Source organism: Thamnophis elegans, chromosome 1, assembly GCF_009769535.1.
Source record: "Thamnophis elegans isolate rThaEle1 chromosome 1, rThaEle1.pri, whole genome shotgun sequence".
Lineage (NCBI taxonomy): Eukaryota > Metazoa > Chordata > Lepidosauria > Squamata > Colubridae > Thamnophis > Thamnophis elegans.
Window position 1 is genome coordinate 32482609 of NC_045541.1, and position 282186 is coordinate 32764794.

Consider the following 282186-nt stretch of genomic DNA (forward strand, 5'->3'; position numbering starts at 1 on the left):
TTATCTTGGCTTATTAGATCTTAAAATGTGCTAGACCTGTGAGAGAAAACTACTGCTCTCTCCTGGGAGAACACTAGTTCGATTCTGCCAAGAAGGCAGCCTTGGGCAGAACAGACAGTTTCCCAGGCAGACGGGGAAAGGCAGATTCTGTCAGATGTTGTTTTGGATCCTGTGCATCGCAGGTTTTCCATGACTTTTTCCATGCCAATCAGAGTTTTTAACTGTCTAAAGTACTAGGGCAGCACTATTTCGAACTTCTCCTATGCATTTGGCCAACTGTCAGCTGAGCAATTTTTGGATTTGGGTCTAGCATTCTTTTTTAAAAATCACTATATCTCTGTTCAGAAATAGCCCAAATGGCTGGTCACAGATAATGGTATCCTACCGGTTCAGCCCGGTTCAACCAAAATTGGTGGCTTGGGGTGCTGGAACCTGTAGCAACTCCAGACCTGCCACGCCCCCAAACCGGTTCTCTCGGTGGCGCCATCTTGTTTTTGCCTTCTGCGCATGCAGCAATTTTTGTTGCAATGCACATGCAACCACGCTCACAGCGCATCTCTGAGCGAACTGGCAGTAGCAGCAACTGGAACCCACCTGGTGGTGTCCACAAAGTGTGATGTTTGTGTGTGTGTGTGTGTGTGTGTGTGTGTGTGTGTGTTAGTATCAAAGCCAGGTGCTCAAACTTCTGTTCCTTTTTATAGGCGTGCAATGCATGCAATCATGTTTAAAAGTGGTAGGTTTTTTTAATAGGCTGTTCATGCTTGGCATTTTGATATCATTGACCCCTCCTTGAAAATACCCCTAATTCCAGATGTGGAGCACCTCTGCTCCTGTTAGTAGTCTAATATGACTATTCTAATCCCCAGCCTATTTTCACGCATTCCATCCCAACTCCATGTAAAAGAAGCCAGTTTATTGGTTGCTTTTTCCACTGATGTCAGGTATGGATTTGAAATGAATCTAGTGGAATTCCCCGTTGTTTTCTTTAATTTGCCCATAAGGACTGCACCACTTGTGAGCCTTCTTCCTGGAGCAGAATAGGGACCAGCAATGAGGGCAGTGGAAAGCACACTAGCATACTTTTCTGCCTGCCTGCAGATTGATGATGGGAAGCTCTTTAAACATAGCTATCTGGCTGAGTCTTTAGATTCCTGGAAAATTGAACTTGCTTGGTGTTTCCTTCTGTTCATTAGAATTCAGCTCTACAGGCCTTCTGGTCTTTGCAAACTCATTATGGGAACAAAGAGGGGTGCAGAACAAGAGTCCCCAACCTCAGAGCACATTCATCAACCTCTCCTCTCTGTCTAGTAGTTCCCTTTTCTTCTAATGGCTGCGTTGGCAGCTTATCTTTGGCTGCGTTCCCAGAGACAATACAGAGCAAAAAAAGTCAATGCCATAGAATCCAATTACCAGACTAATTAAACTTTGGAGCCACCTTACTGAAAGCTGTTCGTTAGTCCTGGGACATTTGACTAGAATTCCCCATATTTTGTTTTGTAAAATTAGTGTGTGGCGATTCCACTTCTTCTTGACAGCTCTTTTAACTGAATCCCCAATAATGAGAAATTAGAAATGCTACCATCTCCAAATCATGCTATTTCAATAGAATAAATTCTTTCTGTTGCACTGAAAGGACCTTTAATTTTCCATGTTGGTAAAAAGAACATGCTCGTTTCTTGAGAAATGATGCAAATAAGTTCAACTGGAAGGTGTAGATGATACACCATAAAAGTAATAGGGTTCTAGAAGTAGGAGTCCTTTCCTATTTCCTTTCAAAATAATGAGCTGTTTTCTTTAGAATTTTTTGAAAACTAACTTTTCCCACATCAAGACTCTATGTAAAGAATATAAACTGGAAACACAAAATGGCCATTAATTCATCTATGCTTCCTTATTTTTTAAATATTTGAAAGGATGGATTGCACTTGGCATCCATTTAGAATCCTTGCCTTTGACTTCATTACTCATGGAGTTGAATAAAAAGGATTTTTAAGAAAACCCCAAATCAAATAATTTATTTTCCTCCCTTCAAAAAAAAACCCTTCCATTTTTGGAAATAGAAATTCTACCCTTTACTAAAGAAAAGGCAGCTGTCTGAACTCAACACAGCTCATTTGATTAAAGCAATACTTCAAGTGCCAGAGACATCATTTGGAAAATGAAGTGAAAGATGCTAAGGGTATATTTTAGAATAGTTGGCCCAGAATTTTTAAAAGAAGCCCTCCTGACCTTTGGCATACACCTCTCTTAAACCCTGTCATTTTCCTTGTATGTAGGTAGGACTATTCAGTAACTCTCTGTCTCTCCCTCTGTCTTGTTTCATCTTACCCTGACAAGATAATTTAGGGAAGATATTTGATCATGGAAGGAAGTCTGTTCTATAACCACAAGATTTTAGGGCAGGGCAGGGCAAGGCAGGATAGGATAGAGTAGCAGTGTTTTGTAATTTATTTTATTTTATTTATTTGATTTGTCAATAGTTTACAAGATAATAGGTATAAGAATAAAGATGAGTATGAATGGAATAGGTACGAATAAGCAAAGGTAGTAGGACAGGGATGGTAGGCACCAGTGGTGGGTTTCAAAATTTTTTAGAACCTATTCTGTGGGTGTGACCTATTTTGTGGGTGTGGATTGGTGGTCATGTGACAGGGCAGGTACGGCCAGCTTGACACCACTAATGCACACTCAGTCACATGACACACACACACCCAAGCCATGCCTACAGTGGCAAACAATTTGGGACTCCAATGAAGTGGGGGGAAGAGAAGGGAAATGCTCCCAAAAATAGACAACTGGAGGATAAAGGGACAAAATTAGGGAGATAGGAGAAGGCAGGACAGAGAGAAATCCAGGAGAAAGCTATGACAGGCTGGGGAAAGAACTTTGGGAGATCGGAGGAGGGAGGACAGAGAGGAATCTAGTAGAAAGCTATCACATGCTGGGACCAGTGAATGAGGCAGAAGGAGAATGAAAGGAGATAGCGTAGCTGAGGGCAAAGAAGCCTGCAGCCTCCTTCATTCACACGTTTGGGCAGTGGGGGGGGGGGGGCTTTCTCGCACGCCTTTGGAGAAAGAAAGAAGGAATGCGAGAAAGCCGTTTGAATGAAGGAGGCTGCAGACTCCTTTGCCCTCAGCTATGCAATCTCCTTTCGTTCTCTGCTACCCGAACGAGTGAATGAGGCAGACAGAGAATGAAAGGAGATCACATCGGGTGGGGGGGAGCGAGTGAGGGGGGCAGCCGGGAGGCAGAGTTCCGGTACTGTGCCACTAGATGAACGGGTTCTAAAGCATATGCTGAATTTCATGAACAGGTTCTAGCATACCAGTTAGAACCGGCTGAAACCCACCCCTGGTAGGTACGATGGTGCGCTTATGCATACCCCCTTTACGGACCTCTTAGGAATGGGGGTGAGGTCAATAGTAGACAGTTTAAGGTTAAGGTGTTTGAAGATGTAACAAGTTTGGAGCAGTTTACATTGAATTTGTATCTTCTGTGTGCTCTTGTATTATTGTGGTTGGAGCTGAAGTAGTTATTGACCAGGAGGACATTGTAGTGGATAGTTTTGTGTGCTATGCCTGGGTCAGACCGTAGGCGGCATAGTTCTAGGTTGTCCAAGAGCAAAATTTCAAGCCTGGTGGTGTAGGGTATTTGTGTCAGTGTTCTATTTTGTCCAGACAATTCAGCCACAGAAGAACATGGGAGTAATAAAGGAGAATATTCGCAGCTCAGGTTTGGAAATGAAGGGACTTTGATGCTCTCTGATTGTTTTCTTGCAGATATTTCATTACCCAAACCAGGCAACAACCAAAACCTAGTTTAGGTAATAAAACATCTACAAGAAAGCAATCAAACCTCAGAGAGCATCATGGACGCCTCAGAACACGGGCACTTAGAGGACTTTGGATAGAAATCCCAAAAAATTACATCAGTTTGATTTAGTGTTCATTTCTATTCATCAAAAAGTTAAATTGCCTGTATCTGAAACTCTATTAAACATATTTCAAAAAAAATTTTTTTTGAAAAAAAACTACAAAACCCAGACAGACACCTTAAAAAATACAATCAGAATAATTTGCCCATGGCTGCAGCATCAGTGTGAGGTGATTCAGAAATGTTATATTTGGTTACTATTTGGAAATTGAACAGAAAGGAAAACCATGTTTGAACTCCTTGGGTCAGATGGTTAGGGAGAGAAAACAGTGCCTAGCAATGGTTGGTTTTTTTTTTTTTTAAATCAGGACATGATGATTAACTTAATAATGATGACTGGCTTGTAGGGAAAAGGTTAAGATATTTCCCTCCAAAAGAGCTTGCAGTTAGTATAATAAGAATGAGCTGCTATGAGCTGGGAAGGAGAGGGTGGGTGGGGGGGGGGGTGTTGCACATTCTTGTAATGCTAAACCATGAGTGGGCCCCTTGCAGAAACAAAGTTGGAAAGAAGAATGAGAAAGAAAGGGTAACCTCTCCCCCCCCACACACACACACTTTTCACTGTGGTCCTGGTTCTAACAAACACAAACCACAACAGAAGAAATCGTTCCTGTCCCTTTTTACCAAACCACAGTTTGGTGTTGTGTCTGCACACAACCCCTGTTTTGTATTAGTACTAGTAATATGTGAGTCTTTTTGTCTTTATATGTAGCTTTGCATCATAACAATAATTAACAAATAATTTTTCCTGCCTCTGTTCCAAACTCCTGCCATCTTTTATTTATTTATTTTATTTATTCTTTGTAAACATGTACAACATGTAACAGGTATTAGTATAGAGATGGGCATTTTCACATGAGATTAGTACAAATAGATGGATATAAATAGGTATAGCATGGCCATGAACACATAAAATGAGTACACATCAATGGGGACAGTAGGACAGGGAGGGTAGGCACATTGGTGCACTTATGCATGCCTCCTTGGGGACCTCTTAGGAAACATGGGAGGTCCACGGCGGACAGTTTAAGGTTAAATTCCTTCCTTCCTCCCTCTCTCCCTTCCCTCCCTTTTTTATTTTTTGCAAATAACTCAAGACGGTATATCCAACATATCCAACACATTCTCCTGTTCCTATTTTCCCCACAATAACAAGAATCCTGTTATTGTGAGGTGAGTAAGACTGAGAGAGAGTGACTGGCCCAGAGTCGCCCAGCTGGCTTTCATGGCTAAGGTGGGACATTCTAGCCTCGTGCCTTAACCACTAAACCAACCCTTCCTTCCTTCCTTCCTTCCTTCCTTCCTTCCTTCCTTCCTTCCTTCCTTCCTTCCTTCCTTCCTTCCTTCCTTATTTTTTATGTATTTATCCATTTGCCCACATGTACAAGTTAACAGGTATTAATATAGACATGGACATTATCACATGAGATTGGTACAAATAGATGGATATAAATATATAACATGGCCATGAACACATAAAATAAGTACATATCAATGGGGGCGGTAGGCATGTTGGTGTGCTTATGCATGCCCACTTAGGGACCTCTTAGGAAACATGTGAGGTTCATGGTGGACATTTTAAGGTTAAATATGGACCTCTAGAGATTTAGGGGTTCTTCATGGCCATGGTACAGTCTCTCTCATCATAAGAACTTGTTTGGGGAGGGGGGGAGCTTGCTTTCTAATGACAAGGTAACTACTGTTAAAGTCTTTGGGTTCTCTTTGAATCCACAAAATATTTTTCATAGTTTAATGTTTTATGGGTTGCTTACTGAAGGAGAAAGTTACTAATGCAGAAAGCAACTAATGCATTAATATAGGATGTCATTCTAATAGTTCCTTTTCAGATGACATTAACATTTTAATCTGACTCATGAACTGATTCTCACCCACTATGAAAAATGTAATAGCAATGTGTTTCACCTATTTCCCCCCCCCCCCATTTAATGAATAAACAAACTAAGACAGTCTATAAAAAAATACTGTAGCCTGAAAAAATTATCCAAGTGGAGAAATAGGCCAGTTGAGGCTCACTATTCCAGTACTATGACTGGTTGGGCATCTGGGATTTGAATCAGCTTCTGGAAAGAATGAACCACTAATCTTGCTACTAAGGCCTATGTTCTAAAGCGGAGGTGAGGAATGATGGCCCTTCCCCCCCTTTTAATAGTATTTATACATTTTCATTTTACATACATGTGCTTAATGAATAGTGTATTGTTTGGATCATTTTGCTTATACAATAGTACTTTTCCCACTCCTAATTTCTACCACTAGTATCCAACCATTTGTAAAACAAATCACATGTTTGAAAACACTCTGTATCTTCTTCATGGCCATTTTATGCTTGTGGACTTCCACTCCCAAAATTCCTGAGCCAGCATAAATCATAAAAGGGTCATTGTTCCTCATCCCTGTTATAAAGCAAACAGACTCCTCAATAAAACCTTGTGTCTTATAAAAGTTACTTAGATAATTATTTCAAGTGCTTGCTTCTAGAGGAGAGTGCAGTCTTCAATTCAGGATTTTAAAAGATTGCCTTATATATCTTTAAAAAAAATTATTTTGGATTTCACTCTAATTCTCCTATAATTTTTTTTGTTCCTCCTCGTTTCTTGATTTCTTCAAATTCCCATATTCTTGTTTTGATTTTACTAAAATAATTGCAATAGCACAGACTTATACAGCTCTCCATAGTGCTTTACAGCTACTCTCTGAGTGGTTTACAAATGCCAGTATATTGTCCCCAACAATCTGAGTCCTCATTTCACTGGCCTCAGAAGGATGGCAGATTGAGTCAACCTTGAGCCAATTAGGCTCAAACATCTGGCTGTGGGCAGAGTTATCTTACAATATTGAATTCTGACCACTGCACCATCATGGCTCTATAAATTATAACATTAAAAAAGGGAAAAACAAAGATATAAAATGTATTCCAATGAAGAGTTTTTCCCGATGGACAGTTAATAGTGCCATCCACCACTTTGAGTTGGCAGAAACCTATGTGGCAGCTTGGAATGCCAATCAACTACCAGTCAAATTTCCCAACTAATAGAATGCAAGTATAGAGGAGAAGGCATAAAGTAAAGTGGGAGTATTAGACACAACTCCTTATCAATTCCTATGATCCATCAGTCAGATTATTTCTGAAACTAGCATTCTTTAAAAGAATACTAAACCTACAGTCAAAAATAACACAAAGAAGGGGTCCTGGGTTAAATAAGAGACTGATTAATAATGAGAGCACTTCTACAGTATTTGTGATTACTGCCATAGGGGAATCTAAAGTTTGGATATTCTGACCTGGAATTGAGTGAGCTAAGAGTATGGACATCAAAAATAGTTGTGACTGATAATAACACTCATCATCATGGCACCTGATATCCCCCATACCAGAATGAAGTAGCTGACATATTGGCCCAAAAGCTCAACTTCCCTATGACAGGAGTTTTAGAACATTTCAAGGTATAGAATCTTTTAGAGGGTTTTTTTATTTCCATAATTTCTTTTCAAAAGCCAAAGCTCTAATTACAAAAATTGTCTGGGTTATGTTTTTTTTTCCTTGAGTCTTTCACAGAAACCTCTCAAATTCTTATGGAATCCTAGAGTTCCACTGAATACAGCCTGAAAAACCGTGATTCAAGTGGCCACGATATGTTAGAGATTAGAGATTGGATAACGGTTTGTAAAGATTGAACAACTATTTATCTGAAATAGTATATGATTTCTTGCTTGAGCGGGAAATCTCCAAGATCCCTTCCAACTCTGTTATTCTGTCAGGTTTGCACAAACAGCCATAGGAACTGCAACTGGTGACCCTTGTTTTCAGAGTAAAAATCAGTCAGAGAGACAACTATGTCACTCTTGCAAGAATCCAAAAAATACTGAAGAAGTGAAAAGAGTTAAAAGTGCCACTATGAAAAACCTCTTCTCATCAGAAGCAGCAGGAAACATGTAAAGCCAGCAACAGTAACAGAAATGGAAGTACAAGGCCTGCAGAATATAGAGAGCAGTGGTGGGTTATGACCGGTACGCCCCGATACGGGCATACCGGTGCCTGCTCGGAGCACCAGGTACCGTTTCGGTACAGTACTCTGGAGGGCCCGCCCGCGCTCCTTACCGGTATTTGAGCTCTTCCGCACACACTCACCGAGTGTACAGCGCCTGCACGATGCTCCGCTGAGCAGCTGGAGCATCACAGGTGGTACATATTGCTATTGCTACATATGCATGCGCATGCACACGCACTGCACACATTCATGTGGTGGATGCCGGGGCCCATTGCACTGTACCAGTTGTACCAGGATCCGGAACCCACCACTGATAGAGAGCTAGTTGTATTTATTAAAGACAAGACTAATGGCTTCCCAGAAGAAGATTAAATGTATTTATGATGATACTATGGAAAGTGCTTATCTGCGTTATGCAGCCAGATGCCTCTACAGAGGATAGGCGTCCAATCTCTTTCCTCATCTGAGTCAAAATGTCATGGAGGTTCAGGTCAGTTACCAGGGCAGACTTGAATAGGCAATTGGAGCAGGACAGGTTTAACTGTGATTCAATCAGCAACAAAACTGATGTTGGAGTATGTTAGGTCACATCTGCGTCCAAGAGGCAAAATGCTACTTCAAAGCTTGAGCGACTGAAAACAACTTGTATTCTTGCATTAACTGTGGCCTTTGGGGGGGGGCGCGGTGAGATGAAGGTAATGTCATGAGGACGTATTAGCAAGCACTGAGGGAAAATGATGCAGAGCTCCAAGTGGTATGCTATATTTCGTTGGTAAATCTGGAATATATAACATAAGAGAAGAGTTGGTATTTACATTGTCTAATCCTCTGCTGATATTAAAAGAGATTCTAAAAAGACCAAGTATTTCTAGAAACAACAGACCGGCAGTATTCGCGGCTTATGTGTGTGCCTTTCAAGTATCCAGAGAGCAATGTTTGCTTTTGCTGAAGGTGAAATACAGTCAGCGTTTTCATGGATCAAATATCATTTGAAAAGAACAGTAGGGGAAAAGGTTATTTTAAGGATTTTTCTATTTAAATGAAATGAAATATTTATGCAGCAGGCAAGCTTCTTGAACAGAGGAGGGAAATGAGTGTTCATGGAGAGCTGATTCTCTAGGCCAAGGGTCAGCAAACCTAAACACTCAAAAAGCCATTTGGACCCGTTTCCCACAGAAAAGAAAACACCGGGATCCACAAAGGTCCTAACCGGAAGCCCCCTGTTCAATTCTGGAGCTGACCGGAAGTTCAGTTCCCCCACCATAGAGTCTCCTCCTACCACGGCGTACTTTTTCCTCTACCTGTCATAACTGAAAGCTCTATTAATTGTGGAGACAACTGGAAAACTCTCCCCTTGCCATAGAGTCCTCTCCTGGCGCACTGTGCTTCTCTCTCCCCCCCCCCCCCACTGGAAGCTCATCTCAAAATTGTGGTGCTGACCGGTGATGGAGCTGCAGCAGAGGGAGGAAAGAGCCACATGTGGCTCCAGAGCTACAGTTTGCAGACCCCTGCTCTAGGCCTTTAAGTGGATGATGCACCCAGTACAAAGATGATGTGAAGATCATGAAATCCTCCTCCTCCCCATTTCTGTATTTAACTCTGGGTTCATGTTTTATCTGGCAAATTAGTTTTCAATTCCCCCACTATAATATTATAGGTAATCCTTGACTTACGACCACAATTTAGCCAAGAATTTTTGTTGCTAAGTGAAAACTTGGTTAAGTGAACTTTGCCTCATTTTTTTACTTTTCTTGCGAGATTTCTTAAGTGAATCACTACAGTTGTTTAATTGGTAACACAGTTGTTAAGTGAATCTGGCTTCCCCATTAACTTTCCTTGCCAGAAGGTCCCAAAAGATGATCACATGACCTCAGTACACTGCAACCGTCATAAATATAATCCAGTTGGCAAGCGTCCAAATGTAAATCCCATAGGGATGCTGCAACGGTCATAAGTGTGAAATATGATCATGTCACTTTTTTCCGTGATGTTGTAAACTTTGAATGGTCACTAAATAACAATAGCATTTAGACTTATATACCACTTCACAGTGCTTTACAGGCCTCTCTAAGTGGTTTACAGAGTCAGCCTATGGCCCCCAACAATTTGGGTCCTCATTTTACCCACCTTGGAAGGATGGAAGGGTGAGTCAACCTTGAGCCTGGTGAGATTCGATGTGCCAAATTGCAGGCAGCTGGTGATCAGCAGAAGTAGCCTGCAGTACTGCACTCTAACCACTGTGCCACCACGGCTCTAAATGAACTGTTGTAAGTTGAGGTGAAATTCAATTTTTTTACTACCGGTTCTCTGGGCGTGGCTTGGTGGGCATAGCAGGGGAAGGATACTACAAAATCCCCAATCCCATCCCACTCCAGGGGAAGGATATTACAAAATCTCCATTCCCAACCCACTCTGGGGCCAGCCAGGGGTGGTATTTACCAGTTCTCCAAACTACTTAAAATTTCTGCTACCAGTTCTCCAAAACCTGTCAGAACCTGCTGAATTTCACCCCTGTTGAGGACTACCTATATTATAACTGTGAAAGTCAACCTCCAAGGAGTAAATAGAGCATACAGTGCTACATCATGAAGAAGTGCTAAAGTGCATGATGTCTCAAGATATGCAGTAAACTTATTTGCTGCATAAAGTGTGAACTGATCCTCAGATATGCTGGCCACACTAAATTTATGGACATTAGATGCACATCCAGAAATGAGCAAAAACCACTCCCTATAGATAATCCTTAATTTACAAGAACAATTCGGACTGAAAAATTCATCATGAAGTGGCACGATGGTGAAGCGAGGCGTCATGTGACCACACCAGTGGTGGGTTGCAGGCGGTATGCCACGGTACGGGCATACTGGAGCCTGCCCGGAGCACCAGGTACCATTCTGGTATGGTGCTCCAGAGGGCCCACTCGCCTGCCCACCCTCCTTAACTGTCTTTAAAGTCTTCGGCACTTCCATGCACGTGCACAGCACATACAGCGCCTGCGCAACACTCCTCTGAGCAGATGGAGCATTGTGGAGGCTCGCGGAGGTGTCACTGGACAGTATGACGCATATGTGTGCTGCGCAGGTGTGCGTGCACGCTGCGTGCATCCATGTGGATGACGCCGGGCGCGTTCCAACCATACTGATTGGAACAGGATCTGGAACCCACTACTGGACTGCCCCCAATTTTATGACCTTGTTTGCCGTGGTTGTTAAGCAAGACCCATGTGATCGCGATTTGCAGTCTTCCCTGCCAGCTTTCCTATTGACTTTGCTGGTCTGAAGCCACCTGGGAAGGTCACCAATGGTGATCATGTGATTGTGAGAGGTTGCAACTATCATGTATACATGCTGGCTGCCAATCATCTGGATTGTGATTATGTGACCACAAAGAAACTGCTATGGGAGTAACGGCAAAGATTGGTCATCAGTCAATTTTTCAGCGCTGTCATAACTCTGACCAGTTGCTAAATAATGGTCATACATTGAGGATTACCCTGGTATAATAATCTAGAACTGCGTAAACCTGAAATAGACTATATAAGATGTTCATATAACACAAGAGATAAATATGCAACTTTAACAAAATGGCTTTAATATTTCTATCTATTTTGATTAGTATTAATATATGCCACTCAGAGTCACTATGTGAGATTAAAATAAAAATATGATTAAATAATAAAAGCACCTGTTCATACAAGTACACAACCCCCCAAAGTGGTAATTCCAAAGACAAAACAGGAGTTTCTTACAATATATAATAAAAGGACTATGAATATGCATGGGATTGGGCAAAGAGGCAGAAAACTGAGAGAATACCTTCATGAACATCATCTGGCAATTAGGAGACTTACAATGAAATTTCCTTAATTTTATAACACACTAATTAAGTTCCAACAATTTCAGTTGAAAAACTATAGTCATCTTAGACCTAGCCGGACTCCAAAATGAAGAATTCCTAAAGGCATGGTACTCTGATAAACCAGCCATTAGCAGATTCATTCATGTAAGTTTCATTTATGAATCATTTAAGTAAGGAAACAGCAGGAAAGGAAGGGAGGGAGGGAGGGAGGGAGGAAGAAAGGGAGGGAGGAAGGAAGGAAGGAAGGAAGCTAAGCACAACCTTCCTCATCAACTATTAACCAACATCCCCAATAACTAGGAACTAGCATCAGATAAACAGGAACAAAGAAGAAACAATATCTCACAAAAAAAACAATCAAGGAAGAAACAATCCCTTAATTAAGCCTAATAAGACAAACTACCACATATAAATAACCAGCAAGCTCCATTCTCCCCCATGCACTGATGATGTTACTAAACCTGGTAGTGAAATACTTGTAGGAGGAAACACACAAGCTCAGAGAAGTCCAAGAACCCACAATTTAACCCCAAACTCCATATGTTCATGTTCAATGACATCCAGGGGGTGAGCACTAATGACTCAAACTTGATTTGTTTTCGGTTTTTTGCTCATTAGCCTTTTTTCTCTGCCCCTTTCATCTACTCTCCTCCTGTGGGAAAATTGGCTTCAAAAAGAAACAGCACTGAAGTAGCCACTCTTAATTTCCACTCTTCAGATGTTACAGGAGGTTTGGGTTGCTGAATGTCTTTTTTTCTCCAACAGTATTGAGAGACCGCCTTCTGCCAATTACCTCCCTACGACCAATTATATCCCACAGATTAGGCCTCCTCCGGATTCCATCAACTAGCCAGTGTCGACTGTCGACCCACCGGGGGAGGGCCTTCTCTGTGGCTGCTCCGGCCCTCTGGAACGATCTCCCCGTGGAGATTCGGACCCTCACCACCCTTCAGGCTTTCCGCAAAGCCGTCAAGACCTGGCTGTTCCGGCAGGCCTGGGGCTGATGAGTTCCCAGCCCCACTCGAATTGTTGCGGCTGTTGATGAGTTTTTTAATCTGTTTTTTGTATTTTGTTTGTCTTGTTTGTTTGCTTTGTATTGCCCCCCCCCCTTTCCTATTTTGGTTTGTTAGCCGCCCTGAGTCCCCTTGGGAATAGGGCAGCATACAAGTTTAATAAACTATAACTAAACTATAAACTAGTATGTACTCCATGTTCCAGAAAGAGAAATATATATTAATGCTTTATATTTTACCAGAGCCTAGGAGATACACACTCTTTCCAAAGAAGAGGAAATGTTCCAGCTAAGGTGGATGTAAAACAATCGTAGTAGTAGCAGCAGTAACTTTTCTCCTTCTTTTGAACTCATAAAAACCCTAAAACAAACTCTATTTATTTTAATGAGTAGGAAACTTTCACTGAAAGGAAAGATGGAAGATTCAGCAGCTACTTCTGATACGGTTTTAGAAAAGAGAGAAATCACAGGAGCAACGCATCACAACCCTTGCATTCCTGACTTTCTGACTTATTACAACCCATTTTATCTGACTCGAAGCCACATGCCTTGAACAGCTTCCAGTTAGCGCAAAGTACAACTCCTCCCTTTGTTACTAAAATGTGTAATAAATTCTACTTCTCCCTAATGAGTACATTCCCCAGATATTTTGGGCTGGCTCTGTCTGAATTAAAAGTCCATGATCTCTCACTCACTTAAGCAAATGGCTGAACATTTCTAGAAAACTGTAAGGCAACACTTAGAAAGACTAAAGGCTACTCAGCAGATATACATTAATGTGCTTCTGGCAAGAATAACATGTGCCAGATGGAGAAGTAGTAGATAGTCCAGGAAACAGCTACTGCAAACACCATGTAAGGTTTTTCCAGAACCAAGGAAAGCAAAGATAAATATGGTTCCATAAAACAATAAATAGGCATTTGTGCCAAATATTAGCAGGGACCCTTTTATATATGCATTATTTTGTTCATTGGTAAATGTCTCACCCCACTTTTCACAGATAAACTATCATGTAGCTATCCCTAATCTGTTATAGCTTGTGCAAAAATATTGACAACTCAGCTCTCAATCAACATCATGCTGGCTGTGGAATTCTGGGAGTTGAAGTCCACACATTTTAAAGTTGCCAAATTTGAAAAATACTGATCTAGATTCTGCTATAATGACTAGGAAAAACAGAGGTGGCAATGAAATGTTTCAGATGTATACACAAGTAGGCTGAACACTAGTGGCATGATGCAATAAAGACTGTATTGTGTGAAGGCTATGGGAAGAGATGAGGAGGAAACCAAAGGAGACTTTACATACTTCAAATTTGGATGAAGTGAATGAGCAAAAACTAATACAGTACATCCAAGATATTGTTGATTCAGAGTGAGTATTTTAAGAGTGCAATTTAGTGGAGTTTACCATGTTGATTGGTTCATTTAAGTTCTTCTTATGATGGAATAAACTTCACTGTATTCACTTCCTAGTTCAAGTAATGCGTCCATTTCTGGACATGACATTTTAAGATAGATTCAGTCATACTAGATAGAACTGGCTATTTAGAGAAAAGGTGAAGAAAGAGGCCTGTATAACATTTTAAAGTACTCCCATGAGTATTAACAGATGAAATCTATGATCTAGCCATTGCCAGCTCAGAGTGCATGACATGGACTAAATTAAAGAAAGGCGGGTTCTGGGTGAACAACATTACGGAAAGTGTAAGAGCAGTTTTGACAATGAACTCAATTACTAAGGGAACTGATGTAGTCACTGAATGTATTCAAAACGGTATTGGATAGACATCTGAATTCCTGCATAGAGCAAGGAGCTGGGTCAAACAATTTTAGGGCATCAGTCCTATGAGAAGTCAATGAATACCCCAAAGTTGCAAGTATTTGTTTGTGGGATGTTGCTAGCTTGCCTTCAACAGTATTTCTCTAGATAATTCATGTGTTTGAGTTTCTATTATCCTACATTGGTTTGAATAGAATTGATACGTGAATACTTTTTATTTTCTTTTGCCACTGATTGCACAGTTTAGCTGTTGAAAGGAAAGTTTAGTTATTACTAAACTTGAATAGGTAATAATGTTTAGTTAGCCCCATTTAATGACTAATTTCTATCTCCAGAAATGGGCAATAAATGTATAACTGTGAAACAATCATATTTGATTTCAGCAATTCTAAACTCTTTGAGATATTTCCTTGCCTCTGGGAATTGAATTTATTCTTATGGTTGCATAAATTTAGTGTAAAGAATAATTTTGATATCTGTTTTATGTAAATGAGGGGTTTGTGGGGGGGATCCCATTAATGTGCTTAAATCTTACTGGTTTTATTTGTTTGTAGATTTAACATGGCAGAAATGTTTCTCTTTTCTCAAAGCTTCTTCTTATACCTATTATCTTCTTATACCTATTATCTTGTAAACAATTGACAAATCAAATAAATAAAAATAAATAAATAAAATATTTTCAAATTGGAAAAGGCTCCCACAGAAAGGCACATTTTTGATTTTCTGTTAGCAATGTTGACGTTTCCCATGGCATGTTAATGTATAATATTAAGCATTATAAACAGACATTGTTTCTGACTGAGATTGCTGGCCTGTATCCTGACTCTGACATCCTACAAAAAGCAACCTGCAATTAGATTCTCACACAAATAGAGAGATCTTTGACTGTAATAAAGGGCTGAGTTATAAAACAAACAGGCTAGTGAGCAGGTGCATGCTTGGAAAACAAGAACGGTCTTCTTGAAGGTATCTACAGGTAGATGACAGAGAGCCTCCAGCATCAGAGGGCAAAAGACAATCCTTTTTAAAGGTAGTCAACCTTTTTATACCTACCACCCACTTTTGTATCTCTGTTAGTAGTAAAATTTTCTAACCGCCCACCAGTTCCACAGTAATGGTGATTTATAAAGTAGGGCAGTAACTTTATAAAATTTATAAAGCAGAGTTACAGCAAACCCCTACCGCCCACCATGAAAGCTGGAACGCCCACTAGTGGGCAGTAGGCACCAGGTTGACTACCACTGGTTTAGTGTTTTTATAAACCAATTATCTCACATTAGTTGCAGTGGGAAGGAGTCTGTAGGCCCAACTTCAGGGACAGTGTTTATTTCCACCAATATCAGTGACAAATCAAAGAACTAGGGCAAAAATGAATTCCCATAGTTTCCCCAAGGGTTGACATTTGCAGATGCTTATGGCACTCATTTCATCCATTAGAAGTCTGAAGCTCCCCAAAAAGGTTTTGCTCTTTTGGGGACCTAAACCATCCCCAGACACTCCAAGGAACTAAAATTCACTCAGGGTATGTTATATCTCCAGGTATGCTCCCTTTAGCCTAGCGGTGTCAAACTGGCTGCCCATGGGCCACATGTGTCACGTGCAGGCCACACCCATCCCAGCTATGTGAAGGGGGAAAACATTGCAATATGTCATGTGATGGCAACATGATGCCACTAGTTTGATATTCGTGCTTTTGTGATCTGCCCTCAGCAGATCACAAGAATGATGTGTGTGACCTTTCATTCCTAAAATGGTTGTCCATTCCTGTATTAGGTGTTGCAATTGTGTGTGTATAACTCAGGCAATGTATGGCTGTGAAAGTTGGACCATAAGAAAGGCTGAGCGCCAAAGAATTGAGGCCTTTGAACTCTGGTGCTGGAGAAGACTCCTGTGAGTCCCTTGGACTGCAAGGCGATCAAACCGGTCAGACCTAGAGGAGATCAATCTTGACGGCTCTTTAGAAGGCCAGATCCTGAAGATGAAACTTAAAATACTTGGCCACCTAATGAGAAGGAAGGACTGACTAGAGAAGAGCCTAATGCTGGGAAAGACTGAGGGCAAAAGAAGAAGGGGACGACAGAGAATGAGGTGGCTGGATGGAGTCACTGAAGCAGTAGGCGTGAGCTTAAATGAGCTTACCAGAGAATGGAAGAGGAACATTGTCCATGGGGTTACGGATGGGTTGGACATGACTTTGCAACTAACAACAGCAATAGTTTTCTCAGCAATAAAAGTGCCACAGCCATTTTGGGCGAATGCTCTTTTGAGTTCCTCAAAAGCTAATGGTCCCTCAATTTCTTTGAGGCCTCCCATCTGTGGCCCCCTTCTTAGTTTACTTAAAATCAGCCAAGGTTGCCTAGGAGCTGCTACTCTCAGTCTAGTTAAAAAAAAATAACAGTGTGTTGATTAAACCCTGAAAATGGCTGGCTCTTTGTAAGATTACTTGGAAACAATCTTTTATTAAACATACTGAGAAAAGAAAGATTTACGGGGCTTCCACTGGAAATTTGTTAAGAAATTAAGTATATGAATTTGATACAGAAGCATTTCTTTAAAATATCAGAGGAAATTTTTTAAAGACAATGTTGATTTGTTTTTTTTAAATGAGCAAGTCAAAAGGAGTAATTAATTAATTGCAGAAACAGATCAAAGTGAGAATGCAGGGTATTGATTAGAATATTTGGAACAAAACCATTATAAGTCTGTTTTTTTTAAAAAAAAACATTGCCTGGGGCAAAAAGTACAACAAAATTAGATTGATATAGAGGCAACCTTATTTAGAAATCTTGGTATTAAACGATACAGAGCCAGGAAAAGTGCTGAATAAAATTCGAGGTCGAAGGTTTGAATTTCACCCCGCCCGAGTGTTGAGTGTTGAATGCATGTTGTGTTTTTTATCAATTTATTTTGTTCACATATTGTTTATTTTTGCATTGCACCCCCTTCCCTATGATTGTAAGCCGCCCTGAGTCCCCTCAGGGAAAAGGGCGGCCTATAAATTCTAATAAAATGAAAATAAAAATAAAAAATGAAATGAAATGAAGGGCTGTCTTTATTCCCTTGAGCCCCACTAAACTCAAATCTTTCTTTGTTCTACTCTGTTCCTTATAAGAGGAGGCAGAGAAACTGCATGGCTATGAAGAAAGAGGATTAACTATTAAAAAAAACAGTTGCATAAACTTACTTCCACTCTTTTAGTGCCATTGGGGAAAACCCAGCCTCCTTTAATACTAAAAAAAAATGCATCATTTTTCAGTATTAGTATCAGTTTTTAGCTTTGCATCAGTTGAAATATTAAGGCTTTCACTGAAGTAAGATGAAATATAAATTCATTTTCCTTATAAAATGGCTAGCCCAGATTTGTCAAGACAAACACATTTGTACTCATACACGGTTGTCAAACCTCCAGCGTCATGTTGCCATCACCTGATGTTTCGTGACATTTGCAGAGCTGGGGTGGATGTGGCCTGTGCATGACACATCTGGCCCACGGGCTGCCAGTTTGACACCCCTGTGACTAGTATCTTCCTCTGGCTGCTTAGGCTATCAGCTTTCTTTAAAGTACAACCAAACAAACAGGAATAAGAACCTTAATGATCATATTTGAAATCAACTATCCAATTTTTAATTCTGGCTGAGCCAGTAACTAAGGGGGACTTTAAGAGCAATGATTTGCGCTTATCTATTTGCTGCATACAGAAAATGAACCAGGGTTGCAATTATTGTTGTGGCTCAGATCTCATCCTTATACTTATGCTACTCAAGAGAACCAGATACTGTCACTTTGGATGCAGCAACAGCTGTTTATCATTGGCCTTAAGAAGGAATATTCTTATGATACAATAATGCACTGTAACTTAATCAGCTTTACAGTGGCTGACCACAAATGGGTTTTTACTAGGATGAAAATGCTCTAACAGACTATATAGTTGCCAGGAGCAATTAAAGCTATGCTGAAAAGAACTAGAGCTCTGCTTTTGGTTGATGCAATCAGGTATTCTGCAATATTGATGAGATTCAATGCTGAGTAAATGTGATCAACCAAACAACAGGGTAGCTTTTGACTCTGGGTGGATTAAGTGAATTGCTGGGCAGTAACAAAAGGAGCCATTTTAGAACTTTTCTCTCTCAACAGCCTATATACCACTAATGGTGAACCTTTCCCCCCCTCAGGTGCCAAAAGCACATGCCCACCCTCATGCCGTGACCCCTGCGCATGCGTGCATGACCCCACCCACCCCCGCTGCCCTGCGCATGTTTGGCTTTTTTGGAGCCTGGGGAGGGCAAAAAATGGGCCAACATGCAAACTGGAAGTTCGGGAATGGACCCCTTGGGGCTTTTTTCTCCCTCTGGAGACTTCCCTGAAAAACGACTGAAAATCAAGGCTGAAAATCAGTTGGCCAGCGCACGCATGCACACTGGAGCTGATAGGACAACGCCTTGGGTGCCCTCGGAAATGGCTCCGTAGGTTCGCCATCACAGGCCCATACTGATGAGGGTATTCATCAGCATACTTGGCCAATAAAGCTATTCTGTTCTATCCCGTCCCATCTCAAAAACAAAGTTCAGTTGCCTTTTGAAGAAGCACCTTTGGGACAACCATGACCTAGATGACTGAAAATCTTGATAGACATTCCATTCATTCATAAAATATGAACCAGTTGCCAAGTATATGAATTTTGATCATATCATCACCGGGATACTGCAAAGGTTGTAACTGTGAAAAACGGTCACTTTTTTCAGTGCTGTTGTAACTTTGAATGGTCACTAAACAAACTGTTGTAAGTCGAGAACTGCCTGTAATTCCTTTTTTCAAGAATACTGAAAGTGCCGTGTAACAAACCTAACAACCTAACATGTGTTCGTTTGCCACAAACCCCAGAGAAATTTTGTTTGCACTTTTTTTTAATGATAGCTTAGGGGAAAAAAAGTAAGTTTGCACATCCATGGGAATAATCATTTTTTGTTTTTAAAATATGTTTTTTCCTCCTTCATGTAGATTTTATTGCAGATTATTTCTGCTGAACATGACATAACTTAGAACAACGTTTTAATACTTTTGATATCAGTGGGGAAGATTTAAACAGGTGCTTGATTTTTCTTTTAAAATCCATGGGACAAGCACTAGACTTTCAAAACCCATTTCATCATAAAATAACATTTGTCTTGTAAATGTGCATTCAAGTGCAACCTTAAAGGTTTATTCTTTGGGCTGGCCATCAATTTTGATGATAATGATTTAAACATTTTTTCCCTTCCCCTTTTCTCCCATGTTACATTTTGCTGTTCTAGTGTGGGCCTATTTCAGAAGTTTCAAAGAGAAAGTGATGCCTCAAATAGCAATAGCACTGTTGTGGCCCATCAGCGGCCAACAGAGCTGGTAGCAGACTCAGACAATAAGGAGGTTGGGGAGGAACATGGGCCAGTCCTGGAGTTTGGGGAAGGCTCTGACGAGGGCTCTGTGTCAGAGGCAGAGAAGAGGCCAGGGCCGTCCGACAGTTATCAGCTGCCTTTGGAATTGGATATCAGTGGGACAGAAGAACAGCTGTAGCCTGTTCCTGATGTGGACATGTGCAGAGCTGCCATGAGAAGGGAACAGTTAGGGAAGAAGGGCCGACTCAGGAGTAAAGCCACAGTGGATGGTGAATGGCCCCTCCCATAGGGAATAAAGAGGAGTGAAAGGGGAAGGGAGTTTGCAGGAGACAATTAGTTCAATTCAACAGAGTGAAGATCTGTTCCTGACTTCTTGCCTAGTAATTGCTGCTACTGAGTGGCGTTTGGAAGATATCGGCCTGGCAACACTCCAAGCCTGATAAAGGTCTGTAGTAGTGAAATATGTTGAAAAACTGTTTGCCAAGACTTTGCTGGAGAGGAATTCCCTTTAACCTAAATAAAAGGGGGGTTATTGGGCCAAGGAGTCTGCTTCATGATCTTGGGAAGCCTAGAACAAGCACTTAGAAAAGGCCTCATCTTCTTTACTTACAAAAGCCTCTGCTCGATCAAACAGCCTCCTTTTAAAAGAGAGAAAACCATTTGATGACATCATGCCAAAATCATTATTAATAAATAGCATAGCAGCATATGCATGTTAGGTTTATATGATCTAGCAACACATTTTCCTGACTCAGACAAGATGATGTGATGGAGGAGAGGAGGAACAAGCTTTCCAGGGCAGCTGTAGTGAATGAAGTGCCCAACTTGTTAACTTTCCAGTCATCTTTCTACCATATGCATCCTCTAGTTCAGAGGTGTCAGATTCAAGGCCCATGGGCTAGATCCAGCCCGCGAGGTGCTTAGATCTGGCCCCGTAGGGCCACCCTGGAAACCAGCCCGTGGTGCCTCTGCCATGATGCCTCTGCCAGTGAAGGACTGCACTGTGGTGCCCCTGCCAGCGAAAACAGGCTCCTGATCTCAATTTCTGGTTGTGACGGCCTCCTGCAATTCTCTGCCAGCGGCCAACCTTCACTGGCAGAGGGTTGCAGGAGGCTTTCACAGATGGAAATGGAGCTCGGGAGCCTGTTTTTGCTGGCAGAGCACTTGGGCTGCCACAGGCATCCCCAACATGAATGACATCGAGCAGACCACACCCACTCTGGCCACACCCACCCTCCCCCCCCCCAAGGGCAAACCCAACCCTGATGTGGCCCTTGAGTTTGACACCCCTGCTCTAGTTTATTTTAGCCTTAATATTCCTTCATCTCATAAGAAATCAACTGAGTTTGAAATAAACGGTATGCCTAAATTTGGCTGAATTAGTTATAAATTTTCCATGAAAAATCTGATACAGGAGAATGGAAGGACTAAGAATTCTAATTCTTGGCAGTGATTCTCAACTTCAGCAGCTTTAAGATTGGCGGACCTCAACTCCCAGAATTCCTGACCCAGTGCTAAGGTTGAGAAGCGCTGATGTTGGTTAAGGAGAAAAAAATACACAGGCTGGAGAGAGAGAACAATCTTTAGTGAAAATGGCCAAGATATTTTAGTTGCTCTTCAGAAATGCTGCTGAGGAAGACTTCGTATCCATACATCCTCAAGTCATTTGCTGAGGTGCAATTTTTGCCTTCATCGTTTGGTTAAAATGATATATTGCATAAATTTGAGGAGGGTTTTTTTTCATCACAGGTGTTACATGATAGGCCTGACAGAAGCAATTTTGCCAGTTTCATGGAATGTACTGCACAGCTGATTTGCAATACAATGGCATACTATGAGTAGTAGATAACACATATGGATCTAATTATCCTGTTTCAGACATGTGATTATTTTGTGTTGAAAACCTTATTTAGAAACCACATTGAGTTAAATCCAAATCAGTAATTCTTGCAGATTGTCAATGAAACAAACTGAATTCCTAAGTAATAACTAATAACTAATTTACTCTTTATTGATTTCAAAGGGGTTCCCCTGCACATGATTCTATTCTAAGCTGAAGAAGGTTGAATCCTCTCTTTTATCCCAAACGCGGGGGGAGGGGGAGATAATATTGAGAAATCCTCTTATAAGATCAGACATGATCCTTTATGAACCAAGATTTTAATTTAGTAATTTTCTACAGCTTTCTGAAATGATTGATCATCTTATGATACATCAAGTTAAGCTTTATTTTGCAGCAATTGTTCAGTAACAAAGATCTATCCTGCAAGCAGAGTGGGCTGCTCCCGGTTCGGCCCGGATCGGGCAAACCGGTAATAGCGGCGGTGGGAGGTTCTGCCCACCCTCCCGGATGCTTTTGTGCATGCACAGAAGCGTCACACATGCACAGGAGCATGCCCGAACCGGTAGTAAAAAAATTGGCAACCCACCCCTGCCTTCAAGGTATATTCTGGTACATCAAACAAGCATAAACATATCCTAGTATTGTTGTTGAAAATATGATGTGTTTGAGAGGGGATAGGTGCATGTGATATTTGCTGCAGATTCATTTTCAAAGAGTGCTGACAAAATTAGAAAACCCTTGTAACTGATACCTCTGATTTACAAAATAATAATAATAATAATAATAATAAGAAAATGTGCCCTCAAAGTTAGTGAATTTAAAGGATAATTTCCAATCCCTAGTGAATAACTTAAGAACTTGGTTCACTGTGGGGTCACTGCAAAACACAGAGTGTAATAGAAATATATCTGAAGGAAGTTAAAAGAGATTTTATGCTGGAATGGTGGACATTGTTGCCTGAGAAACAGAAACCGTGTATGTTTTCACAAGGAAATGAGTCATTTGTTTCTGTTGGCCAAAACTTTGTTTTCTTTTCATTTCATATTTGAGCTGCTTCATATATTTTGAAAAAGACCCAGCTTTCCAGTCTTTTGACAAAGATAACTTGTTTAATTAAATGCTCAGCAGAAGGTTTGCATAGTAGTAACAACAAGCCAAATAAAAGTTAGAGTAAAGAAAACACTTCGGTGTCTCAGTCCAAGAAATGAAGCTTGTTTGACTCATCAGTACTAATTAATATTTAGTTTAATCACCAGACTATTTTTAATGACGGAACATAATTGAGTTAGAGTTAAATGTAATCAAATGACATTATTTCTAATGATATGGTTAACATATCTGGGCTACAAACATTAAGATAACCACTAGGTCCCTAATGGCAAACCTATGGCACACATGCCAGAGGTGGCACGCAGCATTCTCTCTGTGGGCACGTGAGCTGTCGCCCCAGTTCAGCTATGCCATGCATGCGGGTGTGACTCCCTCTGGCCAGCTGGTCTTTGGGTCTCTGCCGCACATGCGTAGGGTGTGTGGAGTGTGCAGTGGTGTGTGTATATGCGAAGAGTGCATGCGGGGGACACGGGAGGAGGGAGCATGCATGCGGGAGGAACATGCAGGGGGAGTGCAGGGGGCTCGTGCGCATTGCATTTTGGGGGTTCGTGCGTGCTTTGGGCACGCTCTGTCTGGAAAAAGTTAGCCATCACTGCACTAGGTGATAGGAAGGAGATGCAGAAGGCTTTTGATGATTTGCTACTATCTTCTGGTCATCTGGATTTTTGTAGCCTAGGCTAAGATCGCTTTATGAAATAGTCCATTTAGCTCCTCCATTCAAATAAATATTGATTTATTTCAAATCTATTTCAAAATGTATTTTGTTTCAAAATGTATTTCCAGTTTATGTGTTCCTGAAATTAAGCTCTGAAGGCAATTAGTGCTCAACTGTTATATGCCCATAACATCCACATTCAGAAGGATTCAGGTCCTGGATTTGGGGCTTTGATATTGAAAGTGATTTATGAAATATTTTATGTTATAATCAGAATTAAGAATTCGTATCTACATATTTATATGAATCTACTGTTTCCACACATATTGAAGTTCTAGGAGATCTGGAATATTTTTATGCATATGACTGCATTTGTTCTTCAAAACATATGTCAGTTTTCACATTAAACCATTTATTTCAATATGAATATTAAAGTAAAATGCACCCATATATGTATTATTTTGGGACAAACATGCTTGCAATACATGTGCTGGAAAATGAACAGAAAAGTGTTTCCAAGTTTTCATGATGTTTGTAGACTTACTTAATATGAAATGAAACACAATTTGAAGCCAATGAAATAAAAGTGAATTAAATAGAAATGCCGTGCCCATTTGTTTGTGATCCAGATAAATTTGGATTGGATAGAGGATAAACCAGATGAGTTCTATTTTTCTGGTCAGAGAATCCTGGCTTGCTTGGGAACAAGGAAAAGGGACTCCAGTTTGGCTTTTTCAACAACATGATAACTTCTTGGAGAGTTCTACTCAGCGTCATAAAGCCAGGAGTGAAAAGGGCTGCTTGTCCCAACAGGCTGCTTAATCATAGGAAGGTCAGAATATGCAACCCCAGCATGATGTGCCAAGACAGCCATTGTATCTCTGCCTGTAGCATATTTCTTTGAGGGGATGATCTTTCAAGAGGAACATTTCCCACAAGGCACTCTCTTCAGCACATGGCTCAGGCCATCTAAAACCAAGCTTTCCCCATTCTCCCTGGTTCCCTCTGGGCTGCTCATTATGGGAAAAGCTTTCTTTCAAACAAAGAAGGGACAGGATGAATCTTGATCGTGAGGCAGTGTTGATAAGGCAAGACACCTGAAGTTCCCCTGGGGCTTAAAAGGGTTGTGAAATTCTGCTCAGAGACTACAGATGAGAGCGATTACTGAGGCGGAATCCCATGAGGTTGTTCAGGCTGCTGGAACTGCAAGCAGGCCTTTAACATTGTGCAGACCTATAATTGTTCAAGTATTGTATGGCTTCATGAAAGTACGCCAGGCTAATCACACATGCATGTTCAATTTTCCCTCATTTTCACTGTTGTAGGAGACAGAGAATCAATTGTCAAACTTTTAACATCAAGGGAGGTTCCAATCTCTATATCTCTCACTTGATTGATTGGTTGATGGATTGATGAAATGCCGTGAAGTTGGGGTTGATTGTTAGCAGCCACATGGATAGACTCCCTCCAGAATGCCTCAGCTTTGTGCATTGCTGTCATAAGCAGATCTAACCACCTTACTGTTGGTGGTCCTTTTTCTCTCTCTCTCTCTCTTTTTGTTTGTTTTTCTTTACTTTTTAAGTGTTAGGGACTTCGCAACAGAACTGAATCTCTGAATGATGTGTGAGAAATATAATAGATCTGGCACATCTATATATAAATCCCCCTTTATGAGAATCCCACTCAGCTGAAGTTAAAATTCAGGCAACTTTTCAATTAGAACAGGGGTGTCAAACTCATGTCATCATGATGGTGTCACGTGATGTATGGGGACTTCCCCCCCCTCACTAAACTGGGCATGGGCGTGGCCAGCGTGACACGCATCTGGCCCACAGGCCGGGAGTTTGAAAGCCCTGAATTAGAACCAGTAGCTGGGTTGATATTCCATGTAATTCCTTCCTACAACATACCCATAAATGCTGCACAAATCACAAATGTATATTATAAAATGTGAAAATTAGTCTATGGACAAGAATCCTGACATTAAATATTCTGAAAAGGCAGAGGTATCATACTGATGCTAAGTGCTATTATGTTTCTAATGTTCCTGTTTGCCTGGCGTTCAAAAATATTCTAGCCTAAAATATACCCCAATTTCGATATACCCTTCTCTATTATTTGGTAAACTCTTTAATTCAGAAGGAACTGATCTAGAATAAGGATAAATTCCATTTCATGCACTTTATTTTTCATTTTAATGTTTCAAAGGCTGCTAATATGAAACCGCTATTATTGATTGTTGCAATGTAATAACAGAGGGGTAATCTGGTGGGGGGAGGAAAACCAAAATGAAACAATGAACTGACATAACATTAGTTTCCATGCAATAATTGCAGTAAATTTCAGGCTTAGCGTCTTCCCACTGTCGCTCTAATATCATCCACCTGCAGGCCTTTAGAAAGGCAATTAAGAGCTGGCTTTTCTCCTGGGCCTCTGGGTCGGGATGAGCAGAACTTCCCACCTGGAAGAATTATACTGTAGTATATTTTAGTTCTGACCTCCATTTTGTTGTCAGTTGGTTCTCCTGGTATGTGCTGTTTTCTGTGGGTATGCAATTCAGAGTCATGTGACCTGAACTGAAAAGCCACATACCAGTAGTGAGTTTCGGCTCCCATTGCAACCGGTACCTCCAAATGAAATGCCGCAGGTTTGTAATTCTCTGGGAACAGTTTCCATAGAGCACACCTCCTAACACAGGGGGTTGTGTACAGGCCCACTAGTAAACTAGTACAGGGAGGAGGAAGTGTGTGGGGCTGCAGGATTGCAACTGTGGTGTGAACGTGTCACATGCTAGTAGAAGGCCCAGAGGGAGTTCCCAGGTGGGGGCTAAGCTGGCAAATCCAGACCTCCGTTTCAGTTCCCCTTCTCTGCCCCCTCCCCTGTTGTGTTTATATATGCCACTAACCCATCCTCCTGTGTTTTGTTTTATACACTGCAGTGGCTTAGTGACGGGGGAGTCAAGCAGATGGCAACGAGCAAACAAAACAACTGCTTTGAAAGGAATGAGGCTTTGATTGCACAGTCACTGTCACTCTCTAGACTTTTGGCACATATCCCTCCCCAGGGAGACACTGCTTAGTGAAGAGTAAGGACACTATTCTGTCTTTTTTCCTGTCTCTCTTTCTGCCCTGGGAGGAAAAATATCTTTCTTGTCTGACTTTTAAACTGAGCACATGCCCAGGGCGTTTTGCAATTAGGGGGACAGGGAGATACTTGTCCAATGGAGAAGGGTAGACCTGGACCCATGACCTCTCCCTCCCCGGATACATCCCTGGTCAACCTTGTGGCAGTCTGGAATATTAGGAGCCATGCTCTAATCAAGAGACTAACTAAATCAGGGGTGGGAAACTATGGTCCCTTTATGACCTGTGAACTTCAACTCCCAGAATTCCTGAGTCAGCATGGAATTCTGGGAGTTGAAGTACACAGGTCATAAGGGGAGCATAGTTCTCTGGCCCTGCACTAAATGAACCAGCCATAAAGCTGTAGCTATGTCTACTATCTCTGGCATAGCAATACCAGATTCAACATTTCTATATTCTCCTGCCAAAGTACACTGTCTCAAAAGCAAGGTGAAGACGTGGGCTAATAGAGGCATAGAAACCAACCAAACAAATAGGCCTCTTAGGACAATGGGCGTGATGTTCTCTAAGGAAGGGTGACTCTCATCTATCAACAGAAGAAAGATTAAACAGAAAAAACTTTTAATCTACCTCTATTATCATACTCTCAGGAAATGTAAAAATGACCCTCCCATTTTAAAGGTTAATTTGCGGAAAGGAAATGCTTATCTTCTCCTTTTTTGATGAATGAATGAATGAATATATATATCAGAGATGGCGAACCTATGCACAAGTGCCACAGGTGGCATGCGGAACCATTTGTCAGGGCACGCGAATCGTTGCCCTGTCAGCTGGGCAGCCCACATGCGTGCACTGGCCAGCTGAGTTCACCCTTTTTAAGGCCATTTTTTGCCCTCCCCAGGCTCCAGAGGCTTTATAGGAGCCTGGGGAGGGCGAAAAGAGCCTCCCCCACCCCCACCCCCGGGAGGCCCTCCGGAGGCTTCATGAACTTCTGTGAAGCCTCCGGAGCGCAAAACACTGGCCCTATGGGCAAACCGGAAGTTCGGGAACGGACTTCTGGTTTGCTCAGAGCATCATTTTGACTGCTCCGGAGGCTTCAGGGAAGCCTCCTGAAGGTCCCTGAAGCCTTCGGGGGGCGGGGGGGCTGCTTTTGCGCTCCCCAGGCTCCTATAAAGCCTCTGGAGCCTGGGGAGGGCAAAAAAAGCATGCAAAAAATTGGGGGGGAGTGCCTGTAGTGCGCGCATGGGAAGGTCGTGCATTGTATTATAGGTGCGGCACACCCGCACTCCTCCTACGTATGGCACGCGAGCCAAAAAAGCTTCACCATCGTCACGTTTATTCATGTTGTGGGGGGGTGTCTCTATTTCGATGGCTTCCATAATTATTATCTTGTTGAAGTGTTGTTTTGGAGATTAATTTGGTTCCCTCAAAATCAATTTCATGTCCTGTTGCTTTAAGGTGCTGGAAAAGAGAGGAAGTTTTTTTCTTTTTTTCTGACTGTGTTCTTGTGTTCTGCGATGCATGCATTTATTCTCCTGTTCGTTTGTCCTATGTATGTTGCTGGGCAGATTTTGCATGGTATTTCATAGACTCCTTGGTTTTCTAGCTGGATCTTGTCTTTGGGGTTTCTTAAGATGTTGGCTATTTTTTGGTCAGTGCTGAAGGCTGTCTTGATATTGTGCTTGTGGAGAATTTTGCTGATTTTATCTGTGGTGCCTTTGATGTAAGGGGGGAGGGCGATGCCGTTGCCCTGTTCTGTGTCTCGGTTCTTGGGGGAGTCTCCCTTTGGATTAGGTTGGTAATTGTTTTTCTTTGGAATCCTTTGGAGATTAATATGTTTGTGAGAGCGTGTAATTCAGTTTTCAGGTGGTCTTTGTCAGCTAGGCGTTTGGTTATGGAGATGAGGGTCTTGGCTACAGAGTTGATCTATGCAGGGTGGTGATGGGATTGTGCGTTTAAGTAGCGGTTGGTGTGTGGTTTTTTTCGGTACATGGTGTGTCCTAGGGAGCCATTTGGTGTTTTTTTTTTTGTAGATTAGGACGTCCAGAAAGAGAAGTTGGTTGTTTGCTTCTATTTCCATAGTGAATTGTATTTTGGGGTGTAGGCTGTTGAGATGTGTGAGGAAGTTGTCCAGTTTTTCTTTCCCATATGGCCAAATCATGAAAGTGTCATCAACATATCTAAGCCAGAGCACTCCACACACCCCCATCAAAATTTATAGAAAGGCGACAGCTCCAACTACACCTTACTAGCACAAGCACGAAGCCGAAAACACCAGCCTGAAGATGGATATATATAGTCCTCGACTTACAACAGTTCACTTAGTGACCATTTGAAGTTACCACAGCACTGACATATCCATTTTTCACATTTCTGACAAGCAAAGCCAATGGGGAAACCAGATTTGCTTGACAACTTGTTACTAATGAAACAACTGCAGTGATTCACTTAACAAATGTGGCAAGAAAAGTCATAATATTGTGGTCATAAATTGAGGACTATCTGTAGTAAGTGGGATTTTTCTAGGGCAGCGATGGCGAACCTTTTTTGGCTCGCATGCCATAAGCAGGAGGAGCGCAAGGGGGTCATGCGCGGACGTGCTGCACCTATAATGCAATGCGCAACCCCACATTTTTTGCATGCTTTTTTCACCCTCCCCAGATTCCAGAGGCTTTATAGGAGCCTTTATAGGAGGGCAAAAACAGCCTTCCCCACCCTCCCGGAGGCCCTCCAGAGGCTTCAGGAGCTTCCCTGAAGCCTGCGGAGTACAAAAAACCAGCCCTATGGGCAAACCGCAAGTTCAGGAATGGACTTCCAGTTTGCTCGTAGGGCCGGTTTACACCCTCCAGAGCCTTCAGGGGCCTTCCAGAGGCTTCCCTGAAGGCTCCGGAAGATTAAAAACAGCCCTACGTGCAAACCGGAAGTGCATCCCACATGCCCTTACCTAACGACTGCTGCTGCAACCCTCGCCACCACGCCGCTTCTGTCACACTAATGGTTGCCGCAAAAAGAGCAGTACGCCCAGCGACACGCCATGTGCCTCAGTGCCGCAGCAGCACAACCGCAACCCTGAGGTGACCACGCTCACTGCTTCCTGCACTTCAAAAATAATAAGACGTCCCAGAAAATAAGGCCAAACGCTTATTTCAGGGGTCAAAAGAAAATAAGACCCTGTCTTATTTTTGAGAAAACAAGGTAGTCCTTGATTTACGACTGATCGCTTGGTGATTGTTTAAAATTACAATGGACCTACCTCAGGGGTTGTTTATGACCTGGATCTGCAATTCTAACATTCCATAGTCTATAGTCTACTGAATTAGTCTATAGTCTATTATTCAATTTTCTATAGTCACGTCACCGCACTTCGGTGCTCAGCAGGATGATGGTCATATTTACAAGGACTCTCAGAGGAACTCTGAGATTTGGAAGTCCACAAGTCTTAAAGTTGCCAAGGTTGGAGACCCCTGGACCATGGAGTTCACTTAATAACTATAGTGGCTGCTTTCCAGTGGTGGGTTTCAAAAATTTTTGGAATCTCTTCTGTAGGTGTGGCCTGCTTTCCGGGTCCACTGGTGGAACCTCTTCTAACCGGTTCAGTAGATTTGACGAACCGGTTCTACCGAATAGGTGCGAACTGGTAGGAACCCACCTCTGCTGCTTTCCAACCACAGCTTTTGCTTAATGACCACCACAAAAAAGTTAATAAAAATCACATTTGGTCATGTGACGGACCTGTTTTATGATTGTCACAACTTATGAACATCAATGGCAAGTTCCATTATAGTTGTACGTTGAGGACTACCTATATCTGTTTGTGTGACTGAGAATCAGATGATGCCTGGGCAGAGTATCACTAATTTGCACTTCCATCTCCTGCATTTGCTCTGCCTGCAGGGTTGATATTCAATGCAATTATCCTGTGTGGAAAAATTTAGGCTGTGTAGAATTCAAAATGTTCTCCTGTCTGTTAAGGCCATAATATAGTGACAGACCCTCAGAAACTAGAATACCCAGACTTCTAGACCCATTATAATTCTGTTGAACATAGGGAACCTAATCTATAAACAGATTGAGGTAGCAAAGCAAAAAGGTTTCTGTTTAAATGTTTAAATGTGTATTAACCCATGTAGTATGGCTGTAGTATTATTATAGTATTGTTATATTATTACCTTCCCTACTCCCCCTCTTATTGATATTATTATTATCGTCATCATTATTCCGTTGCTTTGTATGGACACTGAGAGTTTATGCACCAGAGTCAAATTTCTTGTGTGTTTAATCACACTTGGTAAATAAAGTATAAAGTATCAATTCAGTTCAATTCACTTCAAGTGTTCTGCACTGAAGACATTTTAGATCCTTCTTCTGAGATCATCTGAGCATTTCCATTTTACTTAATGGTGTTCAGCTTTCAGTACCGCCCATTCTTCCTTCTCACACAATAGTATATCTGACTGATAGATTTACAAATGCTTTTTGGGAAAGAAAGAAAGAAAAAAAATTAAATTAGCAAAAATTCAGGTTCTATTTAATGAAATTTCTCTTGGGCTTTTAGAAATCCAAAATTATTTGTTCCTCGTATGCAGCCAGACCTTTTTACTATTATTATTTGATTGTCAGTGTTCCAGAGGACACATTTATACAAAAGATTGTATCATAAAAAATGCATGCAACTCATTTCAGGCTATGATAGCAGTTCTGCTCCAGAAATATGAATCTTCACAAGAAGACTGAAGGTCAAAGAGGAGAAAAATACATTTAAAACAAAGGACATTTTTATTTAGTTCATAGAATCATATGTGCAAACAAACAGAAAACTGTTCTTTAGAAATATCCAGTTCATGCACGAGCACGTTCTGTGACCAGCCAACCAAATGTAATTTTGCCATTTCCCTTTCCACCTTCTTTTGTTATTCTCAGTCAGGTAAGAGCATTGCAGTTGTGTGCTGTATGTATGGGTTGTGTCCTACACCAATTGTATCATATGTCATTTTGGAGTTCTTGGGGCGGGGGGAAGCGTTATTTCTGGAAGAACCTTGCTATTTTTGAATGGCTGCAAAAAACAAGGTTGGATCTGAATAGCATGTAGCTATAAGATAAACAGGAGATCATAAGCAATAAGTTAGAGTGGGAAACTTGGCGGGGGGGGGGGGGACACTGACCATGGAGTGAGACACTCACTCAGTTCTGTACTGTTGCCAAAACAACAAGTGGAGCTCAACTTGAACCACACTTTGCTTTTGCAGAAGAGTTGCAAGAGATATTATAGATTTTTTTAAAAACCACGTAATTTCCTAGACTAAAAAAGCCTCTCCAGCAGCATCTTCTTTAAGAGTCACTGGAGGGGCACCACAGTTGTAATGTTAATTTTTTTTTCATCATGCTAATGACACACAATCAATGGCTTGTCTAAAGGAATCCATGGAAGCAATTTGGACCGGGGTGTGTGTGGGTGTTCAACTAAAGCTTAAACTAGGTAAGATAGAAGTTCTGGGGTGGGAGAATTTGTGAATCTGCAAATAACAGAACAGAACAACAGAATTGGAAGGGACCTTGGAGGTCTTGTAGTCCAACTCTCTGTTCAAGCACAATACCCTATACCATTTCAGACAAGTGGCTGTCCAGTCTCTTCTTAAAATGTTCAGTGATGGAGCACCCATAACTTCTGAATGCAAGCCATTCCACTGGTTAATTGTTAGGAAATGTCTTCTTAGTTCTTGGTTGCTTGTCTCCTTGATTAGTTTCTATCCATTTTTACTTGTCTTGCCCTTTGCTCCTTTGGGAAATAGGTTGCCCCCTCCCCTCTTCTTTCTGGCAGCTATGGGAAACTGCTGTCATGTCACCCCTAGTCCTTCTTTTTTTCTTGCGCTTCATAAAATGTCATTTCCCCCATAGGACCTACTAGTGCTAATGCAGTTCTCTTCACATCTTCTCCCTTCTCAATTCTATGGCTTCCAGTTTATTGTTTTCTCAGGATTGACTGTGGGAAAAGCAAGGAAGAGGAAAAGTAATCTCTACTTTTGATTCATCTGTGAAATGACGATGGGTTCAGAGGGAATAATAATCAAATGGGCAGGACTAAGGTTCAGAAGCAGGGGTCCTGTGAGACAAATTCTATAGGTGAGTGAAAAATAACTTGGTACTATCTGGGAATGATTCCATCATTTCTAAACATAGTAGTTAAGCTGTGGGATTCTTAGTGTTCTGAGCTTATTTGTTTTCTTGCAGACATTTCATTACCTAACAAGGTAACATCATCCGTCCTAGTAAGTAGTGAGATAATGAAAAATGCAATATGTTTCTGGACTGCACTGCTTTGGATAATTTCGGACTCATCTTCAATATTCATTTCTTATAGAAGGTGTTGGTAGTTTCCAGGTGTTTCTTGCTGCCATAGATTTTTAGATAGATTATCAATTTGACTTCAGGATTGGATGTGGGATAGAAACTGCTTTGGCCCCTTGATGAATGGTATGCTACAAGAACCATGTATCCCCATTGGCTCTTCTGGATATCTTAATGGCTTTTGATACTGTCAAACATGGAATCCTTTAGATTTGCTTATACGGAATAAGAGTTATGCACAGGACATTCCACATTAGAGAAACATTCATATATTTCAGCTTACCTAGAATATCAGAGCCAAGTTAGAGTCATTTTTCAGGAGCATATACAAAATTTACCTTACAATAACCTCCCCAAATACTGGATTGTAAATATACTGGATTTTGTTCCATATTGTTGGTAGTTTTAAATTCTCAAAAGAAAAACTTTTTCTTCTGCCTCCACAGCAAAATGGATGTACGGTAAGTTCTGGGACTCAGCTTTAAGCGTGTAGAGTTTTTAAAACACTGTTTTATTGAAATTGACTTTTATTTCAATTTTAACCTTTCTTTTTAAATCTGCATTTATAATTAGTGTCATACTTAGTTGAAAGACAAGACATAAATTGAATTACCCTTCATGTACTGCAGCTAACAGTTGTCTAGTGATCTTGTTCTTTCCTTGTGCAACTTTGTTGACAAACTTCTAGCATGAAATGGATTTATTTACTGTGGCTTTTTGTAAATCTGGGAATGACATTCATTTGACTGACTGCATTAATTTATTCACATGATCAGGCAGGAGATTGCTTTTCAGAACATAAAATTATGAATCTTTACTTTGTTCTGTTCTGGGAATAATAATAATAGCACCGCTAAGATTGGGCTGGAAAAGAACATTGAACTAGAAAATAGAGTTGGAACAACATTCATTAAAAAATGAGAAATTGATTAAAGATGAGATGTTTCAAATGGGCACATTTGGAATATTGATAAATCTCTTTTTTTCTTGAACCAAAATGATTAATTAAAAAATGATCCTCACCCTACTCTCTAGATTCCTAGATGCTTCTTAACCATCCCTCTTTCCCTCGTCTCTTTTCTGGACAGGTGGGCCTATTTCCAAAGAAAGCAATTGTCTATAGCTATTAATAATTTTTATTTTCTCAATATGCATGTGGGAGCAATTTGGACTCTAGGTCATTCTTGGGAATAAGGAAGAAACAGCAGGAAGCTGTCACTTTGCTTTGTAACTGGGCAGCTTCCCACTTCAAAATGTAACGATTTTAGTCAACTCTTAAAATGCAGGTGGGCAGAAGATCTGGTAAGCACTACGGGATGTTTCTGCAGGGATCCTACTGGGAACACAGAACTACAAAGAAAATATGCAAGGGGTAGGTTACTCACTAGTTGGAAAGATATTTTCTGATCTCATTATTGTGAAAAACATTGTTATATTCCCATGACCATAGTCAGGACTGAAAGAAAGGCTACGTTTTAGCATGTCAAAACAATATTGCTAAATACATCAGCTTACATGTTCAAATAAGAGAACTTTGATGGATAGAGCCGAACTGAAATGTTCTGCTTTTCTTTCTTGAGGATCAATGAAACTATAAAATGCTTGTCTAGAGATATGTTGAATAGAAGGGAAGATGACAAATTTCTGGACTTACTTGCCTAAATCAAGACACTGAAAATTAATTGTTGAGCAAGCAAGCATCAAGCAAAGTCAACAAGCTTCTTTCCCTGTCATTTGGGCTGAAATGCAATACTTCAATATAACAAACTGTTTCAGTTGGCACAATCTTGTTTTGAGTTTTTATGACAACTTGCAGAGGTATCTGTATCTTTATGTCCGGCCGTAGTAGTTTGAAACTTCACTAGTCCAGTACTATTTAATCAGCATGGTTTATGGCAAAAAATAGAAACAAAATCACACTACATTTCCCATCCTTGAGGTTCAAAAAAATGTGATTTGACAGATTTAGGGCTTTAAAAGTAAGAACCATCTTCCTCTGTAATAAGAGTGCAGAGAAGAGCAACAAAGATGATTATGGGACAGGAGGCTAAAACATATGAAGAACAGTTGCAGGAAATGGGTATGTCTGGTTTGATAAAAAGAAGGACTAGGGGATACATGATAGCTGTGTTCCAATATCTCAGGGTAGCCACAAAGAAGAGGGAGTCAAGCTATTCTCTAAAGCACCTGAGGGTAGAACAAGAAGCAATGGGTGGAAACTAATCATGGAGAGGAGCAACTTAGAACTAAGGAGAAATTTCCTGACAGTTAGAACAATTAATCAGTGGAACAACTTGCAGAAGTTGTGAATGCTCCAACATTGGAAGTTTTTAAGAAGTTGTTGGATAACCATTTGTCTGAAATGGTGTAGGGTTTCCTGCCTAAGCCGGGGTTTGGACTAGAAGGCCTCCAAGGTGCCTTCCAATTAAGCTATTCTATTCTATTCTATTCTATTCTATTCTATTCTATTCTATTCTAATATGCAAGTATTCTCCCTGTATACTCACATGTGGATACCAAGTAAACATCTCTTCCCACTATCTGTTATAAAACCACCTTGTCGTATATACCTTTCAAAAGAGTCTTGCAGAATGATGTGCTGTTTTGTCTAACAGGTTTACCTTGTTATAACTAGAGAAAAAGTAGAACAATGTCAAATCTAAGTCAACTTTCCCAACCTAATTTGCTTTGGGGATTACAAAACCCAATATTGGGGCTAAAATTCCCAGAATTCTCTGCCACCACGATCTTGGGAATGAAGCCAGTAAGTAAACTAACCGGAGGTCAAGGAAATTAAGCATAGCTTTTTATATTGAGTTCTAGTGTCTCTAGATAGATCTACTAAAGAACATAATAGGGATTTAGAACACATTTCAGACAGGAAATTTAGGAGATCTTATAAAATCTTCTCAAAAAGGGAAACAATGGCTCAGCAGTTAAAAACACTGAGCTTGTCCATTGGAAAGCTGATACCCCAAGTTCAAGACCCAAGTGCCAAACAATGGGGTGAGCTCCCGTTACTTTGCCCCAGCTCCTGCCTGCCTAGCAGTTCAAAAGCATGCAAATGTGAGTAGGTAAATAGGTACCACTTGAGTTGGAGAGGTAACAGCGTTCCATGCACCTTGGTGTATAGTCATGCTGACCACATGACTACAGAAAATGTCTTCAGACAATGTTGACTCCCTCAGTTAAGAAACAGAGATGAGCACCAACCCCTAGCGACAGACACAACTGGACAGGGGAAACATCTGAAACTGCCAATTCATTCTCAAGTTTTGCGCTAAATATATCTTTGCAGTGATCACTGTCTGTTCACTTGCAGCATTTTCTATCTTGCCTCTACCTGAACCCCCAACCCTGTGAATTTCTTTCTTCTCTTGCAGCCTTCTGGCCTTTACCTGAGTAGATGTCCCATTTGCTACTTCATCACAGCTCCCTGTCATATGACAAGAAAGCTATTCCCCTCTTCCTTAGATTAGTCAGTATTTGTGTTTCTAAGTTCTTACAACATACTTCTTTCTGTAGCAGATATCTCAACAAGAGTTAATAATAATGCAATTCAATCCAAAATGAAAAGTATATAAACTATGAACATATTGGCAAATAAAGAGTGATGTACTAGGAGAGCAGGAGCTGGGAAAGTATCTAAAACATCTGATTTTTATTCTCCTTAAGCCAACACATTTGTTCTTCCTAGTGCAAAGCGTTTGTTAAGTGCTTTGGAGAAACCGTGCCTCCACAAAAGGAACAGTTTTCAGTTTTATTAACAGTTTAAGCAAATGTATATTTATAATGAGGCTTATAATTAAATTTAAAAGAATCCCCTCATTTCTATATTTGTACAAAGTTGGATTTACTGTTTTCTAATCCAAATGAACCACTGTTAGCTGTTCCATTAAATTAATTTCTGGACAACTCTGTCCATGCACGATCTTTCTTGCGAACAGGAATTATATGTGAGCAAAGCAGGTTCAGTAACTATAAAACAGACCTATTTGCATGAACTATATTATATGGATATTACCTTTGAAGGATCTTGGAAGGATCAGAATATGAAGAAAATGGATGCTTTTGAACTTTGGTATTGGAGATGATTCCCGAGAATGTGTTTTGCAGCCAAAAATACAAAGAAATGGATCATTGAACAAATCAATCCAATGTTCTCACTGGTTTATTTATTTATATACTTATTACTAAAATTTATATGCCGCCCAATCCCGAAGGACTCCGGGCGGCTTACAAAAAGAAGAAGAGAAAGAAAAAAATAATAAAAAAAGACAGATTTAAAATCACAACACATGCATTCGTTCTAATCGGGGCTGGACCTCAACAATGAGGTCAACAGCCTCAGGCCTGCCGGAATAGCCAGGTTTTAACAGATTGAGGCACAAATGACCATGCTCAAATTATCCTACTTTGGACACATAATGTAAAGGCTTAGCTCACTGGGGAAGACTCTAATACTGGGAAAGGTGGAAGGAAAAAGAAGGGGCAACCAATACCAAGGTAGATTGACATTTTTACAGGATGGATGAGTATATTCTTAGAAGACTTAAGAACAACATTAGGGACAGATCTTTATAGGAAAAAAATTATCTATGTCAGGGATGTCAAACTCAAGGCCCGGGGGCCAGATCCGTCCCGCAGAGTGTTTCAATCTGGCCCACGGGGCTGCCCTCGGAACAGCAAAGGACTGGCCCACACACACACCCAGCTCTGTTTTTGCTGGAAGAGGGCTAGCAAAACAAAGTAAAAACAAAACAAAAGGAGAAATGTTTCCCCTTTTGCATATGAGCATGCAAGAAGGGATAGGAAAGGAGAAAGGAAAAGAGGAAAGGGAAAAAAAAGAAGATGGGAAGAGAGCGAGGAAGGAAAAATAAGGAAAGAGGGGAAGGAAGAAGAAAGAATGAAGAGGGAAGGAAAAAGAAGAAAAGGAAGGAAGGAAGGAAGGAAGGAAGGAAGGAAGGAAGGAAGGAAGGAAGGAAGGAAGGAAGGAAGGAAGGAGATTTTAATGAGAATGAGGGAGGGTCAGTGAGAAGTCCTGCCTTAGCACTTGGCCACCACAGGTGTCCCTGACATGAGTGTTGTCGAGCTGGCCATGCCCACCCCAGCACCCCAAGGTCAAACACAACCTGGATGTGGCCCTCAATTAATTTGAGTTTGATACCCCTGATCTATGTGGATGTTTTGACAATTGCTTGTAGGCACATAATCAGTCACCTCTCTAACTATGTCCTTCTAGGAGGAACATAAAAGAGTGTGTGAATGAAGACAGAAGAAAATTACTTAAGAGCAGGCAGAGTGATAGAAAATGAGGGGGACACAGAGTACCGTATATCTTCTCCATCTCTATCCTTCTGTCCCCTTATGGATCAGTAGGTCATGAGGCATTGAAGAGTCAATGTCAATTAGACAGATGCAAGTTACATGTGAGAGAGGTTATCTTATCTCCATATGGTTACAATTTCATATTAAAATACCTTATTTGCAAAAACAACTTATTTTCACCAGCCTTCCTCCCAACATTCTCCCCCACAATTTAAACCCTACAACAGTTTAGCCACTCTATGCCAGAGGTGGTATTCGACAGGTTCTGATCAGTTCTGGAGAACCGGTAGCGGAAATTTCGAGTAGTTTGCAGAACCTGTAAATCCCACCTCTGACTGACCCCGCCCCCATCTATTGTTTGCCTTCCGAGTCCCAGCTGATTGGGAGGAAATGGAGATTCCCCTGCCATGCCCACCAAGCCACGCCCACCAAGCCAAGCCACACCCAAGCCATGCCCCCAGAACCAGTAGTAAAAAAAATGTGAATCCCACTACTGCTCTACACATCTGATAAATCATCTGCAGCTCACAGAAGATTAGGCCTTTTAATAAAACTGATGATGATTTTGCATTAGTAAGATATTCATGTTACTAGCGGCAGCATCTAGCTATTACCTCTTTTTCTTTAAATTGCAGTATGATCCCACTGCTTTTAATTTCCAAACTATAATTTCAGAAATCTATGACACAAATGGGACATCTAAGGACAGTCTGTATTCAGCATCATGTGTAGATGAAGCCCATAAGCTCACCAGACCTCTTTCAGAATAAAAATAATAATAAACTGATTTAATTGACTTAATATTCATGAGATAGCCATCTTATAAGATCGCAGATATTTTCATAAGACACTGGATAGATGCAGAGTTGCATTATGATACCTACTGACCCTTTCATTTAGAACCTGCTGACAATATTAATGTTGCTTTTAACAGAATTAGTCTTCCTGTTTCTACCGAGCATTCAAGACTCTGAATTGCTGTATCCATTTCTGTTTTGACAACAGCAATAGAAATTTCCATTTGCAAAAGCATCTTTTTATTGTACCATAAAAAAATAAAACGGATATAATAATTAAAGGAGGCAAAGCAGCTATAGAAGAGATTAGAAGGATGAAAGACAGACAGTGATACTAGCATTCTCTCTTCTTGGCTGTGAGCTAGCTATGCTCCTGTTTGGGAGTTCCTTAGTCAGGGAAATTCTTTGAGCAAAATATCCATGCCATCTTAAGAAGAGCCCTGGGGCACAACAGGAGAAGCAAAAATAGCATTATCTGATGAAGAGGTTCTCAAGAGCCCTTTTCTAGCTAGATATTAAGAAAATCGGGAGAAGGAGAAAAGAGCTACAGTGCTGAAGCTGTTGCATTCTGTTTAAAGAGATAACACAGGAAGGCTTGGGCAGAGGTAGCTAAATGAATTTGCTTGCTGGATGTAGAATAGATTAGAGTTGCCTGGAAAATCCGCTGAGACAAAACCAGTGAAGGCTTCCCCTTGTAATTTTCAGAAGGTAGCAACCTGTCAGTTCCATCCCTCGCACTATTGGAAACCCACAGCAGCCCCTAATGGAGCATAGAACAGAAGTTTAAGAGAAAGGTGTTAGTCTAGACAAACTGGAAATTAATTGAAGATGACAAGCTAAGGAAAGAGTCAAGAGAAGTCAAATTGGATAGAATTATCTAATGAGGGGGGGGCATGTGGAATCCCCCTACCCCCCCCCCCCAAATTAAGTCCCACGTTCCTAAGCTTTGCCTTCTGGAAACCTTGTTCTTTGTAACCCAAATATATTTGGTTGCCCAAATATTTCATTTGGGGGGAGGGGAAATCTGCTCCTCTAATGAGTTGCAGGCACCACAAACTTTTGCATTCCCTAAAGCGCATTATTGCTTGTAAGATGTGTGGTGGAGCAGTTGGCACTCCATAAATTATAAAGTGATAATTATATTCGTGCCCTTGAAACAAGAAGAAAATCCTCTGCTAACAGCAGATTTCTTCCCAAAAGTGGTAATGAGATGGGTTACACCTCTTTGAGGAGAAACCTGCAAGATTGGTGTTCTGCTTCCGGCATGCAGATCTATTTTCAGCTGCAATCCCCATCGCCGGATTGACAGTAGTCATTTTGCTAACCCAACAAATGAGGGCTTATTATGCATGAAAGGAAGCTGTTGGGGAGAGGGGCAAAGTCCAGTTGAGCCGTAATATGCTTTGATGAAAGGATGGAGTTGGAAAAGAAACATTTTGTCCACAAAGGTTGCTGATTGCCGGATGGTTTAGAAAGCAAAATCTGTTTAGAATCGGAAAAACAAGCACACATACAAATGAGTTAAGCAATCAAATCCTGCTGCTTTACTATTTACATTTTCTCTTTTATCTTCCTTTGATTTGATTTTTGTAAATCCTTGCAAATGGCCTTCTCAGGGTGTTGGTGCTGATAAAGGTTATCTAGGCAAGTGTTATAGTTAGCCAGGGAAATAATCAATTCACATTTGAAGAGGCCCTCATACACCTCCCTTCCAGGGATGAAATCCAGCAGGTTTGGACAGGTTCTTGAGAAGCGGTAGAGGAAATTTTGAGTAGTTCAGAGAGCCAGGAGTAGAAATGTTGAGTAGTTCGGAGAACAGGCAAATGCCACCTCTTGCTGGCCCCAAAGTAGGGTGAGAATGGGGATTTTGCAGTATCCTTCTTCTGCAACGCCCACCAAGCCATACCTACCAAGCCAAGCCACACTCAACAAGCCACGCCCACAGAACTGGTAGTAAAAAAAAATGATTTCCCCACCACTGCTGCCTTCCCTACCGGTTCGCAAATGTGAGCACGTGCATGCACTTTTGCCAAAAAAAAAAAAAAAATGGCCTGAATGGGATGCCATAGAGCCACCAACAATTTCTGTTACCGGTCCGAACTGGTAAAATACTACCTCTGGCCCTCAGGGGAGTATTTTCCATAGAGTCCAGTCCTACACAGTTAATTATATAACCATTTTTATGATTTGAAGTTACAATGGCACTGAAAAAGTGACCATTTTTAACACTTGCAACCATTGCAGTATCCCCACGGTCATGTGATTAAAATTCAGAGGCTTGGCAACTGACTCATATTTGTGACATGTCCCAGAGTCATGTCACCTTTTGCAATCTTCTGGACCAACAAAGCCAATGGGAAGCCAGATTCACTTAACAACCATGTAACTAGCTTAATAACTGATGTGGTTCATAAAATGGGGCAAAACTCCCTTAACAACAGACATTTTGGGCTTAATTGTGGCCGTAAGGTGAAGACTTCCTATAATAGATGCATTTATTAGCACCTGCAATGCTGTGATGAGACTGAAGTGATTTTGACCAAATCCTGGGATATTCCGGTGTGGGGATTTCCCAAGAAGTTTGATGGATACCGAGTCCTGGGTTGACTGTCAAATTATGGGACAGCTGGAACTGCTTTACAAATGTTTCCTGAAAGTGTACAGGATTATGACACCAAGTCTCGGTAGGTTAAGAGTATTCTCAGTGATTCAAGATGTTTTCTCATTCTAATGAACTCTTTGAAATCACTATTTTCATCCCCGTAGCATTTATTGGTCGATTGCTTGTTCACGGTCAACAAAGGGGTAACGTGAGCCGAAACAAAAGAACTAATGCAGCTTCTTTCTCTGCTGTCAATCTACCTTCTCAGTAAAGAAAAAAAAAAACTAATAAAGGGATATGATATGGGCATGGCTGTATTCTATACACATTGTCGCCCAGCAGGAAGTCTGCAAGATTTCCAATCAATAAAAATACCTTTGTTTTCAAGGCAACCTGACAGTGATCCTTTAAATTGTTTCTTTAAATTGTGCGGCTCTTCCTTGTTGCAAGGGGGTAATGCATCACCATAGTTGTGAGGGGAGGGGGGTTGGGATCGTCATTCTCTCTATTTCGTGGAGAAAAATCTCATCACAAAATTATTATTTTTTTACTTCCTAGGCAAATCTAAAAATACATTGGGAAGGCGTAAATACTCCTGTCTTTGATTTACAACAGTTTGTTTAGTGACTGTTTGAAGTTACTGGAGCACTTTTAAAAATGATTTATGACCATTTTTCACACTTATGACAGTTGCAGCATCTCCATGGTCACATAATCAAAATCCAGACACTTGGCTTGACTCATACCTATGATGGTTGCAATCTCAGCACCCTGTAAATTACCTTTTGAGAACGTTTGACAAGCAAAATCAATGGGGAAGCCAGATTCACTTAACAACCGGGTTACTAATTTAACAGCTGAAGTGGATTCACTTAATAAGTGTGGCAAGAAAGGTTGTAAAATGGGGCAAAACTCACTTAACAACTGTCTTGCTTAGCAACAGAAATTTTGGGCTCAATTGTGGCGGTAAGTCGAGGACTAGCTGTACAGTTAGTTGAGAGAGGATTAGTCAGAATGAAAACCAATCAATAGCAGCCTTCCAGCAGCATACAGTGGATGCTGGCTAGTATTCCAGTTCCATCTAGCAATAAATGGTGATTGTCACTTTCTCAAGTCCAATTCATGAAAACCATTCTATTGTTTGATGGTTGCAACTATGGACAGTGAGAATCAGCTCTATCTGAGTATAATCGTGGATTCAGCTTTAATGCAAACCCTTTGGTATTCCAACCAACCTACCGTATTGGCTGAGGAATTCTTCCATGTTCTGGATTTGCACAGAACATTGGTCCATAAAGCATGTTAAGATCCTTTTCTCCAGCAAACATTTCTTACTTGCTTAGTAGCCCAAAAGTAATTGTGGTGAGTCCTTCATTTCCTCTTCAGTTTTTATGCTGCAGACTTTATTTGTGGCTACGTTTATTTTTTTAGTAAATGTACATATATGGTCGCCCATCTCCCCTTAAAGTGATCTTGGCAAGACACAACCATTAAAATAGCAATAGCAATAGCACTTAGATGTATATTCCGGTTCATAGTGCTTTTACAGCCCTCTCTAAGCATTTTTCACAGAGTCAGCCTCTTGGCCCCAACAATCTGGGTCCTCATTTTACCCACCTCGGAAGGATGGAAGGCTGAGTCAACCTTGAGCCAGTGACATTTGAACTGCTGAATTGTAGCTAGCAATCAGCTGAAGTAGCCTGCAGTACTGCACTCTAACCACAAAATAAAGTAATAAATGTATTAACATGATGATTAAAAACAATAATTACGCATAATTCTCAATTTATGACCACAATGGAACCCACAATTTATGTTACTAAATGAGACAGTTGTTAAGCGAATTTTGTCCCATTTTTTACCTTTCTTGCCACAGGTCTTAAGTGAATCTTTGGATTTATTACATTTGTAACCCGGTCGTTAATCTGGCTTCCCCATTGACTTTGCTTGTCAGGAGGTTGCAAAAGCTGATCACATGATCCCAGGCCACAGCAATCTTCATAAATAGCAGTTAATTGCCAAGTGTCTGGATTTTGGTTAGGTGACCATGGAGATGCTACAACTGTCAGAAGTGTGAAAAACAGTCATAAGTCACTTTTTTCAATGCCATTGTAACTTTGAATAGTCACCAAAAAAACTTGTAAATCAAGGACTAAGTGTATTAAAAATACAACCATTGTATACATGAGAGAATAAATACAATATAGAACCATCTTAACAGGTGGATTCCCAGGGGGTCTGTTTAATCCTCAAACCAGCGTCATGTTAAATCCCAATGAAGTGTATGTGCAGAATTAATAAAGGGACATAGGATTGCACAGCTCAGATGCAATGCCCAGGTGCCTCAAAAACCTTTGGAGTGGAACTTTCTCCAAAGTAAACATATATGAGAATTGCTGTTGCAAAGGCTACGCTGGATCTAATGTTCTGTGAAGTGAATTCCCCTTGACAGACGGACATAGGAATTGCTCTGTTGTATCATAGAAAGGAATTATGCAAAAAAAATATTAAAAAACAGCAATATAATGATCATTTAAATTCCTAGAATATACCTTTAAAAATAAGGGAGAGGAAGATGCTGTGTTTATGTGTCAGAATAGAATTTCACTCAGGGCCCTGGTGGATGACCAACCATCTGCCATTCCCTTAGTAGTGATTTGGTCGAACTTCAATGTCATCTAGGGAATTGGGAGGGCCACTGTTAAAGTGGAAGTTTTGTCTACATCCTAATTACTCCACTGTTACGCAAGGCATCTGTACCAGACTGGAAAACAGCCTTCTGGCTAGCCAAGTAATCTCTGCAGGTAATCTGCCTACCATAGTATGTGATTTGGAATTAAGAGCTTCCTCCAGATGATCTTGAAAAAAAAATGAGCAGAATCAGTTTTTGGTTAGTAATTAGATGGAAGACCATTGGAAATTCCAGCCCTGTAGGCTAGACAGAAAACTGAGGCAACATCTCCGAATGCAATCATGGCAAATGATGTTCATGTTGTTACAAATAAAATTATATTATTATGTCCAAGTAGTTACCAGGTGTCAACCTTGACTTGAAGTGGGGTTACCATTTATATCATATAGCCTCGGAAAATAAACACTCCCAGCGATTTAACACACTTCTTATTGCTGCTCTACTGTACAGCTGTTTACTGTGTGATGGTTGCGTTTTCATTTTATTCTCAGTGAGTTAGCTAAAGAAAGAATAATAAAGGGACTCTGCATGTTGCATTTTTGTAATATGTTTTTTTTTTAAAGGGAACACTTTAAAGTGTAATTAGCTTCTCCCTTTATCCTTCGCTGACTCTGACACTCTGCATGCTTCAAATCTGTATTATGTAAACACTTGTAGAATACCCTACCCCTCAGATAGGGTCCGCAACTTGGGAGTCCTCCTGGACCCACAGCTGAGTTTTGATCACCATCTATCGGCTGTGACCAGGGGGACATTTGCCCAGGTTCGCCTGGTGCGCCAGTTGCGGCCCTACCTGAATCGGGAGGCTCTCACGACGGTCACTCGAGCCCTTGTGATCTCTAAGCTGGAATACTGCAACGTGCTCTACATGGGGCTGCCCTTGAAGAGCACCCGGAGACTTCAGCTAGTACAGAACGCGGCCGCGCGAGTGATTGTGGGCGCACCTCGGTTCGCCCACATAACACCTATCCTCCGCGAGCTGCGCTGGCTGCCTGTAGATCTCCGGGTGCAATTCAAGGTCTTACTTACCACCCATAAAGCGCTCCATGGTAGTGGATCTGACTATTTGAGAGACCGCCTTCTGCCAATAATCTCCCTGCGTCCCATCAGATCGCATAGAGCGGGCCTCCTCCGTATTCCATCCGCCAGTCAGTGCCGACTGGCGACTACCCGGAGGAGAGCCTTCTCAGTTGCTGCTCCGACGCTATGGAACAATCTCCCCGTGGAGATTCGTACCCTGACCACAGTCCAGGCCTTCCGTACAGCCCTTAAGATCTGGCTAGCCCGTCAGGCCTGGGGATAAACTCTTCTGCCCCTCCCGAATGCTGAGTGAATGTTGTGTTTTAGTACTTTTTAGTTATTTCACATTTTTTTCTATATTTTGTCTTCACTCCCCTTCCCTTATTATTGTAAGCCGCCCTGAGTCCCCTCAGGGAAAAGGGCGGCCTATAAATGCTAAATAAAATCTAAAGAAATCTAAATAAAAATACATCCATGGAGAAACATTTTTATTTAATGTGGATTTTATGAAAGGAAAAGAAACAATTCAACAGATCGTTTCAGCATTCTCTCTCCCTCCCTCTCTCTCTCTCTCTGTTGACTCATACAAATACCCACACCCATTCTAGCGAGACTAAATCAGTTTTAGTTTCGAGAAAGCATAATGTTCAAGATATCTTACATATGATGTCTTCATGTGCTCAGGGCTCCTCACATATAGTATCGTATTAACAATCCTAACACATCTAAAAGATGCCAGGTATTTAAGCTGGAGAAAAAAATTGATCTGGAATGTCTCTTTGCTCTGTTTCCTGACAAATATTCTATTTTACCTTCACAGCAAATTACGCTTTAGTGAATGTTTGTGAGCATGGAACCTCACTTCTGTGCTAGGAGAATATTTTTTTTTTCTGATCCTGTCATATGCGAGGCATTTGCTATCTGCTTTCTTGATGTCTTGGCCTTTGTCATGTTTTTTTCGGTGCTCTTTAAGGAAAGATAGAAAGAAAACAGTTGCTTTTTCTCCCTCCCGCTCCTAAATCTTTACATATTTGGCAAGAATAGATCAACTGTTGTCTCAAATCTGCTCAAGATACTGGTCATCTTAATTTGCCTAATTGCTTAATTGGGTCACAGAACTGCAAAACTGAGTTAACAGACCAAGCCAATTAATTCCTGGAGGTGTTTATTTTAATCAGATTCAGTCAACTGATTTCTCCCGTGTTATGCAAATCATTGGCTGAATATTATTCATTTATTTATTTATTTCATAATCAAACCTGTGTGGCCGTTCATCTCACAGAAAATGATTGTGCAAGGCATACAACAGCCCAATAAAACAGTAAAATAACTGAAACAATAATTAAACCATTATATAATGATTATGGATTGTGATTTCGGGATTCTTTCCTACAACCAGCTATTTAAACTTGCCTTCCTTGCCTCTCCTAATATGAAATTTCAGTTCCTATAATCCTCCATATGATGGGAGGCAAGCAGCCAGGAGTTATGGGAATAAGGAAGCCCCATAATAATGAGAATTAACGGGTTGTGGAAGGTATATTGGGTAAGGTTTAATTAAAATAACCACTGTACCAGACTCAAAAGGATCAGTGGTTCATTTAAACCAGGAAAAGATTTCTTGCTTAGTTTAGTCTCTCTTAATTGTAAATGAAAAGACCCTGCTGTTGGGAAAGATGGAAGGCAAAAGGAAAAAGGGATGGCAGAGAAATGGTTAGATAGTGTCAATGCAATGGACATGAATTTGGGGGAAGCTCTGGGAGACACTGGAGGAAGGGAAGTCTGATGTGCTATGATCAATGGGTTGGCAAAGAGTTGGACATGAGTTGGAGACTAAATAACAAATTGTAAGCTATTATTTATTACAAAAGTAGATGACCTATGTTGTTGAAATTGGACAATTAAGCCATCAAATAATAGCAAGAAATGACACTTGTACTGTTTTACAGTGCTTTATAGTCCTCTCTAAGCTGTTTACAGAATCAGCATATTGCCCCTCAACAATCTGGGTCTTCATTTTGCCCACCTCTGAAGGATGGAAAGCTGAGTCAACCTTCAGCACGGTGAGATTCGAACTGCCAAATTGCAGTCAGTTGGCAGTCAGCAGAAGTAGCCTGCAGTATTGCACTCTAACCACTGCACCACCATGGCTCATGCACTAATTATGGTTAACATGCCTTATTTTTTATTTTCTTTAGGAATCTTAAATGTTCAATGGAGTTATTAAGCATTTAAGTCTCTAAATTATGGGGGGGGGGGCACAAAAAGTCTTCGGGAGATTTCATTTCATTGAACCTTTTGTGGCTCCTGGCTGCCAATGCAATGATCATATTTTTCAGAGTATAAGATGCTCCAAAGTATAAGATGCACCTAGCTTTTGGGGAGGAAAACAAGAAAAAAAATCTGCTTCTGCCTCCCAGCAATTTGCCTCCTTGCAGCAAACAGCAAACAACCCGTTTCAGTTTCAGCACAGCCTGATTAACACAAGCAGCTGATTGTCAGTTGGATCAGCGTGCCGATGATCAGCTGTTTCAGGCTGCAGGGATTGCCATAACCTATTGCTATCTCCCACATGCCCTATTTTCAGCCTCTGCATCCCATTTTCAGACTCTGCACCAGGACATGCAGTCAGGGGAGGCAGGGGAGGCAGAGCCTCACCACTGTCATCATGAAAAGAAAAAAAATGTAAAAGAAAAAAGGCAAGAGTTGAGGTCAGGCTGAGCTAGTTGCTGCCAGAGTCACCATGGATGACTCCGCTTAGTGCTTAACTGTTTTAAAAAGCCTCTAAAAAAGTGCCCTCTACAGGAGGCAGCAGGAGAACGACGTGCCTCATCTAGTCTGACTTTTTATGATCACTCAAGCAGAGTTAAGCAAGGGTTAAAAGCCCAAAAAATCCTGACATAGATGACGCACATCGTTCTCTCACCTCTTCCTGTAGAGGGTGCTTTTTAGATGCTTTTTTAAACAGTTAAGCAGAGTCATCCACGGTGACTCTGGCAGCAACTAGTCTAGCCTGACCTCAGCTCTTGTCTTTTTCCTTTTACATTTTTTTTCTTTTCATGATGACAGGCAAGAGCAGAGTTGCAATCCTCTCTGAAACAGTTAGAAAAGGTATGTGTGGGTCAGAGGAAGGGGGAGGAATTCAAACTTCATCCTCCTGGTGCAACTTTGTTTGTGTCTCTGTGTACGTATGTGTTTGAGAGAGGGGGAAGGGAGGGAGAGAGGGAGGAAGGAGGGGAAGGGAGAAGAAAAAGAAAAAGAAAGAAGGAAACTTATTTAGCAAAGGAGAAAAACAAATGCTATCGCTTTAAATCGGAACCAAGCATGCCTGGCTGTAGAATTCTGGGAGTTGAAGTCCACAAGTCTAAAAAAATTGTTGCCTCACCAGCCATAAACCTCACTGCATGTCACTGCTCTGCACACCCCATTTTTGGCCTTCGCCTGCCCCATTTTCTGCCTGTTCCGGGCAGCAGGGATTGGAATGTGTGGGAAATGGGGGGGGGGCATGGAAGCCAAAAATGGGATGTGGAGGTTGAAAAGGGGGGGTGCAGAGGTGGCAATAGGCAATGGCAATCCCTGCAGTCTGAAACAGCTGATGGTCGGGAGGCCGATCCAACCCACAATCAGCTTCTTGTGCTAATCAGGCTGTGCTGAAGCTGAAACTGAAACAAGTTGTTTGCTGTTTGCTTCAAGGAGGCAAATTGATAGAAGGCAGAGCCCAAAGGGTGGGTGCTGGTGGATGGGTGGGGCTACATTCGGTGTATAAGGCACACCCAAATTTTCACCCTCTGTTATGGGGGAAAGTGTATCTTATACTGAGAAAGATACGGTTGCTTACTGCAGCCAAAAGCAAAAGCAAAAAAAATGTTACCACCTGATTTTTTTTGTTAGTTTCAAACTAGACAACTACATGGAAAAAAATCTGTGTTTGATGAAAATTTACTCTTTTTTGTTTGAAAACAAATGACCTCACTTCAGGTTCTTACCTTATGGAAAAGATGTTTTGGCATAAAACAAGGTAAGGTTGCTGCCTGGTTGAGATATATATATATATGCTATATATATTCATGCTAAATACTGTAAGTGATATATATATATATATATATATATATATATATATATATATATATATATATATATATATATATATATATATATATATATATATATATATATATATATATATATATATCACTTACAGTATTTAGCATGAAGAAGATACCGGTACCTATTTAGTTCTGGGTATCTTTTACTAAGGGTGGGAGAAAAACTGTGACTGAAACCCAAGGGGGACCATGCCAGGAGTCTGATTCAGCTTAAAGCAATTGCCGGCCAACACTGACTCAGTGTAAAGAGGTTTCTTTGTCCTGGTTGACTTTGCATGCTTGCTGTCCACCCTACGATTTGCCTCTGACATTTTCAGTTTCACAGATCAGGTGACATTGTGAGTCATGTCTGCCTAAAAAAAGCCCCCGGTTGACTGAAAAAAATAATAAAAACAGCCACTACCCCCAACCTGGCATTCAAAGAGATGCTTCTTTATTCATCATCCACAAAACGTCTGCAGAATAGCTGTCTTAGTCACACCCGAAAGATTCTCAGAAGGAACCTCCTGAGATAAACGATTTCATAGGACTGAAGCATCTCTGGAGAAATATCATAGTATGAAGTGTGTTATATATAGCCTGACCCCACCAAAAAAAATATCTGTGGTGTGTATTTTGATATAATCTTCCAAGCATGTACAGCAGGGGCGGTCCAACCTTGACATCTTTAAAACCTGTGAACTTCAACTCCCAGAATTCCCCAGCCAACATGACTGGCTGGGGAATTCTGGGAAATTGAAGTCTACAAATCTTAAAGTTGCCAAGATTGGACACCCCTGACATAGAGCTTTAAATGCATTGCTGACATTGCTGCTACTAGCATTATCCCCTCTCCCCTCCCCCCCAAAAATATTGCTATTCTCCTGTACATCATCATGATCATCAACACCAGTGGTGGGATTCAGCCAGTTCACACCTATTCGGAAGAACAGGTTGTTAACTTTCTAAACCAGGGACGTGCAGTCACTAGAGGCAAGGGAGGCGGAGCCTCACCAGTCTCCTCAGGAAAAAGAAAGAAATTTAAATATTTTTTTAAATAATTAAAGCCAAGATAGTTGCTACCAGATTCCAGGTCACAGTGACTTGGTGTCTGCTTAGTGTTAACCAAAGCAGGAGGCAAGAGAACTCGGGGCCTCTTTTCCATAAGGAATTTTTCGCCTTCTAAAAGTTAATAAAGAGTTAAAAGGCAAAGAAGTTCAGATGGAAAAGAGGCACTAATTCTCCCGCCTCCTGATTGGAAGCAGCCAATCGTGTCTTCTTGAGCACGCTTACGTTGGGCGGGGCGTGCTTCAGAGGAGAGAGGAGTGGGCGAGAAGGAGGAGGCTGCCTCTTTGCTGCAGACCTGGGTGCTTGGCGCTCCCGCGATGCAAAGTAAGTGCCCCACCATCCCCGATGCTGCCGCCCGCTGCCCCAGCCTGCTTCTCCAGGCTCTGCCGCTGGAAGTCCCGGATCGCCTCTGGGGGAACGCTGGGTGAGAAGCGGAGCGAAGCTTCTCTGCGGCCTCTCGGCGCTGCCCAGAGGCTCTTGCAGGAGCACGTGTCAGCGGCCGGCGGCCTGGAGCGGCCCCGGTTGTGAGACAAGGGAGCACTTAAAGCAGCTGCTGCCGCCGCCACCACTGCCCCTCCTTTGCCCGGCGGGGCAGTGGTGGCGGCAGCGGCAGCGGTTACTTTAAGTGCTCCCTTGTGTCACAACTGGGGCCACTCGAGGCCGCCGGCCGCTGACACGTGCTCCTGCAAGAGCCTCTGGGCAGCGCCGGGAGGCCGCAGAGAAGCTTCGCTCCGCTTCTCACCCAGCCTTCCCCCAGAGGCGATCCGGGACTTCCAGCGGCGGAGCTTGGAGAAACAGCGGACGCAGGCCAGGACAGCGGGGGGGCAGCGGGGCACTTTGCATCACGGGAGCCACCAAGCGCCTTTGCTGCAGACCCGGGCGCTTGGTTGCTCCCGCGATGCAAATTCCCCCCCCCCAAGGCTGACCGCTGCCCTGCTGAGCCTCACCAGGTATCAACCTCACCGCACGTCACTGTTCTAAACAGTTTGGAGAACCGATTGTTGGAAGAAATCTCATTTTGTTTGTTTTTTTCACTTTACAGGGCTAATCCTGTAAGGAAACATTTTGCTGTTGTTTCTAGCCTAATCTTCATTGCCCTGCTTACAGAAACTGCCTCTCCTGTTAATCCTTATTTCATTATAACAGCTAAGGCAAAGCGCCCATTGATGTGAGTGACACTGAGTTGGTCACACCCACCCAGTCACATGACTACTGAGCCACGCCTACTCAGCTGGTCATTAGGGCAGAGAACTGGTTGTTAAATTATTTGAATCCCATCACTGATCAACGCTAACATTCTATGTCATGCCATCCCATCTTCCTTCCGAAAACGCAGATGGGTCTTCCTTAATGTTTCTCACAAAATGAGAAAATGGAGGGAATATTATGGACTGAGTGTTAGGGCTACTGCTGATTGGCTCTTAATGCTCATGACCTATATTAGAGCACATTAAAGTTTTACAGGTTATCATCAGCAACCCCAACTTTATTTAGACTCCTCATGAGATTTATCTAGGGCAGCAGTTCTCAACCTGTGGGTCGTGACCCCTTTGGGGGTCGAACGACCTTTTCACAGGGGTTGCCTAAGGCCATCGGAACGCTTAAATCTTTAGACTTTAACTAAAGCATGCTGTGTCACAGTCTCTCACGTGCGCACACCCACGCGCACGCACACACCCACAAATACACACGCAAGCGCACATGCAGGGAAGTAGGAGGAGAAATGCAAATGTAAAAACAAATAGGGAGTTTATATGTATGGGAGGGGAGAGGGGTAAGAAATCTCAGTTGCACTTCTGGCCCTTTTAAAAAGTTTGTGTAAATTGGAATGAGGTCAGATTTGGAGCTTCTCATTGCACACGGTTATTGGGTTCCAAGCCAATCAGAGCCGAGGGGCGGGGTTTTGGCATGACGGAGCATTGGATACAGCCTATGATTGGCTTAGAAAAGAGCTGAGGAAGGATAAAGCCGCATGAGGTGGAATTGGGCGCCGCTCTAAGCTGCAGCAAGAGAAAGTGTGTGTAGTGGGGCAGGGGAAGAAGCCAAGTCTGTAGTCCCGGTTTATGCCTTTTGGGGGGGAGCTGTCCATCTACAGGCGAGCAAGATGGGACTCTACACATTTACTGCACCAGTCACTGTTTTTCCTATTGGGAAGACACCCGGTTATTAATGCTACTTGATTGCACAAGCGGGGCTTTTTGCCCCCAGCCACTGAACAATCACAGAAAAAACTCTTGATCCCTCTAATACGAGTTCTTTGGACGAAGTATTTTTTAAATTATTATTATCAGTTTTGCTTGGCGACGTGGACATTTTCATTTTTTAGTAGGTTATAATTACATATTGTTTTTGTGATTAATCACTATGCTTTAATTATGTTCATTTATAACAATAAAAATACATCCTGCATATCAGATATTTACATTACGATTCATAACAGTAGCAAAATTATATTATAGAGTAGCAACAAAAATAATTTTATGGTTGGGGGGTCACCACAACATGATGAACTGTATTAAAGGGTCGCAGCATTAGGAAGGTTGAGAACCGCTGATCTAGGGTGTTGGAAATGAGTTGATTTTATCCTCACAAGCCACATATTAATTGGAATAGGTTAATATCACCTTTGAGCCATAGTGGCACAGTGGTTAGTGCAGGCTACTTCTGCTGACGATTGCTGCCAGCTGTTCAGTAGTTCGATTCTCACTGGCTCAAGGTTGACTCAGCTTTCCATCCTTCCGAGGTAGGTAAAATGAGGGGTCAGATTGTTGGGGGCCAATATGCTGACTCTGTAAACTGCTCAGAGGGGACTGTGAAGCACTGTGAAGCGGTATATAAGTCTAAGTACTATTGCTATTGATTCACTAGCATGTAAGACTCATAGCTTACAAGGCATAAAATTCACACTATTCACAATCTTTCATGAAGAGTTTGCTAGTCAGATATGCAGATTATGCTAAAATATTTGTAAAGAGGGAAAACCAGGTCTTGCCCTGCAACACTTGCCCACAACAAACTTGTGAGTACAATGAATCTAATTTCTGGAGGTTAGTTCCTTGGAAATATCACTATCCAATGTCAAATTCAGCATATGCCTACTTGAAAGGATTTACCTATAAGAATTTGCAATAGAAAGTTATCAGAGCAACCATCTCACCCCAATGGGACTGGTACGCCCCACCCACACAGTGTCAGTCAAGGAATTGCAGCTTGTAAGGTCCAGGAGAAGAGCCTTTTGTGTTGTGGCTCCTAATCTTTGGAACATCTTGCCCCCTGGGCTGAGATCCACTACCACCTTCCTGAAGTTCCATAAGGGCCTGAAGATTGGGCTCTGACAACTTGGAACCCTAATGGGGAAGTATTGCACTGCAGGTGATTGATGGACCAATTGAAAAACCTGCCTTCCACCACAACTCCATCCCTCTCCACCTTGTAATTATAATTTAATTACAATTTGTATTTTATTGTTATTAGAAAGCTGTCTTTTTCATGGTTTTATTGTTTTGAATGCTGCAAGCCACTCAGAGTCACTTTGTGGTGAGATGGGCAGCAAACAAATTTAATAATAAATAATAATAAGATGGAAAGCCCTTTTGGAATCCTCCCTTGCCAATTCTCCTATATATTTTTCTTTTAAAAGGTGGTTCCCTATATGAAGCCCAGGATAGGATAGGATAGGATAGGATAGGATAGGATAGGATAGGATAGGATAGGATAGGATAGGATAGAATAGAATAGAATAGAATAGAATAGAATAGAATAGAATAGAATAGAATAGAATAGAATTCTTTATTGGCCAAGTATGATTGGACACACAAGGAATTTGTCTTTGGTGCATATGCTCTCAGTGTACATAAAAAAACAAGATATATTCATCAAGAATCATAAGGTACAACAATGATAGTCATAGGGTACAAATAAGCAATCCGGAAACAATCACTATCAATATAAATCGTAAGGATACAAGCAAGAAAGTTACAGTCCTGCAGTCATAAGTGGGAGGAGATGGGTGAGAGGAACAATGAGAAGACTAATAGTAATAGTAATGCAGCCTTAGTGAATAGTTATAATGATTATAGACTCCCAAACTATACAAGCATTAGGGATCACTGTCCTTTCATTTTGTTTTCAGACTCTTTTGAAACAGCAGAAGGCACACATTTCATCAAGTTTGATTTCAGAAGACTTATATTTAATCCTCATGAAAGTGTCACAACTACCTTTCTTTCTTGCTATGGAAAATTTGAATCACTAGTAACACTATTTGGATTACATTGTACTCCTTTGGTCTTTAACTGACATAACAACTTCTATATTAAGATGGAGGACTGTGGCTCTGATCTTGTCTAAATTAAAGTGGTTTTCTGAAAAGAATCCAAAGAGATCCAGCTAAGGTAGAATCCATTCTATTCTGGCAGTTCCCTTATTCATCAGAAATATACATTGATTTTCTGGGCTATACCAATCTTTACCAAAATTTTATTCCTAACTTTCTTTCACTGGTCACACCATTAACTCATTTTACCCAGAAATCACCTTTAAGTTTATTCTAGAAGCCAATAATTTTTTTTTAATTCCAACAAGCATTCACTCTTCAGTCCATTTTCTGTCCTCCAGATTTTACCCACCCATTTCTTGTACAGGCTGAGACTTTCATTTTACCTGTATTTTGCAGCTAGATCCTTCCAATTGCAAATAACTAAATTTTTAAAACAAAGGTCTTTGGGCAAAATATCTTACTGAGATCTGAACCAATTAAAGAATTTGAATTCTTAAAAGATTTCTGACAAGGTCACACAGTCCCACGTTAGATGACACAAACATTTCTCTTCTTTTAATTTTTGCCTTTTTTACATTCCTAATTCACAGTGCAAGCCAGGCTGATACTTTATTATCCAATCCACAATATTTCTTCCCCAACCATTTTCTTCCCCATCCTTCTTGTTATGACTGACTTTGATCTTCCTTCTTCCAACACCTGGCCTATGTGACTCTTGGAGAAAGAAGAGAGATTGCTTATCTTACCTTGTCCAAATCCATACTCTGCAATAGCAAATTAATACATGCAGATATCAATAGATGATCTTCAAGGCATCCTTATTTTGCCCCTCCTCACAATATATCATAATAACTGGTTATGATGATAATGATGTTATCCATTCAGTCATGTCCGACAGGTATGGCGATTGTATGGGCCAGGTCTTCTGATCTTGCACAACTTGTTTGAGATGTTCTATGCTCCGGCTGGTGTTAGTTTTGATGGTGTCCATGTTCTTTGGTAGCCTGGTTTCCTTCTACCGCTAACTCTTCCAACATAATTGCTTTCTCCAGTGACTTCCCTTGCATAACAAGACCAAAGTAAGTGAGATGCAGTTTTCAAGATTTTGCCTTTCCAGGGACATGTCTGGTATTATGCACTCCAATACTTGCTTGTTAGTCACCTTTGCTGTCCAAGGAATATGCATGGAGCCTTCTCCAGTACCAATGACTGGTTGTATGTTCCCCTTTCCTTAAAGGAAGGATTGTAGTTGTAATCCTTGATAGTTAGAAAATAGATGTTGTTGTTTTTTCCTTTTGGAGCCTTCATCCTTTGGAGGTATATTCACCTTCTCCTGTTCTGTACATTTGGTGACCTTGTGTAAAAGAAGATACCAAATCATATGTTTCTTTTTTTGCCATGCTTGTCCTCCTTGTCAAACCTCTAACCAAGTGTTTCTTAATCTTGACAATTTTAAGATATGTGGACTTTATCTCGTAGAATTCCCTAGCCAGTGGGAGTTGAAGTCCACACACTTTAAAGTTGCCAAGATTGAGAAACATTGTTCTAACCAATGAACAATGTGGTTTGTTGCATTCCCTTCCTTTTCCCAGTGGCCTTATAGAGGATATTTGGACTTTGTAACTGATCATACCACTTGCCAAAGCCTTGGGTACCATTCTGGTAGTAATTAACTGGTCCTTTAGAAGGCTTATTTCATTCTCTCTATCATGGCATCCCTTCCAATCCTGAAATGGCTCTCCTGATGATTCAATAAAATTCTCCAGTAATTTCCTAATCATCTCATTTCTGATAAAGGCTCACAATTCATGACATGTTTTTTGAAAACTCTGTTTGAACATATATGAACTATATGTCCATAGAACTCTAGTTGTCCTACTGCCTTTAGTGGATGAAATGATGCATCATGGGGCAATAGTTTTTGAACCAAACTACCTCAAATGGGTTAACTTACAACATGAGTCCAAAATCTGAGATTCATGCTCCTGTGGAATTGAAATTTAGCAAATTTTATGAGTTATTTTATGACATAAACATTATCATAAAGCAGTTTATGACATAATACAAAATGTCGTAAAACCTTCCCCTATGTTGATGTTTGACTGGGCTGGTACATTTCAATGTGGGCTAAACAGTTTATGGCGTAATACAAAATGTCATAAAATCTTTGTGCTGATATTTGACTGTGTTGTATAGTTGTGCATGGGCTGCTTTCTAGGCAGATACATTTCTGAATGTGTTCCAGTTTTTTCCAGTGAAGGCAACACATTAGAAACTCTTTCGTTATTGAAGACATTAAGAGATCTGATAAGAAAATAGGTGATCCAGCAGGGGAAGAATTCTCTATTCAGGAGTCCACTACCAGGGCCATGAGCTGAAACAGAACTGGGCTATGTAAGCAATGGATGAGCATGTGGGCATGCACGCATCCCCACTGCTCACACAGAACCATCCTCTCCCCCCCTGCTGGTCTGCAAGGTTGGAAATGTTGGGGAACTCTGATCTAGTTAAATATAAATTCCACCTATTTCTGTCCATTGCTCACAGTCAGAAGGCAAATCCATCTAAGAGTAAAATTGCTATATAAATTACCAGCAAGATCATTGGTGTGCTCTTTTGCCTATGATGGAATCCACTTACAATAATTCAGTTCATTCTCCATCAAAATGTTGCCTACTGGTACCAACTTCCAAATGGTTCCCAACGCCCTACTGTTTTAGAGACCTCCTACTTTCTCCACACATGTCAAGCTGCATAGTAACAGTTCAAGGATGAATTGGATTATTTCAAGGTCTCTTTCTCTCTCTCGTTTTTTTAAAGTTTTATTGGATTTTTAAAAATATACTTCAGTATCAGTACATGAACACTGTAGCCTCTGGGTATAATTCATTTTGATAAAAACAGCAATAATAGTGATAATCATACTTGTTACATTAATCAAACTTATGTAATATACATGATTGTTTTTTAGATTATATTCAATTTTTCAATGTTCCATTTTAATGCTAATGATATTCTGAAGCATACATATTCATACTATCTTTCAACTTTTAAATATTCTCCCTATTTCTTATTTCTACCTCTATTCAAACTTCTAATCAGGCCACCATTACTAATTCTAGCATTAATACACTTTTCATATTAAGACAGTCCTTCATTATTTGGTTGTTCAAAGTCACAATACACCATTCCAGTAGCAGTCATCCTATTATTTAACATAGCTAATAATCATCTTTCAAACTCCAATTTCCCCATCTAACTCTTATTTTATATAAAGGTGTATGTTCTTATTTCTGCTTCTATTTTTAATCAGTCCTCATTGTATTAACAAGAGGAAAAGAAAGTAGTGATAATTCCTTTCTATCTATCATCTCTTGCCCATTTTAATACTTCAATTCTTATTCGTTTTTGGCTTGCCTCCCATATTCCTCTCTTAGATCTTTGTCTCTATCAGCATCTGTGTCTTCATCATTCAGTCTGAATATTTCTCCCCTCTCTATCCTCCTAGGCTGCCAGGTCTCCTGAGTACCCAAGGTCTTCTGTAAAGGATCTACTGATGGTCATTGCCAGGAAAGCCCCACTCACAATTGTTGTTGAGGACCACATCTAGTTTCTATGACTTTTCTACACGTAACTATATAAGAAGCTAGATGTCAGGTTTATTGGATTATTCCTTGTAATTGCATGGATCAGTCATATGATGTTTTGTCTATACTTTTCTATCCACACTGTTAATACATCTGGTTTCCATCATTCCTTTCAAGGCCTGAAACTCCTTTCTCGCCCCCTATGAATCTTTCTCACCTCAACTTCCTCCTTGGTGGTGGAAGAAAGAGTTTGAAAGGGAACATAGCTTGGATTGGTTTTTAGTACAGGCCAAGTACTCACCCCACACTTCCTTAATGCTGCAATACTCTCCACATCTCCTGATTACATTACAATCAAGTTCAGCAGGGTGAAATCCGCAGGTTCTGGAGAAGTGGTAGTGGAAATTTTGAGTAGTTCAGAGAACTGGCAAATACTACCTTTGGGAGGGAATGGTGATTTTGCAGTATCCTTCCCCTGCCACGCCCACCAAGCCATGCTCACCAAGCCAACCACGCCACACCCACAGAACCGGTAGTAAAAAAAATTGAATTTCACTACTGTTCAGCACCTATTACCAATCCTGATTCTGTAGGACAGAGAGACTTATTTGGATGGTGAGAGAGACATTTATATGTATTGATAGAGAATAAGGACTGCCTATCAAAGAAGTAAAATAAATGCTAATAGCTCTCTATTACCTCTAGTGCCAGGAAGAAACAAGAGTGGAAAACCAAAAAGGGACATTATTTTACTGGTTCCAACCAAACAATAAATAAAATTCCTCCCTGACTCCTGACTTAGGCAGGATGGGGGAAAGATAGAGGGAGCAAAGAGGAGAGTGGAATATCTCATCAGCTTAGCAGCTTCCTTGATCAGCTGAGGAAGAAATGAAAGGAAGAAAGGGTCATCACAATGCTCTTTAGCTTGTGACACCTAGAATGAAGGAGCAGGAGAAGCTCCTGGCACTTCTCAACTCAGAAGGGGAAAGGAAGGAGAAAAGAGAGGGGGAGGTGATATCAGGGATGAATGACATGCAGCAGGAACATCAGGAGCCACTTACTGCATGCCAGAAAAATGCTGTAGAAATCGTAAAACCATAATTCACTAAAAAATGAAATCAGGAAAGAAAAGGAAGGGAAAGGAAGAAAGAGAGAGAGAAAGTGAAAGAAAAGAAGAAGAAAGAGAGAGAGAGAAACAGAGAAAAAAAGAGAAAGAAAAAAAGAGAGAGAAGAGAGAGAAAGAAAGAAAGAAAGAAGAAAGAAAGACAAAAGAAAAAAAGAAAAGAAGAAAGACAAATAAAAAATATAAAAAAGAAAGAAAGAGAAAGAAAGAAAGAAAGAAGAAGAAAGAAGAAAGAAAAAAGAAGAAAGAAAAAAGAAGAAAGAACCAACTAAATCTTGCATAGGCAGGAGCAGAAAGTCAGAAAAAACCTAGAAAGAAAATGTTTGACATATTGTTGGATATATCAATGGCAGAAAAAAGAAAGGCTAATTGAATACAAAAAGCTAAGCAGACAAGATGAGATAGTTAAATATTTAAATTTTTAATCTGAAAGTTTAATGATTAACTATTATATTTATAAGTCTGTCATTCCTACTTAATTTTCTAAAAACATTAAAAACATTTCTAATTTTCCAGGTCTTCTTTAACTTATTATCTCCTCTTCTATTCCTTTTCCTATTTATCCTCTTTTCTTGCCCTTCTGCTTCCATTTAGATTTTAACCCTGTAAGCAGAATTTTGACATAATTAAACTTATAATTTTTCTACAGTGACTTATGCTATTATTAAATAAGACCTGGGTCTAATTTAGAGTTTTTCTGAATTGAGTCTTTAACCGATCATCAGGGCTGTTGAATATCTGAAAAGTCTTTTCAAAAAATGAAAGTGGTGGGGAAACAAGTAGATTCGTTTTTATTTGATTGTCTACAATAACTTTTGGTTTTGAAATGAATTTTCCCCTTAGAATTTACAATTCTCATTTTGTCACATTTTTAATTGTTTTATTTCTTTGCTGTAGTAATACAAAGCATAGTAGTAACATGGTACCATGGTGACACAGTGATTAGAATGCAATTTTGCAGGCAAAATCTTCCCCGTCAGGATCAAATCAGGAGTTCGATCCTGACCGACTCAAGGTGACTCAGCCTTCCATCCTTCTGAGATCAGTAAAATGAAGACCTAGATTGTTGGCGGCAATATGCAAATAATGCTTCTATATTGTAAACCTTCCCTCCCCGAGAGTCCTGTAAAGCACTATGAGGCAGTATATAAGTCCAAATGTGATTACTATTGCTTTAATGTACAGTAGTCTTGATCTGTTGCAAAGTTTTGATGTGATGTGATTTGTGGTTTCTAAACCTCAAGTCACATCACATCAAATTAGATTCTTGTTATAGAACAGGGTAGTATCCTACTGAAATTTGCAGTGGCCGTGTCTAATAAGAAATAATTATGGGATGCACTCATGGGAGAAAGGTAGGGTGAAAAGAAAAGGATGCAAAGTCTTGTTGAAATCTTTTTCAGGAACAATGGATGCGGTTTAGGAACTATGACACTATTACAATAGATGCACTATTATTTAAAAGTTGTCACTATTGCTTTTTCTTTGCTTCAAGGTTTTTAGTAGATCATTACAATTACCGTATTTTATGCACATGAAGCGTTTAACATGCTTGATTGAAGCCTAAGGTTTTAAAAATAATTAAGTTTCTTAAGCAGGTTGAAGACAGATTCAAACAACTTAAATGGAAGATGAAACTGTTGTTTAAAAGGATACTTTTATTAACAAATTATTGATAAAAGGATACATTACACATCACCTAACCTGTTCAAGATATAACAAAATATAAAAAAAAACAAGAGCAGAGAGTTTTAAAAAAAGTAGTAAAAATGTTAAAATATCACACTGGGATTAAAAAAAGATTCCGATGTCTGGAAGAAATAAAGGCTCCGAAAAGACAATAAAGATTATGCCATGATTGAGTTGCAATGGCATTCCTAAATCAGGGGCTACCACTGAAAAGCCTGGGTGTCTCTTGGGCACTTTAGCATAAGAAGGTACCCAGAGTTGGCATTTTGAAGAAAATCTGTGTCAACAGAAGGTGGCATTCCTTCAGATTTTTAGACATTGATCACACCCCTACCCACACCTTGACACTTCTCAGGCACAAACTTACTTTTCATGTTTGTTTGTTTTTTAAAAAATAATGTCCCCACTTAAGTAGATTTTAAAACAAAGCAAGAAAACCTGTATTGCCCCCACCCCACCCCATCATTATATATATGTAACAAAGGCAACAGTAAAAATATTGGCTTTCTGTCTGGATGGTCTTTTGTGATGGGCCGATAGACAGAGAAAGGAAGCAGTATGCCTCCTCCCATGTTTGGGCATACCAGGGGTTGTGACACTAAATACATACATACATACATACATACATACATACATACATACATACATACATACATATTGCAAAATAGTCAGTTCCTCTGATTGGTGTAAGTCATAAAATCAGACCATACGTTAGAGAAGGTTTCAACTTCAACTCGTGACCCGTCAAAAGCGCGGACGACAAAAGCGCGATCGACAAAATCGCGCCTTTGACGTCATCACAGCGCGACGAAAAAGATTGAAAAATTCAAATAAAAATTAATAAAAATTAAATTAAAGCAAGCCGATTCACATAAAGGTAAGGGTTAGGTTTAGGGATAGGGTTAGGGTTAGGTTAAGGGTTAGGGTTAGCTTTAGAGCGTTAGCGTTAGGGTTAGGTTAAGGGTTAGCGTTAGGTTTTTCGTTACTTTAACGGTTAGGTTAGGGTTAGGTTTAGGGTTAGGTTAAGGGTTAGGTTTAGGGTTAGGTTTAGGGTTAGGTTTGGGGGGCTTAGGGTAAGGTTTTCGCTTTATTTTTACATTTTTCGAACTTTTTCGTCGCGCTGTGATGACGTCACAGCGCGCTTTTGTCGAGCGCAATTTTGTCCTACGCGCTTTTGTGGTGGAACCCTTCAACTTGCCCCATTTAAAGGCGAAGAATGTCAGCTTCTCTGTTAGAGCAATATAGTTTTGAAACCACAGCTGCAGCATCATAATATTGTCTTTCTAGTGTTTGGCTTCAGACATTCTGGCAGCAGTCAGCAAAACTACTACTGGCTCATTAGAGTAAATATGTGCAATGGAGCTTAAAATATATATTCAACAAGGAAGCTACGGATGCATATTCATTATTTGATTATAATACATTACCAATCTTCCAGAACAATCTCAGATCAGAAGGAAAAGACTTGGGGCAAGGACCACAAGCATGAAAATGTAGATTTAAATTTAAATAAAAATAAATAAATGCAGATCCTTCCCCTCACAGCCATTGCAACATAAAGCAGAGCTTTCCTTATTCATACATTCTAATTTATAGGCAGTGATGTACCAGCTATAAAAAAAAATGAAACATTTCCTTTAATTTGAGCTGAAGAAGAAGCTCTATTAGTTTCATTTTTATTTATTCCCCTCTTGACTGCTGTGAATCCATTCCCAGGTCGTCTTTGTTAGATGAATTTAGGGGTGATCTGTTTGTTCCATAATAATTTAGAAATAAGGTCTACAATTGCATCTGGAAGGTTCAATATCAATGTTTCAAAAATTGTCAAGGGTCTATTTGCTTGGGTTTTTATTTCTGAATTTAAAAAGAGAAATCCAAACCAAGGGTTGGTAACCTTCTTTTGCAGAGGAGCCAAAGGCCAAACCATCACCATCATTTCTGAATGGATATGTTGCTCTACCCGTGCTGAGGTAGCTGGTGACTCACCAAAAAGGCTGCCCAAGTAGGTGGCAATTGCTCTATCCCTTTCTTGAATAACCCAGATAAATATACTTGTTTTGGGGACCACAGGTTGGATGACTTCCAACCACATCCGATCATTAGGCCATATGCTGTCAAGCCTTGATCTAAACTGGAAAAGATATGGCCAAGTACATTTTAGAGGAATTAGTTCATCAATTATTATCTCCAGATGGATACGTTGCCAGAATTAATAGAAGTGCTTAAATTGGTATGATTGCTTATTAATCCCAGTAGAAAAAGTAAAGGAACAGATATAGGGAATTTAGGACGATTAAAAATAGAAAAGAAAGGGGAACAAAGAGGAGAAAATGCTTTAGGCATGTTGCCCAAATTTGAAAATTAGCATTCCATAAAGGATTGTGATCAGCTTTAAACCTTTAAGAGGGTCTAGTAAAAAGGAGGAGCTATTATTATGCCAGAAGTAGTTTAGGTGGGATAAGATGTGATTTAGCACCTTATTAGTTTTGCTGGGTTTTAAAAGTGCCCTCTTTCTAATTGCAATACAAAAATCAGTTGGGTAAATATTGTTGATGGACCTGTTCTGGAAGGATGCCCGAGAAACTGTTGCAATGATAAGTTCGAAGTAGAAAGTCAGTCTGTAAAAAAAAAAAAAAAAAAAAACTGAAAAGGGGAGAAAAAGATCTATACACTAACCTACCCAGTACAGATTTAAAACACTATGGTGGGAGCCAGAATATTTCATTGCTTGCTTAACTTTTGTACATGAAATGTCATAGTTTTATCTGATACAGGAATGAGAAGCACTTTTTTAAAAAAAGAAAAGAAAGAAAAAAATGAAAAGAAAGCTGCTATATTTTAGCGCATCTGACTGTGCCAAAATCAGGAAGTGCTAAAAATATTTTTGTCAGATTTGCAATGTTCCCAGCCTCAAAGCCAGTGAACAGAACACTTGAACTGGTGTTTCCGTAAATCTCTTGTCTTTTTCTTGTCCATCATCAGCCTTGTCAACCACAGACACATGGATCCATGAAGATGTCATTACTGAGATGATCTTCTTGACAACGTGGAAGCTTTGATTATTGTTTTTTTTAAATAAGCTAGAACATTGGCTTTATAATGCTATAAATATTAATTTATAATGATGAGGCAATTAACTCTCCAAATAAATGCCAAAGGACACAGTGATGAAGTATTAGGGAAAATACACTCATTGTAGCATGAAAATGTCAGAAACCTACACATACCAAAAGACATATCTGTAAAAATACCAGTCTGCTTGCCTAGGGGAACTTAACATGATTTTTGACCAAGGCATTTCTCATTAGGAACCGGATGAATCAATTCCACCCCTTTCTATATAATAAGTCAGAAGATTTTTCTGCTTTTCAGGAAAGTCCAATGTGAACAATCTTTTGCTGAAAAAGCACAAAGGGCTTTTGTGAAAAAGAGTTGTCTCTTGCATTCTTTGAAACTGGGTTGGGCAGCAACGTGACCTGGGCCACCCTAGCCTCTTTGCAATTCATGTTGCTCTCCCTAAATAGCCATAAACTGCCACAATTAGGCAACTAATATGAACACTCAGAGAAGGGATCTTTCCTTGTTCTGTGCAAAAACATCAAGCAAAATAAGTGTATTAAAAACATAGTGAATAGGTGCTTCATACATACATTTTAAAATACTTTAGGCATGAGCCACTTCAACCCCAACACCTACATATGTCCAAAGTTGCCCCAAATCCAATCTATGTCAGGGTTCCAAGTAATAGATACATTGCAAGCAAAAACTCCGAGGCAATTGGTTTTCACCTAATTAAAAGTTTTCCTCTCAACCCCAAACAATCAGTCACATGGCCCAATCCGCTGGTCTGGAGACATCACTCCTTCCTCTGGCCAGGTGTGAGAAGGTCCTTGGTTCCCAAGAGAAAGTATTTTATTTTGACTATACAACCCCAGCTATCTCTAATCCCACCTCCCTATCCCTCGCTCCAATGTGGCAGCACTAAAGCCTTAAGATGGCTCTGGCCAGATCAGCTTCAGGGTTGACAATCTAAACAACTTGGTCCCATTCCCTCTTTGGAAATGCCACATCGCATCCTGCCCTCTAAAGACTGAAATTTCCCGTTTGGCCTAGAGCAGTGGTTCTCAACGTGAGGCCCATGCTCTACAGGGGGGCAATTTGATTTTTAATCGTGGCAATTTGAACCTTGTTTAAACTAAGTTAGGCTAAGTTAAGTTTTAGGCTTCCTCCATGTGAGTAAAGTTAACTTTTTGAATAAAGTAAAAATTATATGTCACGTGGGGGGGGGGGGCATCAGGATTTTAGAGATGCTTAGGTGGGGCATGGCCAAAAAAAGGTTAAGAACCATTTGCCTAGAGTATCAAAAAGATGCCTTAAAACAAGGCATCTTTTTTATCAAATGATGCCTTAAAACAAGAGGATGGTGGTTTTAGCAACACAATAAAAGCCCTCCTCCTTTTCACTTGTGGACAATGTTTAGATATACACAGAAGGGGCAGGACTTTGCTCATGCTGCCACAATGACTATCTCAATCTTTTGATCCCTCTATGATATAAGCACTTTTAGGGATTACCCAGCAGATGAAGCGGTGAAGAATGCTCACTTTTTAACTTCAGGCACCCTTCAAGTTCATTGTCAAGATTATTGCAATACATTTTTCTTTGAGCACTACTCAACTGCCATTAAGTATTTCAGAAAAATCAAGGAGGAGGTACAGTTCTATTGAAGGTAATGCAAATACTGATGTAGATTTGCTTTTAAAGAGTTACGAATTATATAGCCCTATATATGTAGCCTTGGGTTTTAAAACCTGAGTATTTCTCCTATTCTTTCCACATGAGCTCTAGTAGCCTGTTTCTCGTTCTTGGCTCTTGATGGCACTCGTAGATTTACACTCTGTCCCTGAGTTGTGTCTCCTTTCTTGACAGCTTCTGCACTTAAAGCTGCTTGAAAAAGGCATGGATCATCTTGGTACTGCAACAGAGGGACTGTTCTCAAATGAAGACTGGGAAGATCCAACTTCAAGTCAATATTAATCTGAAGAACTCTCTGCATACCTTGATGGCATGTATTAAAATCAGCCAGAAAGGTATGCTTACAGTTCCTCTCATGAATGGCCCTGCCTATTTAAGACTAACTGATAACCCGGTGTTGCCCAGGTATTTATTTATTCTAATCCATACATTTGTCCTCAAAAATAATCCCGGACCAAATGTAATTTCTAATGTTGAATTTTCCCCCTTACCAGAAGGAAGCCCCTTGTGGAGTACTGTGAAGCCATTACCATGGCAACTCCACTGCGCTGTACAGTAGAAGCATTTTACGTCAGTATGGTAGAAGCTATTTTAAGGCACAACAGGCTGTATCTTAACAGAACACACACCCTGGGGGGGGGGTATTAGGAGTATCTTATCCACACAGTATTTTTTCCCAGAGGGTAAGTCATTTGTGTACTAAATTTGGTTAAAATTGCTCAAGGCATTCCAGAGGGGGGAGGGAGAGGGAGGGAGGAAGGGAGTTAGGGAGGGAGAGGGAGAGAGGGAGAGGGAGAATTCTGCAGACTTTTGGATACACATAGAATGAATATTCCATGAGGGATGAAATGTAAAGGCAAATACCACCTCCCCAGCCTTTCCATCTACTGGAGAACAAAATGTGAGTCCCTTTTTAAAACAAATAACAGAAGTCGGAAGGTTCCAAAGGCCAAGAGAGAAAAGGGTTGTTCCATCTCTCCCACCAGCCTCAGTCTAAAGCTTAGATTTTCAGATAAAAGAAAATCCAGAGAGGCTGAAGCAAACGAACAGACACTTCAGAAGCAGCTGCCTAAAGAAAAAGGGTAACACAAAAGAAATAAACAAGGGGAAAACGGTTTAAAAATATGTTTAGTAAGGATTATCTTCCTTCATACAAAATCTTGATAGGGCCTCTCAACATTTTTGTTTATTGTCTGCTTTTGAGATGAATGTGGGGGGGGGGGGGGGGACGGAAGCAAAGAGGCAAGCATTACAATAGGCTTTAAATCTGGCATTGAACATTCTCTGACTGACACCTTCACATCCGGGAGCAACATATGTAATGCTGGCTTATGGCTCTTCCACACAGGGCAGCCAGCATGCGTGTCCCTTATAACAGGTGAGTGTGAGAAGTGGTTTTTGCCTTTTTTTTTCTCCACGAAATGTCCAATTTGGAGCACAGTCATTAATGGAGAGTTTTAGATCTATCTATCTATCTATCTATCTATCTATCTCTCTATCTCTCATCCATCTATCTATCAATCTATTTATATCCATCATTTAACATATTATTGACCTCCAGGAATCCAGAAATTCCAGAAATAATCCAAGGGATATATTTTGCAAAATGTTGTTGGGGTCAAGAGGAATAATAGGCCAACCAACAGATGCAGTCAATGGCAGCAGAAGTGGCATTCAAACATTGTAAAAGAGCCCAGACATTCTTTGGGACATAAAGGTAGTGTGACCATTCAAAGTTACAACAGCATTGGAAAAAGTGACTTTTATAACCATTTTTCACACTTATGATAGTGGCAGCATTCCCACGGTCATGTGATCAAAATCCAGACATTTGGCAAAAAACTCATATTTATGATGGTTGTAATATCCTGGGGTTAGACAATAATCTTTTGCAACCTTCTGACAAGCAGAGAGAAGCCAGATTCACTTAACAACTGTGTTACTAACTTAACAACTGAATGGATTCACTTAACAACTGTGGCAAGAAAGATGGTAAAATAGGGCAAAATTAACTTAATTGTCTCACTTAACAACAGAAATGTTGGGCTCAAATGTGGTCATAAATCAAGGACTATCTGCATTAGGCAAAGTGATGCTGAGGGAGGAAACAGTAGCAATATGTTAAAGCATGCACCATTTAGCAAAGGGGTCCCTAACCCTTGGTCCTGAACCGACACTGGGCCACAAACAAAACCAAGTATAGAGATAGTGAAGGATGCTGCATCATGCAAGAATCACTGGGAGACAAGTTCCAAACCATATCAGTATCCCACATGTTGCTTGTTTTAGCAAAACTGTGTTCTCTTGTTGGTGTACATTGACAGGAAGTTATAAAGCAATGGCTGAAATTGGTACCCATAGTGTCACTCTTGCCAAAACTCTTCAAAATATGGCAAATCTCCTGTATTAAAACTATAATTCTGCAACCCATTTACATGTTTAATCAGCATACTTTTCCTCAGGATTGTATTAACATATTTTAACTTAAAATAAAAAGGGAGGTGTGTTTGTATTAGACCAAATCATGAAAATCAAAAAGCCCTAATATTTCTTACATCAAGACAAAAAAAATTAGAATACTTTTTTCAAACATTCTTTGAGAAATGGGTCTCAAAATTTAGCCATTGGTTTTTCTTTATGAAGATAAATATTTTATGAAAGGGGAAGAAACATATTATCCTGATGTTAAGGAATAATTTCAAAATATGTGTTTGTCATCAGCTGAGATGTCTTCAGATTCAAGATGAGAAGATGGAGCAGTATATAATCTCTAATTGCAAATTTAAAAATCAAATTAATAATAATACAGAGGACTTTAAAGATTCATGTACAATTGAAACCAGAGATTTTTAAAAAATGTTTCTTTTCTTTCTTTTAGGATTGAGGGATAAGCAGCTAGGAAAAAAAAGTATGGGACTTTGATTTATATATGATGCAGTCATACATAGAGACTTTTTTAAAAAAAGATAAAACTTTTCCCAGAATGAAGAAGTGGATAGTGAAGATGATGGGACTAGCTGAGATGGCCAAATGGACTGCTTTAATTAGAGATAGGATATTGTATAAATTTAATGATGATTGGAAACGCCTTATTGATCTTTGCTGGAAACAGAAAAAAATGATATGATATATTGTTTTGAGGATTAGAATAAAAATGATAGTTATAAAATATAAACAATGCTGTAACCATAGAAAAAGTTATTTTATATTTTTATCTAAACTGCTGTAAAATAAAATGAAAAATCATTTCTTTCTTTTTTCTTTTCTTTGATTTATGCATGTTTGCTCTTTTCTTTCATTTTTCCTCTTTTTCACTCTAAGTATATATTTTTATGCTGTATTTAAATTTGTATTTAAACAAAGATTGAATTAGTCTCATACAGATTTTTGGATTCTCTTCCTTTTCCTTTCTTCATTTCTTCCCTGGATTTATGTTCAATTTATTTTAATATTGGATGGACATAATTCTTTTTTTACAGTACAATTATGGATGCATTATTTTTGCTATACTTTCCCAAAAATGATTTAAAAAAATTAAAATAAAAAAGAACTCTTGTCAACATTTTTCAAGATGGTTCTGTCTTTCCACATTACTAAGCAGCTGAAATTATGTCCTGTTTTCGGTAGGATTAAGATGTCATCCAATGCACCAATATTGCTGTCTTTGGTTGCTTTTCAAATGTTTAGTTAAATTGAAATGTACGGTATTGTATGGTGGCTGTCTCATTGTTTCATGTTCATAAGGACTGATGAAAAAAATCAAAAAATATTGTTAATGAGGTGGAATTTTGTAATTAGCACTACTCCTTCCCCTAAAAAGTAGGCAATGAAAAATTATCATAAGAGATGCAAGGAACATTCATCACATTTTGTACAGCTGAAGTACATTGTTTACTATAGTGACTCATTGTTACCATTTTTCTGACAGAGTAGTAGAAAAAGAAAGAATGTAGACAAGCCTTTGACACATTAATTAACACATGAATATTAGTGTGATTATACTCTAATTTCTTTTTAATTAGTATAATTTTACTGCACGGATGGACTATAATATATGAAATGTATCTACAGAATAACTTTGAATTCTAAATACTATTAGGAAGACATCAAAGATTAGAGAAATAAATATCATTCATCCAGTAAATATTCTACATTTTTACCTCATGCAATTAAAATAATCCCCTAGGTATGCCGCTCACCATTAGGAGATTTCCTTACTTGGTGCTCTTCAAAGATATTGGGCTGTATATCCCAAGGGTCTCTTCCTGCATAGCTGAAATAGCTTTTTTTTGTAATATTGTAGGTTTAACAAAGGACTACAATGACTCACTGCATCTAGCAATAGCAATAGCAATAGCAATAGCATAGACTTATATACCGCTTCATAGGGCTTTCAGCCCTCTCTAAGCGGTTTACAGAGTCAGCATATCGCCCCCGCAGTCTGGGTCCTCATTTCACCCACCTCGGAAGGATGGAAGGCTGAGTCAACCTTGAGCCGGTGAGATTAGAACCGCTGAACTGCAGATAACGGTCAGCGGTAGTGGCCTTCAGTACTGCACTCTAACCACTGCGCCACCTCGGCTCTACCCACTGGTGGTTTAAAGAAGGTTGACCACCAAGAAATACTAAGTACCCTACAAGATAGAAGTACTCACACACACACACACACACACACACACACACATATATATACACACACACACACATATACATATACGTATATATATATAGTATATATGTATATACATACATACATACATACATACATACTATACATACATACATACATATATATATATATATATATAATGATGTTGAAAGAGATGGTTGATTCTATCCCAAGCGATGGAAGAAGCAAGAACATTTTCCCTGCCCAGTTAGCATTTATGCTGATTAAAATATAGAGCAGTAATACCTCACTGCCGGACTAATAGACAGCTTAGGCTGGATATCTAAGTAAATCTCTACCTCAGGAGGAAGCAAGCTCTATTTTGGCTCTTCTTTCAAATTCTTCATTACATGCAGATTTGGGAATTGTGTCTATTGGAAGTTAGCTTGGCTTTATTGATTAAACTGTAGTATCAAATTAACTTTTATCTATGGTTTTCTGGCATACCTATGAAGGGAGATTTTAAATCATTCTAGAAAGGAGTATTGAAAGGGGATATATATGACAGGGTTTTTTAAAACCAATATTTGATCTCACTAGAATACCCATTAAGTAATGAGCTTTGGACACTGTTTTCCAGAAAGGGCGCATAATCGCAACAGATAGAAGTCTGAAACATGTTCTCTTAAATTCTAAATCTTGGTGCTCCTGAAGGGGAAATGTGGCAACACCACCATCCCATGAGATGGATGTGTATGCATGCAAACCTGGCAGCCTAGAACAGTGGGGCGTAGGAATTAGGATATTGCGCATTTTATAATGACTTCCATCATATTAACGCAGTTCCCTACAAAGTCAGTGTGGCTCAGCAGGTGGTGCCCTTGCTAGGCTTGGAAATTTAAGTAGGGCTTACCCCCATGGTTATTTGAATGAGAGACTACCATGCAACACTTGAAGCTGGAGGTTAAGGCACTAGAAAGCAGAAGATTGTGAGTTCACGTCCCATTTTTCCATGAAAACCAGTGGGAGACTTTGGGCTAGTCACTCCCTCTCAGGCCAACTCACTTCATAGAGTTGTGAGGAAAATAGGGAGGAAGGTACATACATACATAAACATGTTTGCTGCTTTATTTATAAAAATAATAAAGATGTGATATAAATATATAAATAAAACCCGAGAATTAAAAAAATCAGGAAAAAGGCAATAGCAAGCTATTATTATCATGCCTCTAAAAAAAACATGAAGGCATCAGGAATCAAGTTCAATCTGAAGGAGACTACCTTTGCATGATGCTGGACAGAAGTAATATATATCTCATGTTATCAGATCAATATTCAGGGGTTATCAACAATTTTGCCAGCTTTTGCTTAAACAACATCACACTGATATGTTATGGTAGATTGTTTAAAGTACTTTAGGGGTATTTGTAAAAAATTAAATTCTTATTTAATGGCTTATTGAATTTTGCTATATTGCCTCATCTTGGATTATAATAGACATGATGTGATGATGATGATGATGATGATGATGTGATGATGATGATGAAAAATGATTTGTTGTATAAACCATTTTTTCTGGTTCACACTAGAAGAGGTATTCAGCCAGTTCTGACAGGATCTGGAGAACTGGTAGTGGAAATTTTGAGTGTGGTGAAGGAATGGGGATTTTGCAGTATCCTTCCCCTGCCACACTAACAAAGTCACGCCCACAGAACCAGTAGTAAAATTTTTTGAATCCAACCACTAGTTCACACATTGAACTAAGCCAGGGGTCAGCAATCTTAGACACTCAAAGAGCCACAAAGGTCCTAATCAGAAGCCCCCCATTCAATTCTGGAGCCAACAGGAAGTCTGGTTCCCCCACCATAGAGCCTCCTCCTAGCACAGCATCCTCTTTCTGTCCTAATCAAAAGCCCTATCAATTATGGAGCCGATTGGCAAAAGGGAGCCACAGCAGACAGATGAAAGAGCCACATGTGGCTACATAGCCGCAGATTGCTGACCCCTGAACTAAGCTATAAAGTCTTTTGTTTACAAAACAAAATGATTGGAGGCACACAGAACATTGAGTCTTGTAGCTTAGCACAATCATTGAACAGTGTTGTTGTCACTGAATCCTAATCTTTACAGAAAACAGTGGAAATCTATCAAAAGAATCATGAGAAATCATCCTTCAAGAGGTTCAAATAACTGGAAATGAAGAGCATATAGCTACAGGATGCATTTCCCTTCCTGAAATAGTGAAAAGAAGAAATTGTCATATACATGTGCTACATAAGCGAAACATTATGCTCCCAGCTAACCCAAATGAAGGAAGTGACAGGAATGATTAAGTTGTTAACTGAAGCAAGTGCTTAATTTTTATTGATTTCCTATTTGAAGAAATCGGATGATTCCGAAAATAGATCAATCATCAAAAGCCAGTTTGGTGACAGTACAAACAGCTATGAGATCAGTAGGCCTCAATTGATTAGGCCAGTGATGAGTATCTGACATAAAAGGGAAAGAGCAAAGTTCAAATCCCTAGCCGTCTGCATTATATACAAAGTTACACCTCTCTCTCATTGACTGTGGGGACACCACAAGGAAGAGAGCCACAGGCCCTGCCTAGATCATCTGGGAGGAAAATCTAGATATAAAAGTAATAATATAAATATAAATATTACCAAAGGTTGGGTGAAAGTATGATTGTCAGGCCTGGAAGCCATCTTTTACATTGGGCCTTCAGGCCTGCCACAATTTCTACTGTGGGAAAATAGGGGGGGATTATCTGGAATATGGGTGAGATATACTCAAAATAACATTATTTTCTCAGAGTGTCAAAGATATCTTGCCCTGCAACTATGATGGTATGACTGGGAGGCATCTCCAGTTTTGGATGGTGCTTGATTGGATCACGTGATGGACATGTGGGTGCTGGGCAGGGACTTGAACTTTCAATTGGGTGGGAAAAACCTGGAAACTTTCAGATTTGGGTTTTCCCAGATGTGCCAATATGACATCTCTAATAAAATGGAACTTTGAGGAAACTCAAGCCTCGGAGTCTTCTTTCGTTGGGGGGGTGTTACTTGGAACCCTGACAATGATTGCATTTAAAACATAGTTGAATGATTTCTACCCAACTTAGACCAGATAAATAGACCATGTCCCAGCTTGTTCACTGTTAAAAATCAACCAGAATTTGCCTGTACTTCTAGGAAGATCAGGTACTATCACTTCATCCACCCTCTCAATTATCTCCCAACACATCTCAGCTGTTAAAACATGCTTCAGAGCACTTGTGTGACACTGACAATTAACTAGTATTAATATGCTACAAAATATTCAATCCTCCACTTCCTTCCCTGTTAATTGGGTAAAGGAAAGGCACACTCAGGCTTAGACAACAACAGCTCTTTATTGTAACAGAATAACTATGTACAATCCAGCGAAGGTTCAGTCTGACAGCAACCCTTTTATAGGGAGCTGTCAGACCCTTCGACCAATGAGATTGAATTTCTGTTCCCGCCGGAACAGAGGACCTTGGTGAAAACCATTATAACAGTTGCTAATATCTAACATTCCCCCCCCCTTTAAAAAAATCAGTTGCTCTTTCTCCATGCTTTTTCAGAGATGAAATCCTGCCTTTGTTATTGAATGGACTGTTTGCTTGACCTCTTCCTGTAATGCAGCCCTGTGTGGGGAGGAGGGAGGGAGAGAAACCAGGGGTTTGCCAGTGTGCTAGTTTGCACGATGTTCTGCTGGGCTCTGGCTTGTACCCTTCACGAAACTTGAACTTTCTTTTCCGCTTTAGCAGTTTCCTCGGTGGATGGAAGAGCTGTTTGGTGAATCACAGAAGGCAGGGTGTTCTGAAGGGATTATTGGAATCAATGACTGGAATGCTGATGGGTTGACTGTTTCACGCTGCCATTGAAGTACTTGGACCAAGGATTAAAGGGTTAAAGGTGCCTTCTGCAATCTCACAGCCAGGATAAATACATTTGGCATCCTGAAACAGGTAGGACCATTTGGAGACAATGCACATTTGGCTTAAGAAGCTGTGTCAGCAGTGGATTGTCTCATTAGAACACAACTGCAACAATTTTAAAAAACAACCACCAGATAGTATTTTTTATTGTAAGAAAAATTTGCGTAAAAGCTACTGAAATATAAATGTAAAGTAGGAAGAAAGAAATATGAGAAATATAAGAAAAGAAATATAAAGAAAAGTATCTAAAGAAGCAACTTCTGATCATTTTGCAGCAGTTACAAACACAGTAATTACCATTTCCACCTTCCCAAGTTTATATCATAGCTTCCATCTTTCCAGAAATCTTTTTAATAAATATGTCCCAAAATCATTTCTATCGATTTTCAGAAAAGGTTTTCCATAAAAGGTTTTCAGTTTTTTAAAATCAAAATAATTGTAGTTTCCATCTTAATCACATCAGTCTTTCTGCCTCTACTCCATTTAACTCCATTTTGTATTTACATACAAATCCCATAGCATTTGGATTAATTGAAAAAAAGATCATATTTTATACTTTGGCTGGAAGGTGTTATATAAAAGTAAGAAATCAATATTTGGTCAAATAGATATGTTGCATTTAAGTGAATAATCTGCACCTCATCTAATTTGGTTTTAGTGTTTTAGGACATTTTATTGAATTAATGATACTGTACCAGACTGTCTTATCTAATGAGAGCTACATTACATTATATAATGTATTCATGTATATGTATTCATAGAAACACATAAACATAAATGTGCACAAAGCACACTACATATCTACAGATTAAAGATATAGTGGACTGATAGTAATTTAAAAAACTGTCTCAAAATCACTTTCAAATATTTCTATTTTAATAATCGCATTTTTAAACAAGGAGAAAAAAATGAAATCAACAGTGTCTCTGAACTTTCTTTTGCTGTGCATCAGTAAGACGGACTACTTGCTGCAGATGCTTCCTTGCACAACAGGGGAGACTCTGCTCTATTGTAGCCATATATAATTGGTTGCATAATTTACACATGGTTTCTCCTAAAATTACTTTTGAAATGCACCAATACTCATTTTAATTCTAGGCAGAAAAAGAAAGAATGCTTCTAGGGATGGAAGGTTTGAGTCCAATAGTTTCACTTCAACTGTGTTTTAGCACAAATCCATTACTCTCAAAGGATGTCAGATAAAGTACAATTCCACACAAAAGACTGAAACACACTTAAAGCCATTGAAATCAATTGGCTTAAGTGCCCTTAACTCTGCATTTGGATTGGAGTTCAAATATTCATGATCTGAATTCAAAGAGCTACTTTAGTTACACCCAAGAATTTAGGTCTGCATCCTGGGAAGAGCCTTTTTTCCCCTTTTCTTTTCCAAAATACCTTTTCATTTGAACAGCGGATATTTGTTCTGCACTGCAGTTTGCTTTCAATAATCCCTTTAGTTCAAGCAATTTTCCATTTAATACAGTACAGTGTGATGGTTGCTTAAGACATACAGATGCATACAAGTTCCCTGAGGTCACAGAGCAACTCTCTGGCCTGGGATTATTTTAGGACAGGTCCTCTTGATCTGGTACTGTTCTGGGATGGCACCTTCTAAATTTCCTAGTCAGCAGGCCCAACAACTACCCTGCTTCCCCGAAAATAAGACCTCCCTCGATAAGCCCAATCGGGCTTTTGAGTGCATGTGCTAAAATAAGCCCTCCCTGCAAAATAAGCCCTCCCAAAAATATTTCAACACAGTAGCAGCCATGAGGTGACCATGCTCACCACGTCCTGCACCTCAAAAATAATAAGACACCCCGCCCTGAAAATGGCAAGCATTTATTCAGGGGTCAAAAGAAAATAAGACCCTGTCTTATTTTTGGGTAACACAGTATGAACAACATTCTTACAGGGTGCCACATTGGAGACAATAATCTTGGACAGGTTTTCTCAGTCTTGACGGAATAGCCTCAATGGGGGAATAGCAGAGTAGAGACGGTTGATCAAGTAACAACAGATTCCACATCCCCCCATTTTACCCACCGCCCTATGCACATGTGCCTGATTTTAATATTTGGTTTTAGTTTATGTTTGAATATAATTTTTTAAATGTCCATAAGCCGCCCAGAATTACCTTATGGTGAAATGGGCGGCCAGTAAATTTTATAAAAAAAGACAACAGAAGATCCGCTTTCAGTTGTTCAAAACTTCAGATTTCCAGCTGCTGCACTACTTCCTTTTATATTGTTAAGAATGGAAAGACTTGCATTGCTGGCGAAATCAGATGGTAAAGATGTGCTATTCCCAACTAATGCCACGCCAGCCATACCATTAGGCATAATGAGAAGGCAGATGAAATGCAGAATGGATATAACAGTCATGGGACCTGCTCTACTGAAACTCTATCATTTCCCCCATGTTAAAAAATACATTTCAATAGTCGGTCTGGTCACACTATATTATGGAGAGAAGAAAGCACTCTTGCCTTTAGCCAGTGAAATGTTTTGATGATGGCCTGAACTTCGGTGTCACTGAAATTTATGCGTGGGTTTTTGTTGTTTTTTTTTAAGCAGTATTTGGGCCAGGGGTGGGTTCCTCCCGGTTCGCACCGGTTCTTGCGATCCGGTTCATCAGTGAACCCGGAAGTAATTAACTTCCGGATTCCTAGCCCCTGTCGCTGGGTGCCTGCAGGGTTTTTCTTTTTAAAAAACACCTCTCCGGAGAGGAAGCCCTGTCAAAGCGCACCTTTCCTGCCTCGGCGGCTGCAGGGACCGCCCCGCCGCTTTCTCTTCCTCCTCCTCTTCCCCTTCTGCCATGAGCAGCAGCAATGGCAGCCGAGCTGGGAAAGGGGCGCTTTAGCAGGGCTGTGGAAGCCCTGTCAAAGCGCACCTTTCCCGCGTCGGCGGCTGCAGGGACCGCCCCGTCGCTTTCTCTTCCTCCTCCTCCTCCCCTTCTGCCATGAGCAGCAACAACGGCAGCCGAGCTGGGAAAGGAGCGCTTTAGCAGGGCTGTGGAAGCCCTGTCAAAGCACACCTTTCCCGCGTCGGCGGCTGCAGGGACCGCCCCGTCGCTTTCTCTTCCTCCTCCTCCTCCTCCCCTTCTGCCATGAGCAGCAACAACGGCAGCCGAGCTGGGAAAGGGGCGCTTTAGCAGGGCTGTGGAAGCCCTGTCAAAGCGCACCTTTCCCGCGTCGGCGGCTGCAGGGACCGCCCCGCCGCTTTCTCTTCCTCCTCCTCCTCCTCCCCTTCTGCCATGAGCAGCAACAACGGCAGCCGAGCTGGGAAAGGAGCGCTTTAGCAGGGCTGTGGAAGCCCTGTCAAAGCGCACCTTTCCCGCGTCGGCGGCTGCAAGGACCGCCCCGTCGCTTTCTCTTCCTCCTCCTCCTCCTCCCCTTCTGCCATGAGCAGCAACAACGGCAGCCGAGCTGGGAAATGGGCGCTTTTGCAGGGCTTCCGCCACGCCCCCAAGGACCGCTGACCTCGCGCCTCCGTTTCTTCTTCTTCCCAGCCTTCCCAGTTAGCTTGCTTGAAGCTCCGAGGGGGCGGGAGGAGGGTCGCAGGAGTGGAAGTGGGGGGAGGTCTTCCCGGCCGGGAAGAGCTGAGAGGCTGCCGGCCCCTTTCGCAGGAAAGTTAACTTTTCTTGGCGAAATCCTGCCCCCCCCCCTGCGTGGGTGAGTGGTCGGCTGTCCTCTTCCCGTAAGCCGCCCGGAGTTACCAGGTGGGCTGCCCTATGCATTTGCGTGTGTGCGCTGGAAAGAGAGTGAAAAAGAGAGGGAGAAAAATATTATATATAGATAGATCAATCTTTCTCCACCTTGGAGACTTGAAAGTGTGTGGACTTCAACTCCCAGAAAGGGAGTTGGGAGAAAGGGAGAAAGGAGGAGAGAATGAAAGGAAGATGGGGGAAAGAAGAAAGAGGTAAGGAGAGGAGGATGGAAAGGAGAGAAAGAGGGGGAGAGAGGGTAGAAAGGGGAAGAGGAAGAGCAGGAGTAAGAGAAAGGGAAGGGAAGAAGGAAGGGGAAGGAGAGGAAGAAGGAGGAAAGTAGAGAAGGGAGGGAGGGTGAAAAGAAAGAGGTAAGGAGAGGAGGATGGAAAGGAGAGAAAGAGGAGGAGAGAGGGTAGGAAGGGATGAGGAAGAGCAGGAGAAAGGTACAGGAAGAAGGAAGGGAAAGGAGAGCAGGAAGGAAGAAAGTAGAGAAGGGAGGAAGGGAGAAAAGAAAGGGAAAATAAGGTGGTGTTATAACAGGAGGAAGGGATGGTAAACAAAGCAACCCAAACTGTATATTATAACCTATTAAATGAAATAATAAATGTCTAAGAATGATAAATGTTAAAACACTTGTAACCAAACGACATGCTATATGTGATGATGGGTTTTTTTCTTTTTGTTTTGTTTTTTTATTGTTGTGGGTATGTGTCGTCTATGTAACAAAAAAAATAAAAAAAATTATTTTTATAAAAAGGTGGAGAAACACTGAGATAGATGATAATGAGGGAGGGAGAGGGAGAGAGAGAGAGAGAGACCATAACTAGATAGACAGATAGGCAGGCAGATAGACGGATGGATAGAGAGAAAGAGAGAGAGATAGGTAGGCAAGCAGATAGATGGATGGAGAAAGAGAGAGGGGAAAGAGGGAGAGGGATACCATAACTAGATAGGCAGTCAGATAGACAGGCGGATGGATGGATAGAGAGAGAGAGAGGATGTATATAATTAAGGTGACCAGACGTCCCTAGCAAGGTCGCAGGCTGGCAGTAATGGTGTCCCTCTTTACCAATCTGAAAATCTGGTCACCTTACTTGTTTAGGTAATTCTGAGGTGGTTGATGGTTCTGTGAGTGCCTGTCCTTTATAATTTTCCACATTGCCTTGATGGTTTTTATTCCAGTGACTTTGTCTTTCCTGTTCTTAGGCTTAGGAAAAAAAAACTGGTTTCATTGGCAGTCTTTTTTTTTGGGGGGGGGGGATTTTTATTTTTTGGTGTTTTCCTAGCACTGTCATAGTTTGTGGGTGTGGGTGAGTGTGTAATGTCCCACAGTTATCTATGCATTAATAATGATCTAGTAATATTAATAATATCTAGTAATTAGTAATATCTAGTAATAACATCATCTTGGCCACTCCCACCAGGTCACATGGGTGGCAGGCCACTCCCATCCGGTCACATGGGCGGCAAGCCACTCCCATCCGGTCACATGGGTGGCAAGCCACTCCCACAAAGGAGGCCACGCCCACAGAGGTGGTTCGAACAATTTTTGAAACCCACCCCTGATTTGGGCCTAGTAGAAAAGATACGAAGATGAGAGAATCACCTGATAAAATTTTCCAACTAAGGGTTTCTGGTTTGAATCATGATTAACTTTCCACAAATCCCCATCTACACTGGTGCTTCTCTGAGGCAAATTATCCTTCCAAGAAATCATTGCTCCAGAAGCTGATCTATTTATGCTTTACTCCCACCATTAGCAGCAGGAAATACTTTAAAAAAAAAAAGAATCCTCTTATAGAGAGATCATCTGAACTAAGGAATGCTTTAAGGGTCTGAAAATGCCAGGAAATGCAATCTTAGCTGTCTTGCATAAAGTGGGGGCTGGATCTTAATAAAATGTAGGATGTAACAAGAAATTGCAGCAACAGAATCCACTAGTTCCCTCTAAAACAGAGATGGAAAGCCCACTTTTTCTAGGGAGTTCATCAGAAGAATGATTTAAAAAAGAAAAGAAAAAAAACTAAAGCAAAAATGTGCCACTGGTAAATTATTCTTCTCTGTCTTAGCATTTACGTGGTGCTTCTCTTCAGAACTACTTCCCAAAGATTCATGGCAGGAGATCCAATTCCCCACAGGGGTTTGTTACTACATCTTTCCCATCTGTCTTAGTCTTTTAGTTCTGAAGCAGCCTTGAACAGTTCTCACATCTTACACTAGCTTTTCCACTGCTCTGGATGCAATCGGATTCCTTGATTAAGCTATTCTCAAAATATAATTTATGGCATGGATTACTTACAATGGAAGGAAAAATGGTGATGGGAAAGCACTATGAAGTCCATCAAATATTACTGGAAAAGGGACTAATCTTTTCCCCAGCTATCCTGCTTAGTACTTCCCAAAACAAAGTAGGAGAAAGAAATTCAAAGATTTAGAAAGCATGGGAGAGTCGACACCAGCAAAAGCAAAAGACAGACAGCTGACTTTGCCTTTGCTAAATAAGGAAAAGGAGTAGGAACAGGCTGAGGGCTGAATTATGAAGAATGACATTTGTATCAGAAAGTTAGCCCAAGAGAATAAATCCTGTAGCATCCTAAACTCTTAACACATTAGTAAAGAATTAGCCTAGGTTTAAAAAACTAAAAGTAAGTTTACTTGTCCAGTTGTGTCCAGCTCTAGGGCACAGTATTTATCTCTGTTTCTTGGCTGAGGGAGCCAGCGTTGTCCAAAGACATTTTCCGTGGTTATATGGCGAGTAGGGCTACGTCCTAATGGCACATGGAACGCTGTTACTTTTCATCAAAATGGTACCTATTTATCTACTTGCATTTGCATGTTTTTGGACTGCTAGGTGGGCAGGAGCTGGGATGGAACAGGAGCTCAGACCTGTTGCATGGTACTCAGATCTGAAACTCGGGCTGTCAGCTTTCCACCTCACAATCTCAGCATCTTTAACTACTGAGCCATCACGCCCCCTTATTTAAAAAAAACTAGCATCCTCCAAATACATTGGTCTGTACCTCCAATGTTATAAGCTTGGCATTCACTTTCATATAACAGAAATCACTTCATCAGATGCACGGTTAACTTTAGATGACAAGTATATTCAGATGGCAAGTATATTCACTAAAGAAAGGAAAGCAGATAACAGTTCAATTTGCTATCTAGAAGGTATAAAAAAGTATACATGTAGTCCTTTGTTTCTCAGTTAGTGGCTGTTATTGTTGTGTCCGAGCCATGGCAACCACGTAGTGTCAATCAGCACCAGCATGTGCCTGGATTGGCTGATTCGCGTGGGCGTCATCAACAGAGGGTGTTGTCTGATTGATTGCCGGTTTGACAGCCGCACTATAAATAGCTGTCAAACCAGAGTTCTTGGTTCTGTTCTTATTAGATTGTTGAAGTAATAAATAAAGTGTGTTGTACCAGAAAGGATCGGCTCAGACTATTCTCATTACTCTGAGTATTTAATAGTTATGACGGTGATGAAAAAGTAACTTTACAACCTATCCTTCCATTTATGACCTTGACACATCTGTAAAGTATAGCTGAAGTAAAATAGTAACACATGTGCAATTTCACTTGGCAAATACTTTAACAACAGGTTACAATTTTGGTTACTAATTAAGGACCACTTGTCGTCCCTTGGGTGTTCCCATTATTATTGTAAAGAAACAACAGACATTCCATCATAATCAACTTTAATAAAACAAGTCTTCCACAATGAGATCTCTTGCAATTACTATTATTTGAGCTTGTTGAATGAGAAAGTTGAAAAACCAAGTTAGCATCTAAACACAATCTTGCTTTATATTTAAATATATGTACATATTTTAACATTTGAATCTTGTCATTGTTGTGCAACATTGTGGGCACTGAGACTTGTGCATACAGGTAGTCCTTGACTTCCAATCATTCGTTTAGTGACCAAAATTACAACTGCACTGAAAAAAGTGCAGACCTATGACCGTTTTCACACTTACAACTGCTGTAGTATCTCCATGGTTGCATGATCAAAATTTGGGCATTTGGTAACTGGCATGTATTTATGACAGCTGTACTTTCGGGGGGGGGGGCGTTCCATGTGATCATCATGTCATCTTCCCAGTTGACTTCTGACAAGCAGTCAGTGGGGGAAGCCAGATTCACTTAACAATTGTAGCAGAAAAGGGTGTAAATTGGGGACACAATTCACTTAACATCTGTCTTGTTTAGCCATGGAAATTTTGGACTCAATTGTGATAGTAAGTCAAGGACTACCTCTACATGTAAGTCTAACAAAAGAAAAAGGCTGCTGAGAATGTAATTTAAGTGGCCCTATGTGGGGATGATCTTGGGAGACAGGGGAAAAGACCCCCAACCAGGACAACAGAGGCAACTTAGCCTGCCAAAGTAGACATGGCAAACCTCACAAGAGACCCTCCCTAGTTTCTTCGGCTGTGAAGACTCAGAACTGTACTTTCAGACTTGCAAGGTGTCAACATTATAAGATAGTTGAACAGAAAGCATGTCCAGATGAACCAATGCTACTTTATTGTAAAGTTACATTATGAGAATCTTGCAAATATCTGAAACTACTGTAATTCAGTTAATATATGAAGATGTATGAGTCTCAGCTGTCTTAGCCAGTAAACTAAGAGATGCTTGGATATGTATTTTACTATCTCTTGAACTTGGGAGTGGGATAAATTAGATGTCAGGGTTCCAAATAATAGATCCATTACAAGCAAAAACTTCGAAGTAGGTGGATTCCTCAAAGAATAGCTTTATTGGAAATATATTGACACATATCTGGTGAAAACCATCTCTGAGGGGCCCCTTGGTTTTCATCTAATTAAAAGTAAAAGTTTTTCCCTCAATCCCAATCAATCAGCCTCATGGCCCAACCAATGCAGCTTCCGCTGGTCTGGTGACATCACTCCTCCTTTTCCAGCCAGGTGTGAGAACATCTTTAGTTCCCTAGAGAAACTGTTTTATTTTGACTACACAACCCCAGCTATCTCTTATCCCCCCCTCCCTCCCTCGCTCCAGTGTAATAGCACTGAAGCCTCAAGATGGCTACGGCCAGATCAGAACATAAGAATATGGGATCATAAATATCTTAAATCAGTGATGATTCTCAGTGATGGTGATTTCACACCTTTTTCACTGTTCATATGCATTTAAAGAATAGCATAATGGAAACTTTATTGAAAATCTGTATCTTTAGATTGACCACTTTTATACATTTAAATACTGCTTGGATGTGCAGTAGATGTTAGTATGACCTAAATTATTTTTCCTCCCTGTGCTGGAAACAAGAGAAAATACGTTATAACACACTCTTAATAACCAGTTCTTTTTCTGTCTTTTCAACTTCTTCCAGCCATATATCGTATTTTCAGAGTATAAGACACTCCGAAGTATAAGACGCACCTAGCTTTTGGGGAGGAAAACAAGGGAAAAATATCTGCCTCTGCCTCCCAGCAGTTTGCCTCCTTGCAACAAACAGCAAATAGTACAGGCAATATAGTTTGTAGTGTTACGTTTCATACTATACTTGTACAGATGCTATTAAAATTGATGTGCTTTCTGGGAGTATAGTTATTCTCTCCTATTTAAAAAAGATACAATAGCACTTGGTCTCTTCAGATCAAGCATTTATTGTAAAAATCTTCATTTTGTCTAGAACAATAATAAAGCAGCCTTTAAAAAAATAAGTCTAATAATTTGAACATTATATAGGAATTTATAGTTATTGATTTACCTCCTTGCAGCAAACAGCTTGATTAGCACAAGAAAAAAAAATCTGCCTCAGCCTCCCAGCAATTTGCTTCATGGCGCAAACAGCAAGTTTCACTTTCAATTTCAGCCAGCCTCCCGATCATCATCTGTTTCAGGCTGCAGGGATTGCTATGACCTATTGCTGGCTCTGCAAGCCCCATTTTCCCATTTGCTGCAAGGAGGTAAATTGCTGGGAGGCAGAGGCCAGTGGGTGGCAGAGGCCAGTGTATAAGACACACCCAAATTTTCACCCTCTTTTAGTGGGGGGGAAAGGTGCATCTTATACTCCGAAAAATACGTTAACTCTCTTCATACTCAACTATTTATCCAGTGGTTGTAAACATTTTTGGCATTTCTTGCTTTGCTTTTAAACCTTTCAGAAGTCCAGCACTGTGAGTACATATTCAGAATTGAGTCCCAAAGAACTTCCTGGGCTCTAAAGATAAAGGTTCCCCCGCACATATATGGTAGTCATTTCCAACTCTAGAGTGTGGCGCTCATCTCCATTTCAAAACCGAAGAGCCAGTGCTGTCCGAAGATGTCTCTGTGGTCATATGGCTGGCATAACTAAATGCCAAAGGCGCATAGAATGCTGTTACCTTCCCACCAAAGGTGGTCCCTATTTTTCTACTTGCATTTTTATGTGCTTTCGAACTGGTAGGTTGGCAGATGGGACAAGTAAAGGGAGTTCACACTGTTACATGGTGCTAGGGATTTGAACTGCCAAACCTTTCTGATCAACAAGTTCAGTGTCTTAGCCACTGAGCCACTGCTAATCTCATGTAAATGTGGTGTGTCACCTTCATCTTTTCCAGTTGTTAGCATTTTCTATGTGTCTGGTGAAGCTTCTCAGTATGGAAACATTATCTTCTTTATTCACTCACCCAAGAAAAGGATGATGTTTGGTTAGGAATAAGAACATTAGCCTAAAAAAAGTAACCCTGAAACAGTTGTACAAGGAATTTAGTAAGTATATTAGATGAATTTTGAAGATGGGAAATCCCCATGAAGTTGTAGAAAATATCATGGGAAAAGTTTCACTGTACAATCGTATCACCACCATCATTTTAGCCATCGCCCATCTACCGCAGGATGAAGGCCTCTTGCGCATGTTTGTTGGAACCCATTCTTGAGTTTTAGGTTGGGAAATCGGAAGGGAGAAACCTCCTACCAACTGCTAAACTAGTAACTCTTATTTCCCCGCTTGTGCCCCAAGTACATCAGTCATTGTACATCCGAGGCCAGCCGCTTAAAGGACAAGCTGTACGTCTCTGAAAAAGACCGCCCCCAAAAGAACATTTTTTTAAAAAGACGCACAAGAGTTCTCCTCGGGCAGCATCGTAAAAACCCGCACTGTAGAAATCCCGGGGAAAATGCTAAGGCCCCATCAATTTTGCACCAGTGACAAGCGGCAACGGGAGTTCTTTCTAAGGGCCAGCAAGAGACGTATCCGCCTCCTGTCCTACAGCGAGGAGCCTGAAAAGGAGCAATCGCGGTAGTCAGCAAGCAAGAGGAGTTTCCCCCTCCGCCTGTTGGGGAGATTTGCAACCCGGGCGAGGGTCGCAATTACAGTTGCCCTTGCCTTCCAACAATCCCTCCTTAAGACGACTCCGGCAGAGCTGGTGAGTCCGAACCCGCCAGTTCTCACGCCCCGGTCCTTCGTCGCGGGGTCTCTGAGTCCTCCGGCGCCGCCTCGATGCCCACCCCCGCACCCCCTATCCCCGCCGAAGTATTCGCCACCTTCCTGCTCGGATCTGCTCTCCCCGTGTTTGCCGCAGCGGCTTTCCCCCGACTCCCCTCTCGTAGGAGAAGCCCATCCCACCCGCGGAGCCCAGACTAGGGATCGAAGCGCCGCCCCGCTCCTCCTCGCGCGCGCCGCCCCTTTCTCCCCCTCCCTGGCCTGCTTCTCAATCCCTCCTTCCTTCCCTCAGCCGTTCTGCTCTCCCATCTCTCTTTTCCTCCCCAGCCCGCCTCCCGCTTTCCTTTCGCCCCTTCGGTTGGCAAGGAGTCCTTTGCCGCATCCGCAGTTCGCACTTGTCTTGACCGCTTCCCTTAGCAGCGCTGGGAACCGACCGGGCGCTACTCCCTCTCTCGTGAGGCGGGGGGGGGGCGGGGGGAGAGAAAAAACTCTTGGAGCGGGCGCGCGCTCGTGCTCGCGCGAGTCCCCGGGCCGAGAGAGAGAGAGGGAGAGAGGGAGGGGGCGAGCGAGCGCTCTTGTCCTTGGTGCCCTCTGCAGCTCCCTTCTCTTGCCGCTGCTCCCACCGGCTGCCGCCTTCCAAGGGTCGGAAGAAGGAAAGGAAAGGAAAGGAGGATTGGGCTCGGCGGAGAAAGCGGGAGCGCACCCAGACCGTCGCCGTCGGGAAGAAAGAAGCCCGAGGAGGGGGAAGAGCGCGAGGGAGCCAGCGAGCAGGCGCGTGCGGGGAGGGGAAGGAGCGCGAGCCCCCTCCCTTTCGCCATCGCTTTCCTCTCTCCCCCCCCCCCCCCTCTCTGGTCAAGTGCCCTCCCTCATCCCTGCGCTGCGGGCTCCCTTATTCCAGCTTCATGGGCAAAGTGTGGAAACAGCAGATGTACCCCCAGTACACCACCTACTACTACCCCCAGTATCTGCAGGCGAAGGTATGGTGCGGTCGCCGGGCAGGGTCTTTCGCCTTCTTTTTCTTGCCAGAGAAGGGCACCGGGGGCGGGCAGGGCAGGGCAGGGCTACACTTTGCAGTCTTGCTAACTATAGCTTCGGAGGAAGAGGAAAGGAGGATTGGGGGGGGGGGTTCCTGGGGCGGGGAGGAGGGGGCTCTTAGGGTGGCATCGGGTTACAGGCGCGCTCCCTGTTTGGGGGGGGGGGGCGCACATAGCGCCGGCAGCCTGACTCTGCCTCGCCTGTTCCCTTTTAGATGTACGTGATTGTGTGTGCGTGTGTGTGTGTGCTAGGGAAGAAAAGAAAGAAAAGAAATGTAGCAGGCTTTCGAGCGGAAGCGCCGGGGTCTTGACAGCATCCTTCACCTTCCTCAGACTGATGTCCTCACGGTCCCCTCCCAGCCATTCCTTTTTCTCTGACTCTTGACCCCTTTCCTTAACTGCCTCCCCTGCTCTTTCTTACTCTCCCCCCCCCACTTTCTTCCTACGCCCAAAGATAATTCGATTTTTTCTCCCCTCCTTCTGATACATATCCCAGTTGCTCCCCTCCTCCTCCCCTTCCCATGGTTAAATAGAGATCGGTGTCCTGATAGGCATTTTGTTGGCTCTGGGAATGTAATGAAACCTCCCTTTTCCTTCCCCTTAGGTTTTGTATTCTGAGCAGAAATAACAGGATTAAGTTTTATCATCCCGTATCCCCAATTTACTGCTTTTTCTCTCTTACCATAACTTTCGACTAACCAGGAAACTACTTTAAACTCGGGAACTAGTTGGATTAGGAGAGATAATACTTACATATGCACATACATACATACATTTCCCGAAGAACCCCGAGTTTTATTTTAAATAATAAAATCATCCATCTTGAACAAGATAATGAAAGTACAAATAATTAAAACAAAATTATTTTTTTGAAAGCATCTATGTAGGCAATCTGTTCCCGGAATGTTTTATTCTGCAAATTTCAAAATCTGCTTTTGGAAAAGGTAACGTTTAACTGGCCTGTCTAAATTAAATTGGTTACCAGAGTCTCTGCCATACATTTTGCTTTCTCCGCATTACTGAAAAGAAAAACGAAGTGGAGGTTGATACGTTAATTTTTCCCAAGATCTTTGACATCTCTGGTATGTGTCTGTGGATGCATGTGGAATGTCCAAAACTGATCAGTGTAGCTGCTCTGGCAAATCATGCTGCAAATCTGGCAAATGCAGGGAGATTGCATTCTCTGTCTGGAATATTTGATATCTAAGTGTTCTCCAGTGAACAGCGCTGCGTGAAACATGCGTGCACACAATATGTCACATGTGTAGTCTATTCTTCTTGAATTGCAATAATACAGCACTGGATATGAAGATTCACTATCACAGCTTTTTAAAAAAATATGTTTATTCATATCTTAGGGTCATCAGTAAATGTTAAAATGCTCTATAAATTATCTATCTTTCTATCTGTCTGTCATCTGCCTACCTATCTACCTACTGACTGATCTGCCTACCTACCTACCTACCTATCTACATACCTACCTACCTACCTACCATAGTCATCTGGAAGCAGAGCATTCAGTACTGTTCATTATATTAATCTGATGAATCACATGGCTACATCAGCTACATTCCAGTTTAAGGTGTATGTTATCTATGAATTATCTTGATTGTGAGAATTACAACCAAAGCTTTCCTCCATGTGTATATGAATTACAAATGAAGCAATTATGAGTGGCAAGAATGCTGAGTTTATGGTTGTTGGGAGTAGAGAGTATTCAAGAGCTCCTCTAGCAATTGTGGGTTTTCCCTTAGAGGGTTCTTAGCTTTTTGTTTTGAGAACCATGGATTTCTTTTACTTGGTGTCCTTTGTAGTAAGGAGACATTTTCATTTTGAACTTGACAAATGCATCTGAAATCGAATTGCTCCACATCAAGTTGTGAATCATAACATTTCCACCAAAAGTAGACTCATGTATAAAATATATGACCTTTTGAATTTTGACCTTTTTTTGAAGTGATGGTTGATAAATTTTATAAGGATTGATAATGTTTCATTTTCAGTAACACAATAATTCAAATGCATAATGACATGTGATTTAATATCAGTGGGACTTACATTCATGTATGGGTGGTATATACTCAAGCTCCTACATGGCAGTGCAAACTAGAAGCCTATATGTCATTTGAAAATAAACAAACACAACAATTGCCAACATGCTACATTATGAATAATTAATTTAAAAATACAGGTAACAAAACCACATTTGTGCACAAGAATGTTTTTCCGATTCATTTTTGTATGCCATTATGGTAACAGTAAAGAAACTGCATACATATTTTAATATGGCTAGTGCAGTCTTTCTTATCCTTTTGCACTGTAAATAATTGAAGAGAGAAACTGTAATAAGCTTGCACTTGTAATTAGGATATCATCCACAGAAAAGCCTTAAGGACCATCATCTGAAAATGTGTTTCCTCTATAAAGTATTTAATATTGATTTATGCTACAGTCAATGACATCTCCAAAACATGTATTGCAATAATCCCTATTAAAATTATAGTCTTTATCTCTTTGCTTGATAAAAGAAGTACACACAGCCATTTAGCCTACATATGTGAACTATTATGGTACATACGATGATTGTATTCACAATTCACAATTCCTGTTTCAGTGTGATTCTGTCTGGGGAGGAGGGGAATGCAGGAAAGACAACAAATTAGAGACAGTTGTGGTTGAAAAGGGACAGACATCCCAGCAATAAGCTCCATTAGTTCCAGTGCCTTCAGGTTTGTCACACATCAGTAAACTTCCACATGCTTTACATATTATATTGAGATAAATTTTAATAAACTTTTTAGAAAGCTGTTCCAAATAAAAATTGCATAGCAACTACTCCATGATTATCTGTCTACAGTTAAGCAGAGAGAGAAAAAATGAGGGAAATGTCCAACCCTACAGAGTGTAGGCTGCAGGGAAATGATCTACTCAAATATCAGATATCAGATCTACTCAGACAGATCTCTAGCCCATCTCAGAATGACCAATCAGATGCCCGTAGTAAGCTGGTAAATTGCTTCTGTCCTCTTTCTACTGCTAAGTTCAAAGTGACTTCTAGTGTGTAGAGTCACATCAGTTGTGAATATGACCTATAGCTATAAAAATAAAAGCAACAACAAATTAACGTGCAACCTATGGTCAATAGAAATCGGGGTTTCATTTAAAGAGTCTTAATTTAGTAGAATAGAGCAATTACCAATTTCAAACCAAAATACAATGGATTTATATTTTCTAGTGATTTTAAGACTCTATCCTATTTAAAATGTATAAAGCTGCTGGAACGATTCTGTCTCCATTTTTAATATCTTCATTGCAAATAGTCATGAAACATTTTAATTATTTCTTCAGTATGGATGAAAGCACAGAGCTGTAGACCTTGCTATGATTTAGTATTCCTGTCTCCAATTTAAAGAGTAAATTTTGTGGATTAAGGACAGAATGACTTTCCTCAGAATAGGAGGAGTTAGTTAAATAGTTATTGAATAATTCATTTAAGATAATTCATTTTTAGGAAGTTATTGGGAAGCAGAATAATTTTATTACTGACAATTCGCAGATTAACACATAAATCTGAACTATTTCAATTGAAAACTAAATACTAGCATTTTTCTTCTTGAAGGACTTGTCTTTGGCTGGATTCTTCTCAGAATAGTAAACATGGTTGTGAACCAACTTAATTTTTGCAATAAAACATGAGCGTTCACATTAATATTCAAAAAGGGCCATTTGTAAACATTGATATCTATATAGCAAATCTGTACCCTTCTCTAAAGATTTTTTTAAATATAAAGCTACATAATAGTTGCTGAAAAGGAGTATCCCATCTTCCCTAAAGGACAACTACATTTTCACACACACACACACACCCTATTTTAGCAGCTCCAGGCATCTATGCAAAATATTCAGTGAGAAAATGTTAGGCCAGCATTCCTATTTAAAGAGATATTTAGCATATTTTTTCTAATTTCTTATCATATGGTCATAAACTAACTCCATCATTAAATATGTTGAGTTGTAACTTCATTGCTTTATTTTAAAATTAATCATTTATTCACACTGAGACTAAGCACCACATGATCTCTGTAATAAAATAATTATATCAATACATCATTTTGTTTCAATATAATCATTAACCCCCTTTTTTCCTCATTGAAACTTATTGGATTGATTGTATAAAAGAGTTTGGAATAAACAAAGTGAATTATGTTCCAGAATACATCTGCAAAATTTACATCATAATGTGGAAAGTTGTACATACGTGGTGTTGAGAATTTAATGTTAGACCCATTTCTTAAATTAAAATTTTACAAGAAATACTTTTAACAATTTATTTTAGAAGAAATGTTGACTGGGAATCTCATTTGAATGTGGACCAACTACAGGCAGAGCAAGATTTATCACAGAAAAGTAATACTTTATAATTTATTTCATTTCATCATAGAGAAAAAGCTATGGCAAAATACTCTACCAGGAGCAATGGGAACAGTTGCTCTAAGGAGAGGAGTAACTATTCTGAATTCAGGAACCCTGATGTTGATCTGGAGAATGAATGAATAAAACAAATCAATTGGGGGAAAAACCTCTATAAACATTTCTTGGATAGCTACTTGTATAATAGCATTTCTGATTACTTATCAACTTTAAAACAATCTGAGGATATTTTGATGAAATCTACTGCCTTTCTCACATGAAACTTCATTTTTCAAAAAGGAACTATACCTATATCACCTAAGCAGAAATTTGCTTGACAGCAGGAGTTCCCCTTTCTCTTTGATGTCTTTCCTGGAGCCATCCCCTAGTCTTCTAAGGTTTGAGGAGTGTGGAGGCAGGAGAATAATCTTATACAGTGTTGTTCTTTTTGACAGTCAAGCATAATTAGATACAATCCATTTCCTTACATGCCAGATTATTAATCAATATAACAAAATGATTCTTTTGATATGGCTATAGCCCCAAATTAATAGGGTTTATTGTAAAGGGCTGTATCTGGCTGTGGTCTGCCAATAGTAAGGGGTGAAGCATGAGTGTTTAAAGAAACATTATACTAATCAGATTCTCTTAATAAACCCACTGGGTCACTTCCATTTTCTCAGGACTTTATTCTTAAAAGAGGTGTTTAAAGGAGTAGCACAAATTCTCTTTGAGGCATCAAAATCTAAGCTTCTGAAATCTGACCAGATTATCCATTGCTTCATTGCTGTAAGGTTATGCTGGGGTCATTTGTCATCTTTGTACCAGATTGCTTATTAGCGTTTCAGTCATTTAATCTGTAAGCACCCTGTGGTGTGGTTCTTCTTCTGATTCTTAGTGTAAGATTTGTTAGGTAGATGAGGTTTTCCTGTTGAACCTACAAGTTAAATATACTTCAGTCTCCAGGAAAATGATGAAATCCAACTTAAATCTCAAATGTATTACCCTCATTTGCACCAATTCTTTCTCCAGCTTTCTTTTAAAAACCTATAGTTTATTTGTCAATTTTGGTGAAAGATCTCTATGAATAATGATGCAATATTATTGTTATAATTTATTTTTTATCCCTTTTAATGTTTAGTGGTTTTGCTGTTTGCAAGTTGCCCAAAGCCTAGATCAGATCAGTGACAAACAAATTTAATAAATAAATAAATATTGTCTACTTGGACTGGATGATGATTGTAATTCTAAATACTTCTCTAATTATTTCAATGCTGGTCCTGTTGAACTTTAATGATCAGTGATTTCTAATACATTTTCCCCTTGCTAATATTGTCACAAGAAGTACACAATGCCAACTATACTAACTGTAGTAAAAGTGTTCTGCAACCCACTTATTTCTTGCACATTTTACTGTTTAAGCAGTGATGAACTGAAAATCAACTTCTTGAGTGTTTCTTTAAAATGCTACATTAAATGTATTTTCTATTTTTTGTATTGTTTTTTTCCCCAGTGTTTAGAATGAAGCCAGGTTTCCTGTACAATTCTGGAACATAACAGAATATGTTAGATTACTTTGTATTTTCAATATTTATATTTATTTGTTTATTTGTCTACAATATTAATGTACTGATATTACATAATGAGGCTTTTTCAGTGATGCAATGTCCTGCAATGAAGTATAAGAATTAAAACAAAAAGAAACACAAGTATATTTGTTACTTTTTCCAAGGATATTTGTCATGGTTTGGGGCAAGAGGTAAAATAATACAGGTTTTAAGGACTGAGGCTGGACAGGAGTGAGCTAACAGTTTCCAAGCTCAGCTGCCCATTACATAAATGTATCTTGAGTGTCTTGAGACTATCAAGTGATCCAAAAGTACCTGTTAATTCACAAGGAAGAACCTTAGTGTTTAAAACTTGAGCTCCCAACTCAAATTGTCTCCAGGGCTGAATACCCTGGATCAGTTATTTAGCAGAGGAAGCTAATATAGAAAGTACATCAGTAAGAATTCTGTTAAATCAATTCCGATCATGATCCGCTCATCATTTTATTGACTTTCTTCTCAGCTGAAGCATGGGCTACATTGGTGGTATAGAACTACTCTGTATGCACTAAACCATGAAAAGTAATTAAACAATTGCTGGCAACATAATGAATGATGAATATATTATATATAGCTGGACTTAACCATAAATGTTGTGCTTAACTGTGCAACATTGATTCTTATGTGCAGCAAATTAATATTCACTCTCTGCGAAACTGATTATAGTATGTGAATAAAACATAAAGAGGCCCCTTTTCTTTTTATGAGATTAACCAGTTATTATTTATGAAGTGATTACAATTCTGGCTATTTTGTTTCATTGCTTGCAGATTGTTGATAATTAATCCTTCATTACAAACACTGAGAAAGTTACCTGGAAAAGAACAATTTCACAACAGTTTCTGTCTTATTTTCACTTATAGTGTAGAATTTGACTCCATGACCTTTATATATAGTATATAATTAAGAACTGTGAATTTGTCTTTTTTTCTTTCTTTCTAAAAATCCACTTCTGTTTTGGATTTCTCTTTCTTTTGCTTTGTATTTGTTATTTTAAAAGCACAATATAATAATAAGAGTATCTCCAGCATTCAGGAAGATTTCATTACTCTATTTCATTACTTTACACTGAAACAACAGTGTCCAAAGTGAAAGCTTCAAGGTCAGGACTGATTGGTTGCTGAAACAGAGCTTTCAAGCTCAAATCACTTCCTGAGTGGTCATAAAAACCCGACTGAGTTCAAAATACTTCGTAATTGATGTTTATCCTTACATATTTGATTTGAGTGGGTTTTGGAGAAATTTTTGAAAATTGTGCCTTGGCTCAATCAGAGAGGCAGCCACAGAGTGATAATTTGCTTAGGTGTTTTTGTACTTGGTGTTCGTGACATCAGAGGAAAAGATAAATGATGCTATAGGTAAAATGCAATTATACAATCAAAGTTTGTTCAACAGCTCTTATCCTTTCCTTATACCAAAGTTGAACAAACATTTTTTAGTTGAGCAAAGTGATCTTTTTTTCTGGAAGGGGAAAGTTTTTTATCGGGAGTTGATGTAAATTGAGCCTGTCAAACATTAGCTGAGGCCATTTTTCTCTTACTTGAGGGCAGTGTTTGTCAATCTTGGCAACTGTAAGATGTGTGGACTCCAACTCCCAGAATTGCCTAGCCAGAAGAGCGGCAACCAAGACAACAGTTGGATAAAAGAAATCTGAGCCCTGGGCAGAAATGTAATTTTAAAAAAGCATCTGACTCTCCCTAGGTATCATGAAAATAAAAAGAGGGATAGGAAAGCGCATCAGTCTTGCAAGATTCTATTACAATAATCTTTCTATTCTATTCTATTTTCTTTCTACATATGCATGCATGCATACATACATACGTGTGTGTGTTTGTGTGTATGTATGTTCTAGCATAACTCTGGAACTCCTTGAGCAATTTCAACCAAACTTGGTACACAGATGACTTACTCCCTGGGAAAAATATGTGTGTGTGGGGGGGGGTGGTAAAACACCCCTAACACCCCTTGGGGTGTGTGTTCTGTTAAGATACAGCATGTTGTGCCTTAAAATGACTTCTACTGTACAGCGCAATAGAATTGCCATGGTAACAGCTTCACAATACTCTACAAGGGGGCTCCCTCTGGTAAAGGGGGAAAATCCTTAAAGCCATTAAAAATTATGTTTGGTCCAGACATTTTCTCCCAATAAATAAATACAAGGGCAACTCCTGGTTATCAACTATCCTATAATAAAAAAATATTGGCTTTCTACAAGTTTGGCTTACATTGGAAGGTTTATAGGTGGGAAGAGAACACAGTACAGTTGGAACTAGGTTCTGGAGCTGCTTCTCTTCACTCTTCTGAGAGCTTTCCTACCCAGATAGACATAGTCTTGCTTTGCAAAAGGAAACAGGGTTTTATTCTTTTGCCTTTCTCCAATATCTTTCACTGATTTTTTTTCCAAGTCTTTTTCAATGATCCTTTTCACCAAGCAGTTGGCTATTATGGCATTGTAGAGTGGGGAGGAAATGGTGTATTTTTAAAAGCAATGTTTCCCCTGATTTGCCTCTACAGTTTTAAATTAGAGAGGTATATTTGGGTTTAATGGAGAATAATGAGCAATTATCTCGGTTCAAAATTAGTTACATAACTTCTAGTTTTATATATATGTATGCATGTATACTGGTAAAATTCCAATGTAGTTTTAGCTACTCTAAGCCCACTGATTTCAATGAATGGGTTATGACTATATTAAATGCTGATGACTCTGTCTATTTTTACAGTAGCCCTTAGCCTATTGATTATTGGTGCTTGTGTAATACAATTCCTTCCTATCCAGTTTCCCAATCTAAATTGGGCCCCCAGAGGCTCTCCTTTTCTGTAAAGGAGAAGCCCAACAGTACCCCCATCCTACCCCCATCAGCACAGAAACAAAGAAAAAAGTCCCAGAGAAGTAGGTGAGGTCTTTGAAGAGCCAATTCTAATTTACAGATTTGAGATTTCCCATACTCTACCTAAAGCACTTCCCATTCATTAGCTCTGTACATTTTCATACCCCTGGAAAAGAGGCCAGTACTATTTCAGGATAATAGTGTTGGCTAAGAATGAGAGTAACGCCTAAAGCAACTTAATGAGGTCATGGTTAAGTGATACTTTGAATGAAGGACTTCCTATTGTGTAGTCTTGCTTTTATGCATTTGTTACAACTGTTTTTAGAATGTAAAGTAGAATGTTCAGGGACCTGTAGTGTGCAGCTGGTAGATATAATCTGTCTTTAATTACAATGTGTGTGTGTGTGTGTGTATGTGTGATAAAGTTCTTAAAAAGAAAGATTAAAAACTAAATATTTAGAATAAAGAAAATAGTCCCTTCTTGTTTACATTTGCAACATAAATTTGAATGACCTTTATACAGTCTAGACAATTTTTCTGGTGTCATTTTATAAATATTCTCTTTAACATTGTAATATAAATTTCAATTGCTTTAACCATATATTCATTTGTAACCAAAATACCATTTTAACCCATTTATATTGTTCTCATTCTTCTTTTTCAAATTTCTCATTCTTCTTTTTCAAATTTCTCATTCTTCTTTTTCAAATTTCTCATTCTTTTTCAAATTTCTCATTCTTGTTTTTCAAATTTCAGTAGAAGTCTATACCTTTCAACAATATATGTTCATCATTTGTAGATAGTTCTCTTTCAAATCAGTCTTATAATAGACAAAACAAAGAGTTCTTTTATCTATTTTATTTTTTTCTAATAAATGCTCATAGCAAACCTATTGACAAGTGCATCCCCTTGTTGCCAAATCTTCGTTTGATTTTATATTGCATTCTCCTTAACAGAATTCTTAAGGAATATATGTCACATTAAGTTAGCATTTATATTTACTTATCATTTCTCCCCCATAAAATGCTTCTTGTGCTAAGAGCCACAAAGCTATTTTGGGGCACAATCTGAGTTTATATCTATTTGGTGTCAGGGTTCCAAGTAACACCCCCCACGAACCAGGACTCAGAGGCTTGAAATTCCTCAAAGTTCCATTTTATTAGAGATGTCATATTGGCACATCTGAGAAAACCCAAATCTGTAAGCTTCCAGGTTTTGCCCCCTAAGTCCAAGCCTCTACCCAGCATCCACATGTCCATCACATGGCCCAATCAGGAACTGTCCCAAATGGAGATGCCTCCCAGTCACACTACTCAAGGTGCAGGGCAAGATGTCCTTGACTCTCTGAGAAAGAAATGTTATTTAGACTATATATCTCCATACTCCATATAATCCCCTTCCCATTTTCCTACAACATTGAACATGGCAGACCTGAAGGCCCAATGCAAAAGATGGTTTCCAGGCCTGACATTTGGCATATCTAACAAAGTGATTTTTAAAATCACATTAACCTTAGCCTTACTATACCATAAACATCCATGCCACACAACAATTCACAAGTTTATTAAAAAGGAAATTTATTTAAAATAAATGGTACATTTGATTTAGATTTTATTACCATATTTATTTGGTGAATTTATATAGTCACCTATCTCACACATCTGATTTTGGACAATACACAAAAGAATACAACAAATAAAAACAGCAACAAAAAGCAAAATTAAATTAAGTAAAATCATGCAAAACTATGAAACTATAATTTTCAGGGAAAGCATACCTATTTGCTAGCATTACAACCATGTTGCAGGCTCCATCCAGTATCCATTACTGGTCTCACCCCAGACCAGGTAGCAAAACCATGTCTTAGCCCTTCCAGAAGACCAAAAAGGTCAATTGCCAATTGAGCTCATTGGAAATAATGTTTCAAAGGGGAAAAAACAAAAGTTTGATGGAAAATTTATACTTTGGATCTTGTTTCCACTCTGCAAGAGTTCAGGTACTTTGGAAAATTAGCACTGTATTTAACAATGGTAAAAAAAAAAAACTTATTTCTAAAAAAAAGAAAGACATAGCAATAGTTATGGCACTTAGTCTTATATACCACTTCACATGCTTTACAGCCCTCTCTAAGCAGTTTACAGAGTCAGCATATTGGCCCTAACCATCTGGGTCCTCATTTTACCGACTTTGGAAGGATGGAAAGCCGAGTCAACCTTGAGTGAGAATTGAACTTCTGGCAGTCAGCAGAATTAGCCAGCAATATTGCATTCTAACCATTGTACCCACCACAATAAAGACTACAGGACAGAAATCCTGAGTGAATGCAGTTTTTAAAAACGTGCTTTTCTGAATAAGTTATGTGCTTTTTAGCTAGTTAGAACATAACATTGGTTTATGTCTAAATATTTTAATTCATCTGTACTTTACCACTAAACACATTTAATATAGGGCAAATTCATTTTAGAAATTCATTTTACTATTTTGAAATTTTAATTATCAGCATTGGCTCCAGACCACATTGAATGTTAATCTGATAATATTTGAGTCAGTTTCAATTACAGGGCATATTGCCCTCCAACAGTCTTAATTCTGCCCAAAAATAAGCATTTTTAAAGATGAGAAATAAGTTGTATTACCACTGAAAATTCAACAACTTACAAGAGAGTTATTCGTCATTAAATTATTTTTTTTGCACTGCAGAGGAAAGTTGAGCATCCCTTCATTAGGACAAATATAATTTGCAAAATGGGAGTTAGATGGGAGGTTCCACTGGGTAATTTGCATATTGTATTAACATATCATGTGCTTTGCTGCCTCTAATGAGTTGTATAAACAATGTGATTTTTAAGGGGTGATGAACCTAGCCAATTTTGTTTAAGAAACCCTAAGTAAATTTAGTTTAGCATAAAGTCTAAACCAATGGAAGTTAATCTGATTTTAACTTTTTAAATGCTTTATTTGGAAAGTCTGCTTTTCTTTGGCTAGAATATAAACAGAATGTGAGTTGTTTTCAGAATATTTTCATATTAAATCAAATGGAAAGGTTTCAGGACTGAAAAGTGTTGTCTTGAATTCAAACAGTTGCTTTGAGTTGGGAAGTTACCTTGTGTTCATGATGCACCACTCCAACCATTAACAGGGGCAGTGGTATTAGTTGAAAACAATCCAGTTTAAAGATGAGAACATTTCAAGGGTGATTAGAGCATCCAGCCTACGGGCCCCAGTTTGACACCCCTGCCCTATACCATTCCAGACAAATGGCTGTTCAGTCTCTTATTGTTATCTATTTCCACAACCTACAGTTCATTATTTTGCTACTCTATAGGTATAGTAAACTGCCTGTTTGCAAGGAAGGTCAACCAAAATACATCTTGGTATCCCTGAAACTTTGCCAAGAGGTGCATAATAAATTTGCTGTAACAAATCTGCATTCTGTTTTAATTTAGTTGATGTTGCCATGCATTGCCTTGTGAATTAATATTTAGTCATGGGTCTTGCATCCAAGTAAAGTGACATTAGCCACATCTCTGCCAGGTTTTTGGAAGTCACTTAAAACATGGTTATCTCCACAGTTTGGGGATCTCAGGGAGATGGAGAACTCGTGAGATGGCTATGTTGTACATAATATCAAAGATGCTCTCTCTTAGTCCATTGAATTACTATTAATGTTTTTATATGCAGTGGTTTTTAATGAATTACATTCATGAGATGGATGGTTATATAAATAGGATTAATGGATGGATGGATGGATGGATGGATGGATGACTAAAATGACGAAACGGGTACTTAAATTTTTTTTTTTTCAAGCTATCATATATAAACAGAATCTTATTCTAGGACTAGAAGTGGTAGATTTTAATCGTATAAGAGAAAAAAAATCAATCAAAAGCATGAAGTTAGATTCAGAAGTTCAGGAAAAGAATGTAAATGCTAAAGAGAAGTAACAGTTGCTTTTGGTTTTGCACACAAAGCATGAGCCCGCTTATTGTGCTGATCTTGGCAAATCTTACATAGTGTTTACAATAACGTTATGGAAATTTGCCTAGTACTGGAGAATGCACAAATAAACCACATAGTTGTATGATTTTCTTGTGTCAGCATGCTGCTAAAGACAGCCATTGTGTCCCTATGATAGACATTCTTCGATTTTTTTCACATAAACAGGAATAGAAAACAGCTATTTGTTACTGTCCTCTATGCTCTCTAAAAGGATGGAAGATAATATTTTAGACTGAACATACTGAAATTAGACTGAAATTAGAAATCAAGTAATACATAATGAAAAACTAAGATATTTATGCCATCGTGCTTCTATTTTTTAATTTTCAGCAATATCCATAATCTATTCAACTACTACACATATTGTAATATTAATCGGTATTCTTTCACTTCATCTCCCTATAGGAAGTATAAGTAAATGTCAGCATTTTTTGTCCTTCCAAGAAAGTCCCTTATGAATATAAAAGATTAGCACACAAAAGTACTAATACCTTTTACTGAATATCTTTTTTTACTAATATCTTATTTGAACGTGCTTTAATTATATTTGATGTCAACCATATTGATAGGTGACAGTCATGCTGATATGTTTATTGTAGAGTATCAGATTTCTTGCCAAAATTCCAAACAATAAAACAAACATACGCCAAGTAGGTATTCCTATCACCTTGTATATAAATGAGAAATGCAAGAATATATTTCTCTACATATTTTTGTAAATATTTTTTAAGAATTTGAACACATTTTAATAAGAGGTTATAGTGAACATTTGTTGAATTCACACAACATTCCAAGTATAGTTTATTTAATTATGGTTTATTGATTAAACCACAATTATCTGAGTTCATAGAAATATTAAGTCATGAGCCCATATGAAGCTACAATAGTTGGATTCACTCAAACACACCTGGAGATCAAAAGGATCAAAAGGAGAACCATTAATTCCACATGGATTACTCCTTAAATTTCCCTATTATATAGTGAAATGTATGAGAGTTGCATTTTGTAAAAGAAAATGGAATACTTGAATTATGTATTACAGTATATTGAAGTTATTCAAGATTAGGTAAATTACAGCATGGCAAAAAAGGGAATAACAATCAGAGTATAATACACTGTTAAGCTTCTCTTGTTGTGGAACAGGCTGTATAAATATAGAATTGATTCTTATATTTCATTATACAGGGCTGTGTAATTCAAGTAATTATATAGACTATTACAGTAAGTCAAGCTTTTGTCAAGGTTATTTCTTAATGGAAGAGAAATAATAATGTTTCTGTTAGGAACATTTTCTGTTATGAATCATTTTCTATTGGAATTTCTCACAATTGGGAAAAGAAATGGGAAGAGTCAACTAAACTTAATATGATCGTAACTTAGACTGACTGTTACAATCTATTCAGTTTAAGCATTGGAAGTCTGTTTATATTCATGCACCTTTGACCAAATTATGTTCCAGTTTAATCAATATAAGGTGAGTAACAATGTTAATAATTTAAATGTAATATTTTAAAAAACTAAACCTAGCCTATGAATATTCTTTTTAAAAATTCATAACTTTTGTGAAAAAAGCTATTCACTTAGACTCAGAAGTAAGTCTTATTGATTTCAGTGAAATCACTTCCAAATAATTTGATATAGAATTGCAGCTGTAATGACAGTGGCTGGTATAGTAGCTGCTAATGGCTCTCCTTTGTGCTAGTATTGTTCATCCTGAGTAGATAAAAGGCTGTCAGTATTACTGTAATAAATCCTTATTACTACAGAAGCTGGTAGAGGAAGCCTCTGTAGAGTGCAACTCAGCAAATCAGGGGCAGTTGAATAATTACAAAGATTAAGGAAGTGTTTTGATGCGTGCAAATGGATGTTTAGTATTAATTAGATAGCACACCGATGTTTATGTGTGAGTACCAGCATAAGGCTTACATGTCATTTATCAGAACATTTCTTATTGGAACTTTCCAAATGTCCTCTGGAACTGTTCAGGGGTTTGTTCTTGATATAGGGAAGAGAAAACTACATCCTCTTTTTAGCTGTATTAGTCAGAAATTCTGGGAATTGTTGCATAGTGCTTTGGAGGATGGTTGAATGAAGGCTTGCAATAGTTAGTGAGAATTAGCCACTCTGACGAATCTTACATTGCTATTTTTAACATTTTAATATTTTTAACATTTGGTTCATACATTGGGCTAAATCATAATGTAATAACTTAAATGAACCATGACTTAGGGTGATCTCTGATCTCCTAATGATGAGACTGTTTTCAACTACAAATATCAAATGAACATTAGGCATTTTCTGTTAGCTACCAATAATCTTTGTCTTTGATATCCTGTCTGATGATAGATAGGAAGTTTTAGTACAAATTTCTGTTTCAATAATTTAATTATAATTTGCCATGATTAAATTAACTTTTGTATCAAATTAGATTTTATATCAGGGTCAGGTTAGATTTGTGTTGTATGTAATACAAATTAGAACAACTGTCTCCATGAGTTATGACTTTCATCATTCAAAGACAAATCCTTGCTTCTTCTACATTTTATATTTTTATATTTTATATTATCAGGAATTTTCCTTGTGCCATGGTCTATGATCCCTTTGAGATGGTTAAGAATCAGATGAAATTGATACTATTGAAGGACTATATTTGATAAAATTGTGCCCATGTTTTAATATTGGACGTTACCAAAGCACCTCTGGACCATTCTGAGTAATGATATCTAAATTTGGAATTGGAATATCATACTCTTTTACTTTGGATTTATTGAGTCTTGATTAAAGAGTTTAATGCTGTTCTTCAATAGGTTTTTTAAAACTTATTTTTAGTAATTTTATTCACAACTGTTATTGTAATCACTGCAGTTTTTTAAATTGAACAGTGAATGCTTCAAATAAATACATTAAATGTACATGTTCAATTGATCTCCAGTATAATAAAGCAGTGTAAATGTTAATTTTATATAGGAAATTGTTGGATAGAGCAAGAAACATGTAGATTAAGATACACAGCAAAGCAAAATAAATTAATATTTATTAATGGAAGTTTCTGAGTACTGCAGATACAGCAGATAAAGGACTTCTGTGGCTGTTACGTGGAAGTAAATATCAACAAAACAGTAAGATTTATTTACAAATAATAAAATTGGGTAGATCAGAGTATGTTTTCTCCAGTTAGCCATTTGAAATTTTGCTTGAAGTGAAGCAGGATGTTGTGAACAACTAGGGTTGATAAAGAGTGAAATGTCCGGAACCTTCATTTTTGCCATTAAAAAATAATGTGTAGATAGATGAAAAATCATTCTTATAATCCTTCTAATATATTGTTATTAAAAATGATGTGATTTTGAAGAAATCACCTAGCATTTTTGTATAAATTTTGTATGACAGGGAACTTTTTTAATAGTTAATCTTTTTTTCCAAAATGTCTGTGGCCTATATACGTGGTAAGATGATTCTGTGCAGAAATAAAGTCTTGCTACCACTGTGCCTTTGGTTTTTCTTTTTTTTTAAAAAAAATGCTTGCTTGATTAGTTAATGGAAACAGGGCAAAGAAGGCTGAACTTCGTATCTGTGGTTAGCATATTAGCAAGGCCATGATACTTTGTGGTTCTTTCACATGTTGGAAGAAGTTGGTCACATAGTGTAGCATTATGCCAAAGGGACAGTTCCTTTCCTCATACACATAAAACATTATTTACTGTCCTTTCTTATAATGGTGCATTCTTCAAAACCTTTGACTAAAACATACAGTAAGTAAGGGAATTTGTAGAAACAAAGCCCAGAGTTTCCTTGGAGATGGAAATAAGCTTATAGCTTTAGTTCATTTGTTAGAATTTAAACATATGTTGCCTTAACAATATCGAAATGATTTTATATGTTTCTTGATTTTTATATCTGGAACACCTAGTTTTTCAATTTTACCTTTGTCACCTTCATTTTACTACAAACATCAGAATAGAGAAGATTCCAGCTAGGATAGGGTAATTTACAATAGAGTATTAATTTAAAGGGAATAATAAATGCTCTATTTAACAAAATAATCTGCCACAAATAACAAAAAATCAAAACTATTGTGGTCCATAACTATTGGAAACATGTCTTTTAAGGGTAGTAACTGACCATTAAATATTAGTTTATTTGTATTGGTTAGATTTTTATGCTGTCTTTCCTCCAGGAGCTCAAAGTAGCATACTGATAGTCCTTGAAATACAACAGTGGGCTTAGTGGCCATTCAAAGTTACAATGGCACTTTAAAAAAGGTGACTTAACTTACAACCATTGCAGCATCCCCATGGTCATGTGATCAAAATTCAGACCCTTGGCAACTGATGCATATTTATGGTGGTTTCTGTGTCCTGGAAGCATGTGGTCACCTTTCATGATCTTAAGACAAGCAAAGTCAATGGGGAAGCCACATTCATGTAACAACCATGCTACTAACTTAACAACTGCAAGTAATTCACTTAAAAGCTGTAGCAAGAAAGGTTGTAAAATGGGGCAAAACCCACTTAACAAATGTCTTACTTAGCAACAGAAATTTTGGGCTCAATTGTGTTCATTAGTCGAAGAGAACCTGTACTGAGTATCCCTTGTTTAATTTCCCCCATAATAATATCCTTGTGAGATAAACTGGCTGATAATGAATGATTGTCCCAAAACCTCCCATAGCTCAATGTGGACAGGACCCTCAGTGTAGCAACTGTGTTAAAGGGCCAGGGGCTGTTTGTTGATCTGAACGGCTCTTAGAGCCATGATGGCGAGGGCACGTGGAGCCCTCTCTGAGGGCCTGCGAGCCGTCAACCAGCTCAGCTCTACCACACATGTGTGCATGCCTCCTGCCGGCCATTTGATTTTCAGGTCTCTGCCACGCATGTGGGAGATGTGTGTGCATGTGTGTGGGGGAGCATGGGGGCACACCCCTGCACCCTGTTTTTGGTCCCAGGAGGCTTCAGGGAGGCCTGCTAGGCCCAAAATGGGGTGTGGGGAGGTCATACACACATGTGGAGGGGCACGGGGCACACACATTGCATTATGCGTGTGAGTACATGTGTGTGCTCTGTCGTGCGTGTGCACATACTTTTGGCACATGAGGACAAAAAGATTAGCCATCACTTTCTTAGACTTTAATGAAATTAGGGAACAAGTATTCTACAGCAAGGAAATACTGTTATAAACCAGATATAGTATCTTACAAATTCTCATTCTGAAGATTTAACAAGAGCCCCTGAAGATGAGATACTCCTTTCCAAGTGTGCCTCTGCTTGACATAATGGAGGAATGCTGCTGGCTGTTTCCACTGTTACTATTTTTATCCATGGAAGTCCACTTGCAAATAACCACTGTGATAAAAATAGTAATGTTTGGAAAACCTTGAGAAAGAAAAGGTGTTTTCCATTTCCGAGAGACAATGAAACTTCGCCTAGTTTATCAAACTTTGAATAGAAACAACTTCAATACAAATATACGTATATTCATTTATCTCAGAATTGTTGGTTCTTCTAAGGGTGTTCCATCTTCTTCTTCAATATGGCTACTTTTTCTTCAGGAGTAGAAAATCAAAATGAGTCTGGCGGCACCTTTTCTGATAGACATAAAAAGGCCCAAGCTTTTGTGAACTGCAGCTCACTTGATCAGATGCATAAACTGACTTGGATGATGAAGGATTTAAATGGAGGTCTGTGAAGGGAGCTGAAGACAATGTGATTATGCAGATTACACGAAAGATGAACTAACAGTAGTTTTTTCAATGAACTATTGTAATGTTAAAAAAAAACCTATTACATTTGTCGAAACCTTTTGATATCTGTTTGTTCAGCAATCTCTTTTTCCATGATGCTGTTAAGTCTCAATTTTTAAAAAAATAGTTCCTTTGAGGTCTGTTCAGTCCTGTCTTTTTTCCTCCTCATCCCATCCCACTTCAAACCATACATCAGTCTAGCTACTCCATTCATTTGATAAAGTTAACTGAAGTGCCAGATAATGCTATATGAAGTACAATCTGTAAACTCTTCAAACTATTATACTGATTAACTATTTTAGTCTGTCATAAGGACAACTGAAATTTAACTTTTTTCTGATTCCCTGAGATTTGAAAATGTGTGATTTAGTTATCCAGGGCCCTTTCCATTGTTGCTTTAATTTGTTTTTGTGAGGATTTTAAAAATATATAATTACTTCAAATAAGTATTGATCATAGATACAGAGCAAAGAAGAAAGAATTTACTGGATGAATTTATTGAAAAACGTTCATTAAATGAAGATCAAGATAATACTTAGTTCCCCAAATGTATCTAGCAATTCTTTTTATGTTCCAAAAGTCTGCAAGGGGATATAAATCAATTTCTTCATCTATTATCCTTATTGGCTATTGCCTTTTTTTCTTAATTGTGCCACTGTACAGCTATATAAAGCTGAATTTCAGTTCTTTTGAGTATTATGCAACTTTTTCAAAGCTAAGGGGCTTGATAGCATGATCTTAGTTTTCTTTTTACCATATAATTTAAAGAATATAATTTCCTATTCATCTCAAGGAGCCATATTAGGCAATAATTTAAAATCTCTGAGTGTTTTCTTTGTCTACTTGAAAATGAATGTAAGCAATTAGAGAAGGATCTTCAAAATGTGGTCAGAGTGTTTGAATACATTTCATTAAAGAAAGCTTGATTAAACAAGAAGCAGATCTCAAACACGGAGGAGTTTCCTTGTCTGGTAAATGACAATTTACAATGTTATATTGCGTTATTTGATAAGAGGTGCTTATAATTTTCTCAATCATACATTTTATGGCATTTTGTCTAAAGTCAGTTTTTAATTTCCACAGTGGCTGTGTGATAAATGTAAAGCAAATCTTTGGTTAGCAAAGTTTATGTTTAACTTCTTCCCCTTTAATAATACACTGATTGCCAAAGTATAGCAATCTAGTTTTCCACTGTTCAAAGGAGGTGAACTGAGAATAGCATTTTAAAGAATATTATGGGGAGGAAATGAGATCAATATGCCGCATTAGCAAAAAACTAATTCTTGATCACACACACAGTTATAATAGTTTGCCAGATAAATATATCTTATAGGGATAATATGTGATTATTCTCACACAGCTGGCCTCACAATTACAAGTCCCTCTCAGTAATTGATTATAATTAAATAATATTTTCTTAAATCTTTAAAAAATACGACTAAGGTTTCCATTCTTTCCCTGCCTCCAAGTGTTTATACTGTTCATAATCTAGGGCTGATAGACATTTTGAAGTCTTAACACATCTGGAGTTTATCTTCTGTTACAGTAGCATACACTTTTCTAATTTCTGAGTACATTGTTCCCAAATAGTCAGATAATATTGTCCTTTTATATTAAGGGCTCTCCTCTTTTAATTATAATCCTTAGCTATCTCTGGTTCTTTCTAGTCCCCTCTTATCATCTGTTTATTTTCCAATTAACAAAACTTTCCCATGGGAGGCTATCTTACAGTTATAATTTCAAAGTCTTCATATATTCTGCTGAGTCCATTAGATCATCCCATAATCTTCCTTTTTCCCAGGCTAAATATATGATGCATTGCCTGCAAGTATTCCTTATAAGCCTTTCTTTCTTAGTATCTTATAATCTTCGTTCTCATCTGGACATGGTCCAGTTTGTCAATATCGTTCATAAAATGTAGCACTGAGCAAAACGCAAATTTTAGGCATAGTCTGATCAATGCAAAATAAGAGAGGAAAATGGTTTATCTTCATCTTGGCACTGTAACAAACTTAACGTATTAATCCTCCTGTAGTTTTTGCATTCCTACTACCTTTCTCTTTGTACAGGAGGTCAGAATTGGCATTCTTCCCATTGTTAGACTGTGATACAGGTTTTTGTATATCTGTTATTTTCTGCATTTCTTGCCTTTTAACAGACTATTATCTGATGCATTCTAGGACAGCTGCCCCCAACCTTTGGGCACTGGTTCCATGGAGAGAGGTTTCTCCGCAGACTGGAGGGAGGGTGGTTTCATGTGCTGCCTGCATCCCGCGCATGGAGCTTGGTTTGTTTGTGCAAACCAGTTTCTGGCATGAGGGAGTAGAAGTCATAGGACCGTGATGGCGAATCTATGGCACATGTGCCACAGGTGGCATGCGGAGCCATTCGTTAGTGCATGCGAGGCATTGCCCTGTCAGCTCCAGTGCGCATGTGCACAGTGGCCAACTGACATTGGCCTTCTTTTTCAGCTATTTTTCGCCCTCTAGAGGCTTCCCTACATGAGATGGACCCTTTTTTGCCTTCCCCAGGTTCTAGAGGCTTTCTAGGAGCCTGGGGAGAATGAAAACAGCCTCCCACTCCTCGAGGCCCTCCGGAGGCTTCCCTGAAGTCTCCGGAGCGCAAAAAATGATCCTACCAGCAAACAGGAAGTTCAGGAACCCCTACTTAATTGCTTGAGGACGTTACAGGTAGTCATCAACTTACAACTAGAATTAGGACTAGAATTTCCATTGCTAAGCAAGGTGGTTATTAAATGAACTGCAACAGGGATGTTATGGCAATCGTAAGTATAAGTGCTGGTCATGTTACTTCAGTACTGTTGTAACTTGGAACACTAACTAAGCAAATGGTTGTGAGTCACAAATTACCTGTACATTTGTGCTAGGACATCCTTGGATTTATTTTAGAAGTCCATAAAAAATATTTTATTTGATCCTGAAGTGTTACGGAATTTGAGAGGAGATTAAGTACTTTGTTCATGCTGTTTATATCTTCCACAAAATCCATCACTCACATAAATCCTTGGATATGCAATGAATATGGAGGAGTGCCTATTAATCAACATGAGCATGTATAGATAGTGCATTTAAGGAAAAAATGTTCACATTCTGGACAGAGTGGACCACTGGTTTGAAAGTAGGGTCAAAGGGGCCCTCTCTGTTAAAATTGAACAGCCCCTGCTGAACAGAGGGGAAGGCACAACACCACCCATCTCCTATTTACAACACAGTCCTTTCAGCATTCCCAAGAAGGTTCTGTCGTAGCCCGTGGGCTGCTGGCAGAGCTAGCAGCAGAGGCAGATGAGGAGGAGATGGAGGGGGAGCCTGGGCCAGCTTTGGAGTCTTTGGAAGGCTCTGATGAGGAAGCAGAATCAGAGGCAGATGCAGAGCAGGGGCCTTCTGCCCACTCCCAGGTGAAAAGGCAGCTGTCTTCTGGGCCTGAGCTGAATGAGGAGGAGGATGAACAGATGGGGCCCATCCCAGATGCGCGTAAGGAAAAGACTTTCATTTGTGCCTAATTATTTTTGGTTCTGTATCCAATGTGAATAAAGACTGTTCGTGCCCTGTTTTAAGGAAAAAAGGGGTTTGTTTTACTTGTGAGTAAGCAGTTTCTCATTGCTAAGGCTGGGCCAGAACAGGTTCCAAACCCATTTGCACTCTGATTCAGGTGACTCTAAGGACAAAGATTAACCCCCAAGTGGCCCCAACCACTCTCAGAGTGCTAACTACAAGCAGATTGCAAACAATAAAAATCTTTCCATTCCCTACCAATCAGAACTGAAGAAACCTCTTGGAGGAAAAGTGAAATGTTTTCAAAGACAAAAAAAATCCAAGAAAGTCCCGTTGTATTTTGAGAAAAAGCACCTTTGGGACAACCATGACCTGAATGATTGAGAATCTCCATAAGCCTGCATTTCAGTTGAAGCTTTAGATCCTGAATTCTTGCTAAAGAATTTGAATGCTTCACTTAGTGAAGGTTGAACACAACATTTTTTTGGAGATGCCTTATGAAGTATCATGGCTGCCTCATTTCGAAGAGCAAGGAGAAAAGAGGCCATGTTTGTTTGCTTTGCTCCATTGCCCAAAGGCAGGAAAACACAGCATCCTCTAGCACTTGTGAAAACCTGTAGAGGCTTCAGCATGTTGACAACATCTGCACCTTAGCTGCTTCTGTCTTGGAGGAATGCTGCAGAAGAATGTGGAGGGAAGGCAGCTGCAAGGCAATGCTCTCCTTTCCACATTCCCCAGCTGTACTTATCCAAACCATAGGGGGGGGGGGTTCAAGGTAGGGCAGAGTGCTTCATTACAGATTCTTTGTTTCAGTGAAAAGAATCCTATCACCTTTACTGTATGGCACTCTTCACTGAAACAAATCTAGGTTGCCTCACACAGGCCTACCTAATGAGTAAAGTAGCTACCCAATATGATAGGACTGCCAGCAGTTAACATTATACCACAAAGTTCCACAATAGATTACCAATAAGATACCCATGCTAGAAAACAACAGTAACAATAAAACATCGAACATAAGAACAAATGAAATACAAATTGTAAAAGTTAAAACTGAATAAATCCTCATTTAGTCATCACAGCTGAGACTGGCATTTCAGTTGTTAGAAGTAAAACCACGACTGTGCTTACAATCTTACTTCAGCATTCCTTCGCTCTACAGATCTGAGAAACTTATAAATGTGAGTATTGTTGTCTTTTCATCACTGTTGTAATGGTGCTGAAAGAAGCAGTCACTAAACAAGGATTACCTGTAACAAAATGGAATAGTAGAACAGCAAAAATCATCACTTCCTGCTACATTCAAATTCTGGTAAATAAAGAATTAGAGTATGGAAGAGCAGAAGTTTGTTTAAAATATATAACTTTATTAACTTTTTAAAAAATACAAACTAAAAGGGAGAAGGCAAAGTGATAAAAGAAAAAAGTTAAAAACTAATAAAACCCATAAAACAAATATATCATAAAAGAAATGACTTTTCTGACTTTTTTCAGTGCAGAGAGAATGATAAAAAGAGCAACTTCTGTCTAAGTTTAGGTAAATATCAATTGCTAAAGAGCTGAAAAATATAAATAATTAATATTAGAAAAATATTTATATATTCTTAGTTTAACTAACATATAGAACATATTAATTACAGGTAGATCATTGCTATATATTTTAACAATCACAATATTTAGATGATCTAATCTAATCCTGAAATCCCAAAGTCAAAAATATTTTTCACTTTTTCCTGTAGGAAGTCTGACCATGCCTCAAGAAATCTAATCATACTATTATCTCCAATCAAATCAGTGCCATCTCAGCTAACTCCACTACCATTGTTACTTATTTTAATTTTTGGAATCTTAAATAGAGACATTAGAAGTGATGCCCACATAGCTGGCTTCAAGGTTAATAACAAATATAAATTGTTTTAAGATGCTAAAGAAAGTGGTGGGTTAACCTGGTTTAAAATTATATTTTGAAATATGTTGTTTGGTGTGGATGAAAGAATGGGTAACTTTGGTGGGGGGGGGGCTTTTGGAATTAGAAGATCATGAATTGAGATTTGGGTGGCATGGTTGCTTAAGGTATCAGAGGTTGAAAGCTACCTTAGTGTTAAAGAATTATTTTGTTAGATGTGTCATACTGACAATCTGGAACAGATATAAAAGGAAATTACTTCTTAAATGCCTTTGTGAGTATCACATCAAGAAGCCTTTTTAGAAGGGAAATGACAGCCAACAGCCCAAGTTGACTTAACTTTATCAATTGGTTTTTGGTGAAATGCAGTTTAGACTTAAAATTAAGAGATGAATTGAAAAAAGAGGGTTATGTTTGCTACTAGTTTATTTATGTACAGTTGTATGAAAGATTTAAATTAGTGAAAAAGAACTAGATTGAAAGACATCTTTGAAAAAGTATTATGCATTATATTATATATTATACAATATACATACATATATACATGCAGACACATATTGTATAGTTAAATGGGCAAAAACAGATTTAGTATTATGTTTGATCAATAGGAAACTATGGACACGAGGTTTTGAGATTTACAGTGAATTATAATTTGAAAGAAATTTTGTATACAATGATGTATCAATGTATTTTAAGTTCTGCTAAACTATGGAAGATGTATAAGGAAATTTCAAATACATGTTGGCAATCAATCTGAAGGTACTTTCTATTATCTTTGGTGAATTTATAAGAACTTATCAGATATGCATTTTGGTTCAGAAAATTTTGAAAATGAATATAAAACTAGAACTGGAGCTTTTCTTTTAGGAATGGTAACTAAACAAGTGGAAAAATGGTACTTTAATTTTATACATTATATCGGCTGCAAGGATGCAATATTCACTTAGATGGAAAGAGGAGCATATATCTACAATGGAAGATAGAATGGATTTTGGAAGAGCTGAGTTTTCAACATTCTCCAGAATGAAATCAAGATGTGGTTGGCCAGATTTCAATGGGGCTTTGGCTATTCCAAAGATCAGGCATTACTATAGAAAAGTGACACATTTATACTTTGCTACCCCTGATTTTACAGAAATAGGGAATACAAGCAGGGTAACCAAGTTCATCGGGTCAATTCTTATTGTAGAGTGTGAATCTGCAAGTAACAAGATATCAAATCATTATTTCAATTATGTTTATTCCAACTTTATTAGTTTTTTATAAATAACCCAAGATGACAAATGTACCTAATATTCCTTTCTCTTCTAATTTTCCCCACAATAACAACCTTGTAAGGTGGGTTGGATTGAGAGAAAGTAACTGATCCAAAGTCACCCAGTCATTTTTGTTTGTTAGACTTGGAATAAAGTGATGTGTTTTCCCAGCAATACCTGCTGTGATTTTGTAAGTCATAATGTGACAGTCCAGCACCTGCAATAAAGTGCAGGTGTTAATCAATATTAGGCTGCAGCCTTACCCAGTAGAAACAAATAATCTTTCCAGGCCATTGGCTGTACTCAGCCTTTAAATAGCTGGGTTGAAGATTTTAAAAGTAGATTTAATTTAATACAATTAAGTTTAATTAAATGCACATGATTATGCCACCATTTATTTAATAACTCCTTTAAAAATCAGAAATATTTGAAAATGATTTGGGGGCTGTACTCACAGCTTTAGCACACTCCATGTTGTGCACTACCAGTATACATTTTTTTTCTTCTGTTCAATCGTGTCCAGTTTCAGAGACTCCTTGGACAAATCGTTGCAGCTTTCTTGGCAATGTTATTCAGGTTTGCCATTGCCTGCTTCCTAGGGCTGAGAGAGAATGCCTGGCCCAAAGTCAGCAATTGGCTTTGTGAATAAGGAGGGACTAGAACTCATGGTCTCCCAGTCTCTAGTCTGTCACCTTAGCCAGTACACCAAAATGGCTCCCAACACAATGATAAACTCATACACAAATGCTATAATAGTACTATTTTATAGTTTCTTTCTTACAACTGAACTTAACATCACATTTCTTATATACATTTCAGGTCTTCTAAATCTTTTGCTTTCTTCTCCCCATTAATATCTACATACTATACTTAGAGATATTGTTAGTTGAGACTGGCCTGATGAATCAAATAAAGTCCCAGCTTTCTCGCTTCTAGTCAGAGTTTCATTTCAAAAATGGCCTAGAGGCGGAAACTGAAGCCCTTACAGTAGAAACCAAAAGGCTAAAGTGGGATTTTGTGTGTTACCATCATTGGTGAAAAATGAGCATCCAAGGTTTGCAGCGGAGTAGAGCTCCTTTATTTTTCACTGGTGAAAGTAGTAGTTACGTTTGGTGGTGGCCTAAAAGCAAGAAATTTTAAGTTCTAGACCCCCTTAATCATGAAAGCCAGTTGGGTAGCATTTTCTCTCAGCCCACTCCACCTTCTCATAGTAGTTAGTGAAGAAAACTGGAGGCAGGAGAATTAGGTATGCTTGCTGCTTTGAGTTATATACAAGTAGTCCTTGATTTATGGCCAGTCACTTAGTGACCATTTGGAGTTCAAACAAACCTCCCCAAAAGCTACTTATGATCTGATTCTGGAGCTCCAACAACTGTGTGCACAAACACAGACACGTTTTCACATGACTGCATTTTAGCGGTTTGAGAACTGGCTCATCTTTAAAGCTGGTTACAACATTCGGAGGTCACATGACTCTGATGGTTTTTTTTTTTGCAGGTTTCCAGTCTTTTTGACTGCTTTCTCACAAAACAACCCCCTAGAAACACATTTATTTGCTTGATGGCTGCCAGGTTTACTTAATATCCACTTCATTCACTTAACAGCTGTGGTGTTTGCTTAATATTCATTACAAAAAAGTGATAAAATTGAGTCCAGTTATATGGGTGCTTAGACTTAAAAACATCATGACTTATAATGGGAATTCCAGGTTCTATTTGGTTGTAAATCAAAGACTAACTATATAAAAAAGGTGTGATGAACTATAATAATATTAAGATCACAACTAGATCACAAAATTCCAAGATCTGAAAATCAAAGTTGAAAGATTATGGCATAAGCTACTCTGTTTGCCTGAAAACAAGACCTCTACGGATAATAAGCCCTCTCCCAAAATATTGTAACACAGCAGCAGTCATGAGGTGACCATGCTCACCACCTCCTGCACCGCAAAAATAATAAGACCTCCCTAAAAATAAGGCCAAGTGCTTATTTGGGGGGGGGGGTCAAAAGAAAATAAGACCCTGTCTTAGTGATGGTCCCAGTGGCACACTGGCCGCAATACTAAAGAGCCTTAGACAGCACTTAAAAATTTGTATATTGACAAAATTTCAATACAACAAATGTGTCAGGGTTCAAAATAGCATCCAAAGTTAAATCAGAGTCTGAGGTAAAGGATTCCTCAAAGTTCCAATTTATTAAAAGAGTCATGTTGGCACATCTGGGAAAACCCGAATCTAAAAGCTTCTCAGTTTTCCCACCCAGTTGACAGTTCAAGATCCTGCCCCAACATCCACAAGTTCATCACATGGTCCAATCTTCCACTGCCACGAAGACAGATTCCTCCCATCCAGTTCCGGCCAGGTGCAGTGACAAAGATGACCTTGAGTTTCTAAGAAGAATGTTGTTATGGCTACATATTACCCAACTTTATATAATCCCCCCTCCCATTTTCCCACAATAGAAAGTAGACAGTAGAAAGTGTGGCAGGCCTGGAGTCCAAAAGAAAAGATGGCTTGCAGGCATGACAAAATGTTGTCTTTGTGACAAAAAGAATGAAACAATTGACCATTTGATCAGTGACTGCAGCAACATTTCGGATGGACTGCAAGTTGCCAAAATTATTCACTGGAAATTTGTCAGAGATTTGGATAAAATGTTGTAAAAACTACTGAGACCATCAAATTGAGTTTGAGAAGGTTTTGGAAAATGATCTTATGGGACATTAAGATACAAACAGACAGGTATCTTGTTCATAACTAGCCTGACATAACATTTTGTTTTGTTATTTTATTTATAAATTTTATTTGCCATCTATCTCATATCCAACGACTCTGAATTGAATTTATTGGATTCACACATCCTAATTTTACAAAAATAACCAGCTTGGAATTGCCTATATTCTTACTGCTACCTTAATAATTCTTAGGTCCTTGGTTAGGACTTGAATTATTAAATTTCTACCAGAGTTAGACTGTGAATCTAACTGTAGATTACTCAAACATAATAACAAATAGCATGTATATCTCTCACAGTGATTACAGTCCTGTTCTAATAGCCAGCAGCATTTCTTCTCCTCACAATCTTTTATCCAGGATCCAATTTCCCACACATTCAGTATAAAGGATTAGTGAAACATGTGGATTGTTTTTTAAGGGTATGATTTTATATTTTAATATAATAAGGCAGCACAAACAAATGTTGATGTTTTCTTTGTAATAAAAATAATCATACAGTAAAAGTTATGGCTTTTGTAGAACTATTCTTAAGACAATGCGTTTCCTATAGACAAATGGAGAAAAATGTGAATGGGCTGCTTATAAAATATTTTATATTACTGTGGCTATATATCTTGATAAATTAGAATCATTTTCAATTGCATTCAGTCTAGAATAAAGTCACTTCCAGGAATTAGTAAAATTTAATGTAATATGCAAGCTTATTTGACCATCAAGTTATGAAACCTAAAATGTAGAATCTGCGGGGGTAATTTCTTATAAACACTTTACTGTGGCTATACTTAATATTACAAATTTAAGATAAGGATTTGTGATCTTTATAAAAATTCTCTTGTATCTGTAGTCAGATGATCTCTTTTTAAAAACATTTATTGGGAGCTGTATTGATTCCATGAATGCATTGAAAAATGGGCATTCTGAACTGAAATACTTGAACTTAACATGAGAGCACTAGATTACCCTGTCAGTGTTTTTAAAATCATATAGCAGCAATGTTAATTATTTTTAGAATTTAGGAAGTATTTATTGCTTTGCCAAAGTAATCATACTGATATTTTAAAATAATTTTACTAGATCCACATATTGTGCTAAGCCATAGTTTATGATTTATTAAATAAATTACATGATATGAACAGAGCTCGTGTATTTTGAGTTTCTTACTTTTTCTTGGCAGTCTTGACATCTTAAAAATAAAGGAAGTTTGCTACTTGTTATATTACTTCATTAATGCTGTTAGACTTGGATGAGTGGATAAAAGTATCTTTTGAGCCACTGATTGCTGAGCCACTTCTAAGCAACAGTTCAATTTATTTTGAAAGCAATTGCTACATAACAGCAATCTGATTTAAGAATACAGAGTATGAAATTAACAGAGGCATAAGAAGGATAGTTTAACTCCTGTAAGTGAGCTTAAATCATTACCAGCATTTAGTGAACAAGTTCACTATTAAAACTCTTCATCTGATATCTAGCTTCTTATTTCTTGAAATAAGAGCCATTTTTAGAGCACAGGTAATCCCTAAATAACAATGGTCTTCAATGCGTGTTACTGTATTTTTAACCAAGTGTCTAGATATTCAATTTATTGTACTCTCCTGATTTCTGATTGTTATCGAACTGAATTTTTCTCTGTGTATGTGAAATGACAAAATTATTTTATTGAGGGAATACACATGCCCTCCCAAAGCCTTTCTTTACAGCCCTTTAATTCCCCTCCAAATGGCATTGCCAAATATCAGCAGTTCAATTGTTAATTAGATAATGGGAAAGGAGGACAAAATTAAACTGTGTGAAGTGGAGATAGACAGCCATAGTGTTGCTGTTTCATTTAATCACAACCTCCTCAACACTGGAACTTTAACAGCAGTAATATTTAGTAGGCTACACTTATAGATTAGCAGATAGTAATTTCTCTGCTGTTATACAAAAACAGGTTTAATAATTGGGAGTTACATTGTGGGTATGAGTAACCAAGTATATATTTATTTCAACCACAGATAATTTCTCCAGACTAATTGAGTAAGGATCCTTTCTGTCCTCTCACATTTGCTCAAAGTTTATGGATGTCAGTGGCTCTGGTCCAAGAAAGGTTAGTCATGCTTAAATTCCTTGAAATAAATGGAACATTAGTGGCAGCTAACTGGTTCTATTAATCTCAGAGGTCTTTAATGTCAGTTAGCTTTTCAGGACTGAGGCCACTGGGTTGCTCTTCCTACTCAGTAGAAGTTATATTTGCGCTCTTTTTGAAAGAGAAGTTATTCTCTTATTTGAAGAATAAACAAAGTTTATAGGTCTTAATATAAAGATGTCTGTGGGTTGAGCTTGAGTCTTGGTGACTGCACCTAGGCAGTTTTCTTGGCAGCTTGGCAGTTATGGAAGTGGTTTGCTGCTGCTTTGAGGGTTTTGTTTTCTTTTTTCTTTTCAATGCTAGACTACCCGTTGGCAGCACTTACTCAGTGTCTGCGCCCAGAAACTAAATAGCATTGAGCTGCTTAATACTGTACATTCAGAAAGGACCTTCAGGGAATACCAGTGCTCTGGGCTAGATTGGGAAATTTGAAATATTTCCTAAAAGAAGGCAATAGCAAAACACTTCCATTTTGCAGCCTAGAAAACTAGGTGGATGTGTCCATGAAGTCACCAGAAATGATTTGTTTATCTTGTTAGCTATAATGTTCTCTCCCTTACATGCATTATAACAACATCCTAATTAAAGGGATCTCTCCAATTCTAGATACTTAAGAAATATAGGGAAAGTTATGCTTTAGATCACGCCATTCCTCACATTTTTATTATTTCTACATATTTATTATTGCCTATGGTTTGCCAGTAAAAGACTACTAATCAAGACATCATTAAAATTACCATAGAATTGTTTCTGTTCTTTAAAATAAATATGTCAAAACACTAGATTGAGAAATGTGTGAATGTGAAAAAGATAATTATTGCATATTCACAGATTTAGAGAAAATCTATGGTAGCGAGGAGGCTTAAATTATGGAATATTTTGCATCAATACAGAATTTAAGGTTGGTTGCTGAGCATGAAAACAAATATACATGGTATACATGGAATGCCTAGAAAATTGCTCAGAATAAAATAAATCAGTGTGATGTCCTTTTGTTTAATGTATTTATGGATGAATGTCTAAAGAATAGCTGTAGTTATATTAAATACGCTTGGAGTAGGATCCTGAATTTTTGCATGCAGATCGATTTGTTAGCTGAGACCCCAAATGATTTGATATGAATTTAGTATTTCCTATGATTAGGATGCAACAAAGAATATAGGCCTGAGAATTAATATATCACAGAGCAAATTAGTTGTATCTGATATGTAAAATGAAGAAAAGTTATAAATTAAGATGAAAAAGTAGAACAAGTAAATTTGTGTACTGTAGTTTACTAAAGATGGGGAAATGGATGAAGAGATTTGAAGATGTGCAAATGCTGATAGAAAATTTATGGGTAATACGAGATCAGATACAGAAATGTACTTGAAGCAATGAGAGGTGAAAAGTTTAGAACAGGGATCGCCAACCCTCAGACCACCACCCACTACCAGCCCGTGGGTTGGGCTGCGTCAGTGGCTGGGCAGAGTGCCCACATGCGCATAATCCTCCCCCGGCTTGGACACCAAGCCGTAAAGATTGGGGACCGCTGGTTTAGAGAACAAAATGCAATGCATGAAGTAGTGCTTGGCCACCATGGAGCAAGAATAATTGACAACTATAAAGAGGAATGGAAAAGAATAGTGAATAATATTTCTGTGAACTAGTTTTGCCTATGTTTTCTTTTCTTTTCTCATTACCTTGATTCTTGATTTACTATTTCTTAATCTTTTCCTGCCCTCCAAAGAATGTTGCTGATCCCAAAAGGAAATAGTGTGATGCATATGTATATAGTGATCTCTAGCAAGCAAATAAACTTCAGGAAAACAATTTTTTAAAAACTGTATAAATACAATCTGTATTCATTAAACGTTTAGAGTATTTCATTGGTTCATTATGTTTAGATAACATATTTAGAAAAATCCTTACATTGTGAAAGCATATGTTACAATGTTTTTGTTTTAAAACAGTACTGTATTCCCTATCCCTGGTATTATTTTATTCAGATTTCTTTGTATTGTTTAGACTCAAGACAGATACTAGCTTGGCTGTATTTAATGACATCACAAACAAACATCTCTACAATAAGCTTAATTAATAAGCTAATGATTAATGTTAATTAGTTCATTAATTAATTAATGAGTTACTTGATGGGAAATTTATAATATTTTAATGGTATTATTCCTGCAAATTTTTGGTCTTGGCACAGTGTGCCTTAGAACAATGCATATATATACAGTTTGTTCTGAACTGAAAATAAAATTTGAAACTCATATTTAACCATTTTCATCTCAGGTCTACAAAAGAGTGGCTGATCATTTTAAGCACTATTGTACACAAAACCTGTATAAAAAAATAAGGGGATTATTTTTGAAAAAGATGAGAATGCTGAAAGAGTGCCACAACAAGCAATAGTATCAGGAAATAATTTTGCAAACCAGTATCTAAACTTAGCAACTGAACTGTACTTAATAAATAGGCAACACCAAAACATTTACTTTAATCACTGTAAATAATATAAAAACAGCATATATGTGTGCATGTACACACACATACACACACTTTCCCATGGGTGACAAACATCTTGGTAGCACCCAGACGCCTACCAATATCCCCTGCAGCTCATGTGATATGGGCAGCAGTACATGGAATACCAAGATACGGAGGCCTACTATAGCTTCCAAATGTTCCTCAAGAGCTAATCCATGTAGAAGTACATTGCAGTAGTATCAGGTAAACTTTGACTTATGATTTTAGAAACCATTCAAAGTTATGACAGAGGCGTTCATTCATTCCTTACATATTCAGCCAATACATTGTATTTGGCTCATCCTGTAAACAAACACACGAAAAAAAAAATTGCATGTTGAAAACAGAATATTCAACAGTTAAAGAACTACCTGTAATGCACTCTATAGTGCAGTTGATCATCACATGCCTGCAGCAGATTTTAATATTATTTTGTCACAGTGGTTAAGCAAATCATATGATTAAGTGAATCTACTTTCCTCCATTAACTTGGTTAAAAGCTGGCTGAAAGGGTCACAAATGGCATTCACATGACCCTGCAATGCTGCAGTAATAATCATGTGACTCTAGAGATGCAGCAATTGTAAGTGCGAGGACTGGTTGTAAGTGATTTTTTTCAGGGCTGTCATAACTATAGCGCCTATTGTCTCTGCTTGTCCAAGAATAACCAAGATTGGCGTGCTCCAGTCCCATCTATTAAATAGCGAGAGGCAGAAAGCATACATTCTCTGTCTCTGAGACTGCTCAGTATTCCCCTGAGATCTGGGGGGGGGGGGCTCTACCCTTGGCCACTGAGCCAGGATGCTGCATTATTAAAATGCATGAAATGAATTTTCACCTTAGCACTGTAGGTGTTTATATATGGTTTTATTGTTATTGCTGGGGTTTTGTTGTTGTTGCTTTTACATTTTTATTATTTTCAACATTGTTAGCCACCCAAGAATTGCTTGGTCAGTAAGCAGCCAAGCAAACTAATTTATTAATTAAGACCTTTCAGATAGATCTCTGTTGTGGCCCAGCAGGAGCCGTTGGAGCTCCTTTGTCGCTTGCTCTGCTTTCCATCTATTAATCAGAAACTGGTTGGTTTGTAGTTTTCTGAATCCCCACCACCACCACCTTTTTTCTATATTTTAAGGCAGTGACATTTGTTCTTCTCCAGTGTTCTCGCTTTTTACCACATTTCCAATTTTTCAAAGACAGTACATATAGGTTTTGGCATACGTAGCTTTTTCAGTATTCTAGGGAAAAAATTATCTGGGCCTGAACATTTAAAGTCCAAGTAAGGAGGTATTACATGATCAAGTATCTGTTAAACTCCCATCCTGCACTTTCATCCTGCTTGTCACAATTTCCTGTGGAACACATACTTTCTTGTTGGAAAAGACTGACCAAAATAGGAGATGAGTAGATCTGACTTTTCTTTAATGCCTCCTAGCAATTTGCTATCTTTATGGAACAAATGGTACATTGGTTCTTTTGTTTTTATTTTGATAATACCTAAAGATGTCTGTGTTGTTGTTCTTACACAATTTGCCAAACTTTGTTCATTCTAAACATCAGCATTTCAGATAGCCTCTCTGCAGTTAAGCCCGTGGTGGCTCAGTGGTTAGCATGCAATATTGCAGGATAATTCTGCCGACAGCCAGAAATTTGATCCTGACCAGTTCAAGGTTGACTCAGTCTTCCATACTTCCTAAAATGCGGATCCAGATGGTTGGGGGCAATATGCTGACTCTTTAAACCGCTCAGAGGGGGGTGTAAAGCACTATGAAGTGGTATATAAGTCTGAGTGCTATTGCTAATGCCACTGGTCACCTGGACTCTCTTCCCATTACTGCAATTCTATTGATACTGAGAAAGAATTCTTCCAATTAAAATGAAGGTATTTATTCCTGAAGATACAGTATAAAACTAAGTATCGATAAATATAAATCTAGTTGCATGTAAAACCATAGCAGAACATTTTTTTAAAATGTTACATAGAAACTTAAAGTATTTTGTCAAAGAAGACACATGTACAGACTGTCATAAGTGCCCTGAGTTGTGCAGATAATGTGACGAATGCAATTGTAATAATGTTATTTAGATTTTAATCAGTTTAGGAACTAAACTTCCATTGCCATTCTTATGTTTCTATAGCAAATTTTGCCCCCGTGTGAACATTGGTGAAAGGCTGGAATTTGAAGATTTTTTTTTGGAAGGTTTTGTTACTTTGTATAATAATCGAACAATGTAAACAGGATTCTTGATTGTCCTCCTTAAAGAGGCATGTCCAGGGTCTTTTGATGGATTTTACACTGGTGGATTTTGCTTTACTATTTTTCTAATTTGAATGCAAACCCTCTGTTGCATTTGATTACAATTATTATTATTATTATTATTATTATTATTATTATTATTATTATATTGAGTTACATAAAACATTACAGAAGATGAGTCATGCTACTTGGAATATTCATTTTCATTTTTACCACCCTTCCTTCACATCTTTTGTAAACCCCAAAGCAAATTGGGGAGGGGGGATGGAGTTGTATGGAGAAAGGAGGATGAATCTGATGTACTTGGAAGTTGCCATGTCACCAAAGGAAGGGGGAAAAGTCAGGAGGCTTCCAATTGACATATGTTAATTAAAAGACATAAGCTGGAGCTCACTTCTTCAGATAGGATGCATTCCATTGCATTTCTATAAAGCTTTGATCATCCTTTTGTACACTGCTCTAAAATCTGTGGGTGAAGGTCTATTCAGTAATTTTTTAAGTACTAATAATTTAGATTGTAGTCTTGCTTAGTTAAGTGGGTTTTAATTCTAAATAATTCTGCATAGGATAGTACCACAAAGTAATTGTTTTCTTTATGTCAACCTTCTGGAGGTTTTACTGAGATACTGCAGAAAACCCTGGAATGCTTTCTAAGTAATAGCATCCTGTGACACAAAAGGCCAAGACTCCTTTCAGAGCACTCTTTTCAGGATTAAGCGCCTAATCTTTTAATTCCTATAATTGGGTCTAGGTATCATAGGGACTAGGGTTTTAGGAAATATTAGAATTGTATGTAGAATGATTGAATTTCTCCAAATTCTAATTTTAGTTCAGAAATTTTAAAAAAGATAGAGCACATTTTTAATAGAAACCTTTATCTTTTGGAAGCAACAGAATGTCATTGCAGGATCTCTCTACTTTTCCACTCCACTTTGTAGATGAGCCTGGTATGGCTAAAGTATGTGAAAAGTCTTCATATTTTTTATTCGACCATCAGAACTTTGAACCCTAATGCTAAAGTCCTCTAATCTGCAACATTAGATACAGCAGCAGCAAAAGCCGACTCAAGTAGTATAATATATGAGGGACAATACACTGAGTTGTGTCAATTTTCTTTTAAAATGCTGTCCTAGCAAAATCTGCACATACTTAACCAGGGTTTACAACTGCAACCGAGTGTTCACACAACATATTAAACAAACAAAAAAATAACATTTAGTTTATTTTCTTAAGAGCTGTTTAAAAGATCCCATTGATGGTGGAAGCAGTTTGAACACCAGTGGTGTGAGAACATGAGCTAATACCGATTACATTGAAATGATGTATTTCTGATGAGCACTCAGTAGAATGAACAGTGAGTGAAACGAACTGGATTTCCCCTTACTGCTTTAAACTATTTTTAAGAGTTGTGTGAGTACTGTCACGCTACAGAATGATTTGGATAGTGCTGCACTGTCATTCATAGTCTGGATTTAGAATGTAGTTGTAAGGTCTGAATGCAATTCTTGATTCATTTGCTATTTGATGCATACCAGTTGCAGTTGCACAGCAACAAGTCCTATTTTGCCAGAAATAAAACATTTACATTCCAGTGTTTCTAATTCTTCACAAGAGTGAGATTAAGTTTCCCAAATTACAAAACTCTTTAGCTGGCATAACTCTTTAGCTGTGCAATTTTGCAAGGCAGTGTTTAATATATAGCAAACTAATAAATGCTTCCAGAATGGGAATAAAAACCAATGCATTCTTATTTCAGAAGAAGAAATCCCAATGAACTTAGAACCTAGTTGACATACATAATTACATGTTTATATTTCCTGAAGTGCTGAACCTTTTACATTTCAAGGTAACCATTAATGTTACCCAAATGTCTATTTTAAGACTTTTTTTAAAGCGTATTTTGGGCCAGTTATTCTCTCAACTCTAGGAAAAAGACAATGGCAAACCACTTCCGAATTCTTGTCAAGACAACTGCAGAGACTTGTTCAGGCAGTTGCCAGGGGTCAATACTGACTCAAAGGCACACACAGAGACATTTTTTGTTATTGTTGAAATTCTGGAATTAGGGTAAAGGTTATCTTGCCCTGTAGTTTCTGAGTTCAGTCTTTCAACTTGCTGTCAAAAGCCATCAGTATCCCCAGGGGCAGGAAACTGTTGCATTTCAAACATCTAGCACGTAACCATTACAAATATATTTTCGTTTGCAATTTTTCTTATCTGTATGGAAAGACTTAACCTATATCCTATTCTTTTAATTTGGAATTAAATTTCTGAGTAAATTTCCTTGTCGCATCATAACAGTTCCCTTAACAGGGAAGTTTGCACAGAAATGCACCCATACAAGAAAGCACAATCAACGCTACACTTTACATTTGAGAAAGCGCATTTATTCATCTTCTCGTGTAGTCTAATGAAAGCACCTCTTCTCTCACGTAGCACGCAGACTTAATCGTTTAGCAGCAACCTGCTTGCATGGCCAACAGCGGGGTATGGGGCTTTCAGAGCATTTTCACATTCCAGGTCTGCGCCCCTATAAGGATCCTGTTACTGGAGATCATATGGCTTCAGCCAAGCTCTGAGTTTCTATTGAGAGTGGGCGGTGGCTTCTATTCGTCCCTGCCCGTTCGCTCTCCTGCCGCCAGGGTATTTTCGAGGGAAAGAGCTCTGCGTTTTAGTTTCAGCCCTTGGTGGGGCGCTAATCATAAGTTTTACTTCAAACACTCTAGCTCTTTGCGGCGGCGCGGATGTCTCCTTCAGGGATTTTAGGTTAAAATCATGGTTAAAACAATGTTTAGGTTAAAACAATGTTTCCCAATCTAGGCAACTTGAAGATGTCTGAACTTCAATTTCCAGAATTCCGCAGTCAGGGAATACTGGCTGGGGAATTCTGGGAGTTGAAGTCCAGACATCTTCAAGTTGCCAGGGTTGAGAAATACTGCTCTAAAAGCATCAGAACTGTTTTCCTCTCCTCTCCTATTACGGTATCAGAGGAGCCTATTCGGTGGCATGAACTCCTGGCTCTAGTTTCCAGTAGTTTGGGACGATGGTTTGTCTTAAAAGACACTTAAAAAGAGCGGCCCATTTCCTACCAGTTTGCCCCTGGAGTTTATGCAAAACTTGTTTCGTCGTCGCCCACGCCGAAATTCCCTTTGGCCATTGCCCCGCTGCCCCCTTCCCACCCAAGGAATACCACCCACCACCCCCTTTTTTTTATGTCGCCGGAGGTTTTTAGTTGCCACACGCACATATGGGGATCCCGGGTCCCGGGATCGCCCTTCGCGCGCCCGCAGAAAAGAGGGCTCCCTGCCTGCGGAACGCGGTACTGCTGCCCTTGGCGCACAGCGCGCGGATCGACGGAGTGCGCGCCGACTGACTGTCTACCCCGAGGAATGCGCGGTATGCAAGAGGCCAGAAGCAACCATTCGACGGGATGGAGAGGGGGGAGGACGGGAGCGGCCCATGTCTGCGGCGGGCTCAGGGAGCACGCGCGTTCCGAGCCGTGGCGCGCGGTCCGGAGCGGGGAAAAAAGCCCTGGGCGGCATGTGCCTAGCCGCCGCGTGGGAGCGGCTCGGTGTCTTCCGATTTAGTTGTTTCGACTCCCCCCCCCCCCTGCTCGGTTGCGCGCTCTCTGTATGTTTTTCCTCTCTCTCTCTCTCTCTCTCTTGCTGGGCGGTGGTTGAGGCCGCTGGTAGTTAGGATCGATTCTGCTGTTGCTTAAGTCGCCGCGGCGGACAGCAGCAGCAGCGAGAAGCAGCAGTGGTAGTATCGAGTAGATCAACGAAGAAGGGACATTTATGGCAGGCTGGCCAGCTGAAGCTGTAGGCTCAGCGCGGCTCCTTCTCTGCCGCCGGTGATCCCAGGAGAAGGGAAGGAAGGAGGGCGAGCGGGCGCGCGTTGCACGAGAGACTCAGCCCGGGGAGAGAAGGGGGTGGAGGCAGAGCAGGCGGAGGCGTCGAGCCAGCAGCCAGCTGCAGGAGCAGAGACCCGTCCCAGCAGCCCGGGAGAGAGAGAAGCGTTTTCCAGCGGCCGCCTCCCTGAATCGTGCCCCAGCCAAGTTGCTTCCCGTCCGCAGGGGAAGTTCGGGCTTCGGCTAAGCGATGATTTTCCCCAATAGCAGCAGCAACTCTGCGGGCGGCAGCAGGACTCCGTATAGGAAACAGGTAAAAAAAAAAAGGAGAGAGAGAGACAGAAAGGGGGAGGAATCAAGTTACAGTTTCGGGGGGGGGGGCAGGTTTGCTGGTAGGGAGGGGCGCGGAGGAAGAAGAAGAAGAAGAAGGGGTGGGGACTTAATTGTAGTTGGGACTCGATCTTGAGGATCTAATCTAAGCGAATCGAGCGCTCCTTTTCTTTTTCCTCCCCTCCCCGGGACGAGCTTAGCTGTCTTTTTCCTCTTTGCTTCTTGCCTTTCCTTCCTCTTAAGATTGTATCACGCGGATTCCCACTCAAAAAAAAAAAGAGAAAGAAATAACGCCGCCTCTTTGTGTTCCGGCAGGGCAACGTATACAAGTCTTTCAGAAAGCGATGTTGTTTCAGGGTAGAGAAGCCCAAGATCGAGTAATATAGCCTCCTCTTCCTCCTCTTCCCGATTACTTTCAGGGGAAAAGAGTGTACGGACAAACGTCTTAGAAAACGAAAGTTTCAGCTCGGTAGTGTCTGTGTGGAAATAGTAAAGAGGGAGAGACGTACCTCAAACAAAAAAGGCTTTTTTTTTTCATTTGGAGGAAAAACAAAAGAAGGGAAAAATTAGACATTATTTATACCACGGGGCGGATGTGGATATCGTGCCAAGGCGCGGGTTTCTCTAAGTTAAAATTAATTTGTAATAAGACACCCCTTTAAGTAATTCTCGGAAATATGTAATTGAAATGGCATACAATAGTGCCCTTCATCCATTTGCTATCTGTATTGAAGAAGTTGTTAAAACGGCTAACGCACAAAATTACTCTTGCTTTATTTGTTTCCTCTTCCTTTCCAGACTACAAGAAAATTGGATTCTGAGAAATATGACGAGTTTCAGTCTGACATGTTGATTTAATTCTGCCCCAAACAGACATTCTAGTAGACTGTGCTCCTAGAATGGTTATGTCAATATCCTGTTCTAAAAAAAAAAAGGTGGTTGGAGAAAGGATGTCTAGCTGTCTTCCAAAGTATTCCTTATTCATATGAAACAGATCTCTCTCTCATTCCATTTTACTTTAGCCTCTTCATAAAACTATTTTTCTCTTCTGGGCATGCATGTGCAGTTTAGGAACAATATCTTTGTTAAACGTGAATAGCAAGAAATTTGACTGGAACAAAAATTAATCAGTGTCTTTAGAACTGGACTTTCTATCATTAGAGCTGTGCTCCTGATTGCTTCAGTGAGATTGCCCTGTGACAGAATACTCCTTTATTTTAATTTAATTATGTATAAGTGTAGGGGTTGTTGACGGATGTTGCTAAAGGTTTCGTGGAATATTAGTTTAATCTTTAATGTTTCTCATTTTGTACCTAGCCTGATGTTAACAATCTCATAAAACATTTTGAAGAATGTGCAGATTTCTAGCATATTTTTATAATATGTTCTGCTTTTAAATTAATTGATCAGTTGATTTAATTAGGAGGTCTTCCTTCTAAAGAAAAAAAAAGGCTATGTAAATAATACAGTAGGGATCACAGGGTTCCGCTTTTTTTTTTTTTTGCAAATACAATGTAAAACAAGCTTTTGAGGGAGTCAAAAAGTAAGCCAAATCTTTTTAAAAGTTTTGTTCACTGATCCATGAGGGATACCATAAGATGGTAGTGATGAAGGTGAAGCTGCTGAGAGAGAAAAGAGAATGAACCTTTTACTGGAATGGTTTGCATGCGGATGCTAATCAGATGATGGACTGGAACACACTGATAAGGATAAGATGCTCTTCTTTCACAGTCTACTCCTTGAATTCAAAGAGCTAAAAGGGCTGAATGAATCAGAAAAACAAACAGACTTCCCTTTCAATGGGGAGAGGGAGAAAATGAATATAGGCCTAAGGCCCTGGGTACCAAAGGTTTGTTTCATTGGTGTCCAGCCGTTCTTTAGTGAAACACTTCCTACTTAGGCTGGGGAAGGCTGAGTGTGAAGGCATTCTAGCTTGTATAAGCTCCTGTTGATTTTAATTGGGGCAGACTTTGGCCCATTGTCATTCAAAACATGCTTCTTTATTTCTCATTCTTGCTAAAGTCTTTATCAGTTCTTGTCATAAGATCTCCAGAGATTTGGAGGAGCTATTATCAGATATAAAATCTGATTCTAGTGTGCAAATAATGCTACTGTACTACACTTTTACAATCATAGGGATGCTTTTCTTTTTCAGCAGTGATGTATTTCTGCATGTTTTTAAGTAATTTTTTTTAAAAAAACATTGAAATGAACAACTACTATTCTTGTAGTGCTAAATTCCTTTTTAAGCCACTCTTTATTGCTTTGAGCCATGCCATAATTTAAGGAAATTTTTTTTCTTGATAGTTTTTCACCTCATATTCATAGATGCAGGAATGAATTTAACATTAAGTTTTCAAGAATACCATAAGCTTCTATGTGACTTCTTTTGACCACATTGGTAATTTATAATGTGGTCTTATAAATGTTCACTAACTGACTGATGACTTAAGCATGGAAAAGAATAAGGAATTGTCCAAAGTGATAATTTGGGGTACTATGTAAAGAAACCCAAAAATATATTTTTATTAGATGGCAATTACCTTGTGCAGGTACTCCTCGACTTGTGACCACAATTGGGCTCAAAATTTCTGTTGCTAAGCGGGACATTTTATGATCTTTCTTGCCACATTTGTTAAGTGAATCACTGCAGTTAAGTTAGTAACATGGTTGTTAAGTGATTCTGACTTCCCCATTGACTTTGTTTGTCAGAAGGTCACAAAAGGTGATCACATGACCCATAAATATGAATTGATTGCCAAATGTCTGAATTCTGATCACATGACCATAACATGCAACAGTTGTAAGCGTAAAAAATGATCATAAGTCAGGTTTTTTTCACTGTTGTTGTAACTTTGAATGAACTGTTGTAAGTCAAGGACTACCTATAATTTGTCTCTGTTCAGTCTTTGCAAATATGCCTATGTTTCTTTCACATACGTAGAAACATAATGTTACTTAAACAACCTGTTCATTTCATTAAGCAATATGTAATTACACTACAGTGCTTTGAATAGACCTGCCATGCTTCTTTCTATGCTTGTACTCATTTGTAGGAGCATATAACACACACACTTTTGTTTTTTGTCATTTGAGAAGAAGATAATGGTGTCTATTCTTTTTGTACTCCATAATGTTTTAGCAAGGCTTGTACACGGATCTTTGAAATCATTTCTTGGAACAGGGTTTTCCTATATCATAAAAACAACAAAGCATGCTGAAATATTTCAGTTAAGATGTAAGTTCAAAATACTTGAAAAGCTGCTGAGGATAGATAGGTCAGCTGATAGTTTAGATTTATGCTTAACATAAATGTACATACTCCCTTTCTTCCAGTTCATTATATTTAAGACAATAGTAGTGGTTCTCAAAGTTCTAATTGCTTCTCAGTTGATAATATATAAAACAACATTTTAGTAATAATAATAGCAGCCCAACTTAATCCTAATTCATGTTAATCCATTTTAATCAGACAATTCTAGAAATACCTTTAACACCCATGAAGAACTTACTTGCTTAATGTAAATTAAATCTGTTTCTGGGGCATTTAAAAATAAGGATTTTTGAATAGGAGATGCAAATAATTTCGGGAGGAGGCAAATAGCTGTGGGAAATCTTAACATGCGTCCAGTAGATATTTTCATACATAGATATGAATTCAAATTATAGAGTAAAAAAACTATACTGATTTAATTCTGAAAATCAGATTTGCTTTCCATTCCGATTGCAACTGTTGTAAAATGAATAGAGAACAGTAATTAAGGATTTTTGAGTTCAAGTTATTGTTAATATTGGAGCTTAATTTTTTTCAAATGAAAGTTGATGAGACCATGTTTATTTTAGTAGTTGTCTGTAAATATTGTTGTGAGTAGAGTTGTTATTTGGTTGAGTATTATTTTACTCCAAGGAACAACCATTCTTGTTGCTTATTGTTACCTTATGAGAAGTATAATACTTACTTCACAAATATAAGTAGTCTGCTGCTTTCAAGAAGATTAATTAGACATAACTCCTATGAAAAATTTTACATTGATCCAGTGGCTTGCCTCTGTTGGTTAAACTCGTTATGCATAGAAGGACTTGCACAATACATCAATACATTCTATAATACATTCTATAACATTCTAAAGTTGTGCTAAAATGTTTAAAACTGATAAAATTATCCCAAAGAGATAAGCATCTATTTTGTGGTCCACTATAACTCCACTCTCTGCATTCTCACTCATAAAGTTCAATTTTCATTGTTGAGAGAAAGAGAGAGAGAGAGATCTAAGAGAGTAGGTTGGTTGTTAATTTCTTTGTTTAATAAAATCATCTTTAAGAAAGCTCAGCTATGTATTGAAAATGTGCACAGTAAACTTTTACAAAAGGAAGATCCACGCTCTTGCAGCTTAATTTTATTCCTGGAATTAACATTTTAAAGCTACATGCCCACACATTTTACGGATTAACAATTTAGTCATCAATCCACAATCATTCACTGAGGAGTAATCCTATTAAAAATGGGAGCAAGGAGGAATCCTTCGGCATCAGTTTCTTCCACAGGATGTAATCTCAGTGGAGAAAACCAATTAGTGTTGTAATCATAGAGGCATTTCTGTTGCTGTTCCTGAACATGAATTTCTTGATCTGGAAACAGGCTGGTTGTGGTTTTCCATGTGTGGCTCCATTGAATTATTGGCATCATTATGTACCTGTTGTTTCCAGTGAGATTAGATTTGTTTCTTGCCTTTCCTCTAGGAATTCAAAGCAACGTCCATAATATTCCTGCCTTCAACAACCCTGGGGGGGGGGGGGGGGGGTTGCTGTAGCTCCCTTCTGCGCTTCCATGTATAGGCTTATATATAGGGCTTATATGTTGTGTAGAGGCTTATGTATGAATTGCATTGGACACAAAGTCTCTTCATGGAGCTGTTCATTGATAATAGTAGCAGTTAGCAATTTCCTCCCCCCTCCCCCCAAGGAAAAGTACCCTAGGGACATATTTTAGGTAACAGTTTTAGAGGGAGAAGAAGATATTAGGGTCATGGTCCACTTGTTCCATCGAGGAAAACCATCACTGAATAAAGGATTATATCCGTAATCAAGTGACTAAAATTCAAGTATTATACTTCACTGTATCTGACTAGTTAAATTTATAAGAAGCCTTACCATGGTGCCTTTCCAGGGGCAGAAATAAGTTCCATTAAATTTATAGGATGTACTTCCAAGAAAGTTGCTTAGGATTTACAGTCTAAAGCATTGTAAAGGCTTGAAATGCATTAGTAATAAATATATTTTTATGTTTCTGCTGCAGCTAATGTTCAACCCCAGTGACTGTTCTTTTCTCTCTGTTAGAGAAGCATTCAGAAACAGCAGGAGTTTAAAATATTCCAGTGATTAGTAGAGCTTGAGCACTTAAAAACCATTTTCTTTTTTTAAAACTAATTTTGAAGAGATTGAAGTCAAAAATTGTTAATCTGGTAATATATGTATTAGGTATTTCTAGGAAAGTAGGTTGATTTCTATACAATAAAAGATCATATCAGAACTGCAGAGAGATAAACAGAATATACCAATAGAAGATGCCTAGCTCAGGGTTGAACTGTGGGGTCCTGGTGCTCTCTGAGCTTGGTTGTTTTCTTACAGATATTTCATTACCCAGTTAGGTAATACCTTGATGATGTTATTTAGTTGGGTAATAAACGTCTCCCAGGAAAGAAACCAAGCTCAGAGGGCAGCAAGGACTCCACCAACATAATATGAAGAAGCAACTAATTATTTAACTGTTAAGTATCCACACAAATGCAAATATCTGTTGAAATTAAGGAGTAATTTCAGCTTGGTGGAGGATTACCTGCTGAGGTACAAAAGGTCCCAATTCTAGTCTTCAGGCATATCCACTTAAAAGATAAAGTAATGGATGATGGGAGGGATATTTTGCCAGGAACTCTGGAGAGCTTCTGCCAATCAGACTGTGTCACACTGACCTAAGGAGACAAATATAGCAGAGTCTGCATATGATGGGATATGTAGCCATTTTTCTCTGCTCAAGTAGGCCGAAGAAGTTCCAGTATGATTGCAACAATCATGAAAGTGCTCTGCAGAAGAGAACTCTGCCTTGAGCAACTGTTTTCACTTAATGAAAGGCGGCTCCTTGGAAGAAGACATACTTTCAAAGGAAAATTTTAACCAAACAATGAAAACTACTCTATAAAAGGGCGCTTGGCTGCATTGCATGAAGAACTGAAGCAGCTGCCACAGGGGAAGGATGGAGAAGATGATTGCATTGTAATAAATTTAGCTGTACTCTGCAGAAACCTCTCAATCTGCAGTTTCCTGCTTGCAACAGGAAAAGGAAGGGATGTACTGTGGAGAGAAAAAGAGAACTGAATGAGAACTATTTGTTTGGTGCGAACTATAGAACTACCAGCCTAGTTTAAATATCGGTCTGTAGCACGGGCTTCATTGTATTTGAGGATCATAAGGATTCGGTAACATTTTAAGTGCATGAACATTTTGGCATGATACAGCATTTTAGACATAAGTGCATAATTTTGCTAGATTTTACTATATTGAAACTTGGCCCTGTTCTGTCTTTTGTATTTGATGTCTACCACTTTCGTTTTCCCCTCTTAAGAGTTCTAATTATCCCAAAAAACATCTAGGCATCTTCATTGTTTAAAGTCTATCCAAACAACAGTGCTTTGCAATTTTTTAAATGTTTCCAAAATGTAAAACGCCATGAGGGTTACTGTTCGTGTATGCTGAGCATGTGCCTTATGGATTTACTGAAGCAGAGGTTATATTTTTAAAATTGTAAAACACTTGAATGATGTGCTTCAACTTTGTTAGGAATTTGTGACACTTTGATAGCTTTTTTTTTTGTTTAGTGGAAAAATTAATCTTATTTCATTGCAAAACCTTCCTTTTAAAGGCACCTGCTGGCAGTCTCCCCCCCCCCCCCATTATTTTCCAGGCTTCTCTATTCTAAAATTGTTAATGAAATAAGGTGCAACTAATTTGTATTATGAGGAAGTACTGGATACATTTTAATTTTCTTTTGTATAGTTACACACTTTGGTTCGTTATTCAGTTATTTGCTGTCTCCAAATTTGCAACTACTATTTAAAAATAAAATTTTTAAATTCTATTTTACCTAAGAAGCACTGGTGCTAAAATATGAAATCAGCAGGCCTGTAAAATAAGGGATTCTTTGCACATAGGAAGAACTTATGAGATTTGCTGGAAACACTTTACTTTTTAAAAAGCTCCTATCCCCTCAAAGGAAACCAAGAGACTGTGACTCCTACAAATGAAAACATTTCTTTCTTTTCTTTTTTTTTTGAGGCTTTCAGGGGACATAGACATTTGGAGAGCTTGCAGTCTGATGGTGCATGCTTCTTCCAAGACTGTTTACATTCTACCAAAAATAACTTTCAAATTCTGCATTTGAATTAGTCCTTTGCATTCAGAAGTCCCAGATGTAATCTTAAGAATACTTACTTGACATTATGGGCCAAGAGTAAGCAACTTGCAGGCTTTGGGCTGAATGTAGCCTCCAACTAAATCCATCTGTAAGCAATTTAGACTTTTCAGTGTCATGGCAGCTATTATGAAAGAGGAAGGAAAGAGGGAGTCATGAAGAGAAAAGTATCAAAAATAGGAGAAAGTATGTCAGGTAGAAGGAGTGGCCCATTCATTTTTGCTCTACCTACCTACCTACCTACCTACCTACCTACCTACCTATCTATCTATCTATCTATCTATCTATCTATCTATCTCTTTTTTCATGTAGCTTTCAACAGTTCATTCATGAGGAAACCTGATGGGAAAATGTTGTCTCTGAGGCATAGGCAGAACTAAGCTTACTTTCAACATTCCAAAACTGCCTTTCCACGGGTTTAAAGACATTTTAAATAACTCCTTTGATGGACCCTGGCTGTCACTATCCACACGTGACTTCACATGACAATCTTTCTCATATACGTTACTTGTCTTTCGTGAGTCAGAAATGGCCAGTAATTTCTCATGAAATGGTTCTAGTAGTCATGTTGATACAGTTTTAGAAAATTGAGTGGTACATTCAGTGCCAGCTGCTATTGGAAGAATGGCAGATTGTTCTATAAAGTTAGTCCTCAACTTAATGACCACAATTGGGATTGGAATTTTGGTTGTTGAGCAAAGTGGTCATTAAGTAACATATTATGTGACTGCCCATATGACTGCATCATTCAATGATTGCAGTCCCAGCACTCCTGATATGGTCATTAGGCGGACAGAATTCCAGGTAAAAAGTGGGGTGCCTTGGGGATGAGGGATTTTCATGCTTCTTTCCTTACTGCACTGCAGTTCCACTCAGGAGCTGAAAACAGTGAAGAGGCACTCCTGCACAGCCTGCACCAGCGTCCCAGACCTCCCCCATTTACCTGAGGCAGCTCCTTACCTTACAATGCTGATTCTCTACTCTCTGCTTGGATTTTGGCTCCCTCGCCATCTTTGAAGACTGGCCAAAAAAGCTGCTTGTTGAAGGAGTTCACTTTCCTTCCATGCACAGAAGAGAACTACTTTGGCAGGGTACAGGAAAGGAGCCAGAATCTTCAGGAAATCTTGGTAAAATCTTTACAAATCCTCTGTGCATAGAAGGGAAATCCTTTGTCAGAATGCAGGAATCTTCTGGATTTGGCTCAGTTTCTGCACCTCGCTGGAGGAGTTCAGCCCCCCTTGGAGGCAGTTTTTTTTTTTTTGCCATCTTCCAGAGATGAGAGGGAGGCCTGGGGAGGCCCAGCAGTTTACAACCTTCCCTGCTGTCCCAAAGGCCCATTGACTTTCTGGGGAAACCGGTGGAGAAGATTGTAAATAGTACTTGGATGATCGTAGAGCACTTGGCAATTGGTTGTCAGTTCAAACAGTTACCAAACAACTAGACTGCAATCACATGACAATGGAGATGATGGTGCAACAGTTTTTGGCTGGAAGTGCTTTATGAGCCATAAAGCACCCTTTCTAAGGCTGATATCATCATTAATCAAGCAACTGTAAATCAAGGATTACCTGCAGAACAGACGCTAGTGATATAAATTTTGGGTGATACTTTTTAAGGGAGAACATGGCTACACCGATTATAAACTTATTCAATCATGCCTTAGCTCTCCTTATCAGTGGTGGTATTCAACCGGTTCAGACGAACCAGTAGTGCCGACCTGTGGATGGGCCTGCTCACCTGCCCCGACTCTATGCTGTCCTATTTTGCCACGTTTTCTAAACCGCATGCATGCGTGCAAGCAAAGCACATGCTCAGAAGGCACACGCTCACAGTTTTAGTACACGGCGAACTGATGGTAAAATTATGTAAAACCCACCTCTGCTCCTTATACATTGTCCTCTATTAACTATACAGATGTTTCATAATTATGCCTAATGTTATAGCTGATAAGCATAATCATAGAGAATTTTGTCATACTGTAGAATAGCTGCATGCTGTTGTAATTCACGTTTCCTGCTTTTTTGCCTCAGAGAGGAATAAGCTTCCATTTGGTTTGTTTATGGTTCCCATGTAGTGATAACGATAAAAAAATAGGGGTTTAGCCACTTATGGCCTTGTTTTGGTTTTTTTTAGCTATCTGTACTTCTAGAAAGAGCCAGGCAAGTATTATCAAAATATTTTCAGTACCTTGTAGCTGATGCATGGTTAAATTGGTTTCTAATTGGCTTTTATATGCTTATGTATGTGTATCTGTACTCATATTTGCACATTTTTGCCTACTTTGACTTCTTATCTTCTTTATTGAACAGTTGCCAATATTTTCAATTTCTGCTGAAGTCTTATCTCGTTCAGTACTATCTTGTTGATATGTAAATGTGCTCTTAATGGTACAATTTGGAGGGAACTGATAATTAGCAAACTCTTGCTAGATTTTTTTTAATGGAAAGTCTGTTGTGATATTTGATTATGTGTAAGAGTCAGATCTCATAAACATTATGAACAGATGAGAATTTATGGCAACTGCCCAGCTCCTTTTATGGAATTCTCTCATACCATAAATATCTGGGACAATTAACATTTTCATTCTGACTTAGTGATAGGGATGAGGCCTGTGGAAATCATTCAGTGAGATATTCTGTTCACAAACAAAGCTTCTTCCTGATCTGTGCCTCAAAGCAGCCACAGGAAAAATTCAGCAAGCTTCTTCAAGGGTTATCTAAGCAGACACACACACGTGTTCACAAGATTGTGAGAAGGCCTTAGTCTAGCCAAGTCGGTATTATTTTTCTTGCCTTATTTAATTAAATCAGCATCTACTGTAGCAGAACAGAACAATGATGTACCATGGACCATATATGACCATGATGTATAATATGATTTGTATAAGCTATGGTCACGTCTGTGTCAATGAATGAAGGTGGTTCTACAATATATTCTTAGATACATCATTAAAAAAAATAAAGTATGAACAAAAGTGTATGAAGATGGAAGATATTACACTGTGTAATGCTCTTCATGATGGCATTTTAACTTTCTACTGAGCATCAAATATCACAAAACTAAGTTGATTACAGCGTAATGTGACCAAGAAATAAATGGATTATTAGGATTATTTTAAAAAATAGTCTGGATTGTAAGGAGAATATTCATACTTATTTTCATGTTGTAGCCTAAACCTAAGCAATAAGTGTGCTGTTCATATTTGGAATGATTCAAATTTATTAAGATTAAAAAATAAAGACTTAATTGGAAATAAATGCCAGGGGATGTAATGGGGCCTCTCTGAATAGACATGTTCGTCCTATTCTATAGGCATGTTGAAGTCTTGTGTGTTACTCTGTCTTACCAATTTTCTGCAGCCGTTTTTACAAAGCAGTTACTTAATCATCCTCCTGTAAAAAGTATTTTGGCTGCCAGAACTATGGGAGTTACCAGACATCTTTTGTGAAGTGACATTAGCTATAAGACAGGCCATTTAGCACAGAATAAAAAGTCAGTTTTCAGAGTTCTGTGGATGACTCACTCAACAACTTTCTGTATTTTTTTAAGCAGAATTTCTGGGGCACATTCCATAACATATACGTATGATCAGCTAATCTCCCAACACTGCATAGCATCTAGATGATATAGCATGTAATATCACTGAAAGTCTTGTGTACAAAAAAGCAGCAGCATAAAGATTTCTGATTTCTAAAAAAAGGCAATAATCATTAATAATGATATTTTCTTTACTATTTCTAAAGTTTTGAAGTGTCCACGTTAGCACTGTATAATTGTTTATCACCAAAAACTTTTATTATTATAAAAACTATTAAGAATGTTGCTAATAATAATATTTAAATGAGTTTTTAATAAGTACTTTTACCTTAATATATCAAAATGCATTTAAATCTTCTTTGCTTCAGAAAAAGAAATCTTTTCTGAAGAGAAACTTTGCATGTAATTCATAGAGGAAAGATGGTAGTTTCAGTTTATGTTTTCAGATAATAAGAGAATGAATATTTATAATATTTAGAGGAAACTGCTTTTCTTCTAATCAGCAGATACATTAGCTATGGATCCTATCCCAAGCCAATCTATTTCTCCATCCTTCTGATACCTGACTATATCATGCTCCTTTTTTTTGCCAACTAATAATTTAAATAAATGCTTTCAAATTTATTACCAATAGGTTTGTGGAACATAAAAAATGGAATGCTTGCTTGGAAAAATCCAACATAATTTTTTAAAAAGATGCTATAGTGACCATATCACAGCTTTTTGTAGCCTTCCTAGGAATGACATTTACAATTTGGGGCAGTTCCTGTAGAAACATTGACTTGACTTGGTCCTGATACATTTGCAACATTCCCATCAGCCTCTGTCCAAGACAGTTAAGTGATTCTGCTAGCTGATCATTTGATGCACTATTGCTTCAAATACAAACGTGAAAATGCTACTGATTTTTAAAAATTTTTTCCTTAATAGTTAATAAATTGAGATAATTGCAGAAATACTAATTGGGGATAAAGTTGTTTTCTTCACACAAAACAAAGCAATGTAATTCTATGTATTTAATTTAAATGCATTATAAATTTCAGGGTATTTGTTCTTAGATGCCCGATTCTGAGTATTGGGACAATAGTGAAGCCTGCTAAACAGTTAAACCCACACAAGCTTCAAATAAGGGTGATAAGGCTTGTTAAATTACTCAGTACTTTATTATATATAAGCTAAGACACTGAGCTTAGGCAGAATTTTTAAAAAAAATAGTTTTGAATGCCTTTCCTTGTCAGTTTTCCCCCTTAACCTATGGCATTTCTCCCAAGGAATAATGACCATTTAAGCCTTTCAATTAAAAAGGAACTAGAGCAGGCTTACTGCTTCTTAGAAGGGACATTTGTTTAAAATTTCCAAGTCGTCTTTGATGATTAATAATTTCAGGATAAAGAGGAAATGTTGCAATGATTTAAGACAAAGATGTTAGCAAAAGGGATATTTCTCAAAAGGCTTGGAGTGTCAGTAAAATCCAGATACAAAGATCAGATAAACACCACAATTGCAATAATACTGGAAGCTACTCATTTGAATTTAAGAAATCTGCATTTTAATTCTATGCATATCAACTTTGATGTAAGTCCTGTTGAGCTCTCAACATGTTTCGTTTGTAATCAAAAATACTATGCCTTGAATATGATCTTATAAGTTTTTTTTAATTATTACAATTTGCTATTGTCATTTTTGACAACTATACATAGATTTTCTCTGTGATGATCTATCCATTACTTATTCTTTCAGGTCTTCCAGTGGTGCAGTCATCCCACTGTAACTGAGTCCATTCATCTTGGTACTGGTTGTCCTCTTCTTCTACTTCTTTATATCTTTCCCAGCTCCCCAGAGCTAGGTCTTTGCATAATATGTCCAAAGTAGGATAATTTGAGCTTGGTATTTTGTCTTCAAGTGAGAACTTTGGTTGATTTGTTTGATGATCCACTCATTTATTTTCTTTGCTTCCACTGTATTCCTAGGAGTCTTGTCCAACACTAAGATTCAAACTCGTCAATACTCTTCCTATCCTGCTTCTTTAAAGTCCAACTTTTGCTTTCACAGACAGTCATAGAGAATACCCTGGCTTGCATGTTTCTGATCTTTGGGGGGAGGGGGATTTAGATGATTGCAAATTAAGATGTATTATTTCACTTAAGATTTTGCTTTTCATTTAATTAAAATTGTTGTAAGTCAAATTATCAAATTTAGTGTATGGGGGAAAAAATCCCCCATTTGTATTTCTTAGATGCTTCTGAACTATGATTTGTTCTTCTCATTTGACATTAGATTTCAACCAATTACAGAACATGACAAAATATAATACTCTGCCTTGAAGTGGGAAGTTGGTAAAAGTAATGTTTTTCAAAACAGCAAAAAAGCAGTGTAGAGGAATAAAATGGATTGAGGTTAAAGTTAAATTTAGTATCAGTAGATACTATGAAATTGAACACAAATGTTTGCTAACTTCTGATCGCTTTACTCAACTGTAACAGATTTTCTTTTTGGCATAAATGTAATTACTATTTTAAGCTGACCAGAAAAAAACAAAGATTCTATGAACAATTCAACACACACTCACAACCCCAAATTGACCCAGATTATTTTATTTTATTGGACTTGGGCCAAATTAATAAAAAATAAGCCACAAATACATTCATTTGGTGGGAAAGGTCATTATGAAGTCAAGTAATCCTAGATTAATGCGAAGGCTTTTTTAGTAGTATTTTTTTATGAATTACATTTCCTTGTTCTTCCCTTTCCTTTAAAAAAAGGCAGACATGGGAATGCCATGTCTATTTATTGTGTTTGAATTTGAAATATGTATTTAGTCATTCCAGTGACTTCTTTGGTGAAAGGAAATGACAAAACTACATTATGAAGCTTTGTTTTCAGAAATGGAATAGAGAATGACCATAACAGTTTTCAGAATGATATCGTAAAAGACTGCTAATATGAAGGACCTTCACTATTAACTTCAAGTCAAAGAACAAGCAAAGATGTGCTTATTAATATAGTTTTTGTTATTTAAAGCTGCTTTTAGACATATTTTTATATTGTTGTTATTTTTTTAGCAGGGTGGATTTGATTTAAATCAAGGCGATTTAAATTATTATTTAAATCACCAGTAAAAATGCTTGATTTAAATCAACTCGATTGAAATCATAATTTTTAAAGAGCAACTGTCATCTACGTCCTGCAGCAGTTTCTCCTCTGACCCACTGTTGACTCACAAACAGTCCTAATATTGCAGAATACACAGCCTCATTGGTACATAACTAAGCTCCGTTTCATGCTGAATAAACTAAATTATTAATGTATCTTAAATAGAAAACTAGATAGATTTTTACTCCAAAAGCATTTTATTGAAATAAATTTGATAAAAAAGAAAAAAAATCAGATTTAAATTTAAAAAATCAGATTTAAATTTTAAAAAATCTGTTTTTTTTATTTAAAAAAAATCATCAATTTTTATCCACCCTAATTGTTCATGGATATTTGATTTTTTGAATAAGTATCCTAGATGCTGGAAAACACCCAGCCAGAATACACACACAAACCTTTCTTTGGAACCTAGTCGATCTGTTCCTAAGAGAAGGCAAGCAGCCTGGGGAGATTCCTGCATAATAGGCAGAATATAATAAAGTAGATAGCTTTAACTCTACATCTGTGAATCTGGTTGCTTGTGCCTGGCACTACCAGTTCTAATATATAATGATCAGGCCCCAAAGGAGATAGTTGAGGGCCAGCCTTGGGGACCTCCCAGGCTCCCTGCCACACTACATTGTTTTTAAAGATTTATTCCCTAAAGAAATTCAATAGGAAGCTGACTTGCTGCAGAGCAAAATCACTTCCTCTAGTTATAGTGAGGCGATGGCATTTGATTCATATAAAAGTTGCAGGACTAGTTTACCTTCTTATGAAAGGATGCTTTGGGACTGGCATTGTTCATCATGACCACCATTTTATAAATAAATATTTGGTCTCCATGACATCCATCTTGTGAGTGTGCCTGCCACCAATGCCCTTGGCCATAAAAGTTTGCTTGATCTAAGGAGACCTAAAGCTCTTAGAAAAACAAGAGATATTTTTGATTCAGAGGTGCCTGTTATTTTTCAAAGAGAAAAGGAAACCTTGCCTCCTTTGCTTTTTTCCCCCCCTTGCTAAAATTCCTGGAGTTTAGCATGCTTGTTACACTTCCTGCCTTATTAGGACTAACAAGTGGACAGCATTCAATTCTTTTTTTTAAATAATTTTTTTATTTTCAAACAAACACAAACACACAAAACATACAACATTAAAACCTCTTCAACTGCATACAGTGTGTCAATTGGTTACAAGGTCTTTCTGCATCCTTTCCATAGTCATCACTTGAGCTTTATCAAAAATCACATATCGTTAATCAAATATCTTTGTATGCATTATTATTATACTTCATTTGTTTGATTATCACTATTTCTCCATTTTAAACAAGGTATTCTAAATATGTATCCATTTATATTATAATGATTCATTATATCATCTTTAATATATCCAATAAAGAATTTTTTATATCCTATTCTAAGTCATTCTATTATTTTAGCATTGATAACATTCTCTTAATATTTTTTTCCATTATTAGTATCATCAATCTAATATATATGTATACAAATTATTATTTGTTACACATCCATTAAGCATAGCTATTATTACATCCTTTTCATATGAAACATATTAAATTTGAAGTAAATTTATATTATGGCATTTCATTACATCATCCTGAAATCACTGAATGATATTACATCTTTATATTCTATTCTATATAGAATTATTTATCTTTTATCAAAAGGTTTTTCAACATCTTCATCATCCTCACTTACAGTTTGTATAAAATTTCATATTATCAAGTTAGTATATATAAATGTTTTATTATCATTATTGATCATATATTTCACTATAGCTATTATTCACCTTGTCTTATACATAGTACTCAAAATTTAACTATATTTAACTAAATTTATTTCATTTCATCATCCTGTATCCAGAAATAGTGCAGTCCAATATCTCTTGTCATTTGTAGAATCTGTATTCTAAGTGTTTTCTTGATAAGTATTATGTGGACTTCTCTTGACAACTTGTTATTCATTGCATATCTTATAAAGATTCGAAACCCTCTATCTGTTCCTTTCATCAGCTTGACTTTTGTTATCGCTGGTGCTTCTGCTGAAATTACTCTCATTGTTTCTGCCAAATTTTCTCCCCTTTCTTCATCTATATTTTGACATCTGATAGAGTTCCAGTTCATCGATCTTTCCTTTCCATATTTCGCACTTATCATTTCCCTCCACTCTCTATTTGCTGTCAGTGTCAACAATTTTCTTATCACTTTCATATGTCTCTCTGGTTTTTTGAACTCTGTCCTCAAATTTCATCGTTGTTTTATAAGTATTCTCAACTCTTCCCTTCGTACTTTCTGTATTTTGATCTATAATTTCAAGTCTCTTTTCAGTTCTCTCTGTGATTATTAAGACTTTTTGAATTTCTAGCATAATTCTTTGCAATGTTAGTCCCTTTTCTTCTTCATATTGAGCCGCTTTTTGCCAGGTTATAAACACTGCCACTAAACATCCAAGGCTTTTGCTAGTAAAGTTCAGTAAATTCAGTAAAGTTTTTCAGGTCAAAGCTTTCTCTTTCCTTCAAAGAAACACATGTATAAACAAGACGTTTTCCACTGACCCTTTCAGTAAACAAAGCCAATATCTTTGTATTATCAGATGTTGCCAAGCCTCTAGCTTCTAGATGGCAGTGTTACATCCTTTCCCTCTGTTTTTGCCTCTCTTTCTGAGTCCGAACTCCGGAAAAGAAAAGAAGAAAAAAAATGTTTAAAGATTACGATCCGGCCGAGCCTTGCAAGGAAAGAAACTTTTAATGCACAAATACAAAAAATGGAAAAAGTATAGAGGAAAAAGTGGGGGGGAGCCAGTCCACTTTAAAAGTAAGAGGCATTTGTAAAAAGTCCATCCATAGAAAACAAACAAAATTAAAGTGAAAAAGATAACACGATAGTTTTAAACCAGGGTTAATTTACTGCTTGCTCCCTTCTGTCTTTAATCTTATTTTAACTCTAAGTCTTTTGAGTTTTCTCTAACAATAAGGATTTTTCTCACCATTTCGACACACTGTCTCTCCTCTTCTGCTTCCGTTTCAGGGGTCTGTCCCAACCTTCTGCAGCCATTTTGGCTTCTTCTCTTGTAGCCAGCAAAAGAGCTTTTTCCTGGATCAATCAGAGGCTTTGCGATGCCCCTGAGATCAGCAGGACGTGCCCTTCTCTATCACCGTTTCTTCAGAATGGTTTAGATCCAAAAGGATCATCCAGCAACAGAGATATTGACAGCAATCCTGGAGCCCCAAGATTACATGTCGTGTCATAGCGACGTCAGGTCCCGTCTCTCTCAACTGCATTCCATTCTTATTAGATTAAAATGGAGGAACTGGTCCTGCTTGCTCAGCAGGAGAGACCAAGTCTCAGAGGAATCCTCCTATGGCCCTGAAAAAGAGGAAGCAGCTCAAAGGATCTGAATGAAAGAATTGTGTGCACCCCTCTCCTTTATGGAAAAGGTAGCATGGTGAATTCAAATACAAGTAGATAATCCTCTACTTACAACCACAACTGATTCCAAAATTTCTGTTGCTAAGCAAAAGACAGCTGTTAAGTCAGTTTTGCCTCACTTTATGATCTTTCTTGCCACCATTGTTAAGTGAGTCACTGCAGTTGTTAAATTAGTAACACGGTTGTTAAGTGAATCTGGCTTCCCCATTGACTTTGCTTGTCAAGGTTGCAAAAGGGGATCACATGACCCCAGGACACTGTAACTGTCACAAATACATGTGGTTATCAAGGATGCTGATCACGTGGCCATGGGAATGATTGTAAGTGTAAAAACAATCATCAATCATTTTCTTCATTGCCATTGTAAGGTCAGTCACTAAACAAATGGTTGTAAGTTGACCGCTACCTGTATGTCGAACTCTTATTTTCTCCATTATTACTTTTTCATCACTTACAAAAATGACAATTAAATTCTTACTAATTTGATATTTTGAGTGGAATCATCCACCTAATCACATTTTAAAGTCCAGACAAAATGACTATATGATCAGATGAAGTTGCACATCATACTAGGGGTAAAATTCAGCATGTTCTAACAGGTTCTGAAGATCTGGTAGCGGAAATTTAGAGTAGTTCGGAGAACCGGCAAATACCACCTCTGGCTGGCCCCAGAGTTGGGTGAGAATGGAGATTTTGCAATATCCTTCCCGCATGAGTGGGAAGGTAATGGGGATTTTGCAGTATCCTTCCCCTGGATTGGGGTGGGTAGGGAGATTTTGCAGTATCCTTCCCCTGCCACGCCCACAGAACCAGTAGTAAAAAAAATTGAATTTCATCACTGCATCATACATTCTGTTTTCCTAGGCAGAGGTTGGTAATGCAATGCTTGGAAATTCTGAGGTGCCCTTAAGACTTTGCAGAGACACCCCGTTCTTCAGAACCAGTTTAAAACATCTCTGGGAACTCTGAATAAATTGTGACTGCCTTACATTGCGTTTGCCATGAGTTTGTGCTTCTGCTTGGCATCATCGTGATTATTAGAAAAGTGTGGTAGTGTTCCAACAAATCCTTGCCCATTTTCTCTCAGGCTCTTGTCAGTATCAGAATTACAGCAGCATGTTAATTGCAAAGTTGTAAGTAGCTGTATGGTGAAAGGCCAGGAAGATTAGGAGGCGGGGTGTCCCTCAGATGTATAATGCCTTTTACTTTAGAAGCAAGTAGCCTTTCCTCTCAGATCTTTGCATTTCTGATTTTGAAATAACTTAAACTGCACCTCTGCCACAGAAATGAATCCTTTTAATGTCAAGTTAATTTAAGCATTTCTGCTACAGTTTAAATTATATATCAGGAAATAGCATAAATGGTACAATTATGTCTGCGGGCAAGATTTACACTTCTTTCTGATTTGGTAATGCTGCTTTGTGAAAAGGAATGCCTTTTTTCTCTCTCTCCTCAGAAAGGCTTAATGTAAAAGATCACCCATGTGATAGGGCCTGTGCAAATATAAAACTTGATAAGTACAGACTTACATGCAGCATAAGGTGAGAAGTTGGAAGCAGATTAATCAGGTACATTCTGTAGCATGAATTGTCTGTCTCTTTCCCGCCACCCTTAATTATGGCCTTTAAGACTACATCAAATCAACATTAATCATTGGTTTTATCTTAAGCAGAATTTACACACCGGTTTCAACTGTGATTTGAGGTTTAGTTAAAAGGATTCCTTGTTTTGCATTAACTGCTATTTACATCATGATATAATGTTTAACTGTGGTTAAGTAAGTGGTTCTGAAAGAACAGAATGGCTGGGGCAGGCATGAAAGTTTCCAGGTTGAGAATATTTTATCTTCCATATTGGAGAATTTGGAAAACATTGTATCTTGACCACTTTTTTTTTTTTTTGCACTGAAATATTTTTCCTCCACAACATTTTGAATCTAATCAAGCTAGAAATAATTCAATGATAAGTGATGAATCAAACATGAAATTGATTTTATAGTGATTGGCCAATTACCCCCCCTCCTTTTTTTTCTTCTTTATATTTAAAGAGGGTACTTTGCAGGAGAAAATACTTTCAAATAAGTAATACACACACCCTGCATCTGTTTTAAATATGCCTTAAGGAAAAAAAAATCTCAATTTATGGGCCACCCATTCTTACCATAGGGTATCACTGGGTGGCTTACACTTACATATAAGTTAAAGCATAAAAAGTTAAAATGAAACCTTAAAACCAAAGACACATGGGGAGGGCGGGGGAAAAGTAGGTGGGGGACAGTGGTGGGTTCCTACCAGCCTTCCTATCGGTTTGCTGAGCACGCGCTTTGCATGCACACTTGAAAGAAACTTGGTCAGAAAACAGCTGAGGAGCGGCAATTCAATCTGTCACCCCGATCAGCTGGGCTTCAGAAGCTGAAATAAAGGTAGATATAACCTAGGGGCAGCAGGCGGACCCACTTTCCAAACAACGCATAACCGGTTTGCTCTCTGTATGACAGCAGAGCTACCATTCAGCAACATAAGAGGTCAGAATAGAGCTTGCTTCTTACCTCTTGACCATGATCAATCTTGTCTTTTCATTTTCTTCAATTGGGTTAATTTCACACAAAGCCAAGTAGGGCCAGAGCTGGTTAGTGCTTATATAAAAAAACCATCAGGAAATCACTAGACTATGGGTTAAACTGTAAGCAGTATTTAAGACTTGTATTGGCTTTAATCAAAGCGATATATTTTATTTTAACCCGGCTTGTGATGAAGCCTGAAAAAGAGATTGTCTGCTTTAATTAATAGTAGAGAGTACTGTATTTGTGTATGACCTGAAGAACCTCCTCTCAGTCTTTGCAAAAGGTGTGCAGATTTCTTACAAACAAGATGTATGAATTTCTTCGCATGATAGACTGTGAAAAACGAGCATCAAGGTCAATAGCTCTTGTTTCAAATGTAATGAAGGGTTTCTCAGCTCGCTTTCATTTAGTAGCCAAGCCAGCTTCTGGAAGTACTAAGAAATTATTTTTCTGTGGAGATACTAATCACAACTTGTCTGTATTTTTCATCTCTTTATTTTCTGTTTTCTGATTTAACACTAGAAGAATACTGCATGGTGTAATTTATGAGTGATGCAGAATGGTTGAAGCTCTCTTTAGGAAGAGAGATAATGTTGCTAGGACATCTCTAAAGTTTATTTTTGAGATTTCACTTCCAGAGTGTTAAAACCCAGTTAAACTCCTTAGAAATGTATTTTGTTTGCTCTGTATAAAATGTTAGAGAAAATACTGAGTACTCTATGCCAAGATTTGGAATGATGAAGTCCCTCTAAATACTTGGGAAGTAAGAATATTTGGAATGTAGAGCCACGGCACCATGAAATTCAGGGTTCTGAGAATGTCTTACACTCTTAAGAGGCTTCAAGGTTTTCCTAGTATGCTTTCAAGCCATTCTCCTTATTGCCTTATTGTCCCTTCTGAAACATTCTTCCTTTCATTTTGCAGCAGCCCATTGTGCCTGCCCATCCAATGGCTCCTCCTAGCCCCAGTATCACCAGCAGCAATAACAACAGCAGCAGCAGCAGCAACTCAGGATGGGATCAATTAAGTAAAACAAACCTGTATATCAGAGGGTTGCCTCCAAATACCACTGACCAGGACTTAGTAAAGTTATGCCAACCGTAAGTATGCTTGTTGATAATAAATTAAGAAATGGGTGGTCAAAGATTTAAAGGGATCGACTTGTGAAAAGCTTTTTTTCCCTCTGGATCTGCCAACAAGACCCATTGATTAAAAAAAAAATAGCACAGAAATGTATCAGAACTGAGTTGAGAGCATAAAACAGAGTAAGTCTAGTAAATGGAGAGCATAGTTCTACAAAATAGGGTAAGTCTAATAATTTTACATTGACTTTGATCATTCTTCATATAATTGGAATGGGGAATTATTGAACTTATCAGAACTAAGTACTTCTAAGTTCTTATCAATACTTAGAGATGTATGCCTACTTTGTGGCAGTGACAGTGAATTCTGATCCTGACCCATAAAGTAAGTATTTTTTCATGGCCCATAAATAATTTGATGGGGATCAAAAATTATTATTATTAAATGTTGTAGATTCTTTTTCTTTTACTACTGTAAACACGTGGTATGCTGCTCAGAATCTCTTAATAGGATCAGCATTTAATGTACAATAAATAAATAAACACCATGGCTGCATGCTAGACTGGGCAGGTGAAAAAACATTCCAGAAGGATGTTCTCAGTCCAAAGAAAACAACCTTGGATGCATCCATGAAGTCACTACGAGTAAAGGTCTACCTTTACCTTAAGCTAAAATCTTATTTTGGGTTGTATGGCTAAAACCTCAAAAGTGCATTTGTATATAGCAGATGTATCCCATTTAAAACAAGATTGTTCACTCAAGAGTATTGTAGCATACTGTGAATGAATCTATTATTTTGCAAATGAACCAGTTTGAAAAGCCAGAAATTTAAAGTTATTGCAAAGTCACCTTGTAATAACATTTCATGTAAGTGTGCAAGTTCTTTTTCCATGAATCTGGGTGACTGTTTTTGACTTTTCATTATAAAATCAGTTGGCTTCATTCATTAGCTATTATGTAGATTGGTGATAAACTTGTTTGAGGATAAGTCGTTACTTTAGCCCCTCCCGAATGTCGAGTGAATGTTGTGTTTTATTGTTTAATTTATTCTCGCTCACATTTCTTTTTGTATTTGTCCTACACTCCCTTTCCCCTTTTATTGTAAACTGCCCTGAGTCCCCTCAGGGAAAAGGGCGGCCTATAAATGCATAATAAATACACAAAATACACAAATCTTGGTATAGTTCTTCTAAACCGTGATCAATGAAAACATAATATTGTGAAAGTTACTCTGCAAAGCAAATGATTCTTGGTCTTTACTAAGCTGACTGATTCTTGTAGTTCTTTCTTAACTTTTCTCTTTAGAATTTTATTTCTTATTAATAGTGCTTTATTTGTACCATAAATAAATCGTATTCTTTCATCAAGTTGGGATAGTTAGATACAATTTTATCACATTTTAAATAAAAATTATAGATAGTTTATGTTTCTGTTCTACCTTCCTGGACATATTAATGGTTCTGTATTAATATGGCAGCAGAAAACTTGTGGAATTGGTAGATGTTGTGAAATGCATCAAGTCCAGTTCAACAGTGTGTAAGAATCCTAGGAAGATAAGACTACATTAAATGCTCCTTTCAATTGCTCTTAACTGGTGGTTTTTAGAACTGTGTAATATTGTATAATTGCCCATAATTCTAAATATGTCTGCTTTCATAAACATCATTTTAAGACCTATATTGACTTCTACTCCATTCCCGTTGCATATTTTTCACAGTATATAGAGTCCTTGTATGGGGTCTGAATAAAACCTGCCTTGATGATTAAGCACAAAGTGCTTTTAGGTTCCACACTTTGATTTCTGTACAATACATGTTGTTATACTGTGAAACTAATGTCACAAGTATCCATTAAGTTAGAAAGCATTTTTTATCATCATCTTGATAAAAAAAAGAGAAAAAAGTCTTGTATTCTTGGTGGCAATCAAAATAGATGGCTAATCCATTCATAATTGAATAAAACTAGATTGTAGAAGGATCTTGGAATATTTATACAGTTCTTTTGTTTCAGTATCCGTTTGTTTCTAGTCATTGTTTTACTCTGGGATAGAGCTAATAATGACCATGATAAAAAAAAACTATCTGAAAAAAAATTAGATAACTTTTGGGCTTTGAGAGTGTTTTTATCTAATTGCAGAAGTTTTACATCTTACTGTTGTATTTGTAGCACTATAATTACAATGTAGGTTTTTAAGGTATGACTATGTATTTTATTTAACAGATTCAAGTGGAAGTGTATTTCTGATGGGAAAAATGTTTCTTGCTGCCAGCTTGTTTTGTCTTTGGATTTCTTCCATTTCTTAACCTGTGTCCACCTGGCCCCTGTAACTTGTCTTCCACTTGCATTTTTTCTGCCAGATTGGAAGAGACATTTGGAGTCACCGGGGAGAGCAGATGTTTTCAGAGACCATTAGAAAGATTCTAAAATAATTTAGAGGAATAAAGCTCTGTTTTCAGTTAGTGGCCATATGTTGGGAAATGAAGGCATTTGTTTAGTTTTGCATTCGGACATCTAGTTCTTTCTCCTTTTTTAGGAGAATATGTTAGGCCTGCAGTATGATTTGGAGATTCAGTACTAAATTGGTTGTTTTCCTTTTCATATTTTTTCATATAATAAAGTCCTTTTTAAAAAAAATATTCAAAATATTATTATAATAAGGTATACAATTAGGCTTAGGAACTATATAAATTGTTCTTTTTGCAGCAATCTTTTATTTCGTACCACAAGCCATATGTATAGATGTTATAGAGCAAAGCTGAATTCTTTTGTAAGGATTTGAGACTGCTAGAACCACCAAAAAAACAAAACCATCCTTTTTCTAGTCTTTCCCCTGTGTAATTTATTTTTATCTGAAAGGAAAGTTTCTTGATACGAGATGCTCCAAGAAAAAGGATTTCTAAAATTATTTTTGGTACGTTAGAAAATAGTCTAAAACATGGAATACTCCCTTTATTAAAATATTGCTCTTATTATTAAACTTGCTTACATGGCTGCTTTATGCTGATAAAATTATTACCACTGTAGCCCACTGGTTTCTTTCAAAACGAAAGGACCAGTGGAAAGATAGGGTTAATGTATATGAATTTAAGAAAATGTGAAAAGTATATACCAGCGATGGCGAACCTTTTTTGGTTTGCATGCCATAAATGGGGGGAGCGCAGAGGGGCCGTGCGTGGGCATGCCACACCCATAATGCAATGCATGACACCCCCCCATTGCGCATGCGTGCACTATAGGCACAACCCCCCATTTTTTGCATCCTTTTTTTGCCCTCCCCAGGCTCCAGAGGCTTTTTAGGAGCCTGGGGAGGGCGAAAAAAGCCTCCCCCCCCCCCGGAGGCTCTCCAGAAGCTTCAGGGACCTTCAGGACGCTTCCCTAAAGCCTCTGGAAGGCAAAAAAAAAAAACTACGAGCAAACTGGAAGTGACTTCCGGTTGGCTTGGAGGGTCGTTTTGAGCACTCCAGAGGCTTCAGGGACCTTCAGGAGACTTCCCTGAAGCCTCTGGAGCACTTAAAAGGACCCTCTGAGCAAACCGGAAGTTCGTTCCCGAACTTCCGGTTTGCCGATAGGGCTGGTTTTTTGCGCTCCGGAGGCTTCAGGGAAGCTCATGAAGCCTCCGGAGGGCCTCCGGGCGGGGAGGCTCTTTTTGCCCTCTCCAGGTTCCAGGGGCTTTAAAAAAGGGTGAACTCAGCTGGCCAGCGCGTGCATGCGCGCTGGCCAGCTGACAGAGCAGCACCTTGCGTGCCCTGACAAATGGCTCCGCGTGCCACCTATGGCACATGTGTTATAGGTTCACCATCCCGGGTATATACTATTGTAACCCTCAGTTTGATGAAAACAGACATTCTGCTATACAAAACTGAATGTTCACAGATCAAGGAAGTGGGAGGCACACCTATATATCCCAAATAATTCTTGTGAAGTCCTTAAAGGAGTTAAGTAGACTGTAGTAATTGCCTTAAACACAAGTAGCTCATTCAGAAGAGGAGGTCCTTGTTAGAAGTATTCTGGAAAGCCCCAAACAAACTTATGATGCTTCAATTTAACATGTGTCTGCCACGCCAGCAAGTCTCATTCTCTCATGGCATTTTTCTTTGAATACATCTCAGATTCTGTACATTCGATGTGATTTGTGGCCTTCTTTGTTAGCAATCATAGAGTCTTTTAAATGTAGGGAATTCATTAGTTAGAAAACAGAAGTTAAATTTTAAATAAATTTTTAAATAAATTATTCAGTACTTGAGCAAGGTTGCCATTACAGTTAGGTTGTATAGCATTTTATTGCATTCTTGCAGGAGTATGTCCCTAGCCCTAGGGTGTCAAACTCAAGGCCTGGGGGCCAGATTCAGCCTGCAGGGTGTTTAGATCTGACTCGCGGGGCTGCCTTGGAAACAGTAAAGGACCAGCCCGCGGTGCCTCTGTCACCAAAACAGAGCTCAGTTTTCGCTGACAGAGGGTTTCAGGAGGCCATTGCAGCCAAAAACAGAGCTTGGAAGCCCCTTTTCACTGGAGGAGCATTTGGGCTCCACAGGCGACCCCAACATGAGTGATGTCAAACTGGCCACGTCCTCCCCCAGGTCAAACAAAACCCTGATGCAGCCTCAATGAAATAGAGTTTGACACCCCTGCTCTACACTATAGCTACAGTAACAGGATATTTTCAGATTCAAAGTTGGGGGGATGGTATTTAGGGAGTATGCATGGCCATATCAAGTCTCTTGTGCTGTTTATTACATTTAAACATTTTAATTTTATTTCAGAAAAGTTTACCACTGCTTAATAAAACCACTGGTACAAGATCCTTTCCCCTTGGACAGTAGTTGGAAAAGGATTATCTTAATAGATTAGTGGATCTGCATATGCTAAGTGTCTTTTCTAAACTGGAAAGTTGAGGTATGGATAATAGGCTGTGCAAATTAGAGGGGAAAATGCTACTTCAGAGCATTGAGGCCTTTTATTTAACATTCTCAGCAACTTCTTACATTAGCTATCTCTTCCTGAGGCCACAGTTTGCTGACAGATGCTTTGTTCTTGGCCACACATAGTCTAAAATACACATTTCCTTTGATCCTGAATCACTGAATAGGCCCCTCCCCCACCTTGACCCCAATACATTTGTAGATATTTTCTTAATTCAACTTGCTTGAAAATTGATGATTCTCTGTACAGTAGTGGATTTCCTGCATGGGTAGGCTAGATTATCTTTGAGGAACTTTCCATCTTAATGATCATTCAATATTAACAAAATGTAAATAGCTTTTGGATATGTAAATGTTCTGTTTGGCTGCTGTTATTTTAATTATTTTTGTAGAAAGATCAAAGAAAATTGGGTAGTGAGCATGTTCTACCGTACTGTACTCTTGATTTAATGGACTGCAGCTTCACATATTTTAGATACTATAGATTTTTTTTTCTTATTTAATAATGTTTACCAAAACAAGGGTTTGTCCATTGAATTGGTATTTTATTGCAAACTAAACCAGTTATGTGAATGTATACAAATGATACAAAGTGATGAAATTTAATGGCCATCATTTCCTCTAACTACCCTTTAAAAAGCAAAGTTTTATTATAATGTATTATTATTTCATTATTATTTCATTATTTCACATTATTTCAACTCATTCCATTTCATTTAGTCCTTCAATAGGAATGAACAGGAAATTATGTGGACTGTTGCATGATATGATATTTTGGTGTACAGTATCCATTTCAGAACCAATAGCCATATTTACTTATAACTTGCCCTAATCATGTTACTTGATTCTTTGTGTTAATGAGTGAAGCCAACAATCTTGTAAAGTTCCATTCATCATTGGTTTATTGCAATATATGTAAAACAGAATGTTACTTGTTCCGTTTCTAAGTACTTAGACTCTAAAACATGCTCATTCTTGGCTTCTGAATCTGTTTTATTTAGAGAATAATAATCCAAGTTTGCAAAGAGAACAAAGAGCCACTAATGGTAGGTAGTTATATCCTCTAGCAGGGAGGGATCAAGCAGAAGAGCTGAGGAATCAAGAAAAAGGGATTGAGCAGTTTGCCTGCGTGTTGCAGAGTCATATAAAAATCAGAATTCTAAAAGAATTTGTCTTAACATTGAACACAAACAGATAGCATTGATATGAAGCAATATTTCAGAGACTTCCTGAAATTTGCTACTGTGTTCGTATTTATCTTTTAAATTGAAAACATCTTAATGCCTTCAGTGTTATAACAATGGCGGTAGTAGTAATACTCATAAAAGAGGGAAAAGGCTATTATCTGCCTTCTAGTCATAGGAAGGCGGGGGGGGTCAATTTAATTAGCCAAGAAATACTTTCCTTTTATGGTTTAAATATTTCCATTTTGTCTGGAATCAGTTTTGATCTCAATTAATGATTTTAAGTAGAACATTATTCAGTGATGCAACTTACATTGATGTGCTTACTTTGAAGTCTTGGCTGACTAATTATAAAGAATTATATTGGTCAATAGGATACAGCAGAACATCTTAACTGTTCTTTCAACTGAAATTACTTTGGCATCTTCCTAGGTTCATAGTAAGTGAGCCCCTATCATTAAAGTGTGTGGGTGTATTTTCATCATCTAATGTGTTATAAGCCAGAACCAGGAGAGGGTCCCCTAGATTAGATGACGGTCGTGTTTACTATAATTTTTCCTCCAGTGGGAAAACCAAAGGAGACTTAAAAGGAGACTGTCTGAAACTGATGGATCCTTAACTTAGTGGGACTCCCTACATGGAGAAAAGAGGGTGCGGGCCTCAAGTTCCTTCTTCTAATTAGCTAGTTGGATGTTTGCAGCAGTTGGTTGCAATCTTACTTTAGTGAGACTTTGGCAGAACGGCTATAGGAAATGAAATACTTCAATCAAATGAGAAGCTTCTTGTTCTGCCTGTGGCTGCTGATTTGTTTTTTTATTTTTTTAAATCGTACATGACAAGGATCGAACAATCAGGGATTTCAGTAATTTAAATCTCTTCCTTTTTTAAAGGAGTATAAAATCAAGGCCTAATAAAGATTAGTCCAGCTTTTTCTTTCTCTATATTCACAACAGTTTGTTGTTTCCTTATTTGGGATTGTCGTTAATTTCTCCTGCTGTATCAAACAGTTTTTTTCTTTATATCACTTAATATAGCTTTCGGTTTACAGAGTCAGCATAATGCCCCCACAATCTGGGTCCTCATTTCACCCACCTCGGAAAGATGGAAGGCTGAGTCAACCTTGAGCCAGTGAGATTTGAGCCGCTGAACTGCAGATAACAGTCAGCTGAAGTGGCCTGCAGTACTGCACCCTAACCACTGCGCCACCTCGGCTCTACTTCAATATTTCAATCTTTTCTTTCTGTATTGTAAATGCTTTGACTTTCATTCCCATTTCGTTGTCATATGTGTTTTTATCAGCATAATTTTATAAAGGGAAAAACATAACATCTTTAATAGTTCAACTATTTTTTTTAATTTCTGCCCCCATACAATTTTCATAATAAAAAAACGTAAACATATAATTCAGAGTTCTTAGTAATCCCATGGCATTCTTATCCTAGAAAAACAATTTCAAATGTAGAAAAGTGATGTGAAATTTTGAAATTATTAAATGAAGTTAAAATAGTGTAATTTGTGTACAGTAGTAATTTTTAAAGTATGCAATTAATTTGTGCTTCCAATATTGCAAATATTTTGTGTACATTATAAATATTTGAAAATATTCTCTATTGGCCAAATGACTTAGTTTTTAAAAAATAGAAAAGGAGAGGTTTTTTTTGATGAAACACATTTTATAGCATTGCATGTAATATGTTTTAATAACTGTACTTGAAATAGCTTAAAATACTAAATATATAGTAGTATATACTTTCATAAACTTCTATTTGGTTTCTTCACATTTGTATTCCATCTCTTTACTTTTCTGATACTGGGTAACATCAAATACCAGTTGACATCTGCTCATATACTAGGCATTTCTTTTGCTCTCTCCTCCTACATTCCCATTCACATCAGACCTTCTTAAAATACTCTGTTTTGAAGTTGAAAACAATTAGTTCAAATTTTGAAATGGGTCATTCTCCTGTGCGCTGCTTGGAGAGTCCAAGCAAGGGTTAAATTCAGTCTATTCGCCCAAGGACTGAGCTGATTTTCTTAGCCACGCCTCCTCTCCTCATTGAGAATCAGTTCAAAAACTCAGTCCAGCCCAGTTTGGATGCGTTTTTGGGGAGTTCCTCAGGTTTTTTGGGTGAATAGACTGGGACACTCCTTAGTTAGTGATTTTCTTATTTTTGTCTTAGTTTGTAGTCAGGAGGAAAAAATCCCTTTTAAACGTGGTTTGACTCTCTATTGAATTGCTGGGAGGACTTCGGGGCTTCTCGGCTCCTCATAGCTGACAGAGCTTTGGTTCGTTGGGGTGCTTGTCCAGCGGCTGCTGGCAAGCGTGGGGGCGGCAAGAGGCTTCCTCCCCCCCCAGCTGTCAGTTTGACTTTCTTTCGCCCGGAGACCTCATCGGAGGCTTCGGATTGCGTCTGACAGTTCCCTTATTGCCCGAAAAAGCATGGCGGCCATTTTTGAAGCTGTTTTTGCGCACTTTGGATTTCAGCCGTTACTGCTTGTCACGCTTTTTCCTTCCTAGCCAGCAGATCACCACAGGGAAGTTCTTAGCCTTCGTTCGGGGCTCCGCAAGGCTTCCTTCCCCAAGAAGAGTTAAACGGGCAGCTTAGGAGAGCTTTGGCCCTCGGGTCATACTCCTCTCCAGAGGACACATCTGCAAGGCGCGTAGCACCTGTCAACTCGTGCCGGTGCCAGGCCTACTGTTTGCATCGTTGAAGACACCAGCTGAAGACAACGTGGCTGAGAGAGGCAAGAGGGCGCCAAAGAGAAAGGAGGAGCCAACATTGCGATGATACGGACGTGCGGTCTCGATGCCCTGAGACCACTGCCGATACTTTTGCCACTGGATGGTCCAATTGGACCTAAATCGTTCCATAGGGATGGTGAACAGGAAGAATATGTCTTGTTGATCCTGGGACACCACAAAGTCCCTGATCGATCCAAGAGAAGTTCTTCAAGCCAGCGACAAATAGTCCAACCCTAGGCTGATGAAGTTAGGACAGCTCCGGAAGGGAAGGGAAACGGAAAGAGAAAATGTGTCCATCTTGTGAGGAAACTTTACTGTTTTGGAAAAGACTGCTCAAAAAAATCTTTTTTAAAATTAAATTAAATCCGAAAGCAGAAGAAAACAAGCGGTGAAATTAATCTATATTGGATTGCTTTGGATAGTGTGTTTCTTTTTCTTTGTAATTCTACTTTGTGGATTGAAGTGCTCGCAACTTTTTTTAAAAAGAAAATGGATCAGTTTTTCTTCTTCTATTTTTTCTTACTTTTTAATCTATGGATTAAAGTCTTCTTTATTTCAACAACTGATGAGAGCTAAAGAGCTTGAAATAGATCTATACTAGTCTCCCTTTATTTATTTATCAGCACAAACACAATACAAATGTAACAAAGGCAACAGTAAAAATATTGGGTTTCTGTCTGGATGGTCTCTTAAGACGAGCCGATGGACAGAGAATGGAAGCAGTGAACTTCCTCCCATATTTGGGCATACCAGGGGTTGTGACTTTAAATATGTATGTATGTATATATGTACGTACGTATGTACGTACGTACGTTCGTACGTACATACTGGTTTAATAAAAGGAATTGGGATATAAATTGTAAACAGCGATTTGGAAAGGAGGATTAGAAACCTTGTTATCAAACATAACTAATTTTTACTTAGAACATGCTATAAAGGGGTAATGTTATTAGATGATATTAGAAATAATTAATGAAATGTTACTATGTGGTTGTGTTTTTAATTTTGGACTATTTCATGTAAAAGGATGTTAAAACAACCACAGTCAAATGAGAAGCGTGGTATGTTAATAGTAAGATATGTAAAGATTTTTGATTTAAAATACATAATGTGATTTGAATTATAAGTAATGACTGTGGAAGAGATGCATAAAAGTTATTTGTAACCAATGTAACAGACCATTCTAGAAGTTATGACCATCACACCACCCTGTGGGTCATGTGATTGCAATCCTGGCGCTTGGCAACTGGCTTTGCATTTATGATAGTTGCAGCATCTTGCAATTATGTAATAGTGATTTGCAACCTTCCTCAGCATGCTTCTGAAGAGCAGACTCAATTGGAAACACATTGACTTAATGACCATGTGATTTGCTTAACAACCACAGCAATTCACTTAACAGTTGTGGTAAAAATGTTCATAAAATCATGTCTGGCCATAGCATGACTGCTTTACAATCACATCAAATTACAATGGAAATTCTGGTCCCAATTGTCATATGTTAAGGACTACCTGCATTGTTTATATTAATATTTGTCACAGTCTGCCACATGTTATTTCTTTTACATTAAGGTTAATTTAGTGTATTCTTCCTTGTATTACATATTAACATTGATTTTATAATGCTGATGTTTTTCTTAGTTTATAGTAAGAAAAGCAGTAAATGGCAGAAGTGAAATAGAGTCTTCTATTAGAAAAATGTAGTTGAACATATAAAATTTAATTTGTTTTTAAACAAACGATATGAAAATTATTAATCTAGAACTTTAATTCAGTGAACAATAAATTATTTCATTGTAGCCATTGGAATTTGACTGTGATATCCAGATAGAGATTGACGGAGGCCAGGAGTCCCTTTGAAACAATTTGGGTAAGCCTTGACTGCAGAGAAGAGAGGAGTTGGCTGATAAAATAAATAAAAACAAACTGCATGAAGCAAAGCGTTAAAAACAAAAAAGAGAAAGAATATGGGGTGCAACATGATTGAAGAGCTGTGGTGGCACAGTGGTTAGATGCAGTATTGCAGGATGATTTACTGCCCACTGTCAGGAGTTTGAGTCGGACCAGGTCAAGGTTGACTCAGCCTTCCATCTTTCCGTGATTGATAAAATGAGGATCCCAGATTGTGTGTGTGGGTGGGGGCAATATGTTGACTATGTAAACCGTTTAGAGAGGATTGCAAAGCACTATATAAGCGGTATATAAGTCTTAAGGGCTATTGCTATTGGAGAGATTGTGAGAGTCCAACTCCATTCTGAAGTGAGAGTGAAAGTTGATCTTTATGAAAAGAAAGACAAGGAGGACTTGGGGCTTTTTGGGTTGCAGGAAATTCTGATAGATAGTTCTATTTAGGACTAGTGATGTATTTTATTGGCTGACAAAGCAACCAAGATTAGCTGCAGGTATACATTAATTTAAATGGAAGGGCAGGTGCTACATCTCAGTGTTTGGGCAAATAGGCAGATTGGGCCATTTGAAGGAATATGAGGGTGGGAGGCAAATTGTGACAGTGACCAGCAAAGATAATGTGACACTAGGTGCTAGGTTGGCTGTTATGTAAGAGGATGGACAATATATTACACCTGTTTCTGCAGTCCTGGGCATCACATTTGGGACTGCAAAGAGAATGTTACAGAGAATGTGACTCAATGTCAGGAGGCTGCAAGGGTCAGAGTGGAAGAACATCTGCTGAGATTGAGCAAGGTGGATGATGGTTTGTCCTGCAACCACATGGTAGATGGATAGCTCCCCTACTATATGAAAGTTGTTGTCCTTTCCCCAAAATAGCAGCCCTGTAATTTGGGATAGAATTCAGCAGATAGAAGCCATAGACAGGGCCTAAGGATTTGTCTATCACTCGTGCCCTCATTTGTTTGATGTTGATGTGCCAATTTGGTGTAGAGGTTAAGATGCTGATCAGAAAACCAGGAAACTGAGTTCTTGACCCGCCTTAGGCATGAAAACTGGCTAGGTGACCTTGGGCTAATCATTCTATCTCAGCCCAACTGGGTTCTTGTTACAAGGAGTATAGGAACAGGCAGGAATATTATGTATGTTTGCTACGTTTAAGTTACTTACAAGGTAATAAAGATGGGGCAAAAAATCTAATAAATAAAATTTCCTACAGATTGGATGGTTCCAATGTGCATCACAAGAGCCAAGGTGGCGCAGTGGTTAAATGCAGCACTGCAGGCTACTGCTAGATCAGCAGGTCAGCGGTTCAAATCTCACCGGCTCAGGGTTGACTCAGCCTTCCATCCTTCCGAGGTGGGTAAAATGAGGACCCAGATTGTTGGGGGCAATATGCTGACTCTCTGTAAACCGCTTAGAGAGGCCTGAAAGGCCTATGAAGCGGTATATAAGTCTACTGCTATTGCTATCACCTGAGGCTGTATTTTTTTTTTTAAATATATTTTATTCATTTTCACATTCCATTTTACAATCACTTATATACAGGGTATTTGCTGTAAGAAAAAAAAATTTTTTTAAGCAAAATAAAAAAGAAAACACAACTCATCATTCACAACCCCACCTGACACTTCCATCCTCCATACACCCCATCTACCCCCTCCAACTTTCCTTTCCTCCCTCTAACACTCCCCTCCTACTTCCCTTTCCCCTCAAACCTTCCTTACTCCCAACACACCCTCCTTACATTCCCCTTACTCCTTCCTTACTCCTCCCTCTTCTTTCCCTCTACCTCCCTCCTTGGTGTATTCCTTTATTCAAGTGTTGTTTATTATAATCTGATAAAAAGTAAAATAAACCAAGGAAAAAAAAATATAAAGAAAGAAAAGAGAAAAAAAAGAAAAAAAAAGAACAACCGTATATAAGTGCATTCTTGTTCTTATTGAGACTATGTTAACACCCACCCACCCACCCCCCATAAATCCCCATCCCTAATCCTCCCGACTTCCCAGGGCCCACACCTGGCACTGCCTTCTATCTAAAGTATCTTATGTTCGTATGGATTAAAAATAAAAGTAATATATTAAAGGAAAGAAAAAAAAAAGAAAAGAAAAAAGAAAAAAAAAAGAACTCTTTGTGTTAAGCTCAGCCCCCCATCTTTATCTATGCTTAAATAGTGTAAGTCATTCTATCTATATTTTATTCTCGTCTCTTGCTTCTTTGTTATTTACCCAGACCTCCTGTAGACTCTCCCGTTCCTCTTCCTTAACCTTGTATTGAGATAAACATTTATACAAATTTGTATAGACATCAATATACAATCTAGCTCAAAAATAATCCCTTCTAGTAAAATTTAAGCAGCGTGGATCGTTCCACATATTCAAATATTACTTTACAGAAGAATAATCAAACTTTCCCTTCTAATAGGATTTAAACAGCGTAAATAATCTTTCTTAACCTTATTTTCAAACAGTAATTCAAAATAATCTGACCAAACTTTCTCTTCTTAGTGAACTTTAAGCAGCATGGATCAAGTATTACTTTACACAAAAATCAGTTTGCATTCTATCTTAAAATGATCCCGACCAGCTTTCCCTTCTAATAGGATTTAAACAACGTAAATCATTCCGCATGCATTTTACCCTCATCCCTTGCTTCTCTGATATTTACCACTATCAAATTTATGCAGACATTAGTTTAAAATCTAGCTCAAAATAATTTCACCAAGCTTTCCCTTCTAATAAAAATTAAATAGCATGGATCATTCCACATATTCAAATAATACTTTCAACAAGAATCAGTTTACCTTCTGTTTTAAAATAATCTCATCCAGCTTTCCCTTCTAACAGAATTTAAACAACATAAATCATTCTGCGTTCATTTTACATATATACATTCAGTATCACCCCACCAATATACGTAAATCATTCCGCATGCATTTTACCCTCATCCCTTGCTTCTCTGATATTTACCACTATCAAATTTATGCAGACATTAGTTTAAAATCTAGCTCAAAATAATTTCACCAAGCTTTCCCTTCTAATAAAAATTAAATAGCATGGATCATTCCACATGTTCAAATAATACTTTCAACAAGAATCAGTTTACCTTCTGTTTTAAAATAATCTCATCCAACTTTCCCTTCTAACAGAATTTAAACAACATAAATCATTCTGCATTCATTTTACATATATACATTCAGTATCACCCCACCAATAAGTTCCGCTTTTTCTACCGGAGAGAGGTCGCAAACCCCCATTCAATCCACAACTTTAGCGAGTAATTTAGAATGTCTAAATCCTCGATCTCCGCTTTTCTGCTTCTCCGAGGGAGGAAAAGCTACCCCCTCCATCTTGCAGCCATGTGGTCCGTTGCTTGCCTTCTCCTTCGACTTGTCTCTCCTCTTTTCCAAGTGAGTCAGGAAGCCCCGCCTTCAAGGTCTTGTAATAGAAGTCTCGAGCCTCCGAAACAGAATTGAGACGAAATCTTTGATTCTCAAATGTGACCATAATACCGGCTGGGGCCTCCCATTTATATTGAATCTGATAATTTCTAAGCACTTTAGTTAGGAAAGTATACTCCCTTCTTGCCTTTAACATCTGGAATGGTATTTCTTTAAAGACAATCAGATCCTGGCCATCAACTCGCAAACTATTATTATGAAACTTTTGCATAATCGCGTTTCTAGATTCTTTTGTGGAAAAATATATAATTATGTCCCTTGGGAGCTGTCGCTGTTCCGCTACCAACGAATTCTGGCGATAGATTTTCCGAATCTGCCAATCAAAGTTAAGTCCCGGGCTTCCCACCGCATGGCTGAAGGCTTCAACAAAGGTCTGTTTCAGATTCTCTCGCTCCTTTTCACGGAATCCTCTGACTCTTATTGCGAATGCCTTCTTATTAAAGTTTATCATAACGAGCTGTTCTTGAGTGTCTCTAATTTTTTGTTGTAATATTTGAATATTAGTAGTCAAATTAGAATTAGCCTCCTCCAAGCTTTCCAATTTATTCTCTATTTCAGCGGTATAATCTGACAGGGCAGACACGGCTGCAAACGTATTCGCCTTCATTTGGTCAATTTTAGACTTTAAATCACCATATAGCTCCAATACAAATTCCTTAATTTCTTGTTTAAAATCATTAAACATTTGAAAGAAAAATTCCTGTGTTAAGAATTCTCCAGTAGAGGGCGTAGGAGACAAGGGCTGCGATTCCAGTGTAGATTCTTTAAGTTCATTCATAGGTTCTTTAGGCACATTTGTAGAGAGACGCTTCGATTTTGACCTGGGTGCCATTATAAATAAACAAATAAACAACGCTTTCGCTCCCCTCTGTTTCCAAAAAAAAAAAAAAAAATTATTTTGTTAAGGAGCGGTCTGCAGGAAGGTAAAACCGGCTAAGTACTTCCCCTATCAATCACCAACGGAGAGAAATCGCCATTTTGAAGTCCGTTTAAACAAAGAAGCCTCTAAGACAAATGGTGCTGGTGTTTAAGATAGTAATAAAAGCATAAATCTCTCAGGGGTGGGACCCGCCCGTATTAATCCTAGCTTCAAACAACTTTGCTTTGTCCTGGGGGGGGGGATCGCCTGTCTAGGGCTGCAAAAAAAGGCAGCTGAGAAGAACTGGCTGGAGATAAAGGCTCCGCTTACGCTGGATCTAATCTCTGTCCACAGCCAAAAAAAAGAGAAAGGCTGTGAATTACGAATAGACCCTAGCACACAGAGCTACTCCCTGCCCCTTTATAGCCAAAAAGGGGTGATATCTATGATCTTATTTAGATATACAGACCAGATCTCTGAGAGGAGCTCGGTTGAGCCCTCCTCGGTGACAGTCTCCGCTCCCCCGGAAGTCCCACCTGAGGCTGTATTGAAGACTACTGAAAATTGCAATTAGTACAAAATGCAGCAACCAGAAACACTCTTGGGCACAGTTTTCAATATAGTTAATCCTCAAGTTATGAATGTAATGGAGCCTGCCAATTACCGTATTTTTCAGAGTATAAGATGCACCGGAATATAAGATGCACCAAGGTTTTGAAGAGGCAATTTTTTTAAAAAAGTAGGTAAGTAGATAGAGGAATAGAGAGGGAGAGAAAGAAAGAAATGCGGTAGGTAGGTAGGTAGGGTAGCGTAGGGTAGCGTAGTTAGATAGGTAGGTAGTAGATAAAAGGATAGATAGAGAGAAATACAGTAGGTAGGTAGGGAGAGAGTGTGTGTAGGTAGGTAGGGAGAGGGATAGAGAGAGAAATAGAAAGAGAGAGAAAAATACAGTAGATAGGGAGAGAGAGTAGGTAGGTAGAGAGAGGGATATATATAGAGAAATACAGTAGATAGGTAGGGGGAGAGAGTGAGTAGGTAGGTAGCTAGAGGGATAGAGAGAGAGAAAGAAATACAGTATGTAGGTAGGGAGTGGGATAGAGAGAGAGAAATAGAAATAGAGAGAGAGAAATACAGTAGATAGGGAGAGAGAGAGTAGGTAGGTAGGTAGATGTTTCCAGATGTATTTATCCATGTGCTGGAGAAGGAAATAACTGATGAACCTTAAGACTTTGTTTCTGCTGGCACAGCACTTGATCAATGTACTTCTTATCAGTTAAAGAGCTTTCTAAAAGGGGGAAAAAGTTTTTGCACACTGCAAACCTCCGAAAAACAGTTTTTTGCGAAAATAGGCCTGTTTTTATTTTCAAATAAAAAGCATGAATAGCCTTGGGGGGCTTGCAGAGTGCTCCGGGGGGGGGGGGCAAGATTGAGCAAAAAGCCCGTTTTTCACAAAAACGGGCCTGGTTTTTCTCAAATAAATTGCATGCATAGCCTGGAGGCTTATAGAGTGCTTCTGGGGGGCAAAAAACAGCCCATTTTTTGCTCGTTTCTGCCCTCCCCAGTGCTAAGTACCACCGCGGCCTGCAATTATCCCTGCAATTGTGGCCCCATTTGAGGCCTTCCCCCAGTCAGGCCTCTCCTGCTCTGCTACCACCTTCCGGCAGCCGTTCCATATGCCAGATCCTTCTGTACATGCATCTCCTGGGTTTCCCCAACTAGAGGCCTTCCGCCAGTCAGGCCTCGCCTACCCGGACACCGCCTACCGGCAGTATCACTCTAATCTACCTCCTTCAGACACGCCCCCTCGCCCCGTTGTACCTGTGGAGTTGGATCCGCCCTCAGGAGTAGGCCCGGATGACGTCGCCCGGAGCTACACTCCCTTCGGGGAGGAGTTTCTACAGGGACATCTTACCCCATTGACGCCACCTCTGAAACTGAGGCGTTCTGGGCGGGTCTGCCGACGGCCCGCCTACTTAAGCGATTATGCATGCGCAGCCTCCGCAGATGCGCCCTCACTAGGGGGGAAGGAGTGCTAAGTCCTCAACCTGCGACTGGTCCTAAAGTCCTTGACTTATGACCGGCCGCAGGTCCTCGACTGACAGCCAGCTACAGCCAAGCCACGCCTAATTGGCTAAAGCATAGCTGGCTGAACGCGGGCTACCAGAAGCACTCCCATTGACCGCCCTGCTTGACAGCTCCGTATAAATAGGTGTCACGCAGGGCGAGGTGCTGAATCTCTGTTTGTACATAGTTCTAGTTCTGTTTGCAATACACTGCTGTTCAACTTACCTCAGACACCTCATGTCTCGTTATTCATTCTTTTACACCCAGCCATGAGGAGCTCTCTGAAAGCCTTTATAAGGCTATACACGGCCATTTTGGTGAAGGAGCGGGGAGGCAAAAAATGCTGTATTCGATGTATAAGACGCACCCAGATTTTCAGCCTCTTTTTTGGGGAAAATTTTATATCTTATACTCCGAAAAATACGGTATATTCGTAATCTGAGGAATTATAGAAGTGAATAATGTAAATTGAATGTGATCACTCCCTGCATTTGCCCACTCATTCGCTGATTACTAATTCGCTAATCTAGTGTGTGGGTTGTTAAGTGCACAAGGCATCACGCGCTGGGGAAGGCCCAGGGGGGCCTAATGCTTATAACCTCCCAATGCCTTCCACAACCCACTGAAATATCTTATGCTGCCTCACGGGTTTGCAGATAACAGAGGCCTAAAGTATTGTGCAATCAGGCAAGATCAGTAGTGTGAGATCTCATGCTACTGATCTTGTGTGAGGTTGTGGTACTTTACAGACTGAAGCCTGAGACACTGAAGCAGGCCAAGAAACCGATGGCTCGCTAGATCTTTGCATGGTGAGTATCCACAGACGCAGTGTCTATGGAGACCTGGCAGGGATGGGGGAAATAGGCAAGGTTGCAGTGCCTCTGCGGTCATTCATAGGGGTAAATGACTGCCGTGGTGCTGCAATATTCGTAACTTCAGCATCGTATTGTAAGTTACGTTGTAACTTAGAATCGTCACTTACTGAACTGTCGTAACCCAAGGATTACCTGTTTAATACTAATTTGTGGGCATTTGTAGATTTCCCAAGTATATGCAAGATGGTGATTTTAAAGCCTTATAGGATAAAGGCCTGTACATCTTTGGCTTTCAGAAGGCTTTGCTCAGGAGAAGATGGTCTGATTTGATTTGTAAATCATGAGAGATGTTCTTTTTCTGCAACACAGAAATGCAATGAACAAATGACTATCCATGTTCTAAGGCAGTGTTTTTCAACCACTGTGCCGCGGCACACTAGTGTGCCGTGACATAGTGTAAAGTGTGCCGTGGGAAAATTACTTTATATATAGTCAATATAGGCACAGAGTTAAATTTTGTTAACATTTTCTAATGGTGGTGTGCCTCGTGATTTTTTTCATGAAAAAAGTGTGCCTTTGCACAAAAAAGGTTGAAAAACACTGTTCTAAGGTACCCATATCCCATTAGTGATCTTCGGATGAGTTAAACCACAATATGCATAATTCTTGGGCAAGTTGGTCATTGTTTCCAGTAGGTAGGGTTTACTGGAGGGAGTTGAATGACAAGAATGTCCCTTTCTTTGTACTAGGTAGGAGATCAGAAGTTGGCAGGGATAGAAAGCATATTACAGGATTTTTTTGTACATAGAAATTCGGAGGTCATTACTATTTAAACTTCAAAAGAAAATGCGGGTGGGACAAAGCTCAGTGTCACAGCATGTATTTTGCAACTACAGCATCTACAAACCCTGGTCTGTCTGGAAATCTTCTCTGTTGTTGAAAGTAAACAATGGTAGCAGGATAATTTAATGATCTGATTTGGTGTAGGGCAGATTTCTGCATTTACTTGAAGCTTGATTTTTGTTGTTCAAGCACAGAATGTGTTCTTGTCAAAAGAGGGATTAAAATCTGTTTTGCCTTGTCCTGATAAATTGCTCTTTATCCCTTTAATAAACACGGGGCTCTGTTTTTTGGCAACTTGGTAATGTTATAAAATGGTAAGAGGGAAAAGATTATTTTCAAAAGTTTTTTTTTTTAAATAACGCAAACCTACAGAATTATTTTTTGCCAGAATTGCTGACCTTGCCAAGTTACCTCCCTGTTTCTCCCCACCCAGGATTTCCGATCTTTGGAGCAGGCAGGAAAAGCTGCAGTCTGACCTAAATGCTGGTGTGTTGCTTCACATCTGAATGATTTTCTGATGCTAGGCCTAGCCAGCCCTCACATGTCTTATTAGGGAGTTAGTGTTTTTAGATTGGAGGAAGAGGATTTATATGGTATTCCTTCTTAATTTATTTCCTCTTGACCCTTTTTCTACAGAAACAATGTGTTTTCAGAATTGTGCATTTTTTTAAAATTTTCTTATCATCAGGGTTATGCACTTTCTGTACCTTCTGTCATTTATTTGCAATGATTTATTCATCAATTGAAAGATTCTTCAAGAAATTTACTTTTGTAAAAGAGATGTAGGAGGATTAGAGAAAGACTCGAGTAAGGCTAGCATATTTGGGCTACAAAAATCTCAGCATTAAATAGCAGGAAACAGAAAACTGTTTGCTACTCGCACAGAGGCAAGCAGATTTTTTGCAACCCAGATATGATAGATTTAGAATTGCACTTTTTGAATTCCAAAATGATTTTTATATGATTGAGCAGGGGGCCAGAATGGAAATGGGAAAGAGGCATCCCCTGAAAAATGCAATTTTTCACTGAAAGGTTCCTTTTTATGTAAAGAGATATATACATTCTCCAAATTACTGTTTCTACATTGAAGCTGTATTGCTATAGAGCTCTAATATTTATTATCAAGAGAGAAACTTGTTTCTTCTTGACGTCTAGTTAGCATCACAATAGTAGAGGAGCTTAAGCTGATTGAAATCTTTATAAAGAAGGATGCCAAAACAAGGCATTTGTTCAGCCTTTGTAAGGTAAAATACCTAACAAAGCTGATTTATAAATAGCAAAAGCTTAGGTACATTTTTAAATATACTATTTATCCCACATATCATTAGAAAAAGAAGATAGGTAAACATAGTGGAAATGTACTGACAATAAGAGAATGCTTATTGGAAGAAATGTTTCCTCAAAAACTTAAAAGTCCATAGAAGGTGGAAAATTCTCATTTTAATAAGGATAATATTCTACAGATATGTATCTAATCAAGGAAGAGGCTTTTTAAAAAATGTTTGCCGGTTTCATAGCTTATACTGGAATACCAAAAAGCAGGCCTTCAGATGCTAATCTTAAATTTAAGGCAATTTAAAGCTTGCAGAATAATTGTAATGTAATATGAATCCCTGATTCCTACTTTCTAATAAAAATAAATCAACTCAAACCTCTCTGGTTTTCTGGAGGCTGACTCAAATAACAATAGATACATTTATTAATGTGCTCTGGTGCAAATTATTGGCTATCACCGCTTATTATCCATGGCTAATAAGTCTCACAGATTATTCTTCCAGGTTTCTCTGTTCTAAGCAGATGCTGCAAATTTTGTGACATTTGAGAGTAACCATGTGCTCCGTCTCTGACTAATCAGAGTCTTTTTGGTGGCAGTTATTTTCTAGCCAGGTGCACTTTGCTTTTCCAGAGTCTTCTAGGCTGGCATGTTATATCAGTTGTGCAGACATGACCAGAACAATAAAAGTGTGATTTCAGTGTTTGTTACTGTAGTTACAGTTCCATCATTGATAACATTGCTTCATGGATGCGATCTAGATCAAGAGCCATTATGATACTGTGGTTACAATGCAGTATTGCAGGCAAAGTCTACCCACTGCCAGGAGTTTGATCCTGACCAGCTCAAGGTTTACTCACACTTCCATTCTTCTGAGTAAAATGAGGACCCAGTTTGGTGGGGACAATATACTGACACTATAAATGCTTAGAGAGGGCTGTAAATAAGAATTGTAGCCTGGCTTCTTAATTTCACGTTGAATAGAGTTGTGTACATATTCTTTATACAGAATTATTTCATGCACAAATAACTGCTGGGATAAGGAAAAGAAAATCACCCAGGTGTTCCCCTTTTTAAATACTGTCTATGCACCAATCTGGTCGTTTTTCCAAATTAAGGAAAAATCCTCTGATAAGCCACATATTAGGAATACATCAGGAAGAAAACAGAAAGCATTAATCTAACCATTCCCTGAGTGTATTATAGAAAATCTAAAACTGAAAAAAATATATTTAAAACAAAATACTTAAAAACACTTGTTTTGTTTTTCTTTAACACCTTTTTATTTTAAAAGTTTACTCTACTTTTATACATTTGAAATGTTATCAAGTCCATGGTATAAATCAAGTAAAATTGACAGTAGATGGTTACATGGCAAATGGGATAAAATATCTTTAATAATATGAAAATATTATGAGAAAAGAAAAATGTGTGAAAACCTATCACTGAACACTTAAGAAAACACTTTCAGCAAATTGCTTCAAATTCACTTTTTTAGCCTTCTGAGGAAAAAGCCTAAATAAAACTATGTAGGTGTGTGCACGCACGCACATGCAGATAGATAGGTGGATGGATGGAAGGAAGAAAGGATGGATGGATGGATGGATGGATGGATGGATGGATGGATGGATAGATAGATAGATAGATAGATAGATAGATAGATAGATAGATAGATGATAGATAGATACAGGGAAAAACACACACACACACGTACACACACACGTGTTTCAGTGATACAGTGTAGTTTGACAGTTGGCTTTTTTCATGTGGTGAAACTTGGTTTATTAAGTTCCATTTACAAGGAACATAGCCAAGAAGAACATGTGCACTTTGCCAAAACTGATCGCCGCAAGGTCATATTGACAGTTCATTGAATTTCAATCCAACAGCAAAAATTTTAAAAGCAGCAAATCGATAGGCAGCAGAAATAAAACAAATACAAATCCGCATAAAATTTGCCTCAGCTCAGATAATTGCCATTCGATTAGGAAGTCTCAGAAAATACAAGGGTTTTCAGCTGAATCTTGCCTTACCTGAACAGGAAGAAACCAAGAATACCAATAAAAGGCTATGTAGATTATGCTAACTTCCACATTTTAAAGATAAGATCTTGCAGACACATTCAAAAAAAGACGCATAGATAAAGCTGCATACAGAAGCATATTTAGAAGAGCGTGAGTTAAAATTGCTCAGTGTTTTTCATTTTAGTGGCTTGGAACTCAGAGGATTTTCCAGAAACAATATAAATACTAGAGTGTTGTGTGCAGTTGCAATTAGCTATTATTCCAGGCAGTTTCAGCATTAAAATGTAAGTGAATAGCCTCTAGACATGTGGTCAAAAGTTAAAATGTCATTGAACTGCAGTTACCGGTGGTATTACACATGACAATCTTAAGGATCTTTTAAATTGTTACTTTTACAGGAAATTTTCATTCTGTATTGATTGCTTTTTATATATATTTTTACCTGCACCATCCAAATTTAGGGGAAATCAAAGATGTTACTTATATTTTAAAATATATTCTTAATACAATAGCAGAGTTGGAAGGGACCTTGGAGGTCTTTTAGTCCAACCCCCTGCCTAGGCAGGAAACTCTATACCATTCCAGACAAATGGCTATTCAACATCTTCTTAAAGACTTCCAGTGTTGGGGCATACACAACTTCGGGAGGCAAGCTGTTCTACTGATTAATTGTTCTAATTGTCAGGAAATTTCTCCTTAATTCTAGGTTGCTTCTCTCCTTGATTAGTTTCCCTCCATTGCTTCTTGTCCTGCCCTCAGGTGCCTTGAAGAATAGTTTGACTCCCTCTTCTTTGTGGCAACCCTGAGATATTGGAACACTGCTATCATGTCTCCCCTAGTCCTTCTTTTCATTAAACTAGACATACCCAGTTCCTGCAACCATTCTTCATATGTTTTAGCCTCCAATCCCCTAATCGTCTTTGTTGCTCTTCTCTGCACTCTTTCTAGAGTCTCCACATCTTTTCTACATTGTGGCGACCAAAACTGAGTGCAGTATTCCAAATGTGGCCTAAAGTGGTATTAACACTTCACTTGATCTTGATTCTATCCCTCTGTTTATGTAGCCTAGAACTGTGTTGGCTTTTTTGGCAGCTGCTGCACACTTTTTCTCTTTTCCTAAAATGTTGAATTTATTTTTCATTTTATTTTTTATAATGCTTTTTATTATAAAATAGTGAGTATTGTTAACTTAAGGGTATATGCCATAGGAATATGTTTTTCAATAATTCAGAAGGATTTAGGAATGCCTGCCAGTTTTAAATTAAAAAAAAAAGGTCTCTTAAAATGATGTTATAAAATTGCCTGGCCTTTTTCTATGTACTAAGTGAAATAAAAATCAGTGATTTTTTAAAGATCAAGATTTTTTTACTAAAATCAGAACCTAAAATATTTTGTAAAAATAAAGACATTAACATTTATATATAATTAAATGTGTCCCTATTTGTTAATTTTAATATAGAAGTGAGGTGAAAGAGTAATGAACACAGCAGACTTCTCTCTAAAGTACAAAGAGAAGATCAATTGACTAAGGATAAGGAATAGCATAAAAAGTGAATTGTTGAAGTTCTAAAATAAGTCACACCAGTGAGCTGATGAAAGTCAGTTAAATAGTTGGATGCCACAATTATTAAAGTAGTAACCCAGTTTTAACAATAGTAGTTTCTACTGCTCTGGAAAGAGTAGGGACTTCCTTTGAAAGAATTCATTCCACAGGTAGTCCTCAGGTTATGTTGGCAATTGGACCATAATTCCCACCTATAAGTGACGCAGTCATAAAAGTGTGACATCATGTGATTGCATCACTTAAGGACAGCAGTCCTAGATGCTGTTGTAACCTCAGGATGTTGGAAGATGGTTTCCAGAGGTAGATTGCCTTACAGGGTAAATTATTTAAGAGTGCAACAGTAATTAATTGTTTTCTAATTAATTGATTATAATTGACCCTTGAGAGAGGTATTAAATAGAAGTCATCAGGATCAATCTTAGGTTCTACTCTTATTATTTTATCAGTGGTTTGGATGAATACATGGAATTCTTACCAACATTTCAGATACCACAAAATTGGTTAGGATGTTTTATATAAGACAAAAATAAAATTCAAAATAACCCTGATAAAAGGTTAGAAAAAATAGCTGAATTATGACAAAATGAAATTTAACCAAGACAAATATTTAAGAAACAAAAATCAAAAGCACAAATAGGATGGAGGATACCTGGCAGCTTTGAAAAAAATGCTTTGAAATAGTAGTTGATTGCAAAATGAATGAGTCAGCATCATGATATGGCTACAAGTACCACAAAAATGCTACATTTCCAAATTATGGAAAATAATTCTGATTCCATCAGATTTGCCTCAAAAACCAGGGAGCGTCTAGTTTGGCTATCATAGATTAACATGGCTCTTGTCCAACAAACTCCCAGAAATTGCATCCAGTTCTGAGCAGTTTTGGGAGGGTTACAGAAACATGGAACTGCTTTAGAGAAGGACATGGATGATCTGAAAATAAAAGACTAAAGTTAAGTGTTTTATTTTCTGTAAAGAGCTGCATATGTTTAGCCTTCAAAAGAGATGACTGAAAGAGACAATGCTATAACATTGTATAGATTCTTGAAAAAAATGTTTAAGGATGTCAAGACCTAGTCTCATTCAAGAGTGTAGTACACAGAATATTAGATTTAAATTGCAGGAGGATGATTCTGATTGAACGTTAGAAAACATTTCTTAATAATAAGAGTAGTTCAGCAGTGGAATCAAATACTCAGCAAAAACGTCATGAGATGTTTTCAAGAAGAGGCTAGACAAACATATGCCTGGGATTCTTTCATTTGAATTTTTACTCTGAGCACAATAGATGATAGCCAGAATAATATAATCTTACTTCTATGACTCTATGAATCTCTGTGTCAAGCATGTCTAATAATGTTTATAAACTAATAAATGTTTTAAATATGCAGTTATTTTTAAAATCCATGTTTTATTTCTCTTATATTTTCTGAATTATTACTTGCATGATCTTTTCATAAAACAATGTTTTAATTTTTTAAAATCAAAATTATTGAATAAGGGTACTTGGAAGTTATATATTTGAGAAATCAGTACAATTAGAACAAAGGATTTTCTACTATGTTCCAATATTTAGGAGCTATACTTAAGGTGACCAGATTTTCAGATTGGTAAAGAGTGGGGGGGGGGGGGATTAAAAATTTTATACGGAGCAACAAAAATTTTCATACAACGCAAAAATAGTATTGTAATATTTTTTTTATTTCAACATAACTACAATTTACAAATATAAATTGTAACTGTTGCCAAACATCAAAATTTTGATCACGTGACCATGAAGATGCTGCAATGGTCACTAAGTGTGAAAAATGGTCATCAGCCACTTTTTTCAATGCCATTGTAACTTTGGTCACTATACCACCTTTCTTGCCACAGTTCTTAAGTGAATAACTGCAGCTGGTATTTTGTATTTTGAATAGAATCTTTTTTTAAAATAGTCTAAGACAATTTTAAAAAAGAATCCACACAGAATAAATTGAAGTAAAACATTTCAAACTATTCCACACAGAATAAATTGAAGTAAAACTATTTTTAAAAATTCTATGCACAATATATTTCAAAGTATTGTCCATAGAATTTTTAAAAATGGTTTCACTTCAATTTATTTTGGATAGAATCCTTTTTTAAAATTGTCTTAGACAAATTTTAAAAAAGATTCTATCCAAAATACAGAATACCAGCTGCAGTTATTCACTTAAGAACTGTGGCAAGAAAGGTGATATAATGGGCTTAGTGACCAAAGTTACAATGGCATTGAAAAAAGTGACTGATGACCATTTTTCACACTTAGCGATCATTTTCACACTTAGCAACCGTTGCAGCATCCTCATGGTCACGCGATCAAAATGTTGATGTTTGGCAACAGATTCATATTTATGATGGTTTCAGTGTCCTGGGGTCATATAATCACCTTTTGACAAAGTCAAATGGGGAAACCAGATTCACTTATGTTACTAACTTATCAGCTGCAGTTATTCACTTAAGAACTGTGGCAAGAAAGATGGTATAATGGGTTTAGTGACCAAAGTTACAATGGCATTGAAAAAAGTGACTGATGACCATTTTCACACTTAGCGACCATTTTCACACTTAGCAACCATTGCAGCATCCTCATGGTCACGTGATCAAAATTTTGATGTTTGGCAACAGTTACAATTTATATTTGTAAATTGTAGTTATGTTGAAATAAAAAAAAATTACAATACTATTTTTGCGTTGTATGAAAATTTTTGTTGCTCCGTATAAAATTTTTAATCAAGCCCCCACCCCCAGTCAAAGGTGTCCCTCTTTACTGAAAATCTGGTCACCTTGCTTTTTAGGATGCTGTCTAGATTTGCCATAGCTTTCCTCCCCAGGAGCAAGCGTCTTTTAATTCCTTGGAATTGGGTATGTCTAGTTTAATGAAAAGAAGGACCGAGGTATTGTATTGTGGTTGCTACAATTAATATACTTAATAACTCCATTTTTATTCTTTATTTTTTAATAATAATTTTTATAACAGTTGCTCCTGTTTTTGTAATTACTGTTTTATATTATTATTTTAGTGGATTGTTGTCACCCTTGAGAGTCATTTCTATTAAGATGTACACATTTGAACAATAAATGTATTTATTTTCATATTTAAGGAAAGGCATCATCTATAAACTAAGCAAAGGTGTAGCTTCCAAGAAGTGCCCTTGGGATCTTGAAGTTGGTGGGAATCTACTCAGAGATTAATTGAGGAAAGCTTAATAACAGGGAGTTCTTAACTTAAATCCACACAGAATAAAACTATTTTAATAAATCCTATGCACAATAAATAAAATATTATTTTAAAATACATTAAAAAAGAAAAGAAAAAAACCCACTTACCAGCAGGCTTGTACTCCAAGTAAACCCAGAATGATGTAGATGTTAATACAAAGAACTGAGCAAATTGAAATGGTGAAATTAGTCAGGGAAATATTTTTCAAAGAAACTTTGCCACCATTTTTCGGAGCAGACCTCCAATCTCCGTGCCCCTCCCCTCTGGAAAATCCAGGAAGTAACACTCGCGACCTCTCTAGCCATTTCCTGCAGCTCTATGGTACTAGATCATTTTTTTCTTATAAAATGAGGTAAAAGCGGCGCGGGGGGGGGGTCCGTTTTGTTGCTTTAACGTTTTAATATCTTCAATGAAAGTACTGAGACAGAGAGAGGGATTAGACAGGGTGTCTTTTGTCTTGCCCCGGTTAGGATTTCTTAAGCAAATCCACTGGGCTGTCAACATGAAACCAGAAAATTGGGACTTTTTTAAAACATGGCGAGAAACGGGACAAATTGTTATAAAGCATGATTGTCACGCTGAAATCGGGACGTCTGGTCACCTTAGCTATACTGTTTTAGTAGATCTTAATTGATCAGGCTGATGCAGATGGAATTGTATGTTTAAGTAATTTATTTAATAATAAACTGGCCCAATTCCTTCAAAAAATAAATTTCATTTATATTACCATGTTTCCCCCAAAATATGACATGTCCTGAAAATAAGGCCATATTTTCGAATTAATGATAATAAGTCTGTGGTTTTGATGTATATATTTGAGCTGTCCACCATAAGTCTTTGAAGGAAATGCTATGGTTCAGTTTTGCCTTGTAATATTGTGAAGGCTACAATAAATTCCTTTTTTTAATTGACCAAAGTTCTTAGAAAGGAGGTTGTGATGATGATGATGGGAATAAAAATAAATAATAAAGTACTTGGTTGCTACCTAGGACTCTGGCAGCAAACTTTATCAACCATTAGCACTAGTCACTGGTATTTGTAATGCATTTTTGAATGTTCAGTTGGCTGAGTTTCATGTTTAATGAATATATAACAACAACAACAACAATAATCATCATCATCATCATCTTGTGGGACTTTCAAATACAAATGGATCATCATTTGGAGCACAACACGCCAGATATCATGGTTGTAGAGGGCCAAAGTGTACAGATTATTGATATCGCTGTTCCTCGAGATGCCAGAGTCGAAGAAAAAGAACTAGAAAAAATCATGAAATATTGCAATCTGGCCATTGAAACTACACGGCTATGGATGAAGCATGTAACAGTGATACCCATTGTCATCGGGGCACTTGGCACCATGTCCAAGAATTTTACAAGATACATCCACAAATTGCAGCTTCCTGCAATAACACCAGTGGAACTGCAAAAAACTGTGCTACTCGGAACATCTTATATTTTAAGAAGGTACTTGGTACCTAGGACGCTGGCAGCAAACCATTAGCATCAGTCACTGGTATTTGTAATGCATTTTTGAATGTTCAGTTGGCTGTTTTATGTTTAATGAATAAAGTATATAATAATAATAATAAAAACCAAGCCATTGTAGTACTCCTGACTGGACCTAGCTTAGTGCTCTTCCATTTTGATCTAAGATCCCCAAATGGCTTTATAGCATCCTTGCCTTACTCTTCTTAGGACCTTAGTGATGAAGAGAACTGAGCAGAGATATGAATCTTATCCATAGATTTCCCATTCACATTTAAATCAAGAAAAACTAGTTTGACTTGTACTTCTTGAGTAGGATGAACACATTCTGAAACACTGTGGTTATTAAAGGATCTAATTTCAGTAAAATAGTTTAAGTGATGTTACTTAAAAGGCGTTGAACTTGAAAATATTAGAAGTTCTGCCTGCAGAATGAGCTATATGTATATACTTACTTGGGAATTTATTCTTTGTGGGAAAGACAAGTGTCTTTATTATTTGTCCTCTGTTAAGTGTTAAGCATATTGGAACTCTTTACAATTTTGGTCTGGACTTACAAATTAAGCAAATCAGCCCTAGTAGTAAATCATCAAGGAATATTAAGACAAAACACACACATACTGGCTAGGCCAGTGTTTCTCAACCTTAGCAATGTTAAGATATGTGGACTTCAACTCCCAGATTTCCCCAGCTTGAATGGAAACTCCCAGATTTCCCCAGGCAGAATTCTGGAAATTGAAGTCCACACACCTTAAAGTTGCTATGGTTGAGAAACATTTGGCTAGACTGCAAAGATGAAAATCCATGCTGGAAGAAGGCAGTATCAAACTACTTTATAATTGCCAGGAGATTGACATGAGAATGTCCCTGTAATCTCCAGAAGTCATTTTTGTCTTGAAAGAGACCATGCCTAAAATTAACATTCAGAATTGATTGTGTAGACTTGTCTCCACATTGAACAATCTGCGTAGACACTATATTTAAAGGAAAGTGTTTCAAATTTTATTCCCCTAATTCACATTGGATATGCTCCCATGCAGTGCATAAACATAGTGATAGGAATATTCATGAATGCACTCTAACCTAATTTGAGTGTCTTCCTGCAGATTTACAAAACCATCTTTAAAAAAAGAGAGATGCAGTGCAATGTATCATTAAGGCAGCAAGCATTATGGCAGATTACAGTGAAGAACAAATCCAAACAATGTGGATGAGAAAAATGAAATATGTTTTGTCAAAATCATTATAATGTATACAAACTTTAGAAGGAATACAATTGTAATATCTCTTAAAGAATTCTCAGTAAGTGGGGAGGAGAAAAATATTTGTGAATAATAACTGTGACATAATAGATTAGAATTAGCCAGTACAGCATTTGCAAATATTCTTTGTCATGGATATTTTAATGAAGAAGTTCCTTATTTTGTATTATAATGTTATAAGTAATTGTAACATATTATTGTATCAATTGCTTTATTCTGTAGTTTGTGAAAAGTACATATAAGTAATGGGGTAAAACCATGCTTTGAAATTAGGTCAGAAATGGGAGAAAGGCAGATGTTGCAGATGTTTTAATTTCTCAATAGCCAGTTGCATGTCTGGACAAATGACATCCTTCTTAGGGTCCTATACTCTCCTGCTGGATACAAGTCTGCAGGCCTAAACTTTCCTGTCACTCAAAGAATATTTTTAATAAAATTTCTTTTCAGTAACCACCTGGATTTTTATAATTTTGCTTTATGCCATTCTAACTCTTTGTTCACCTGCTAGATAAAAAATATTTGTTGATAAAATTATTTGTATAATTACTAGGTAAACACAACATCAATAACATATACATAATTTTTAACTCTGTATTTTAAATCAAGCTCTGAACTTATCACCAAGAAATGTGTGTGTGTGTGGAATTCATATTTTATTAAATATATACTTGTGGAATTAAAGGTTTTTAGAAGGAATAATTGAAAGTCTTTACGATGCTTAAGTGTGCATTCCCTTTATATTGGTCCATTACTTTGATTTCATGCACTGTCCTGTGACATTGTACCAATTCTCTTAAAGCAAAATGAATACAGGTAGTCCTTGACTTATGACTGAGTATAAGGTTGCAAGTTACAATGGTTGTGGAATGGGTTATCATGTGAAAAACCTGATTTTATGATGTTTTTTTGTGACAGTTGTTAAATGAATCACCATGGTCCTTAAGTGAATCGACAGCTGTTAAGCAAGCCCATTGCTCACTATGAAATGTTTTTGTCAAAAACCAGAAGTAAATGCCAGTTTTAAGGCAAATGCCAGTTTTAGGCAAAAATATCCTAAATCACCATCACGTGACCATAGGTCATTGCAAATGATGTTAAATGTGGACTGGCTGCCAGGCACCTGAAATGCAATTACATGACTGTGGGATTGGCATCCAGCAGAATTTCAGAATCGAGTCATAAGTACCTTTTGGAGGTCTGTCATAATTTTGGTAACTAAGTGACTAGTTATAAGCGGAGGACTACCTCCACTCTTTCCAATGGATAAAGAAGTTCTGTAAGGATCAGAAGGAGGTAGCAAAACCAGCTGGAATGGCTTTAGGCAGAGCACCACAGGAACAAAAAGAGAGTTTCTGCTTGCAGAGTTTCTGTTCAGTATTCAGTCAGCATCGCTCACATATATGCCTCGAAGGAACTGTGCTCTTTCCTTTCTAGAAATAGAGGTGACATTGCCTGAATGTTTTGAAATCTGGGTCTGCCCAAGGATATAGTTAGGAAGGCATTAGAAGAAAAGCTGTATCACTCTTTTGGCATGCACCGGTCTTGTTTACGATGGAGAGTTGCATGGGTTATGACCTCGGTTTTGGGGTGGGACTTACTAAAAATTGTAGCATAGTGTGTGCCAGGGAGTCAAGCATTGGCATTAGTTAGAGCAGTGATGGCGAGCCTTCTGGCAACTAGTGCCCAAACAGGAAGGTGCCTGCATGCATGTGCACATGCTGTAGTGCCGGAAACCCGAAGACCAGCTGGCTGGCATGCGCATGCCTTTTTTTGGCTGTTTTCAGGGCCATTTCAGGCCGTTTTGGGGGGCTGTTTTCAGTTTGTTTTGGGCCGAAAAATGGTCTCTTTTTTGGGCCAGTTTTTGGGCTGTTTTCTGGTGCTCTGGTGCCCGTGAAGTCCAGCATGCATGCTGGAAATCAGAAGAGCAGTTGGTGACGGCACACGTGCCCACAAAGAGGGCTGTATGTGCCACCTCTTGCACACGTGCCATAGATTCACCATCATGGAGCTGTAGGCTAGACCAATGCTGAATTGTGATTTGTTTCCTTTATTGGTATAGAACAGGGGTGTCAAACTGAATTTCTTCAAAGGCCGAATCAGCATTGTAGTTCTCCGCAGGCCAGGAGGTGTGAGGGGGGGAGGCAGGATGGCCCCCTGTTGCAGCACCCTGCCAGCCAAAATGAGGCATAGGGAGGCTGCGCGCAGCCCCCCATGCCCCATTTTCGGCTTGCACTGCCTCCTGCAGCACTTTGCCAGGCAAAATTGGGCCGGGGGGGGGGGCGCACGTGGCCCCTCCTCCCCCTGTTTTGGCTGCCAGAGACGCCACTGGCTGATCCTTTCCTATTTCCAGCCCAGTTTGCAGGCCACATTTAAGCACTCCTGGTATAGAGATTGGAGGAATGGGATAGATTACAACTGCTTCTGTAACCTTACAGTCTGATCACCATTTGGCTTTTTTATTATCCTTGGGACTATTTCCCACAGTTATGATTGATAGCTCTACTGAATGTCTAAACATTGTTGAAATATTGATATGATTCTAAATTAATCACAAAAATACTCACTATCATCTAACTGGGAAAGCAAATTAAGGCACCCTGATTCTGAAGCCTGTTAAATAACAAGATAAACACGTGGTGATCATCCTCATCTGCAATCATTAGACACAGGTAGGACTCAATTTGGAGACATACCATGTATTTGTAATACAGGTAGTCCTCTACTTAACAATAGTTCTTTTACTGACCGTTCGAAAGTGACGTACAACTATCTTTCACACTTATGACCGTTGTAGGCAATCCTCATGGTCATGTGATTTACATTCAGATGTTTGACAACTGGTTCATATTTATGACAATTGCAGTGTCTCTGGGTCATGTGACCCATCTTTTATGACAAGCAGAATCAATGGGGAAGCCAGATTCACTTACAACGGTGCTATTTAACAACTGCAGAGTTTCACTTAAGAAATGTGGTAAGAAAAGTTGTAAAACTCACTTAACAAATCTCTCACTTAGCAACATAAATTCTGGGCTCAATCGTGGTCGTAAGCCGAGGACTACCTGTAGTGCTAAACAATCTAGTATCTCCCCTAACCTGCAGTGCACATTGCCTTCCAGCAGAGCTTTTTTAAGTGGCAAAAATGAAAGTTCTGTTTAGGATCCGACAACCAGATGAACCTTTAAAGGCTTACTCAGTGTGATTTAAATGATATTTGCAGATAAAATTGTTCCAGTTAACTCCAACTTGAATATCATTGTTATGACAGACTCTCAAGAAGGATGATGTTAGGTTTCCATTTAGTCATATTTGGATAGATTTTAGCTTGTGCTCTTTGGTTGATGTGGACAAATCTTTATATTGACTTCCCTATTGATTCTTCAGTGTAATCATTACATTAAGACAACTTTTCAGCAGCCTTCAGGAACATAGTGTTATACAGGTAGTCCTCTACTTACAACAGTTTGATTAGTTATTGTTCTAAGTTATAAGGCCACTGAAAAAAAGTGACATGGCCGTTTTTTACACACAACTGTTGCAGCACTCGCATGGTCACATGATCAAAATTCAGATGCTTGATGACTGGTTCATACTTACGACCGTTGAACAGAGGTGGGTTTCTACCAGTTTGGACCGGTTCGGCCAAACCAGTAGTAACTTGGTGGCTGGGTCGCTGGAACTGGCAGCGACCCAGGCCTGCCACGCCCCTAAACCGGTTGTCCTGGCGGCGCCATCTTGTTTTTGCCTCCTGCGCATGCACAGCAATTTTTGTTGCACTACAGATGCGCATGCACGGTGTGTCCCTGAGCAAACTGGCAGTAGCGGCAGCCGGAACCCACCCTTGCAGTTTAAGTGTCCTGAGATCATGTGATCACTTTTTGTGACCTGACATGGAAAGTCAATGGGGTAACAACCTGTTACTAACATAACAACTTCAGTGATTCACTTAACGACTGTGACAAGAAAGATTGTTACTTTCAGTTCTCCACTAAGCCAGGCTCCTTCCTGATTCCTTGTTGCTCACACAGCAAATTTCAGAGTCGAAATAGCCCTCATTGGCTGACTTAGTTGCTATGCCTATTCATTGGCTGACCTTGTTACCATGTGTCAACTTAATACCATGGATGCTGGTAGGCAGAGGCAGAATTTTTTTCCTTCCTATTTCCTCCCCCAAAACTAGTGTGTCTTAGACTTCGGAGCGTCTTATGCTCCGAAAAATACGGTCTTTCCTTTCTTACATTCTTTGACTTAATTCAGACATGAGAGGAAAACTGTGATGGAGGAAGAAAGGTATATATGTGGGGATGAATCATCATCACAGAGACTGGATTGCAAGCTGTGTGATAAAAAACAACATTGAAGAGTTTGCTTGGAACTACTACAAGCAATGATACTGAAGATGACATTAGTTACCAAGGTTTGGGGCTTTTTTAGAAATGACTGGTACTTGTCAGCTGTATGAAACTTGATAAAGTCCAGTTAGAGTAAATGCCTATGGAGTTTCTCAATCAGCCTGCCATGGTTGTCCCAAAGGTGATTTTTTTTTCAAAAGGCAACTGGACTTTCTTGGTTTGTTTTCTTTGCTTTTCATCCAAAAAGCTTTTCCAGTTCTAACTAATTGGTGGCAAATGGAAGGATTTATATTGTTTGCAGTCAGCCTGTTGTTAGCACTCAGAGTCATTGAGGCCACTTGGGAATTAATCTATATCCTCAGAGTCACCTGAATGAGAGTGCAAACGAGTGAAGAATTCTTCTTGAGACTGCTGAAAGGACAGAGTTGTAAACAGGAGATAGATGGTGTATCCTTTCCTCCGTTGGGGGAAGGCTGTTCAATTTTGCTTTGAATCACTTGGCAAGATAATTATTTATAAAAGCAATGACCAAGCACAGCATATGACAATTACAGAATAGTAACTTGAATGCTTCCTATGGTTAGAAAAAATATATTTACTGTACATAAAAGGAAGGCTGGAACATCTGGACAATTCAGAAACATCTGGATAGTTTATAATAGACCTGGAGTAAATTCTCTCTTCTCTCTCTTAGCAGCATTAGGAATCGCTTAGTGGCAGGGGTAACCCTGAGAAAGGAGGGTTGAAGGAAGATACCAATAGTCCTCCAAATAACTTGCACTTAAACTACTCTAGGGCTTTAAAAGTCGTAACTACCATTTTAACTATGGCAGCTCAGTCCTATATATCAGGGGTCCCCAACCCGCTTGCCCGCCACTTGCATGGGACCATCCCCTGTTCCTCCCCCTCACCAGTCCGCAAAGTACAGAGGAGTTTATATGTGGGGTTCATGTAGTGTTTGACTATATGCTTCTATGGGAACAAAGAGGAAATTTCTACTATGCCCTAAAAATTAAAATGCAGCTTTCCTTCCGTAGCCTAATGAAAACAAATCCTGCAGCAAACAACAGTATCTGCAAGCACGAGCAGAGTGTGCCTTGAGATGCAATTTATTTTAATATAAAATAGATCTGGTCAGCACCACAAGAATCATTACAGGCCGCCTGGTTGTTCGAGGCTTGAAGACAGTTGCTGTTATTTGGGAAATTCTTCTAGAATGAAATATGCAGCAACTTTGCTACACTTAAAGTGCATGTTGGAATTACCTTGGATTCACATTGGGAGTTGGTTAGGGCATGGTGGTGCGGTTGAAAAAACCAAAGAGGAAAGGTGGGAATTTCATCAAATAAATGCAGCCATCTGTTGGATTACTGTATTCTGCCTATATATTTTTCTGTTTATTTCAGATTAAAACAGCTTTTAATGGAAGGTTCTTTACATGACAGACAGCACCTAAATATTTCTTTATGCCTTCATCTTTCAAAACACAATAACCCCTTTATTATCAAAAGTTTCCCCATTTTAGTGAAACATGCAAATTCTTTAGTAGGTAGAAAATAGATCAGGCAGTTCTTTGAAGCACAAAGCAATATCAAAAGTGTGAAAAATCTGAGAAGTCTTTTGCATGCCATAGATAGAATTTAAGGACAAAATCATTTTAGGCCCAAAGCAGTTTCACCTATTATGTGTCTCTGATTTCCAAGAATTTGAGTTGTTCCCTGTATTATGGAAAGATCGTAGATGTTGTGAACTTCTGTTCCTGGGAGACTGTTTTGCTTCTTAGCTGGCTTGATCTTAGCTGATTTCTAGAATGGGATGTTATGGACAGATGCATTGGTGGTGACTTGAATTATATTAAATTCATGTTTGACTAATTAAATACTGATGCAGAATTAAGTAATATCAGGGAGTTCTAACAAGGATTTATCAATTTTCTATTAACGAAAATTTTGCTGAGTAGATCTGTCTGATAAAACTGATTTTTCTGTAGACATTTAGCACAAAGCTTTAATCTTTACTCTAGTTGGGAGAACTAGCAACAGAATCAATGCTGTCCTTTTTTGTAAGTTAAAGGTTGAGTAAATGTTTTTTTTTTTACAAGTGTAAATTTACATGAGAGCATTGCAGCTTCACTTGATCACTTAGATTTTGTAAGGTAACTTCTGGTTTGTTTTTAAAATTTTTAGATATGGGAAAATTGTATCTACGAAAGCTATTTTGGATAAAACAACAAACAAATGCAAAGGTATGTTCATTCTTAATTCCTTTTTCAACTTTGATTTTAAAAATCACGTATAATTATTTTTTTCCCATTTTAATGTATGGTAGCTTTGTATTACATTGAACCATTTCTCCTTACCACAGTTGCAACATACGCTTTGGGTTTTATCTCTCAGGTATTGTTACCAACAAAGTTCATAAAGGCAAACCTTTTTAGTTGTCGTTCCCTTCCTCTGAAGTGACATTCTCCCCAAGAGCCATATGACCCTTCCTTGGATGATAATATGATTGATTCTTTGGTTATTTTATCTTTATTATATATTATTTTGATCTTATTTACAAAGCTGCTAAGTGTCAGCAAAAATTGGTCTATAAGGCCAATAAATACATATTTTTTTAAAAAAATACTAAAGCCCACATAGATCCTTAGGATAACTCCAGACAGACTTAACTGGCATGCCACTGTGTAGCATTGAGCCTCTTGTTTCCGAAAAGAAAGGGGAGTTTGAACATGAATTTTCCTTGCCTGCTGAGATGAGTACCATTTGACTGTACAAAGTATCCAGAAAGATTACACATTGTGTAAATTGGCTTTATTAATTAGAATGGGTGAGTGTTAAGTAGTTCTTAATTGCATGTTCCAGTCCCCTAATTGTGTTTGTGTTCTGTTCGTTTGGAATATAATGGAGAGAGGGTGAAAGGGTTTCATTTTCACTGGCATAATTATAGGTAGGAAAAATAATAAACTTCTTTCTTTGAGACACTGAGTACATTAATTTGGTTTGGTGACCTTCAGCATTCTCTGTGATTATGATTAGATCACTTCCTTATGAAATGAGTAGTAAGAATACAATACCAAACCCTCACATACTGGGTTTTAGTCCTACTTTCCAAAAGCAGATGAATGCTTTCTAATCAAGGGAAAATTCAGCCCAGTCAGATTTTCCATAGTATGCAAGTGGATTTTAACCTCAAGAGACCTATTAATCTAAAACTTGTATTTTTCCATATTATATTTTTGTTCTCGATTCATGGTTAATGTTAGAAGTATTTGTTGAAAGATGTGCATAGAAGTAAAAAAAAAGATGCTTAAATTAACTACAGTCCTAGACTAACATAACTAGGAATAAGCCCCACTAAATTCATTAGAACCTGTTTTTGAGTAGATATGTGTAGGATTACATAGTAGTGTTGTATATATTTACTATTTCTCTCCCCTCCAAAATTTTACTGCGCAGCATATTCTAGTTTTCTAAATGATTGCATACAATTTATTAATTACTCTTTTTTTAAACAAATGGTACTCTATTTTGAGCAGTGGGCTAGAACTAGCATTGGCCTTATTATCAAGACATGTCATATTTTCGGGGAAACACGGTATTTGAGATATACCTCTTCTCTTGCTTGGCCTTCCCAAGTTCTGAATTTTTGAACTCAGAAAGTGCTGAGCCTGGAGACCATTGCAACAAGCAGAAGGTAGGGTTTTTTCCTCTGCACACTGCTTTAGAGGAGAAAATGAAAATAATAAATTAGGAAGAATCAGGACAGAATATTTGTCGAATATCACTTCCCTTATCAAAGAAGTTATTCAGCTGTGCCTTGTTTCATTTTGCACATCAGAAATGAAATCATAGCCTTGTGTTAATTTTTGTAATTGTAATCTGTTACTCATCTCAATCAATACAGTATAATCATAATCAAGATGCTCTTTAAGTTCAAATGTTTTAATATGGTAAATAGTCAACTTTTCCTCTGTTTGCCTATGTAATCTGAGAATTAAGATGCCTCTCCAAAACAGCAAGCAATTATATTGAAAACAGCATATTTAGACATATTAAATATAAAAGGGTAGTACATGGTCCTCAAAACTAAACTAGGTTTTTTTTTTCTAGACTAGTATAACCAAAATATGACCCGTAACAAGTTTGGGCAAAAAAGTTACTGTCTTCCACCCAATCCATAAATCAATCAAATCAAATATTTATTAAAATCAAACTCAATACCAATTTTTTTTAAAAAAATATCTTAGATATGCATTCTTATTTAATATTAATTAATTACATATAGCTAAAGGGTTTATCTTTTTTGTAGGAAGAAACTCTTGGCAAGAGTTTAGGGATCCACTGCAATTTCCTTACTGAATGTTGTGTAGGTGGCATCATTGTTTTTATCTAGTCTTCCTTTCCATTTCAGCTCCTAACCTTCCCATATTACAGGTAGCCCTTGTCTTACAACCAAAGTTGAGCCCAACATTTTTGTTGTTAGGTGAGACAATTGTTAAGTGAATTTTGCCCCATTTATGATCTTACTTGCCACAGTTGTTAAGTGAATCAGTACAATTGTTTAGTAACACGGTTGTTAAGTGAATCTGGCATCCCCATTGACTTTGCTTATCAGAAAGTCACAAAAGGTGATCACATGACCCCAGGACACTGCAACAGTCATAAAAATGAGTCAGTTGCCAAGCATCTCAATTTTGATCACATGATCATGGGGAGACTGTAATGGTTGTAAATGTGAAAAACAGTCATAAGTCACTTTTTTTCAATGCCATTGTAACTTTGAATTGTCACTAAATAAACTGTTATAAGTCGAGGACTACCTATACTCTAGAACAGGGGTCCCCAACCTTTTGGACCTCAGGGACCACTAAATTCATAATTTTAAATTCCCTTCAGCCTTCGCCAAAAGCCCAGGAGGATGAAGCAGACACCAAGTCAGAATTTCTGCCCCCCCTTTGACCCTCCTCCTCTCCACATATCCGGCCCAGGGGTTATAGTTTGAGGATCCCTGATTTAGTGCAATATAAAAACTGCAAATAATTTTTCTGCAGACCATCAAAATTTTCTCACAGACCACCAGTTGGTGACCGCTGCTCTAGAGGGTCCCCCAAGAATACAAAGTCAATGTAAATCTAGGAGGGAGCATGGATGTCAGCAAAAAATTACTCTCTTCCTCACACAACGAACAGAGTTATGGACCACAAAACTCCAAGCTGTAATCCCTTCATGCAATGTCAGAGTCAGTGTATAGTCACCTGTTCCTGTACATATTGATAAAATTACATTTTGGACATTTGGATATTTACGGGAAGTTTGTAATAAAAATGATTTTTGTAGAAAGATTTGAATTTTTTTAAAAAAAATGTTAAACACACCAAGTTTTTTTTATTTGTACCCTTGCCCAGTCATTTATTTCAAATTAACCTTGGACCATTAGAAAAGTTTTTGAACTATTTCTATGACATTTACTACCTCAATAAACTATAAGCCCATTAAACATGCTATATGAGAAATTAAACTCGGGGGACTGGATTTAAATTATGAAAAATTAATATTATTGATGAATAGCAATACTTATTCATTCTCCCAACTTGTAATATTTTATTTAATTCAGCTTGAATGTTTCCCAACTCTTATCTTAAGAGTCCTGAAGATCACTTTCTAAAATATGAATACAGGAAATCCCAAATATTCTTAGTACCACTGCCACATATACTATAATTGATGATAAAGTCATTTAATTTCGTATACATGTGGTCCAGATGTCATTTCCCCATTAAATGTATTGAATTTCTTATTCAGATTTTAACCAATTCTATTCAGTCTTCAAATTTGCCCAATTTGTGAAGACGCAAATCCAGTTTTTCGTAATGATATTGCAGTGCACAGCAGGACAAGGAATCTTAGTATAAATAAATTTCAGCCGTTTTCTTCAAGAGGAGGAGATGTCACCATTTCAGCTTATGAAATGTCAATAGCACATTCAGTGGATGAGTAATGAGAGAGTATATTACTCATAAAATGGAGATTGAAGAGTAGCTGTTCATAGTCAATGTGAGTGATTATAAATATTATGTCATGAATGGAGTATGCTGCAATAAATAAACAATGGCATCCAGATAGATATCTCAAGCCTACCAAGTTTTTAACAATGTGATGCCCTTTTCAAATTAACTTTTCATTTAGTTGTAGCTTACATTAGTGATTTATAGTAAGATTGGTATTCAGGAAACTATTTCATAGGCAGTTCTAATTCTAATTCTGGCATCCCAGAAACTAAGTTATAACACCCTTAAACTAAATCTGAGATTACTCTGTTATGAACATACCAGAATTAGTTACTGTTATTCTTTTGCTAATACAGTTTATTAAACTAGCACATATGACTGGATTTATAGCCATGACTGTGCTTGCTTTCTTTGTTTTAAAGGTTTACATGATTAATCTGCCGTAATAAACTGTAGCCAAAAAGGAATAAAAATAGACTATACTTTTATTAAATCCACAACATATTCAATTGCTTACACTATGCAAACTATACTTTTATTTCTTTCTTATACATATTGGGTTTGACCTTTTGATTTTCTTAACTTTAAGCATTTTTTTCTTTATTATCAAAGGAGATTTGGTTATAATAGTTTAATATTATTTTCCTAACTAGCGTTAGAAACTGATGATATTAAGCTGACAGTAAATAGAAGTCTTATATTTTGGTGTCATGGGGAAAGTTTTCATAAGAAAACTCAACAGACAGACCTGTGGTGGGTCCGGATCCCGTTGCAACTGGTATGATTGGAACGGGCCCAGCGGCGTCCACCTGGATGCGCACAGCACACACATGCATCATACCTGCCACTGACGCCTCCGCGATGCTCCAGCTGCTCAGCGGAGCATCACGCAGGCTCTGTATGCGCCATGCGTGTGTTCGGAAGCACTGAAGGCTTTAAAGGACAGGTAAGGAGCTTGGGTGGGCCCTCCAGAGCACCATACCAGAACGGTACCCAATGCTCCGGGCAGGCTCCGGTACGCCCATATCGGGGCGTACCCCCTGCAACCCACCACTGAGAGAGACCCAATATTGATTCAGAAGAAGAAACTTATTTTGGTCAGTGACCAGTAAATAGCAAAGTGAAATGTATTATGATACAATAAGTGGTCAATGCAACTGTGATTGCAGTAATAAAATGGAACATAAAATTACAAACATTAAACCTGTAAAATCAATAAGTAATCAAAATAACTAAACCTAAAAGGAATCTTTTATCTTAATACATTTGAATTAATATTTATGTTAGTGCAACAAAAATACTGACAATAGAAATCAATGATTAGTTACAGTTAAATAAGCTAAAATATAGAGTAATAAAACCATGAATGTAAAATACTAGGGTACTCTGCTCTCACAAGTAATTGTGCAATTATTCCATTTCATTGTTTGCCGGTAATATAATAGTATTTAGCAATTTTTATAGAGACTGTAGCGATTTGATGAGAATGTAAATACCTGAGTTAAAATCAATCTGGATGGCCTGGATAATTTGATACTAACTATGTCAAATACCATGTACAAATATCCTGATAAAATGAAGAATATAGAAGAAACTGGGCAGTTGTTTCAACATGATCCTTCCACATGGAAAGCCATTTATGAAAAAGAATTTTCTTATGCCTCTTTCTCACGACAGCTGCAGGCAAAACATTAAATTTGCCAATACCATAGTTTACATTTGGATATATTAATCTCCCTCAATTACCTGGCTGAACTAAGGTTAAAGGGCTAAGCATCCACATAGACCACTACTGGCCCATAGGATTGAGCTTAGCTTTCTGTATCAATTATTCTCTGCCCTATCTTGGCTTTGGCTTGACCAAAATTATGACTAGTAAGGCTTCCAAAGAGTAGTCATAGTGATTCAATTTATGGAGCTTTTCCGTGCTTTTGCTGATAAATTTATCAGAAATCGGAGGGATTAGACCACTACTATTTCAGCTGTACTTCAGGGCATCATTATTGTATCAATCCTGAGTGCAACAGTTTATAGATGGATAATAACATTGGGTATACATTGTGGTACCAGGTAAATATTTCTGAAAAACAGGCTGAAGGAATTTCATCAATGATATGCAGTGGTGGGATTCAATTTTTTTTTACTACCAGTTATGTGGGTGTGGCTTGGTGGGCATGACATGGCTTGGTGGACGTGGTAGGAGAAGGATACTGTAAAATCTTCATTCCCACCCCACTCCAGGCGAAGGTTACTGCAAAATCCCCATTCCCTCCCGATCAGCTGGGACTCGGGAGACAGAGAATAGATTGGGGTGCGGCCAGTCAGAGGTGGTATTTATCGTTCTCCAGAACTTTGAGCTACTCAAAATTTCTGCTACCGTTTCTCCAGAACTGGTCGGAACCTGCTGAATACCACTCTGATGATATATTTTTAGAATCATGAAAACTTTGAAGGTGAAATAAGTTTAAGGCATGATTACTTATAAGTTTCTAAGAAAACTAGGATGTAGGAGAATCAGCTTCAGATCTTCCATTCAGACATGACATTTGCTGAATGGCATTCAATAAATCCTTCCCTGTAATTTCTAATGAGATCATTATGAGGACAAAATAAAATATTCATATATTGTAATATGCCTCCAGTTCTGTACCTTTAAGTAGAATGAAAAGTGAACATTTTTTATTAAACAAAATTCTTTTAAATTTTAGGTTATGGTTTTGTGGACTTTGATAGTCCAGCTGCAGCTCAGAAAGCCGTATCTGCCCTGAAAGCCACTGGAGTTCAAGCACAGATGGCAAAGGTAAGATAATGTACTAGGGAAAAATCATTGGGTAGCATTGGTACAATCTAAATAGTATCTAAAGAGAAAAGAAGACTGTACTTAGATTAATCATCAAACTATTGCATTGTCCATCTGTCTTCAACCAGGCTCTACCTTTATAAAATCTGGAAGCAAGCTGTTAAGACTTGCTGTGTTCCAACGTAATTTTGTTTAGGCTCCTGTGTTAATTTGCTTAGCTTGATCTAAAGCAGTGTTCCACACCATAGCCATTTTCAGCTGTGTCCAGTTCAATACTCAGAATTCTCCATAATTTCTGTGTGGCTGCAGTACTCTGCAACTTCGATCCATGTACCTAGAAGTGGCCATGATGAAGAAATGTTGACCTACAGCCATATAAACCTTTCCTTACAACAACATATTTCTTAAAATAAAAAGTGTCATTAGGGATAATAGTTCAAATTGTGTTTGTGTTCAACTGCTATATAAATGTTTAACACTATTTTGAAAATGAAAGTTATTTATTCATTGTTTTAGAGTCAGACGACTAGATTATTTATTTTTATTTTTCCTTTATCATTTTTTAAAATAAGGCAGTGAACATACATAAAACTCATTTTCCCCACCATAACAACCCCGTTGAGGTGGGTTGGGCAGAGATAGAGTAACTGGCCCTAGAGTCACCCAGATAGCTTTCATGCCTAAATCAGAACGAGAACTCAAAAGTCTCTAGACTGTAGCCTGATGCCGAAACCATAGACAACTAGCTGAATAAATTAAATTCTAAGTTTAAATTTAAAATGGAGACTTTCTGTGTGCTTATTGAAGGACTTCTAAAGTGAACCAACCATTTAGGCTCTGGTAATAACAGACTTCAGTGAACTCAGCAATGCTTACTTCCAAAGACAAATGTATAGTATCGCACAGTAAATTGAGTGTCTCATGTATACCTCTACTTACAGAGCAAACTATTATCCTTGGAAATGTTCTACTTGAGATTATTTGATTTTGTAACCTTGGACCTATAGTTCTTGATACTGTGGCTGCTGTAAAGAAACTAAATGATTTCTCACTGGTCATTTACCAAGTCATTACATAGCTATCATAAGGCCCAGCTTTCTTCAAAGGGATCTTTTTATATATATATATATAGTGCAAATTACACACAAAAGAAGAAGCTTGTTTTGGATCAGGGCTAAAGGGTAGGACAAAACATTACATTGCAAATCCCAATGAGCCTTCCCATCACTACTTTTAATAAGGGAGGAAAATTGATGCATGCAGTTTAAAGATAGTTTGTAGATAGTCCAATATAAGATGCGGGAAACAAAGACCATGAAGGCTATTTTTTTTAACTTGTAGTTATTCTCATCTGTTCTATAAATGGTGAAGGGCCATATGGAGAAAGAGACATGTTGCTAGTCTTGAATAATACATTGATTGGCCCATTCTATTTCATTAGAGCCGATGTACATTGAATCTCTTGTTGAAAATGGCAGGCACGTCTTGTCCAAACACTTAGTAGCGCTCCTTTTAGGATGCCTCCTTTCAGCTTGTTTGCTGTTTTGAATTTTTAAGTCATTTGTAGTTATTATGTTTTAGAAAGATTAAATAGGGGCCAGACATAGCCTTTTTATAATATTAGTCCTGTTCCCAAGTGTAAAGTATTGCAGCATTTTCAGTGGTGCTGTGTTTTCCCTAAGATGCTCAGCTGAGGAACAGTAGAGCTAATAGAAATGTCCTTGGATGAATTCCAGGAAAACAAAATGTAAACCATATGTGTATTAATGCATATTTTATCACATGCACAAAAACATTTGCTCTTTCTGAAGTCAAATGCAATGGTGCCTTGTTCTTTGGGTCTCTTTGTTAATGGTTGTGTCAAAATAAAGCTATTTACACAGGTCTCCAGAGGTCTTCTCACTTGCTATTATGACTGTTATAAAATTTATATCTTGCCATATTCAAAACACTATAGCTGATTCACAGTTATAAAAGCATACAAACAGAATTAAGGGCTACAAAACTATACAATTTCATGAAATCTGGTTAAAATTAAATTTCCAAACCTAAATTGCACCTTATTATCCATCATTACTGAGAATGATCAAGAAAATAAGCAATCTAAACGTCAAATAACTGGAAAAAGAAAACCATTGTTATAGACATCCTAAAAGATGACAGTGTGGGTATAGATATTATCACATAGACAGGATGGCCACTGAGAAGGCATGTCTTCAAGATTTCCACCCCATCTCTTAGAGGAGGCAGATCCGAAACACCCTTTTCCATGCAGAACACACAATTCAAACCCAATAATACTTAGAAGTACAACCATGTAGAACTTTATTAAACCGGCACTATGAAACCTAACGATAACTAATGCAGTGCACACAAAACTGGTAGCACCAAACTGAAGCCTGCCGTTACCTGCTCCAGGTAAGCAGGTTCTAAACCAATTGTCTTGCATCATGAGGACAAAGACATAAGTAAATATTGCCAAAGCCTTAGCTGAATCTGGGTTATGACTCCCTGACCAGAGATTCTACCTGGTGGCTAATCATTAGTTGTGGTCCAAAAGAACCTCCAGGCTCCTGCTTTGGAATGTGTGTATGTGATCCCATACAAAACCAATAGCAGAACCAGCATGATTCAGATGAATCTTACCTCCATCTTTTCTTTTAGTTTATTTTGTACGATCCAATCCCTCATAGCCTCCATACTATGTGAGGCTCTCCACTGCATCTCCACATCAGCCCAGGTTTGGGAAGTACAACCGGTTATCATCATTGTATTAAAGAGACCTCATCCCAAACTAACAGATGACCTCTTCCATCAATTTCATACCAAGGTTAAATTGCAGGAAGAGAGCTCTGAGACCTGTGGCACCCCACAAAGCAGTAGCCTGAAATTCAACCACTCATCTTCCAACATTACTGTCCAAAACTACCTATTCAGGAAGGAGTAGAACTACTGTAAAGGAATGGCCTTTCTCCCAGACCCCTCATTGCATCTTAACAGGTTCCTGTTAAGATGCAATGATTGGCAATATCAAATTGTTCTGAGAGTTTTACAGAGCTGAGAGGACTATATTCCCTTTATCTAGGACACAACAAAGGTTATTGAATAAAATGTCCTAATTTGCATTCACTTGAAAGAGATTGAGATAATCCATTTTATATAGGAGATTGTACGTGATGCACTTATATAGTGGGATCCATTTTCTTACTCATAACATTTAAAGCCTTGACTTTATTATATAGTTATATATTTCCTAGTTTGAGGCATTTAAGCATCTCCATCTCTCTCTCTCTCTCTCTCTCTCTCTCTCTCTCTCTCTCTCTCTCTCTCTCTCTCTCTCTCTCTCTCTCTCTCTCTCTCTCTCTCTGTGTGTGTGTGTGTGTGTGTGTGTATTGGTTATGTGGCAAAAAAACGGAAAGTTGTAGAGAATGTTTTTTAAAATGCATATCATAGTGGTGACATAATTTGATAACCGGAGTAATACGGTTATAATCAGTGCTAAGTATATTTGATTTAAATATTTGGCTTGGATAGAGGCCCTCCCAGCAAGCATAAAAGAACATAAAAAGCATTAATTTTGGATGTAAAGAGACTGAACTGATGCAGTTACCATATTAGTTCCAGCATGCATAGATGAATTTGCATATCATGCTAAATCACGAGATAGTTTACTGTTTTGCAGTTGATTTATCAAGTGACATGAACCCAGCAATTGTGGTTTGCAACCAAGTTTCATAGCTTACATGAATAAAGTACATTTTATTCAAGAAATCGTGATTAAACAGACCTTAGATTAGCCTGATAAGTGAATCTAGTCATATTTTAGATGTGGCCATTCCTTGCAAACTAATATATCTGTGCCAAGTTTGTACCACTTTGGACTGCAAACTTAGGTTTCATTTGGTCCCTATTTTAAAAATGTCTTTACATTAAAAAAAAAAACCTGTGTCGCAGAAAAGTCTAATTTAGACTACTTTTGTGGATTTAAAAAAGTAATAATATTCAGCCTTTAACATTAATTATGTACAACTAAATATTTTCTTACTACTAAATGAGATTAATTTTTAAAATACTTTAATTATTTAGTTAGCCTACATGTTGCTTTTTCCTAAAATAATTTCTTCCAGAGTAGCTTTGCACAATATTTATTTATTTGTTAATTAATTATATATTCCAAACTGCTAAATCTCTCAACTCACAGATGGTGCACCTTGAAAAGATCCTAGCCAATGCTGACTTTTATGTATGTAGATGATGAATGTGTTCTTAAATACTTCTTTGATACCAGAGCAATTTACAGGTTAGAGGATAATTGGAGAGGTACTTGAGAAGTTTGCCACACACAAGGAAGTTATTTGAGATGAAGTCTTTGAGCATTCTTATTCTCATCTAAATTTGAAGAAACTATTCATTAGAATGGAAACCAACTTATAAATGCTGGTTGGTGAAAAATATTGGTATGCAAAACATTTCAAATTTGAACTGTTTCAAGCAGAGGCACCAACAGAATTCTACAATTTTATCAGAATAACAAAATGGGCATCACAATATAAGCTATGCTCTTGATATATATGTGTCCAACATCATGATGCATCCATGAAGGAGGGAAGCTTATGCCAGGATATCTGTTTTATCATTCACACAAGCAACCCTTGTCCCCACATGTGCATGTCTCTGGTTTCAAGGTTTAAACACCGCATTGAACAGAGCAAAACAACTATTTTGGGTATGAAATGGGAGGTTAGGTCTTTGTAGAAGTGTTCCAAGTTTCATATAGCTCTATTTCTATATTGGAACACTCTGGAAAGGGTCAAAATGGAAGCATATTTCATTCCTATACTTGAAACAATCATTTTTATATCAAAATGGGGAATTTTTGTATATGTGCTTAGTAAAAAGGATTGAATTGGAAATAGGAAATTACACAACATTATAAAACTGTCAGGTTTCCAGGAAGGAAAATCAGTCCTTGCTCTAGAACAAATTGAGCTCAATTGTTATTGTTGTTGTTGGGTTTTTTTTATAAAAAAAACACCAAATCCCATTTTTAATGGCATTACTGTTGTGTGTTTTTGACAAGTATTTTTTAGATTCGCTGAGTAATTTTTTTCTTGGAAAATTTGAATGTATCTTCTAGAAATCATTACTTCTGATATAGATTACAGGTATAAAATGTTGCCTTATCTAAAGTATTTGTTGCCTTGGCTTATAATTCGTTATCTTGTCCACTGCTATGTTGACTTTTTCCTTCTGATAATTATCTCATTTGCAAAACCATTTTTTGATAACAGCAGAGCATTTGCTCTGAAAATTTGCTAAGTAATAAGGGCTTATGGAGATTAGAAAATCTTTATTGAATCTATATAAAATATTCTGTTTCCATAGGGGTCCATGGGAAGATCACATGTAGAACATAACTGAAATGGTACCCTCCTTCCATAGTAGACAATATTCAGAGGCATAGTCCTCTGGTAGTCATATTATTTTATAGTCCATTCCATGAATTTATATAGCTTACCAAAATATATCTCTTCAGGGCGTAGTATTGATATGTCTGCCTAGATCTGATCCATCTGCATGTCATGATGAATTAAATACTGTCTATCTATTAAAGGTAGGCAGTGTGATGACTGTAGGCAGTATCTACAGATAGTTCCCTTGATTCTTGTTAGGTTTCAAGCTCCATCTGTGATTTTGTTTTAATGAATCAGTGGAGAACTGACATTCCGCAGGCCCAAAAGCATTGGACCATGGTATTATCTATCTCCATGGCTGCCTTTGAGGCCTCTTTGACATCAATAAAGAATAAAAATAGTGGGAGGCAACAGAATTTTGGGAGAAATGTAGCCCAGTAGTTGAAGGAAAGCTAAACAAACTGGGGTAGTAGTCCCAAGGGGATGGCAGCCATTTTGTGAATTAGCAACATTCTCCCATTGCAATGATATTGGAGCAGTGCGCAAAATGAACTCCAAAATGGCACATCCTTGTGCTTGGATTGGAAGCTGAAGTTGGTGTAAAATATGATAGCCAAGCTACTAAATGAGGCACTTGACTGGGCACATAAGAACTAAACAAATAAGATTTGCATTGCTTAAGCCAGTGTGATAAATTAATCCAAATTATAGTGATTACCAATATTTGTACCAATCCTTTTCCAATCTTATTTGAATGATCAAGATGTCTGTTATTTATGCAGGTAATGATAGTAATTTTTCAACAAATCAGAAAGGATTTAAGATGATTGGTAAATGTAAAAGCAAACAAGATGAAATGAATGTTTAAACCTTTGTTTTTAATACAAGTAGCCCTCGACTTACAACAGTTCATTTAGAGACTGTTCAAAATTACAATGGCACTGAAAAAAGTGACTTATGACAGTTTTTCACAGTTACAACCTTTGCAGCTTCCCCATGACCATGTGATCGAAATTCGGATGATTGGCAACTGGTTCACACTTTATGACCATTGCTGTGTCCCAATGTCAGTAACCCCCTTTTGAAACTTTCTGACAAGCAAAGCAAAATCAATGGGAAGCCAGATTCACTTAACAACCGAGGCAAGAAAGGTCGTAAAATGGGGCAAAACTCACTTAACAAATGTCTCACTTAGCAACCTAAATTTTGGGCTCAATTATGGTTGCAAATTGAGGATTATATGTATATTAATAAAACAGCAGCAACTCATTAAACTGTCTAAATCTGGTCAGATATTCAAAAATAAATTTACCTGTGGTTCATTTTTGTTAGATAACTCCATAAGTTAGGTGCCACCTGAAAGGAGGAACAATGCATGTCCCTAATCTAGCTTCTTACCATGAGATAACAAATCCAAGACGTAGGGGATTATATCCATAATAGCTGCTGTTAAAATAATTAATTTTAGGCCTGAATTCTGTTACAAATATCACAGTCTTGATCTCATCAACTAAAGCCTTTTTAATATTTTTTGTGCATGTTATTTTTCTTAGGCCTAATATAGTCCACTTCAAATAAACTGAAGTTTAATACATACAAGTTCCTGGTCCTCAAGTTACAAGGCCATAATACAGAAAATACATTTCTAAAAAGAATGGGGAGTGTGTATGTGTCAAGAGAGAGAAAATGAAAGAGCTTTTAATAAGAGGCTGTGATTCAGGAGTGAATTTTGTTTTATTTTGCATCTTGAAGCATAATTCAGGATGTGCATAAAAGTAATGACTATATGATGAAATTGTTGTCTTCACTTGTTACTATTACTATAGTACTGGTGTTTTATTTTTATATTTTAGGAAAAACAAGTGTATTCATCATACTGAAAGTTCCATATATTACCATCTTCATTATATATTAATAGTGAAAGATTAATATAAAAAAATCTTAAAATATGCAAATGCATTATATTGCTAGATTCCTAAACAGGCAGTTACCCTTGTTATAAACTGGGAAATACCTTCATCAGATTGCAAAGATTAAAAATTTATTCAAATCTTAATATTTTCCCAAAGAAATCAATTTCTATGTCTTATCTCCAATATCTTTACATCTTATGTTTTTTGAAAAAGGTTATTCAGAATTGATGGCCCATAAACTATGACCTTAGATGCAACTTGCTTTATTATTACATGTGAGTTAGTTGATTTAATATTTTTATAGAGCTGGAGCCAGAGGAGTGTGTGTGTTTGTGTGTGTGTGCTTGTGGGCGCATCCATGCTTGTTTAAGAGTTTATAGCAAAAGCTGATTTCCCTCTTGTGCTTTTTCTCTTACAACCTTTCAGGCCTTAAAAATGCTCTCTAGTCATGCACTGCAGCATAAAGAGAGAGGAAAGGAAAAATGCGTTTTTTTTTTTTTTTAAATCTGGCAACGGTAGTTTTCATAAATGAAACCCACATATTCTTTGCCATTAACAATTTAGAAAGTGTGTGTGTGTGTGTGGATTGAACTAAGAAAAAGAAAATGTATGTATGGTATTTTTGAATAAGTTTGTATCTAAATATTGAGTTGAAAATCTGTGTGTCTCTTTTAAGCCTCCGGCTACCCACATATTTTAAGGACTCCAGGAGTGGCTTTTCCTGGGGATGTTGACAGTGCCATTAATAACATCTACGAGAAGAAGAATCTTCATCTTGCTTAATAGAGATTTTAAAACCAAGGCATGAATTTTGCCCCTTGCATCATTGTGATGGATGCTTCCTAAAAGACATTTTTATAATATAAAAAAGAGGAGGCAGACAGCATACATGTCAACTTTTGTCTTTTGTTTTTCATGTGAATCAGCCTAATCAACTAGTTATAATTGAGATAGTGTGTTGTTGTTTGGGAGGAGGGGTGTTATTAAGCAAGCACAGCCTTCCATCTTTGCTTTTTATGCCATTCTGGAGCAAATGCTTCCCCTTTTATTTGGAATTTTTTTTTCATTTGAATGTAATTGTAGAGATAATAATAGCTTACATTATCACAAGAAGGAAGAGCTTCATGCTGTGAATGCTGGTAGCAATGAATAGATGTAATCATAGGTTTCGGACACAACCATTTCTTTAGAGAAGTTTCATTGATCTCCACTGAAGCTTGGTAGACTGCTGTTTGATGACTTCAAGAATTAAAAGTTTGTTGGCTGTAGCCTATGTTATTATTAGATTCACTTTATTCTGGAGACTTTGGTAATAATCCTATATTTTGTACGGCTCTTAACTGTAACAACTAATAAAATAATTTTAATTGCTTTTCAGCAACAGGAGCAAGATCCAACTAATTTATATATTTCCAATTTGCCACTTTCAATGGATGAACAAGAGCTTGAGAACATGCTAAAACCTTTTGGACAAGTTATCTCAACAAGAATACTTCGTGATTCCAATGGCACAAGTCGTGGAGTTGGCTTTGCAAGGTAGGTTGTCATTCATGTAGTTTTTTTGAAATTGTGTTTCTTCTGGAGCCTTCACAGCTCTCTGAACTTGGCTCTTTGCTCACAGATGTCTCATACCCAACTAGATAAACTAGTGGTAGGTAACTAATAGGTAAACTACTAGGTAAACTACCCAACTAGTGGCACTGTTGATGTTTCCTAGTTGGGTAATGAGACATCTGTGATCAAACAACCAACCTGACCTACATATATTCTCTTCTATTGGATTGAACACTCCAGTTACATCACATTTCTTCAGTAAAGGGGCAAAGAGATTCTGAGATGGGAAAACCTGTCTGGCTTTGTTACAAAAATTAATTTGATTCAAAGATGATCATTTGAACAAACAGTACTGGCTCAACTAATTGGTCAAAAATATTCAACCATCTGAAAAGTAAGAGATGAGATATTTATATTAAGTAATATCTGTTGATCCCAATCATGTAATATTTGTATCTAAATGAAATAAGTCTTGGCTCCTAGGAAGCAAAGTTTCCCCTCATTTTTATTTGCTATTGTGAGGTTCAATTTAACTTTCATTGCTCTTGCAATTGAGAGGCAGGCAATCACTTACAGTACATAAGAGCAGTTTAGATTGCTGTCAGACAAGTAAGTAGTTAATTGACAGGCAGTTCCACTTGCATGCTTTTGTTCGTGAATATTATAGTCAGTTAAATGGCTTTTTATGTAGAAAAAAACTCAGCAGTATTACAAATATTTGACTTTGAACAAGCAGAACAGAAGTGTATTGATGATTTTGGTGTTGGAGAAGAGTCTTAAGAATACCACGGATAACCAAAAGAACAAGTAAATGGATCACAGAACAAATCAATCATTCTCATCTTGCCTTTTCTCAGCTATTCCTGGAAGGTTTCATTCAACAACTTTTGAAGAAACATAAATATCTCACACTTGCCATAGTACATAAGACTGCTTTTAAAATGTCTCATAGAACAAATCAATCCAGAGTTCTCATGCAAAGTACAAATGAACAGACTCAGCTGGTCTTTTTTATAGATTTTTTTAATCTTGTGATTGTTGTTTTGGACACATGTGAAGATCTGGCTCCCTTAAAAGTCCATAATGCAGGGGATGGGTACATGGTTAGGACTTCTGAAAGGCCCAATTGGGAATATATCTAAATATAATCATTTGAAGTTGGTCATTTCTGCCTCAAGAAAGAATTCCAAATCGATTTGTCTTAATAGCAATAGTATTTAGACTTATATACCGCTTCACAGTGCTTTATAGTCCTCTTTAAGCGGCTTACAGAGTCAGCCTATCACCCTCAACAATCTGGGTCTTCAGTCTTCCGACCTCAGAAGGATGGAAAGCTGAGTCAACCATGAGCCTGGTGAGATTTGAACTACCAAATTACAGGCAGGCAGCAGCCAGCTAAAGTAGCATGCAGTACTGTACTCTAACCACTGCGCCACCACGGCTCTTAATGATCCGTTTATTTGTTTTATAGAATCATAGAAAACTGATGGCAAGAAAAGACCCAGTGGTCCATCAAGTCTGCCCTTTGAGTGTTTATTGTTTGTTTTTTGTTTTGTATTAATTAATTTTGATTATTAAAATTATTTGTTCGATATAGACATGAGTTTATCCTAAGCATGTTTAAACTCAGTTTCTGATGATTGACCCACTAACTCTGCTGGAAATTGGTTCCAAGCTTCCACTAGTCTTTCTATGAAGTAATAACTTTCTATCGTTAAAATTTGAGTTTATGCTCCCATATCCTTGATTTTTGCTTAATATTGAAAATACTGCCTTCCAGAAAAGTCGGATGCCCAGTTTAGCAAGCGGGGGGGGGGTGTACCGATATGCCACCTGATGGTGTGAATTTGACACCCCGGCTCTAGTAATTTCTGGACTATTCATGATATTCTCAGGAATCTGCTCCAATGCCAACATACAAAAGTGTGATCAAAAATTATTCTTTTGCAAGTGTAAGATTGGGACAGCCTGCTTCATGAACCGTGGCGACACAGTGTTAGAATACAGCATTGCAGGCTAACACTGCCCACAGCCAGGAGTTTGGTTCTGAGAGGACTTGAGGTTGACTCAGCCTTCATCCTTCTAAAATTGAAAAAATGAGGACCCAGATTGTTGGGGGAAATGTGCTTAATTCTGTAAAACTGCTTAGAGAGGGCTGTAAAGCACTATGAAGCGGTATAGAAGTGCTATTGCTATTCATAATGCACATAAATTATCAACACTTTGCAGACTTGTAATAGGAGGAGTCCACTGGCACAATGGGGGAAATTAAACCTTCAGTGTTCTTCATTAAAGAAAACCCCTCCTAGAATTGGACAAGAAGGAAAGTAAAGTTGAGGCATCTAGTTACATGCAGTTGTAAAAATCTAGGTGGCTGCCCGAAACTGAATCCTTCTAACGCTATATTAACTATTCCAAGTGTCAGGAAAGTAGGTTAGGCACTGTGAAAATGAGCCTTGGGCTTCTGCATTCCCTCATTCGCTTCCAGTATGTCAGAAAATTAAGGTAGCTCAAGGGAGGAAATATCAGTATTTACAGGAAAAAGAAAGCACAGAAATGTTATGCCTGGCCAGTCGTGCTAATCTTTACCTTCTGCCTGAATCAAATCAACAATTTCATCAGATCATTGTAACCATACAGTAAAAGAATTGAAACTATTGTTTGTTTGTTTGTTTGTTTGTTTATAACATGTATTGGCCAATCATCTTACCACGGAGGAATTCTGGGCAGAAATATCCATTAATATAGTAATACCCTTTCTATATTTTAATAGGATGGAATCAACAGAGAAATGTGAAGCAGTGATTGCTCATTTCAATGGGAAATTTATTAAAACCCCACCAGGAGTATCTGGTAAGTGGTGTGGGTATGTGTATTTGTTTATATATGCACATGTTTGTTCATTCCTTGGAAAATGCACAGTTAATGAGTCTTAGAACTAGAGTATGAAAAGTGGAAGCAGAACAGAAATGTGTGTGTTGTATCATTGTTGTTGTTTTTAAAGCAAAACACTCCCGTTCCTTTTGTGGTGCTAATCAGACTCTGGGAGAAAGATAGAAGGAAGGGAGAAGGGGAGGGAGGATGGAGAGTGCCTTCCGTTCCCACCCTCCTCTCATAGTCCCTCCCTTATTATCTTAATTAACATGAGAAGATTGCTAGCCCCAGGCCAATTCAAGCCAATCCCTTTTGAACATGCAAACAGTCCATTCTTCTCTCAGCAGACAGTCATGTGGACAGACGCGACTTGTGAATTAGGCTATTGTCAGTGTCGCTGGCCATTCTTCTGTAGCACTTTTCTTGTACACTGAGTACCCTTTTGTGGGAATTTTCACATGATTGCAGAAACTCTGAAAAGGTTGCTGTATGTGAACAGGGAGATTACGGATACTGTTGCCTCTGGCGTTCAAACTATTCAGTAGTGCAAGCATTATTTATTCCACTTACTGTAACCAAAAGGAGACCAGACGGAAGACTAATATCTAATATTTTAGCACTAAGGCATACATTACAGTACTTCAAATTCCTGCAGCTGTAGTAAATAATTCTGGAATGTGTGTGCAGGAAGAGGAAGGATCAAATGAGTCTTCAGTTTTTAATTAGCTCACTTCGCATAGATTTCTTTGCTTGCTAGCACTGAATGTGACTCTTCATATGAAACTTTGGTACACATGTATATCATTATTTGAAGCTGATCGTGCGTTTTTTCTTTCATTGGCTGTTGTTGCTGCTGCTGATCATGCCACAATATCTTGTATGTTACTATTGCAAAAGCCGGGGGGGGGGGGATAATAAGAGTTGCTGTAAATAAAAATTAATGTATTCATTGACTGCTGTTAAAATCCCAACCCATTTTGTGATGGACAGCTCTCAACTTATGATAACTCATAATACTGCCAGAAGTGAACACCCTTTTATTGTCAACATCTGCCAGAATAGAGTAACATATTTCTCTATAGGATTAAAAAAAATAAAAAATAATGAACCAGAAGTGGGGTTCAAGATAAGAGGAGCACTTACTACATCCACCAACCAATTGATCAGTCAACAAAGGAAGCCTTTTTTTAACTCAATCAGGAAGAAAGCCTTTCTTCTACTTTCCAGTGATATTACAATGATATGACATTGGGAAGAGCAGGGCTGAGCAGCAGAATTTAGATTAAGAAAGAATTGGAAGTAAATGTGATTTATCTCATAATTGTTATATGCCCAAACCATACCGTTCAGTATTGTAGACCTTCTTAACAAATATATGTTCTTTTTCCATATTCTTACTAGTGGCTATTGCTTTGCTCATTGATATTCTCTGAAAAGTCAGCCGCTTTTGAGGGGCCCCATGCTGACCAGAAGGACATAGCTTTGTGGGAAAAGTAAATAAAATTAAGACAAACTCTTCTAATTGCTAAGGAATTCGTAATACTCTCTTTGGCTGCCTGGAGAGCTATGATTTGATTAAAGTTATGGGGAATTAACAGTTGGGTTTCTGAAATTCATTACAAGCTCCCAATGATTAACTCTGACTCTTCCAGAATATTGATACTGTATATGTGATAACAGCTACTGCTGCATCTTGAAATAAAAAGAAACTTAAATAGCTTGTGGTAATTGTCTCTGATAGGATAAGCTAGATTTCATCTTTAATGTTGGAAACAGTGTTTGCTAATGCATGAAAAGTAAATAGACTTGAGTTTAATGCAAGGAAGCATTTATAATACGACAATCACCTAATAAGATTTTAATGTTTGCTTTGTCCTTAAAAGTAATGGATTAAGTATCTGCCATTTTTTTATCTCTATTGTTTATGGTTTTTTTTATTATATTGTTATGAGCCGTCCAGAGTCATTAAGAGTTGGGCAGAATATATGTTTAATAAATCATTGATCACACAATCAGCCAGATGCTTAAGACTGGATTTGACATTTTTGTCTAGACCTTTCCAAGCACCTGGTATAGGCAGATGTTGTTGTTTAACAATATTAATGGTATCATCGTAGGATGTAAGTTGTTCTAAGTAAATCAGCCAGATGTTCAGGTGGGATTTGACATTTTTGTCCACCTATTGAATACTTCCCATGGACCTGGAATAGGCAGATGTAGATGTTTGATTGTGTTAGAGGTATCTTCGCAAGATGTAAACTGTTCCAAGTAAAGCTGGTTTTTGCAATTGACTGATGTTGAATTTGTCAATGCTGATGGTGTTCAAGTGGTACTCCAGTTGTTTTGGGATTGCACCCAAGATACCTATGACTATGACTTTACTTTCATTTGCTACGGTCAATCTATTTCTATTTGCAGGCCTCTGCATTTGGTTATCTTCTCCAGTTCTTTCTCTTCTATTCTGCTGTCTCCAGATATTGCCACATCTGTTATCTGGACTTTTTTTTAACCTTTTTTAATCAACAATTGTTAAGTCTGGGGTGTTATGTGGCAGGTGGCTGTCTGTTTGGAGTCTAAAGTCCCAGAGTACCTTAGCTTCTTCATTTTCTATTAGTTTATCTCTTTTATGGTCTTACCAGTTCTTGCTTTCAGGCAAATGATATTTCTTGCAGATCTTCCAATGCACCATTGTTGTTACTTTGTCGTGCCATTGTTTGTAGTCAGTCCGTACAATATTCGTGCAGCAACCAGGTGGTCCACTGTTTCTCAGGTTCTTTGCAGAGGCAGCACTTGCTATCTGTTGCTGTCTTCTCAATTCTGGCTTTTTATGCATTGGTCTTGTGAAGGCTTGGTCTTGTGAAGCCAGAATTAGCCCTTCTGTCTCTTTTTTTCAACTTTCCTGCTCTTAGACATTGCAAGTTGTTGTTATTGTCTGCTTTCCCTGCTATTCTTTAAATGTACTGGCCATGTAATGTTCTGTCTTCCCATGTCTATTTTCTGTTCTTCATTTGGTCTTTCTTATAGGCAGGTTTGGTCTCTACAGTACTAGGCAGGCCTCCCTGGTATACTAGCTTCAATGCATCTTCTTCATTGTCCTTAACATATTTTCTCATGCCCTTTTTTCTTCTTCAATTGTCTGATATACTTGCAAGATTCCACGCACACCTGTTTTCCTTGGTAAATAGAGTCTGGCAACATTGTCGTGTGGATGAAGGGCATGATTCATTGTCATTATTTTTCTAGTCCTTTAATTCTGCTTGAGTCTAGTCTGCCATTCCATCTGTGTATCTAATGACTGGAATTGGCCAAGTGTTTATTGTCTTGATGGTATTTCCTCCACTGAGTTTGGACTTTAATTTCTTCTTCACTCTCCTGATATTTCTAATATTTTTCTTGGTTTTGTTGTGCTTGATGTCAGTCTGAAGGATGCCCAAATATTTATAATGATCATCTTCATCTAGACTTGTCATTTTATTTACATAGGACATCTTGATTCCTTCAGCTTTCCCCATTTGATGATAAACAGGGCATATTTGTCCAGTCCAAAGTCTATTGCAATATCTTAACTACATAAGTGGACATGTTGAGCAACGATTATATTTCAGATGGTGTTTTTCCATGCAGCTTCAAGTCGTCCATGTAGAGAGTGTGGGATATTATTATTAAGGTATTATTAATAGTAATAATTCAGTTAATTATCAAAGGTATTAGTTAATACCCAGCTGACTGGCATATGATGCAATCAACTCTCTAGAACCAGACAAAAGACTTTTGTCCTTTTTTTCCTGTGCTTCCTCTAATAGCATCAAATTCCTTGCTTGTGTTTATATGTCCGCATAGTTTCTGACTAATGGTCTGAATTTGAACTGTTTGAAGTTGATATCTCTGTTCTGAGCTTGGAACAGCTGTTTTGTGTTCAAAACAGTTGTTTTGGTCTTTAAATGGATTGTTTTGGGGCATTTTGGAATGACTGAAATTGATTCTTTCAAATAGTTATTTTGAACTCAAAATACAGCTGTTTGAATTCAAAATGGTTTGCATTCAGAACGTCTTATACATTGTCACTTATGACCTGTCTTGTATACTCTTCTGATGTCTGGCTTGCTTCTTTTTAAATTCAGATTTGCTCCTTGGCATAGTGAAAAGGGCAAGGTTTGCTTCATTCCAGCTTCAGAAGAGGCAGTAGTTACTGTCTGTTAGCAGCACAGCTTATTTCTGTGTAGGACACGGATTAAAAAAATCTGTCAAAAAACAAATTCCTGCTAATGGGGGACTGTTGGCTAAATCAGCAACCTTGGTTTGGATGAGAAAAGTCTGCAAAAACAGAGAAGTCAGGACATGTTACTGAACAGATTTGGATGGAAAACCATCTAAAAAAGACATGCTGTCATATCCTTCTAAGCTGAAAAAAACATCTGGAATCAAATGCAGAATGGCCAAATAGGTTGACAGGAGAAAAAGCTGGGACTCTTGGATAGCAAGATGTTCAGGAAATGCTGAATAAACATATCTCTCTCTCTCTCTCTCTCTCTCTCTCTCTCTCTCTCTCTCTCTCTCTCTCTCTCTCTCTCTCTCTCTCTCTCTCTCTCTCTCTCTCTCTCTCTCTCTCTCTCTCTCTCTCTCTCTCTCTCTCTCCCCTCCCTCCCTCCCTCCCTCCCTCCCTCCCTCCCTCTCTTTTATTCTATTAAACTTTGTAAGAAGCATTTATCTAGAAATGTTTTTATACTACAGTGTGCAAATGAAGTACTTGGAAGCTTTGGGCATCTGTCCCATTTTCAAAAAAGCTACAAATAGCCTAGGCAAGTGACAATCATAGTGGTAGTATATCTATTAACCCTGTGCTTTTAACTTAGCACCATACAGACATAGGATAAAAATAGCAATTCATACTATAACATATTATAAACATTTCTAAAATCCCTTATAGAATAAGGGACCTCTAAAGTGCAAGATCCCTGACAGTCTACAATATTAGGGCTATTCAGAAAGAACTAAGGAAGCATTAAAACCTATTCAGTTCTTGCTGTTGTTGGAATAGAATAGATATAAGGCTAAAGAAAGTTGGTAGTGTTAGCAAGAATATGTATGAAAGTACAGTAGCTGCAGAGTTATGCTGTAAGGGCCATTGTTAGAAACAAGAACAAACTTAAGAGAAATGAGGAAATCAAGACTTAATATGTGTGAAATCAATGTTCAAATAAGGACCAAAGGAACCGAGTTTTGCCCTTGCCTCTCCATTTATTTTCTTGTGATCCACTGTATTGAAAAAAACACTTGAAAGGGATTGCCATCAGTGATTTACAGTAATGACTGTTTAGGGTCCTCCCACGGGCACCTAGGTCTAAGGCTTCCTCTCTAGGCATCCCACTTGCTACTATTCCATAATGTGCAATCTAGAAGGGAAGTGCTTATTTGCATAATTTTAATTGTGCTGTGGAGAGCACTCAAATAATGCTTGGGGCTTGCTACCCAAATGAGTTACTTCAGCACTAAAACAAGGGAAAATGTTCCTGAATGTGGAGAAAAAGGAAGGAATATCATTGAGGCAGGCACTGCTCTCATTTCTATTTTTTAAATAAATTGGTGTCCTGGTATGTGAGTCCAGTTTTCTTAAGCTTACTTAAAATGAATTCCAGTCAGAGGAACATAGGTGTAAATAGGCTGTGGTTAAGGTCCTATTATATATTTTGTTTCCAATTGTCCAACCAGACAATTGAGTAGAACTCAAGAAATCTCCACAAAGCAGAGAAGAGGAAGATCTTAATGAGGGGATATCAGACAGATTGTAAACTGTTGGGGCATAGGGTCATGTAATCCAGTAGCCAAGAATAGGACAGAAATTTGAATAATTTCATTCCAGAATTCTTGGTACTCAGTTCTCCATATGCAAGGTTAAATGGGATTTATATCCTTACAGCAAGGAGGGAAGCATAGTGGCTATAATAACAATAGTATTTAGGCTTATATACCACCCCACAGCCCTTTACAGCACGCTCTGAGTGGTTTTACAAGGTAAGCATTATTTTGAATATTGCACCCAATAATCTGGGACCTCATTTTACCAACCTCAGAGGGATGGAAGACTGACTCAACCTTGAACCCTATCAGGATCGAACTGCATCTGTGGGCAGAGTTTGCCTATCATACTGCACTTTAACATTGCATGATGATGATGATGATGATGATGATGGAGGAGGAGGAGAAGGAGGAGATGATGATGGTTTACATTTACATCCTGCTTTTCTTCATCTGTTCCTGAGATATTTCATCCAGCAGCATCTAGAGAATGATAAATGCCCCACATTTGCTAAAATATGCAAAACTGTGTTTCAAATGTTTTTTTTTTAAACACAAATCAGTCCAGTTTGATCTACCCAGTTTTGTCTAGGGAGCCAATTTCATATAGTAAGAAAGGCTAGGGCTATGCCTCCAGGAACCTCTCCCACTCCTGAGGCACCCCATGCTCTGCTTAACAACCTGCATGTTCATTTAACAGTTCATTGGGGAGAATAGTGATGGGAGGTCATTAAGTGAGATGCTTCACCTAGCTGCTATTGCAGCATGCAACTGAACATAGGGTCACATCTTGAGGACTACCTTGAGCAACTTAATATGGTTTAATAATGTACAATTGAAAATCTGGGGAGGGAGGTGATGAAGAATACAGTACATTCTTTTTCTGATTATGTTACTAAACATATGAACCCATTGAAAGTGGTTACCGATCACTCACTATCAAGATAAAATAATTTTCAATTCAATTTGTGTGCTAAAATTATATTTCTTGCTGAATTATCTTTCTGCTAAAAAGTTTCAGCGTGTTTTACTGGAAATGAGGGTTAAACAGGTATTAGTAAGGAAACTGGCTGAGAACATACTTCTGAATATCTAGCCCAAGTAATGTAATCTGAGTGTAATTCAGTCTAATCCCTGTCTTTATATTTTATAAAAATAACAAACTGATTTTCCTGAAAATTGATAAATTACTGGAACTCACAGGTAATGGAGAAATCTCAAAACAATTGTTCACAACAATTTTAGCTTTGTTCACTGTAGAAATGTGTAGTAAAGAAATAATTCCCACTACAACATGTCCTATCATTATAAATAGCATTCAATTCAAAAGCACCACGTGAAATGCAAATTACTGCATTGCTAATGCAAAATGGCAGCAGGAGTGGTTGGGATGATTAGACATCCCAGAATTCTCAAGCTTATGGTTTATATCTTTCATATTATTATTTTGTGAGACAGGGTTTATATAGTCTATGGGATGTTGTTTGCTGAAAATCAGTGAAGCAGGAAAATTATTATTAGCTGAAAGTATTAACAACCGACTTTATGGTAGTGCTTCTATGGAGTCATTAAGTGTATTACAAGGAAAGGGAGGAACAGCTGTGTTTTAGTCAAAATAGTTCTGTTCAGTCAGCCATTCTATGATAAAATCTGAAGAAAAATGGAGCCACTAAAAGCCCACGTAAAAGTCAACAGGAAGAAAGCTAATTGCATCTCCTGGGGGAAAGAAATTCCATATATATAGTGTCACTGCCAAAAAGGACCTCTTTTTTTTGTATCTGCCAGCTTCCACCCATCATGTTTGTAGCTGACACATTCCTCTTAACGTGAACTTTACAGTTCAAATTACATTTGCAGACTATTTTCAGGTATTCATTCATCATTCTATCTTTCCATACAGAAGTACTTAAAAATTAAAGCATCATCAAGATTCAGTCTTTCAGAGCTTAAAGCAATCTTCCTCCACTCACTAGATTTTTTTATAATAGAATTTCTTAGAATCCCTAGCCATTGAATATGTTTATGAAGTTAGATAAAAACTTCAGTTTATAATGAACACGTTACATATTACAATCTCATAAAATGTAGAATATCAGAGTTGGAAGGGACTTTGGAGATCTTCCAGTCCAATCCTCTACTCATACCCTATACCATTTCAGAAGGTTGCTGTCCAGTCTCTTTTTAAAAGCCTCCAGTGATGGAGCACCCAGAATTTCCAAAGGCAAGATGTTCCACTGGCTAATTGTTCTCACTATCAGGAAATTTCACCTTAGTTATAGGTTGGATCCCTCTTTGATTAGTTTCCATCCATTGCTGTCTTTGTAATTCTGATTTAAAGGGCAGAAAAGGATGGATGGATGGATTTGCATTCAAACCATCTATATTTGCCCTCCAACCATGTAGGTGTGAATGTAATTTATCTCGGAATATCCTTGGCAACTGGCATGTATTTGTGATGGTTGCCTTGTCCCATGTTGTGATCTCCTTTTGTGAGCTTCTGATAAGTAGTCAGTGGGGAAGCTGGATTTGCTTAATGACCATGTGACAACTGCAGTGATTCGCTTAACAGCTGTGGCAAAAAGGTTATAAAATGGGATGCCGTTCACTTAATAACTGTCTTGCTTAGCAGCAGAAATGTTGGGCTCGATTGTGGATGTATATCAGGGATTACCTGTACCTCAGTTGGTGCAGAATCTCTATGAACAGGGAAGCTGTGCAGTGTATCATCTGTATTTAAAGGGGATTGAAAGGAGTATGTTGGTTAAGCAGGACTAAAATTTAAAAACATACTTTCTTTGGATTAAGAACTGCTGAACAGTTGCACTAGAAAGATTCTGTTTCGGCATAGATATAGCAATAGGAGCTGTTGAATTCAGTGAGACTTATGACAATAAATATTACAGGCTTGCACTTGCTGAATCCAGATACCACAAACTTTCTCTCTTTTCTCTCTGTGTGCACACATGCCTGCCTATTTTCAAAAGGATAAATTCGCTAAAAGCTAGAAAAAATTGTATCTGAATATGAAGATAGGAGACTTTTGTCTTAAAGAACTTCTGCCTTAAAACTAATGAGAAAAACTCTAACATGAATGCACTAGAGCAGTGGTACTCAACATTTTATTCACCATAAACCCCCTATAAAACCTTTTGTGCCCACGGACCATGGCTACACACCACCAAGACTTAACTCAAGATTTAAATTGTAATATTTCTTCAAACATTTGTGGATTTGCTGGGATGACATTGCAGCCACTCCAGAGGTCAATGGACCACAAGTTGAGAACCTCTAGTCTAGAGCATTTCTCTGTGTCAGTGAATAAATCCTCTATTAGTGTATTTGTCTACCTTTACTATTATCTAATGTACAATTGTACAATTGTACAATAAACAGAAAGGGGAAAATCAGTAGTTGAAAATGTACTGAGTTGAAATGAGCATTCTCCTACAGAGAGTCCTCGCTTAATGACTGGTTATTTTATGACTATTTTATGACTTTGAAGTTATGACAGCCACAGAAAGGGGGCTATGCAGCACTCTGGCCATTATAAATTGTCTCTCCTAATCCCTATAGTCACGTGAATGCATGTGGGATGGATCATCTTTACAATAGGTCATGATGTTCTGCATTCTTGTGACTATAATTCAATATGTTTTTTGCTGGTTTCGGCCCATTCACATGAATACATTCACTTAATGACCACTGTGTTCACTTAGCAACTGCCACAAAAGAGGCTAGAAAATTATTTCTGTTTATAGTAGTGCTTTAACTTAATAATTTCAGGATCAGTTCAGGTCATATGTCAAGGACTACCTGTTACTTTATATTCATCTTACTGACTTGGCTGGATGTAAAGATAATAGTCCTATTGATTCAGTAATCTGCACACATTTATGTATACTAGGTTGCTGATCTAGATAATTAAGATATATAAGATGGCACTCTTCAAATGGTGGGAAGAATATATATCATTTTGTAATCCCAGAGACTAGTGCATCAAATTAATCCTAAAGGATTTTGTTTAGCTCCTACAGAACCTTTGTTGTGCAAGTTTGCGGATGGAGGACAAAAAAAGAGACAGAATCAGAACAAATATATACAAAATGGAAGAGCATGGCACAGAGAAGGCGAGGTGAGACTTGTAAGTTCTCATTTCAACCTTTTAATGTTTATGTGTGTAGATTAAGAAAGTAATGTAAATAGTACTTTGTTTTGTCATTCCTCTGTATTGTGCAACAGGGTTTTACAATTCTGTACTATTTGCCTTCTTGATAATATAAACATTGAAATTAAAATCATAAATATGCAATCCCTTTTTAGGGATGTTTTCTTTTATTTTAATTTTGTTAAAAACTACTGCTTTGTGACTAAGAGTCGAATCAATAAGAGCAATAAACAAAATGCAATAGAATCAAAATTGCACGTCAGCAAAGGAAGGAAATGGCAATCAAATATCTTTTAATCGAATCAAACCATAACCTAATCACAGCACTGTGAAGCGGAATAGCCTCTAAGTCAGGTCAGAAAAGCAAGGGGCATTGACACACACCTCCAAAGTTTCATAAACATTTGAAGGCTTCTTAGTATTTTAGCCAGCTGGTGCATCTCAAGGGAGGAGCTCCAACTATTGCTATTCTTGAAAATACCCTCTTTCCTAACACACATGTGGAGTCCATATTGTGTGGTTTAACAGCTCAGCTACATTCTGGCACATGGTTATGTGAGCACATTTCTATCATGAGTCAGCATATCCTGAAAGGTTCGGTAAATAACAAGATATATAGTAGCTGAGATTTGCATTGGGCTTTCAAAGCATGCTTGTGGAAAGTCAGGGCAGTGCAATGGTGCATTGCAAATACTCTCGTTGGGGGATATGTGGCTGAGTGCCAAAGCTAAATTAACGTGAAAATATGTTTTGATTGGAGCTCTTGTGTTTCATTGAATAAGTACTGAAATGCCTAAATACTTTACTTTTTGTATATCAATTATGGTAAAAAAAACATTTCTTGAAATACTCTGCTGTCATTGTATCATTTTTTATTAATTCAAACAGATGGGCTGGTGTTAATGTTTCGATTGGGTTACTAACCATTGCTTATTGATGATTAATTGCTCCTTTTCCTAAAGGCTGGGATGACACTCACTTACGATCCAACTACAGCTGCTTTACAAAACGGGTATGTAAATTAAGCACTTAATAAATGCAGTTGATTTTCCTGTATCTTTTAAAAAGTTAATAATGAAGATATATGTATTTTCTAGATTTTACCCCTCACCATACAGTATTGCAACAAACAGAATGATCACTCAAACATCTATCACGCCATATATAGCTTCTCCAGTTTCTACATACCAGGTGAGTATTTCAAGGTTAGCAGAATTAACAGTAGAATTATGTTTCCTTTATAAGTGACTCATCTGTATTACACAAATTAAAAAGCCTTACCAAATCTGGGCATATCTAGATGAGGAGCCCTCAGTTCTCAAATTCCCTCAAAAGCCCATTGATAAGAGCTCTAGAAATTAAGGATTATCCATCTGGAAGGAAAACAGGTTGAGGAAAGCTGGTGTAGAATGCCAAAGGTAATGCAAAACTACATTGAATAGCTGTAGTGTAAATTCCACACAAATTTCTGAGTAAACAGCTCCTTGGTTTCCTGTTGTATAGAAATTGATAGGTGCAGCTGGGGGGGAGGGGGGGATAAAAGCTTCTGTCATTTAAAAATATTGCTAAAATAGAAGTAATGCATTGTGTTTGAGGGAACCTTGAAAACATCAGATTATTTATCAGATTTGCTGAAAGGAAACAGGCCTGCCCCCCAAAAGCTTGCTTACTCACTATGAGAGTAAAGAACCTCCCTAAAAGTGTATGTTAGTACATTTTATAGGAAAGATCCCTGGAGTACTTATAGATTATTTTGTAAGCCTTCAAGTAGATCCTCCTGTTCACTTCCTTTCTATTTAGTGCAAGATCTGACAAAACATTGAGAGATAAACCCAAGGAACCTCCTTCAGGGTTGAGGAAAGAGTGAGCAATCTCACACTTTCTTTAACTCGACATCTCTCTTGGGAAGGTTGTGTAAGATCAGACTCCAGAGACCGTGCTAGCTTCAGTGGTTCAGAAGAGGGAAAGAAAGAAAACAAAAACAGTGTTACTGAGAACGGCTAAACCACTGCCTTTTCCTCTTGCCATCAGGGAGTAAAATTGGCTTGGTTAAGGGCAAAGGAACTCTTTCAGCCAATGTGGATCCCTGCCCAGTCCCAGTCTGCTGAGGGTATTGATTGGTGATTGCCCAGTGTGCGATTGCCCAGTGTGCTTGGGAGGAAGGCCCTGCCAGACAGGAAGGCACAGGGAAATCAATCCCACATTCTACTGAAGGGGGTTAATAGCTTTTGCAGACTTCACTGGCTGCTACTTCTGAATCCTCCTCCAAATGAAGCTTTTGAGTAAGGGGTGTGGATAAATGGCTCTAGTTCTCCCTCTTCAGGGGTGGGTTTCAAAAAATTTTACTATCAGTTCTGTGGGCATGGCTGGGGGGAGCATGTCACCCACTTGCCATCACCCATGCCAATTGAGTCACATCCCCCCCCCCCCACCTAGCCATGCCCACAGAACTGGCGAAAATTTGTTTTGCTAACTGGGAGGCTGGCAAAGAAGCCTTGCTTTCCTCTCGGAGGAAGGACGCAGGGATGCCAGCCCGGGGCTCGCATCCCTTACTGCTCATTGCCACCACCCCTGCCAGATGGAGCATTGGAGGCCAGGCCGATCCCGGCCACATGCCCACTGCTTTGCTGACCAGGCAGAGCCTGGGTTGCAGCCAGTGGGGAGGAGCCATGCATGGGGTGAAATGGGAGGCACCCCTCTGGCAAAGGCTCCACATGGATGGCAAGGGAATGGCTCAGCAGCAGGGAAGGCTGGCCATGCCTCCTGGCTCTCGGAGAAAAGAGGCAGGGATGCTGGCCCAGGGCTCACTTGCTTTACTGCTCACTACCCCTGCCGGACAGAGTGTTGGAGGCCAGGCTAGTCCCGGCCGCTCGCTCACCGCTTTCCCAGCCATCCACCCAGTTGACCAGGCAGGGCCTGGGCTGCAGCCAGCGGGGAGGGGGGGTTAGGCAAGCATGAATGCTGCTTACCCATGTGTAGGCAGGAGGAGGCAATTCTGTGGATCCACGTGGTCAAGGCGAGGCAGGGTGAGCATCCGAGCAGGCTGGTTCGGGGCATGTCCAGCCAGCCATTCGGCGACCTAGGCCCAATTCCCTCTACCGGTTCACCCAAACCAGTCCGAACTGGGAGCAACCCACCTCTGTCCCTCATTCAAAATTCGACTTAAATATAGTACATGTGTATGCACAGAACAAAGAGTGTGGTTGCAAGGTTGTTTTTCTTTACAGCCTGCTTTGTGTATGTACTATGTGTTCATAAAGGCCAACTTAATTTGTACCCATGTTTATCCAATCAAGATATGAACCTGTGAAACTTGCCATTCTGAACTTTCAGTATGCTGTTTTACAGTTCACTGAAAAGGAAAATGGAGGTATCAACACCTAGCAGTCATTATAGAATTAAGACATTCATAAGCAGCACATTTATTTTAGGTAGAAACCTTTCAAGATTTTTTTTCTCTCAAAATGTCCAGATGATCCTTATCAGAGCCAAGGTAGACTTTCCCCCAGTTCTAACTTTGTCTGATTAAGCTCTATTAACTGTTCCTTTCATCCAGAGTATTCATCCCAAATGAAGGACATGTTTACAATCAAGTTTTAAACTTAACTGCAGTCCGAGTTTGACAGTTCTAAGGCTCAAGAAATAACCTTCTCTACTGTAAATCCCAATTGGTCTTTTTAAAAAAAAGGAAACAGATGTTACCGCTTAGCCAGACCCCTCCCTCGGCTTTGTTGTCTGTGAAAACTCTGCTGAGGGGATCACATCCTGTACCTTTGCAATGTCAGATCGGGATTGCTGGTATTCAGCTTTCTGCTTATGGTTAAAAAAAGGGAGGAATTGTTTACAGCTTAATCATTTGTGGTACTGCACTAATACATTTTGGGTGGAGCGTGGCGGGGATTATAGTGTCTTCTAAGTAAAGGGTAGTGTGAATTAACAGTCTTTCAGGTTGTCCTATATTGGCTCTGGAATTTTCATCTCTTGCAGCCAGCCTATCAACTTAAGCCACTTCCCAACCTTGAGGCTTCAGAAGGTGGTCAAGTGCAGTGAAAACTTAGGATGATAGCTGTCATCCAACAATATCTGTGAACTTAGCATTATTGAAAGCTACATAGTTGAAGATACACTGAACATTCTGTAAGCAATGCATAATTAATACAAATTTGTTAAAAGTGGTTTTTTGTTTTATTTTCCAGGTGCAGAGTCCCTCCTGGATGCAGCCTCAACCATATATAATGCAGCATCCTGTAAGCATGCACTATTTCTCTTAATGTTGCTCTGACTCTGCTCTTGGAATGGGAATGGGGAGAATGGGAATTGTTACTACCTTTATGGATTTATATAATCAGAGCTGGACTATATAAACCCATATACCTATATTCTATAGCAGGCACAAAATACTGCATACACTAAACTAACCATCCAGAGTTGCTGGAAGTCGGGCATCAATCTAATACAACATTATACAATCCATCACCATTGATAAATTCCATCTTATCCTTAAGCCCCCTCATCTAAACAACCAAGTGACTGTTGGATCAATTTTATCCACCTCTGTTGAAACAAAATAATAGCTGTAAGTGGGAAGCAAAGATGGAAAGCTGTAAAACTGGAATGAAAACCTATGATTATACTGTATACTGCCTGGAAGATACTAGAGTGATTTGTCACGGGTTGTCATATACCTGAAAGGCACTAACTTGGGGATAGCTATAAATACATATATACATGCACAAACAGGTATGTGTGTGTGTGCCCATATCTTTAGATACACAGTTCCTGGCAGGAAATCCTAGATCTATCACTTCTGAAGCTTAGGAGTCCACTTAGGAAATGTATTGTGCTCACTTCTCCCACTGAATTTAGTTTAGAGAGACTTGAAGTCTATATCTGGGGCTGGGTGATATTGTACAGCCATATATGGAGCCCATTAAAAATACTTCACTAACTGCCCTGGTAAAATAATTTGACCAGAAATATTCTTACCTATAGAACAAACTAGCCATACTGGATTAGACAAATGTTCCATTTAATCCAGCATCTTGTTTCTTGCATGCTGCAAAGAGTTAGATTTATTGGCTTAGATGGTCCCTTCCAATTCCGTACTGGACAGACAGAGATTTCCAGAACATTTTTCCTCCTAGAGAACTTCACCAGTAAAATGGAGCCAGTGACCATAACATCCATTTTGTTTTTTTGTTTAAGGAGAGGGGAGAACTGGAGTTTGTGCAAAAAGTGGAATTCCCAACTATTGCAGTAACAAGATCCATGTGTTTTACCTAGGGAAAAAATGATCCTTTATAGAGGTTAGAAAACTCTCAGGAAATGCCATGAAGGTGACATTTTCCTATGGCTGAGGAGTTGGAAGATTTCCCCCTTCTATAGAATCCCACATATTTCAGTAGAATCCCACATATTTACTTAAATTGTGATAATCTTTCCTTAAATTGTGATAATCTTGCAATGAACAGCAATTTCATAATTATATGAATTTCATAATTTCATCTTCCAGCATGTTTTCTCAACCAGTCATTTCAAAAACTAAGTGTGCTATTTTAATAAAGATCTTAAATTTCTTTTATTTCTTTCGTTTGTATCCTGCCTTTATTATTTGTGCAAATAATTGAAGGCAAGAACATATACAACCCACCTTCCTTCTCCTATTTTCCACACCATGACAACCCTGTGAGGTGAGTTGGGCTAAGAGAGAATGATTGGCCCAAGTTCAAAATGCATCTTACAAAATGCATGAAACAGTCCTAAATCAAAACCTTTTATTTTCTATAAAAACATCATATGCGTACAACTTTTCTAAAAGAGAATGAAATAACCACATTGGGAAGTGTTTTAAACCTGTCTCTTTCATTCTGGTAGGGGGCTGTATTAACTCCTTCCATGGAGCACACCATGTCTTTGCAGCCGGCATCAATGATAAGTCCACTGGCCCAACAGATGAGCCACCTTTCATTGGGCAGCACTGGAACAGTACGTAGCCAATGCCAATAAACTCCCGTTAATGACAAAAGTTACCTTTCTATTTTATAGCATTTCCATTATCTGGTAAGAGTGTATCCACTAGAAACCCACTAGAAATCCATTCATAAAATTCCTAAAGTTCACTATTATATTTTTTTTCAAGAGAGGAACATGGACATTAGCAGATTTGATTGGTGAATGTAGCTGCTTTTCTTCCCATATTTCTCCAAAATACATGATCTTAACCGCTTGATACCAGTAGTGTCAACATGCATTGTGAGTGAGCTCTTGAATCTACTATGATTTATCTGTCTCTTATCTGCCAACAAGAGCTGGCATTGCTAGATAAAATGCCTTACAAATTAAAAATAGAAAACATTGCCAGTGACTTGGTTAAAATGATTTCAGAAACACTTGATTTCTTTCTCCGTGACATTAAAACAAACAAAACACCTTAAACCACACTTTTACAGGTAGTTCTCGGTTTACGACCACAAGTGAGCCCAAAATTTCTGTTGTTAAGCGAGACATTTGTTAAGTGAGTGTTGTCCCATTTTATGACTTATGTTATAGTTGTTAAGTGAATCGCTGCAGTGGATAAGTTAGTAACCTGGTTGTTAAGTTGATCTGGCTTCCCCATTGCCTTTCCTCATGAGAAAGTTGCAAAAGGTGGGCACATGACCCTGGGACACAGCAAAGGTCATAAAAATGAATCAGTTGCCAGGCAACTGAATTTTGATTACATGATCATGAAGTTGCTGCAAAGATCATCACTATAAAAAATGGTCATAAACCACTTTTTTCAATGCTGTTGTAATTTTTAGCGGTCACTAAACAAACTGTTGTAAATCAAGGACTTTATTTTTTTAATAATCTGGGATCGTGCATTCTTGTTCTGAAATAGCAATAGGACTTAGGCTTATATACCATTTCATAGTGCTCTGCAACCCTCTCTAAGCAGTTTACAGAGTCAGCATATGGCCCTCAACAATCTGGGTCCTCATTTTACCGGCCTCAGAAGGATGGAAAGCGGAGTCAACCTTGAGCCGGTGAGAATCGAACTGCTGGTAGTCGGCAGTCAACAGAATTGGCCTGTATTCTAACATCTGTACTATCACAGCTCTGTAAGCTGCCTATAGAGTCAAAATGAATGAATTGGGTGGCCATATAAATTTTTTTAATGAATAAATAAATACCTCCACTGGCTAAATTCGTCATAGTTTATCTAAATAAGTTATAACAAGTTTTCTACATTACTCCATCCTCTCCATCACACATTTGGATAAAAGCTGTATCTACTTTTAAATACACTATGTTTTGTTTGGAATTATTAAACCTACATTAATCATGGTTTGCCATTTCAACTATGATTATGAATCATGGCTAAGCAAAAACAAAAGAGAACTCTTACAAGCAAGTTATGGTGCACACAATATTTATTAGGCCTTATATCTCAGATGGTAACATGCTTCAATGTGCTTATATGTAAAATGCTAACATGCTTGTCTGTGCTCCATTGAATTGAATATACAGTATTATCTGCCTTTTTTGTAGTACATGCCTGCCACAACAGCTATGCAAGGAGCTTATATTCCCCAGTATACACATGTCCCCACTGCAGCTGTTCCAGTTGAGGTGAGAAAATCTTTACTATATTATTGGTATGAATTCTTGGTGGTTGTTTTTGCTACTCTTATTGATGCATCATATTTTTAAATGGTATTTAGGCTTTTATGTTTTTCACTGTACATTGCCTTGAGTTACTCTGAGTGAGATGGGTGGTGCCTAAATTTTACAAACAAATAAAATGAAAATTCTACATATGCCTTCTTAAGAATTTGATTAATAGAGAGGGATAAAAGCAACTATGGTATAAGTGTGTGTGTGTGTGTGTTTGTTGATGTGCTTTCATGCAATCTTCGTAGAGAACCAGTGATGCAGAGTCTTAAGAAAAATGCCCAACTGTAATACATAATACTACAGGTAGTCCTTGACTTACAACCACAATTGAGTCCAAAATTTCTGTTGCTAAGCGAGACATTAGTTAGTGAGCTTTGCCCCATTTTACGACCCTTCTTGCTACTGTTGATAAGTAAATCTCTGCAATTGTCAAATTAGTAACACAGTTATTAAGTGAGTCTGGCTTCTCCATTGATTTTGCTTGTCAGAAAGTCACAAACGTTGATAACGTGATCCTGGCACACTGCAACTGTTATGAGTCAGTTGTCTGGATTTTGATGATACAACCATTGGATGCTGCAATGGTCGTGTGAAAAACAGTCATAAGTCATTTTTTTCAGTGTCATCGTGACTTGGAAGGGTCAATAAAATAACTGTCAACTTCTAAAGTGTTGCCATGGCTATTATCAGGTTGGCATTCAAGGGAGGATTCCATGCATACCTTCGGCCAGAGTTGGATCTCATATTTCTACAACCTAGTTTGTGAATATGACGTATGACAGAATGGAGGAGATAGAGGAGTAAAGTTCAAACGCAATTAAGCGAAAGCCAGTTTAGGCTCCATAGAAGATCAAGCCAAGATGTTGATCCTAATAAATGAATGATTTTGTTTGAACTTTGCCTCGAGGCTCGTAAATTAATTAGGTCATCTATTGGGAACTTCACAAACTGTTCTAGGTCAAGGACTAACTATACATGATGTCACAAATTTTAAAAACTGTCTTTCTTGATATGTTTTCTTATAAAATATGCTCCATGATCCAATTTAATAATAATTAGAAATAATTAGAATACCTTTCATACTATAGCTGGTGATTTTTTTTTAACAGGAGGCCAGTGGTCAGCAGCAAGTTACAGTAGAAACATCCAGTGATCATTCTCCATACACTTATCAGCAAAACAAGTAATTGTGAGGTAAAATTGTTACATTTCTTCAGAAGTGTAAAACATATTTTCTCATCCCAAAATAGAAAGGACTACTAATGCTAATAATTTTATGAAGCCAGTGTGAAATAATGCTGAATTTGGTACCCTGAATGTTTTCTCAGATCCTAGAATAAAATAGCAAAAGTTGTCTGCTATAACCATGAACTTGTAAAGGAAGTTCCCTTCTGTTGATTATAGAAAAATACATTTATTGTAGCAAATTTTTATTAGGTTGCTTAGAATACCAACCTCTAGAATATCTATAAATTCCCATTCTTATAAAGCCATATTTTGATATTTGCATTTGAGAATTTCCTTGGATTTTTCACTTCACTTCCAATTAACTTTTTAGGAAAATACATCTAAGAATTATCCTAAGTATTATGTTTTAATTTTGGGACATGTCTTGCCTTCTACCTGAAATTGTAATAAATGATTTTTACATATTTGGGAAAAAGATGTTCAATGCTTCTATTTTGTCCACATAATAAATAATATGAGATATTGTTATCAGATATATTTATTTAGAAATGTTAACATCAAATGTAGATTACATACATAAACTAAACCATGGGTTGTTTCACCAATTTGGAATTCTTTTTTAGTCATTCTTGTCTCTGTGAAATGTGTTATGAAAGCCTAGAAATGGTGAAAAGAGAATTGGAAAATAAGCCAGGAAAACTACCAAAACCACGTCCTTTTTGACATATCATGTCACTTCACAGGTGTACTTTGTAAACCAAGAATCAGCCCTTGTTTAAACTGATATACCTCCTTCAAATAAACAATAGCGTATTCATTGCCCTTCATTCATATATGCCTTTGGGCAAGGTGTCAACTAAGCTCCACATAGAAGATTTTATCCCTTTAAGTTTATAACCTCAGTAAATTCCTACAGCAGGCTAGTTTTTAGGAATGAGGTATTTGGGAATGAAATGTATTTTTACTCTTTTTTTCCCCCAGGTATGTTGGTGGTGACCTTGCCGAGAGAAGGATGCAAAGGCTGGAACAATCATGGATTTTACTGATCAATTGTGCTTTAGAAATTATTGACAGTTTTGCACAGGTTCTTGAAAACGTTATTTATAATGAAATCAACTGAAACTATTTTTGCTATAAGTTCTATAAGGTGCATAAAGAAAAAGAAAAAAAAAGATCTTAAAATTCATCCTAATAGCTGTTCCCTTTCCCCTCCCCCCTTGAACAGGTTTATTTTAGTAAGAAATTTTTTATCAAGTGTTATGACGCAAAAAAAACAGAAAAAAGGAAAAAAAGGAGAAAAAAAACTTAAAAATAATTCCGGTCACGCACATCTCAAAATGGAGACACATCCATGTGCATGACAGAATCCGTCTCTTGGTTTATTTTATTTTTTGTGTTAAGTTTTTAAAAAAATGTATAATTTTTTTTGAAGTTTAAATTAGTAAAACATCCATGCTGATGTTCTGTGCTTGCTGTGTGAGTCTCGCTCTAGTGCAGTGTTGCAATTGTAGGGTCTGTTTTCATAGCTTTCAGTTTTTGTTTTCTTTAAAAGTAGTCTGAAGTGTCTCATCTTTTTTCTATCAATTCCAATTTGCCTTAACTCTTTTAATGCTGTAGCTGTTTCAGTACGTAGTCCAAACTAATGGTGTAGAATGCTTTTGACCAAAGCTGGTCTATTATGCCTTGTAAAACAGCAGGATAGGGCTTTTAAGAGGTAGTCGATAAAAATTGCTGAAAAATCTGGCTTTTTAAAAATGTGTAGTAAGTGTTTTTAATGATTTTTTTTTCCTCACATAATAATGTAAGGTTGTGAAATGCAAGATTGGGGAATAGGGAAATGTTTTGTGTGAAACACATTTTTCTGACTGGGGAAATTTTAATAGAATAAATCGTTTGTAAGGCCTTATGCCAATTAGTTTTCCTCTGCTAGTTAGGAACTCTGCTGTATGATGCAATGTAAAAAAAAAAAAAAACTTTTTGCCTTTTTTTTCCAGAAGCTAATTATGTTTTTAGTTGTAGGGTGGGGGAGTTTGGGTGGGGGAGGGGGAGGGAATCTGCCGAATGTTTCTGTCCTTTCTAGTAATGATAATGCTTAAAAACAATGCTGTACTGAGACCTAGCAAATAGAAACATTTGCTTTTACAGCAAAGGCAAAAGATAAAAGACTTTTTTCAAAATATAAGCTGAGATTTAAGTAGAAAAAGAATGAGATTGGGTACTCGCTCTCTATATTAGGTAAATAAAGACTTGGCACTTTTTAAAGGTAACTTTACCAAAGAACAAAAGAGCCAGTAACCAATAATTCTGAATTGTCTCAGCAGTTTATGTCTTCTGTACTCTTTTATTTTTTATTTTATTTTTTTCTTTTTGCCGGACCAGTTTGCGGTTAGAAGAATGTGCCTTTTTTTGTACATTTGCATTTAGGTTTTATAATTTTTAATTGATGTATGGACACAAACAAACAAACAAAAAGCATGAAGGAAGACTTGGATCCAAGCAGTGCCACGCTTTACATCATCACTACAAGTGTTCAGTGTAAAGAAAAGAAGAAGAAAATAATTTTGAAACTATGAAATTCCTGATTTCACAAATACACTGTTATTTGTACTTTTTAATGTATTAGATAAAAACTCACTGCTCTTAAAAGCTCGTTTTTATTATGATCGCATGTGTAAATTAAGTTGTCTTCCAAAACTGTGTACTTGTCTGGTCAACTGTGTATGATCAGTTATCTACCTCAAGGCTTATTTCTTTTTCTAATGGGACAGGTTGCTGGCCCTCCCTGTTACCACAGACCAAATCACCCTAGCTCGGGAGCTAGGCCTAAGCAATTCTTCTTTTCACTTTTTGTTTTCCTTTTTAGTTTTTAAATTTTATGTGAGTATTCAAGTACAGATGTCAGTGACATTTCATAGTTTCAAAAGTCAATGCTGCTCTGAGAAGTGTAGATTCTAATAAATTACATAGACATAAGAAATACGTTTTGTTTTTGTTTTCTATTTTTTTATTTTTTTAAAGAAAAAAAGTTGTGGTATTATTGGTTCTATGCTCCCTTGAATTGACTGCTTTGTCAGAGTTCAGATTCCTTGCATCTTGTTCCTTGGAGGTGGCATGTTTCCAAAAAAGAAGAAGAGGAGTTATTTACTACTTGATCTTCTCTTTCCATTAGCTAAACTTTGAGTTAAAACAGTGTTTCTCAAACTTGGCAACTTTAAAATGTGTGGACTTCAATTGTCAGAATTCCCCAGTCATAACTGGATGTGGGATTTTGGGAGTTGAAATCCATACATCTTAAATTTCCAAGATTTCAGAAACACTGGAAGGAATAGATGCTGTTGGAAAATCTGAACGAAGTGCCATACACATTATCTGCGTAAGATTTGCAAAATGTATCCTCTGTACATAAAAAAAAATAATCGATTACTTAAACATCACATAGTAGACAGCCATTAAATTATAAAAAAATAATTTATGAAGAAAGACCTTTTGTACAGATTGAAAAAAAGATTTTCATAGAGATATCTATATGATCAAGAGAGTTAATTTTTTTATTTTTGTTTTACTAGTGCCACAAACTTGCCAGTGGTAACTTATTTGTCCGGTTCAAGATAACTCTGTCATTTTGTTTCCTAGGACTTGTTGTTAAATGCCAAAAGACATTTTTGAACTGTAAATTTGATTAGATTGTTAGCTTTTTTCTGTTTTATTTCTTTTGAAAACTTTTGAATAAAAAACATCAAAACAAAACCAGACTTTTTCATGCTTAAAAAAAAACTAGTATCGATTCAGGTCTTACGTGATCTTTATAACATATACAAAGTTATAACATATTGCACATTATTTGAATATGCTTTACTGACAATAATATTTACATAACCTATCAAAATATTTTCCTCTGCAAACTAAAGACAATGTTCAAAACTCACTACCTTCCAGAAAAATCAAACCCAAAATACAGCAATTTGCCCCCAAAACATCCAGAAAGTTTTTTCCTTCATCCCTCCTTTCCGACTCCTGAACAAGTACACCATTTTGAAAGAGCTTCTTGCAATTGAATGCTATTCTATGCCAGTTCCTACCCCAGCACCAAACATTGGAGATAGTCGAGTCTAGTGGTTAAGGCTCAACTAGAAACGACGAGTAAACTGTGAGTTCTAATCCTACTTGAGCTATGAAAGCCGTCTGAGTTACTTTAGGCCAGTCACTCTCTCTCAATCAATGTACCTCACAGGGTTATTGTTGGGAATATAGGAGGAGGAAGGTGTGTTATATATTCACTGCCTTGAGTTATTTATAAAAATAATAAAGATGGGATATACAGCAAATGCAGGTTGTCTTTGACTTATAACAGTTCATTTAATGGCCATTCAAAGTTACAATAGCATGGAAAAAAGTCAATTATGACCATTTTTCACATGGTCACATGCAGTGTCCTGGGGTCATGGGATCCCCTTTTGCAAACTTCTGACAAAGTCAGTGGGGAAGCCAGATTCACTTAATCATATTACTAACTTAACTGCAGTGATTCACTTAACTGGCAAGAAAGGTTGTAAAATGGGGCAAACCTCACTTAACACCTCTCCAATTTAGCAGCAGAAATGTTGGGCTCACTTGTGATTATAAGTCAAGGACTTCCTGTAAATAAACATTATTGACAAAATTACAGGTACCAAGTAGAAGCTACACCAAAATAGCAAATGTCACCCAAAAGATTATCCAAAAGATGTAAATCAATCATTATGTATTTGCATCCTGATGTGATTGGTGGAAATTTATAAAATTTGTGATGATGACATGGTGGCTGTAACATTGCTTGTCTGTCGCCTCCCTGTAGATATTTTCAGTTCTGAGAAGAGCCACGTTCCCCTTTCTTTTTTCCTGACCAATGTATCTGATGATGAATTATTTAGAGTAAAAATATTGTTTCTGTGCATTCTAAAAGAAGAGTCTCTTCTTTGCCAGAATAGGAAGCTGCTTCTTTGCCAGAATAGGAAGATGGTTTTCTGTCTTAATTTTAATATGTTGGCCAAATATAACAGAACTCTTCTCTTCTTGCTGGATTGCTGCAATCACACTCCTCTTTTTCAATTCTTCTCCGAAGCAGAATAGTTTGGTTCTTTCTAAACTTGAGCCGGATGCTTTTGCACAAAGATTATGGGGCACATGATGGTGGGCATAACTTGGTCCCCCTGGGCAGCAAGCCAGGGCAGAAATCTGGCAGACTGCAAAGTACCATGACCATCTGCTCCAAATGCATGCTCTGGCATATTTTCCAATTAGTTTCCCTGAGCCATGAGTTGGAAAGGAACTGCCAAGCTTGCACAAAGGACAAAAGGGTTTCCTCTGTAGATAGGTGAAGGATAATACGGGTAGAAATAAATTTAGGAGTTAGGGGTGTTTTATAGTCCACTCTTCTATCAAAGGCTACGAACCATCTTTGCTTGTAATTGTGTTTAACAATAAATGCCCCCTTTCTTAACTGTTTCCTGATGAGGATATGGCAGGCTAAACGTTCCGGCAAGGATCTCCATGCGAGCAGGGAGAACATCCTGGTGAAATTGGCAGTATGGACAGAACTGTAAAACCATGCTGTCTGGCTAGAGCAGTGTAAAATATACCCTTGATGCACTGACATGCTAATACGACACCATAGCTACTATTGGTGGATTCCTTAAAAATGGTGTTGCTGATAGGAGATGCTGGGACATCTCTACTTTGTTAGCAGGGGGGAAGAGGATATGAATTTGTGTTAGGATATCGAATTTAGCAGCTGGAACAGTAAAGTACAATAGGCCAGAACGTACAATTGTAGTTGATTAGTTGGAAGGTGCTGACTCATGCATGATGCAATCTACACTATGTTTGGTTGCTATAAGTATAAAGGGGGAGTCGTCGTCCCCATCTTTTTGGTCTCTATTCTGTATTAATTTACCTCATGATATTAGTGTGTTCCTGACTATCTTTTGTTCTCCGACTTCATCTGAACAGCTGCTATTCAATTCCTGGACAGATTGGCCCTTAGATCTACTTGCTTTTATGGGAGATTCTTGTTTAAATATTCATATCCAGCTCCTTTCCCAAAGTGGGTGTCAAGCAGAGGAGCCCGTTCATCACTGTGCTGCCACTGTTACAAGCCAGTTTGGCAAATCTGGGAATGGAGAGGAATGTACCAAAAATAGGGGAGGGGGGATTTTAATGTACATTTATAGATACATTTTTTATTACGGTAAACCACCCAGTTACCCTGTGGTAAGATGGGCAGCCCTAAGTTTTGTAAATAAATAAAAATGGCTTTAAGCATCTGTGATCGACCAAAACAAAACAATGATAAAGTTTATTACAAAGGTGTTACAGGGTTACAACAAAGGAATGTTGCCACACCTCAATGTGGGATAAGACATAATTTTTCAGCTGATTGTGGCCTTTTTATAGTTTGTCTTAAACATACTAATTAACTATACTCTACTGCTGTTTCTCTTGGGCTCCTTCCACCCACGTTCTGATATTTATTTTATGTATTATTTATATCCTGCTCTATGTTGTAGGGATATGTGCATCCCTAGTACAGACTTCTCCAATTAGGAGTTGGGGGGTCTTACACCTGTAGAGGTTTACCTTAGTGTTTGATTCATAGAATGCCAAGAAGTGACTCAGATTTTGTCCCATCTATTTTTCAAATCTTTCAACAATAGCAGAATTACAACATTTTTGTAGTGTTGGAGCCTTACCATGACTAGGATACCCTCTTAATCTGATTGCATCTGAATCAAGGTACTATTAACGTATTATGGGAGCACATCCATTGTCCTCCTAAGTATGAATATAGTTCATATATTCTACAGTGGTTAGCACTATTACTTCTAGTGCTAGACTTCTAGTGCTTTATAGCCCACTCTTAAGCGGTTTTAACAGAGTCAGTATATTACCCCCAACAATCTGAGTCCTCATTTTACTGACCTTAGAAGGGTAAGTCACCCTTGAAGCCCCATCAGGATTAAATTATTGGTGGGCACAGTTGGCCTGCAATACTGCATTCCACCACTGCGTCACCGTGGCTTCTTTTTGCCTACTTCTACAATACCGTAATTGACAACACATACAAGAAGTATACATACAATACAATACATACAATATGATACATACAAGAAGTCAACAGCAACCACTCTTATGACTTAGCACAATGAGTCTTAAAACGGGTAATTTCTGGGCATAGCCTGGAGCAATTTGAAATTGCTTTGTTTGTGAATCAAGAATCCAATTTGAGGCTGCCACTGCCCAGACACTGGGGTAAAAGAAGAGTCCAGGTTCTTTTTCCTTTTCCTTCCTTCCTATCTTCCTTTTTTTTGTGGAAGTATCAAAGCCCAGGATATTCAACCAACCCAGGAAAAGGTTAGTTGAGTCAAACAGTTTTAAGAACCACTGACTTAGCAAATCAAGAATAGCAAAATGTGAGAATCGAAATATTTTGGGGGTAGATGTCCACAGCATGAAGAGTGAAGACCAAGCATAGATGTGTGCTCTATATTCACAGATACTCTGTCCATCTTCTTTGATTTAAAATGTTCCTATTCTCCTTGTGCCATATCCGTCATCAGACATTGGCAATCATGTTGGCAATCCTATTTCTGTCAACAGCTTCATGAAAAAGTGCTGCCGAGTTTTATCCAAACTAGTCCCTTATTAGGTTTTGAAGCCATGATGTTCTTCTGCCTGGAAGAAGTGCAGAAGTGCTCCTATGAAAAAAAAAATAGAATCCAGCTACTTTCCTATCTGTCCATCCTTGAAGGACAGGCTGTCTTTTACAAACCGAAGGAGTTTGAGGAAAAGGCAGACAATTTTAAAGGGCAGACAGTTTTAAGTTGGGGGTGGATGAGGGAGAGAGATGAGCGGCTCTGAGTGAACTCTCTGCCTGGAACCATTTTGCAGACGCACGAAAACACCTGGAAAAGTACTTGAGGAAGAAAAGCACCAGCCACGGTCCGCCTTTCCAGCGGGGAATGCGGCTCTCATTGATTCCAGACGACGGTCACGTGACCAGCCCTCCCTCCACCAGGGCGCAGGGCGGGAAGATGTGCCCCCCCCTCCCCTCCCCCCGGCTGCCCTCGGTACCTTAAAAGGGGAGACTTTGCGAGGCAGAGACTTGGAGAGATCAAGCTTTTCTCAGAAGGGCCTCTCTGCCTTCAGGCTGCTCATTCCTGAAGCGCCCTCGATTTACTGGCTAAGCAGGCATTTCCTCTCTTGGATGTTTTGGGAACAGAAAGGACGCCGAACCCCAATTTCCCCTCTTTTCTCAGGAGGGGGTGGTTTCAAAAGCGCCGTTTCCTTTCGCCGCTAGAGGGCAACTAACAGGCAGCAATCCATGATTTGTTTTTAGGTGTGTTTTTTTTTACGTCTGGCTAAGAGATTCAAAGTTTCCCATGAAATGGGTGTCGGGGAGAGAGACGAATAATAAGCTATAATGCTTCTCTCGCAGTTGCAAACACCTTTTTTATGTAAACAGTCTAGTCAAGCCTACATTAAAAAGAGGCAAGGTTGCTAGGTGATACTCTTTTAAGAGAATTAGAAGGAAACATTACAATTGTAAAGTCCTAGTTGCTCTCTGAGCTTGGTTGTTTTCCTGCAGACGTTTCATTACCCAAACAGCTATCATCATAATCAACGTGGGTAATGAAACGTCTACAAGCAAACAACCAAGCTCAAAAAACATCGAGGACTCTCCATCGTTCAACCCTGAGCTACAGATATTCTCTTCTATTGGAGACATTAAAATTGCTTATATAAGTTAATATTGCCTTATAAAAGTGCTAAATTATACAATGACACAATTCAATAAACTTGTAGAACTTCCCAATTCTAGTAATAGTGCCTACATTCCACTTGAAATATTGTGTGTGTGTGTGTGTGTGTGTGTGTGTGTGTGTGTGTATGTTTTCAACATCATCTGGCAAATGCCCAATTACCAGTAAGTGCAGAGTTTTCGGGAGTTACGCAAATATAGTTATGGTATCATTATCATGCTTCAATTATATAATAATGTATTGAAAATCACCTGCAGCTCAGAACAAAATCCAACATTTAAAGCAAAAGATAAATCAAAATTATATAATCTTTTATCTTTTTATTCCTTTACAGTTTAAGATTATGTATACAGAGTAGTCCCAACATCGATAGTATAGCAGACATTGAAATTTGGAGAAACTAAAATTTCTCAGGCACCAAAAACAGGAGCCAGGATAGAATTCAAAAGTACTGTGAATTTAGTCCATACCCAAGAATCTGGTTTATTAATGATCAAGGCAAATTGGCATTAGATAAGAGTCAACAGAATTCATGTGGGTCTGGATGTAGGTCTCATGTGGGAACACAATTACTCTAAACCTCTAATGCATTTGACACAACCACCACCCTGGGCTCAACCTGATCACCTACAAATTTGAATGTTTGTTTTTCTAGCCCAGTTCCAATAGAATATGAAGTGAGAAATAGTCTCCAACCTTCTTTTCTGGGTCAGAATCTTGAAAAGAAATGCCAGCCGTTTGGAAAAAAAACCCTAATATATACAGTACTTCAGCTTTCTGTATGCATCAAATTAGTTTTTGTAGGTCAGAAAGTGCTACTGCTACCACTACCACCTCCCAAACCCTCAAAAACAGTTTAATGCAGAACAGCAGTGGCCTTCAAATCTAGACTCAATCAGTATCACTTCTTGCAGCTGATTAATACTTCACAAAGAAAGCAGTCAAACAATGCCCCACTTTCCCTTTCTATTTTATTTTTTAGTTTTAGTTTTCAGTTCCAGCTATGTTCGTTATCCTAGTGAGTTAAAAAAAAATAATGAATGTTGCCACTGAGAAGGGGATGCATAGCCATCACGGCAATTTCTCTCAGTTGTAGGTAAAGATCTCACCTTACCCGGTCAGAAGAGACAAGGTGGCTTGAGTTCAGAAGTCAATGAAAAAAATCTTTATACTCTAAAGAATATCAGAATATCTATTTTCCATATTGGATATAGTTAGTGGCAAAATGTGTATCACAACATTATGAAGCAAAACTTGTGACTTTCATGTTTGTGTTAGATATTGGATTTGTGGATCACTGCTTAGGTTATCATTTTGACACAATCATGTTCTTGCTGTACAGATAGTCCTCGACTTACAACAATTCATTTAGTAGCCATTCAAAGATACAATGGCCCTGAAAAAGTGACTTATGGCCGTTTTTCACACTTACACCTGTCGCAGCACACCCATGGTCAGTTCAGATACTTGGCAACTCACTCATATTTATGATAGTTGCAGTGTCCCAGAGTCATGTGATCACCTTTTGTAACCTTCTGACATGCAAAATCAATGGGGAAGCCAGATTCACTTAACAACCGTGTTACTAACTTGACAACTGCAGTGACAACTGTAGCAAGACAGGTCACAAAATGGGGTAAAACTCACTTAACAAATGTCTCCCTTAGCAACAGAAATGTTGGGCTCAATTGTGGTTCTAAGTCAAGGACTACCTGTAGATATTTATGTTCAGATGCAGCACAATAGATTTGGAGAAGGATCAGCTCAATTGCAAAACACAAGACAACAGTGAATTGTAATCTCAAAGGAAAGCATACAAAATTGTGGCATTTCCATTGCTATTGCTACTATTGCTATTGCAGAAGTAAAGTCAATGGTTAATCAGCGTAACAATATAGAAGAGGTAGATTAAAACAGGCACAACCCTGGAAAAGACCAAGGCAGAAGAAGACAAAGAAACATAATAAGATAGGAAATAATCTTAACACAAGTGAAAAGTTTTTTACATAATTCCAGCCACTTTCTCGCAATAAATTATTTCTAAATAAATACCTTCTCAGAAAACAAAACAAATACCTTATTTTTCGGAGTATAAGATGCACCCTAATTTTTGGGGAGGAAAACAGGGAAAAAAGTTTCTGCCTACCAGCATCCATTAGTAGTAATCTGGCTAGCATCCTTGCAACAAACAGCAAATGGTCTGGCCAGGTTCAGCCTGATTCAGCAGGAGCAGCTGATTGAAGGGTGGAATACCTCCAACCAGCTGTTCCAGGCTGTAGGGATTGCCACAGACCATCGCTGCTTGTGTGCCTCACATTTTCCGGCGGTTCCGGGTGGCGGGAATCCTCACTTCCACTCGGATTTTGATAATGAGCAACACAGATTTTTTTTTATCCATTTAAAACAAACCCTATCACCCTACATGGATTTAACTGGAATGTGTGGGGTGAGATAGGGTGGGGGATGATTTTCATGGGGCTCCATAGTGCCGTTGTCCCCTGCACGCTCTCTCTCAGCCTCAATTTGCAAAACCAGTTCCACCCTCCCATACAAGGGCATTTAACAATGCATTGGTTAACATCGCCTCCTGGAACCACCCGAAAATATTACATTTGGAGTATAAGACGTGCCCAGATTTTCACCCTCTTTTTTGGGGGGGGGAGGCACGTCTTATACTCCGAAAAATACGGAACATATTTTCATTAAAGGGAGTATTTGAGGAATGTTTTTTTATTTCATCCATTACATTATATTGCCCACCAGATTATACTCTTCATCCAGTGGTGGGATTCAGCCAGTTCGCACCACTTGGGGAGAACCGGTTGTTAACTTTCTGAGCAGTTTGGTGAACTGGTTGTTGGAAGAAATAATTAGGGCAGAGAACCGATTATTAAATTATTTGAATCCCACCACTGGCTTCATCTGATCAAGCTTAATAACTAGACAGATTCTCTATCTTCCACTCATAGCAATGCTTATAGGTAGAGGTGTCATTCAAATATTTCCCGGCCATCTTTGGCTAACATGCATCTATCAGAAGACACCCAGTTCTTCTGGGAAGAGGGAGTGTGAAAATGACGTCCTCTACAAAACTTTTGTCACTGGAATCATATTTCTGATAGCCTCTCTAAATGCTGTCTGATGAGCTGTCTAAAGAGTATTAGGCTACATGAGATCTAGGGCTTCTCAAGGTCCAATAAAGTACCTTAACTATTTAGAAAATTATTTCTGTTTTTCTGGTAAGGGTCAAATTAGATAATATTTTTTAATTTTATTTAAGAACATATATGGTTGCCCCTCTCAAGTACACTACACAGCGTGGCTAATAATAAAAACAGAATAACAGCAGTAAACAGAAATATAAAGGACCTAAAAAGCAGCTGAGAAGGTGCTTGAATACAATAATCAGCAAAAGTTAATAATTGTATTGCCTGTACCACTGGCCCAGAGAAAATCTTCCTCCAAATTTTCTCTTCGTTATGAAAGACAAAACTACCCAGAATAGTTTTCTTCTATGGGGAAAGCAGAGATTCCTTGGCTATTTTTCATCAGAACTGCAGTACAGAAAGCGATGATGGTCATGGCTGTTATTGAATCAAAGCAGGCAATAAGAAATAAATACTTGGTTGGTTTCTTGCAGACATTTCATTACCCAACTAGGTAACATCATCAACACTGATGATATTACCTAGTTGGGTAATGAAGCGCCTGCAAACAAATAACCAAGCTCAGGGAGCACGAAGGAATCCACGGTTCAGCCCTGAGCTACAGATATTTTATTAGTAATAAACACTTTTTCACAGCACATTAATTTCACCCATGATGTTTGTGCTTATTGTGTAGGAGTGTTTGTTATGTGTCACACTGCAAAACTGTAGGAAAGTAATACTTTCACCTGGATCTAAGGCTAACGGCAATTATTTCCATGGCTAGAATAGCCACAGTGGGTCCCCTGTTAGCAGATGACAAGGCAGCACCTTATCAGTCTTTCTTCTCTGAAGGCATATGGTATACAGACAGAGAGTGGGAGAAAGAGAAAGCGAGAGAGAAAGTATGTCACATAGAGCATCAATATGAAGCATAGCATTGCTATTTTTGAAACAGAAAGAAAATCTCCATTCTCGGAGTTATCAGATTTCATGAGGAAGGCTCTTGACACATACAAGGCTGCTCATGACCCAATTCTGATTACCAAAATGCCGATCCTTGTCTAGAGGGACTCTACATAAGGGGGGGAGACCTTTTATATAGAAAAGTAAGAGTTTCATTTCCAAGATGCTACTTTTTAAAGTTGCTGAAATGCCACCTAGTCTAGAATGCAGAGAAGGGAGAACGTGGGATATCACATGGCAGAAAGACAATATTGCTCAAGAAGAATTGGTACCTCCATGAGCTCTAGGAGGCAGTGTAGCTGTAGGCTTCTTAAAACACAGGTCCACAGTGCATTTACCTCTGCCTAAATCTGATCAGCCAGAAAACAAACTACAAGAGCATGAAAAAAAGTTCATGTTCGGGTTGTTCCAGCAAAAAATAATGTATGAGGGTTTTATGGTTGACCCTTACAACGGTGGATGATGATGGGCCCCAAGTGACTGATTTTTAAAAAGCCAAGTTATCCCCTTCAAATATTTGTCTCTTCCCAAACGGGTCGCATGGGGATTCCGGGGAGGGGAGGGGCAGAGTGGGCAGGGCTAGCCAGGAGTGGAATTTGCGGGTTCTCCCAACTGGGGAGATTATCACCTAGAGATTCTCCTGAACCCGTGTGAACCCGCAGCAGCCCACCCCTGAAGCTATTATGCAAGCAACCCCCCCCCAAAAAAAATAGAAAGATATTTTTTAAAAAACCCAGTGAAGTTGGATGTCCATACCATTGTAAATGTATGCTATGCCTTTCACAACACCTCCCTTACTTCAGGGCAAGGCTTGCCATTTCAGAATTCAACCATCACAAAAGGAGCAATGTAGTTTTGATTGTGGAAAGGGCAAGTCACCTGGCAAAACAACACTTGCAAACCTATTCAGGAAAAACATCATAAAATACTCGAAATGGAGGTGGGTTCTGGCAGAGACTACTGCTGGTCGCTCAGGGACGGGCCCCGTGCACGCGCATGTGCGCTGTATGCGCATGCACAGTACAACTAAAATTACGCAGGCGCAGAAGCAAAAAACAAGATGATGCCACCTATGTCGCTGCCGGAAGAACCAGTTCAGGGGCGTGGCAGGCCTGAGTCGCGGCTGGTTCCAGTGACCCAAGCTACTACCAGTTCAGCTGAACGGGTCCGAACTGGTAGGAATGCAACACTGCTCTGAAATGATTTGGGTGGGTGGGTGGGTGTTAAAATGTACAGTGTGTCATGAGCAAATAGTTGATGGTTTTTGCAATTACCCTGGATTTCAGATACTATCGCATTACAGGTAATCCTTGACTTACAACAGTTCATTTAGTAACCATTATAAGTTACAACAACACTAAAAAAAATGACTTATCACCATTTTGCACACTTATAACTGTTGCAGCATCCCAATGATCACATGATCAAAATCCGTTCGATTGGCAACTGGCATGTATTTTTGATGGTTACAGTGTCCCGGGTTGAAGTGATCCCCTTTTGTGACCTTTTGATAAGCAAAATCAATGGGGAAGCCAGAGTCAGAGGTGGTATTCTACCGGTTTGGACCAGTTCACCTGAACCGGTAGCGGAAATCACGGGAGGCCCTGCCCACCCACCCTAGTTCTATTGCATCCCATTTAGACCCTTTTTAAGCCAAAAGGACATGCGTGGAAGGGGTAGCGCATGTGTGAAGGTGGCGCAGGAATGCACACTCACATTTGCGAACTGGTAAGTAAATACCACCCCTGGCCAGAATCATTTACAACCATGTTACTAACTTAACAACTGCAGTGATTCATTTTACATCTGTGGCAAGAAAGGTTGTAAAAGAGAAGAACGGCATACAAATAATAAAATACAAAATACAAATACAAAATGGGGCAAAGCTCACTTAACAACTATCTCACCTACCCACATAAATTTTGGGCTCAATTGTTATTGTAAGTCAAGGATCATCTGTATACCTCCAGCAGTGGTGGGATTCAAATAATTTTACAATCGGTTCTCTGCCCTAATGATTTCTTCCAACAACCAGTTCACCAAACTGCTCAGAAAGTTGACAATCACTTCTCCCGAAGTGGTGCGAACTGGCTGAATCCCACCACTGACCTCCAGGTATAATCAATGCAGAGGCAATTTATAGTTCAGCAACCTCCAGACAGGGCCGGATTTTCCTATAGGCTAACTAGGCTTCAGCCTAGGGCCTCAAGATCAAGGGGAGCCTACATTCAAATTGTTAGCAAAATTAAAATTACACTATTCTAAAAACAGTGAACACTAAAACACTGAACCGAAAATAAGGAGAAATTCTACGCATATAACTAATAAACAAACATAAAAATGTATTGGTTAAGATCGTTCCAGTGCCGCAGCAGTTGGGGAGCCCGCCCACATTCCCGGCACCGGCAGTCAGGCGAGAGGCGCGGCCGCTCCCAGTAGCCGCCCCATTGACGCAGAGCCCACCACCGGCCAGGCAGGTGAGGGCAAGGGAGCCAAGCCGGGCAGCTGAGCGCAGCAGGGGAGGCGGCTGGCCTCGCTGCCTTTGCCACAGAGCAGAGCCACCCTCCCACTTAAAAATGGGAGGTGAAAGGGCCTCATTAGTGGAATACCCTAGGGCCTCTTTTCATCTAAATCCGGCACTGCCTCCAGAACATGCCAAGACCCCTCACCCCTATTGGGCTCTTTACATCTCTACAGCCTCTAAAATGGAGCATTAGTCAGAAAAGTTCATTGGAACAGGTTTATCTTCAGGCAATGGAAGAGTCATCCATCGGGAATGTTCCCATCAGCAAAATGACCAAGCTTTTCTTGGCATCTCCACAAAAATATGAGTAATATCTCTGCCCATATCTCAGCATCCACTTATGATTTGCCTCTCCAGCAGGCATCAGTTGTGTGCTCACCCAAACTATCGTTTACTCAAAGTTTGAATGTATTTGTGTGGGTGTGGGTGTGTACATACATATATATATACACATACATACATACACATATCGTATATGACTATTGCAGAGATATTAGCCGGCTGCTCACTTCCACTTCATCTCCCGCATAAGTAATACATTGGCAGAGCCTTTGCCATTTGTCAGCCAGCAGTCAGTGAACACATTTGCTCGTCAATCTAATTTTAACCTTTTCTCGCATGAGCCTTTGTAAAACAACCAGCCAGTCCGTCATTCCCTCCTCTTTCTTCTTTATGTAGTCTTTATCTTTTGATTTTATTAATCTTTAATTTAATATGCTTCGTTACATGCAGTCCTGCTAAGCCAAAGAACTAAAACATTCAATGGAAATTCTCTTTCACCCACTGAAAACCAATCCCCCCAAAGGTTAGGAATTGGCTTCTTTGTGCACTAAGGATAAACAATATGCCTAGCCAACACCATTTGATGATGGATGGAGCTAATATCTCCTGGCACCCCCCTGCATACCTGCCTGAAAAGTAAGTACTATTATAAATGCACCAAACTTATGGCATGAGTGGCTACATGCATATTGTTCTTGATAGTAGTGGGGGGAGGGGGTTTCCTTCAGGGTCAGTAGGAATGAATCCAGCAATATACCATATTTTTCAGAGTATAAGACACTCCGAAGTATAAGACGCACCTAGCTTTTAGGGAGGAAAACAAGGGGGGGGGGAATCTGCTTCTGCCTCCCAGCAATTTGCCTCCTTGCAACAAACAGCAAACAGCACAGACAATATACACTGTTTGTAGTGTTACATTTCAGACTATACTTGTACAGATGCTGTTAAAATTGATGTGCTTTCTGGAAGCATAGTTATTCTCTGCTATTTAAAAGGAGATACAATAGCATTGGGCCTCTTCAGATCAAGCATTTATTTTAAAAAACTTCTTCATTTTGTTAAGCTGCCTAGAACAATAACAAAGCAGTCTTTGAAAAATAAGTATAATAATTTGAACATTCTATAGGCATTTATTGTTATTGACTTACCTCCGCAAACAGCCAGATTAGCACAAGAAAAAAAAAATCTGCTTCTGCCTCCCAGCAATTTGCCTTGGGGAGCAAACAGCAAGTTTCACTTTCAGTTTAAGCAGACCTCTGAATCATCAGCTGTTTCAGGCTGCAGGGATTGCTACAGCCTATTGCAACCTCAGCAAGCCCCATTTTCCCCGTTTGCTGTAAGGAGGTAAATTGCTGGGAGGCAGAGGCCACAGGGTGGGGGACAGTGGGTGAGTGGGTCTACATTCAGTGTATAAGACGCATCCAAATTTTCACCTTCTTTTATGGGGGAAAGGGACGTGTTTTAGAGCCCAAAAAATATGGTATTAATAATCTCATTTTGGTTTATTTTAGTCTGTAGGAGATTCCTGGCATAAGTATGGAAGATGGTCCAGTCTACCAGTGGAATCAGAATCAACACAGATAGATTTAGCCTTGGTATTACTGCCCTTTGCCAGAGAATATGAACAACCTGAGATATGGTGCTTCTATGAATGAATTCTTTCAAGAGTTCAAACCACTTAACTGTAATTTGAGGCTTAATGCCATGAATTCCATAGGCTGCTGGGGAGTGATGATAATTTGCCAGTGACTGGAGTCTTTAATCCTCATTACTGTTAGTCCTCGACTTACAACCCACAATTGGGACTAGAATTTCTATTGCTAAGCAAGGCGGTTGTTAAATGAGTAGTGCCTGATTTTACAATCTTTCTTTCCTATGGTGGTTAAGCAAATCACTGCAGTTGTTAAGTGAATCATATAGTCATTAGGCGAATCCTGCTTTCCCCATTGACTTTGCTTTTTGGAAGACAGCTGGGAACGTCATAGTGGCAATCATATGAGCCCGGCATATTGCAATCATTGTAAATACATACTGGTTACCAAATCCCCAAATTTTGATCATGCAACAATCATAAATGAGAGGACCAATTGTATTACTTTTTTCCAATGCTGTTGTAACTTCAAATGGTCATTAAATGAATGGTTGTAATTCATGAATTACCCGATTGGTTTAAGTTTGATTGTCAAGACTGATTTAATGAAATAATGTTGTTTTCGTTTAAAAAAATTTAAGTGGTGTTTGAATTTTTTTTTTTAAATGTGCCCATTTAAATTCTAGTTCGCATTGCTGGGCATTAAGCACCTGTGTCAGCCAATGATTCAGTTCTGTCTCATTCAATTGTTATTCAAATCCATTTGGGAATTTTTGGAACAATTCTACATTCTATTAAGCACTTTTCATATATTATTTACATTTTCACATGTATTATTTACAAGTTGCTTTAAAACAGTACTAGGATTATCAACAAGGTCAGTTCCTTGAAAAATGTCCTCTAACCTCAAGCTTTAGGGCACTCCACAAGGGTTTGTTACTACAACAACAAAAGCCCACTGCATAGTCAGAAGGTTCATATTTCATAGTCTGATGTTCAAGATTATGTGGCCTTTGAAAGGTTATCGAATAATTCAACCAAATATATGGCAATAAAGCTCTCACGTTGTCTGGGGATAGATTCCCTGTTTAATAAATGAGTTCAGAAAGTGCTATATCAAGGCCCAACATCTACCACACGTTGAGACCAATGGTGGGATTCAAATTTTTTTACTACCAGTTCTGTGGGCATGGCTTGGTGAGCATGGTCTGGCTTGGTGGGCGTGACAGGGGAAGGATACTGTAAAAGCTCCATTCCCTCCCCACACCAGGGGAAGCTTACTGCAAAATCCCCATTCCCTCCCGATCAGCTGGGACTTGGGAGACAGAGAATAGATGGGGGCAGGGCCAGTCAGAGGTGATATTTACCAGTTCTCCGAACTACCCAAAATTCCGCTACCGGTTCTCCAGAACTGGTCAGAACCTGCTGAATACCACCTCTGTTTGAGACCACAGAAGTTGTGACAGACACAGGCAGACTGTAGTGTAGGCCAATCAACCCAGTTTGAAAATATTGTGATTTCTGGATCAAAGGGAGCTGATAGTCCCTTTCTCCAGTCTTTCTCCCAACCAGTCATACCAGCAGCCTAATCTGTTGGGTGACTGATAAACTATTAAGCCAATTCTCTTTCTATGGTTTTACTATTAAAAAAACAGGAACAAAGGAAGTATGTCCATCCGTTGCAGACCTACTGCAAATCTGGCCAGACAAAATCCAATAACCATTTGGCTAAAATAAAATAAAAAGCCATTTGACAGCGAGAAGGGCGACATCTATATAAATAAAATGAAAAAAAAAAGTTTATTTCAATTTCTTACACCATTTAGCTGAGTGAAATTAATGGAAGTGCTTAGTTTGCGAAAGTCACACCTCAACATATTCGACATTTGTTTAATTGTTTATTTACCCTTTAATCAAATGCAACAATTTGTGGTATGGTTTTTCTGTCTTTCAAACAAATGCAAAAAGCCCTAATACAAGGCCAGAACAAGATTGAGTGGGTGGTGAGAATTATTAATGCATTTAATTTAGATTTTCCCCAGTTTGATTATTACAACTATTGAGGTGTTATTTTTTTCCTTGTAAAATAAAGATTGTATTACCAATCCTAAACTTACTTGATATGCATGAAAGATAACATCCAGCGCTACTTCTATGAATTAAAATTATTACAATGGTATGTTTGAGTAGGTTTACTGGAATTTGCTAGTTAATTAGAATCTGTGATCTATCTGTCAAGAGTTCAAGGCTGAGATGAGCTTGTTTGAAAGCTTATTAAAGAGCAATATTAAGAGAGGAAAATGAGTCTCTTGTTTGTGTATTGCCTGTTACATTGATGTACGCGGGGTTTTTATTTCCACAGCAGTGTGTTAGATTTCAATCAGGGCAATTTCATTGCATATTATCCACCAGCTCTTTCTGAACCTTATATAAAGAAAATACTATTGTACTTACCTGCAAAGAATAATCTGTGTCTCTTCAAGTGATTTATTGTTAAACTGAAAGGTTGTCTTGGATTCTCTCAGGACATACTGTAGCTAAGGAGCGGATAAATGTTTCTGTAATTTTCCTGGGGCAGAAGGGTGTTCTTAAGCTCAATAATAACTTCCTTGGGGGTAATTGCAGTTGTTGCATTTTCTGACCTCTTGTAATTCACATTTGTGGCACCTCTTGGTGGTTTGTTGAGCAGAATTTGGCAATCTTTCAGTAGCGGATCATTTTTATTTCTCCATTTTTATTTTAAATTAGAAGTGGAGATGAGAGTTCACAGCAGAGTGGTTAATCCTGTTATGTTCCAGTTCTTTTCTGACTGCCTAGAGTACCTAAGTTTTTTTTTCCATTTGAGTGAATATCCATTATTATCATTTCTCTCCCATATTTCTTCTGAACTTTGAGTTTACAGTATTAGTTTCACTACAGTTTGAAGAGGGGGTTTCCTTCCCCAGCAAACTAGTTTGGAACCCCTGCAATCCCTTTTGGGAAGTGTATTCTGCAAGGGGTGACAGCAGCAGGTTAACCGCCGAATCAATAGATGGAACCAGGGTAGTGCCCAATCAGAGGAGGTTTAATCAAAAAAAGGGGGCTGGACTAAAAGACCTCCAAGGTCCCTTCCAACTCTTGATTCTATTATTCCGATAAACCAGAGAGGCTAATTTCATCTTCCTTGCTGCTGTTGTTAGAATGGAAATAGGGGGCGACCATGGCTACTATAACAACAGTACTTCCATTTGCATTTGTCTTACACCGGGGTCTTCCATGCCTCTTTAGGGTAAGGGATGCCCCTGTGATTTGTGGACAATCAGGGTTACATTGGAGCAGGGGCAGCAGGAGTTAGAGCAGTGTTTCTCCAATGCATTCAAAGAGCGGTATTATTATTAGAAATAAGGGGAAATTAATCTCTCAGCGGAATCCCATACAATGATCTTCTTCTTGAGCACATAGGAAATACACACCACTTGGAGCTTCTTTCCAAGTCATCCTCTTTTAAACTCTGAGATATGGGACGTCCATACTGATGCAGTAATCTCTACAATGGTTAGATGAAACACTATCCATCCTCAGTTTAAGGGCAGTTTTAGTGGCAGACTGAGATTTGTCCCCCAGGCAAGAAAACTTCTGAAGTTCTCTCTGGGGAAAAAGAGCTTTTCTCAAGATCTACTGGCTGTCTCCCTGAAACTACTGCACAACAACAGGAAGTGATTTTTCCACCTGTTATAGTTTAGGAGCCGCACCAAGGGAAGATTCTATATTTAGAATCTTTATTACAGTCCAGGAAGCTTCTGTCATGCCTCTCCTAGAGGATTTCTCATTTGAAGAAGAAGACATGCAGAATCAAATTTAGGAAAAGTCTGTAGGTTTACATCTTCGAAAGGACAAGTGTGTTGGCTGATACAAGTACTGCAGAAAGTGCTCTGCTTGAACAAAGAAGATCTGCAAGGACAAATGTGCCATGTCTGCCTGAAATTGTGGACTTCTGACACCCTCATTGTCTTTGTAAGAATTCCTTAGTTTCTACGTTATCCTTATTCTTACCATAGGCAGTTACGTTCCATGCCCTTGGCTCTGTGGTCCAGGGCTCATCATTTCATTCTGAATCTTCCTACCTTGACTGTGACTATTTTTAATATCTACTTTTACAATCACTTGGTTTGGACTGGACTTATGGTTGAAAGTAGTTCTCACCTTCAACCTCTTTTACTTTGAATTGTAAATAGCAATAACAATAGCAATATAGATTTATATACTGCTTTATAGTGCTGTTCAGTCCCCTCTAAGCGGTTTACAGAGTCAGCCTATTGCCCCCAACAATCTGGGTCCTCATTTTATCCACCTCGGAAGGATGGAAGGCTGAGTCAACCTTGAGCCTGGTGAGATTCGATGTGCCAAATTGCAGGCAGCCGGCAGGCAGCAGAAGTCGTACTGCACTCTAACCACTGCGCCACCATGGCTCATGTCTTTTCTATGTGATTACTTAAATGCATTTTACTGCCAGATTTAGGCCTTTTTTTCATAGCCCAGTTGCCCATGTCTCCTTTTTCATTGGATGAAAAATGCTCCAGGACAAGCATCATACCTCCCCTCATTCTTTTCTCCAAACAATGGTGATCTTTCAGTTCTTAGGGTCACTGATCCAGAAAATGGTTGTCCTTCCAATGCCAGAAGCCATTTCAGAATTGCCAGATGGTGAAGAATATGAGTCAGGGAACCACTGGAAACTTCAGGAGTAGTTTTAATTTCTTACCCAGGTGTTGGAGTGGGATTTAAGTCCCCTGTGTTGCCATCAGAAAGTGTATAATGAGCAAGTTTTGAGTATGAACATTATCTGCTATTGGAAGTGAGATGCCTAAACAAGATCTTGTTACTATCTCATTGGGAACAAGGCTTCAGAGATACATTACTCACTGTTTCAGTTCCAATACTGAGAGGGGGGGGTGGTAGTTGAAATGTATTGAAAATCTACACTAAGTTCAAGAGAAGGAATGCAAGTATTTGTTTCAGCATCTTTCCCTTCATCTATCATCCTTGGCCAACAACAGCTACATTCAACCCCAACTGTTTGGGAAGATACAAAAATGAAGGAAAGTATTTCCCCCCCCAAAAAAAAATAAACCTACTTGAAGTTAAATCATGCTGTTTTCTTTTTTGCTTCATGGTCTACACACGACAAACCAGTGTTTGCCTTTAGTGTTTCATTTTTCATAATTTTCTCATGTCAGACTTCTGTAGGCAGATTATCTACCATTTACAAATTCCCTCCCTATTGATATTAGCCAGGGCAAGAGGTTAGGAAGTGGCATAGCAAGCCTTTAGCTCTGCAGTCCAGGAGGTAGGAAATCAGTTATGGCAGCTCCAAGCTGAAGGGGCCAGGCTGGTGGGACTCAAAAAAGGCTCATCCCTCTAGAAAGAAATTAGGAAGGAAATTACTCTCACTGGGAATAAGGCTGTACTGTAATGATACGTGAGACCGACCTTCTGCCTAGGAAACAAGATTCTGCCTAGGAAACTATCAGATAAGAGGCTTAATAGTCAGAAGGGAAAAAAAACGTAGGATGTATATGCCCAAACTCAGGGGTGTCAAACTCAAGGCCTGCCGTCTGCATCCAGCCCACGAGGTGCTTAAATCTGCAGTCAGAAAAGGCCTGCAAATATCAAAGGACCAGCCCATGGTGCCTCTGCCGGCCAAAACAGGCCATGGGTTCCCCAGGCTCCAGCAGCATTCTGCAGGCCAAAAACAGGTCGCCTGGAGGCCCCAGGAAGCCCCTGCGCAGCCCATTTTTGGCCTCCCCAGCAGGGGTGGGTTCAGGCTTCTTTTATTGCCAGTTCGTTCAGGGACTCACTTTGGGCATGCGTACGTTTGATGCATGCTATGCGCGCATGCACACAAATTTAAAAATTGCAATATGGTGGCTCCTATGGCATTGCCAATAGAACCAGCTTGGGTGCATGGCCAGCCGAGTTACTATCTATTCATTCGAACCGGTCCGAACCGGTAGGAACCCACCTCTGCCTCCCAGCCTTCAGCAGCACTCTGCCCGCCATGGCCACCCCAGCCACCCCCACCATGACCACACCCAACCGCAGCCATTTCACACACACACCAGCCCTCTGGGGTCAAACACAACCTTGATGCAGCCCTCAATGAAATTGAGTTTGACACCCCTGCCCTAACTGGTCAGATGGCAAAAAGTGGTGGCAGGAAATTTGTACCTTCAGACTTGCAAGACTCTGTTAATGTAGCCTTACAAAAAAAAAAGTAGAATCAGCTCATCTAGTTACTGTATGTCTCCTGTCTGGTTTACCTGGAAAGGTTAGTAAAGGTTGTAGAAATGGGATGAAATGGGGAACAGCTTTTCTCCTCTTCTTTGGATCTGTGGATGCCCATTTTTTTAAAACGCCTTTTGTATTTACACAGGAATATTGTTAATTTGTTGTCATTTTGCTCTCTCTCTCTTTGCTCTCTCTTCTTTTTGTGATTTTGGGTTTCATGATTCTGTTCTTAGTTCCCTCTCCCCTGTCATTCTAATTTATGTATGTTTCTGTGAATGAGCATTTATATTCAGTGTGTCTTAACTGACAGTGGTTCCTCAAATGTGTGTCTTTCAGCATTTAACCTTTAGGGCCACTCAATGCTTAATCTTTTTGGTTTAAATATTTGTGTGGAGTGGTATGACTCTCTTGTGTTTTGCTGAAGTTTCTTTTATTGCCCTTTTATGTTCTCTTTTTCCTATTGCTTTTTTATTTTTTGCTCATTGTCTTTATTTAAATGTTCAAAATAGCATTCACTTTTTTCTGGATTGGTCTTCTTTTCATGCCTAAGGTTAGTTGTTTATTACCCCCATTATTATTTCTTCTTCAAAAACCAGGTACACTTAAGTTTCATTTTTTAAAAGCTCTCTTCCTTTTCCGGTTCACAGATTTCAGTGTTAGATATCTTGCAACTTCTTAATTATTTTGCAACCCGCATAGTCCTTCGGATTACAGTGCCAAAATTTGGCTGCAAATCATCAAAAATCATTGGCACAATGTATTGCCAGATGCCAACAGGAAATTAAAGAGAGAAAAGCCTGGCACGCAGTTATTGCTTCTTTACAACTACAGCCATAACAATTCCGTAAAGGTTTTCTTGTATCTGTCTAGAAATTTTGTATTGTTAAGTATTTCAAACACAATATCCCTGCATATTGCAAATATTAATTCTGCAAGCAAGGGACATCACTAGAGAAATGTCAGTGAAGCTTTCCCCATTGACTTTGCTTGTCAGAAAGTCGCAAAAGATTATCACATGACCTTGGGACATTGCAACCTTCATAAATATGACTCAGTTGACAAGCATCTGAATGTGCTAAGGATCCAAGACCATGTGACCATGGGGATGGTTTTAAGTGTGAAAAATAGTCATAACTCACTTTTTCCAGTGCCTTTGTAACTTCCAGCGGTCACTAAGCGAATGGTTGTAAGTCGACCATTACCTATACTGTATACATTGTAACATCACAATTCAACCACTTCTCACATAGTACACAAGATCAAGAAGTGCACTGTGCATTGCAATGTTCTAATTCAGTGGTGGGTTTCAAAAAATTTTAGAACCTCTTCTGTAGGTGTGGTCTGCTTTGTGGGAGTGACTTGCTGGCCATGTGACCGAGTGGGAGTGGCTTGCCAGCCATGTGACTGGGTGGGTGTGGCTAACTTGTAAAATGTGGTGAAACTCACTTAACAACGCTCTTGCTTAGCAACCAAAATGTTGGCTCAGAAACTCTGGCATTTGAAGCACACAAGTCTTAAAGCTGTCAAGTTACAAGACCCTTGCACCCCTAACCCCTTAGGAAAAAACCCCCAGGGTGTTCAAACTTGACAGCTTTAAGACTTGTGGACTTCAACTCTCAAAATTCCTCCTCCAGTCATGTTGGCTCAGAAACTCTAGCATTAAAGTGTGCAAGTGTTAAAGTTGTCAAATTACAAGACCCTTGCACCTCTAACCCTTTAGAAAAAAATCCCCAGGGGTGTTCAAATTTGACAGCTTTAAGACTTGTGGACTTCAACTCCCAGAATTCCTCCTCTCGCTCTTCATCTTGATGATGTGCGGACAGGGGGGGAGGGAGCTGGAACCGGTTCTAAACGGCACTGTAGATTTGTGGAACCTCTTCTATAGAAGAGGTTAGAACTGGCAGGAACCCACCCCTGTTCTGATTCCTGTTTTGCCCCATGTGCCCACCCTCCCTAGTGCCTCTGGACAGACAGCTTGGTCTATTCTTTTTTTATGCTATTAGGAAGTTTTAACAATGAAACCCTACTTGAATTGCTTTGCTGCAATTAAATCTCTAGTATATCCAAAGGCAAGCATTTAATTTTGTGTGCACAAACACTACTTTGCTTGGCACCAGCTCTCACCTGGAGGAATTTTGTTGTACCAATTCTTTTCCTAGCTTTTCCTAGTTCTGAACTTAGAGGTGTAAAGTTCACATGAAAAAAAAGTTTAAATCAATAAACAATATTGAATGTTTAGACTCAGTTACCTGGGAATCATAATCAAACTCAGTGGGATGTAACTTTTCATTGGAAATGAATAGAGCTGTACATTTTTCAGCCATTGCCTGCATACTTGGTATTCTGAGCACAAAATATACTCTTGCAAACAATGAAATGAATGCTTCACCAAGCGTCTGGGTGATAAAACTGGTAAACTGCAGGAGTTCTGAATGGGTGTGAGAGCAAATCTAGAAAAAAGAAAACCGCGTAGCGTAGCGTAGCATAGCATAGCATAGCATAGCATAGCATAGCATAGCATAGCATAGCATAGCATAGCATAGCATAGCATAGCATAGCATAGTAATGCAAGCTTGAGAAATTGATAGACTTGCCTGAAAATAAACAAAACATCTGGATAAATTATCCATGTATACTGTATATACTCGAGTATAGGCCGACCCGAATATAAGCCGAGGCACCTAATTTTACCACAAAAAACTGGAAAAGTTATTGACTTGAGTATAAGCCTAGGGTGGGAAATGCAGCAGCTACCGGTAAATTTCAAAAATAAAAATAGATACCAATAATGTTTTTGAATATTTATTTCAAAGAAAAACAGTAAACTAGCGGTGTATTCAATGAAATACTTCACTCACCTCATGATGCTGATGTCCCGCTGTGATGATGATGTCCCGTGCAGCCGCGGGAGCGATGTCCCGCCTCCTATGACACATGGCACAGTGATTCCTATCATTGGATCACTGTACCAGAGGAGGTGGGACATCGCTATGTGGCTGCTTGCCATAACAAGGAGGAGGTGGGACATCGTTGCAGAGCGGCAGGAGGGGGAGGAAGGGGAATCGTAAGACAGCCCTGCATTACATTAGAACATGAGGAGGGGGGATGGTGCGGTGCGCGCTGCGCGGCAAACTGACACAGAGGGAGGGGAAACTCACAGGGGCACTGGGCCATTCACGAGTGTCACCCAGCGGCATGGCCCCGCCCCTTTTTCTCCTCCATTTCGGGCAAATTTTTCACTGACTCGAGTATAAGCCGAGGCGGCTTTTTTCAGCCCAAAAAGTGGGCTGAAAAACTAGGCTTATACTCGAGTATATACAGTAACTTTACCCATTCAGAGTATTTTAACTTTGGAACCCATGCTAGATGTTCAAAGCTTCCTTCTTCCCTCCCTCCCTCCCTCCCTCCCTTCCTTTCTTGCTTCCAATATAGCCAGAAGTTTCCTCTCCCATAATTCTAGACAGCATGATAACAATGAAATCTAAACAAGTAAAATGTAATCTCCAAGGAAGTGGAGATTATTTATTGTTGTTGTTGTTGTTGTTGTTGTTGTTAATGGTATTGTTATTATTAAGTTAAGGTGACATTACTTGTCACCTTCCTTTCACCAGAGAGTGCAGTTCCAAGCTCTCTAGGATTCAGCATGTGCATCTGCATTTTTATATCATAATATTTGGAATTGCAGTGCTTTAACACATGTCCCCAAAGTGGCAAAGAAAGATGTTGTCTACTTAACTTACCTAAGAGTCATTAGATGAATAAAAAAATTATCACTAAACAAATGACAAGTTCATCGATTTCCACAGAAGAGAGAGGACTTGATAATGTAGAAGCAATAATGGTCTTTTAGTCAAAAGATTGTCTTTTGAACAGTGTTATACCCTGACAAGCTGCACAATAAAATAACTGAATTCAGCAGCAAAGGAAGGAATTAGTGATAATAAAACCACGGAAACAAAAGATGGGAATGTATTAATCTGTGAATCCTATCAGAAAACATTCTAGCAGTACTTTCATCATCAGTATTCTAATAAACAATTGTCCCAGAGGACTAGGCAACATCAGTTTCTTTCATATTGGAATTTTCTTTGAGTCTATTTTTTCTTTAAAAAAAATTTTTTTTAATAGGAAGTGGAGCTTTTTGTGCAGTTTGAAACAAACTTTAATATTACCCTAGGTGTCACAGTTTGCATATTTTATAGCATGCTGATAATGATCAGAAAAGATTTGCTGTCCTATGGGCTGCAAACATTCAAGTAATAAGAGCCAGATTTCATGGTCAGCTGGCTAAGTGGCTAGTCAATATATCAGGACTTTATCACTTTGCAATGGTGAAGCTAATGCATTATATTCTTCCTATGTACCCCAAACCTAGCTTTCTAGAAAATTGCCCAAAGTATATTTAGCAATCATTTCTTGTTTATCACTTTTTATCTATTGTTAATGCTTCAAGGTACAACTCTTATTTAATTGGTAATTTCCTATTCATTATTAAACAGATTGGCACAAGGACACCCAGAGACATGCCCAAAAACTCCCATCATGGATTCACACCATGCAATGGTGTCATATAAAGTATCTCCTGCTCCGTTTTGTCATTTTTACTTATAATATCAGTTAACAACTGCCCATGATCTGGCCAGCATTATAGAGTTGCAAAATAGCCAAGGTAGGAACAAAATATATGACATCACAGAACTAGATGGAATAGTTTATGATGTGGGAAATTGATTACCATTCTGGGATCATCACTAGCCCCATCTCACACAGCTTCCAGAGAAGACACAAAAACTAATTGCTTTTTCCAAGCTTAAAAAGGTTATCTACCTGTGCTGTAAGATTTGCTAGCTCTTGAAACAATTCAATGTATCCTGAGCCGTTTGGTAGCCTGATTGAACTTGATGTCTGTCAGTTCCAAAGAGGGAAGACACAAAAGGCAGAAATATTCCCCCCCCCCACAAACAGATTTATAATGTTGTTCTTAGGCAACATCTGAAGGAATCTTGAGGAAATTGAGTAAGGTTCTACATTTAGGCAAGAAAAACGAAATGCACAGGTACAGTATAAGTGGTACCTTGCTCAATAGTAGTAATTGTGACAGGGATTGTGGAGTTCTAGTGGACAACCATTTAAATATGAGCCAGCAGTGTACAGCAGCTGCCAAAAAAAGCCAACACAGTTCTAGGCTGCATAAACAGAGGGATAGAATCAAGATCACGTGAAGTGTTAATATCACTTTATAATGCCTTGGCAAGGCCACACCTGGAATACTGCATTCAGTTTTGGTCACCACGATGTAAAAAAGATGTGGAGACTCTAGAAAGAGTGCAGAGAAGAGCAACAAAGCTGAGTAGGAAACTGGAGACTAAAACATATGAGGAACAGTTGCAGGAACTGGATATGTCTAGTCTAATGAAAAGAAGGACTAGGGGAGACATGATAGCAGTGTTTAAATATCTCAGGGGTTGCCACAAAGAAGAGGGAGTCAAACTATTCTCCAAATCACCTGAGGGTAGAATAAGAAGCAATGGGTGGAAACTAATCAAGGAGAGAAGCAACTTAGAACTGAGGAGAAATTTTCTGACAATTAGAACAATTAATCAGTGGAACAGAAGTTGCCTCCAGAAGTTGTAAATGCCCCAACAATGTAAGTCTTTAAGAAGATGTTGGATAGCCATTTGTCTGAAACGGTATAGGGTTTCCTGCCTAGGCAGGGGGTTGGACTAGAAGACCTCCAAGGTCCCTTCCAACTCTGCTATTGTATTGTAAATTAATGCAGAGTTTGTATTTTGATTGCACTAGTATAAATTGTGATGAAATTAACCAAGCCAGGAGCCCCATGCCTAGGATTATCCATGCCAAATTTCAGTCAGATAGAGTAATAATTTGTTCAAAGAGAAAGGAATTTTTTAACAAAGCCTCTTCCTGAACAAAGCAAAAACAGCTTTTGAGAATTACACAGTTGTATAGAAATGTTCCCTTTTAACTCACTCCTTCTGCCTAAATTTGACAGTGATTCTGAAATTCTTTGACCTTTCACCAGGTGGTGGGATTCAGCCAATTTGCAGTTATTTGGGAAAACCGGGTTGTTAACTTTCGGAGAACTGGTTGTTGGAAGAAGTCTCCTTTTGCTTTTCTCCACTTTACAGGGCTAATCCTGTAAGGAAGGCAGGAGGGAAGCATTCTGGTGTTGTTTCTAGCCTAATCTTTATTGCCCTGCTTACACTCAAAACAAGATGGTGGCGCCCAATATTCCCTCTAATTTTTTTTTTTCAGTGTGTGCGGAAAAGTATAGTATTTGAGCAGCACATTTTCATGCCTGAGCACCTGAATTTTTTTCACAGATGTTTCACAGAGCAATTGATTTATAGGATCCGAATTGGAATGGAGAAAAATGGTTTTGTGTGTGTGTGTGTGTGTGTGTGTTTGAGTGAGCGAGGGATCCAGTAAGGGAACGGCGCCTATTTAGGAAAGAAGGTAAATTATTGCAAACATGATCCATCGAAGATAAGTATGGGGACAGGTTGGGCAGTAGAGAGAAAGTGATAAAAGAGTGGGAGAGAGGAAGAAAAAAAGAGGGAAGAGAGACAGAAAGAGACAGAGAAGGACAGAGAAAGTGACAGAAGAGTGGGAAAGAAGGAGAGAGAAAGAGAGACAAAGAGAAAGAGGGTGAAAGAGACAGAAAGAGACAAAGAGGAGAGAGAAGGGAGAAGGAGAGAGAAAGTGACAGAAGAATGGAAAAGAGGGAGAGAAAAAGAGAAGAGAGACAAAGAGAAAGAGGATGAGAGAGACAGAGAAGAGAGGAAGAGGAAAGAGTAAGAGAAAACATCTCATTTCAACCCTGAAGGTGCAAATATTCTCTTTGATTGGTAATTTTATTTGTCCATTTAATATCCAATACTCTCATTTCTCCTTAAGTTCATCAAGAATTCCCTTCTTTTTATTGAATCTATCACAATACCATGAGAACAACTTTTTCAACATAGTTTTACAGCTATTTAAAATATATAGTAATTTAGGTCAGGTTTTCAGAACATTAGTCTATTTATAAGTCACTAAGTGCAAAGAAACAGATTCAGAAAGTTGGCTTCCCTTTTTGTAATTGCCTATTGCCTGCTTAATTTTCTACCTACATTTTTGATAACTGATATTCACGTTGACCCAAGAAGCCCATCATAGAAAGAAACGCTCCCTATGAACTTTGTTGGGTTTCCATGGAATGAAGTTTGATCTTTTTCTCAACCATACAGTAGCATATTCTTTCTAAGGAGGATATAATCAAGATAGTCCATAATTGCCTCTCAATCTAACAGTATGGCGATTGACAATCTCTTTATATTTCAACTCTAACTCTTTCAGTCTTAAAGGTTTGGTGAGGAGAAATCCAAAAATTCTTTTAAAGAGGAAAAAATGCTTGCACAATTGGATCCATTGAGACATGTATATATACACAACACACAGAGAAACAAACTTTACAAAGTGCTAAGTCTGCCCACCAACTAACTAACTAACTAACTAACTAACTAACTAACTAACTAACTAACTAACTAACTTTCTCTCTCTCTCTCTCTCTCTTAAAGAGAGGGAGAGAGACAGAGAAAGAGAAGAGAGAGAGAGAGAATCCCTCCCTCCTTCAGCCCAACACTCTTGCTGGCATCCCAGACGGATGAGGGACTGCAGAGGGTCTCCTCGAATCTAGGGCAGTGAGTCATTCGGTGGAAAAGTTGCCTCTTGGAAGGAATGACCCAGCTTGGCTCCCACTTTCAATCTGCCGACCGAATGGAGAAGCGAAGAGGCAGGAGAGACGAAGCGAGAGCCAAGCCAGGTCATTCCTTCCAAGAGGCACGTTTCCCATTGAATGACTCGCTGCCCTAGACGCGAGGAGACCCTCTGCAGTCCTTCTTGTCTGGCCGGGATGCCAGCGAGAGTGTTGGGCTGAAGGAAGGAGGGATACACACACTCACGCTCTCCCTCCCTCCCTCTCCTCCTCCTCCTCCTCCCTCCCTTCCTCTCTCTCTCTCAAATGGCAAATCCAAGCAGCTGCTGCTGGGAGCCGGTCCCATGCCTTCTCCCAACCCCCACACCCCTTCTCTCAGCTACTTCCTGCCTTGTGATTGCTGTCTCCAGGCTGGCTCTCCCCTCCTATTATCATGGAAGGCGTCTCACAAAAACCACTGGACGGCAGTTGGAAACTGCTGCATGGTGTTTTGTTGCCACGTGCGCGACCGCGCACCCGCGCACCTTAGAGGGAACATTGGTGGCGCCTATGGCAATTGTTCTCATCAGTTCGCGGGGGGTGGCAGGCCTGGGTCGCTGCCGGTTCCAGCGACACAGGCCGTCAAACCACTACTAGTTCAGTTGAACCGGTCTGAATCGGTAGGAACCCACCACTGTTCCAGAGGCTTCAGAGGCCTGGTGTGTCATCAAAATGGCATGATGTGCCCGCAACACATATGTCATAGACACAGTAGAATTGAGTGGAAACTACAGTTTCAGGATTTTGAATAGTTACAGTATATTCTTGGAAATGTTTTTCCTTAATGGTACATTATAACAGAAATCCACAAATTTTGTGGCATTTGGCTGAAGATATTTTAAAATAAGAGTGATTCAAAAATTGGAGAAGAAAGAGAGAAAATTTCCCAGCCTTCACATCGTTACTCTAAAACAATATCTCAGGGAACATTCCTCAAACTTCCTTTTCTAAGATTGACGTACATTTCCAAAGTCCTTCTCATCTTTTGCCTCATTCTACCAAGTTAGAGAAGTCCAAATCAGCTGTAGAATTGGTTTCCTCTAATTCAGGGAGAGATTATGAAAGAACTACATGAAACATAATAGTGTTTCTCCTTTTCTTTTACTTTGATAGCTGGCAGCCCACAAAGCAAGAATGAACTCATGGGGAATTCCAGACCATTTCCATAAGGGAGAAAGAATAGAAGATGTTTCAAAATAGGACCATAGTATGATGTATTCATCTTATTGATTTCAAACCAAGGTGGAAGGGGTCATTTAAGCAATAAAATCCAATATTCTCCTGAGTGCAAAAATCCAGGTTAAATCCATTCCAAATAGATGGTTAGCTTGAGCACATCGCATTAAAGGGGACACATCACCCACAAGTTAAATGAATAATTGCTATATTATGCTTATGTTTAAGATGGGTTTCTTAAAACTTCACTGGAATTTTTGTTCTGGTAATTTAAATCCATTCCTTGGATTTTGGGAGAAGAGAGAAAAGGTATTGAATTCTTCTCTATGGGACATGGTTTCAGGTATTTGAGGAATACAGTCATCTCTCTTCTCAGTCAGTGGCTATTATGTCAACATATCAGAAACTAGTAGCCTATGCACTTAATTGTTTGAGTTGCTGAGCTTTGAGGACATAAGTAATATATGTCTCAGTACTTAAATACTAAATTATTTGCTAACAAAGCCATTTCTGGCAATATTGAGAATATGATTATGGTCATCTAAGCATCTAACTCATGTGCAAACTTAAGTATAAACTATCACATTTGTCTTCCATCAGAACTGACTCAGATGGCTAATGACGTGCTTGAGCATACATAAATAAACAAAGTGGTTGTTTTACTTCATTTGTTTTGGCTATTCAAGCATTTCGTTTCTATTAATCAGGCAGGGCATTACCTCTAGGTAACTGGACCTGTTTTAATGGGTAGAATTGGCTTTTAAGTATGACTGATTCAAAAGTGATGTTGAGACATAGAAGCTAAAAAAAGATTACATAAAGTGGGCTAACATTTACTGTCAGTGGTATCGACAATCCCTACAACCCACAAGGTCATGAATCTGATGGTATCATGTTGGTGGTGAGCATGGACAGATATGGTGGAAGTGGGGGGATGGGGGTGGGGGTAGGCCTCTATCAGAGAAGGCAACTTAGCAGCTAAAACTGGAGTCAGTCACTAGATTTGTCCATGCAACAGTTAAATAATTTAGAGGAAAGGTGCTAAGGCTTCTATTGCATGGTGCATAACATGATACCTATTAAGATGTACAATACATGGTATTGGATCTGGGTACTTGAGAGACCGCCTGCTGCCAATTACCTCCCACAGACCCATTAGATCTCACAGGGTTGGCCTCCTCCGGGTGCCATCTACGAGCCAATGCCACCTGGCTATTACCCGGGGGAGGGCCTTCTCTGTGGCAGCTCCGGCCCTCTGGAATGAACTCCCCGCAGGGATTCGGACCCTCACCTCTCTCCATGCCTTCCGAAAAGCCATCAAAACCTGGCTTTGCCGGCAGGCCTGGGGGTGATGAGTTCCCTCCCCCTTCGACATGTATGGTTGTGCAACTGTTGTCTACTTTTATTATTTGTATTTTGTCTTTTATGTTCCCCCTTTTTTTCCCCTTTGAATTGTTCGCCGCCCTGAGTCCTCCCGGAGAAGGGCGGCATACAAATAATAAAATACCAATACCAATACCAATACCAATACCAATACCAATACCAATACAATACAATACAATACAATACAATACAATACAATAGCAGAGTTGGAAGGGACCTTGGAGGTTTTCTAGTCCAACCCCCTGCCTAGGCAGGAAACCTTATACCGTTTCAGACAAATGGCTATCCACCTTCTTCTTAAAGACTTCCAGTGTTGGGGCATTCACAACTTCTGGAAGCAAGTTGTTCCACTGATTAATTGTTTTAACTGTCAGGAAATTTCTCCTCAGTTCTAAGTTGCTTCTCTCCTTGATTAGTTTCCACCCATTGCTTCTTGTTCTACCCTCAGGTGCCTTGGAGAATAGTTTGACTCCCTCTTCTTTGTGGTAACCCCTGAGATATTGGAACACTACTATCATGTCTCCCCTAGTCCTTCTTTTCATTAAACTAGACATACCCAGTTCCTGCACCCGTTCTTCATATGTTTTAGTCTCCAGTCCCCTAATCATCTTTTTTTTTTAACAGAACTTTTTTATTTTTCTTTAAAAAAAAAACACAAATATGTCATCATTTGTCAATCATTAAGACATTGAAGTACAATTTTTTTTTTGTTGTGTGTACCCCTCCCTCCCTCCACCCCCCCACCCCCCCCTCCTCCTTCCCCCCCCCCCGACTTCCCAGAACCCGTACACGGTATGGATTTTTAACTAACACAGTCTAAAATCTATTGAGAAAAAAGAAATAAAGAAATTAATGACATTCTAGATTGACCTTAGCTTCTTCTTACTGAACTGACTTTTAACAGTTTAAATCATTTCTGATGTTAAGCATAGGCTAACTGGAATTTCTTAGTCCCGTATTTATTTTGTATATAGTCAATCCATTTTTTCCAGTCTCGTTTATATATCTCATTTGAATGATCTTTGAGATATGCCGATATTTTAGCCATTTCGGCTAAGTTTGTTACTTTCAATGTCCATTCTTGGATTGTAGGCAAGTCTTCCTTCTTCCAATATTGCGCCACCAACAGTCTTGCTGCAGTTATCAGGTGCAGAATCAAATTGGTCTCTACCACTGTAAAGTCAGTACATATACCTAGTAAAAATAACTGAGGAATAAACTTTATCCTTCTTTTAAAAACATTTTGCATGACCCACCATATTTTTATCCAAAATGCCTTAACCTTTTGGCAGGTCCACCATATATGATAATATGTAGCATCGAGAGAACCACACCTCCAACATTTAGGCTGTGCATTCGGATACATAGAAGCCAACTTTTTAGGATCTAAATGCCATCTATAGAACATCTTGTAAAAATTTTCTCTCAGATTTTGAGCTTGTGTAAATTTCACATTTCTTACCCAGATTCTTTCCCATGTATCCAACATTATTGGTTCCTCAATATTTTGAGCCCATTTTATCATACAATCTTTAACTAATTCTGTTTCCGAATCCATCTGTATTAATACATTATATATCCTCTTTATATGCATTAAGCTTTGATCTCTTATTTGTTTAAACAGATTATCCTCAACTTGGATAAAACCAATTTTTTGGTCTATTTTCCACCTAGCCTGTAATTGCCCATACTGGAACCATGTTTGAACTACCTTCTCTTCTTTTAATACCTCTAAAGATTTTAATTGTAATACCCCCCTTTCCGAGGTAAGAAGCTGTCTGTAAGTAATTCTGTCCTGTTTTTGTGCTGTATTCATATTTTCAATTGCGTGTCTAGGAATTGCCCACATGGGTATCTTGTCATTTAATTTATATTGGTATTTCTTCCAAACCCGCAATAAAGCATTTCTTAAAATATGACTTTTAAAATTCTTATCCAATTTTTTGTTGAATAACAGGTAAGCATGCCAACCAAATACCAGATCGTGTCCCTCAATATTCAATATTCTATCATTGGTTAAATGAGTCCAATCACTAATTACAGATAATGCCACTGCATCATAATATAGTTTTAAATTAGGTAGTTTCAATCCTCCTCTCTCACGTACATCTTGCATTATTTTCATCTTTACCCTCGGCTTCTTTCCTGCCCACACAAATTTGTTGATACCCTTCTGCCATTCTAAAAGGTTCGCATCTTTTTTAAGTATAGGTAACATTTGGAAAAGAAATAAAAATTTTGGTAAAATGTTCATTTTCACTGCCGCTATCCTACCCAGCAAAGATAAGTGCAATTTCTCCCATTTTTTCATCTCTGTCTGTATGCTATGCCAAAGTGGTTCATAATTATGCTTATATAATTTCCCATTTGAAGTTAAAATGTTAACTCCAAGATATTTGACTTTTTTAACTACCTCACATCCTAGCATCACTCCTAATTCTTCCTTTTGTTTAATATTCATATTTATAGCTAATATTTTGGTTTTTCCTAAGTTTATTTTAAAGCCCGACACTTGACCATATTGATTAATCGTATTCATTAAAACCATACTGGATTCCTGCGGTTGTTCCAATATTATGACCAAATCATCCGCAAAAGCGCGGACTCTATATTCTTGCTGCCTAATCTTGATCCCTTTTAAACCATCCAAGCCCCGTATTTTATTCAACAATACTTCCAAAGTTATAATAAACAATAATGGGGACAAAGGACAGCCCTGTCTTGTACCTTTTCCAATTTGAAAAGAGTCTGTTAAACTTCCATTGACTATGATTTGTGCTGTTTGCTGTTGGTATATTGCTTTAATTGACTGTAAAAAATTATCTCCTATCTGCATTTTTTGCAGTATCTTCAGCAGAAATTGCCAGTTAACTCGATCAAAGGCCTTCTCAGCATCCAAAAATATAAACGCAGCAGGGATCTGGTTGTTCTTTCCCAAATATTCTAATGCATTAATAATTAATCTAACATTACTTTTCATCTGTCTCCCTTGTATAAAACCTGTTTGGTCCGTATGTATCAATTGTTGAATGACCAACATTAACCTATTTGCTAATATTTTAGTAAAAATTTTATAATCTACATTCAGTAATGAAATAGGTCTATAATTTTTGGGTTGAGTAGTATCTTGATCTTCTTTGGGTATCAAAGATATAAACGCTGTCTTCCAAGATGGAGGGACTTTACCTTCCGTTTGAATCATATTAAATAATTCTCTAAGAGGTTCTACCATTTCTAACTGTAAGTTTTTATAGTAAACCGCTGTCAAGCCATCTGTACCTGGTGCTTTCCCTGACTTTAATTGCTTAATTACCTGCAGGATTTCCCCCGAGGTTATTGGTTGATTCAATTTTTGCCTGTGTTCTTCTCTAACTGAAGGTATTTTCTCTTTGTCTAAATATTTGTCTATGTCTAAACCATTAATCCCCTTTATACAGTTCTGTAAAAAATTCCCAGTTTAGATATATTTCGAGTTTTCCTTTTTTTTCCTAATCTGATAAGCTAACCATCTGCCAGGTTTATTTGCATTACAAAAAGTATTGTGTTTTGCATATAATAAATTAGTAGCTACCTGGTCAGAGATCAACATGTCAAATTGAGATTTTAATATGTTAATAGCTTCCTTAACCTTTGTATCGTCTGGGTTCATTGTTAACTCCAGCTCTTTTCTCTTAATTTCCTCTTCCAGTTCTGTTCGTTTTAACCCTTGCTTATTTCTATGTGTTTTATTTTTATTCATCAAAACTCCTCTCATATACGCTTTGCTTGCGTCCCATACAAATTCCATAGATGTACCCTTATTCATATTCAAAACAAAATATTCAGATAGTAATTTTTTACAATCATTAATATACTTTTCATATCTAAATAAGTTTTCATTCAATCTCCAAGACCTTCTTGCCTGCACTACCCTTCCCAACTCCATCCAAACTGGGTTATGGTCCGAAAGGACCCTAGCTGCAATCTTTGTTTTCTTGACCCTAGAAAGCAAATCATTAGTGGTTAGAATAAAATCAATCCTTGAGAGGGATTGATGCCTGTCCGAGAAGAAAGTGAAGTCATATTCCTCTGCATTTCTTTCTCGCCAAATATCTCTCAATTCAAAATCATCCATAATGTCAAAGAAAGATTTGGGTAACTTTGCTCGCATCTTGGTATTTAGGCGGGAAATCTTCTTATCTCTCTTAGTGTCTATCACTCCATTCCAGTCACCCAATAGTATACAGGAACTATAGTCCCACTGTACTAATTTAGCATGAAGATTTCTATAGAATCTATCTTGCTGTTGATTTGGAGCATAAATTCCCAAAAGTAATGTCTTTTTCCCTTCTAAGATTAAGTCTAAAGCAATATATCTTCCGAAGGGATCTGCTTCTATTAATTCAGCTTTCATATCTTTTCTTAAGTATACAACTATACCATTCTTCTTTTCCATAGCAGAAGCTGCAAAATGTTGACCAAGTTTTGAGTTGATCAAATATTTTTGATCAGTTGACTTGATATGAGTTTCTTGCAAACAAATTACATCGTTCTTAAACTGTTTGAGATAATGAAATATTTTCTTCCTCTTCTGTGGAGAGTTCAGTCCGTTGACATTCCATGTTAAAAACTTAGTTGTCATCTTTGGTTGGTTGAAGCATTTTTAGAGCTTCCTGCACGGCCTGTTTAACCTTAGGTCTAGCTCCTCCCACTGCTTCCAGATTTGTTATTGTAGTTCCTTGATCGATGGCCGATGATTGTTGATGCTGTTGCTTTTTAGCTTGTTTCTCCATACGTCTAGTAGTCATGCGGCTAGGTCTTGGTTCCATAGCACCTTGCACTTCTAGAGAAGAGAGATGCTCCATCTTGTCTGGTGGTTGTGTAGTTTGCTGTCTATCCTGTCCTTCTTGTGGTCTTTCTCTAGGTCCAGATGGTGCAGGGTGTCCGGCCTTCAATATATTATAATAAAAATCTCGGGCTTTCCATACAGAGTTGAGGCGGTACCTTTGCTTATCAAATGTAAATATGATGCCAAATGGTGCATCCCATCTATACTGTATCTGACGATTTCTGAGTTCTTCGACCAAAAAAGCGTAGTCTCTCCTGGCTCTTAACATTTGAGGTGGTATCTCTTTCAAAACAGCCAGGTCTTGACCGCCAATTTGAAGCTTAGTGTTATAAGACGCTTGCAGTACCATATTTCTAAGTTCTCTTGTAGTAAAATATATAACGATGTCTCGAGGAAGCTGCTTCTGCTTTGCCAGCCAGGAGTTAACGCGGTAAGCTTTGTCAATTTGCCAGTCTTGGTTGGTCCCTGGTCTTCCCATCAGGTGGTCAAAAGCTTCCGATAGGATCTGTTTCAGGTTCTCCTGTTTCTCCTCACGCAGCCCCCTTACTCTTAATGCGAACTCCATTTGTCGGTACTGTATCATAATAATTTCTTTTTCAGCATTTTCCACTTTTTGTTCCACCACCTCTGTTTTCAATGTCAAGTTAGCATTGGCATCATTAAGAACCTCTAGAGTATCTTCCACTCCAGAAATATGTTCTGTTAATACAGTTACAAGACTCAGCATGTCGTCTCTAATTTTATCAACCTTAGCCTCAAATTTCTCATACAGTTCCTGTTTAAGTCCTTTTATTTCACTTTTAATTTCTTCTTTCATTTCTTTTATTTCCTCTTTTCTCTCCTCTCTATTATCTCTAAATTTATTTTCCATTTTAATTGTCTGTGCATTAAGAGCCTCGCTTAGATTACTCAGGAAAAATTCTTTCGTTAACACATCCCCAGCAGGGGGCGTAGGAAGCGGAGGCTGCAGCTTTGTGCCAGGCACTGAGGATGTGCCCCTGGAAGTAGAGGGTGACGACTTCAAGTTAATATTTGGTTTTGAGGCCATTTCAAAATTTATCTGCCTGCAGTTAATAAAATTCTATTGCCTGAATATGCAGCTTTAAGTAAAGAGGCTTTTATTTTGAAGTTTAAGGCTTGGCAAAACTTTCAGTGAGTAAACATTGTAACGAGACCGTTCAGCAGATTCATCACCATTTAACTTCCAGATAAGCAAGGTTAATGAAGGAGTAAAATTCTTCTATTGTGAAACCAAAACATATGATAAGGAATCTCTTTTGTTTTGAATTCTTGTGAGGATTAGCAAAAAGTGTTCGTTATTACCGGAGAAACCAGCCTGCTCGGCGCCATTTTAAAAGCCTCTAAGTAAATAATTTTTCGGAGGAGAAAAAGAAAAGAAGCTAAAATGTTGATAAACAATTATTGTCCACGCAGTAAACGGATTCAGCTCGTGATAAGATTAAATCAAACAAAACTTTGAACAGAGTGGGGGAGACCTACTTTGTCCTGCACAAGGCAGTTTGAAGTTCCCAGCACGGACAGCCGTTCTGCCTTGGGCTAGCCCCCCTTTCCTTGCAAGCACAAAGCTGCAAAAATCGAAGAGCATTTGCCAGCAAAACAGTTTCTTCTTTCCTTCTTGCCTGAAGGATAAGAAAACCTGATAAGACGTCAGATGGAAGATCCTCTAAACAGGTACGTAGCCAGGAATTCGGAGGCAGCTGATTTTTTGCTGCCACCACCAGCAGGCTCCTCCCAGGAAGTCAGTCCCCTAATCATCTTTGTTGCTCTTCTCTGCACTCTGTGTTTCTGTAGAGATCCATATGAAAATCATCTGAAATATAGGGTTGAGCTCCTGGCTCGGTCTATTCTTGCAGGCATGTTTATTTTCTACCAATAGAAGAGAATATTTGTAGCTCAGGGTTGAACTGTGGGGTCCTTGGTGCTCTCTGAGTACACGATACTGCAAATGGACATAAATGCAACCCAGTTACCATGTGCCCAAAATGCAGTCATGTGATCATGGGGATGGGTGGATGCCTGTCAGAATTTTGAATATAGATTATAATCTCTTTTCGGGGCGTTCATCAGAACTTCAAATGCAGATAGTCAAAATTTACCCCCTAAGTTAAAAACCCTGCAATGGGTTTTTTAAAAAACACAATTTGTTCCTCATGGAGGGGCATTTATACTAACAGATTTAATGCCTTCACCATCTATCTATCTATCTATCTATCTATCTATCTATCTATCTATCTATCTATCTATCTATCTATCTACCTACCTACCTACCTACCTACCTACCTACCTACCTACCTATCTATCTATCTATCTATCTAACTACCTACATACCTACCTAGCTATCTACCTATCTATAGATAGATAGATGATATATCATCTATATCTATTTACCTTCTTACCTATCTATCTGTCTGTCTCTCTGTCTATCTCTATCCACCTCCACACTCCTTTCTCCCCTTTTCTCCAAAGCAAGCCAGCACAAAAGAGATTAATTAACAGCTTCTAATTAAAATTAATGATGACTAAAAATGAGATCCTCGCTTATAAGATTCTCCCATCAACATGTATCAACCAGTCTTTCTCACACAGAAACTACTCTCCCTACATCGAAACACTCAGGACCTCCTTCTTTCCTTCCTGTAGCAGAAAAAAGAACAGTGCCAAAATGGGCTAAAGGGAAAGGAAGGGACAGGACAAAATTGGAGGAGGAAGGCAAGGCAAAAAGATAATCAAAGAGGACAGGACAGGAAAAGGAAGGGAACTCCTGTTCCTGTGTTACAAAAATGCTTAGATTCACCTGGCAAATAGCCGTCCCTAAACAATGGATGATTTTCAAAGGCATCCGTGTTTTTCTAAGGCATCTACCTGTAAAGCTATTTGTACCTCCTTGCTTCTTTGTTCATTTTTATTTTATATTGCTGAATATAACCCTCAGTTCAATTTTTTGTGGTTGCGTAGGAGGAACCTTCAAGCTATACAGTGCAGCCTTTTGCATTTAATGTATATATTCTTTAAATGACTGCATTCCCCCATATAAGCCTGCCATGATTTTAAACTCTGACAAAGGCAGATTGAATGAGATTATAACAAAGCCGCCTTCCAGTCTGCTCCCACTTTTTAAAAATTCCCTGCTAAGGGAAGCTCCATTTCTGTCACCTTTCTGGCAGGTGTATACTAGGGAGCTTTCAGCAATTACTTTAACCAAAGTTAAAGTTAACTAGACTGATTATTTCTTATTCATACATATTGGGTAACATTTGTATACATTCTAGCTCTATATGTAGAACCATTACTCCTATTTTTAGGGGAAAGATAGGGTAAGAGTGAGCCGGTTTGATCTATTGACTAAGACACCAGGCTAGAAACTGGAAGGCCATGAGTTCTAGTCCCACCTTCCCATGAAAGCCAGCTGGGTGACCTTTGTGCCTGTTACTCTCCCTCAACCCAACTCATCTCACAGTGCTGTTTGTTGGGAAAATAGGAGGAAAGGAGGTCTGTTGGATTTTTTTTTTTTTTTTTAGGATTTTATTTATGATTTATAGGCCACCCTTTTCCCTGAGGGGACTCAGGGCGGCTTACAATACATGGGAAGGGGGGTGCAAAACAAAAACATAAGACAGTGCATAAATAAAAATAAAACAATAAAACGCAACTTTCATTCAACATTCGGGTGGGGCGAATTAGAATCTTATCCCCAGGCCTGACGGGATAGCCAGATCCTAAGGGCTGTGCGGAAGGTCTGGATGGTGGTGAGGGTGCGAATCTCCACAGGGAGGTCGTTCCAAAGGGTCGGAGCTGCTACTGAGAAGGCTCTCCTCCGCGTAGTCGCCAGTCGGCACTGACTGGCGGATGGAACTCGGAGGAGGCCTAATCTGTGTGATCTAATCGGTCGAAGGGAGGTAATCGGCAGGAGGCGGTCTCTCAAGTAGATATGTTTGCCACCTTGAGTTATTTGTAAAAATAGTAAAGGCGGGATGCAAATAAATAAATGAAACTAAACTTGAACACATACATTTGATTTTAAGAGTTATTTCAACTTTCCAATGATTTTTAATAACTGAAGGTACCCCACTCAATGAAACACCATGAACACATGATCTCTATGGGGATTTAGGAGTTTATGCAGAGCACTGGATCTCAATAAAAGGCTAAAACTCAGAAGCTAAGCTGGGTTGGCCCTGGTTAGCATTTCCATGGGACACTGCATGATCATTGGTGAGGAGAAAAGGCTAGCAAATGATACAATCTTTTTTTTAATAAAGAGTTTTATTATTTTTCAATTACAAAAACAAACACCCCATCTTTCTGGGTACAAACATCTCTGTGCAACTTCGTCCCTCTTTTGCCACATCTTTCACATTCATATTAATATTATTTCCCTAAGTTTAGTGTTATAATATATTAAGCATTTAAACGTTCTAAAACTCTCCTTTTTTCTTCTTAATATCTTCTAGTAATAATGTCATATTAACATTAAACATCATTATTCTCATCAGACACATACTAACAGTTTTCATCTTATTTATATCTCTATCTAAGTGTATCGTCTACTTATTTTAAATGATACAATCTTATGTGATGACATGGGTGCACCAATTCATTTGGGCAACACTGCAGTTTTCTGTGGACATTGTTGCACCTGGAAATTCCCAGCAAGATTGAATAGTTGGGGGAGGGATTGAAGAGGGCAATGGTAAATCACTTTCATTATACTACTAAGAAAACTCTGGGAATGTAGTTCCCAGGAATAAACCTAAACTGGAAAGCACCTTTACCTATTACTCATTTGACCTTTGTTGTCTGAAGGCTGGGCTGGGAGATGCTCTTCCTCACAATGAAATGAGTTTCAGTGGGGAGTCAACCGGAAGTTCTCCAGCTGGTCAGACGCGGGGGTGTGAGCTCTGAATAGTCTCACATGAACCCTGTCTGACAAACAAATGCCAAGATCCTTTTTGGATCAGAACCTCCCTGGGGAGGGGGTGAAGAAGGGGCAGTGTCTCATCAGTCCCAGAGGGAGTGCAACAGATCCCTTGTAGGTCAGAGATTTGCTCTTTGAATTGGCATTGGGGAGGCAGCATAGAACATAGTTGTACAAGAAGCTGGCTTCAGGCCAAAGCAACTGAACAGGAGCGTGCAGGAGATGAGATGAAAGCCTGGTAAGAAGATCTAATTAACCCACAGTCATAAATCAGAATTAGGAAAAGGCAAAGAACCTTAAGAATATAAATAATATTGATGGACAGATCGGGATTTAGCAAAAAGAAAGAAAGAAGGAGAAAAATGGAGGATTGAAACCACTAGCCCAAAAAGAGCCATCTGCTTTAAACAATTTGGACAGAAAGGAGAAAGCAGAGAAGTGACAAACCCATTCAAACAGAACTTTTAATTTGGATTCGAAAAGATTTTTAAAAGAGACTAGGAGGGTGAAACGGAAACCAAAACATTCCAAGGAGATTTGCTTCATTCGAGTTTCTTCTAACTAACATATCTTAAGCAACTCCAATTAATGAGAGGTGGAATGTAACAAGGGGGAAAATATAAAATAATCATGAACCAAGAAAATGCGGATTTTTTTTTGCCGCAGGGAGAACAAATGATCAAGATGGTTTCTGCTTCTCTTCCTCTTCACATTAGCTAAATTAGCTAAATTTAAGGTGCACCAGAACTCTGAAATAAGAACTGTATAATTAACTGTAATTTTGGAACTGGACATTAAGGTAACAAGGTGGTGGGGAAAATAAAATCAAGAGCTGGGAAAGTACAAAGTTTTTTTTTCTTTTTTGCCGAAGGGGGAACAAAAGATCAAGATGACCCCTGCCTCTCTTCCTCTCCATATCAGCTGAACTAGCTAAATTTAAGATGGATCAGAACTCTGAAATAAGAACTATATAACTATCTGTAATTTGGGAACTGGACATTATGGAAAGGTGGGAATTTGAAGAATTATGTGAAATTATAAAAAAATATGCATAAATCATTAAAATCAAGTCTAAATAGAATTTTGAATTTAGGTATTGCGGAGAAGCAGGAAGTGAAGGAAGAAGTGAAGGAAGAAGAGCGGGGATAATGAAGGGGTAGAAACGGTGGAAAATAAAAAGCAGACAAAAAACTTCATTGGGTTTGACAGTGGCATAGGAAAAATTGAAAAAGGGGGATGTGTCCAACAAAAGGAAATAAAAAGCAGACAAAAGATCTCACTAACTTTGACAGTGGCATAGGGAAAACTGAAGAGGGGGGTCACGCTCTAACAAAGGGGAATACAAAAGATTTCCCTGGGTTTGACAGTGGCTTGGGAAAAATTGAAGAGGGTAGACATGTCAAAACAAAGAAAAGGGGGAAGACAGGAATAGAGAAGTGGGACGAAAGACCTACTGGGAAAAAAACCAGACAATTAGAAATTGTTATATGGGGAAATATAAAGTGGGGAAATGTGGTTTACTATATATCATAATAAAACCAATATATGGAATATGGAAATATATGGAATATGGACAAATATGAAACTGTTATGTGGAGAATGTAAAGTAGAGGTATGTGATTCACTTTTATACATGATAATTAAACTGAGTTGCTAATTGATTGAATATGACAATTGCAGGAGAATCAAGTATAGGTTAAAATATATGAAATATGGACACATATAGAACTCTTAAGATGATGAACAAAGTGAGATGTGTACCGCTTGTTATTCTATATAATAGATTAATGGAATTGTAACAAACATTGAACAGTAAGGATTGTTGTTTAAAGACAATTAAGGGTAAGCTAAGTCAAGATATGGAGAAATGGAGGGGGAACATGAAATATATTTATAATGGGAAACTATTGAGATTATAAAGACAGAATTACAAATTTGGGTCGTGTCAGGATGCATAACTACATAAATATAATGATGAAAATATCTGGGAATCATGACCAGGTCTACATCTCAGCCAAAAATAGGCTGGGGGTGGTGGTTTAAAAATACAATTGCTATATATGTATACATTTTTTCCTTTTTAAAAAAGGAGGAGGAGGTTATATGTTAAAAATAAATGTGTATATTGAAAAGGAATTATAAATACCATCAACATAAAATGGAGCTCGCTCAGAGGCTGAAATACACCAAGTAAATGAGATAAAGAATGTGAAGTAGAGGAGAGAGGTAAGGGAAGAAGAGAGGGATAGGAGAGAGGGCAGGGGGGGAGAGGAGGAGAGAAAGAAGGAGTGGAAAGGGGAGAGAGGAGAAGGAGAGATGAAGGGGAAGTAGAGAAGAGAAGGACAACAGAGGGAAGAAGGAGGTAGGGAGGAGGAGGAGAGAGGGAGAAGAAAGTGATGGATAAAGTACAAATATGATGTATGGAGAGGAGCAGAGCCAATAATTGTTTTGGGGAGTTGATGGTAAGACGAATTGATGTAAACATTTAACAATATAATATGATGTTGGTTATGTCATAGTATACATGTGGTTATTTGTTATGAAAATGAAAAAATAAAAAGCTTTATATATGAAAAAAAGAAATGAGTTTCAGGTGGCTGCTGAAGCAAGCTTCTTTAACCAGTTGGTGAGTTTTTGTGCCTTTGCTTAAGAATTGCTTCCAGTAAACCCTGAACCTTTCTCCTTCTTTTGAAAAACCGATCACCATAACAACAGACGAGACACTGGATCTGGAATCTTAACATCCTTCTACGAAATCAGGAAACCAGTTCTGTAAAATAAGAATAAATGCCCCCCAAACCCCATTATTTTTCTTTCCCTCGCCCTATTAGCTCATTTCCCACTTAAAATCCCATTTCTGTATATGTATACATTCTCAGTCTACCTTAACGGGAAATCTAGACTAAATGTGATCCATATGATTTTCATGTATTCACTGAATTACATTTCTTCTGTGGACATTTTTCTAACTCTGATTGCCATGTGTTTACTATACAGGGGCAATTTTGGATGATATAATTATACAGGGTGGTTTTTTTTTATCCCTTTTACACAAAAATAGAGAGTGGAAACTGGGGAAAAAACCTGACAGAAAACACAGCTAATGGGCTATTTAAGAAACAGAAGTGATAGCAGCAAAGGGTCAGTGGGCATGAACTCTGATCCACATAATTATGTTTCTGAAACTTCTGAGAATGATTTTGGAGGAGACAGATTAATAACAAATATTAATTTTGTAGAACCAAACCAGGAGGGGAAAAGCACAGGATGGTAACAATGTTTTAAACCTCCGGGTCAGATTTTATGAGACGTTTTAACAGAAAGCTATGAGTCAACCGTCTGCTTTTATTTCCTGTCTAACAAAACAGCGCTCTGTAATATTGACTATGCATTAATTTCCCTCATAGCGTCAGATAATGATTAACTAGGAGGTCTCTAAATTACTTTCAGAAAAGACGCTCAAGCCTTGAACAATAATGAGGCTCTTACCGGGGGGGGGGGGGCGGTACTGAATGTGCACCATATTCCTCCAGTGGTTTTTTTTTTGTCTATTTATGTACTTTTGAGAGCTATTCCCTGTGATGAAAAATGGGTTATTATGCTGATTTAAATTTGCCTTATATAATTTATAACGGAAAGTCACCACTGACTTTTTGTTCTAATAAGAGAGGGCACGTGCTTGAAAGACAAAGAGGTGCATATGATTTAGGATCAGGAAGACAGATAAATGAGAGAGAAACCTAGGCATATAAAATCAATCATTGGACAAACATTTAAAAGACCCAGTAATTATATCATGCAGTCTGAAGCCATATATAAATCATACAAATACACAAACAAATCTAACTCCAAAATATTTCTTAAAGAAATGGATATTTTTACAAGTCCCAGACAGATGTTGCCTGCCAGTCAAAATGAACAGAAAATACCTTCTAATGGTCTCTATCCAACCATTGAGAGAAAGGATGGGGAGGATCCCAGAAACACTTTTGTAGAGGGGATCCTCTTCGCATGGAACAGCTTGCTAGCCTCCCTGCCTCAAGCCGAGAGTGATTTTCCTATCAGAGCTTGATTTGGCAATTTCTCAAGGTCATACTTACCATATGTGATTTTTCTTAGAAGGTTAGATATTCGGTTTTATTTTATTGTGTTACACTAGCTACGCTGCTGTTGTCTGTTGCACACTGCTTAGAGTTTCTTTGAGACTGAAGCAGTTTATGTCTTTCACAAATAAATAAATGCACAAACTCAAAATCTCAGAATAGGGTAAATGATAATTTCTTTTTTTTAAAAAGTGTTCAACCAGTAGAAGCTAATAGATCTGTTACCTCTGTATCTATCCTCTCTCTCTCTCTCTCTCTCTCTCTCTCTCTCTCTCTCTCTCTCTCTCTCTCTCTCTCTCTCTCTCTCATCTATCTATCTATCTATCTATCTATCTCTATCATCTATCATCTATCTATTATCTGCCATGTATATATCTAAGTTTGGCATTAATTATGGGCTATTATATTTGGGGAAAATTCAAAAAAGTTGTACTAACAGTTGACCTTATATTGCAAAATATCTTTCTTTTAGGAAATGGAAAGTATTTTTAGGTATTGGCAAAGTCAAAGATTTAAGCAAGACTGGATTGGCCTATGGTTGTTGTTTTTTTCTTCCTGGAGTGCTAATATAGGATTTGCAGCTGTCGTTGGTTAAAACCTTCCGCCTACATCGTGGTTTGGGGTGAACTACTTTCCTGTAGTGGGCACATTCCAAATTCCAAATACCAATCTGAAAAGATCTTCATGAAGGTCTTATCATAGCAGGAAAATTACTAATCTTTTGAGCCCTTTTTCACAACCTTTGAAATATTACTACTACAGTTTCCCAAACTAGAACGATAAAGAAATTCTAGTCAAACTGTTGCAGGGCATCTGATTGGAAAAGACTTGTTTGAGTTCTTGACTTTCCTTTTGTGGTGGGTTCCTACCGGTTTGGACCAGTTCGACTGAACTGGTAGTGGTTTGGGTTGCTGGAACCGGCAGCAACCCATTTTTATAGTACTGTGCGTGTGCACGCTGCACAACCACGAACAAACCAGCAGTAGTGGCTGCTGGAACCCACGCCTGCTTTCCTTATCTGCAGACCATCACAACTTGGCATACTTGATTTTGTCTCTTTTCATGGGTCCATTTGATAAAAAAAATTCTATTCATCTAGACAGAAATCCATAATCATTTATTCTTTATTTACTTATAAAACTTTCATGGCTACCTATTTTAAAAACACAACTCTGGGCCGCTCACAACAATAGAAACCAAAATCAACAGAAAAAAATTAACATGATTTAAATGTTAACATTAAATATTTGTTAACGTTATCATTAAAACAACACGATTTTAAATTGCACTAATTTATTGAAGGATTTGCAAGTGGGGGAGTTCTACAGGAAAGTAGGGGATTGCAACTAATTCTCAGTGTTGAAGAGGAAGCAGATGATCCTCTAATCCAAATCCATTTACCTATTTCAAAAAAGAAGTGAAAGAATAGCGTTACATTTAGTACCAAACTAGATAACCTATGACCTGTTGGGCCATTGTTTCAGACATTGTTTCCTTCCTAAAAAGAGAAAAAGAATAATCACAGGTTGGCAAAAAAATCAGTTGGAGCAAAAGCGACTTCTGATTTAGTGTTGCTTCCCTGCTGAGTTTCCTTCTTTCCCTCCTTCCTTCTCTTCCTTTCCTACCTTCCCTTCCCGTCCTTCCCCCCTTCCCTTCCTTCCTTCCTTCCTTCCTTCCTTCCTTTCTTCCTTCCTTTCTTCCTTCCTTCCTTCCTCCCCCACTCCCTCCCTCTCTCCTTTCCCTCCCCCCTCCTTTCCCTTTCCCAGGCAGGTTTGTGGCCACATCCATGTAGGGGGGGAAGGAGGGAGTGCACAAATGGCTGGCAAGGTGTGTGAGCGCAGAGTGTCTGCACCATTTCTTCATTGATTTCCCCCATCAATGTCTGGGAAACTGTCAGTTGAAAATGAGGGAAATCATGTGGCTGACTGCAGCAGCACTGCACAGTAGCAGTGGATCAGTGCTGAAGTAGCCAAAAAAAGAATACTCAAATTTCATTCCCTTGAGAGTAATGGGTCTCAGCGTTCTTTAAATTAGCCCACTTGAGGTACATTTATTGACAAAGTTTGCCCTATGATGCAGCATTTCACCGAATTGAAGGTTGCAAGGTACCAAACATGAGAGTTTTAGTAGTAGACTGGTCAACCCATTGACCTGTTAGTTCATTCTTCTTTCCACATATAATATAGGCTTGTACATGAACTTTGTGTAGAGCCCCAATGAAGCCTCCTCCTCCTCTTCCTCTGACCTGCAGAAATGTCTGCCACAGAGGGAGCGGCAGCCCACAAAGCAAACTGTACCCCACTTCCCATTCTGGCATGTCCCGGGGGCAGGGATGTCTTCCTCAGGAGGAAGGGAACTCACCTATCAAATATTAGCACACCCAGCCAACCCTACCTTGCCAGTAGGTCACTCCCCTGTTCTTCCCTCATTGGTCACTGCCATAAAGAGATTTCAAATTTCAGTCTTGGGTCCAAAACAGTTAATGGTCATTCACCTATAGGACCTTGCCACCAGCTGTTTGGGGACAGGGGACAGGGAGAGGCAGAAAAGCAGACAGGGATATGTCTCCCCCCCCCCCCCCCGTGGTGGGATTCAACATTTTTTACTAACGGTTCTGTGCTTGGTGGGTGTGGCATGGCTTGGTGGGCGTGGCAGGGGAAGGTTACTGCAAAATCCCCATTCCCTTGGTTGGGACTCGGGAAGCAGAGAATAGATGGGGACGGGACCAGTCAGAGGTGGTATTTGCCAGTTCTCTGAACTACTCAAAATTTCCGCTACTGGTTCTCCAGAACTGGTCAGAACCTGCTGAATACCACCTCTGGCCTCCCCCCATCTTTCCCTGTGCCACACAACCTACAGGTTGTGTGAAGTGTAGTCAGAAGGCATGGTGGCACTGAAGCAGCCATAATTTTGCCAAATTTCAATCCCACAGGAGTCGTGGGTCCCATATTTTGGATACATTCTGCAAATTAGGACATTTGAGGTACGTTAATTCAAAAATTATTGGTCCTTGATGCACCATTATGCCTGGTTGAAGGTTACAAATTATCAAACAGACACGAGAATTTTAGTAGTATATCGATAGATGGAACGATATTATTAGGACTGAGCATGACAAAAGCTGCTGATACCAAACAGGATCTCAAAGGAAGAGTTGTTATGTGAGAGTTCCAGATATGGTTTGGTTTTTTTTACAGCATCATTTAAAACAAGAAAAAATCCAGCTCTGACTACCAACTTCAGGAATGTGCATAGTTTTGTCTACCTGTGTGTGCCAAGGAAACAACCATCTGCCCCTAAAGAGATTTCTATGTATTCTCTAGCGAGATCATGTCATAAAAATGCTAATGGTTGGTCTAGCCATACAGCCCATGGAATTTATCCAAGAAGCAAAATAAAACTTTGAATTCAGTCACAGATCAAAGTTTCCCATTGTACACATAGCATATTATTTAAAAAAAATAAAAAATCCTTGAAAAGAAAAGCTCAAACACAGAGGAGGAGTTGCAAAGTAGGTTAGAAGCAAAGGCTTTATTCATTCATTTGCTGTGGACAGCTGCGGTGAGTAATATATTATTATGTAATATTTCTTCCTTCTTTATTTATTAAATGGATTTATATCCCACCTTTATTTTGTATAATTGGTAATGAATATAATGCTTCTACTGGCTTTTCTTTTCATTTTTTTGTTTTTGTCTCTCCTCACTAGTGATAAAATTTCACATCCAAAAGGTTTTTGCCCGTTGCAGTCGCGATTGTTTGGTGCAATAATGTTTTTGTGATTAGGGAATTAATACTTAAATTTGCAGTGGTAAAATAGATTAGGAAACTGAATTTTTCAATGATGGCCATAAGTTGGCCACTTTCTGCATGTTCTCTCTTCTGATGACTAATTCATTCACCCCATTCATTCACATGGCATTTTTAGTATTTTTAGCAGTTGAGTGTTGGCCTAGAATATTGTGTGAAGTTGGTCATTTGACTTTCCAACCCATTGCTTATGCTTAGAATATTGTATGAATGTCAACCGTTTATGGCTTGTTCAATAAAATCACATTAAGCTTTTGGCAAGATGGGTAGCATATAAGTTTGTATAAATAAATAAAATAAAATAAAATAAGTTAACTATTATTTATTGTAGCAAGTGAACTTGATTTATAGTACCCATGGCTCTTAAGTGTTGTAGGTATATGGGTACTACATCTTATTATGACCCCGGAATATTGTTTAAACCTCACTACTTATTAAGCAAATGGTGCAGTATACTCCATGTAGATTACTTTTGAACCCAGTTTTCAATGGTGTGAATATTTTTTTTATTCTTACATGTCTCTCAAATAGGATATATACTATGAGCCCAAAAGAAATATCTTAAGCATCCCTAAAATGAACAAATAATAATTTTAAAATAAGTAGTGAATATTTTTTTCTTTTTTAAAATACCCATATTTTTTGCTCCATAAAGCATACTTTTTTGTCCCCCCCAAAAGTGGGTGAAAATGTCTGTGCATCTTATGGAGCGAATATTGCCGAAGACCCACCCATCTGCCTGCCAGCCCCCACCCTTTGGCTATTTTCAGCCTCAGCATGTCGCGTTTTGGCCTTCGTACACCCCATTTTCAGCCTCAGCATGTCCCATTTTCGGCCTCCGTGCGCACCATTTTCGGCCTCTGTGAAGGAGGCCAAAAACAGAGCATGCAGAAGCCAAAAATGGGGGTGCGTCTTATGGTCAAAAAATGTGGTATATAGACTTGTAGGTTGAAGTTGACTGTTTAAAACAATTGTACAGTTTAGGGCTAAATGTTGCTTAGATTCTTGCCTTTTTACCACAACTTGAAAATCAAGTACATATGATCTTGCGGTATGGAGTTCAAAGGAAGGACATTGCCCATACTTTTCAGGAAAAAAGCTTGCCGTGAAATGTATTGATTGAAGTAATTTGGGGTTCCAGAGTACCCAACTCGCACCTGTCTAATTTATCTCTATGTGGTGGCAGGAAGCAATGCAGTTTTGGTGGATGAACTATGCATTTGAGATAAGATAAAGGTCTCATAATCCACATTTTCAGCATTCTGCTCATTATGTATATTCAATATACATATATTCTGTGTTGCTATCAACAGAAGCAATTTGCAGGGATGGAAGAAAAGCATCAGTTCCCCTTCCTGCAGTCACCTGTTTTTCTGGGGATATCAGGGTTTTTTTTTGGTGGGGCAGGAAGGAATGCCAGCTTTCATTAGCAAAAAGCCACTAACACATTAGATTGCACCCACCATGTGCAATGGATTGTGAAATTGGCTATTAATAACTATTTTGTTAAGTTTGTACTAAGTTGAGTTTGGCTAGCAGTAAAATGATCGAAATGGACTTTAAAAATGACATCGTTTATGAATGCTGTCACGTTCATAATTACAAACGTGTGGTGTGAAGACAGTGAGGTCTGGACAGGTTTTGTGTGTAAGCTTTAACCATACACAATGAATATTTGATTAATATTCAGACTTCAGCTAAACCTTGATAAGACGAAGTGCCTATGGCTAAGCCATTCTGTGGTCTTGGATGGGGTTGCACTACCCCCCGACAGACCTAGTGCATAACCTGCAGGAGTCCTGCTGCATTCACAGTTCCTGCTCAAAGAGCAGCTATGCCTAGGAAGGTCTGACTCTGCAATTCCTCTGCCAGCAGTTTGATCCTGACTGGCTCAAGGTTGACTCAGCCTTCCATCTTTCCAAGGTCAGTAAAATGAGGACCCAGATGATTGGGTGGCAACAGGCTGACTCTGTAAACCACTCAGAGAAGGTAAAGCAGTGTAAATCACTGTGAAGCAGTATATAAGTCTAAGTGCTATTGCTATGCTGTTGTCATGCAGTTATTAAGTGAGTATGGCTTCCTCCATTGACTTGGCTTGTTGGAAGCTGGCTGGGGAGTTTGCAAATAGTGATCACATGACCCCAAGAACCTGCAACTGTCATAAATACATGTTGGTTGCCAAGTGCCCGAATTTTGATCTCATAACCGTGGGGATCCTGCAACAGTCATAAGTATGAGAACCAGTTGTAAGTCACTTTTTCAGTGCTGTTGTAACTTTGAAACGTCACAAAATGAATGGTTGTAAGTTAAAAACCACCTGTACAGCAAAATATATCTTTCTGCTTGCTAAAATCTCTCTTTCAGCAATCCCCTTTATTTTCATTGGAAGCCTCTATATAGGTATTTCCCTCCATGTGAAGAATTCCAAAATTAAAACATGGAAGAAAAAATATTTGCCGTAATATTTCAGTTAATTTTTTAAATAAAGGATCAAAAATGTGCAGTCCATAGAATAAGTTGAAATTAAATGGTCCTCAGATAGGAAAGCTTGACCATTATTTACTTATTCGATTTCTATAGCTGCCCATCTCAGCAAGTGACTCACAGTTCAAAGCACCATAGGATTCATCAGCATCATAGAACATTGTTCGATGCAGGATTATCTCATCCTGGCTCATCTCTTTTTGGCTAAGTTTGTGTGACCTGCTTATTGACAGTTCACTGAATCATGATTTAGTGAACTAATTGAATTTTCTGTGTTTACCCCATAGACAGAGACATAAACTAACCACATGGGGTTGGTTAACGCAAAGCACGAAGTCAAATGTGGTTGGCTACTTTGTGCCTTGCTGTGTTTATTAACGTAATTATGTACATGGTTCAAACCACAGAGATGTCTCATTCCTGAGGCTCTTTCCTGCAGCTCATAATAAATGAGGAAGGAGACTCTTTTCCTAAAAGACATTGATGACTGCCTTGCCAAGTTCAGTTGGGGTCTGGCTTGTGACCTTCAGTCTTTATCAATGTAGGGATGGCATCAGGGGTGGGCCTCAAAAATTGCAGCAATGGGTTCACTGCGCTGTTGCTGGATGGGCGTGACCATGGTGGGCGTGGCCTAGTCAGCCTCCTGCACCACGGCGGGTGGTGGTATATTTTTCGCTCTCCCCAAGCTCTAGAGGCTTTCCTCAAGCTTCCGGGAGGCTGACAACTGCTTCCCCAGGACTCCGGAGACCCTCCAGAGGCTGGAAACAGGCCCATTTCCAGACTTCTGGGACTTCCAGTACGTCTGTTTTTCACCCTCCCCAAATTCTGGAGGCTTTCCTCAAGCCTCCAGGAGGACAAAAACTGCTTCCTTCGGGTTCCGGAGGCTGCAAACAAGCACATTTCCGGACTTCCGGAACCTCCAGTAGGCCCATTTTCCCTTCTCCCTGAGACTCCACTCAGGTCCTACACTTACCTGGCATGATAAATGGGCTGCGGGTGGGAGGGGCGGGGTGTGGTGGGCATGGCCAGCCAGGGGTGGCATTTGGGGGATTCGCCGAACTGGGCAGAATCCTAGCTAGAGGGTCGGCCAAACCCGTGCAAACCTCCAGCAGCTCACCCCTGGATTCCATGCTATCAAGTGTTATCATGGATTCCGTAGTTTTGATTTACTTCTTGACCTGCAAATTTCCTTGAAGAAGTTATGATTCAGTTAAATTCTTCATTGGCGATTATTATTATTATTTGTACATGGAAATGTATTAAATCGCTCTTTTCATCAACAAAGGCAATCTCAGTGTGGTGTACCTTAGATTACAATAATATTACAATTAGCCTAAAAACAAAAAACATGAACAATCAATTGAGATGAAAATAATTAGAGAATAATGTAGTGTCACCACTGTGAGGTTCAGTGAGCATCCGTATATTCTTCCATTTCAGCAGGTTCCGGTTGACAAGGTCTTAGCAGAGACCAAGGGGTTCCATCTTGACTCCTGCTGGTTTATGATAACTAGAAGGCCCTTAAAGAAGACAGCGTAGAAATGTGATGATATTCTCTCCCCTTATTTCTTTTTCAAATGTTTATGGCCTTCTTTTCCAAAGAAACATTCTTTTGCCATTTATGAGTACTTGATTCTTTCCTTCAAAGTGAAGCAAATATACAATCAATGAGTAAATTTGTAAGCTAAATGGGGAAGGGTGCTGGAGCAAATCATTTTAACTAAGTTCTTAAAAATTAGATATGCCAGCCAGCAGATGGGTTCTCAGGGAAGGGATGCATGGAACTTTCAACTTCCATCATTGGGCTAGAAGGTCTTCTCCAGTCTCAAACTCCAGACACATGGGGGCTGTGATTTCCAAAATTCCCAGGCAGTATAATGGAAATTATTATTTCAAAGCTACTTTAATAAGCCAATATAGTAGAAATAATCCAATGTAATGGAAATATAATGGAAATATTTGAGGGACTGCCACAAAGAAGAGGGAGTCAACCTATTTTCCAAAGCACCAGAAGGAAAGACAAGAAACAATGGAACTAAGGAGAAAAGCAACCTAGAACTAAGGAGAAATTTCCTGATAGAACAATTAACCAGTGGAAGGGTTTGCCTTTAGAAGTTGTGGGTGCTCTTCACAGCGGTTTTTAAGGAAGAAACTGGACAGCCACTTGTCTCAAATTGTACAGGGTCTCCTGCTTGAGCAGGGGGTTGGACTAGAATACCTCCAAACTGGGGAAGTTAAGGTCTTTTCTCTTAGCAATAACTAATTCAGCCTCCTCCTCCTCCTCCTCCTCATCCTCCTCCTCCTCCTCCTATTCTGTCTATTGCACAGGCAGTCCTTGACTTACAACCACAATTGAGCCCAAAGTTTCTGTTGCTAATTGAGACAATTGTTCAGTAAGTTTGATTTCTAAACAACCTTTCTTGCCACAGTTGTTAAGTGAATCACTGCACTTGTTAAGGTAGTAACATGGTTGTTAAGTGAATCCGGCTTCCCCATTGACATTGCTTGTCAGAAGGTCGCAAAAGGTGATCACATGATCCCAGGACACTGCAACCGTCATAAATATATGCAAGCGAACAGATTTTGATCATGTGACTATGAAGATGCTGCAACAGTCATAAGTGTGAAAAATGGTCAGATTCACCTATCAACTTTTTTCAGTGCTGTTGTAACTTCAAACGATCACTAAATGAATGGTTGTAAATAGAAGACTACCTGTACTACCACTATTACTGCTATTACTACTACTATTACAGTGGTGGGTTGCAGGCGGTAAGCCCCGGTATGGGCATACTGGAGCCTGCCCGGAGCACCGGGTACTGTTCCTATATGGTGCTCCGGAGGGCCCGCCTGCCCACCTGAACACCTGAACACCTTACCTGTCTTTTAAGCCTTTGACACTTCCCACATGCGCATGGTGCAGACAGCGCCTGCGTGACACTCCACCAAGCAGCTGGAGTGTCGCGGAGGCTTGTGGAGGCGTTGCAGGCAGGTACGATGTATGCGCACACACCCGTGCGTCATGTGGGCGACGCCAGGCCCGTTCCAACCATACCGTTTGGAACAGGATCCGGAACCCACCACTGTACTACTACTACTACTACTACTACTACAGCTCTCGATCTACTAGTAGGTGTGAAGCTAGCATTCACTCAGGATTTGTAAATATCTAAACAATGTATAAACATTGCTGGAATAGCTGTGAACAAATGTTAGCTTTATTCCAATTCGATAGCAATTCTCCCCACAACTTGCAAAGCAATAAGCTGATGGTAAACCATCACAAACATGTTTCCTAAATATCCACAGGAGGAATGAGGATGTCTGTGTGTGATGAAACACAATGAAAACTCCTCATTTTCTTATTGTGGAATGTTGCAACACAAGCATGCATCAGTGAAGCTGAGGCAATGATGACATGATGCATGCTTTATCACTCTGATAGCATCATACAAATTTCAGAATTTCTCCAAATCTCACCAGCAACACTAGTTTTTTGTGATCTCATGTGGGATTGCAACATGTTTTTTGTAGAGGGGAGTGTTTGTGGGCATGAGAGGGTGCTCAGGACCCTAAAACACTTGTCAGATTCAACTGAGTGGATGCCCAATTTCTGCAGATTTGGTGCTAAATATATTTCACACTTATCTTCATTATCTGTCTACTGACAACAATGAGCTGCTATTTCATTATAGCTGAATGCAGGCAAAACTGAAGTGGCTTGCAGGTTTTGTCATGCAGAGATAATGTTGTTGATGGGAGTGTATTCCCCAAACACAGAGATTTATTGTTAGGGGGAAAATGGCAAGTGCTGTGTGCTAATGCCCATCTCGAGACACGTGAATTAGATTGTGTTACTTATATTTATCTGCAGACAAGTCCCATTGAAATAGCTTGTCTTGCTTTTGAAAAAACAAACACACAGAATCATCTGTATCTAAAATTCCTATCCCAATGAATTAGTCATTTTGAGAGTGGGCAGTAGGTAAATTTGATAAACAAACAAACAAACAAACAAACAAAATCTACTTTTTGTAGTGTCCGCCATTAAAGTTGTCACTTTCAAAGGGTTAACTCATTCCAAGGGATTTCTAAGGGGAGGAAAGCCATTCTCCCTTTGTGTCCCTGAAGCCCCATGTAATGCTTCCCATATTCAGCTCATGCTCTACATAACTGAGACTTGGACAGGAATTCCTAGTTTTCCTTCCCTTCCCTTCCTTTCCTTCCCTTACCCTTCCCTCCTTTCTCTTTCCCTCTGGAACAACATACATTCTACCAGCAAGGACAATTTAGAATGCAGATCATATACATCTAACATTAACAGCCTCTTGTAATCATTTACACATAGTATAGATATGGAGTCGAGTGGTTAGAGTGCAGTACTGCAGGCTACTTCAACTGACTGCTACCTGCAGTTCAGCAGTTCAAATCTCATCAGTCAAAGTTGACTCAGCCTTCCATCCTTCCAAGGTGGGTGAAATGAGGACTCAGATTGTTGGAGGAAATAGGCTGACTCTGTAAACCACTTAGAAAGGGCTGTAAAAGCACTATGAAGCGGTATCTGTCTAAGTGCTATTGCTATAGTACAGGAGCACTGACACACACAGACACGCCCATACACTCCTTATACGTATATGCACTTTCTTGCCCCACCCACCCACACCTGCCCCAAGTCTGCTTGGATGATCACCAGCCTGAGTATATATTAGGGCAAGAATATAACACCACAGTCTTTCCTAAAAATGTCAGCAAATGTAGTTATCCCTCCAGGCAACAGCGCAAGAAATTATTTGAAAGATTTCATAAACCGTAAACTTTGTTCCTCCATAGCTCAGGAACTTTCTTCTACAAAGAGAAGAGATCAAAGCACACTGTACTGAAACTGTGGACAACCTTGTAAGATCTAGTTTGATTTAGAAAACAGGTTTAAGGCTGCCTACAAGAGCAGAGACGAATAATTTGGGGGTGTTGTATGTCTAATAGGAGGCATGGGAAGAAATGTTCCTTATTTCTTTATTGCCATTTACTGGCTGCCTGGAATTTTGCGTCCCAGACATAGAAGAAGGATCTAGTTGTTTGCTTTCCTGGACACTTTTTCCTGTTTTTATTTAACTGGCTTAAGGCGCCTACATGCAGCTGCTAGGGCTGATCGAGATCACAACATACCAGAAAGGGGGCATTTAATCCCTTTTAATCTTTTGCTGAGATCCTGATGAAAAACATTATATTGTATTATTAGAGCTGTTGTTTGCACTGGAGGAAATCTCACCAGCACAAAAGACTCAATATCTCACCTAGCTCACCCCTAAACTACCTGATGATGCCACAGAGACAGAATGAACAACTATCTCTATTCTTCTGTATTTTGAAAATAAAAAACCTATCAAGTCCTATTTCTAAAGAAATTGTACTTTTAAAATCAATAGTCATAATTTCATTCCTTAATATGTTTTATGTGTTCTCCTTTGTATGCTGTTTATCATTCAACTTAGATGAATAGAGCTTTTCCCCATTATATACTCAAATTAGGAAAAATATTTTGATAAATTGGATAGAGATACATATATACAAGCATTTCTTTCCAGTTCTTGCAACAAATGCTTAACTATCACAAGTAAAACATTCATTTTATTCTGTAGAATTGTAAGTGAAAAGTGCTATTGATTAAAGTTTGAAAAGCAGTGCTATTCTTTCTTTAAAAGTAAACCGCATTAAGTGCAGTGAGATTTCATTTTAACTATATGTGAACAGTTAGGAAATTTTCAAGTATAACAAAGTCTCTAACAAGCATCCTTTCTAGCTTTCCCCCTTTCTCCCCCTCAATCTTTGGTTTCTTGTCAATTGCTTGTTTTAGTTAATCGGCTGTATGTTTTATTCTGCAAATTGCCACAGATACAGTACTACAACTGTTTCCGAGGTTGTTAATAAAGCACTAATTTATCTACTTTACAATGAATCAGCCAGAGCACACTTTCAAATCTCATTTATTTTCCTGAAAGAAAATTGAGCACCTGGTCAATGTTCTCACATTGCAATTAGTACTTGAACAAATAAACATTCCTTTTTAGAAGTTTAATGCATGCAACCTTCTGCTGCTTCAAATGGTGTTGAATCAATGAATAAAACAAGATCTTGCTTGTTGGGAAGGTACAGGTAGCTCTGGAGATCAAATGCTTTTAAAGAGACATGCCTTGAGGATATATTTTTGTCTGGTTTCATCTCACACCTGATGTCTGTTTTTTTCAGATTCTGATTTTTTTTTCAGGGTGTTGATTTGTAATAGGCAGAGTGGCTGCAAGCAATATGTTGTCTTTTTGCTGTTGTGCTGTTTTTAGTAATTATAAATATTACTTGGGGCAATTTTGCATCACTACTGAAAATGTGTGGCACAGACATACTGTTAGCAAAGCAGGTTCAATCAAGCTTGCAATTTGACCCACAGACGGGAGAAGTCCATATCAAAGGAATACCTTATTGTTTCTGATTTTTCACACTTAAAAAAAACACCCCTTTCTCCCTTTTAACTCAATCTCTTTTTTTAATCAGCACAGTGTCTGGTTTTTGTTAGGAACCCAACCCCTTAATTTGTATGTTTAGGAGGAACATAATATATAGGCATTTGTTCTTTCTTGATTATAATCAAATGGACCTCCTGTTATCTCTCATCAATGGTCATGTTGACAATGATGATAAGAACTGTGTGTATAGGATGTATTAACAATGATAGTTTAACAGTGTCTGGAGGACAAATTTGACATTTTCCCCAAGTGATAAGAAAATAGATACATGTTTGAAGAAGTTATTAGTGATTTTTTTTTGCTGTGGCACACTAGAGCTTGTGAGGAGTCCAATAATAGCTGGAAAATCTAATGTGACAATCTGCTATTGGAAGCAACTGGAATGCTAAGTTTATTACCCCATATTTTTCCCTAGATGAGAATTAACCTAAGCAATAGACTTCATTCTTCCTAGAGTTCACCCCCACTAATTAGAGAATCTTATTTCTTGTTAATTAAAAATGGTTAAATTAAAAATAGTTTCATTTAATTGACATAAAGCTAAGCCAAACTCCCAGCACTCTGTTTATCGTCCTCCAATATCATGAAATTCATGCTACCAAAATTTGGGGGAAAATATAGTAATGCAGTTTTTATTTTAGTTTGAAGTAAAATAAACATGACATAGTAAACATAAATAAACCATACCCATTTCCTTAGCATACTACCATATCAATCCAAATGGATTGAAATTATGATGCTAGTTTTGCTACCAAATGTTGCCGATATGATTTAGGAGAAGCTGTTCTGGAAAAGGAGCTACCCCAGAGAAGGCCCATTGCATAGCCTCACTAGTCTAGCCTTTGCTTTGAATGAAATAATATGGCTGGTGTATCATTCAATAAGAGTGTAGAATTTATATGAACGGCGTTGCAGAGAATCTCAGAGAATCAGGTTCAAATCCCCTCCTCAGACCTTTGGATAACCCAGAGGTAGTAATTAATCTTTCAATTTAACCTACCTGCAAAAATAAAATGAATGGTGAGGAAAAGATTACAAGCATCACCTTGACAAGAAATTTGGTGTGTAAAATAATAGATAAATAAATAAGGTTATGTTAAATTACTTAGTATCTTTCACTTCTCTTAAATAAATGAAGAATGGTTGATTCATTCTTCACCTTGGATCTAAAGTGTGACCCCTCATATTTAGTTTTGT

General features: G+C 38.6%; 1 protein-coding gene across 4 annotated transcripts; it reads left to right on the plus strand.

Annotated features, from left to right (window-relative positions):
• Positions 1-86253: 86253 nt before the first annotated feature.
• Positions 86254-223851, plus strand: RBMS1 (RNA binding motif single stranded interacting protein 1). 4 transcript variants are annotated; one of them, XM_032216089.1, is made up of 14 exons: positions 86254-86692; positions 146886-147061; positions 183238-183296; positions 189770-189861; positions 198567-198724; positions 201516-201595; positions 211438-211544; positions 212540-212589; positions 212675-212768; positions 215774-215824; positions 217452-217562; positions 219108-219188; positions 220343-220427; positions 221403-223851. In XM_032216089.1, the coding sequence occupies exons 1-13, from the start codon at positions 86618-86620 to the stop codon at positions 220418-220420; spliced, it is 1212 nt and encodes a 403-aa protein (XP_032071980.1). In that variant the 5' UTR covers positions 86254-86617; the 3' UTR covers positions 220421-220427; positions 221403-223851. The 4 variants fall into 4 exon arrangements, with proteins under 4 accessions (XP_032071980.1, XP_032071972.1, XP_032071994.1 ...); XM_032216081.1 differs by having other exon boundaries at positions 86255-86692; positions 211438-211553; XM_032216103.1 differs by lacking the exon at positions 86254-86692 and adding an exon at positions 124982-125038 and having other exon boundaries at positions 211438-211553.
• The last annotated feature ends 58335 nt before the right edge of the window (positions 223852-282186 follow it).

What these genes read in the sequence shown, in the direction of transcription:
- RBMS1 (XM_032216081.1), top strand. Translation starts at nt 86,618, where the DNA reads ATGGGCAAAGTGTGGAAACAGCAGATGTACCCCCAGTACACCACCTAC. An exon ending in AACAACAAACAAATGCAAAG is followed by an intron (nt 183,297 to 189,769) that starts GTATGTTCATTC and finishes TTTAAATTTTAG; the next exon opens with GTTATGGTTTTGTGGACTTT. An exon ending in ACAGCTGCTTTACAAAACGG is followed by an intron (nt 212,590 to 212,674) that starts GTATGTAAATTA and finishes TGTATTTTCTAG; the next exon opens with ATTTTACCCCTCACCATACA.